This window comes from Thamnophis elegans, chromosome 1 (assembly GCF_009769535.1).
Source record: "Thamnophis elegans isolate rThaEle1 chromosome 1, rThaEle1.pri, whole genome shotgun sequence".
NCBI lineage: Eukaryota > Metazoa > Chordata > Lepidosauria > Squamata > Colubridae > Thamnophis > Thamnophis elegans.
The window spans coordinates 64,911,615-65,199,972 of NC_045541.1; the positions used below are offsets into that span (position 1 = coordinate 64,911,615).

At 42.5% G+C, this 288,358-nt stretch overlaps 3 protein-coding genes across 3 annotated transcripts; all 3 read left to right on the plus strand.

Annotated features, from left to right (window-relative positions):
- Positions 1–1,916: 1,916 nt before the first annotated feature.
- SPEG (striated muscle enriched protein kinase) lies at positions 1,917–134,722 on the plus strand. The gene is made up of 41 exons (XM_032211896.1): positions 1,917–2,355; positions 52,374–52,463; positions 60,619–60,961; positions 65,906–67,272; positions 68,631–68,774; positions 69,906–70,088; positions 74,893–75,101; positions 75,346–75,434; positions 76,339–76,514; positions 80,190–80,450; positions 84,828–84,986; positions 85,789–85,978; positions 90,032–90,261; positions 93,688–93,807; positions 94,176–94,280; positions 95,676–95,882; positions 97,765–97,888; positions 98,769–98,941; positions 99,248–99,360; positions 100,044–100,212; positions 100,568–100,661; positions 101,215–101,415; positions 102,415–102,475; positions 104,327–104,404; positions 106,659–106,831; positions 107,399–107,425; positions 107,721–107,873; positions 108,564–108,606; positions 108,828–108,896; positions 109,893–112,083; positions 113,712–113,867; positions 114,533–114,649; positions 115,543–115,710; positions 115,838–115,963; positions 117,047–117,211; positions 118,280–119,006; positions 125,632–125,871; positions 127,153–127,376; positions 129,312–129,387; positions 129,981–130,130; positions 132,104–134,722. Exons 1-41 carry the CDS (start codon positions 1,917–1,919, stop codon positions 132,306–132,308), a joined length of 10,335 nt encoding a protein of 3,444 aa, XP_032067787.1. The 3' UTR covers positions 132,309–134,722.
- A 5,442-nt stretch (positions 134,723–140,164) lies between these two features.
- SPEGNB (SPEG neighbor) lies at positions 140,165–147,093 on the plus strand. The gene is made up of 4 exons (XM_032210655.1): positions 140,165–140,286; positions 142,771–143,078; positions 146,103–146,244; positions 146,955–147,093. Exons 1-4 carry the CDS (start codon positions 140,165–140,167, stop codon positions 147,091–147,093), a joined length of 711 nt encoding a protein of 236 aa, XP_032066546.1.
- Positions 147,094–151,406: 4,313 nt separating this feature from the next.
- Positions 151,407–167,849, plus strand: GMPPA (GDP-mannose pyrophosphorylase A). Its single transcript, XM_032230200.1, has 12 exons — positions 151,407–151,577; positions 153,119–153,216; positions 153,353–153,456; positions 154,571–154,763; positions 154,951–155,010; positions 155,503–155,633; positions 156,290–156,424; positions 158,611–158,708; positions 160,263–160,309; positions 162,109–162,201; positions 165,837–166,005; positions 166,151–167,849. The coding sequence occupies exons 1-12, from the start codon at positions 151,538–151,540 to the stop codon at positions 166,249–166,251; spliced, it is 1,269 nt and encodes a 422-aa protein (XP_032086091.1). The 5' UTR covers positions 151,407–151,537; the 3' UTR covers positions 166,252–167,849.
- The last annotated feature ends 120,509 nt before the right edge of the window (positions 167,850–288,358 follow it).

Genomic DNA, 288,358 nt, shown 5'->3' on the forward strand with positions numbered 1-288,358 from the left:
TAAGGCCGTGTTGGCGAACCTATGACACGCGGGCCAAAAGTGGCCCGCAGAGCCCTTTCAGTGGGCACGCGAGCCTTTGCCCCTGCTCATCTCTACTGCGCATGCATGCGCGCCTCCCACTGGCCAGCTGGTTTTTGGGTCTCTGCCGTGCATGTGCAGGGGGAGGGGTGCACATGTGGGGTCGCACATATATGGAGGGGGAGTCAAACATGCATGTGTGGGGATGGGGTGGGTGTATGGGGGGGTCACATGTGCATACACGGGGCAGGGCACATGTGGACGGTCATGTGTGCATGTGTGGGGGCGGGGCACGCGGGGGTGTCGCACGCACATTACATTATGGGTGTGTGTGTACTTTCAGCACTCGGTGACGAAAAGATTAGCCATCACTGGGTTAAGGCCTGGGAATAAGGAGACCCAGATTTTACTCTCTCTCTCTCTCTCTCTCTCTCCCCTCCCCCTGCGCACGCACCAGTGGTGGGTTTCAAAAAATTTTAGAACCTCTTCCGTAGGTGTGGTCTGCTTTGTGGGAATGGCTTGCCAGCCATGTGACCGGGCGGGCATGGCCAACTTGTAAAATGTGGTGAAACTCACTTAACAACGCTCTTGCTTAGCAACCAAAATGTTGGCTCAGAAACTCTGGCATTTGAAGCATACAAGTCTGAAAGCTGTCAAGTTACAAGACCCTTGCACCCCTAACCCTTTAGAAAAGAAATCCCAGGGGCGTTCAAACTTGACAGCTTTAAGACTTTAAGGTTTAGATAGGACTCTTAGATGCGGGCGGGGCAATTGGTGAGCCAGCCAATCAGTGAGCGGTGGGAGGGGCAAGCATGGTGCGGACGGGTGGGGGGAGGGAGCTGGAACTGGTTCTAAACAGCACTGTAGATTTGTGGAACCTCTTCTATAGGTTAGAACTGGCAGGAACCCACCCCTGACACACACACACACACACACACACACACACACACACAATCTGTATCTCTTCAACCCGCAGGGGAAAAATAGGAGCGAGCGCTATGCACACTGCCTGCAACTCCTCTTACAAAATGTGGGATAGTTTTTTTTTTTTTAAAAGTGATATAGAGGGGAAAATGGGCTTTGTTTAGAATTTGGGAAAGGATCATTTCTTCAGATATTCCCACTGGGGTCATAGAAGGGAGCACTTTTATCTCCATCCTCCATTTGAAGTGTGCCCAGCGTGAATTGTCTAGAAATGAGGAAAGGGAGGGCTGGCCCAAAGAGGCCCCCTTTGTCCCAATTTGGCAAACTGTATCCACCCACTTTTATCTTTGCTAAAGAAGCTGAGCCACCCCACTCATATACTCGGCTCTTCTCAGCTTCGGTCAAGGAATGTGACATGTCAGAAAACAGCTGCTGCTTGGGAGGAAGAGAGGGAGGGAGGAACTAAATGGGGGCTGGAGGATTTTTCCTTGTGGATTTCCCTTCCTCTAAAAGGGAGGGGGTGTAATTCAGTGGAATGAAAAGCAGTGGGACCGTAAAAAGACAGTAAAGATGTTAGGAGTTCCAGAATGAGAGCAGGAGTGTTGTGTGAATGGGGAGGATTGTGCCCTCTGCAAAGAGTCTAGCTCCCTCAGTGTATTGAGATGGGCTGGCTGCAACCTGAGACCATCCTAAAAATAACCCCCTGCCTGGCAGCAAAGGAACCTTCTGGGACTTGTCCGGCTGGGTGGGCAGGCACCTGGAGCAGCGTCAGTGCCCCTTGGCAGATGCCCAGCAATTGGGGGGTCTCACACAGAGAGGGTGAACATCAAGGAAGGGAAACAGCTGCCGGGGGGCTGCGCAGGGCCCTATCTGGCTGAGAGATTGCAGAGTCCTAGGTTGGGGGTGGGTGGGGGTGTCTTATGCAACATCCCTTGCAACCGAAGACCGTGTAAAAGTCAGTGAGGCCCTAAACCATGCAGAAAGCTCAGGAACAGAATATTTTCATCCATGGGACAGAAGAAGTTGAGCAGACAGGGCGGGTGCCCGGCAGAGCTCCTCCAAGCCCTGCCATCCCTCCTAAGAGAGCCAAAGTCACGGCGGAGCAAGGGGGCCCTGCGGCTCCGATTTTTCTGCAGGAGCTGAAAGACACAGCTGTTAGCATCGGCCAGGACTTCCTGCTGAAGGTAGTCGTGACCGGCAACCCCTGGCCGCGCCTGATCTGGTACAAGGAGAAGGTACCTCTTGCTTCCATCAAGAAGAAGGTCAAAGGGGAAGAAGAAGAAGAGGAAGACTATGGCAGCCTCCAAATCCTCAACAGCAAGGTGGCTGACGCTGGAGTCTACAGCTGTGTGGCCAAGAACAAGCATGGTGAAGCCGTCAGCACAGCCACCGTGACAGTCACCGATATGGAAGGTATGGATAAAGTGGGAGGGGGGTGTTTTCTTGTGGGACTGCATGCCTGAGCCCTACCTGGGCGGAACAGTTGCTGCATTAACAATGGCCACTAAGCTTCCCAAGGGGGAACAATCAGCCCTGCTTTTCCAAGAGACCCAATTCTTCAGCCCTAGCACATCAGAGTCATATTTAGCAGCGCTGCAAAAGGTCAGGGTTTGTAACCCAGTGCCAGGCTAGGAAGATGATAACTGGGTGCCTCTGATTGTGTATCACATTCATAACCCTTATTGATAAGTAAATATGGCTTCTCCCAATGAATCAGGTTTCCTGTTGCAGGGCGTTTGGTCCTTAGAATTAGCTCCTGTATTTCTTTCTTTTAGAAATCAATCCCTGGCATAAACTAAACAGCCCTCTGGGTCACAGTGTAGGACAGGAATGGGGAACTTCTGTAGACGCTGAACACCTGCCATTAACTAAGCCTGGTCCTTCCCAGTCATTGGATCTTGTGGCATGAACAGAACTGGGAGGAAAACGGAAACCTGAATGAATGCCTTTCCTGGGCTTAATTCAGAGGAAGACTTATCATTCTGAGAATCTGTACCCTTAATCTCACCCCTTGTCTTTTATTAGAGAATAAGAATTAAACGTTAACAAGTAAGAGGGGAATAACACCCCCATCTACAGAACCACAGTTGCCAAGGTGGCGCAGTGGTTAAATGCAGCACTGCAGGCTACGCTAGATCAGCAGGTCAGCGGTTCAAATCTCACCGGCTCAGGGTTGACTCAGCCTTCCATCCTTCCGAGGTGGGTAAAATGAGGACCCAGATTGTTGGGGGCAATATGCTGACTCTCTGTAAACCGCTTAGAGAGGCCTGAAAGGCCTATGAAGCGGTATATAAGTCTACTGCTATTGCTTATTAGCATTAGGGTAAAACCCCTTGAAAGCTAAACTGGACCAGGGAGTCCTCTCCATTCTGAAGTTAGGGAAGGCTTGGTGAGGCTTTTGGAGCCCTTAGAAACAGGATGGGAATTATACAATAGTACGGAGCACTTAGACTTACTGTATATACCGGTACCACTTCAGTGCTTTACAGCCCTCTCTAGGCAGTTTACAGTTTGCAGCATATTGCCCCCAACTATCTTGGTCCTCATTTTATTGACTTTGAAAGGATGGAAGGCTGAGTCAACCTTGAGCCAATCAGAATCGAACTCCTGGCAGTGGGCAGATTAGCCTGCAATATTGCATTCTAACCTCTGCGCCTCTATGGCTCTTTGTAGGGGATAGTAAAGCACCTCTTTTTGTGGCCCAGCAAATGGGCAACTCTGTGGGGCAGTGGGCCAGTCCCATTCTTCCCTCCTTCCCAAGTTAGGGCAACCATTAACATTTGCAACCTGATCCCTTTCAGGAAATTAAACCGCCTCCTGTCCGGCCAGCACACTGCCAGAAAGGCTGCTTCTCACTTTGTCAACGTTGTCTTCCCACATAGCTTTTGTATGATCTGGTTCTTCTCGGTGCTGAGGGCGTGATAGAAACTGCTACCAGCTCACCAAACGCCTTAGTCCTACCTACAGTACTTTAAGTGTGTTTGTCATTGTGCACAATATGGTGGAGGCTTCTGTTCAAAGGGACAAATTGTAAAGTGGAAGTCACTCTTAAATCAGCATGGCCCAATGAGCTGCAGCAGAGAGGCTCTAGTATCCTGCATTACAGCTTTGACAGTCGCCTGCCAAACTAATGCTAGATTATGAGACTGACAGCCAGAGGGAGTTCCTGTTTCTTGAATCATTAACTAAATAGAAGCAAACCTATTTCCACACATAAAACAAGAGAAGACATTTAGGCTGAAATGTCTCCCAAGACAGAGGAACTCTTTTAAATTAAATCAGTCTAGTGTTGACCTGTTTGGTGAAGCTGCTCCAAGTTGGCCACCTTAGTGTGTACTCCATTCCTTTCCAGAGATAAATCTACAATATGTGTGGTAATGCATTTGGATTTAGCACCCACTCAAGATTGTATTTCTCTGAGCATGGTCCAATGAACCAGAGAATCACATGGCAACATTTTTCCAAAATGGAACTGACAGTCATTTAGTCAAGCAGGTGAAGGTCATATCATATATGTGTTCAAAAAAGGTTAGAATTTGAAAACGCTGCCGATTCCAAGGGCCATATTTGCACGATGTGCTGAACCACAGCTAGACTTAATGTATTAGCAAGGCATTTTATGTTGTGTGAACACAGCCAATAGGTTTCAGAAGGCTGTTTCTGACAAGGATATTGTGAGGTTATCTAGATGAGGGTCTTACAAATCTACTCTATGTTTAATATTTGCGAAGGTAAATACTGTAAGATCTGTACATTCTCAGGTTGTCTCAGAACTTTAAAATAAGTAAAGTTCAAATCATCATTGCTGTATGTTTGTGGGAAGTTTAATATTGCAGGTGACGTCTCAAACCCAACTTTTATTTGCACATATGTCCAAAACCTGGAGGAGAGAACAATCATACACAGATGGTCATCTAATCAGAGTCTGAAAGTTCTCATTCTATGAACATCTATTCTAAACACCACCACATGTATCTAATATAATGGCCGTAATCTACAGAAAGCCCAGTGTACTCAATTGTTTCTACTAAAAAGAGAAAGATTGTTCACATTATAGGACTACCAGATCCAGGCTGCAGAAATTCAGATGGTCAGCAGATGGCAGCAAAGAGATAGGAAATTCTTCTCTATCTTATGGCCCTCCAGATTCTGCAGCCCAGCCTAATGGAAGTCCTGTTAGAAAAGAAAGAGCCCTATAACTCTTCAGCTGTGCCTTGCATCTTCCATGAATTTAATATATGATCCTGTCTCATGAATGTATGGTGTAGTAGCCAATCACAGTAGCTATACTTTCTTTGTTGTTTGGTAGGAAGTGTGTATTCCATCCCTGCGCCCCAGATTTCTTGACAGAGATACCTGTGGGGTCAAGGGGCCAAGGGATCAATGATGAAAACAAGGTTGTGCCCCATTTGTATACAGTTAGGCCTTGTCTAGCAACTGCCTCATTCAACAATCGTTCTCAATTATGGCAATGATGAACATGTTTTATGACAGGTCTTTTACCTTTATGACGTTTGCAAGTCTGTAAAGCAAAGTGAAGTTGAAGTAAGACGTTATTTCACTTAGCAATTCCTTTGGTTTACGACTAAGTTGCTGGTCCCAACTGTGGTTGCTATCACATGCACACAAGAAAGGAATGGGGCATGTGTTGCAACAGTCCAACACTACTTCAATCATTTGGACAAAAGGCTCCAATCCTGCAGATTCCCAAATCTGTGTTGCTGAAATAACTGCACCATTGTTTGTGCCGAAAGACAGAGCATCAGTGAAGCAGGATAAATGCCTAATGAAAAATCATGATTGTAAAGCAGATCTTTTTGGATTGTTTTAAGAGTGAGACTTGAGAAAAAATTGGAAGTGGAAGAAAAAGAAAGAAATGAAAGAAATTGTGGTGAAAATAGAACAATCACAGGAAGAAAAAAATGAGTCCTGTATTTTAAAAAATTAGTAAAAGATTGATCGTGCTCTCAAAGGAATGAATGCAGAATGGAAGTAAGAAAGGTGATATGGATACTGCTTGGAACAGAGTGAAAGAATCACGTTATGAAGCGTATGGAGTTACAGTACACCAATAGAAAATATGAACCAAGATGCGAACCCTGTCCTTTTCATGTTGGTAGAAGAAGCATGAGACCATTTCATTAACACTTGTGGATTTGGGACAAGAGTGCAGAGTTGCTGCACTCTTGGTTCATAAAAAAGTTCTCAGTATGACTAAAACCTGTAAAAATCTGGCATCAGATTAGATTAGATGGCATCAAAGTTATATACTTTCATTGTTGCCATCTAGTCTTTTTCTGTATTTTTGCAGTTCAGATGTGGTAGCTCTAGTGTTTAGGATGATTCAAATGCTCCAACTGGTGAAATAATGTAAGAAGCCATTGCCCTTAAGACAGAGTAGCCCTCTGGCAACCTGACAGAAAGTAAGTCAAGAACATGGAATTAACATACTGAGTACATTAGAAAGCAAGTAATATCTCTCACGGTTTTTAAAAAAAACCTTCTGTAATGAATCTTAAAATGTGACATGTGGCATGCATGATACAAATATCATGCATGTATGCGTACTTATATGATAATAAATGTTTATTTCTTTGACGTTTATTCTGCTACCCATGGAGACAGAAGTTTCTGGATTTTGTACTTTTTACTTTCTAGTGTGAAAATTGCTCTTGGATTAATTTTGTAAGTGTGATTTTTTTTTTGCCAGTGACTAATCTGCAAATGGAGAGGCACAAGTTAAGGTGATAGCACTGCTCTCTGTATGCTTTGGTTCTGGTAAACAAAAGGCTACAGTGGCTTCCAGATAGAAATGAAGAGTCAACAAGGGATTGTGTTGATTTTTCTCCCCATCCCTGTATGATGTTGTAATTAATAGAAGAGAATATTTGTAGCTCAGGGTTGAACTGTGGGATCCTCGTGGGGTCCTTGGTGCTCTCTGAGCTTAGTCGTTTGCTTGTGCAGTCAAACACAGAGTGTGCCAAGGACACCACAGATATAATAATGGAAAGGATGACATTTTGATCTTGCTCTATACTGTCTGGAGTTTCCTTCTCCTGAACTTGAGGGGATAGAAGAGAGTCCTAGACATTCTCTGCCTACCATGTGCTTGCGTTGGCTAATCTGGCAATAGCAGTATTTCTCAACCTTAGCAACTTTAAGATGGGTGGACTTCAACTCTCAGAATTCTCCAGCCAGCATGCTGGCTGGGGAATTCTGCGAGTTGACATCCAACCATCTTATAGTTGCCAAAGTTGAGAAACACTAGGATAAAGGAACCAAACATGAGGTAATCCTGGCATGCCAGTATCTGCAGTCTTAAGAAGATTGGAAGCAGGCAACGGTATGAATGACATACATTTATTTTCTTTGATTTGTCAAATGAGAGGAAAAGGATAACCCCAGGGAACAGAACAATGCAATCAATTTGGCAGGGCAAGGAGTGATTGAGTGGCACTCCTTTGTCCTTAGCTACTACAGGGGGAAAACCCTTTAGGACTGATTGGCTGCTGGTTCTCTGCATGCAAATTTGTCCCACTGTAGCCTTGTAGCCTTCCAATTGCCAAAACAGTCTCAAAACAGTTGAGTGGGGTACTGAATGGAATTGGAAGGGCTTCGAGGCAACAAGGTTGATGGACAGGGCAGTTGTAACCTTAGGAGCAGCAAGTTCACATCAAAGTTCATTGAAAACAAAATCAACTGGCCTTTATGGTGTAATGCTTACCTGTTGGGCTTTGGCTATTATTATTATTATTATTATTATTATTATTATTATTATTATTATTATTATTATGAGAGGCTGTGCAATCCGTCTTGCTACTTATTCATGCACAATGCTCATTAAGGCCTCCAGAGAAACAGTGAGAGGATCAGCGCACATAGAATATCTGGATCAGTATTTACAGCAGACCTTAAGAACAGGGAATCTTCAAAGTCAGCTACACAGAAAAGGGAAGAATATAAGGGGCAAAAGTAAACATACTGCTTTCAGGTTTATCCTCTATCCACCTTGCACCCTATTCCCTCCTATACTCCTCCTCCCGCCTGTTGCCAGTACGGACCCCTAAAGATTACCTAGACAAGTCCTACGATTTTCTTGGCAAGGTAGTTTGGAAGCGGTTTGCATTGCCTTTTTCCTAGGGGCGGGAGAGAGTCAGAAGTGGGTTCCTACCGGTTCGGACCGGTTCAGCCGAGTAGGTAGTAACTCGGCCTGCCACGTCCCTGAACCGGTTCTCTCTGCGGTGCCATAGACGCCACCATCTTGAGTTTTTTTTAGCACTGCACATGTGCATGTAGTGCCCATCAAGCAACAGCCAGAACCCACCCCTGGAGAGAGTGACTAGCCCAAGATGACCCTGTTAGGTCCATGCCTAAGATAGGACTAGAATTCATGGTCTCCCAGTTTCCAGCCTTATCACTACACTAAACTGGCCCTCTTTGGCTCACATAGTAGCCTTTTTATTTCAGAGGGAAAGCTACTTCAGATCAGTGGACAGTTCAGATAAACTAATGCTCAGATAAGAACTTGAGAACTCACTGGAGAGAGAGATGAAAGATAAAATTCAGTGATATTAATCTGCCCTCTATGCTTTACTCTATTATCCTCATTAGAACTATAATTACCTTGTGGAGCTGTAATGCTAATGATGTATCTACCCCCACCTAGCCCACAGAATCCTACATTCCTAGGTAAGGTAGTGAAGGCTGCAGATTATTAGGTGACATTTGCGGAATGAGGAGTGGAGGAGGTGAGGCTGCTCAGCAAATTGTGTTCCTGCTTGGCCAGGTAGAAGTGAATAAACTAACAGATTCACTTTCTGCTTTTGGGTTGCGAAGGCTAGTGGTGAGAGCCATGGTGGTGCAGTGGTTAGAATTCAGTACTGCGGGCTACTTCTGCTGATTGCTGGCTGCCGGCAGTTTGGCAGTTTGATTCTGACTGGGTCAGGATTTACTCAGCCTCCCATCCTTCCAAGGCTGGGTAAAACGAAGACCCAGATTGTTGGGGCAATAGGCTGACTCTGTAAACTGCTTAGAGAGGGCTATGAAGCACTGTGAAGCAGTATGTAAGTCTAAGTGCTATTGCTAGTGCTTCTTCCCAGTCTTATTGCTATCTCTCCATGGTTTCTTGGCTGACATTTCTTTTATGCTGATCCCAGCATCTTCATTAAACACCCCAAAGCCATTAAGACAGATTATAGAAGGCCACTGGAACTCCCAATTTGGTTTTGTGTATTTTCTATTTAATACAGTACCCTAACTAATAGCTACCGCTTCACACACGGCTTGCTTTATTTAGGAGATTGCATCTGTGAAGGAAATTGCTTCTCTATAACACCACACATGGAAACAAAGGCTCAGCTTTCTGTTTTGCAAAGTGCGTAGGCAATAGCCCCAAACCCCATGGCCACTGCAACATAGATTATTCTGAAAAACACATTCACATATGGCAATGCCTACACAGCTTCTTGCCATGTGCAATGCTAGCTATGTAGGAAATTAATTCATGTAGAAAGAGCCAAGTGCCTTTTCAGGGGAATTCATAATTTCTCCTTCTCCTTGATCTATACCAGGGATGTCAAACTGAAGACCTGGGGGCTGGATGCGGCCCGTAGGGTGCTTAGATCTGGCCCACGGAGCCACCTGGAAATAGCGGATCAGCCCGCAATGCCTCTGCCAGCAAAAATGGAGCTCAGGAGGGCTGGCCTGAGCCCTCCCGAGCTCCGTTTTTTATGGCAGAGGGTTGCAGGAGGCCATTGCAGCTTAAAACGGAGCTTGGGAGCCCTTTTTGGCTGGAAGAGCTCTCAGGCAACCACAACAGAGGTGGATTGCTTCCAGTTTGACCTGGATTGGTCGAACTGGTAGTAGCAGTGGCAGGAGACTCTGCCCATCCTCCTGGATGCTTTTATGCATGTGCAGAAGTGTTGTGCATGCGAGCACGCGTGGGAGCATGCCTGAACTGGTAGTAAAAAAATTGGCAACCCACCACTGCACCACAGGGACCCCCAATATGAATGATGTTGAGCTGGCCATGCTTACCCTGGCCACGCCAACCCTGGCCCCCTGAGGTCAAACACAACCCTGATGCACCCCTCAATGAAATTGAATTTGACACCTCAATGTGTACAGAAGAGAACATAACTCCATAGGTTCAAATCATCAAGTCATGCTTAATAGTCTGGGCTTCCTTGAGCATTAGCAGAGGACTACACTAGCTGTTTTTACTACCAGATAACCTCCCCAACCATGTAATGGTTGCTAGTGGTCTTTTGCATTTTTGTAGCTCAAATGTCATGGTTTGAATCCATTTGTAAGGATCATGGAGATGATGAAGTGCCCTCCCAGCACTCCTTCCGTCATTCAAGAGGTTCCTGTCATCTTCCTATTTGGTCTTCCCAAACTCTATTAAACATCTGTCAGTCAGGGAAATACGTAGATCACCAGCCCCCAGCACTGATTCTGTGGAGAATCACTGTTCTGAAAGAGCTGAATAAGTGCTCCATGAAGAAGTTAATTGATTCCTCGGTCGCCTGGCAACTGATAATTTTGGGTGGGTGCCTGAATATAAAAGTCATTCTCTGTACTAACATACCTACTCCAACAATCTATATTCAAAGCTCCAGAATACTCAGTGGCCAGATGAATTTCGAAAACACTTCTTGATATGGCTTACACATTTTCTCATAACTTCATATGTAAATGACATTTCTTAAGACCCTTCAACTCCGGGGGAGTGTGAAATGAGAAGGCCTTGTTTTAACTAGTGTGGTGGTGTGTTTTACCTTTAAAAAAATCGTGGGGTTGGAATAATTTTCCTTCTCATGCCAGCCTACTTTATTTAGAAAAACTATTCAGTGCAAAAGTAATGTTATTCTTCCGACTACAGGCAGAAACCTGGCTTATACTGATAACGCAGAGGTGATCCTGAAGGTTCATTGATTGCGCAGAAGCACATCATTTATCCAAGTGTAACAATTACTTTCTAAATCAGGAACATTTAGTCTGGCACGGCAAATTCATTTTCAGCCTAGGATCCTCTGATGCCCCTTCAACAGAGACAAAATAAGTAGCTGCTATTGCACACTATTCCTCACAACCCAGAGGAAACCTAATCTGTGAAAAATACAACCTTCAGCTATTATCTCATTAATAGTAATGGCTATTAATAAACTATTAATTCCTAGCTATTAATATTTATTTACCTATTTTTATTAATTTTTTATGTCACCCATCTTCCCTACAAGGTGACTCTGGGTGGCTTACAAGATAAAGCAAGTAAAAAATTAATGAAAAGATGAAAACTATACAGAATAAAATATTATTAAAACTGTGCTAAGACTGCAACTAAGTGAGATAATAGACAGACAGGACAGGAATGAGGGCTTCTTATTCCCATCAGCCACCTCCAGCAGTGAGCGCCCCTCTCAGGGCCTCAGGCCAACTGGCAAAGCTAGGTTTTCATACCCTTCCAGAAGGCCAAAATGGAGGCAGGGCGGGGGGAGGCGTTCTCTTCTCTGGAAGTAGAATGCTCCAGAGCAATGGGGCCACAGTGGAGAAGGCCTTGACCCTGCCTGCTTTAATTTTTTAGCAGACGGGATCCATAGCAGGCCTCTTCTGCTGGCGCAAGTTGGACAGGCTTGTCCCATTGGGAAAAGAGATAATATTTCTTTGGTAACCCAAGGAAGAGCGAAAGCCGTAATACTTTGTGTTAGAATTTACCAATCTGTTCACTATTATTAGCAATAAACTCTATTTTCTCAAATAAAAGGCCACTATCTTCCACATTCATAAGAAACAAAGGACAGATTTTTAAAAAATAAGAAAAAGAAACCCTTCTAACTTTGCATTTTAAAAAATCACTGTATATATATATATATATATATATATATATATATATATATATATATATATATATATATATATATATATATATATATATATATATATTGATAAGGAGGAGAACCTTGTGGCTTAGTGGTTAACACATCTGCCTAAGATGTAATACAGCAGAGGTTCGAATCCCAGCAAGGGTATGGCTAGCTGATGAGAGCTAAATAGCTTGAAATAGATCTATACTAGTCTCCCTTTATTTATTTATCAGCACAAACACAACACACACACACACACACACACACACACACACACTAGATTTTCATAGGTATAGGTATGCTGGTCTTATTGTATTCGCATCTTTTCCCGTGTAAGATTGAGATTGTCTTGGCTACGTTTTGGCGCGAGGTCTCACTTGCCATCTTCAGGCTGGTGTTTTCGCCTTAAAGCGTGGTCGGAGCTGCTGTCTTCCTATAAAACCTGGGGGGCGGGGTATGTGTGGAGTGCTGGCTTTGTTTCAGTAAGTGGATTGATTGGCTGTGTGGTTGTATCATGATTGGTAGATTGGTGCTGATTGATGCTGGCTATGTGTCCATTGTTGTTTTGTGTTGTAACGGCCTGGGAGGTGGGTGGGGCTTGTTTGTTGACTAGGACTGGTTTCCAGATGTCTGGTAGGCAGGAGGTATCGTCACGTTTATTCATGTTGTGGGGGTGTTTCTCTATTTTGACAGTTTCCATAATTATTTTCTTGTTGAAGTGTTCAGCTTTGGAGATTAATTTGGTTCCTTCAAAATTAATTTCATGTCTTGTATCTTTAAAGTGCTGGAGGAAGTTTTTTCTTTTTTTTCTTACTGTGTTCTTGTGTTCTGCAATGCGTGCATTTATTCTCCTGTTCGTTTGGACTTACACAAATAACACGGTGCTAAGGACACTGGCATGCCAGGCACCATTTATTTATTTAGTAAATTTATAGGCCGCCCAATCCCGAAGGGGTGGCCTTGGTATCCATGGGTCCCATGACAGAAATTCTTGTGCAATCTTTCGTTTTCAGCAATTTATTTTATGGGAAAAGATTCAGCATAATTTTTACAATATGTAGTGTTATAAATATCATCCCAAAATTCATAATTATATATACATAATCCAGATTATGTGTTCACTGGAAATGAAGGTTAAATAAGCTCCAGATGAGTTTTTTAGAATGTAATAGACCTGGAAGGGACCTGGGAGGTCTTCTAGTCCAGCCCTCTGCTCAAGCAGGAGAACCTATATCATCTCAGATAAATGACTGCTCTAGACTCTTCTTAAAAACCTGCAGTTATGGAGCACCCATGATTTCTGAAGGCAAGGTGTTTTTTACTTTTTAATTGTCCTCACTGTTACGAAGTTTCTCCTTAATTCCAGGTTGCTTCTCTCTTTGAATATTTCCAACCATTATTTCTTGTCCTGCCCTCTGGTGCTTTGGAGAATAATTTTACCCCTTCTTCTTTGTGGCAGCCTCTCAAATACTGAAATATTGCTGTCAGTATTATAGTTGTATAATATATACATATACATATGCATATGCATATGCATATACATATACATATGCATATGCATATACATATACATATGCATATGCATATGCATATACATATATACATACATACATACATACATACATACATACATACATACATACATACATATATATATATATATATATTAGTTATATAGCACAAAGAAGGCAACAAGATGTGAACAAATTAGGGCCAAGAGTAGGAAGAACTGTGGCCTTGTGAAGGGGAAAAGGCCATTTCCATATGGAATCTTTATACTACTCCAGAACTATCTCTGAACTTGAATTGGAAAGAGTGACCCTCAAACTCTCAGGCTTTATAGTTTTTCTGATCTTCATAGGCTAGTCTTACAAGCATCATTTAAGATCTGCCAAGTTGGCCCTAATACATCCTCTTCTGTTTCAGCCGCCAAACTCATTTATTTCTGGCTTAGCTGTGATGTCTCTGTAATTGCACTAAAGAAAATCTGTTTGAAATACTGACACTCTTCTGAGGTGATGGTGGACCTTTTTCCTCTTTGGCAAGGACTTTTGCCTTGCCTTGGGCTGAATCTAATCTTGCCCACACCTCTTTCATAGTCATTGCTGTTACATCTTTGGAGAGTAATGGAAAAATTAGACAAACACATACCATGTACACTTTAAAAAAAGTACAGATAGAAAGGGGGCACTAACTAAAGATGTGTTTTGCACTTTCTTATTGGTCGCCTTCAAAAAGCTTTAGTAGGATTGTAAAGAAACTAGGGCAGTCTGGAAGTGCCCTGTGACTTTAGTCAACTCAGTATCTGCTTTATGAGGACCCTGACCTCATTCACACAATAATGAATAAGGGCAGAATATTTACAGAGGCCATGTATTTAATATTTATTTTTTTCTAACATTTTACAGTAACTAAACCATTTCAGTTACTCATCAGTTCTTATAAATAGCTTATTACATGTTGGAGAGGCAGTAGTTTAGTGATTATAGAAAGATGCCTTATAGACAACCATGAGTATGTGCAAAAATTATGTTGTGGGATTGGAATGTTCTGGAGGACTTGGGACATTCTCTTCCTCCTGCAGACCTTGCCAATTCAGCTGTCCTGAGGTAGTCCAGCAGTTTTTCAGAAATTAATCCATTGAATTAGAACTTATTTCACCTGGAATACTTTGGATTAAGAGAATTAAGTTATTCAGATGAAGAAATCAACCCAGAACAGCTGGATTGGATGATCTGGAGGAGGAATGGAATATTCCAGAATTCCTGGAACATTAAATTTTGCATATATTTAAATGAACAGGCTCATTGTCAGGCCAACCCATTATGATTTTCTCTGATTGACAGTGAGTCTCCAGATAAGGAGCAAAGCCTTTCTCATCACAGATTTTTTTTTAAATCTTGTGATAACATCAGATTGAAAATGGGACTTCCCACATGCTATTCAGCTGCATTATCGCAGCAAAACAAATGTGACTTACCTGCATGGTTAGTAACCATATTGCAGTTTATTAAATATAACAGTAGGAGAAAGAGGAGATTTTCATTATTCAAATTTAATTCTTTTTCATTTAGATGAAAATCTCTTCTCTGCAAACTATTCAAGATAATAGTCTGCACAAAATAGACAGAAGGTTCACAATGTAGGTTACATATTGGCTCATTTAGCCCATAACTACAATTTATTTCTATAATTTTGTAATCTAAGGAGGTTAACAGAATTAACAGAATATCACAGTTGGAACACACCTTGGAGGTCTTCTAGTCCAATTACCTGTTCAAACAGGAGACCCTATACCATTTCAGGCAAATGGCTGTCCAATCCCTTAAAAACCTCTAGTGATGAAGCACCACACAACTTCTACAGGCAAATTTATCCACTGATAAATTGTTCTGTCAGGAAAATTCTCCTTAGTTTTAGATTGGTTCACTCCTTAATTAATTTCCATTCATTGTTTCTTGTCCTGCCTTCAGTGCTTTGGAGAATAGCTTGACTCCCTCTTCTTTGTGGCAACCCCTGAGATATTGAAACACTGCTATCATGTCATCCCCAGCCCTTCTTTTCATTAAACTAGACATACCCAATTCCCGCAATCCTTCTTCATAGGTTTTAGCCTCCAATTTCCTAATTATCTTGCTTGGGGTGAAAAGTAAATTGTGGGAGGCCTTTCATGGTATTATAGTGCTCCACACCTATTCATCTTAATGGAGTTGTGAGCGGGATTCTTTTGTTATATCAATATTTTAAAGCTCTTTCTATCTTTTGTATATGTGTACTGAATCTTTCACTGATCTATTTCTACTTGCTGAGTTTCTATGGCTATACCAGCAATCACTAATGTCCTCATTTTGCCTCTCTGCTTTTTTTTTTAAGGACTCACCTGACTTTTATTTTTGCCCTCCAACTTGGTACCTAGCCATTGGATCTATTCATTGAAGTACCATCCCAATAGAAAACACCGCAGAAACACCTAGTTCCGGACTGAGTCCTCTCAACCTTCACTCTTCACTGGCTTAGTTGAAGAAGAGTGGCAGGAAGGAGTTTCCATGTATGTTTCCTTAATTCTGCACTCAGGACTACAGTCCTTTCCAATATACCTGTCCATGGAAAAATAGATGGTTTTGTTATCCTATAAGGAAGAATGGTCATATTTCTGGGCAGGATGCAGAGTTTCCATACCACATATCAGTTGCTCTCCTTATATTCTTGCCATTGTTCTATAATCTCTCTCTCAATCTGTCTCTCAATCTCTCTCTCTCTCTCTCTCTCTCTCTCTCTCTCTCTCTCTCTCTCTCTCTCTCTCTCTCTCGTTTGTGTTTGTGTGTCTGTGGGTGGGTGTCTGTGCATATGAAGTGGGGAGAATCACTTTCTCCATCTGGATTTTTCAGGTTCAGCAATGAAGGAAAGGGAGAGAGAATTTTTAGAGCACAACTCTGGAGTTCAGCAATTTGCCTGCCTCCAGTAGCTCCAAAATCATAAATGAAGAATATATAATTGGACAGTTGCCACATTGTGGACAGCTGCCAACATAATAAATCCTGCAGATTTTTACTTGCTGTAAGCAAGGGATAAAACAAACACATAGACATTCACTATGTATGTATGTATGTATGTATGTATGTATGTATATGTATATGTATGTATACACATATATACATACATATATATACATATACATACATATACATACATACATACATACATGCATGCATGCATGCATACACAATTGCATATGCAAGGTTTTATTCACATCAGAGTTAAGTGATTTAAAGATGGGATCTAAAGGAACATCTGTCAGTCTGTCTTTCGCTGCTCTGATAAAAAATAACCCCCTCCATTACAGCTCTAAAACACATAATTGTAAAATGTGAGATCCTACTTTAAGCATCACAAACCATGGACACATCCAAACAACCAGTCTTTCTGTCATCCAGTCTTTTTGAATTCTGCTTGGAATGTGCTGATGATGGATCTGGAGTCTGGACTGTTGTAATGACATTCAGATCTATTTAGATGTCAGGATTGAATAGCAGGTCCATAGAACTTTAGAGAATGCCAACAAATAAATGCTTGCACTTTGTAGCTCAGAGTTCAGTGTAGGGAATGGTTGGCCCGTCAGACCTTGCTTGTGGGCCAGTAACTGACTGCCTCATCCTTGTTTTTCAGGTTTGTGGGCCTACTCATAAATACCTTTTCCCTCTTCATCCAAATAATAGAAGATAAAATATTTAACAATTCAAAATATAATTTAATATTGTCTCTTGCTTCTGAGCTTGCCTTGGCTGCAAACCTCTGCTGCCTTCCAGATGTCTAATGCTCACATGCTGGTAAACTCTCTTATCAGCACAGATGGAGCCCCAGGAACAGTGAGGTGAGGTGAGCCAAGAATACATCCTGTGAGAGAAGCAATACTCCCCTTTAAGCCCAAGGCAGTACTGTACCATTTCTGAAGCAGCAATGGCAATCTTGAAATGGAGGCTGCATTTCTGGCCCATGGACAAATCAAAATTATTTGCAGTTGTAACATACACAGTTCTATATCATGCAACACTACCACGGTCCCTCAAAAATAATTCGAAGCCGCTTCTCTGAACATCTGGTCTTTGCTGAGAACAAGCACAGGACACCATAGGCCCTGAGGCATTCCCTCAAGCTGACAGGAAAATACAAAAAGTGACAACCAATCACTATTTCCAACTGCTGCAGTTCCTACAACATTAGTAACAAAAGTCTTCTCACGCCCATACAGCACAAAAGGGGGGCTGCCATACCCCTCCTTGTTTTTAGTACATGTTAAAAGTCCATTTGCAAAACTTCTGAGTGGTTACTATGAGGGGAACCTACCCAGCTGCATGTTTGTGTGTGTGTGTGTGTGTGTGTGTGTGTGTATGTGTGTGTGTGTGTGTGTGTGTGTATATGTGTGTGTGTGTATGTGCACGCGCACGCACACACACATGTGTTTTGCATTTGTGCTGATAAATAAATAAAGGGAGACTAGTATAGATCTATTTCAAGCTATTTAGCTCTCTCTATATATATATAGTTTAAAAGGAGAACAAACACCAAAAAGAAGGAGAACATGTCGTCATTTTTTCAGCCAGGTGATGTTCACAATACTCCTAAATGCAGATGTTTGTTGCTGCAGCAGCAGAAGTGGGGAAATGTTGCCAGAATTGATCCAGGCCTTCTGACACTTTGCAGAGCCTTGCAATTTTTCTCTTCTGCAGCAGGGAACCAGCCAACTTGATGCTCTTAAAATTGTTGTTGAAAGACTGCCAGAAATGCATTACAAAACAAACCTCTATTGGAGACTGTGGGTAACAGAACAGACTAATGGTTACACTGATTTCAGGTCTAGGTGATGGAGTGAGGCAAAGTTTTTTGCCTCTTTCTTTTTCTAGACTCTTTTCAGTCTGGTTTCAGGCCTGGTTACAGCACGGAAACTGCTTTGGTCGCGCTGATCGATGATCTCTGGCGGGCCAGGGATAGGGGTCACCCCTCTATCCTTGTGCTTCTTGACCTCTCAGTGGCCTTCGATACCATTGACCATGGTATCCTTCTGCGACGGTTGCGAGAGGTGGGGGTGGGAGGCACCGTTTTGCGGTGGTTCTCCTCCTACCTCTCGGACAGGTCGCAGTCGGTGTTGGTCGGAGGGCAGAGATCGACCCCAAGGCCCCTCAAGTATAGGGTGCCCCAGGGTTCGGTCCTGTCCCCCCTCCTATTTAACATCTACATGAAGCCGCTGGGTGAGATCATACGCCGGCACGGGATTAAGTATCACCAATATGCAGACGATACGCAGCTGTATCTGTCTGCCCTGTGCCAACTCAGTGAAGCAGTAGAAATGATGTTCCAGTGCCTGGAGGCTGTTAGAGTCTGGATGGGAGCAAACAAGTCAGCACTCAATCCAGACAAGACCGAGTGGCTTCTGATGTTCCCTCCCAAAGATTGTCTAACTGTTCCATCTCTCAGGCTGTGGGGCGAAATTATACGCCCCTCAGAGAGGGTTCGCAATTTGGGAGTCCTCCTGGACCCACAGCTGACTGGTTTTGTTTTTAATATGTTGTCTTTGTCTCGTTCCCCCCTTTCCCTTGTCTTTTGTAAGCCGCCCGGAGTCCTCCGGGAGTGGGCAGCATACAAGACAAATAAATAAATAAAATAAAATAAAATAAATAAATAGTGGGGAAACAAGACTGCCCTACTTCATGTTTAAAAAAAATAGTGAAAGAAATACCACCATAAACACGAATAAGGCACATAGTTTAGGAGATACATTAAGACAAAAATCCTACCATACTATAGTTGTGGAGCCTTGACATTCTCTGAACATGTTTGCTCATCGTTACCTAACTATGTAACATCATCAGTGTTAGCAAATGTAAGATTTCTTCTTGTTTATATACAGTAGTTTACCAGTGCTGATGGGAGTGTAGATTTTTCCTTGGTAGTTCCTTGATTAGGGTATTATTTTCTGTTTGTTTGGTATTACTTATCTGTTGGTTCTGTGAGAATGTGTTCTAGTCTTTTTGTTCCCTTTTTATTTTTTATGTCTCTTTTGAAAGGTCTATAAAAGTGATTTATTTCTATGTGTTTATTGATGACTGACTTGTCTGAATGCCAACCTTCCAGGAATTGCCTAGTGTTTTTGGATTTAAATTGGTCTAGGGACGATATATTATGGTTTAATGGAATGTAGTATTCAGGCCAAAAATCCAGTAAAGTTGCTTGACCAAAAGATAGTATATTTTCACAAAAAATACACTAAGACCTCAGATTTCACTATTAAGCTGTTCAGCTATGCTCTTGATCTGAGATTTTAACAGGTTTTAACTTATCACTTACTCTGTGCCCTACTGGGTAGACTCAGTGTTTCTCAATCTTGGCAACTTTAAGATGTGCGAACTTCAATTCCCAGAATTCCCCAGCCAGCGTGATAGGGGATTTTGGCAATTGAAGTTCATAGATCTTAAAGTTGCCAGGGTTGAAAAACACTGGCCAGTATGATGCTTATCAGAATATTGGGAAGACATCAGGAAGTATCTTGGGACTTTGGAAGGGTTGATGTATTCTAATTCAAAATACCTATTGACAGAGCATCTTTATTCTCTTTCTGGAAATAGGTTACTAGAAACCGGCATGGTATATTTAATGCTACAAAATAATAAACCAATCTGTTGATTCCAAATTACTCAAATCTATCTCAGGAATTCCCTTTAAACCAATTGGATTTATAGTATTCACGCAGTTTAACCAGTTTATTAATTTAACCCTTGTTTGTGTTCATACAATATGTTGAGCAATGAAATAACCAAATAGCTTGAATTTTAAGACATTAACCAAAGTTCAAATATTGTGCAAATACAGTCACTAATTTGTAATGGAATAAGCAAAATCCCTTGATTTCAAATGCATGATATTATATGTGAAAAATATGCTCCCTAAATAGATTAAATATATTTATCACAATCAGTTTATCAAACAGGTTGTTAGATTCCATCATTACAATTAGTTATGGGATCAATAGATTTATCTAGATTTTAATTATGAAATCTCTTCAAATGCTCTTGGGAAGTGAATTACAACCTCACCAATCAGTTGATAATGTTTCTGGGGATTATCCATGAAATCTTGCCATGCTTGCTAAACTTCTATTTAACTAGTTTGGAGGTTTTTCTTAATTCAACAAAGACAAGAGTTCGGATTTCCAAAAATATTAAACAAAGTTTGTAATCTTAAACACTACTCATCTGTTTATCTATAGAAGAAGAATAGGAAACGGGGCATTTCTGTACTTATAATACATGCCAGAAGATAACTGTGGGCACCTGATCACTCACCTGTCAGTGACATTGTGCTAGCTCCTGACCTTTCCTTGGTATGTGGGCAAAGATTTATATCAGTGACTCTCAGATGGAAGCTAGTACCTAACATGAGAAATCTGTAGATGAAGATAGCTGTAGTTGTCACACTGCACAAATCTGAAACCATGTCCAAACAAATAATCCTTAATGTACAACCATTGATTTAGTGACATTCAAAGCTGCAATGGCACTGAGAAAAATGAGCGTTTTCTACACTTACAACTGTTGCAGCATTCCCATGGCCACATGATCAAAATTCAGAAATTCGGCAACTGGCATGTATTTATAATGGTTACAGTGCCCCAGGATCATGTGATCACCTTTTGTTACCTTCTGACAAGCAAATTCAATGGGGAAGCCAGATTCACTTAACAACTATGTCACTAGCAACTGCAATTTACTTAACAACTGTAGCAAGAAAAGTGGTAAAATGGGGCAAAACTCATTTAACAACTGTCTTGATTAGCAATGAAAAATTTTGGCCTCTACTGTGGTTATAAGGCAAAGACCTATAATGCTCTCTGCTTCCTCTGCTTCCCTTATAGATAGGCAAGGATGTACGTATAACTAGCAATTAAGAATTTGGCTTCGGGCTCTGCAAGGGCTAACAGCTGCCTTAGCCGAACTAAAGAATACCTTCCAAATTATAAGCAAATCATTAAGACCAGAAAGGCATATTGAAATGTTGACTTGACTCCCATCAAAAAGCCTCATGTAACAAAACTGTGGGTTTCGATAAATGTGTATGTCATGTGTGAGTAATATATGTCTATGCGTGGGCGTGCTGGCATATGTGCTCAGCATTCTTGTACAAGAATGTGAGGAAGTTTTATATGCATTTGTTTGAAAAAAATGGAAAAATAGGTATAATTAGGAAGAAAGGAAAGTGTTGATGCAGATGCTCTTAGCCATTTTGTGTGTGTGGGGGTCAAATTGTTTATAGATAATACCCTTTGCCCAGTAAATTCTATCATCTACAGCAATCCTAGAAATATGTGGTTTTATTATGATTGTTATGTAATAAGAGAATGTTTGTATGGTGAAATATGTGTTCTTTATTATTTCTTATAATATTACAGGCTAGGATTCAGGGCTGATCAAATAATATTTTAATTCTTATGGAACTGCTTAACAGACAATAGATTAAGATTAGGTTTTCTTTTATCTCTTTGTCTCTTTGACCTAGAAACTAAATATTTCACCATGGAGACTGTTTTCCAACTCTTAGATTCTCATTCTTATCTTTTTACCTATCATATCATTTTTCATTGTTTAATATGGTGCATTTTGTGTGACTAATATCTCTGCTATAAACTCACATCGGTATACGTGATCTCAGAAATCAACATTAGCAAATTTATGAAGGCCGAGTATCTGCAATAATTCAAACTCCATCTGTGGATATTTCTGCTAATAACTTACTTGAAAGAAAAATAATCATTTAGTTTTTAAAATGAGAAGATCATTTTAGGATTGTGAGAATGCCATACTGGAGGCAGATAATTTCTTCCTGACTAATCTTCCATTTGAAGAAGGTTCATTTTAAATTCATGGTTGTCTTCCTTATGGATAAACACACAATGTCATCCGTATCTATAATTTTTTTAATTAAAAATGTACTGTAGTTGGGGGGGATCTTGGAGTCCATCCAATCCCTGTTCAAGGCAGAATCAGCACTGCAGGATGGAACCATAACATCCCTGATAACTGACTGTCAATTTTCCACTTAAATATTTCTGAGTCCCACGTAGGAGCATCTGACCCTTCTATTCACAGTGCCATCCTCCAGGTTCTCCATGTGCTCCTATACTGTGCCTTTTCTGTGGGCTTTAGAAACTGAACCATGTTTTGATTCAATAATATTCCAGAGGAAATGTTGCAACATTTCCTGCAGAGTGAAAGACAGGTGTTTACATTGGCAGGGCACCAACATTGTCACCTTCCCAACAGGAATTTTCTTCCCTCCTGGTGTGTGATAAAGCACCATTTCATCTTGCCAACCTTTCCCCCGCATCAACCAGAGTGTTTTCAAGAAGTAGCTAGTCGGGGATATATATTCTCTGTGATTCTCTACACTCTCCTCGTGGGCATCTGCCAACTTAAGGAGAAAGAGCACAGGCTGACTCAAGCAAAGAAAAGTGAGGTACCACACAGAGATGCAAAAAAAGATGCTGACGATTGGTGTGGGAGAGAACCTGGTGGCTAATGTGAAGGTACCTCCAGATTTCCCTCAAAACTCTGGTGAACAATTCAGCCAAGACCCTTGACATGGCTTGGAATGAGCATATGGCAGAAGCTTTGGATCCATCTTATCCATGATGGCTTTCTATGGCTATAGATCTCATAGAGTACTATTGTGTACTGAGGAGCTCCAAGAGATAAAGCAACCACTTGGGAGACCGTTAGGAAGACTATCCAGAATGCATGTGTTTGTACATGCAGTGTTCGGCACCCCCTGGCTTTGTGTGAGCTGCACTGGCTCCCAGCTTCCTTCTGGGTGAAATTCAAAGTGTTGGCTATCATCTTTAAAGTCCAGCATGGTCTGGGGTGAAGTTATGTGCAGGACTGCCTCCTCCTGAGGGGTATCTGCCAGCCCCACCAGATTGGATAGAATGGGCAGAGTCTTCCCTTACTAGTCACGATCTAGTGATTACACCCAAGAAGCATGGCTTTCCTGTAGCAGCCCCTGTCTTGTGCAACACTCAGAACAATAAAATAACAGAGTTAGAAGGGACCTTGGAGATCTTCTAATCCAATCCTCTACTCAGGCAGGGAACCCTATACCATTTCAAACAAATGTTTGTCCAATCTCTTCTTAAAAATTGCCAGTGTTGAAGCATTCACAACCTCTGGAGATAAGTCATTCCACTGATCAATTGTTCTAACTGTCAGGAAATTTCTCCTTAGTTTTAGGTTTGTTCACTGCTCGATTAATTTCCATCATTTCTTCTTCTCCTACCTTCAGGTGCTTTGGAGAATATGTTCCCTCCTCCTTCCCTTTTCTTTGTGGCAACCTCTTAGATATTGGAACATTGCTATCATGTCACCCCTAGTTCTTCTCTTCATTAAACTAAACATACCCAATTTCATCTACAATTTTTAATATGTTTTAGCCTCTCTGTACTCTTTCTCTGTCAACATCTTTTGAGATTAGAAAGTCTAATCAACTCTTCTCCCTGGGATCCAGCAAGAGATTCTCTAATCTTTCAGCCTTCAAGTGGAGTTGGGTCTTCCCCCAAAGTTCTGGGATAGCTAGGAGTATATGGATTGTTCTGTAGGATGCACCCATGGAGGATGTATGAGGCTCTGTTTTTGGTTTTATTATTTTAATTTGGGGGGGGGGTAGTGTTGTGAAACTCTCAGAATTGTGTTCTCAAGATGGACAGCCATATACATATTTTAACTAAATAAAATCTGCAAATGTAGCTTGTTCCATTATCAAACAACATGTAGAAAGTTATGTGCAATGTTCAATGCTTTTCCCTGTTAACATGCCCTCCTGTTCTGACTTTCTGAGCAAAAAAGTACATTAGTTTTTAGACATGATTTGCAGTATGCTATACAACAGCTCTACAAATATTCAAAAATAGCTAATGTGTCTCATTTTAATTTTATCTAGGCTAAACCCATGTAACATTTCATCTTTTCTTTCAAAGAAATTGGGTTACAGATTGATCTAGTTGCCCATCTCTGAAAATTTAATTTGTAAATGCAGTGGTAGAGAAATAATGAAAAGAGTGTCATTATAATACTGCCTTACAGTAATATTTCAAAGCTGTACCAGAATGAACTTTCTCGGTCTATCTGCCTCATAGGTTTGATATGAAGATAAAATGGGAGAATCCCATGTTTGTGATAAACCTTTTATACTACAGTGCAAAAATGAGTTACATTACAGCTTAATAATATATATATATATTTAAAATAAAACAAATCAATAAGTCAAAATGAGGTTATGCAATTAACAAATTAAATTATTATTCAAAGTGTCAAAATGGTTTTGGTTTAATTTTTTTGTTTAATTTTGGTCTAATTCTTTTGTTCAGTCTGTTTGGTGGGTATTAAAACTAATCTGAAAGGGCAGGACAGGGAGACCGATATGTAGCATCACACTCAAAACTAAGCCAAACAAGAAAAGAAGGGATGCTCAGAAATACCCCAGGAAATGCAGTAGGCAAACTTGGAAAACCATGCTGAAGGGCAATGATGCTTATACACTAATGTCCAAAGCATGGGGGGCTAACAGTAAAAACTTCAAATCCTAAGGGGGAAATATGACATTGTTGGTCAAAGCGTGTAGGATGGAACTCAAGACTGGAATATAGTATCAGAACAATATAATCTACTTAAAAGGGGGAAAAATCAGAAAAAGAGAAAGTGTGTGTCTGTGCACCATTTTATATATGGACATTCACGATGTCATCAGCTGGAAATCAAGCTGTGTAGCAAGAATGAGGACTAACAGGTTCTTGACATGCCTTGCAGAGAACTTTATCATTCAAAAGATGGAGGAGGAATTAAGAGATCAGCTATACTGGGCTTAATCCTTACTAACAGATTGAGGACATGGGATTTGCAGAGACCTTGAGGAACATTGGCCATACTAGCTGGAAACCACCATATTATAGGCATATAATATATATGAAGGAACTCAGAATATATAACTGAAGGAACTCAGAATAGACTCCTAGAGTTCAAGACAACTGACTTCAGTAAGCCAAGGGAAAATATAGATTTTATGAAGGAAAAACAAAGTTTACAAGGATTGGGTAATTCTGAAAAAATGTGTTAATTAAGACACATTGTATTAAAGAGAAAGAAAAATGGGAGCCCACAAATTAAACCAGTACTGTTGCACGAAGAACTCTCTGACGAGCTGAGAAACAAAAAGGACATGTTTTTAAAAAGGAAGGAGGAGCATATGAGAAAAGCAGAATATCCAAGAATAGCTGAATCTATCACATCAGGAAAGTTAAAGCTCAGAATGAGTTGAAGTTTGCAATGAACACCATAAATAACAACAGTAACAAAAGCCTTCTTAGCATTAGTGTAGAACAGGGATGTTAAACTTGATTTACCAGGTTTGTATTTGACCTCAGGGGACCAGAGTGGGCGGAGCCAGCTTGACATCAGGTTTGTATTTGACCTCAGGGGACCAGAGTGGGCGGAGCCAGCTTGACATCACTCCTATCGGGGGCACCTGTGGTAGCCCGAGCGCTCTGCCAGCGAGAATGGGCTCCTGAACTCTGTTTTCGGCTGCATTGGCCTCCTGCCACCTTCTGTTTTCACTGGCAGAGGGTTGCAGGAGCCGTGGCAGCTAAATATGGAGCTTGGGAGCCTGTTTTCACTGGCAGAGTGCTCAGTCCGGTTCTTCACTGTTTCGAGGGCGGCCCCGCAGGCCAGCTCTAACTATCCCGCGGGGCACATCTGGTCCCCGGGCCTTGAGTTTGACACTCCTAGTGTAGAACAAGTGGAAAATCAAGGGACCAGTTAATTGGAAAAGATGGTGAGATGGTGCTGAGCAACACAGAAAAGTCTGAATTGCTTTTCCTATTTTGTATATCTATTTGTATCAGGAAAGAGTGATCCAACCTGGGGCCACACTGTGAGGGATAGACGAGAATGCAGATAAAGAAATGAGAAGGGAACACCTAGCTGTTTTGAATAAATTTGAATATCTAGCAACATATGAATTATGTCCCATGTTCTAAAGGAAAGGAGAGTGTGATCTTACAATCATTGACTGCAACTTTTAAAGAACATAGGAAGTGCCAGAAGACTGGCGAAGACCTAATGTTGCAATCTTTGAAAAAATGGTTTAAAAAAACTAGAGATCTGCCAGTTTATCACCAGTACTTGGAAAAATATTGGGAAAGAAAATCAAATAGTGGATTTAAAAATACTTACAAAGGAACAAAGTGACCGCTAGACTACAGCGTAGGCTTATTAAAAACTCGTTATGCCAAACAAATCTTAGTGCATTTTTTAAAACAGGGTAGCTAAGTTTATAACCAAAGGAATGCTATGGATGTGCTGTGTTTAGATTTCAGTAAGGTTGCCCATAGTCCCTTTCTTAATAAAATGGAACAATGTGGGATGGATAACCCCAAAAGTAGATGGATTTGCAGCTGGTTGAGTATACCCAACATGAGGTCCTCAATGATTCTTTGTCGGCATGGAAGGAGGAATCTAATGGAACTGTCCTGGGCTAGTAAGTATAGTGTTGGGATCATTATATTTTCATTAAACACTAGGATTGTGGTCACAGGAATTGATAGTTCCATTCAGATTACATCTGGAACTCTATGTCTACTTCTGGTTGCCACAAGGATGCTGAAGAACAGGAAAAAGTGAAGAGAAGAGTTAAAAAGATAGTGAAGGACTTGAAAGGTAGATCCTATGAAGAATTAATGATTAAAGGAACTGGGTATGTTTAGCCTAAAATAGAAAAAGCTAAGGGGAGACGTTCAATTTTGAAGGACTATCACAAGGAAGCAAGTATGAGTTTGTTTTCCAGAACTCCGAAGGGGAGGACAAGAACATCAATGCATGGTAGGTTTACAGAGGTTTGATTAAAGATTTTCTATAATAGTCCTGGGACATAAGGGACAAAATGGAGACCTTTTGGAGGTGTCCCTGAGGAGACTCCTCTGGCGTGGCCAACCATAGGCAGAAAAGGTGAAGAGTTGCCCTCTGGATGAGGTGGTAGGAGATGCCAAAGGCCCTGTGGGTCACAATTTCCCTCTGAGGATTCTGCCGGGTACAGCTGTCCAGTCAGTCAGCCTCTCACTTGGATTTGGGTGGTTATTTTTGCCATGGAATGTGCCAGTCTCTTAGATTCTAGCTGGGCCATCAGGTCTTGTGTTACACATCAGGCGGAGAGCAGGTATCAAGTCCACAAGGAGAATAAATATAGAGCTTACATTGCAACATTGTAGTGGGTCTTCAGGCATCTTGGCTTTTCTCTAAGCGCCCTGTCTGAGAAAATGTCTGGCTGCCCTCTCCACTACCCTCCTTGCCCTTGACTGTGTTCTTCCTTGGCTCTTGCCACCATTTCAATACTTCCAGTTGTAGGAGAAGAAATGTCTCTCCATCCGTCTACATCTGGAAGAACCTGGCAGGTAGCAACAGTAAGAAAAGTATCCTAATCAGAAGTGAGTTGCTACCAATTCGCAACAGTTTGGGGCGAACTGGTAGTGGAAATTGGGACTGGATCACCGAACCAATAGGAATGGCAGGCTGGCCATGCCCCCGAACCGGTTCCCTGGTCGCTGTTGCCGTTGCTAGCTTCTTTTTTAGTCATTTTTTCATGTTCTGTGTATGCACAGAACAATTCATAGTCAACTGCACACAGACACATGCGAAGAGAACCAGCAGCAACACCAGCAGCAACCCACCCACGATCCTAATCTCCTCTATCAAGAGAGGAAATGACAGAAAATAGAAATAACCCAAATTTGTATTATTGACACATGAAAAGAGGTCTTTGCTAGATCCAGAGGATGGGGGTTTGCCCTGGAAGCATTGGGGCTGGAGGGGGTCCCACATTCAGTGTTTTTTCGACAAATCAGATTGCACTCAATCTTGCAACACAGAAGAAGCCACTGAAAGCTATAGCATTTGCACTGCACTTTGCAAGAGCTACTCAGCAATTATGGGGAAAACGCCTATCCCCTCAAATACTTAAATACAGGTGGTTTTCAACTTAAGACTACAAATGAGCCCAACGTTTCTGTTGGTAAGCGAAACAGTTGCTAGGTGAATTTTGGCAGGAGGCCATGGCAGCCCGGGAGCCCATTTTTGCTGGCACTACGGGCCAGTCCTTCGCTGTTTCCAAGGTGACTCCGTAGCCCGCAGGCTGGATCCAGCCCCCAGGCCTTGAATTTGACACCCCTGATCTAGCCTATCAACAAATAATGAAGCTGAACATAGAATTCTCTGCTGTCTTTTTTTTTTAAATCCTAAATCATCAATTCTTATAGTTCAATATTTGTACAGTTCTGAGAACAACTCCAGTGAAATCTAGGAAACTCGGAAGGGATTGCTGTGGGTTCGTCATTTGGCTTTGTTAGACCAAGTGACATCTTCCTTCTCCATCCTGGTGATTGTGAAGACCATCAGCAGAAGCAAAGGCTGGAAAGAAGTGTGTGTGTGTGTGTGTGTGTGTGTGTGTGTGTGTGTGTGTGTAACCTACATTAAGTGAAAAACTAGAATGCTGAGGCAAAGTTAGGTAACCTTTTGAGTCACGACACTTATTTGGAATGTTAAAGATGTGTCATGGCTACTTTCACAAATGGCTCCCATGGTGGGGAATAGAAAACCTACCTGTTTAAAAAATGGCTGCTATGGAGAATGCGGCCCGACACAAAGCAGCAGAACAGAACAGTATTCCAAGTCTGATCTTACCAAGGCATTATAAAGTGGTACTAACACTTTACGGGATCTTGATTCTGTCCCTCTGTTAATGCAGTCTAGGACTGCATTGGCTTTTTGGGCAGCTGCAGCACAAATCATATTTAAGTGATTGTCCACTAGGACTCCAAAATCTCTCTCACAGTTACTATTATTGAACCAGGTACCACCTATCCTATACCTGTGCATTTGGGTTTTCTTGTGTAAATGTAGAACCTTGTTTTTTTCACCATTGAATTTATTTTATTAGATAGCGCCCAATGTTCAAGTCTATCAAGATCCTTCTGTATCTTGAGCTTCTCTTCTGGAGTATTGACTATTCCTGTCAGGTTGGCGTCATCTGCAGATTTGATGAGTTCTCCATCTATCCCCTCATCCAAATCATTGATGAAGATATTGATGGTCCTAAGACACAGCCTTGGGTTACTCCACTGCATACTAGTTGCATTGAGGACTACACATTGAGTGTGGTTGGTCCACCATTTAGCATTAGGCAAATCTGTGAGATTGTTCTTCCTCCACTCTCACTTCTTTAAGATTTGGTGCTCTGTACACCACACTTTCTCCTTAGACATGGAAGGAGATTCCTACACAAAGCACTGAAGTGCAACTTCCCATATCTTTATAAGGATGTGCACAGTATGTGCATGTCCATAGTATCTTCTCTGAATTAAGGAGGATACCATTTTCCTTTGCAGCATGTGAGTTTCCTGTTTTGCTGGTGGTGGGGATATTTTATTTAAAAGAACATAGTTTAAAAAAAATCACAAATTCAGAGACATCAGGGGCCAAGAAGGTTCCACAGCACAGATGCTTCTTCCTGGCTGAAAGGAACGACCAGAAAAACATTAGAGATTTTTTTAAAAACATGATCAACAACTAGGAGAGAATAGGAAGCACTATTTGGAATGTTCATCAAATGGAGGATCCTTGTACGCAGTTAGTATTTTATTTTGTTTTCATGTACTAATTGCTTCATACTAAAAAGAATAACAAAAGTAGCAAATCTTGTTTTCCAGATGGTACAAATATAGATGTGTATGTATATATTTAAATGTTCTTTCCAAGGGTCAGGGGAACTACTACACACCAAAAAAGCAAAAGTGTGAGAATGCTAAATCAAAACTTTCCCTTTGAATGTTATGAGTATGCAGACTGAGAATATTTTAGTTGGAAGAATATTCAAAAGTGCGAATTCACCACCTCCAGCTACTCCTTCCACAAAATAGCCCTTTCTCATTTGATTATGCTAAATATGCAAATTGGCCATATTATGAGCCTTTGGCAACTGTTTGGGACAGAAGCTATGAGAGCATCTCTCTTCTTTGCAACTAACCCAGATTTGCCTTAGCAACATGGTGGCACAGTGGTTAGAATGGAGTATTGCACGCTAATTTTGCCAACTACCAGCAGTTTGATCTTGACAGGCTCAAGGTTGACTCAGCCTTCCATCCTTCCAAAGTCAGTAAAATGAGGACCCAGTTGGGAGCAATATGCTGACTCTATAAACCACTTAGAGTGGGCTATGTAAAGCACTATGAAGCAGTATATAAGCAGTTTATAAATGCTATTGCTATTTTTTTTCTGCTTTCATCTCACTCCCTAGGTCCAGAGTGAGACAACCTTAAGGGTTATTAGCTGTACTAATATTCAAATACTTTTGTCCTGCTTAAGCTGACAAATCCAACAGCTGCTGAGAGGTGTGTAAAATCTGCTGGGTCTTGCCACTTGTTAGACAGTAGACAAAGTTGCGCGCCAGGAGTAGGTGGGATCAGAGCAGGTCAGGTTGATATCTCTATCTTCACTTTTCTTGCTTGGTCAACCTCATAGGGTCTCCTTCTGCTGTTGTCGCCCCAAAGGGCTGTGCTGTGCTGATGGTCTATCAGAATTGCATAACGGCACTAGATTGCTCAGCTGATAGTACGTTATTTGTTATATGTGATTGTTATCAATTTTTCATGAGGTTGAAATAGCCAAACAATAGAATGATGTGACCAATCAATCTCACTGTTGCTACTCAAAGAGGGGAATATAGAATTTGGTTACTTGTAAATAAAAGAAAGAGGAAAGAAATCCAAACTAAAAGTGCTATGTTGTGACTCGGCTCCCCTTGTGACTCTGAATATGTATGTACATATGAATGTTTGCATGTATCTCAACATATGACAAAATGAGTCATAGAATAAGGGAATAAGAGGGCTCTTTCTCACATCTCTCTAACTATGGCATAAAGATGCACTAAAATTTTTTCTCTAAGGGCCTCCTGTCCTGATACCTCATTTCATCCCCCAGCCAACCATAGAGGCCGCATATATTAGTCTTCTCAGCTTTTTAAACTTAAAAGCAGTGTTTCCTCCTTCTCCTGACACAAATCTTTCCATGGACACAATCTAAACATTTCAATGGTTATGGTGGTGATGATCGTTTCATGGATTAGAATCTGTCTCACTTTTATTGGCTATTTTAGGCTGATTTGGGCACCGTCTTTCCTAGCTGCTCATTTAGAACTGCCCAAAATGAACATTTCAGCTTAGAGGAAGAAACCAAATATTTGGTTTCTCTGGAAACATCTGCAAGTCTAATGATTGAACATTGTAATGTGTTATTTGGGATTCTTATACAGGTAGTCCTCACTTAGTGATTTCCTTGGACAGCAACCATTTGCAGTTATGGGTTGATGAAAAAGTACCTTTACAACCGATGCCCATATTTATGACTTTTGCCGCCTCTCTCTCTCAGCCATGTATTCGCCATTATCACCAATTTGTATGTGTTGTCCTATGTAAAATTGTAAGAACCATTGTAATCATGTGATTTTCCATTTAGTGACTGTAGTGGCTTGTCCCAACAATGGTCGCTCAAGAAGGATGACATATAAACCCATGTTTGCCACCTTTTTGAAAAACAAAAAATAGCTTTTCTTTTGCAAACCAGGAGTAACAATCTCTTGGAAATCTCTTTGCAAAATCCTGTTCTGCAAAGAAACATATATTTTTATATGTTTTTTACATATTATATTTTTTGTTTTTCAAAAAAGTGGCAAAATGGGTTTATATGTCATCTTTCTTTAGCGACCATCATTGGGGCAAGCCACTGTAGTCACTAAGTGGAAAATCACGTGATTACAATGGTTCTTACAATTGTAAGTGCTTGTGTGTTAACCAAGCAGAGAAATTAACCAGAGAAAAAGTTCTCCCCCTCCCCAAAGTTGAAATCCATTCTGAATTATTTCCATGCCAACACCAAAGGGGAAGGGAACAGAGCATGCATATCCCCATCATCGGATTTCTCATTATTATACTCTTTCATTCCTGTCTTTTATCACTTTTTTAAAAGCAGCCTGAATTTTTTGACCACTGAAATATACTAAGCAGCGCTTCACCCACCCCACTGAATGATCCTTCACATTTCAACTTGCAACTGTCACTCATGCCAACCAGTTTTTCAGTAACTTTCAAACCCAGATTTAGCACTGTTCTAGAATAGCTCTACACAGCCAGTTTGGTGTAGTGGTTAAAGGCATCATGGAGAAGTAGATCTCCTAGCTCAGGGGTTTCAAACTCGATTTCATTCCGGGTTGTGTTTAACCTCAGGGGGCTGGGGTTGGGTGTGGCCAGCTTGACATCACTCATGTGATGACAGCAAAAATGGGCTCTCGAGCTCTGTTTTCGTCTGCAATAGCTTCCTGCAACCCTCTGCCAGCAAAAACGAAGCTCCTTTTATCTGGCAGAGGCACCGTGGGCCAATCCTTTGCTGTTTTCAGAGTGGCCCCATAGGCCAGATCTAAGCACCCCATGGGCCTGACCCAGCCCATGAGCCTTCAGTTTGATGCCCCTGTCTTAGTGTATGAAGCCAGCGGGGTGACCTTGAGCCAGTCATTCTCGCTCATCCCTAAGAGGGAGGCAATGGTAAATCATTTCTGAAAAACCTTGCTGAAAATCTTACAGAGACTCGTCCAGGCATTCTCTTGGAATTGGACATGACTGAATGGAAGGTGGGGGGGCTACATTCTGGAACTGTGCTGCATCCATATCCGTCAAAACAAGGTGATTAAATCTACTGGTCTGGCCACGTATCAAAATGTGTCTGTTCCTCAGCCTCTCTGATTCCCAAATTAAGAAAAGCGATTGGTGAATGCTTTTCTTGCTGGCTAGTGACATTTGACAAGTCAGCATAATCCATCAATTGCTTTTCCAAACTTGGGCAAAATAAAACGGTAAGGATGTCACCACTCTTTGGTGGTAGAGATCTCCAAGATGGGCAATGCAAATTATGCTAACATCATTTTTTGTGACCTCAAGGACTGGAAGAAAGAATTTTGATGCACCTGTAGTAGTGAAACTCTACCCATTATTTCTGCAGTGCTCTGATTGTCAGATTTTCCCTCCTACTTGGTGAAGTGCAGAAGCTGAGGACAGCCAAGTCAGACAAGTCAACAAATTGCTCTGGTTGTCATAAATTGCAAGTGCAAAATCAGAACAGCATCTTTTGGCAATGATTCAGAAAAGACACAGTAACTGCAGGGTAGAGACTGACACTAGGAGAAGCAAATTTCATGCTAGCAAGGCTTTCTGCCAACCCAGGTATGGGTAGTTAGCATTTTAACTCAGCAGTGAGTAACAGTCTTTAAAGCAGTTAGACTTGAATTAGTACTCCCACTGGCATAATGTAATACAGGCAGAGTACTTAATTGCACACTTAAAATTAATAACATTGTTTGAAATATGAAAAGAAAATCAGAATGACGTGGGCATGATTGAAAGTGGTAGGGAGAAGGACATGCCTTTGATCACTTGTGGTGCTTTGTGAAGTGGTTTGAATTACCTCTGATGGTATTGGAGCTGCTACTGCTTATAACAGTTTAAACCATGTTTCTCAAATTTGGCAACTTCAACTCCAGCTGGAGCTGGGGAATTCTGGGAGATGAAGTCCACACACCTTCAAGTGCCCAAGGCTGAGAAACACTGTCTTAAGTTCTCTGAAAGGATAAGTATGGATATTGCATTACACCATGCTCCCATGTATAGGATTTTACTTGACTTCCACACACTCCCTGTTGGAAGGAGTGGAATTGCTCTATTTTTTATATCTTGGATGGCATTGTCAGCTACCCTGGCCACCAGGAGGCACTGTGCAACCAGGTTCCCAGAGCTCCCAAATTCATTCCCTGGCCATAAAAGTGAGGCATGGAAAAACATGCCTCAAAACCAAGGGGATGCCTGCAGAACGAGTGACCATCTTGATATTGGTGAAGTCTAATTCCTTTCAGTCCTAGATGGCTTAACTAATAATGAAACAGGAAGAGGGTTGGCAGCTCTGAAGCAAAGAAGGCAAAAAAGGTGTGCGGGCGCATGTGGGGGAAGACTGAGAATTTTTTAAAAAAAGACAATGGAAAGGATGCATTTGGGTACGTGAAAGAAAAGGGAAGAAGCAGACAGAGGGTGGATTTTATTCTAAGCACTATTGCCATGGGGACTAGGGAATTGAGTTGGTCTCTGGGAATAAAATGATTTTCCACCCTGTCATAGAACCTAAGATTGCCTTTTTGCGTGTGCAGTGCCTCTGAAAGTCATTGCTAAGGGAGCTACATTGGAGTTAGGATTGTTCAGTTTTGTTTCAGGCTCCCTTTTGGCCCAACAATCAATGCTTTTGATTCTTGCATGGCAGTCAAGAAATAGAGCAGCAGGCAGGGGATAGAGATCGAGTGCTCGGGAGAAATCCTGTCTTAGATGCAGCTATTTCAGGAGCTTCTGCCAGAAGTAAATGTAAACGACTTCAGCTGGCACACTTATGTCTTCGTTCATGTAAAATCAGCAGGACAACAAGCTGTTTCTAGCTTCATCTGTTGACAAATACTGATGCATTGTGGGGGTTTTCTTCATTACTTTCACTGAGATGAAGAAACACACCTATTCTTTAGTTTATCTTCATATAATTATGCTTGTAGTGTACTGTAAAATGGTTCACCTGTAGCCTAGCATTAGTAACACAAACAAGAGAATAGTATTTTTATGTGCGACAACGTTCTGCGCATGTTTCTTTTGATGAAGGAATATGGCAGGTTTAAGTGGTATGGTGTTATAGGCACCAATTATGGACAATCACAGTGAGGGGGCAAAGGACAACGTATGCGTAATGACATTTACAAATGCCATGACTTAGATATCTGAGTCACAATGTAACTGCAACATTTGCATAATGATGTCATTGTCTGGTTTATTACTTTGGCATCATCATGGATTGTGTTACTGCTGGCACCAGCCTGTCTGCAAAGAATGTGGCATCCACAAAGCTCTTTGCCCACTTGACTAATAGTTTAAACATTATGATAATTTTAAATAAATTAAGTGAGCAGCCAACATCCCGATAACGCAGTGCCAGCCCCCAAAGTCAATTTTGCTCTGGGTCTCCCCATATCCATGATGAAACATGAACTGTAGCATCTTTACAAATCAGCAGAAGAAAACAAGGAATTTCAAAATATGAACAGAATTAAATTTATACTGTAACTACCTGAAGAAATTTGTGCTGGTAAGCTCCTGCTCCATAATAGAACCATTATCCCAGTTTGTGGCTTCTCTCTTATTGTTCCCCCAAGGTTTGTATCATAGACATTCCTAAAAAATAAGCATGGTGGGTAAATTGCTGGTCAGTGCACTGTCTCAAAATATATTTCTGTCTCCATGGAAAAAGGGGCAAAAGTTAGCTGAGGTACAGATCATCCCGCAGAAGGCTAAAGATGGCAAACAGCAATCTTACCAATACTCTTCTGCATTAGCAGAGCTTGCCACTGTAATCTGTTTTTGAAAGACAGTTTGATGTTCTCACCCCAAAACTTGACAATGAGATAAGAATGAATCTCAAATGTTTCATGAAATTTGGAATGAGAACCCGAAACCTTTCATGTTTGGTCAATCCTCTCTGGGCTTTAAATATATGTAAAGCCAAGGGAGAATTGATAGAAACCTGAAAGATATCATGATGGGAAATGCCATTACCTGAAGTCAGTTTGGTACATTTAGAGAGATAGGTTTAAAGTACCAAATTCTGGCTCACATATAATTGATATTATATACCAGAGGTCTTCAAAATTGGCCCCTTTAAGACTTGTGGACTTCAACTCCCAGAATTATCCAGCCAGCTTGGATAAGTGCAGTCAGGGGAGACAGGGCCTCACCACTGTCATCATGAAAAGAAAAAAAAATGTAAAAGGAAAAAGGCTGAGGTAGTTGCTGCCAGAGTCACAGAGAACCACGTGCCTCATTTAGTCTATTTTTATGATCACTCGAGCAGAGTTAAGCAAGGGTTAAAAGGCAAAAAATTTCTTATGTAGATGAGGCACGTGGTTCTCTCGCCTCCTCCTGTAGAGGGCACTTTTTTTAGAGGCTTTTTTTAAACAGTTAAGCAGAGTCATCCATTAGGGACTCTGGCAGCAGCTAACCCAGCCTGACCTTAGCAGCTCTTACCTTTTTCCTTTTACATTTTTACATATTCATCATGGCAGACAAGAGCAGAGTTGAAATCCTCTGTGAAAGAGCTGGAAAAGGTATGTGGGTCGGAGGGAGTGTGAGGAATTCAAAATTAATGTAATTTGCAAGTAATTGTATTATTGTAAGTAATTTGTGTGTGTGTGTGTGTGTGTGTGTTTTACCCGCCAATGTTGGCGTGTGGGCTGGCACTTTTTTTTAATGTTTTGCCAACCCAAAACTGTTAAAGCAAGGAGGCTGACCATTCAGCAGGCATGTTTATAATCATTTTCCCGTTTCCTGTCTAAGGGGAACCACTTTAAGTGTGGGATGTCTTCATTAATATAATCTGCCCCTTTCTCCTTCTGATGCTGTTTGGTAGGAGAGGGGAGAAAGATGGGCTCTCCCTTGGTGTGGTAGAGCCCTTCCGAAAGCCCCAGTGCTATGTGTGCCATTAGAGGCATCCTGCGGGACGCCTCTATGTTGGACATAGTGGCGGGGATTTGGCGGGGCTTTTGGAAAGCAGCGCTGGGGCTTTGGCGGGGCAGACACAGTGCCGGGGCGTCCGAACACCCTGCCACTGTGTCCGACATAGGGCAGCTTTTGCCTGCTTGCCTCACCAGTCATAAAACTCACTGCATGTCACTGTTATATACCTATAAAAAAGCAGGTAGAAAATATGTAGAGGCCATCTCCTCCAATCCCACACGATTAATGTAGCTCCCCTATTATATTATGGTGTTGGGTTTTTTTTTCGATGGTGAAAATTTTACCCCTTTCTGTGATGGGCCACAAAAGGTCATGAAATCCTAATAAGGTTGCACTATAGGGAAGCCCATCTTGAATAAGTCTTGTAATTAGGCTAATGAACAGGAAGCCAGAGAGCCAAAGAGAATTATCGAATTTCAATTGATGGTGGTTTGCTTCTACAACTGGTGGTTTCTTAGGGCTTCATAATCGCTGACTGACAAATCTTTCTCACAAGAGCCAAGTAGGAAAAATAGGCCCCAGGTAAGCCGAGCCTTTTCCCAATAACATATAATAAGGAAATCAGCCTCACGCTGGCTCTACAATAAGTTGAAACAGCAGCCCCAAGGATCTTGAGAGCATCATTATTGCGAAGGCTCATATTTGAACATACTAGAGGTTCATTCTATTTGAAGTCCCTTAAAATTGCTATCAATTTAGGAAAAAATGAGCTAATTTCTCTGAATACAAGAAAATCATATTCCTTGAATCCTTAACTCCTGTTTTCGCCCCAATAAATAATGGTCCCTATTTGGGGGGGGGGAAGGATACTGCAAAATCCCCCTCCACTCCCCACTCCTGGGAGAAGGATATTGCAAAATCCCCATTCCCACCCCACTCTGGGGCCAGCCAGAGGTGGTATTTGCCAGTTCTTCGAACTATTCAACATGTCTGCTACCGGTTCTCCAAAACCTGTCAGAATTTGCTGAATTTCACCCCTAGCTAGACTTCAACATAAGTTTCCCTGGTACTAATGAAACTGCAACCTCTGCCCCTCACCGGTTTTTAGTACCTAAAGACTAAACATGCTTTTAAAATACCGTCAGCATTCGTGGATCAGCACCTGATCCCTGAAGTATGAAGGGTTATTCCCAGCTGGGTATGAACAGAGAATATAGGGAGAAACTATGAACAGGGGACTGGTGGCATGGAATGAAAAGGGCTACTTATCTGAAACTCTCTCCGAAGCTTAAGATAAACGATCCTTCACAGGAACAGTTCTTGATTATTACCATCATCCTAGATGTGTTACTTTAATTAATATGCCTTCTAGGACAAGAAACTTTGTGAGGTGATCCTGTGGGAATTTCAGCCTTTCCTCAGATAGGTACATTTTGTCTCTAGATTGCACATATGCAAATGCAAGTGCGAACCCAGGGGACATAAATTACATAAATAATTATCGACTACATCCAATGCCAGTTCCCATCTTTCCTTCGTCTTCTCAGCATTGCCTCTCTTGCACACCCCAAAACCTTCTCCAGAGGAGAAAAGACGGCTTTGCTGCTTCACTGGAGGAAAAGCTAAGTTTTATCAAGTCGTAGCACAAACACGGTGTACATATGCTGCCCTATGGCATAGTCAATGTTTTGGAATAGGCTCTCCACAGGGATCAGGTTAGAGCAATCTCTAGTGGTGTCAGCTCATTGAGGTGGTCCAGGCAGAAAAGCAAAACCCAAGGTTATTCTCACAGCCCATTACAAGTGGCCATCCTGGAAACATTAAAAATAGGGTTATTTTGGAGGGCATTCCCATAAGCTGAGTACTGCACCACGTTTTACTTCTTATATGGTTTACTTGTTATTTATTTGTGGTTTCTATTGGTGGAGGGAGTTGATGTTAATGCTGTTTTTAAGTGTACTGTGAATAATGATATTGTATAATTATATCATATTCTGTAATCGAGAAACATTTGATTGCCCCAGGGCATGAGATAAATACAGGTAATCCTTGTTTAGAAACCACAATTGGGTCTGGCAACCGAGTTGTTAAATGAAGTGGTTGCTACTGCAACTGTGCTTATGATCTTAGTTCAGCTTTCCTTTGCTCTACAGATTTGTGAAGGTTGTAAATGCAAGGATTGGTTACTTTTTCATCATAGTCATAATTGCAAATTGCATAAACAAAGCAGCCACTAAACAAGACCAACTATGGATGTAAAATCCATGGGAATTCACTTATCCAAGATTAAGCTGGTGAGTGAATTCTCATGGAAGTCTGACACCAAAAAGCAGTTTCCTCTACAACTACCAAAGTAAAGTTTGTAAAATGTATGGCTGTTCTTTTATTTACCAAACCATTAGAACATCCCAGCATCATGGGCTAGATGGGGACGAAGTACATTGATCTGTAGAAGAAACAAGGAAACCCATATTGTAGTCAAGAAAACAACATGTCTCTGTAGGCACTTGGAAATGAACTTGACCGCACGGGGAGAAAAACAAATGCCCAATGAGAATATTCCTCTTTTCCTTCATGAATGCTGAATAATATAAGAAAGAGGTGATGTTGCTTGACTCTGACGCATTGCTTGAATGAACACGGAGTATTATGAGGAGAAACGATTAGGACTAGATAAATATTGATTGCCATTATCCTCTTAATACAGGCTGGAGAAGTGCTGTTTTCAACCAGCTGAGCACTTGGCTGATGGCTGTTTTGTCTAACCCACATTTCTCTGGGGGGGCCGTATAAAAAAATGTCTTATGGGAGTGCCTCTGAAAGCTTTTCAGCCTGCATGGATACATTTTTCTTATCAAGTCAATTTGTTACGCTGTTACAAAAAGTGATGGACTGTGAAATGATTGACTTTGAGAAGTTTTCTATAAACAAGACCACAGACCGCTTACGTGCCTGATTCTGTTTCTCCCATTTAAAATACTTCTCACAACAGAGCAGTGGCCAGTCTTACAATCAGCCCTGTATGGGGCTATCAGGACACCATCCTGAAATAAAACAGAAATAAAGTTGAGCTCTTCGGAGGGTGGGGGAACTTCTCTCAAATCCAATTTATGTAATCTGCACAATCTGACACTTCCTGATTTTTCCTTTAGAGATGACTCCCATATAAGGTAGGTTTCTATATATTTAATCATATAGATATGGATATCTATAATGTGTATGTACCTCTGTGTGGGTGAGCATATATTCCCTTTGTTGCAACCTTATTGTGAAATCTGTGATTGGACACAGATGCTAAGGTGCTAAGCTATGGTTTGTTGGATAAGGTGCATCTGACTAGGTTCACACATTAAATTAATAAATGAATAATTTACAGACTAAAATGGCTGCTTTCATGTGTCACTTTAACTTAAAAATAAGCCATGCTATGATTGTCTTAATGTCCGAATCCATCTTGTATGAAGTAGCGGACTCCAAATAAAATTAATGACTGATGGACACCATCAAGGCTCCTCAGAATGAAAAACTCACTACATTTGCTGTTATCTCTGTCATCTCAGAAAAAAATTCAATTAATACAGAGAGGTAACAGTGATGATGTTATCAGCACTGAGTAGATGTAGTAACTTTTGGAAGGTTTGGGGTTTCACTGCATTCATGACCAAAATAATAAAACTTCCCTTTAAACTGAAGCCTCTTTTGATTCTGTGTAAAACCCATTTCAACATATCTTTCTAAGAAGAAACACTGGCATCTAGAGGCCTCTTCAGTTTGTCACCTGTTTGGACCTCTGAATGAATTATCTATGGAGATTCTCAAACATCCCGGTCATGGTTATCCCAAAGCTGCTTTTTCTAAAAGGCAACTAGACTTTCTTTGTTTGTGTTTTTCTTTGAAAACGCTTCACTTCTCATCCAAGAAGTTTCTTCTGTTGAATTGAAGAAGCTTCTTGGATGGGAAGTGAAACATTTTCAAAGAAAAACACACACACACACACACACACAAAGTCTAGTTGCCTTTTGGAAAAAGCAACATTGGGACATCTGAATAAATTACTTTAAATGCCCCATCTGCTGGCATCATTTACTATATGCATGATCTTTATCTTTGCCTATCTGGTTTAAATGATAATCAGCAAGTATTATGTCCAGTAAGCTGATTGGGAAATACTGTATGGTAGTTAAGACTTCATTATTTCAGGAGGACTCCAATATGCCTAATTTGGTTTGGTGTCTATGTTCCTTCGTAAAAATATTACAGAGGAAAAGTTGCTGATCATTTAGCCTCAATAACATTCCATGTAAGTAATTCTGTGGCTCTTAGTGTGCCTTAAGATGGCAATCTTATGAAAACCAACCCATAATATTTTGCAAGGCAGAGCAGCAAATAGCGTCATGCGCTCCCTTTACTGAAGGCCAACTGCATTATTTTGGCACCTAAGACAGAAATCCCAAATCATTGGCTCTTTCTGTCATGATTATAAAAACATAATCATGTTAAATAATGAGCCACTGGCAGATTTTTCTCTTGCTAATTGTAGGAACCTAAATCATTGATATACTTAATTAGGAATGAAGCCCATTTAAATCCAGGGGGCTTACTGTAATTTTTACGTGAATATGCATGAGGGTGGCTGTGAGAATAGTTACTTATGTAACAAAAAGAGTCAAGATTTATAATAGTACAATGTACAAGAAATACCTGTGATAGAACAGAAAGAAAGCAATAAAACAAATATTTAGAATTGTATAACTTTAACTGATTGTAAAGTTATCATCTTTAACCTTAGATGGTAACTTGGATGATAGTTCACATTATATCTGACTTAAGGCAAATGGCCAGATCCTGGATTGATTTTATTATAAGAACACTTTATGTACTTTGTAAAATAATAAATTCCTTTTACCCTCTGGGAGGCTGGTATGAGTGCATCAGAGACTGCTATCCAAACAAATATATTTATGTCCTCTACAAATTTGTACGAGTTAAGTCTCAGTTTCTCTCTTCCACAAAGATAGATTCTTTTTCTGTATTTACATAACATTCCTGACTCACGTATTCTTTGCTGGATCTGTTTTATATTAGTCTTTCCCCTCAATTATTTGTCATCAGCATCTCATTTATACTATATTTGGTTATGATAATGCTGTTTTAATCTGAAGGCAGGAATCATGATGTATAACTTTTTGAGTGTGTTTTCATATGTGAGCAATTGACTTAGCTTGTTACTTTCTAGTTAAAAGTTACTTTGGGGTTAAAAGTTATTTTGGGGATGTTCATGCTAGCCAAGATACCTTACAAGAGTGTGCAGTGCAAACTAAGTTTCTTATACAAAAAGAAATTCCCATAACTGTTTTCTTCTTCTCATGGAAGAGAAGGCTGATCACCCCAAAGTCTTCTTCACCTTTTGCTAGGATGACTTGATCCCAATGCTCTGGTCATGTCTACACTATCAACTTATGTCGTGGCTTTCTGTAATGAAAACACTTTTTATTGTGATCAGATAAAATAACAGAACTTTGAAAATCTGCCCAGGTTTGTTTTTCCCCTTTCCCCCCCTTTTTTTCTTTTCGCCTGCTACTATCAATAAAATCTCAGCCCAAAAAGTTTTCCCCAATTGCAGATAAATTTGCAGGTTCTACAAACTAGCATTACTCAAAAACTCAATTAAATGAATATAGGACAGCTGTATTATGTAGAATGTCTTCAAGGTTGTTTGCAGATAGACAAGGTTGTTTTTGGTGAGCAGGAAAGGAGCAAGAGATTCTGTCCAAAACCTGTCCCATTTCTCCTACTACTGAGTCTCTTTCTCATCCTTTTTATTTTCTCAAGACTGAACCACAACTTCCCCTCTCCTTTCCCTTTCCCAAGGCCCGAGTTGAGTTCCACCCCAGATCCTTTCAGGGAACCAGTTTCCTAACTGGTTAAAGCCTCTGTGAGATGCTCCTAAACAGTTTTCCTTTCCCCCTTTCGTCCAAAGTATCCAGGGAAAGGCTATATGTTGCCTCCAGATCTGGAGATGCCTTTATTATGGTTCTGGTAGTCCAGCTTCCTCAGGTGAGCTTTGGAAGAGGCAGGCGCACGACAAGGTCAGTTCGGTGCTGTTGCCCGCTGGATCCCTTGCGCAGGTATCACGGGACCACTTCCCTCCCACTCTCGCCTTCCAAGAAGGAGAGAAGACCGCGGATGGCTCCGAAGGGGTACCTTGCCGGGGAGGGGAGAGGCAACCACCACCCCTTCTAACCTCTCCACCCCGGCTCCTCCTTCCAAGCCTTCCCTTCGGCCCCTCCTTCTTCTCGGCACCCCACCTCTTCGCCTGCGCTGTCATTGTCTCGGCGGGCGAGGCTCCGGGCTGGCTGGTCCTTCAGCGAGCGGGTCGGCGGGTCGGCAAAGGACCGAGCCCGGGTCCGCCGATCGTGCGAAGGATGCGCCTTCTTGCCCAGCCGCACGCTTGCTCCGGGCCCGCTAGCCGCGTGGTGGCCGCATCGCGCTGATCTTGGGGCGGGGCGGGGACGGAGACGCCCAGGGCGCGCGAGTTGGGGGAGATGAAGAAGATCTGGGTGAAGAAACGTCTCCAGGTAACGAATCTCACCCAGGGGAGAGGGAGGGGCCGGTCCCTGAGGAGTCGCCCAAGGGTCCCCGGGGCTTTTAGGCAGAGGTCATAGGAGGTGCCCGTCCCGGGGAGAAAGCTCCGGAGCCCCAGGCAGGCAGGCAGGCATCGAAAGTGGAGCCACCCCGGCCGGTTCCCGAGGTGCGATGCTCGCCGCTTCCCCTGCTGGTTTTGCCTCTCCGCTGTCGCTCTGACGGGTGGGATTCGCCACAACATGGTGCGTGCCGCGTGTATGTGTGTGTTTGTGCCAGGGAATGGGCTGTAGCGCTCTGCCCATCCGCCAGAAGCGCCACTGCTAGGCAGGCGGGGTGGGGTTGGGTGGCAACGGGTTGGTGGCAATCTGGGTCTGGAAAGCGTGGAAACAAGCCGGAATCTTGGCGAGGGGACCCGGCTCTTCCACCTCAGGTGCCCAAAGCGGAGGAGGCAGGGCAGGCCGTCCCGCTCCAGCCCAAAGCCCGGGGGTTACGGAGGCTGAGCACCTGCGTCATCAGGTCCCGTGCGTCAGTACCTGGCTGGAGCGCGGCTTCTCGTGGCGTGGACGTCACTCGGGGCCTCCAAGCCGGGCGGAGGGGTCTCTCCCTGTTGCTCCTGAGACGGGGATCGAACAGGCAAACAGGCACCGTCGGGAGTTGACCGCCCGCCCCCACTTTGCCTTCATATGATTGTTAGCCTTCCCTTTCTGAGCTCCTTGGCTGCCCTACCATCTTAGGTGCCTCTTCTCTTCAGAGGAGCGCTGGGGAAGCAAGGGCCCCGGGAGTGACCGTTTGCCTTGGTCTTAAGAGCTTCCCCCAAAGCGCCTGTTTGGCCGTTAGACGTCCTGTGATGGGCAGATCTTTTTATCTGGAGTTTTGGGAGGGGGATCCGGGAACAGAAGCAGTCTATAGCCAGACAAGGCTGGGGTGCTGTTGATCTCAAGAAATGCTGAGAAGGATGGCATCCCCAAACCATCATGAAGAAAAGGGATTAACACATACTGCTAGGCAAAAATGAAATGATATTACTTGAGTTCATTGTCGCTTTCCAAAGAGATATGTGGTCGCTGCTAGTAGATATGTCCAGGCTTCACAATCCTGGGAAGATTCTCGCCAATTCTGCATTTGCTTTAAGGTAACCTCAAGCACTTCTGTCTTTGGTGAGGATGACACCATTGTTGTTGCCCCATCAAGCCAATTTCCCCCTGCTTTATTTCATTTTACTATTGCCTTAGTTGAGCAGGCTCTCTGGGATATGATAAACAGCCTTTATTTTGGGGCAACTGTTTACCATGTAATGGATTTAATTTTATTATCCAGATGATGCCTCATTTTCTAATGTTCCAGTATTTGAATTGCAAGCAGTATTGTTTGTAATCTCGAAGCCAGACTCTGCCTCCTGCCATGTGTCTGACTTATGGGGATGCTAGCCAGATACCTGTTAATGACTGTTGATTGCATTTTCATTTCCTGATGGAGGAATTATCCATCAGCACCAGAGCTTGTCTGTTCATATATCTTCCTGGCGAGGCACATGGGCTGCCAGCCAGCACCAGTCACAGTGGGGGCAAACTGGCTTGACCAGAATACAAATCCAAGTGGAGCTGATCAGACATTGCATCTGCGTCCTGGGAGCAGTTCGTTCTTAGGGTTGGAGTTTCAAGAATTAGAGATTTTCTCTAATCCAATAAATCAGGAGCTTGTCTCCACTTTCTTTGTGAGGTTATTAATAAAATATGTTAGTTGGACAACTACTGAGCTCCTGATTTTTTTTTTGTCACCATAGACTAACATAGCTCTCCTCCTATAATTTCAAATCCAATGGACTCCAATGCAAAAGAGAGAAAATTAGCCACTGTAATGGGTGCAAGTTGTCTGTGTGGATGTTCCTTTCTCTGTGACATCAGTATCCTATTTCTCACGTCTCACTGACTGATGTTGTCACTTCTATTTTATTCACCATTGCCCAGAGTATTTCACCTCAGCATTAGTATCATGGGAAAATCAAGTTAGTGAGCAGATTTGCTGGAAGATGGAACAGCAGGAAAGCTGGGGAGTGGGTGGCTTTGAGCCTGAACTGCTCCACGTGTGTGCATATGAATATGTGTTTACAAGCACATGCGTGCTGTTCCATCACTATTCCTGAATTACAAAATCTTCCCTTTTTCCTAATGGAAAGCACCCATGGTTTATCCTTTGAGCAGTCCTGTGGCGTTGCTAGTCAGGGCTGAAATTCTTTTCCACGGGAAGCCTGGCATTCTGGCTTCCTGCATGGAGATCTCTTGGAGAACTTCCTGGCAATTGGAGAGAGAGAGTGGTTTTTACCAGGAGAAGCCTGATGTTGCGTGTGCAGAGTGCCTGTTATGGTGCCTGGAAAGATAAAAGGATAGAGAGGATAAGGACCTGGGTAGAAATTCACGCTTCCTGAATTTGGGATGACTCGGCTGAGTGGACTGGAATGATGAGGATGAGGGAATTCCAACAATGGAGGCCAGGTCTCAGCTGCACAAGGCTGGTGCATGAAGATGGTAACAAAAAGAGGCCTAAGACGGCTTCACCCAGGGCCTAGAGAGTGACTCCACTTGTTATGTGGAAAGGACCCTGCTGGGAAGTGATATACGTTAGAAACAGAACTATCTGACTCTGGTTGATCTTTTCCTGAAGTTGCCCTCATACTTGAATTTGGCTGTCATTGGGAATGGGCTATTTTTTGTGTGAGCCTTTCTGCGTCACTTTACTTCCAGTGTGTCTCTACAGCTTGTTCTGCCCATCCTGAGGTAATTCCACCTGTTTCTTCTTTTTCCTTTGCAGAAAAGCGGTCACTCACGGCGTTTTGGACGCTTCACGCATGGTGCGTTGTATTATTTCTGCCCTTCGGTCCCTTTTGGGGTGGATGAGGAAAACAGAAGGGTGGCCAGGGGCCAGATGCAAAAGAAGGTGCAGTTTTGCACCTTTACATGACTGTGTGGACACAATGCATCATGTCACTTGTAGTTACCACATCACCATTATAAGTACAGGGCCTCTCTTCTTCTTAACACCTGTCTTTCTTAATGGAAGAGATTGACTAGGAAGACTCTAGATGGGCTTGAAGGCTGTGAAATGTCTCCCCTTAGCAATCTTCATTGGTTGTGTTTGCAAAAAGAAGGCAAACCGCATTTTCACCTCAGTCCAAACAATCTATGGGTAATCACTTTATAGTTTAGGATGTGTGTATAAATCCATTGGTTAATCCATGGGTTAATTAATTAATTAATTAATTGAATTAAACTATGTGTTAATTTGCGGCATGATATAGTGATGCTTCAGGAAGCAAATGTATCTGGGACAAATAGGAGCATCTGTTCAGCTTTAGTAGGATCCAAGAGTTTCACGGATCACAATTAGGAAAACACTGGTCTAATAGGACCATTCCAAATGTAATACAATAGTGACCGACCCTTTGAGCTCTCCAGAATCTGAGTCTTAATAAAGATATTTCCATACTATAGAAATTGGACTGTGTGTGTGTTGTGTCCCCTTATGAGCAAAATGATTGCTTTTTATTTCTAAGCAGAATGACATTAGCTTCCATATTCAACTTTTAGAGAAAATTGGGCATGTGGAATCCTGTAGGTACATCACTGTTCCCTAAAACTTGCCTGGAGAGCCAAAGATTTCCACTTCTAGGTAAAGACAGTTTCAAAGAGGGAGAGATCTGGTTATTAGCTATAATGACTAAAAATTAAACCCACGTCATCAGAATCAGTACAATTTACATTATCAGTGTTAGGGATCACATACAGAGGTTGCTTCTCACCTTCGTGCTCTCTCTATGAATTTCATCATAGCGTATGCTTGGCCAGTTTTGAAAATGAAATACTACAGGAGAAATCTGACTTGACCTAATAAGTTTATTAGGCTGTGGTCCTATCCCCATTCGCAAAGAGTCTCACTGAATCAGTGAAACTTATTTCTGAGTCGGCACATAAAATATTCCATTAGTCAAGTAATGTGAAGGCCAGCACCTCTTCAAGAGTGCTATTTACTTTATCTGCATGCCACCTTCTTGAGAAGGGAAGGTGTAGCCTGTGGGAGAGGTGGAAATGGTGTGAAGGAGGCAATAATATGCAATTTGTATAGGTACATTTGAATAGGCACTCTAAAACACTCAATTCAATTCTTAGGGACATGTCTTTCAAACTTCCCCTTCTTTCAGTCTATGCTTTTTGGATGGTCAGATTCTTTGTTTTCCTTTCTCTGAAATTAGCATAGCTGTTAAATTCTATTTTTCAGACATGTTCTCTTATATAAATACATGTCTGGGGGTTTGCACATTGCATCCGAGCTTTCTCTTGTTATATTTATATGCATTGCTGGTCTAATAATGTTCCCTGCATATCGCATTAGAGATTTCTTTGAGGTTTATACAACATATATGTTGCATTCCGTAATATTTGGGATATTCAAAGCCAGGGCTGGTTTGGCGATCACACTTCATTGACGTGTGTCTCTCTTTCTTGCTGCCCCTATGGAAGCGAAGTTTTCCGCTCCTGCAGAAAGCAAAGTTACGGTAGGAACCACGCTGTTTTCCTAATTTGCCATTTTATAGTATTTTATTATGTTTTGAATGCATTCTTTGGCGTGTGGAGAGGAAGATTCTTATGCTGAAGAATCTACAATAATATACTGTATATGTAAATATGGAGCCAACCCTTTCGGCATCAATTCCTCATTAAAAATTTTCATCATTTAAGGTTGATGATTCTGATGAATGAATGCTATGCTTGCACGATACTCTTAATCGCAAATTATACAACTACATTTTTACTTAGTGTATTATGAAGATCCAGCTCATACAGGTAGCTTATGGTTCCAAGTGAATCCTTGGTTGTATAAACCATGGGTAAAGCAGCTTGTGCAATTGCAGCCAGTGAGGCCAAAGCATGTGGCATCCTTTTTAACCTTCTTTTATCAACGAAAATCAGGTTTTGAGAGGAAATGGTTGAAGGAACAACTTGACACATATTTTTCTTCCAATACTTTGTTTTATGTATCATAATTGCTCAGTTCTTGATCTGACTACTATTTACTCCTATGGCTTCTGTGGCTGATGAGCAATCAGCTGCCACCTTGCCTATCAGTTATCATTTAAACTTTCCCATTGTGACTTCTCATTGCTCTTTAAAGACACAGAGGAAATCTGCAATTTCCAGAAAAATGTATTTTTATACAATACAAAAGTATTGTGTAAAAAAGGAATACCAGGACACTGCTGTTTACTCAGCTGCGTATGTTTTTCAACTTTGGGGTCCAACATTTTAATAATTCTTCTGGCTCTTCTCTGGAAACCTGCAGTGGTGTTTTCCTTCCCAACTTGAATTAGGAAAGGAAATGCCTTTAAAGAATGCACTGAATCTCCCTAATAACCTTCTAGATTTTTTGACATGGAGAGGAGGGTGAAATCAACAAGAATGGCATTATTTAATAGATATGTAGTTAGACTTTGACAAAGTCCCTCATAAAGGCTTCTGAACAAATTCAGTATAGGGGGACAGTGGTTTTTATGTACTGGTTACTGACTAGAGAACTGAAAGCACTGAGTAGCATTAAGTAGATAATTTTCAAGGTGGAAAATGTGGAATTAATCTGGAATTAGAGTTGGGATCCTTACTTTTTTAGTTTGTGTAGAAACAAATTAGGAATCAAGAGTAAGCTGCAAAGAGGCCAGATTTGCTCTTCATATAAAACAGTTCAGGGTGATAAAATCAAAGGGGGATTCTGAGACTCCAAAAATATCTCTCTATCTGGGTTAGTAGTTATCAAAGCAGCAAATACAGTTTAGTCCAAGCAAGTACAAAGAAAAGTGTGTTACCCCACCTCCCAAATTATTTTCCACATTCACATATATTAATACAACCGACATGCAATGATCAAGGAAGGGATCCCAGAATCAGATCAGTGAAAATGTGGCACATTACCTCTGGGGAAAAAAAATGCAAATTCCATGTCTGAAAAACAACAAATAAACTCTTTCACCTTGCTAATCGTGTCATAGCACAAAGAACAGTGGAGGACAGCTGCTTCCTTCCTGTGCTTCTTTATGAGCTTCCCGTGTTCATCTGGTGGACTGCAGCACGTGACACAGCATGCTGGGCTGGGCTGATTGTTGCCCAGACCCACCAGGGTTTTTTATGGTCTTATATTTTCTGAAATTTCTGCTTGTCTAAAGAGCAAGCTATATATGTTCCGAGTCATTTTCCTCTGGCCATTTTATGCAATTTAAAAAAATATTGCAAAAGATCCAATGAATTGGAGGAAAATTGGTTGGAGAGAACTTCATCCAGTTCCTACTCCTTATTTTTCTATCCCCGAAACAAAACAAACCCAAAAATCATTGTATGGAAAATGTGTATGGCCCTTATTTTTCTCCATCCTCTGATATGGAGGTAAGAACTTTGGTGTGGACCTGAACTGAAAAATAGCAGGGAAAACTGCCTTTTAAATCATCTGCTGGTCCTCTGATTCAGTTTATTCCAGAAGTGAAATGTTACGTAATATCTAATCTGGACCACAGTAGCGTTCTGACCTTGTGGAAAACCTTGAAAAGGTAATGATTTGGATCTGAACAGAGGCAGGAAGAAAGGAAATGACTAAGCCTTCTCTTGCAAGAGATTTTCTTCGAAAAACTTCCTTCCTGCTGCTTTTACTTGTTTTGGAGTTTTGAATTTTGTTTAGTGTGTATACACTATGGAGTTCTTTTGGAGTTCTGTAGGAGATGCTCATTGCACACTATCTTCTGAGGATATTTGCCAAGGAGACAGGTCTCCTACACACTTTGTAGTTTAATTTTCTAGTTTCACTCTCTAGTCAAGTGATGCCGAATCTTTTCGGCACTGAGTGCCGAAAAGGGAGCACACACATGCATGCATGCTTGTCTGGGACACGACCTGGAAGAGGAGCTGCCCAGTGGTCATGCACGCACCAGAAAATGAAGTTCCAGTTTCCGGCATACATATGCACACCAGCCAGTTAGTCTTTCAGTTAATGGCGTGCATGATCACCTGGCCAGTGCACATGCTCATGCCAGAAAACGGAAGACCAGCTCTTCCAGTTTCTGACACTGCTACATGAATGAAGGTCAGCTGATCAGTGTGCATGCATGTGTGCCAGAAACCAGGAAAAGGAACGGGTGATGCCACGTATGCCAAGCAATATGGCTGCATGTGCCACTTCGGGCACGCATGCGATAGGTTTGCCATCACAGCCCTAGTCAATCTGAGATACAAAGACCCTAATAGAGGGGCAAGTTGTTGAGAGTTGGAGCATGAACTGTAAGTCCACCATTCATGTTCTAAACCCATTTCCCTGTTTATGTGTAATAATTCAAAAAGGGCAAATTTAAAATAAAAATGGAAATGCCACAGTGAAAATAACTGAGGTCAATTCCTGGTAGGGTGCATTGAGATGACAAGCACCTGCCACTACCATTCCAAAAGTGTTGCACCTATCCTGTCTTTCCCTCATTAAGATAAATCATTTGATGACGAAGCAGACACGGAACATTTACAAGTGGAAAATGATGCCATTTTCTCCTTTCTAAAAAAACAAAAACAAAACCCCAAACCTTTCTGGAGGCAGTTTTGAACTTTCCAAATCAGATTCTGAGTGCTGAGCTACCTGGTACTATTTTATGTAGGGTTTGTTTCCCAGAATGACTTTCCTTTCTGATGGTACTCAATACTTCATTAAAACTCTTGGAGAAAGTAGAAAAGACAATCGAAATAAATAATATGAAAGTTCATTTATAATAATGAAAAATGGTTATGTATAATTGGCCTTGAAAATGTGTCTTCCCTACATAAAATCAATAAAGGGGACAATTTAATTCAATTAATGTGGACTGTTAATTCTTAATTGAACATACTCCATATACATTTTGACATTTCTGTCAGCTTCCCAATATTTAGCTAGACATTCTTTAATAAAGGCAGACATTTTTTGCTGCCAACATTTCAGCTGTGACCACTAGATTCCAAAATAGTTTTAGTTGAGCTTGTTGGATTGATATCAGAACTTTTGAGGAGAATTAAGATGAGAAATTATGGGATAATTTAACATTAACAGTCCTATAACAACTAAGAAGGAAGCTTGCTACCAAAATACCCTTTATCATCCGCAGTGCACTGTAAATAAAAAAAAATCACTTTGCAATGATCTCCATCTATCCATTTCTGTATATCTGTCTATCTTCAGGTATTCCTGCTGGCTTGTTTAATACAGACTTTTACACATCTTAAATACCATATGCTTTTTGAAAATGATATATTTGGTACTGTTTTCCCATCTAAATAAGAAAGAGTTTTTGTCTTTTATTCCATGCTTGTTTAGACATATACTGTATGTCTGTGTGGGGGTATTATGTCTATATGAATATATCTATCTATCTAATTTACATTAAATGTTTTGTATGCCTAATCAAAGGCAGGATACCTAAGAACTATTACTTTTCAAATCCTAAATCAATTATTTAAGAGAAGCAAAAAAAAGTGTTATGAAATCTAAGAATTATGATTTGCCAGGAGATGCTTGGATCTTTCAAATTAATGTTTGTCATATATATTATATGCAGAGTTAGAAATTTGTCTTTTCCTCTCATTTTTCAAAGTGCTAAAAGCTGGACTTTCAAAATCTTATCAAGGACATCTGAGTCCCATGGACTTTCTTCATAGCTGTTTTGTCTAGTTCTGATAAATCTGATTAAGTACCCAGGATAAAGATATGCAAGAACTTCTCCAGCAAGGTCTTCTGTTCACCTTGTACTTTCTCTTGCTTAGACTCGGAGCCGGGAGAAGATGATGCCAGCAGTACACAGGTGACCCAACGCAGCCATCTCCAGGATGAGACAACCTACAGCTCCCCTACAGGTGAGCAGAAGCCAGGCAGGGAGTTGCAAAATATTATGAGCAAAAGTATATCTGAACCCCCTGAAGAAAATTGTGCTGATGTCCCAAGCTGCCTGCCACACAATGCCACAGTAATTCCAGCCCGCAACTTTCCTGTATTGTTCCCTTATGATTTGTATCACAGTGTTGATGTGATTCCCACTTCAAAATGAAGTGAGACATTGACACCTAATTTCATCAGCTACGATCACACACAAAAATGGAGGTTACAGTTCCGTATGCAGCTCTGGGAATCTCTGGTCTCCATCCAAATTACCATTTCTTGTCTAGAATCTTTTTCTTGAACTCCAGGGAGATGGAACCTTAAACATAAATTACAGGCTGCACAGTGTCTCCACAGAGAAACCATACTTATTTGACTTGTCCACAACAGGCAAAAAGGATATGAAAACATTTTATTCCTGCCTACCTGTCTGTAGTATCTGAGTTTCTTTGACCATAGGTCTCTGTTCAGCCTCTGATGGTCACTAATGAGAGTTACTGCTTCCTGAGACCATTGGCTTGGCAGCATCTTCCCTAAGAGCCAAGGCATAGTAAGAAATACAGAACTTTAATTTAATAAATAAAGTGATTTTATAACAGCATTTATGGATTTTCTTCAGAAATCAAAGGGGAAGATCACAGTCAGGGGTGGGTTCTTGCCAGTTCTAACCTCTTCTATAGAAGAGGTTATTTGTCATTTTTTGTCATTTTATTGACATTTATAGGCCGCCCTTTTCCCTAAGGGGACTCAGGGCGGCTTACATTTCAAAGGAGGGGGTGTGTGAGACAGGACACAAAAAGGAAAAAAAATGTGAGTAAAAAAAATAACCAATAAAACACAACATTCATTCGACATTCGGGCAGGGCAAAATTAGGGACTTATCCCCAGGCCTGACGGGATAGCCAGATCTTGAGGGCTGTGCGGAAGGTCTGGACGGTGGTGAGGGTGCGAATCTCCACGGGAAGATCGTTCCAAAGCGTCGGAGCTGCAACCGAGAAGGCTCTCCTCCGCGTAGTCGCCAGTCGGCACTGACTGGCGGATGGAATTCGGAGGAGGCCCACTCTATGCGATCTGATGGGACGAAGGGAGGTAATTGGCAGAAGGCGGTCTCTCAAATAGTCAGATCCACTACCATGAAGGGCTTTATGAATGGTGAGTAGCACCTTGAAGCGCACCCGGAGATCAACAGGTAGCCAGCGCAGCTCACGGAGGATAGGTGTTATGTGGGCGAACCGCGGTGCGCCCACAATCACTCGCGCGGCTGCGTTCTGGACTAGCTGAAGTCGCCGGATGCTCTTCAAGGGAAGCCCCATGTAGAGCACATTGCAGTATTCCAGCCTAGAGATCACAAGGGCTCGAGTGACTGTTGTGAGAGCCTCCCGGTTCAGGTAGGGCCGCAACTGGCGTACCAGGCGAACCTGGGCAAATGCCCCCCTGGTCACAGCTGACAAATGATGGTCAAAAGTCAGCTGTGGGTCCAGGAGGACTCCCAAGTTGCGGACCCTGTCTGAGGGGTATAAATTTTGACCCCCCAGCCTGATTGATGGAATGTTGGCCAAATTGTTGGGAGGGAAACACAACAGCCACTCGGTCTTGTCTGGGTTGAGTACCAGTTTGTTAGCTCTCATCCAGTCCTTAACGGCCTCAAGACCCCGGTTCATCACGTCTACCGCTTCATTGAGTTGGCACGGGGCGGACAGATACAGCTGTGTATCGTCCGCGTATTGATGGTATTTTATCCCGTGCCTCCGAATGATCTCGCCCAGCGGTTTCATGTATATGTTGAATAGCAGGGGGGATAAGACCGAACCCTGCGGCACCCCATAAGTTAGGGGCCTCGGGGACGATCTCTGCCCCCCCACCACCAACTGCGACCTGTCCGAGAGGTAGGAGGAGAACCACCGCAGAACAGTGCCTCCCACTCCCACCTCCCGCAGTCGTCGCAGAAGGATACCAGGTCAATGGTATCGAAAGCCGCTGAGAGGTCGAGGAGAACCAGGATGGACGCATGGCCTCCATCTCTGGCTCTCCAGAGATCATCGGTCAATGCGACCAAAGCGGTTTCTGTGCTGTAACCGGGCCTGAAGCCGGACTGGAAGGGGTCAAGATAGCTAGCTTCCTCCAAGGTACGCTGAAGCTGGAAGGCCACCACCTTCTCAACAACCTTCCCAACAAAGGGAAGGTTGGAGACTGGACGATAGTTATTAAGAACGGCTGGATCCAAGGATGGTTTCTTCAGGAGGGGTCTCACCACCGCCGCTTTAAGTGCGGCGGGGAAGTGCCCCTCCCGAAGGGAAGCGGTAACAACCGCGTGGATCCAGCCTCGTGTCACCTCACTGCTGTTGGCAACCAGCCAGGAGGGACACGGGTCCAGTATACAGGTGGAGGCGCTCACAGCTCGCATAGCCTTGTCCACATCCCCGGAGGCAACATCCTGAAACTCAACCCAGAGATGGTCTGCCAAGCTATTCCCCTGTGTCTCGGCTGGATCTGCGGGAGTGGAGTCCAGGTCCGACCGAAACCGAGCAACTTTGTCCGCCAAGAACTGGACATACTCCTCAGCCTTACCCTGTAAGGGGTCCCCCGCCTCCCTCCTATTTAGGAGGGAGCGGGTTATCCTAAACAGGGCGGCTGGGCGGGACTCGGCGGACGCAACCAAGGTGGCAATGTGTGTTTTTTTTGTTGTCCTTAATGCCCTGATGTATTCCTTGGTGCATGCTGTCAGAAGTGCTCGGTTCGATTCGGACCTATCGGACCTCCACAAGTGCTCTAGGCGTCTCCTCCGGCGCTTCATCTCCCGGAGCTCCTCGGTAAACCAAGGGGGTCTCCGGGATCCGCCGACCCGGAGGGGCCGTAGTGGCGCAATTCGGTCAAGAGACTCTGATGCTGCCAAGTGCCAGGCAGCAACAAGGGTCTCCGCCGAACTGTGGGCGAGAGTATCAGGAATGAACCCAAGCTCCGTCTGGAACCTTACAGGGTCCATAAGTCGCCTGGTCCATAAGTCGCCTAGGTTCCACTAATCTACAGTGCCGTTTAGAACCGGTTCCAGCTCCCTCCCCCCGCCCATCCGCACATCATCAAGATGAAAAGTGAGAGGAGGAATTCTGGGAATTGAAGTCCACAAGTCTTAAAGCTGTCAAGTTTGAACATCCCTGGTTTTTTTCCCTAAAGGGTTAGGGATGCAAGGGTCTTGTAAATTGACAGCTTTAAGACTTGTGTGCTTCAAATGCCAGAGTTTCTGAGCCAACATTTTGGTTGCTAAGCAAGAGCATTGTTAAATGAGTTTCACCACATTTTACAAGTTGGCCACTCCTACCCAGGCACATGACTGCCAAGCCACTCCCAGCCAGTCACATGGCTGGCAAGCCACTCCCACAAAGCAGGCCATACCTACAGAAGAGGTTCTAAAATTTTTTGAAACCCACCACTGATCACAGTATAGCTTCTTTTCATTCCCTGCAGAATGCCCTTATTTCATATGCCTCTGAAACATCCTCTCCAGAATAACAAGGAGAAAGAGTATTAGAAAGATCATTACACATCCCAGAGAGGAATTTGTTTTTAACCAGACTTCGAGTTTGAATTAAGCCAATTGTCAAACCCCACAGAATTAAGCCAACTGTCAAACCCGTTGATCTGGGCAAGATCAAGGCAACAGGAACAACATCAATGTCAGAAAAATATATTTAATGCTAATCTGGCATAAATAGAGAATGTTGAAAACTATAAGATAAATTTCCCGCTCCCCTTTTTAGTGAATTAATTAAGGCAGTCTCTTTGATTTGTTTGAAAGGTGAGGAACTTTTTGAAATGTGAAAAAAAAATGAGAATTTTTTTCTCATTTTTATAATATAGGGAAACCCAGAATCATCCAATCGAGATTTCAGGATTGATAGAAGGAAGAAATGTTAATATAGGGAGTTTTTAATTATGAAAAAAGGAATTATATAAGTTCATGAGAAATAAAATGATTACAATCTGCTTGTGGGTTTTTGAGAGTTTGGATTGTCATCTATTGGAAAATATTATCTTTAGAACATACACATTTCTAACCTGCTCCAGCATGCCATTTTAAGGGACAAGGTTACATAGATAGAATCTGGTTTATTATCAAGGATTGAGACCATCAAAGTCAGGTATTAAACTTAGCTGCTAATTCAGTCTTCTCTTACATACTGTATATCTATACAATTGAGTGAATGAGCTCATTCATTATTTTAAGGAAAGTAACAGTACTGTTGTCCCTGCAGACTTTGTGGTTTTCTAAAACTGGAAAATCAAGCATCAGGCATCAAACTGTTCTGGATAAAGAGAGGTGATATAAAACGTATAAGTAAACAATGCAACTGAGCAACTGTTGTGACTTTGATCAACAAGAAGGACCACAGCCAGTAACTGAATGTGTCATTGCATGGAGAAGATTCCCCTTTTGCTTCCTAACATTTTTATTCAAAAGGATTAAATACCAAAGAATGGAAGAGAATTTCTACCCGAGTTTCTGGAAAGCAGTTCCCAATGGAGGAGAAACCATGGTTTAGGTGAACAAATATTATATTGTAGAAATAGTCCCCTTTACCATTATCTATGTTCTTATCTACATTCAGAAATTCAAAATCGCACATCCCCAATACATCTTCAGGGGATCTTTCTGCTGTTATTATTTTGCTGAGCTAATTAATCAATTATTTTTCTATTGTTGACAATCTCAACACAGGGACTCTGGGTGGCGAACAATTTTTTAAAAATGAAAAAACTTAAAAACAATAGAAAAAGAAATATATACAGCAGTTGAACAAATTGTCATAATAAACCAGTACAGCCAAGAAATGGGGAGAGACAGGCGGGGAGAGGGGAGGGAGAGGGAGAGGGTGAGAGAGAGAGAGGGAGCGGGAGAGGGAGAGAGCTCCCTTACTGATAGCATTAACAAATAAAATTGCACAAGGGCTTTGCTCTGAGATTTGGAAACCAGAGCACGTATTTCTATAGAGTGTCATCCTAAGCAAGGGCTAATCAACCAGAAATGACTTGTTAAGGATATCTTTTGGCAAGCACATTTCCTGCTGCTTTTTAACGCAGCATGATAGATTCATTTCTTTAAAGTCTTAAATGCCTTTGGTTATGCATTCAAAGATCAAAATAACACAAATGTTCTCCGTAGCAACTCCATGAAAATGGAATTTTTCTAAATGAATTAATGGGCAAGTCCATCTTTCCCTCTTTTTGGATCAGTCCCCCTGAAATATTTTGAAGATGGCATTTTCTGTGTTCTCAATAATCTGTTTTCTGAGGCGTAATCAGTTATAAGAGAGGTCTGCCGTTCTTTTCACCATCCCTGTGCCATTTAAAAACCTGGATACTGAGCAAAATAATAATCAGGGCCTAGTAGTGTGTTATTTATATGAGGACTAAACATTATTCCCTGATGAATTCAACTCTGTACTTATCCAAAATAGATAGTGTTGGTAAGGTACTCTCAGTAAGGAAACTAGTAGTGGGTTCGCAACACAAGCATGCCCTCCAGTGATGGTTTTCTCTTACCTTCGCTACTGGTTTGGAACTGGGAGCATGTCCGTGCATACACTTGCTTCGCTTGCATATGCGTGGGTTTGTTTCACTTGCATGTGTGAGCGCTTCCTTCACTTGCACGTGGTGCTTCTGTGCTTGCACAGAGCATCCATGATGATGTCTGAGCAGGTGGGCAGAGCCTCCCGCTGCCGCTACCGGTTCACCCAAAGCGGGGCGAATTGGCAGAATGCCACCTCTGGTGCCCTCCCAATACCACGTCTTCCCTTTGGTCCTGCAACATTGTCCTTATTTCACCCCCAATCCATGAAGGAGCAGCTTAAGTCATAATTATCTGCACTGATAAAAAAATAATATTTTGACATCCAACAAAATATACTGTATATAAGGCATAAATATAAATATATGCATTACATCAGGGGTCACCAGCCCTGGGGTGGCAGCCTACGACTGGGCCTTGAGCCATTCGGAAGTGGGCTGCAGAAGTGCCGAGCGAGCATGTGTTGCATGCATCCCAGTGGTGGATTTCAAAAATTTTTAGAATCTCTTCTGTAGGTGTGGTGTGCTTTGTGGGAGTGGCTTGTCAGCCATGTGACCGAGTCGGAGTGGCTTGGCAGTCATGTAACTGTGTGGGAGTGGACAACTTGTAAAATGTGGTGAAATTCACTTAACAATGCTCTTGCTTAGCAACCAAAATGTTGGCTCAGAAACTCTTGGCATTTGAAGCACGCAAGTCTTAAACCCTTGCACCCTTAACCCTTTAGAAAAAAACCCCAGGGGTGTTCAAACTTGACAGCTTTAAGACTTGTGGACTTCAACTCCCAGAATTCCTCCTCCAGTCATGTTGGCTCAGGAACTCTGACATTGAAGTGCAAGTCTTAAAGCTGTCAAGTTACAAGAGCCTTGCACCCCTAACCCTTTAGAAAAAAAAGCCCCAGGGATGTTCAAACTTGACAGATTTAAGACTTTAGATAGGACTCTTAGAGGCGGGCAGGGCGATTGGTGAGCCAGCCAATCAGTGAGCAGTAGGTGGGGCAAGCGTGGTGTGTGGGGGAGGGGAAAGGAAGCTGGAACCGGTTTTAAACAGCACTGTAGATTTATGGAACCTCTTCTATAGAAGAGGTTAGAACTGGCAGGAACCCACCCCTGATGCATCCCCATTTGCTTGAGCAGCCAACAAGCACATGCACACATGCTCTGTTTACCTGAGCGGCAGGCTTGTATGTGTAAAAAGATAGCACCCACCCCCTCCTAGAAGAATGAAATTATTTTAGGAAATATTAAAAAGGCAGAATATTATGTTTTCCCTAAAAGAGAAATAGAAATCTTAAGGAAGGCAGAAACTCAGAGCCACAGTTTCCTGCCCCCAAGCAGATCCTAAGCCAAGGCCAGCTTTTAGAAATGCAGATTTGGTAAGCCATTCAAGACAGGGTATTTTGAACAAAGGCAGACTTAGGTAGAATGGTAGGATCAGCCCTCACTCAAGATCCAAACCTGGAAAGACATTAAAATACAATAGGAATGGCCCAACACCCTTTCAGAACACAAGCCTCTTCATCACCCAGCAGGCTTCAAACTTGATTCAGACAAACTGACCCCACATGGGCACATGGGAGTCTGACTACAGCAACCAATAGAATACATGCTCTTGCATGTGGCATGTAGAGGGGTATGTAAGAAGGAAGAATGAAAGTTGGAGGGGGTTGAAAGAGGGTGTATGGTGGGCCAAGGAGGTATATTGGGCTTGTATTGTAGAGGGCATTTTCTATATAAGTGAGGGCTGTGTTTATTATTCAATGTTATATGCCCCGGTTATGCACAGTAAACACGTGATTGTATAGAATGGAATGGAAATAAAAAAAAAATTTTTAAAAAGAAAAAAGAATACATGCTCTTGCCACAGGAACAGGAAGCTCAAGGGCAAGGCCCAAGAGAGGCTATAAATAACTCTCATTCTCCGCTCCATGTGCCCCAGCTACACCAGGACCTCAAACCCCTGTGGTCCTGTTCATCAATAAACTATCTTTCCAATCAGCCTCCATGTTTCCAGTGTTTTTCTCCCCAGTTGGAGCTGAACCATATGCCAGTCGGCAAAGCTGGAAAGGTTGGGGAACTTTGCTTTACACCCATTAATGTGGGGGTGAAATGCAGAGGTGTTTGGAATGTCTTTGGCATGAGCTTCCTCCCTTCTGATCTCTAGCCAACCTTCAGTGCAATTATTACTCTGTTGTTCTCAGCACTTTGTTTCCTGAGATACTTTCATGCTCTTCTCACCTGTTTTGTGATCAGTGTTTCTCAATCATTAAAATAATACTTATTTTAATGCCAGGGGCTTAGCTTCGCACCAGTGCTGCTTTCCGCTGGATAATAATATGTATTCTGAACAAAGCAACAAATGTGAAATCATGAAACATTACAGGTTCTTCTGGGGAAAACAAGCACTCATTTCCTAATTCTTGCAGTCCTATCAATCAGTGCAAGGCAGTCCCAGTTCCAGCCCTCCATCCATGACTCTCTAGGCTTCCCAATTCTAACCCAAAGCTGCATTGTTCCTCAGAGGAAAGGCAGTTCGCAGCCCCTTTGATCAGGTCTTGATTGTCTTTCCGGCAGGGGAGTCGGACACTCTGGTGGATGCCTCCATGAAGACAACGCCGACCTCGGCACCAGGTCTGTACCATCCAGATGAGCAGGCCAGCTGGTCAGAAAGCCAGACCACGGTACTGGAAAAGGATCCAGCGGCTGGGCCCCCAGAGAGAGGACCTTACCTTCACCCCAGCATTCCAAGGCAAGCACCTGCCGAGGCCCGGCACCTGGGGGTGGAGCCGCTGGTACGGGCATCACGGGCGGAGCTGATTGGTGTGGCCCCGGGGACCGAGGACAGCCTGTCTCTGGGGAGCGACCCCTACGGCAGTGCCTTCAGCCTGTACCGGGGCCGTGCCCTCTCCCTGCACGTGTAAGTAGCCACGGGGCCATGGAGTGGGGTGCAGGGGCCATTGTGCTGGGACCATCATTTTCCCTAATCCCCAGTCATAATCCCCAATTATGCACCACTAAATCCTTCCTGAGCCCCTTCATCCTAACCCCAATCCCACCCGCCCCACTTCATAGCACCTTCCTTTCAGAGCCCTGACTGCACTCTCAACCCATTGAGGCCTCCTATACTCTGATATCATTTATTCCGCTACTGCCTCCTTTGTTGCAGTCTCTTTCTTTACCCCTACAATCCTACTATCACTCTTAAAGATTGTAGCTGTGAGACCAAAATATAAAATTACGCAGGTAGGTATTACCATTCCTACCCACCCACCCACGCCTGTCATCTCCCCTAGCAGTCCCACCCTGGCTCTCTTCCTTTGCTTTTGTAGTTTAGTCCCTGCATTATTATCATATTATTATTATCATCAAACTTCCAGTCTAAAAAGAAAAAAAAACATCCAAAGACTATATTTATTAGACATATCTATAAAACTGTGGTGCTATATTCTGGTTTGAATCCAAGCGTGGTAAACTGCTTTAATCTTGAAATGCCTGATAATAGGCACAAATTTTTATCTTAGCCCATATTAAGGGCACATATGTTACTTGTATGTCATATGAAAATTAAGTTTAAATATCCCACATTTCAGTGGAATTTATGTCTAAATTGGGTTGATCATAAGTTAATTTAGATATGATAATGCAAGAAAAAGAAATACGTAAATTCTCTCTCAAGGGGTGTTTAGCTACAGATCTGCTACCACTAGGCACTTATTATTTTCAGGTGTTCAACTTGGCAATATCTTTAGAAAATGGATATCAGATCAGAGAAAACTACACATTTCATCAGGATCAAAGCTTCATTTTGTGTTTTCCTCTGCTTTCCCTAAAATCTCTGGATTAAGGATAGCAGATTGGGACCCAGCAGGTATTTTGAATTGCAAATATTATGATTTGAGATCATGGGACATATTGGCTGAGGTCTATGGAAGTCCAAAACTTCAGAAGTCACCAAATTACTTTACCAGCATTTTCCTTATATAATATTAAAATGTTTGAAATATAGTAGTCACGATTCTGGAATTGCATAGCATTAGCACTGACCCTTTGGATAACATCTTTCACTGATCTTTCCCAGTTCTTGGTCATTCAGACTCAGATTTTATTTATTCATTAGAACATTTTTATATGGCTGCCTGTATTATCTAACATAATCCTTTGTGGCCATCCTGAAATATACAATACAGATATACAATTATTAAAAAACATGAAATAAAGAAAATGGGCTCCAGCACAAGTCTGAAAATTTGGAGGATTAAACCTCTCGTCCCAGTGAATCAGGGGTGGGTTCCTACTGGCATTGGTACTGGTTTGCTTCATTTCATGCGTGTGCGCAGTTCATTGTCAATTGTTGACAATTGTTGTGAAGACCATGAAAAACTAATAAAAAACATGCCGCCAATGGTAGCGGAGACTGGGGAACCAGTTTGAGGGCGTGGCCAGCCTGAATCGCTGCTGGTTCTGTGACCCAGGCCAAATTACCACTACCGGTTCACCTGAACTGGTGCGAACCGGTAGAAACCCACCCCTGCAGTGAATGACCCAGATTGGATCCTGCATGAAAATAAAAAACAGCTTCTCAATAAACTTAAAAAGAGACAATGAGAGACCGAATAAAGGTTATCCAATGCAATTGGGTTCAAAGCTGACCTCTCGAGGAGGAGAATCACCATATTTTTCAAGTAGGCAGAATACACACACCCCTCCCCCCTCTTACCCACAGTGACATTAAACACCACTTGGACCCAGCCTCATGTTGTCTTCCAGGAGGCCTTGATCAACCTGGAGGGTCATTGGTTCAGGACACAGGGGGCAGAGGTCAGAATTACAAGGATCCTATCTACTTCCTCAGGACCAACTGGCTGATATTCTGCCCAGATAACTAAGCAAAGACGAGCCTAAGTCATTCCAATAGAATCCCCCAGCTTGAGTCCAACTCAAAGCAAAAGCCAAGTGACTTTATCCAACAGCTGCTTAGAATAATTCTCACCCCAGTCCCAGAGAGGTTCTCCTGGCCCCTTTTTACAAAGGACCTGATCACTTGAAACAGGGCCCTTAGATGGCTATCGGTGGATGCAATAAGGGAAGTAAGGCTTCTGTTGCTCTTATTGCCACAAAATAATTCCTAATAAACACTCTCTCCTATATTGGAGTGCATTCGCTCTTTGTTTCCCACCAGTAATGTTCACATATCTCTTGTAATATTTCATCTCCTAGAGATACTTTTAAACCAGGGTACTCCACAGGAGACATGAATACAGTCTTGCAAGCATCCCCGCATCCACCCCATATGCTTAACCAGGTTTTAGTAATAGGGTTAGCCCTCTCATCCATGATCAAATCATTTTATAGAATTCATCAGCCTTACACTCCCACAATCCATCTGATTTTGAGCATATATCCAAGACACTGCAAATAAACGGAATTATAAATCTATGTTTATAGATTTTATAGTTTATATCTGGCAAAATCACACTTCAATAGAGATGACGCTTTTGAGGTTTAAGATGGGAAAGGAAGGGCAGAGAACTTTGTAAGAAAACACACACACACACTTTTCTCATTGCATTGTGAAGAGATATGAACTTTTTGGGGCTTTCAGCATGCAGCTACTCTGCCCGACAAATACAGGAATGGACAAACAAATATTACTGAAGTACCAGGAGAAGGCTAATCCTGTTTTTCTAAGGGTGACCATCCGCTTGGGTTCTTGATAGCTTGCAGCAAATTGCCTGTGCTTTGCAGCTGGCATCAACTGAGCCATATAATGTCTCCCACAACTCACATGGATTCTTCTCCCTGTGTGGTAGGATGGAATATTCAAATCAAGCATAAAGAAACATTTCCTTGAAAGACGTAAACTGGAATGTTACACAACTAGGAGGAGAGATGGCATTCGCTACCCAAGGAATTCCTATTTAGGAAGACTTTTGTTCCCCAAATTATGACTATCATGGCAGGCCAGCCTCCTATGTATATTGCACCAAAAGTACTTTTTCAAAAGGCAACTGGACTTTCTTGGTTTTACCCTCAAGACATTTCACTTCTCACCCAAGAAGCTTCTTCCGTTCTGGCTTAATGGAGGTGAATTGAAGAAGTTATATGGGTAGCCCTCGGTTTACAACAGTTTGTTTAGTGACCATTCAAACTCCCACCTTATCCATGAAAGCCAGCTGGGTGATTTTGGACCAGTCACTCTCTCAACCCAACCCACCTCACAGGGTCATTGTTTTGGGGGGGAATAGAAGGACGAAGGTGTATTGGATGTGTCTACCATCCTGAGTTACTTGTAAAAATAATAAAGGCAAGGTACAAATACATAAAATAGTAAAACCCTTTCTATATAACGTCAGAAAAGTAGCAAGGTAAGGAAGGAAAATCACGGGTTTGGGCTATGAAGGCCAAATTTCTTCCTCTCAAGATTCCTTCTAACTTCTGAGCTATTAGCATGCGCAGCCCACAGATTTTATTCTTCATTGCTCTGTTATAATTTTTTAAAAAGCTAAGCAGCCAGCTATTTGCCTTAAAAATGAAAAACGAGATTTGGTGGGTTCTGAAAATGACAGTAAAGCTGATGAATTGAAAAGCAGTGAAAACATAGAGTATAATTGTGAGTAGAACTAAGAACTATGTTATGTATCTAGAAGAACAAATGTTGCTTAAAGATTCCTTTATTTGCCACTTCTTCCTTCTTAAGGTTGCTTTTCCCACCTTTTCCTCATGCTTATCATCAACAGTGCCTGCCTGCTGTAAGAAAGTGAAATAAAGCCTGTAATATCATATACACACAAACCATTGTCCTTGTTTGTGTGTCTCTTGTGTGCATATCTGAATGTAGCCACATTTCTTGGTACAGCTTAAAATAATATTGGAATGTCTTTTTGTACGTACCATTGAATTAACTGCGTGTGTAGGAAAAACCATGTTTGAAAAGGATGCAGCTATGTATTCTCCTCCCTTCGGTTTATTTTCTGGCCATGCAAGGGATTTCCCCTCTTTCCAAGAAACTCGACTCAGCCTTACCCTCAATAATTTGATATATCACCACTGAACTGATTTACAGATATATATTTTTCAAACATGGGTACTAACTGGATGCATTGCATTTAGCAAATAAGATTGACAGATGGATTCTCCCTGGATTAATCATAGAATTATATTGCTCAAAGGGAAACAAAGACTTGGTTAGGAAACATAACCTATCAACATTTCATACAAATTAAAGAATGTTAAATGTGGAAGGAATAGACCTTGGAGACTCACATAGCTGGCTAAACTACCTGATATAGAAGAAATCAGCTACGTGTGCCCCTTTTTATACATACTTATTAGGCCTGTGCAGTGCTAGTTAGTCATTTCCAAAAAGATGTGGGTATGGGTACAGGCATAACATCTGCCTGCAATTTGTTAAATTGATTGCATCCTTTTCTGGAATCACAAAAGTCAGGAAGAGTGTTCTTTTAAAGAGTTGCAGACAGGTGCTGAATTCACTTCTTCCTGTGCACCAAATCAGTTTTACAGAATTGAATCGGAAGCACTGCAAAAATTTAATATTTAAATTATTCCAAAGCCACATTAATGCTGAAAAAAAAAACTCTCAAAGAACTAAGATTTCAGTTCAGGCTAATGTATTCAGGTAAGATACAGTCACAGCTGTTTTTCTTCTTAACGAAATGACAATTTCCTTGCCCTTTTTCTCTTTCATCTAGGTAATTTGAACTCAGATGTCATTGCAAAGCCTGATCCTCATGATCAGTTCATTGTTCCTATAAGTTATCTGATCCTTTTTGCTCACTTCCCTTGATTTCTGCAGGATCTCCTCCCTTAGCAAACTTTACCTTATCTTATTTTCCAACCGCAGCAACCTCCCCCATGGTGGATATCGAAGGGATGATGCCAACAGCAGCAGCAAAACCAACACAGATATTCCCCAACGCCCAGTAACCCCCCGAGCAGGGCAATGCCCAGTCCAGCCACCTGGAACCAGCCATGGTACCATACCACCTGTGGTTCCTCGCAGAAAACTCTTGATGCCCAATGAATTCCAAGACACGGTATCAGAGGAACTTGATGAGAAGTTGAAGCACCCTAAATCATCTGGCTACTCTCAGGTTGGCACAGGAGAGTCGCGGCCCCAGACACCACTGAGCGAGGCTTCCAGCCGTGTGTCCATCCTTCGCCCATCCCCCAAACTGCCAAGGTCAGGCTCCAAAATTGTTGACAAGCTCAAATTTTTTGAAGAGCGGAGGAAAAGTCTGGAGCAGAATGATAATCCTTTTGTAGGCCACACATGGCAACCCTTACGCAAGTCACGTTCTTTTGACCAGGCTGGTTTTGATGATGCCAGTCCCTTCCTCTCAGCTGGCTCTCATGAAGACCTTCAAGACGATACTCGTTCAGAACTCGGAGACATATTTTCTCGGCGTCGTATCTTCCATCAGAAAGCAGCCTCTTTGGATGAGCGTGGCCGCTTCTCCAGTCATGTGCATGACTTGGAACAAAAGTTCACTGCAGAATTGGGGCGCATCAAACGCACCGTGTCTCAACAGCAGCTGCGGCGATCCCAAGAATTGTTCAAGTCACCCACTGCAATTACCACCATTGACTCATCTGTCCCCAAGGTTCCACCACCACGGAAACGTAAACCAATGAAAGTTTTCCCAGCTACAGAAAATGCACATGGTGTACAGCAACTGGTTCTGTCCAGTATGGGATTAGTGGGACCTAGGGATGAGCCCAAAAAATCCCAAAAATTTTTGTCAAGGAATGCAGCCATGACTGAGGAGATGGGAGAACAGAACAGAGGTCAAAAGGAACCGGAACTGAATGGCCAAGATCTCCAGCACAAGGTGGAGCAGTGTCCACTCTCCCGTGCTGCTCCAGGGGGACAGAAAAACTTGCTGCAAGTTTCAGCTTTAAATAGCCAGGATATCATGGATAAAGGCCCTCTGAATGCAGCAAAAGTCAGCTATGAATCGAAGGGTCTAAACGAAGCCTCACATGGCCGGAAACGGGAATCAGGACAGGATGGACATTCTCTACCCTGGATCAAGACAGAAACTGGCCCAGACAGAAGCAGGGCAGGGATCCATGGTACAAGTAGAGAATTCGACAGAAAGATTGGGAAAGTGGTAGAAAAAAAGGACAATACATTGCAACCTCAAGAAGGGAAGAGTGCGCGGAGCAGAGGCAAAGGCCGACGGTCCCGACAAATATCACCAGAACCAGGTAGGGAATAAGAGTACGTTTTGTGGGTCTATTGGGAAACAACCTGACAAAGTCATGCAGAAATATTTTTCCTATGGTTCATCTTTCCATACAACATAAAGAGGCCCTGAGTTTATCGCATCCTAAGCTCCACGGATGCACTTGCGAAAAGAATTAGTAAATGCTGAGGACACACTTGCTCTCATCTCTTCTCTTCCTCATTTTTTCATTTTCCCATTTGTCCACCTCTTTGAGTTCTTTATATAGATTTGCATTCTTAAACAATATTCCCTTGTTTTTAGCTCTCTATGTTAAGCTTGAGTCCAACTGCACTTCAACTGTTTGTTTTAAAAAAGAGAGTTTTGCTGCCAAGGCTCTTGATTATCTTGTGTGAGTGAAGGTGAGAAAGTTTGCATCATGCTACATTCTTTTAGTTATTCACTGTTATTGCTAATTATAATTCAGATTTAGGAAAACAGTAGAAATTGTTGAACACTGCTCCAAATTGTAAGAGGACTAAAGAGCTCTGAATCAGAACACAATTGTGTGGAAGACTGGAAGCAAAAGCAGGGTGGGGGGGAAAGAATTGTATAACAGGGGTACCCAATCCCTGGGCTGTGGCCCACTACTGGGTCATAGTCTACTCGAAATTGGGCCACGGGAATGGCTGAGCAGCTCAACTTGCTTGAGTGCCGGGCTGGAAGGCACACATGCACATGTGCACAGGCCTACCACTTGCACAAGGACTGCATGCAGGTGCGTGCCAGACCGCCGCTCTGGTAGCCCAGTTCTCTCTCCCCCCCAGCCAGGCCACCAAGACGCAAAGGTTGGGGACTGCTGCTGTACAGTATAGAAGTGGTTGCCACTGTTAAGCAATATCCAAGCATATGGTCCAAATCAGGTGAATTGGCTTCAAGAAATACAGTAACAAAGTTATAGATCAGTAATTTTATATTTCTAGACTGAATCATTTTCTTTGCCTTCCACTCTATTTTATACACTAATCTATATCACTGAAAATGATTTGTATGCCCTTCCGCCTAATTAAAAAGTGATATGTAACTTAGAATGTGATAAGCCAACTTTATTGCTTTTGGGGACATAGTGGTTACAGCAGGGTAGCATCCTATCAAGAATTATGATTCAGAAACTGCAGACATACTGAAAAAGATTAAGGGCTTTGAGCATCTATGCCAGCCAAAGTAAGGATTCCCTCAGGATATGATTTTGGAAGCAGTCCCTTATCTTCCTTATTGTGAAAAGATGCTATAGTTTCACACATTCCTCATGCAAGGAGAATGCAAAATCTGTCTTCAGACTCCTAGCCCTCCTCCTTGCAGATCTTCTAGTAACCACTGTTTCTCCATCATCTTGTACAGAATCTTCTGATGATTCCTACATCTCAGCGGGTGAAGATCCCCTGGAGGCTCCGGTCTTTGAAATCCCAATCCATGATGCAGTTGTCATAGCAGGGACTGAGGTGCTGTTCAAATGCATCGTCACGGGCAACCCTTCTCCACAAGGTAAATGCATAGGGTACCACACGCAAGAGCAAATTATGAATCTGTGGAGCCTGGAGGAGTATCTGTTCCTAGCTCTCTGATTGTCTCGTGCCAAGTTGTCTGTTTCCACAGGTATAAATAATACTCTATTAATTCAATTGTGATTTTTATATACATAATATTGTCCCATTTGCATTGATAAATATCCTGCTCAAGAACACGGCTCAAGGTGATCTGAGCAAGTTCTTCGTTTTTTTTATTTTATTTTACCTATATTTCTGAGCTATTTCCAAGGTATATCCCATACTGCTTCACTTTACATATGGAAAATACTAGACTTTGTCTGTTGGGCTTCACTTCTGGAATGCTCTTAGTTTTTCCTCAAAATGAAAATACTTTCCTTATAAAAAGTAATTTGCTGAGAGAAGTGTATACCCAAAAGTGTGGCAAGGGTTACTTATCAGGCAGCAATAAGCCGCAGTTGATAGCTATTAAAATTAAATTCAGCAGTGAATTGCAGATGTTGGGTTGAGGAACAAAATCAACTTATGAAAAATGGATTAAAAACATGTTTTATATTCCATGACCCCATTTTATGTTTTGATCATTTCTACTTTTCCACTTGCCTCAATCAAGTTCAGCTTTCCACAGTCCTCCACTAAATCTACATGTGGCCCTCAACAAAAATTATACTGTATGTTCTGTTGACACCACCTTCACAAAGACACGGGAATGTTCTAGGGCAGGGCTCAGCAACCTTAAACACTCAAAGAGCCATTTGGATCCGTTTCCTACATAAAAAAAAACACAGGGAGACACAAAATCTACCAGGGGTCGAAAAGCTTAATAAATTGCGTGTCAGCAGGTGTCACACGTTGGCAGTTGTGACACATATTTTGAGCGACGGAGCTGCAGCAGAGGGATGAAAGAGCCACATGCAGCTCCAGAGCTGCTGGTTGCTGACCCCTGTTCTAGGAAAAAGACAGAAGATAAACATATAGGCTGTCTCTTAATGAAATACAGAGAAGGCAGAACGATGTGCGATTTCATAACCTACAATTCCTTAGGCAATTAATACTGTTTGACAAATGCAGAATAATCCTTAGATTTCACTTATATCACATCTCTGCCCACTCTGGGTCTTTTCTGCAGTGTCTTGGCGAAAAGATGGCATCCCCTTTCGGAGCAGCACCACTCGTCCCATCAAAGCAGAGGGCGAACGCCACACTCTGCTGGTTAGGAGTGCCCGCATGACTGATGCCGGCCTCTATACCGTCTGTGCAACCAACGAGGTGGCTGAGACCTGCTGCAGCGCCATCTTAACCGTGCGGCCAGGTAAGGGCAAAGAGGGGGGAAGGTGCCAGAGCAGCCAGACTGTCTTAATAGGTGCCTTAAGGCCAGAGGAGTTAAGAGGTTCATATTCCCACAGCATGTGAGAAGCAGCGTCAGGCTTGTTTTCTCAGTGGGGGATGGGGGCGCTTAGGCCAGCATTTCTGCTCCTGCTGAATAACGAAGCATGAGGCTGCCTTTACCCTACAAGGCTCGGTTTAGGCCAGCCTGTCTGACGAACAGCCAGCAGGCTCGGAAGAGGGAAGGAAGGGACGACCGGCTCCAACGGAGCAGAGGTGGCGGGATCGGGAGGGGCGGGGGAATCGCTGCCTCTTTGGCCTTCACGTCTTTATCGCTCCTGGCCCGCCACTTCTACACTCGGGGGCGGAGAGTTGCGGTTTGTGGGCACGTGCGAGTAAACTTTGTGAAAGGATGCAACTCAGCCCCTCAATGGATTGGTCTGAAATGTGAGAGAGGGGACCGGCGGGGCTGGGCTGGTTGCCTGAAGATCGGACGCCGCCCTCGGGTGAAGAGCGAAGGGAAGGGGTTGCGCGCTGGCTGCTGGGCCGGCTCTGGCGTCTCTCCTCCACCCTGTTAGCCGGATCCGTTTCTCCCCTCGTGGAGGAGATCGCCTATAAAGAGAGCCGGGGCTTCAGCTCGCAGCGGGGATTCAGTTCAAAGCGAGCGCACAGCCGGCGATGTCTGCGAGAGTCCGCTTGCTGCGGGCAGGGCAGGCGCAGGAGGGACGCGCCGTCTCTTTCCGATGCTCTTGCCGCAGAGCAATCCTGTGCTCTTTTGCGCAAAAGCAAGGCCCGCTGGGTTAAATGGCGTTTAACTTCAGGTATGTTTGCACAGCTTAAATTGGAGTTGGAACTTATTCACCGAAAGTGGATTTAGGAAATCGCGGGAAGGACCGAAGGAAAGTCTGTTTGTTTTCAGTACATCTTTGTGTTCATCTGGATGAGGGGGAAAATGAGGATTGTGTGATAGCGAAACGCATCTCCCATAAGCAAAAAACAACCGTAGTGGATTACTAAAGCCTTCAATAATACGGCAGTATATTCTATCCAGAATACAACATAGTTACAGTAGGCTAATAGGGTTTTGATGCATAATCTGTTACCTTAGTATATTGCTGTTTAAACATGGCTGTCATGTTAAGCCAAAATATCCTTTTTGTGAGCAAGGCATATTAGTTGCATCGTGGTTTCTTCTTTATCTGAAGTTTAGGGTTTAGTATGCTTTGTTTAGATGCTTTATCTTCACCTGCTGCTGGGGTACATCAAATTGTGAGAGATTTGCAGCCTAATATTTTTACCTTGTGGTAATGAGTCGGAGAGGGAAGAAATAAACAGCACAGCTTCTCCAAGTTGCAAGGGGGTAATCCTTCTCTGAGGAAAATACTCTGATTTCTAGTCAGTTTTAATAAAAGAGTTGAGAAGAAATCATATAGTTTTGGATCTTAGGTAGAATCAGTACATTGCTCCTTGTTCCTCTGTCACTATAAATAATATTTTGTTTTAAATAATTCCCTACTGTCTTTATAGGGCAGCATTGGATAGTATTGCCACGGTATCACGATACTCTGCTTTCTCCTGATCTGATGCCCCCAACTGTATCCATTACATTGAATTCTCCCATCAAGTTCTGGATCAGAACTATCCCCTTCTGTCCTACCAGTGCAGTACAAGCTTTCATTGTCCATACTATTAATGTCACCTTGGCCCTTTTCAGGGACAACACACCAAAAATACTGGTGCCAGCATGAACAGATAATGTTAGTATCCAAGATTGGAGTGCTCTATTCTTGGCTGATATCTTTTTCTTTGCTGATACGGTTTGGCTATAATTCCTTCCACCACCCAGCCATGAATAATGAGAGCCTCTGAACGCGTTGGCTGTAGTATCTTTCAAAATATTTTACCAGAAGATGTTGTTGACAGTGCTTATGTTGCTTCTTGCAGAGTGAAGGTTCTATAATTCAGAGAATTACATATTTTATGCATTTGTTCTAAATGTCTGCTGCTTCATGCCAAATTGTAATTTTATCGCATTAGATTTTGTTGATTAACTCATACAGGTAGCTCTTGAAAGGATGATGTTTTCACACGATGTTTTAGCCATATCAGATTTACAGTAGAAGTTGTTTCTCATTTTATACCCATGCATAAGGACTGACACCAACAAGGCTTGAACTATGGCTAGATAAGACACTGTTGTGGATGTTGGCTGCCTGGGTTGAGAAAAGAACAGCTAAAATACAATAAAAAAAGGCAGGGAAAAAGGCAGGATTTATGCTTTAAATTGTAAACCCGGTCTTTCACACCTCTCACTCTCTCCAGACATATACACATATTTGATTCCTATACTTTACATAAGCTGATATCTGATTTATTTTGTATACATTGAAAAATAAAATCAGTTCGGTGTAATGATTAAGGTGCTGGCCTAGAAACCAGGAGACAGTGAGTTCTGGTGCTGCCTTAGCCTGAAAGCCAGCTGGATGACCTTGGGCCAGTTACTGTCTTTCAACCCAACATTTTATGATGCTGTTGTGGGAAAAACAGGAGGATAAAGAAGCACTAGGTATGTTTGCCACGATGAGTTATTCATAAAAAATAATAAAGGTGCAATAAAAAGATCTTTTAAAAAACTACTTATTGCCATGTCCTTGAAGTTGACTGCAGTTGGCTACTGAGAGTGAGTCAACTGCTGGTGTGAAATCTGAAGTGATGTGTAAAAATGGACAACAGTATTGTGCACTTCCCTGAATGTATTGCTTGGGGGAATTTAGGACACTGGTCTTTCTGCCAATACTTGGTAGTCCTCACAGCTGCTGATTAAATTAAGTCTGACTGAGGATGCTTGACCTGTTGAGGAGACTGCCTGATTGTTAACTAGCACTCTGACCTGTCAGTAATTGGATGAGAGTCTGAATTTTTTTTTAAAAAAAAATGATAAATTTGAAGTGATGTGGATGAAATCCGTATAAGGTCTTTATCGCTTCAGACAAAGGTATTACTAGGAAATGTTAGAATAATCACTTGAGGATCAACATGGAGGAAATGACATGTTTAAATGTACTGCCATATTCTAGCAAAAAAAAAAAAAAACACCTACCAGTTTGTGAAATGCTGGTATGTTTAAGAGATGATGTTTAGCATTAGCTTTTCCTCTGAAGTACAATTTTTGTACATATGTGGGTTGGATTATTTTTCCAGTTGGGGTAGCATTTCAACATGTGAGTATCTCAACTATGAAATATCCAGGCCTTGGGAGGATTGCATATCGTATAACGTTTCTGATTTTGTTGTTCTGCTTCATGTCAACCACTATATTTCTTTTAGTAGAAATGAAAGTAGTCTTGTTGAGGTAATGTTTCTTGTGGTAGTACAATGGCCTGTGGGGATGCTTGAAGGTGGGCACTTTTCTTACAGCATACCTAACTGCATCCTAAAACCCAGTGGAATAGTACAGAACAAAGAAAAGGAAATATTGCTATTGGGCTTGAATAGAGGCAAAAAACCTGGCGTCTAATATCTTAGAAAAGGGACAAAGTAAAAGCAACAAAGCCAATCTAGCTTGGGCTCTTCAGGCCAATGTTTGTTTGTTCCCACAAAACAAGAGGGATTGTTATATTATACTGTGGCTGCCTTCCTGACTTTCTCTCCTTTATCATTCCCTGGTAATAGTCAAGTAGGAAAATTAACAAGGGAAGAGTTGACAATATAGTTGTATCTCATATAGTAAAATAGGGAATTATGGAGGCATATAATTTTATTTTTTATATAATAAGAAAATGTGTGGAACCTGAGTAGATTATTCCTTAATTTTCTTACGTTCGAAAAAATATACATTTTTGAGAACCTGATCCTATGTGTGACTATGGGCTTTGCTCACTTGCACTGAATACAGGCATAAATATTTCCTTCAACATATTTTTTTCTTGCCATGCCTCCTTCATACGCTCTTGAAATCCAGAGTTCATGAATGAGACAAGCTTAGGTTGCCTTAGCTGTATTGAAGCTCAATAGCATTTCCCTCCTTATTCCAGCACTGCCTTAAAATAGGCACAAAGTATGCAAAATCCTTTATTCATGGAAGGAAGTCAGGTGATTACAGTGCCCTGAGACAGAAGTAGTAGTGGCAAGATACAGATTAACAAAAGGTGCAGCAAATTTCATCCTGGTATAATTTTCTGCCAAAGTGGGGAGCATTAACTCAGGAAAGGTTTTGTTATCATTGTGTTATCATTAAGAAAGAGGAAGAAGTTTTCCCTTTCTGATTTATCATAAAAGATGTTATAAGCAAGTAATCATCCTTGATATGCTGAATTCCTGTTGCGATATGGGAACTTTATTACTCTAGTTACTTCAAAAAGAGTCCCGGCAGATGAATAGTCCCTCGTTTGCTTTATCCATGTTTCCACGTTTTAGTAATATAATTCTTTCAAATATAATTTTTTATTGGCCAAGTGTGATTGGACACACAAGTAATTTGCCTCTGGGTACATACAAGCAACAATTGATATGTCGTGGTCATAATCATAAAATACAATCATCATAAATCCTAACATACAGTTAAATTAAATCATAAGATAAAATAAGGCAGACAGATACCGTAATTCTCAGAACTGTGAGATGGTGGGGGTTGGGGGAAAATACTTTGGGATGTCATTTAAGAAATTAGATTTTGCTTGTTATATGTGGCTGACTCAGTTGCCTTCTGTTAGCTTGGCTATGTTTTCTTCTGTCTCCCACTTTGCTGGGCTCTGCCCAATCTGTACTGTTACGTTCTTCTGATTGTCCAGGTCCCGCAGAGATCCACAGCCGATTGATGCCCCGCCGTGAAGTCAGCAGCCCTGTCACCTCAGATGAAGAGTACCTGAGCCCTTTGGAAGAGTTCCCTGAGTCGGTCACCCCTCAACACCATCCTGTTATGAGAGTACAACCCTGCTCTGAGATTGGCCCAACTGCAGCACATGCAGACATTAACTTCAAGGCTGCACCATGTTTTGAGGTGAGGTGAGAGAATGACATGAGAATAAAGAAAAGAAGCTGGCAGCTTTGACCTACCTGGATAGGTAGGTCCAAGGGTGTAAGCAATACACCTCTGGATTGTGAGTGGAATAGAATCTGGGTCTTTTTGCTGCATGTGACAAGAAACAAGCGATGTCTCTTATATTCCAGCAGAAAGAAGGAAGGGAGTAAGTCTTTGAACTCCCCTTGCCAATTGTCATGATCCTGGCTGCTCTTTTTTGTAGATAGTACTAAATGACCAGACGGTACTGGAAGGACAAGATGTGGTCCTGCGCATTCAAGTGCAAGGAGAGCCCAAACCCATTGTCCACTGGTAAGTGGGTCATACGTTTCAGTATGGTTTTAAAAGTATTCCTGTCCTGTGTTCCAGACACTATTCTTAATGGGTAAGATGGCAGCGATGGGAGTTGCTCCAGTCTTGCAAAATAACAGCTGCCTTCAGGCATTTAGCCAAGCAAGCCTTTATACTTTTTTCCCTCTCCCATCCTATCCATCAGTGTTCCACAACTAATTGACCGTTATATAATGTGTCAGTTGACATGATATTTTAAAAGGTTTGTTTGCATTATTGGGTTTTCATTTTCAGAAGGCACTAAATCAAAACGGGAAAGGTTAATTTATATCTGCATGGTGGAAATGTCTGAGAAAGTGCGATCGCGGATCCCTATTGCTAGTAAAATTCAGCAATGGTGCTAAAATGCCACAAAAAAGACATTTTAGCATTCAAATTTGTTGCATTTCCACTGCGAGCAACAGTGAAATGCAGGTATCTGATCTGTTTTCTTCCCACGTCAAAGAAGCCACAAATTTTCCACTGTTGCTTATAATGGAAGCATAATGAAGTCCTTCTCTTTTGCTCTGTTTTTTTGTCAGATGCAGTAGGTGGATGGAAAGGGTGTGAATGCTTTGTGCTCCTAGAAATATGTGAAATTGGACTGCTACCAGATGGGGCACAAATGGTACCCTATCCCTGTTTTTTAAAATATTGGTCTCAGATCTGAGATATATTAAGTTGTCTAGAAGAAATAAAAAGAAATGGATATCTAATCTCCTAGCTTGGACTGCCCTGTAACAAACCAGGGGTAATGGCAGAACCAGCATATGCAGTATTTTTCTGGGGGATGCAGAAGTGGAGAAACAAGTGGGCGAATTATCTCTTGAAGATGGGTGAAATGTTAAGCGCTGCAAACTTTCAGGCTTTCTGTTCTGAACTGTAGGTTGAAGAACAGGCATCCCGTAAAATATGGACGGCGCATTTCTGCTGTGGAAGAAGAGGATGGATCATTCTGCCTCCATATCCGCATGGTGGAATGCACAGATGCTGGCTATTATGCCTGCAAGGCCATAAATGAATATGGCACCAGACAGTGCGAAGCCAAGCTTGATATACAAGGTATCTTTGGGCATGAGAATTACAGTAATGCTTTGCCAGTCATGTGATGATCAAAGAGATCCCACCTGCATGTCTGCTTCTTTCTTCCACTCATCAACCATCCTGCTCCCCTGATGTAAACATGCTTGCAGTTTGCTCATAATCTTGGTATTATCTCTCTAGCCATGAGTAGCTGCTTCATGGCCATTGGCTAAAGCCATCTTGAGGAGCAACGATGGGGAACATGTGAAAAAAAGAAAACACTCAGGAGTACAAAATTAATTGCATTTATAAAACAGTTTTGAATATTCAGGGTCTTTGATAGAATAGCTTTTGGTAATCTTCACAACAGCCTTGCAGATTGGTCAGGGTCATCCTCATATTGAACTTGGAAGTCCAAGAGGTGCTAGCTGCTGCTTCTTTTTTTTCATAAGAGTTTGTGCTTGCCACCGAAAGGAAAATTTGAAGCAAGAATTATTCATAGGTCAATTTTTATGTAAGTTGCACATAAAGTAACATTTGGGTATGTGCCTTTGAGTCAGTTTTTGATTTCTGGCAACTGCCTGGATAATTCCTGCAGTTTTATTGGCAAGATTTCAGGAGTGGTTTGCCGTTGCTTGACTAGAACTCATAGTCCCCCAGTTTTAGTCTGGTGCCTTAACTTCTACACCAAACTGGCTTTCTATAATGTACCGTAACTACATTGCTATAATTGCCAGTTTTGGTAATACCTTCTATATCAGCCACTAGCGAGTTCCACTTGCAACAAGAAGTGGGGTACATAATAATCTGCCTGACTTCATATCCCCACCATATTTTCCCACAACGTAGCAGGGATTTTTTCCCTGTTCAGCTTACTTATTGTTATTTAAAACATGGGTGTTGGGTTTGTTTCTTTCCTCCCACTCATCAGGAATTAGGTGCTGCAGTATGTTTCCATCCTTCTCATAAAGCATCATCATCATCAGGCAAGGGAGCTGGGAGCCCCAAATTGGATGTAATGGGTGATGCATAGGAACCATAAGTCTGTCTCTTCATGTAGCTTGTAGTAAAAAAAAAGGTTGGTTTCAGTTGCTCGATCCTATATTTTGTTTAGGAAGTAGCTGGATCTACATTCTTCTAGCAATTAAGAAAATTTGGTGTTTGCACTATCTCCATTTTGGAGCCATTAACCATATTAAAAATGTTGGGTAGAAATATAACTAAATAATCATTGCTTCTGCCTTAAAGTAGCTGCTGCCCTTTGAGGATGTCCTGGTGTATTTTAATCTGTTTTCTTGCTGTCTCTTTTTCCTAAGTAACAGTTAGCTCTTTGCTTTGATTCATTGCATCACTCTTGAGAAAATAGAAGCAGGCTTCCTTACAAGTGTGCTTACTGGACCCACTATTTGGATCTACAAAAAATTTCTAATGACATGTTTTCCAGGCTAGTAAAAGGGGAATTGGGTGTTCTGCCCAGCTTCAGTTTGGGGTTGATTTTTATGGACGATACTGTGAGATAGGTGTGAGAGTTTATGTGTGCAATTGCTTTGTGTTGACTCATTTGCTTTTGTCAGCCATCTACAAATGTATTTGTGCTGTGGTGAACATCTTTTGCTTAGGCTGAGCATGTATGAATTTGTCTGTGCTTTGCTTTTATGTCCATCATGCTACACTAATCCTTCGCTTGCTGACTGTGTTTTTGTCTGTACAGGGAGAGTGAGCTAAGGTACTCCTGGCCCCTGGGCCACTCTAGCCAGACAACCTGGGCAGTTGCCTCTACTCCCGGCACGACTGAACAAACCAGGCTGGCAAGGCTTGGCTTCTGGATGGCCAGCGCTGAGACTCACCTTGGACGCAGAGCCTGGTTGCCGCTAGGGGAATGGGACACAGCGGGTGGGAAAGTAGTTGGGGACTTCCTTTAGCTGTTTGAGCAGTTCTGAGCTCCCTATAGCTACATGAGTGGAATTAATCTGTGGCACCTCCTTAGTGTTTGGGCAGGAAGCTTTCATCCAGATGGATCTCCATATGTTCTGTGCTAGGCACAGAATCTCAAAAGTGGACAGCATGCCTGCTTACCAGGCATTCCCCATCCAGGTGCTGATGGTGAGCAGTGCCCATTCTGGCCTTCACTGCTGTCTGGCCTACACTGTGGCCAGTGTGTGGTGCTGTTTCCTTCATATGTCCATGTCTGCTTGACTCCTCTGCCTTTGCCCACTCCTCCTCCTGGGGGCTTAGAGCAGAATGCTAGCTTGTCCTCTCTCTTGCTGGTCTCTCATGAGGCTTCTGCTCATCCATGATTCCAACACATTAAAATGGGGTAGCTTTGAAATGAACAGGCCACATCTGGACATTGTTATGCCTCAATTCCAAGACCTCTCAGTTAGAAGGCCACTTTATCCAACCATGACCTCTGGGAAACATAAAGTGAACAGGAAAGACACCCCCTCCCCCCTTGGCCAGAACTGTGTAGAATGAAGAGGGGTTTTGGAAACAATGGGAGGCCACTAGACATTGGTCTCAGGCATCTTCAGTGGAAGCCAAGGATGCTGACTCTTACCATCATTCTGCTCCCATTCTGAGAGTATCTCACAGAAGCTGGGCTATAGAGAATCCTCTTTTTGTAGATGAAATAAAGTCTGTTTGTTTGGTAAAAGTACTGTGTGGTTTGTTCTTAGCACAGATCCTTGTTTCCCTCTCCCCATGTCCCCTTCTTAATCCATATCATGCTTTTGTGTTCTCCATACCCCATCATGGTTTCCCATTCAGATCGAGTTTGCTTTGGATTATGACTGCTTTGTCTCCATTCATGTTCTATTGCAGTGGTTAATGAGATGCCAGTTATACTAGGAGAAAGCCACTCTGTTTGCATCTGAAGGGTAGGATAGAAATATTGATCTAAATAAATAACTCTACTGCTTTTCCACAGCTGTACAATCTGTTCATTTGTAGAAAGGAAAAACGAGCCTGGTTTACAGTGTTTAACTGAGATATTGGAAACAGAGTAAATACATAAATAAAATGTTGCTCTGTTTTGCTCTAAAATTTCCAGTTTTGAAATGGGCAAGTTAGCTATTTCTTCTTGGCTCAGGAAGGGCTTCACTGGAAAACTTGATAACATTTTCCTTTTATGAGGTAGATTGAGCTATTGGACCAGGTTGCAGGAATCGTATATGATAGTTGGGTTTTTCTGTTCAACCACTGAATGGAATGGTAGCTTTGATATTTAAGATATAGAAAGAAAAAGGTCTGTGGGTTACACATGCTTTCTGTTCCTTTGAATTTTGAACATCTAAGGTCATTCTGCAAAGGGATGACAGTTGTTTTCCTTACCTTGGGAGAATGCAGGGTCATAGATTTCTGTCTCCTTTATGATTTTGAAGGACAGACATTCAGAATTTCTGGAAATGGGGAAAGTGCAGATGAGGAAAACTGCAGATGAGGCCAGAGAATAATTCTGAAATTGATGTTTGCGTTTAACTTCTTTATAGAACAGTGTGTAACAGTTGCCAGCTAGAGTAGGATAATCCAAGCCTTAACTTCACAAATCAAACAGGTTGTAGCAACATGACAATTTAGTTTAACCATAAAAATATCCATTGCATGCTTTCCACACTTTATTCTTTGCATCCTGTCCCGTTTTTTTTTCCATTGCTCAGAGACATGTCTCTTTCTCTCTTTTTCCATTTCCTCTTCCTGTTCCCTCCTCCTTCCCAGTGCACCCTGAGACACACTCCCTGGCAGTGCTGACCCCACTGCAGGACGTGGTGGTGGGGGCTGGGGATGCAGCGATCTTCGAATGCCTGGTTGCTGGCCCATCGGATGTGGATGTGGACTGGCTGTGGCGGGGGCGCCTTCTGCAGCCTGCCCTGCTCCAGTGCAAGATGCATTTTGATGGGCGCAAGTGCAAGCTGCTGCTTACCTCTGTGCATGAAGATGATAGTGGTATCTACACATGCAAGTTAAGCACAGCTAAAGGTAAGGATGGTAGAAATGCTGTACAAGCAGAGGTGAAGAAGACATAGGTGAAAGGATCTGGGTTCACGCACTGATTTAATCTTGATTTGTTAAGCCATTATTGACTGGGTTCACACGATAAATAACTGAGGTTATGCCTCTTCGATGCATAATTATTGTAAGTCATAAATCATAGTTTACAAATCAGTGGTTGTATCCACATAACATATTAAGCAAAGGCCCAAGAACCCTGTAACCTTGAGATATTAATCCTATCCCTAAAATAAGCCATAGATAGAACACTTGGGTGGTTGAGGTGCTAACTTCTCATCAAGTCACTAAACCTCTTTTTTCCATCTGTCTGATAGTTTATTTTATTTTTAAAAGTATGAATGCTGATTTTCCCACTTCAAATCCCCATTAAAAGCATAAGAACAAGCCGGGCTGGTTTGTTTATCTCCCCTTTCTGTCATGCTTCCTCCTGGGTGGCAACAGTGATGGTTTCAAACACCCACCCACAGATACTACCCATCACCTTTGGAATGCCAATAAGTAGCCTGTCTCTTTGCCAGAAGCTGGAGAAAAGCATCAGCTTGTCAGAGTGAGCAAAGAGAGAAGCTCAGTCAGCAGATTTAGGAAAGATGCAGAGCAGTTTGGTAAAAAAAAGCCATACCCCCTCCGGTCATGCTGGACTATAATTCCATCTTTCTAACAATGTTTGAGCTGTATTTTGATGGACGTAGACAGGGTACATTGTGAAAGGTTGTACTGCAAAGGTGAGGAATTGGAGCTGGGAAGAGCTTAGCAACAGCTTGAAAGCCCTACATTCTCCATCTTTGCAATACAGAGAACATTGTCATTTAACATTTGTTTACAAAATGAAAAATGGGTTAAATTGAGAAAAGAGAAAAGTAAAATGATACCCACAGCCAGAACTAAATTTTCAATTGATGTTTAGATTATTATTTTTGAAGCTAAATTCCTGAGCACATGTTTGCAGAAGAAATCATTTGGTTTTTGCAGTCCACTGGCTTACACTGAAGGTAAAGCAGTATCCCCTTTGAGTTGTGCTTAAGTCCTAGTGATTCTACGTGCATGTCAATAGTTTTCTTAGTGTGGAAGTAGCTTGCTGTCTCCTTCCAGGATGTTTCATCAACTTCCCATTCTAGTTCACAGCCCTGGGATTTTGTAGTGGTCTGCTATCCAGGTATAATATTGCCTGTTTTTTTTTAAATAACCAAAACCAATCAGGTACTGCGATTTTCAGAATTTAGAGACTGTAGCAGAGGTGGGTTGCTGCCGGTTCAGCTCGGATCAGTCCAGTAGTAGTGGCGGTGGGAGGTTCTGCCTAGACACTTCTGCGCATGCGCAGAAGTGTCGCTTGCTTGCTCGCTAACACACACACACACACACACACGGGAGCACACCTGAACCGGTAGTAAAAAAATTAGCAACCCACGTCTGGACTGTAGATTCTGTACTGACTGTATTTTCATCTTCTGAGACACCCATGTCCAAATCTAGCTAAAAATCAACACATCTACATATGCAAGATGCCAATGTCCTTCCCTCTAGTTAGGTATCTCTCCTTCCTGGCAGTCAATCGGTTGGGAAGCAAAAAGTAGGCAGAACATCATGATTAGAAGCTCTATGTAATAGAGCTCAAAGTATATTTCTGGCAACTATTTCCAAAAATTGGAAAATGTTGGAGTGAAAGAACATTTGGAAACAGTTTTACACTCTTGCTTATTTCTGTTTTTTAAAAATTATTATTCTGCTTTTTAGAAGCTGAAATCATCATCAGACAACTTATAATCAAGTATGCACAGATAAATTGTTGAACTAAAGCAACAGTATAAAACATGTAACTTAGCTAAACAGCCCAAATAAAATGCACCAAACAATTAAACAGATTGAAAACAAGACTGGAATCAGCTGTATATTCCTTTGGGAAGGAGAGGTAAACATGGAGGTCACCACTGAAAAGCTCATCTACACATGTTTTCTAGTCTAACACCTCGCACAAACACACACATTCAGATCAATAATAAAACAAAATACCAAATAAATAGGAAGCTGCTTAATGTATTGCAGAAATGTGATTGCAGAGCTTTTCAAACTGAAGGGAGTCTAGATTTTAAAGGAAGTTCAAAATGGTTTGAAAAAGATACTATATTCCATGCTTTTGACCTGAGTTTGTCTCTGGTCAAATATGTTTCCCAGGTTATTGGAGCAATACAGCATGAGAAAAAGGGCAAATACTAAAAACCCTTTTCAAAATTCCTGCACCTTTGTGACAAGCTGTGGCAGCTTTATAGTAGATTGATTTTTATTGTAACATTCTTTTACGCAGACCACCGTAGGTATACATAAATTGAGTTAGGGATTCCTTGTTGAAGTAATATGAAATTATTTAAATAAACCAGCTTGCTTTGGTAGTGGTAGCTGTAACATTCTTACAGGGAGAAAATTTACACTTTATTTACATTTGACTCCCAGACAGAGAGGAATATTGTAAAGCAGAAAGCTAGAAGGGATCTGGAAAACTTTATGCCTGTCTAATACGATCAAGATGAATGGATTCTGTTTCTGCAGGAATGTAAGCACAGTTGCTCTGAATTGGGAGAAAGGTTCCAAGCAGGTTTGCCATGAAATTAGTTCTAATCTGGCCTCACCAACAATCTGCCCAGTGGTGGGTTTCAAATCCTGTTGCAATTGGTACGATTGGAATGGGGCCGGTGGCGTCCTCATGGACGCGTGCAGCACGCGCATGCATCTTAGCATCTCCATGATGCTCCGCGACACTCCAGCTGCTCTGCGGAGCAGTGCAGGCGCTGTATGCACCATGCACGTGCGCAGCAGCGCAGAAGCTTTAAAACACAGGTAAGGAGCCCAGGCGGGCAGGTGGGCCCTCTGGAGCACCGTACTGGAATGGTATCCAGTGCTCAGGGCTGGCTCCGGTATGCCTGTACCAGGGCGTACCGCCTGTAACCCACCACTGAATCTGCCATGCCAACATTTATCAGACATTTCATTTCATGTGTCAGCAAAATAGTAACTTAAAGTACAAGAGTGGATCCATAGCCAAATGTCAATCTTTAGAATTCCATTTCCAAGAAGAATTTGGGATTCAGAGGCAGGAACAACATTTAAGAAGGGTACAAAAAAAGTAAAAGCAGTTTAATTTCATTTTCTGGTTATTCTTGCTTTTTGGATATATATATATTTTAAAAAAAACCTTGCTTTTCATATTTTTTTACGGATAGCTCAAGACGATGAACATACTAGTGGTGAGTTCCTATCGGTTCGGCCCGGTTTGGCTGAACTGGTAGTGATTTGGCGGTCTGGGTCGCTGGAATCGGCAATGACCCAGGTCTGCCATGCCCCCGAACTGGTTCCCCGGGTGGTGCCATAGGGGACACCATATTCTTTTTCAGTTCTGCGCATACGCAGAACAATTTTAATTGTACTGAGCATGCGTGCGCACAAGCAAACTGGCAGTAGTGCCTGCCAGAACCCACCCCTGGAACATACATAATACTCGTTCCTCTTCCTCTTTTTCTCCACAACAAAATCCTGTGAGGTGAGTTGCATTAAGAGAGACAGTCTGGTCCAAAATTACCCAGCTGGATTATAGCTGGATGCTATAATTAAAAAGATCTATGAATGTGCAGAAATGGACAGAATGACGGGTTGGCTGAGGGACAAAGGAGAAACGGAACATTATCTTAGCTGGAACCTATGGTATATGTGGGCGACAAGGAGAACAGCAGGGACTTAAAATGGGGAAAGTTAACATGGGTACTGTAATAGATCCCTGAACTTTGCAATGAGAAGATGTGGCTTAGAGACTTAACAATGAGGAAGGAAAGAAAAAGTTGGGCTGTGAATGACTGTCACCGCGGGGGAGGGGGAGGGGAGGGGTGGTTGTATGTTTAAAATGGTATTTGTATCTGTATGTTTTACGCTTAAAAAAAATGTATAACTAATGAATGCCGATACAAAAGGCTGTATATTTACTTTATATTGTTATGTATGATTTGTCTTTCTTATGTTGTTGTATTTTTCTTTCTGTTTTTTAAAGGTAATAATGTTTAATAAAAATTATATTTAAAAAAAAAAAGAGAGAGAGAGAGAGAGAGTCTGGCCCAAAATTACCCAGCTGGATTTCATGCCTAATATGGGACTAAAACTCATTGGGTTCAACACCTTCACCACTCCACCAAACTGGCTCTCCCCCCGCCCCTAATATCTTTCCATACTTACTCATATATCTATGAGACTATAGGGCAAGCTGCTTTCCTTGCCCTATAGTCTTGCTAGGTTCCAAAGCTTTTAAAGGCAAGGAAAAGATAAATTCCTGTGGATACTTTGCTGACTGTCCACTGTGCTTTGCAGATGAGCTGACCTGCAGTGCCAAACTAACAGTGTGGCCTTCACGCCATCCCCTTTTCACCCGCAAACTGGAAACTGTGGCTGTGGTGGAAGGACGAACAGCACGGCTTGACTGCAAGATCAGTGGGGAGCCCCCACCAACCATCGTTTGGACCCACTTTGGTAATTCTCTCCCCCATCTCTTCAGTTCAGAGACCCCAGCTTACAAGATGTTCTAAGATCAGGAACATGGCTATGGAGGGGGGGTGTCAATATACATGGATGGTTATCCACTTACTTGGGCCAGGCTTGGTGGTAAAGAGGCAGAAGGTCACAGGTTCTAAATCTTATTCTCTTTCAAAAAAGTTGTGGGAACATCTATAGCCAGACTTGCAATCAATTGCCACATCAGAAATCAGTATTTGGTCTCCTAGTTATGTATATGTTAACAACCAATGGGGAAAACATTGCCCTGGCTTCAGACCTCATTGAGCCCGAATCCCACCAAAATCTACTGAGGTGAAAAGTATCCACACTACCCATATCCACATCTTGCAGCCTTCCCTTCACTGTTAACATGTTTCTTTGCAGTGGCCTTTCGGCATAGCCATTTCTCAACAGAGCTTGGCTTCTATTCTGGGGTGGTAAGTGACCTGTTAATCTACCAGTTGGTAATGAGAACATGTTCAGTCGCTGACGATGACAGTAGTTGCAGGAAAAATATGGTTGCTGCCATACCAAAACGTTTTAATATCTCTCTCTATCCCTCAAGATCATGGAAAGGGAACAAGAAGATTCTTTTTATTGTATTCTGCCAGTGATCTTAATTATGGTCTAAGTCCTAGAGACTTACGGTATATGTTATTATTGCCTCTCCCCCATGGGCCCTGAATGCTAGGTTGTTTAATTTTCATATAAATTGCTACCCATTTGTGTCTTTTACTCCTTTCTGGATCAGACTCTGACTGTCATGTGTCTGATGTAGGCCAGCCTGTACAAGAGGGGGAAACCATGCGTATACAGCAAGACGGGGGTCTGCACTCTCTGGTCATCCTGCATGTGAGCTCCGAGGATGAGGGTCAGTACGGGGTGAGTGCCAGCAACAAGCACGGCCGAGCTGAGTGCACCGCAGAGCTGTATGTGGAGGAGCCGCGGCCAGCAGCTAGCTCCCAGATGTGAGTGGGAGGAGGAGGAGGAGGAGGAGGAGGAGGAGGAGGAGGAGGAGGAGGAGGAGGAGGAGGAGGAAAAAGGGCTGAGGGGGGATTGGTTATGGAAACATCCAATGAAGATCCTAGAGACTTTTGTACAATTGAATATGCCATATAGCTGTAACAATGCAAGAAAGTCAGCTAAGCATCCTTAGTTATGGCAATGCATTTATGACCTGATCCCCAGTCATGGGGCTCTAACTCTCTTTGGTTATTTTAAATCCTCTTAGGTAAAAGATGGGTGTACTTTGTTTTACTGGTTTTTCGATTTTGACCCAGTGATATTTTTGCTCCATCTCTGCCTTTCCATTAGCCAATGAACCCAAAGGAAAGCTCATGCATTAAAATAGGCTGCTGTCTTGACAGGTATCAAACCAATGATGGACTTTTTCTTTCTCTTCATGCCCATGAAAGAATTAATAGCAACTCTTGAAAATAGAGTTTAAAATCTGGGAATCACTCTGTACTCAAATCTGGGAACCAGATTTGGCTACTGTTCTGATTAACACAGTCTCATGTGCAATTCTGGGAGATGGACTTCAACATGGTCTAGCTGCTTGCCTTAAAATACTGTGTGTCGTTTTAAATTCACACATAAACCCTAAGACAGACGGACAGAAGTTGTGGGAACCAACCAGCTTTGCTTGTGGGTTTTACAAGCTTTCTCTGAGGACTCCCTTCCTGTTTTCCAGTTCCAGATTTTATAGATGTTTCAGAGCACAGAACTTCTGATGCATCAGCAAACTATAATTAGCTTGTTTGAGGCCAGGGACATTATCAAGACAAAATAGAGACATTTTCTATTAAGGCCAATTGAACCAATTACGTGTAATATAAAAAGAGCCCTGAAGAGTGACTCCGTTGTCTCCAAGAATGTCCTTGCCACTGCTTAAAAACAAAGGTTTTAAAGGTATCCTGGATAATGGAAAGTATTAGTCAGACAATAAAAAAAAATCTAGCTGGGCAATCCCCCTTATCTTGTATTAAAAATGAATGCTTTTCATTGACAAAGGTTCAACGGTTCCCCTTTCCAATGTGGACCACAGTCTGAAATCATTTTGGTATCATAGGATCCCTGTAATCAGTGACGTGCAGTGAGGTTTATGGCTGGTGAGGCAAAAAGAAAGACATAGCACGCTCCCAGGCGCTTGAAAGCGGGCAAAGGATGCCCTGCCACTATGTCCGACATAGAGGCGTCCTGCCTCTATGTCGTACATAGTGGCAGGACATCTTTTGCCCGCTTTCAAGAAAGCTTTCTTGAAAGCGGCTTTTGCCTGCTTTCTTGAAAGCGGGCAAAAGACGCCCTGCCGCTATGTCCGACATAGCAGCATCGCGCCTCTATGTCGGACACAGCGGCAGGGCGTCTTTTGCCCGCTTTCAAGCACCGGGGAGCGCACTATGTCTTTCTTTTTGCTTCACCAGCCATAAACCTCACTGCACGTCACTGATCACAGGGCGTCCAAAAGCCCTGCCGCTGTGTCCGACATAGAGGCGTCCCTCTATGGTGGACATAGTGCTGGGGCGGCCAAAAGCCCTGCCGCTATGTCCCAAAGCCCTGCCACTATGCCCAAAAGCCCTGCCGCTATGTCTGACATTAAAAAAAAGTGCCAGCCCACGCGCCAGCAGAGTCGGGTAAAACACACACACACACACACAGACACACACAAATTACAATAATACAATTACTTATGAATTACATTAATTTTGAATTCCTCCCTCTCCCTCCGACCCACATACCTTTTCCAGCTGTTTCACAGAGGATTTCAACTCTGCTCTTGTCTGCCATGATGAAAATGTAAAAATGTAAAAGGAAAAAGGCAAGAGTTGCTGAGGTCAGGCTGGGTTAGGTGCTGGCAGAGTCCCCAATGGATGACTCTGCTTAACTGTTTAAAAAAAGTCTCTAAAAAAACGCCCTCTACAGGAGGAGGCAAGAGAACCAAGTGCCTCATCTACATAAGAAATTTTTCGGCTTTTAACCCTTGCTTAACTCTGCTCAAGTGATCATAAAGATAGACTAAATGAGGCACGTGGTTCTCTCGCCTCCTCCTGTAGAGGGCACTTTTTAAAAGGCTTTTTTAAATAGTTAAGCACTAAGCAGAGTCATCCACTGTGACTCTGGCAGCAACTACCTCAGCCTTTTTCCTTTTACATTTTTTTTTCTTTTGATGATGACAGTGGTGAGGCCCTGCCTCCCCTGACTGCACCTCACTGCCTGTAATATATTACTGAATGCAATTGAAAACTCTCCTATGGCCATTGAAAACTTCACTAGCTACAGTATAGGTTATATGTTGCTCAAGGAAAATATGGAGATGTTGACTAATTTTTCCTATTTGAAAATACTATAATTTCCTTTTTTTTAAAGAGTTGCTTGAGAGGAACATCAACACTGATTTTACCAGTTTGGTTTTTCTTGGTTTTTTGTAACAATAAAAAACTTTAAAAACTTTTAAAAAATTAAAGATACAAACTGGGAAAAAGGTCTATTTTATAATTTATATTTATCAATAATCATTGATTAACCAATGAATTTACTAATAATATAGCTAATACAAGATGCTATTGTAAGATATGACAAAATTTCTACCATAATATCACATATTGCTGCATCCTTTGGTAGAAAATGTTGCCGTTTCCAAAACAGATAGATGACACAGTTCCTACAACCATTCCTTGACATCTTGAATTTCCAATTTCTTAATATACAGTTATTTTTGCTATCATCCCCCTTCCATGCTCAATATAACCACGATTTTTGATAAACAATCAAATTCTACAGCTATGCTACAGAATTCAAGGTTACATTAACAACTTTTAACACTTAAAGATTTTCCTATTAATCTCCTAATATACATTAATACATAATCCCAAACCTGGTTGATTTTTCTTGTAATTTTGTCTATCTTTATGCATACATTGCCAAACAAATCAGTTGTGGATTCATGCTCTCCATTCCATCCCCACATAGTCAAACAGGATAAAATGCATTTGTTTATAAATCATATTTATAGAGCTACCCAATCCACAGTAATTCTGGACAGCATACAAGATTAAAAACTTACAATATAACAAAACAAATAAAAAGGTGATACCAGAGAATCAACATATCCCACAGAACACACACCCTGCATCTAACACAGAGGTTGGGAGAAAAGCCAGGCCTTTATACTCCATTTAAAAGACAGGATTGATCCAGCATATTTTCCATGCAATAATATCATAACCCACATTTACTTGCCTTGAACTCAGTCCCTTTGGGATTGCTTGAGTTTCCATTAACCATGAAAAGTCTTTCAATTTCTTTTCATACTTTTTCTCCCTGGGGAATATTTGCAACAGATTTCCCTTTTTCTTCTTTTTTATGTGATCTATTTTAGAAATAGATATTTGCCTTTCCCATGTTTGTTTCTCTGAGACATAGTTGTGGCTTGTCCACAGGAGGTAGTTTGCTCTTTGCTCAAAAGGGAAAAAGAAACACTACACCTGTATGCAAAGCCACAGAATTGGAAATCTGTGGCATGACCCCTTTTGTCCAAAAAGGTGAATCAAAAGGGAAAGTAGGCCTCAGAGTAAAAAGCTTACGCATTGTCGGCCTGTACTCTTAAATGAAATGTCAAATTCATTTCACAAAAAGGATTTTTCCTCTTTCAGCAACAGACTCTTTCACTAGACAAGGATCACCTTATCTAACCCTCCATAGCAGGGGTGTCAAACTCGCGGCGTCACGGCAGCATCACGTGATGTATTGGGACTTTCCCCCCTTTGCTAAACCAGGTGTGGGCGTGGCCAGCACGTGACGCATCGGCCTGCGGGCTGTGAGTTTGATAGCCCTGGTCTATAGTGGAACTATTAAAAACAGCCATAAGAGGTGGCTACCCAGCCTCTTCTTAAATGCCTCCCAGAATGGAGAACCATTGAAAGTTTTTATTTATATGTAAGCATCAGAAAAATATGCCAGAACCCCAGTAGCTGGATTGGTTGATACATTTGAGGGATTTCTCTTCTTCCTTTCTCTTGCAGTTCCAAGCTAGAAAAGATGCCATCTATCCCTGAAGAACCAGAACAAGGGGAGGGTGAAGTTGAACGCTTCACCATGCCGGACTTCTTGCGACCGCTGCATGATCTGGATATGGTGGAATCCAAAGAAGCTGTGCTAGAGTGTCAAGTGGCTGGTCTTCCTTATCCAACCATTACCTGGTTCCACAATGGGCGGCGCATCGAGAGCTCTGAGGACCGCCGAATGACACAGTGTATGTTCCACCCTGCAGGTTTTCTTGCACACATGGGAATTTCTATACAAAATAGGGTCAGCTCCAAGTTTTGGAGAGGTTCTTGGGCAAGTAACCTTCCAAGAGCCCTGCCATCTTTTTCAGCAATAGCCATCAGACTTTCTGTCTATTATTAGCCCTGAGCTCTACTGCCTGCTTGCTTCCTTGCCAGCTGGTTGGGTGTGAATGAACAAGCAGTAGCAATAGCAATTAGGTTTATAAAGCAGTTGCTTCTTTCTTCATACCGCCACTTTTTTCCTGTGTACTCTGGACTGAGTGAACAGATATATCCATTTGCAAGTTCATATGGTGATTTTTTTTACTTTAAATTTCTAACCTCTCCCTTTTATAGGATCTCATCAGCTTTATCCAATTATAACTTTCTCAGCCTTCTTCCTCTTGACCCATTCACCCATCATTCATAAATACATCTGCTCTTCATTCATGCTGTCTGTCACACCAAGTATAGTCATTCAACTGTATTCCGTACTCACTGGAATTCTTGACTCTATCCCCTTCTTTTTTTATACATACACTGTCTTCAGTACTCATCCCCCCTGCATTCAATTTACATTTATGTTTCATAGCCATTTTTTGCTTCTTTCAACATAATGCAACCTTGGGGTTGGTTAGCATCTTGAATGCTCTTCCCCTACCTTTTTAATTTTAATTACGTATACTATTCTTGTTTTAACCTCTTCCTATTGAAATATAATATTTTACATGGTTTTTATGATTTTAATTATACATTGTACTGAGTCGGTGAGATGGGTGGTAGTCTATATTTGATGTAAGTTTAAATAAATTCATTTTTGCAACAAACTCCATTCTACTACATTTTAATTAGCATTTGCAAGTCATAAAATCCCTCCTTTAATAAATATTCTATCTTGTTATGCAAAGTCATCTACTTACTTAATATATTGCCATTTAGCTGTAATTTGCAAATTATGTATTTCACTTTCCTGCCAACATAGTTTCCTTGTTATTTGATAAATTAATTTTCAAATCCATATTATTTGCTGTATCATACAATCTACTTACCATTCACTGCAAATCACTTGAGTTATCAGTCAACTGCACGGTATCATCTGCATCCAAAAATACATAGCTTCACATCCCAAGCCAAGGCATCTCTAATGACATCCTAAGCATTTCTTAAACAATCATCCATAAACCCATTAGTCAAAGGGTGACAAACAGCCAAGTTTTACTTCCTGCTCAGTATTGAACTATTCACTAAATATTCCATTTATATACTATGTTTCCACTTTCCACAGATAGCACCCCATCATCAATTCCATATTTGTATAGGCCATATTTATGTCTATATTTATGTTATCATAGTTTTTCTCCAAATTGACAAATGTAGAATAAACTTTCTTCCACACATTCCTCTATTTATCTATGATTTGCTGAACAACAAAAATAGAGTCTACACATTTGTTGCCTGGCATAAAGCCTCACTCCACTTCCCAGATTTGCAGATTGTCACCTCTTATATACCTTTTCAAACAAACATTTTCCTAAGCATACTTCATAAACTAATATGCCTGTAATTTTTGTGTACATTCCTGCTTCTTGTCCTCAAACTGTGAGTTGTATCCCTTTGAGGGATTGCAGGCAAATTTGAGGAGGATGACACTTGATCCAATTCTGCATGGACATGGGTGGCCTTTGACAAAATGCTGGCGCTGGACCAGATTGTATGCAGCATTCGGGAGCTGGGGTTCTCCCTCAGTGACTTTTGCAATTGGCTTCTGTGATAGTCTCAACACATCTCTTGAGTACTTGCCAAGGTTACCTTCTGAGTTAGAAGGCAGTAAAGAGGTGGTGACAGTCACCATCTTGTCACCAGTTCCTTAATTCAAATATATGTTCCTGGTCCCATGTGGTTCCTTTGTAAACCTAGTGAAAGAATTGACTCCTTTAGAGCATTTAGAGCGGTTAGGATGTCCATGCTAGATTCAAATCAACTTGATCTACTTGGATTTAAATATTGCACACCTTTAATTATCACTGTTCACTAGAGTTTAACAAACAATTATCCCTAACCTATGAATCCCTATTTTTCTATGCATCTCCTCAACATTGGGTGATATCAGTTCATGTCACCTGATATAATTTAGCTCCTTCGTTCATAATCTATGCCTTAACTTTCCTCCATATATATCCGTCAGTTCCATTGAACAAGATTCATATCGATTCATTTATATCTATTACATCCTTCTTATTTCTCTTACTTCACAGATATAGCAAATATCTATGTTTCTTCCTTCTAGTTCATCAATTAATTGAGTAATTAATTCTTTAACATTTAGTCTTCTAGCTTTCTAAGTTGGTCACACTCTTGCATATGCTATGCTTTTTCTCCTAATAGAAATTTACTATGTTACCAGAATGCCACTCATCATCTAAACATTGTACTGGGGAATTCTGGGAGTTGAAGTCCATGCATCTTCAAGTTGCCAAGGTTGAAAAACACTGGTCTAGATTGTCAAATTTAGTTGCACCTCAGTCATGTGCAGCAATAGGAAGGAAAGTTCTAGTCAGCTTTATACACCTTGGCTGGGGACTGCAAAACTCAAGCCAAACTGTATACAACAGAAAATAAAAACAGATGGGAGGGGGTTGAAAAACTGATGGATGCTATCTCTGATTGGTCAGTTGGTGGGAATATTGCCCAGGTAATGGTGTTTTGAAAATATTAAGAACTGCCAAACCAATGAAAATGACCACAGGTGAGATTCAAGCTACTTTTGAGGGATGAAGAATTGAAATCCTGATGAATATGGAAGGGTCCTTTGGTTTTTGGTTAACCAATAAACCAATAAAGTGTCCTAATATATATATATATATAAACCAATATATAAACCAATATATATATTAGGACACTTTATTGGTTTATTGGTTAACCAAAAACAAAATCTTATATATATATATATATATATATATATATATATATATATATATATATATATATATATATATATATATATATATATATATATATATATATATATATATATATATACTCCTATTCATGGCATTCAAAATTCATTATCTGGGTTTGTTACTGCTACAACTTGCTTCAGGATTGGATATGGGCTAGTTGGCAGAGTAACGTAACTCGCAGCTCTGTTATCACCTGACTCTGTGGTTCACCTTCCAAATTTGTAAGGAAGAATGATCTTAAAATAGCCTGGAAATACTCATTTCTTGCCAGCTTGTCCGTTATATTCTCCATACTATTTCCTCAGCAGTATTTTCCTACAGTCTCTCTGTAGCTATTTTGTTGGCTGCCTGCTCCTAAAAATATTGGTGCCCAACTCCGACAAATACTATTTCATCTTGTGACCTTGCCCTTTTCCCACCCTTCACCTCTTCATCTGTCTTTCCTCTTTGCAGATAAGGATGTACACCGTTTGGTCTTCAACTCTGTCAATCATGCCCATGCTGGAGTGTATAAAAGTGTTATTGCCAACAAAGTGGGCAAAGCCACCTGCTATGCTCACCTCTATGTCACGGGTAAGGAAAGAGTCTGGGGTATGGGAAGAGGTTCCTATTCATTTTTGACAAACTTCTGCTTAAGCATCTGTTTGGTTTTAAGACTATGCCTGCTGAGTGGACATGAGGATAAAAAGGACATGTCCTCCTTCTGGTCTGTAACCCTCGCAGAGATTATTTTCCTATAGCACATGACATTCTGCCCAGTCCTCTATTTCTTGATTGGTATGTGTAGAAAATCACCTAATATACAGTACTTGGACCCAATAAAGTGACTTAACAATAAAACAACAGAATTCTTGATATAGCTGATGAAAGGAAGACCAGAGGTAACTCTGATTATAAAGTAAAGCACTATTTTCCCCTTTCCCTATGTTTGTCTTTTACAGATGTGGTACCCACACCTCCTGATGGTCCACCAACTATAGCAGCTGTTACTGGCAGAGGTGTCACACTGAACTGGAATGCGCCAAAGTGGCTGGATTCAGCTATTGGTAGGCAAGGACAGGAAGGCAACAGGGATGTAAAGAAAAATTTTTACTCCCAGATTCTACTGTTCTAGAGTCTAATGGGTTTTCAAAGGCAGGCCATAACACGTGTCACGGAAACCGGGTTGTTCTTGGGCACTTGTGTGCACAATATGTCTTTGTGACAAAGTCCCCTCTAATTGATAGCTGCCATTTAAATTTCTATTGCATCCCACTCAACCTGGATCCTGCTGATAGGGAAAAGGCATCATTCAGCAGCATAAAATTGGCAATTATGTCCATATCAGCAATGAGTGGTTTTTGCTTTCCAAAAGCATGCTTTCTGCAAGGTAAAATCTTGTTAATTAGACTATTAACAAGATTTTACCTTGCAGAAGGCATGATTTTGGAGAGCAAATATCACCCAGTGACTTTGCCAAACATGAACCTTTCAAGAAATTTATGGACAAGGGTGATACAGCAGATCCTGTGAATTTGGACTTACAAAAAGCATTTGATAACAATCATCACCAAGGGCTCCTTATCAGATTCAGCAGCAGTCATGGCATATAAGGAGTGGTGGATTCCTCCCAGGGTATATGTTGCTAGTTATATAATTTGGTTAGAAATGATCTGAAATTAGAAGTGAGTAGCATAGCAGTCAGGTTTGCTAATGAAACAAAACCATTCAGCATAATAAAATCAAAGCAGGATTATAAACAATGTCTGAAGGATTTTTCTACACTTGAGAAATTCCCACCAAAATAACAAAAACAGTTCAATGTAAAGAAATGTCAAGGAATAGATACTGATGGGAAGAAAAATAAATAAATCAAGCTCCCTGGATATATTAATCGTATGTGAACGGTCTCTGGTTGACCAGGAAAAGGATTCTGGGAATCCGAGTAGAAAATGTCTGCCTTGTGTAAGAATGCTTTAAGAAAAGAACAAACTCCCTGCTTAGAATGATTAAGAGGAATGCATGTAAGGCAGCCAAGAAAGTATTGCTCTTCTTTTATGTATAGCAGCACTGCACTAGATGAAGTTCCTGTCACCTTGCTTAACTGGAAAAGTACGAAAAGAAACAACACACAGAATGATTAATGGCTAGAACCCACACTTAGCTATTTCCACACCACCATCACCACCAACTGGGCATACCATTAATATATCCAGGAAATGTTGGATTTCAGCTGGGGTTCATAATCATCTAAAAGTGCTCATTAGGGGAAGGGAAACGTATGCATATTCTTTATACAGAATATGCATTGTATAGTTTCTCTCATGGACTGCCATATTGCAGACTGAGGCAGGTTCCTACTCACAAAATGTTAATCTCTCTTGCGTGTTCCTGTGATCTAGTCCAGAATGCTCTCACTTATGAGTCACAGTTTATTGGCATTTTCCTTCCTCTATTCTTAGACCCTGCCTCTGTCACCTATATTCTCCAGCAGCAGATCCTGGGGTCCAGCCACTGGACTGTCGTTACTACAGGCTTGCATCAAACCAGCCATACCATTCTGGCTCTAAAGAAAAACATTTACTATATGTTCCGTGTACTCACAGCAACGGCTAAGGCTAACAGCAAGCCTTCTCCACCCACAGAACCAGTGCAGCTCCTAGATCATGGTAAGGCACCCAAAGAATAAAAGGCAAGGAAATGGCTATTTTTCATGAGAGAGTAAAATCCTACTAAAAGTACTCTCGTAGAAGCAAAGACAGCTTAGCTAACAAAATGCAACGAACAAAAACCAAGTACCCCCAATCACCTCTTCTCCTACCCCTACTCCTTTTCTCAGAAGTGCAGCCTTTAAAAATTCCACACACAGGCAGGAATCAGCCCAAATTCAAAAAGGAAACCAAAGAAAACATTCCAATGATACATGGTCCATGCTGAAATAACAGGGGAGCTCAAGATTTTTTTAAAAAAAATGGAACTGCTTGGCAAAAGGAAATTGTTCTTTTTCTGCCACACAGTGAATCTGTGGTAAGAGAGCCAAAATGGTGGGGAGACGAAGGAGAAGGGGAAGTCATAGTCAAGAATGGAATTGGGAGGATGGAGAGGTGTCATCTCATCTGTTGGCACAATTAAAGCTAAGGGTAAATTATGTATTGATGGCTAGGAGGGAAATTTGAACTCGGGAATCAACTCCTTGTCTGACACTCTAATGATTACCCAAAAATGTTTCTTTAGATTCAGGAGGATCAAAGGCATTTATAACAATGGAAGAAAAATGTATGTTCCTACTTCTTCATTTTTTCTTAGACCATGGTTGTTCCAGTTCAAAAGAATTCAGTTACCTCAGGATTTCATACAAAAGGCTGTGAACGCCTTCTGCAGAGAAATTTGCTCGCTGTTCTTTTGTTGAAATATAAAGTTGATGACAGCCCTCAGATTTTTTGAGAACACTTGACGCTCCAAAAGCCTTGGTTTTATAGGAAAAATTATTAGTCACTGGAGGCTCTAAATCTGTAACCACAATTATCAATAAAATAATTTACATCTGGCTTGCTTTGGGGTTGATCCAACTGTCTGTTTCAAGATAGAAAGTTTTCTTTCCTACTGGGGAAGATGGTTGTTAATTATTTCTATTTGTGAAATTTATTCCTATTGGTAGTTGAATATTAAATTATCAAGAGGAGTGGTCAGCATTACAAGCAGGACCTTTTTAGTAGTAAACCATTGTTTCTAAAATCCTGTCCCAATAATATTGCTTTTCAAATGGATCTTTTAAAAACATTTTCCTAAAACCAGTGATGTCAAGTGGTACCCTTCAAATGTGTCAGACTACACTTCCCAGAATTCCTAGCCAGTATCCCCAGCACATCTGGAATGTGTCCTATTGAGAAAAGTTGTGAAGAACATTCTTCATACAATGCAAGTTTGATATAAGAATTGAAAGAAGTCTCCCCATTGCAGCAATTGGCTGAGATGCTATTTAAGAATACTTTTGGTACAATCTGATCTAAGAAAGGTGATTCAGGCCCAGTGGCTAAGAAAAAGGAAATGCAGGTAGTCCTTGACTTATAATAATTCATTTAGTGACTGTTCAAAGTTACAACAGCACTGAAAAAAGTGACTATTGACCACTGTAGCATACCCATGGTCACATGTTCAAAATTCGGATGCTTGGCGTTCCTCGGTCATGTGATCAGATTTTGTAACTTTCTGACAAGCAAAATCAATGGGAAAGGCAGGTTCATTTAACAACCAGGTTGATTGTAACTGCAGTGATTCACTTAATAACTGAGGCAAGAAAGGTCATAAAATGAGTCAAAACTCACGTAACAAATGTCTCACTTTGTAACAGTATTTTCAGCTCAATTGTGGTCGCAAGTCAAGGACTATCTGTATATGGAAGTGGTATCATGGATGAACTTCATTTAATATACAGTTCAAGGAAATTCACCTCAGCAAATTGAGAAGCATGAAATCTCTCCCTGCAGTGATTGTGTAGAATTTCTTGGATCTGTGCTGGGGGCTCTAATGTGATGGGTTGTGTGTTCTCAGGTCCGTATATGGCAGAGGCCCCTATAATCTTGGACAAGCCAGATGTGGTATATGCAGTAGAGGCACAGTCGGCTTCCATCACTATAACTCTCAACCATGTTGAGGCTGTTGTCACCTGGAGGAGGTAGGTCAACCACCCAATGTATTTTAAATCTACTTCACACTTGCCCAGGTGAGGTTTGCAGGAGGCTCAGAAGCTGCTAGAGATGACAGAACAACTGTTAAGCATCTTTGCAGAAGGGAGGCAAAGATCCAAGGAAAGATATTTTTTAGGTTCTTAAAATATAGAAGAATCGTGAATTGTGTTCTTACTGCTGAGCTTCCATACATACAAAGCTTCAAGCCTCTTCCATGTTGATGTTTGCCTCCTTGCTGTAGTTATCAACTTGAGGTTGCTGTAAAATGCTTAGCAATTGTCCCCCCACCTTCTCCTTCCCCTTCATGTAGCAGCCAGCACTTTATTTAGCCAAAGGTAGAGTGCCAAAAAAGTGGAGCTAATCTGTTTTTACATTTTTTGTTAGCTTTTTATGGGAAGGAGGCGGGAAAAGCCCACCACTATCACTACTCTGTTTGGCACAGAAGTAGGGGTCCACATTCCCCCAGTCAAGGTACTGTGGCCCCCTTGGCTTCTGGACAAAGAGTATAAACTGAAGGAGAGGAGACAGCATAAGGCAAGACTTTCTGCCATTTGGAAGTAACACCATCCTACAGCTCCAGAGAAATGCTGTGAAGCTATTGTGCAGTGTTTCTCCCGGAGCATGGACCATGTTAGTTGTGGAATTAATTAGATGGGCTTTCCAGGATGATTGGAAACCCTGTGTATTTTGGGACATGTGTAAGGAGAAGTTACAATTAGGTTCCAGAGCCTAAAGTCAAGTGATGATATTTGTTGACAAGGGACATTGGTGGAAGCCTGCTGCTTATGGAAGAGGCTGAAAAACAGGATGCATGTTGAACACAGTTGCTTTCTATCAAAAACGCTTCTTCTTCCTTCTTCCTCCCAGGGCTGGCATGGTGCTCAAGGATGGTGATCCCAACTGTGAGATGAGCATGCCTGATGATGATCAGCACACCTTGCGATTCCTCCGGGTGGGAAGGGGGGAAGTGGGGGAAATAACCTGCGAGGTGAGCAACCAGCATGGATATGATCATGGCTTCATCAGGATGGAGCTGGCAGGTATGGGAGATCATCCCACTTCACTCCATCTGAAGACTGTCCCATGACCTTTTTTAATCAAGTTATTAGGAGAGGGCTGCTTTTCAAACTATTGTTTGTGCATAAGTAGGGTTACGGCATGCACACCCTACAAACTCATGTCGCAAGTACGGAGTCACCAACTATGAGAGATTCCTGGTCCTATTGGTTAGTAAGCCCTGAACTTTCACACATTGCAGGACAATACTCCCCATGGAAAGGAGTGAGAACCTTTCTGGCAAACTTCTTCCTGGTTCAGCTGAGTATGTTTTTTTTTTCTGTTTCCAGAGGCACCACGTTTTGAATCAATCATGGAAGATATCGAAGTTGGAATAGGTGAAACACCACAGTTCGCAGTGGTAGTAGAAGGCAAACCACTTCCAGATATTATGTGGTACAAGGTGAATATGTATCCAATTTTGAGAAGATTTTTGGGTTAATACCTGCAGAATGTTTTCAGATTTTAAGAAGTTATTGATGATGCCTCTCAATGTTAACAGGCAGGGCCTGTTTCCTTCCCAGATGATCTTATATGCATTCATCTTAGTTCATTCCACATTTTTTTTTGGATTGGCATAGTTTTTTTGTTAACAGCCAGGCTGAGCTATTTCATCACCTGCCCCGTCAAAATACCAATACAGAGAAAGTGTTATTTGGTTGGCTTCTAATGCCTTTCTCCTCTGAAATAATGAAACATTAACCAAACAATCCTGGCTTATAGAGGAAGAAATAATGAGTAAAAGATGAGAAAACCTTTAGACTGTGGGATTCAAGGAACCCATTTCCTGTATCTCCATAAAGAACAGCAGATGTGTGAGAGCAAAGCAAAACAATATAAGCGTTTGGATTTCCAGACCAGGAATCCCCAACCTTGGCAACTTTAAGCCTGGGGGATTTCAATTCCCAGAATTCCCCAGCCAGCTGTCTGGGGGACTTCAATTCCCAGAATTCCTGGGGAACTTCAATTCCCAGAATTCCCCAGCCAGCTTTGAAGTCCCTCAGGCTTAAGGTTGCCAAGGTTGGAGATCTCTGTTCCAGACTGTTTTTTTACAAGTCCTTTGTCTCCCAAATCTATCTCCATTAGAATCAGGTGCTCCTGGCTGAAAGTAACCACCTGAGCTTCGTATATGAGGAAAGTGAATGCTCTTTAGTTGTGCTGAACACAACAGAGCAGGACAGTGGAGTCTACACATGTACTGCACGCAACCTGGCTGGAGAAGTGTCTTGCAAGGCTGAACTTGTGGTTCATGCAGGTATGTGATACTAGTAGGGATGAGCATCCAGATGTTAGCTCGTTGGAAGCCCCAGACACCAAGAATAGGCAAACAGCTTTGTTTCCCAGTTGCTCCTGGACCATAGTAGATATCAGGAAAGTCTACACTTTTTGCTGCTTTAATCAGACCCATTGTTTTTGAGGTCAGTTATTGAAATTAGATGCTCAAGAGTGGAATTTGGAAGGCAAAAGTTCCAATTCTTTTTATTAAGGGCGAACAATTAGGTTTATGTGGAAACACCTAGATATCTTAGTTTTACCTGCAGTGTGACTGATGACAGCTCTCTTGCATACGTACCTCTCCTTTACCACTTCGATGTCTTATTGATTTTTAGCCATACCAGATTCGGATGCTGCACAAGCAGAAGAAGAGTCACACATAGCCCGCCGTCTTGCTGACTATTATGATGCCCATGAGGAGATCTGCAGGTGAGAGAAAGAGGGAATGAAAATGAGGAAGATAAGACAGGCAGCAACTGTGACTAGTTGGGTTGGCACTTTTTTTAATAGGGATGGAGATGGAGACAGGTTTAGGCTAAGGCCAATTAGGCACTGGCCTAGGGCTCCAAAGCTTAGGGGGTGCCAACAACCCCCCTCCTTCCAAATCATTCTAAAGACATAAAACAATGGATGGCAGAGCTATCAATCAATATGACATATTAATGAATGTGACACATTGGAGAGAAAAATATTTACGTGAAATCCTTCAGAAGTGTCTTAGTAAGGGCTGGATAACCTGGATTTTGTTCTCTTCTAAGCAATGTTCCTCATTTCTGTACCGTTGTCTTTCTTTTTTCCGTTTGTAACACACACACACACACACACACACACACACCCCGATTTGGTTGTGAGCCGCCCTGAGTCCCTCTGGGGAAAGGGTGGCATAGAAATACAATAAAATCGAAAATCGAAAATCGAATCAAATCACCATCTAAATTGAACAATAAAGTTGCCTGATGTTTCACAATATTCTGTTTTCTAGGGGAGCCTTCTCATACGTTCGGCGAGTGACCCAGAAAAGCACCGGCTTGGCTTTTGCTGCAAAGTTCATCCCATGCCGGGCCAAAGCCAAAAAATCAGCCCGTCGTGAGCTGGGCATTTTAGCTCAGTTGGACCATGAACGTATTGTGTACTTCCATGATGCCTTTGAGAAGAGGAATGCCCTCATCATCATTACTGAGCTGTATCCTCTTTCATTTGTAAGGCTGAGTAGGCAGTGCAATGATCCAGGCAATAGCCTGTTTTGAGGCCACAATGAGCAAGATTGGGGTTTTCTTGTTAATCTGATTATAGTCTGGCCTGGCATTCATTTCTCTTAGGAATGTTCTCATGCTGCCGATTATGTATTAGGGAAACCTACACCTAGAATACTGCATCCAATTTTAGTCACAACACTATAAAAGAGATGTCGAGACTCTAGAAAAAGTGCAGAGAAGAGCAACAAGGATGATGATGGGGCTGGGGGCTAAAACATATGAAGAACGGTTGCAAAAACTGGGCATGGCATGTCTAGTGAAGAGAAGGACCAGGGGTGACATGATAGCAGTTTTCCAATATTTGAGGGGCTGCCACAGAGAGGAAGTGGTCAAGCTATTTTCCGAAGCACCTGAAGGCCAGACGAGGAATAATGAATGAAAGCTGATCAAGGCAAGATTCAACCTAGAAATAAGGAGAAATCTTCTGACAGTGAGAACAATCAACCAATGGAACAGCTTGCCTTCAGAAGTTGTGGGAGCTTCATCACTTGAGGCTTTCAAGAAGAGACTGGACAGCCATTTGTCAAGAATTGATATAAGGTCTCCTGCTTGAGCAGGGGGTTGAACTAGATGACCTACAAGATCCCTTCCCACTCTGTTATTCTGTTCTAAGAAACCTTGAAAAGCTACTCCAATTCATTGGCCCCACTCTAGAATTGTTTCCTGTATACATTGAGCAGATAAGGAAGCCCCAGACTTCATCCCACAAATGATGTTTGAGTGCCTGCTGAGGATTTCAAGGTTGAAATTCAAGATTGACTTGGTGTCATTTAGATAAGAGTATATGGAGAACTCCTGAATAGGCTTTCACTGGTCCTGACATTTCTAAGCATCTATAATTTAGGATACTGCCGAGGGAAACGAGTCTCGTCTGTAGGAAGTCACTGACTTAAAAAACCTACTGTTTTCTTTAATGGACGCTTTAGCTGCACTGGAGACGAACTGCTTGAGCGCATTGCGAGGAAGTCCTCTGTGAGTGAATCTGAAGTAAGTGCCAGCTCAAATAATCAATATAGATTCTCTGAAGCTTTTCTACCTGTTCACTGTCATTGGATTTATTAATTTAAAAAAAATCATCACAGTCTTTGCCAATAAAGCATCCCAGGTAGTTTGCAGTAAATTGAAAATGCAAAAGAGCCTTTGTGCCAAATCACAACACAAATCATGCAGATAATCTTCCTGTGTTAGAATATATTCAGGATTAATAGATCTATAGTAATCATCCGTTAGTACATTTAAAAGATGTTTTATCTTGTGCAAAAAAGAGAGAACAAAGAAAATACTAGATATATCACTATAAGGCATGTAGTTTAGAGAAGATCCAATTTCTGAACACCACCTGCTCTACTTTCAATGCCAGAAAGATCTGGTCAAGAGCCCAAGAGGGATCTTAATTTTGATGTGGCTTTTAAGTATCCAGAGTCACTTAGCTCTTATGGTTTGGGAATAGATCAAAAACCCTTGGGATTTTTGTTCCCTCCCTCCCTCAATTTAGTCTTGACTTCTAGTGACTGTCTGGACATGTCTATGCAATTTGCAGCAATATTTTTCAAAGTGATTTGCCATTCCCCCTTCCCTGGACTGAGAAAGTAGTGGCTGGCCTAAAGTCAGGCAGTCCCCTGCTTTCTAATCCACTTCCTTTAAACACTATACCAAACTGTCTCTTAAAACTGATAGTATATATTGCAAAAGACCAAAAGAAGTGTGACTAGAACTTAAGCATTAAGCATTTGGACTATCTCGGCACAGCTGAGCCCCACATTCTCAGTCAAAATTATGAATGTGATGAGAGGGATTGTGGTACCATCTCTCATGCCGGATGATGCTCCCGCCACCATAACCTCTGCCTTGTCATGATTGAGGATTGTTATTGCAGTTTGCTTGTTATTTGCCTCTGACTAATCCCCAACAATAGTTTAACTTTTGGTGACTTCATATGAATTACATCCTATGAATGGAAATTTAGAGATGGAGATGTTTAGTATTACTGAGGACACCTCATTTTGAATTTTGGGCAGAGGAGCACTCCAGTGGCATTGGATTTTGGAACGGTCTCTCCAGATAAACCAAAATTAGAACAGTGTTCATGCTCCAATTGCAGGCAGGTTATCCAAAAGGGCACGGTGTCAAACTCACAGCGTCATGTTGCCAGGGGTGAAATCTAGCAGGTTCTGACAAGTTCTGGAGAACCTGTAGCAGAAATTTTGAATAGTTTGGAGAACCGGCAAATGCCACCTTTGGCTGGCCCCAGAGTGGGGTGGGAATGGAGATTTTGCAGTATCCTTCCCCTGGAGTGGGAAAGGAATGGAGATTTTCTAATAACCTTCCCCTGGAGTGGGATGGGAATGAAGATTTTGCAGTATCCTTCTCCTGCCATGCCCACCAAGCCCCTCTCACAGAACCGTAGTTAAAAAAATGAATTTCACCACTGCATCACGTGATGTATCATGACGGTTTCCCCTTTGCTGGGGTAGGGGTGGCCTGCGTATGATGCATCTGGCCACCAGTTTGACATCCCTGCAAAAGGGTAATAATGCAGAAAGCTGGGGAAAAGCAACACCTCATTTCTCTCCTCCTCCTCCTCCTCCTCCTCCTCCTCCTCCTCCTCCTCCTCCTCCTCCTCCTCCTCCTCCTCCTCCTCCTCCTCCTCCTCCAGGAAAGGGTTTCAGCTAGGCAACCAAAGTAAACTCAGCACCAGTCTCTGCACAAAGTATTGGATGGATGAGGGATAGGAAGGGAAAGCACCGGCTTGCTTGATAATGAACATGGAGTTACACTTGATTGCATGGACACTTCTAATACCATTGGTTTTTTCTGTCTTTTCAATTCTCCCTCCAGATTCGCTGCTACATGAGGCAGATCCTGGAGGGAATTTGTTATCTCCACCGCAATGGCATCTTACATCTTGACATTAAGGTGAGTCTGTTCCAGCATGCTTGAAGCCTTACTTGGTTTTCTGAACGTTTAGCCTATTTTGGCATGAAAGTATAATTCTCTGGCCGGGTAAACATTCACTGAAGGTTACATAAGAATTCAGTGAATGCAATTCTCCTCTCTGCAGAGGCAGTGGAAATTGCCAGCTAAATCTTATTTTAGCTAGCATCTTTGACTACACACAGAGAAACCGTATGCCAAAAGGGACATGCCCTAGGGTGCCATGATGCTAGCTACAATCTAGTAGCCATGCATGGCATGGCAAGTCCGTAAATAATTCAGTTGCACAGAAGTATCTGGAAAAGCTTATAGCATCCCTAAGCTTTTGATTTGGGTGGCTTTTCTTACTCTTTATTGTTCAGTGAAAGGAAGAAGTAGGCTGGATTTACTTTTAGCCAGGGACATGCCACTTTTCCGACAGTGTTTCTTAACCTCAGAACTGTGGCTGGGGAATTCTGGGAGTTGAAGTCCACATATCTTAAAGTTGAGGAATACTAGGCTAATGAATGATCTGTAAAAAAGTTGTGATCAGCATAGGAAATAAAAGCCAATAGAAGTTAATGTTAACTTGTTTTCTGAGAACAAAGGTTTCAAAGCGAATGATGAGATTTTGCCTTTGAAAAAAATAATTGTGCGTAAATCAAAATGATGGTTTTTTGCTTTTTTTCTCTCTCCTTATTTCTAGGGCTATATTGCCTTAGATGGGAGGATCTGAGAGGGCACAAACAAAACTCAAACTAGGTGGTTTAATTCATTTTGTTCATTTTATGATATGCTTTTCCTTTGGAGCTTTTTCATCTCCTTATGGGTTAGCAGGGAAGCAACAGATTACTCCTACTACTAGATGTATGAGCTGATTCCTAGCAGAGGCGTCTTAAATTAAGCAGAGAGGACTACAAATTCCATACCCCTGGCCTATCCTTTTAATGACTGAACACAGTGCTTGGTAGGAATTGTAATTTGAATAGAAGCAAAAAGGAGCAGGTCTTGAATGGCTGGAAAAATTTGAAGACGAAATCAAATTAGCTGCTGTTGTGCAAGCTTTTGCTTTTAAAATAAACCTCATTAAAGTTTTACCTCATGACTATCAAACAGAAGAAAGTGGGCCTTCGGGAACAGGGGCATTGCGGTACTCCTATCATTTCAAGATGGGAACCACTTTTATGAATGATTGCCTCAAATTACATTGCTAAAGTTTGCAGATAAAAGCTAAATGCATATGTAGAAAGAATTGAAGTATGTGTTTTCCTTTGCCAGTTTGGCTGCTTTCTGATGAATGATAGCACTGAAATGGAATCCCCATGTTATTCACCCATGCCCCATTTTTTTCTTCCTATAAATGTTTCTAAGAGGATAGGATAACACAGAAATAGTATTTCAGTTGTCATAGGAATTATACCTCCTGTGGCAAGTTGGCATTAATTTGTATTTACTAGCAAAATTTCAGGGCATTCTGTGGGAAAAAAACAGAATTCATGAAGGTTGAATACAACTGGTAGAGAAAGACGCACACCAACATTTTGGGCTAATGTTACACATTTGGAATTTCAGGAACAGATTTTAGAATTAGTCACACAAATGGTTGACATATAAACATGGCCAATCATAAATAGTTTTCTTTTAGGAAAGAAACTAAAACTTTTTCTCCTGTTTTTTTTTTTTTCAGGTTTTCTTGCCTATGGCACAATTCATAGTTTTGGGCTTTTTCTTTCACATTATCAGATTTTTGTGATACCAGAAATGGAAATGGTAGTGTAGATTTGGAACTGTTAATTGGCCCTGAAGCATGGAAAACGAATAGTTCAAAAGCATTTTTGTCAGATTGCAGGAGCTCAGATTGTTCAACATACTGAGGAAAAATGAAAAGTTGCTTAATAAGGGAGTTTCTGAGATTTTCTAGTAAAAGAATGTTTGGCATTTAAACTTCCTATAAGGAAGATATGGGAGAAACAAAATCAGTGATAATTTCTACCACTTTCTCCAATTTTGATCAGAAATAGAGATTAATCAGGTAGTGAGGATAAAAACAAAATAGTTTTCCTTTTTCTAGTAAATACTACAGTAACATTGGCTATAGGTCTAAGAAATGCACTTTTATCAGTGACCATGGGATAAATAATGCACAGAAGGAAAGCTGTAGATAATCCTGGTCAGCTAACAGAAATCCAAGGTCTGGTTTTGACTGGAATGTTATTTTAAAATTGTAAACTATTTCCATTTTGTTTTTCCTCCATAGCCTGAAAACCTACTGCTGGCTGAACCTGGCAGTGATCAGGTGAGAATCTGTGACTTTGGCAATGCCCAGGAACTGACTCCAGATGAACCGCAGTATTGCAAATATGGCACCCCTGAATTTGTTGGTCCCGAGATTGTCAGCCAGAGTCCTGTGTCCGTGGTCACCGATGTCTGGTAAATTGGGGCAACTACACACTGATGCTTATTTTTGTGGGCATCCCTGAATATAGATAGGGAGAAGGGACTTAAAGAGCATCATCTAGAGGCTTTAAGATATTGGAAAACAACTACAGCTCAGAAATGGTTCTAGGGCAATTACTGCTTAGGGCAATGTTTTTGTATTTCTGCCTAAGATTGCTAGCTTCATAAAGAAGAGCCAGCTGGGAGAAAATGCGAAGCTGGCTCAGTTCCACAGATTATACAGCATTCATAACTTCGCCTTCGGGGTGACATAAATCAAGTTTTTATGTCAGAACTAAAACTGCCTTGGGGAATGTGAGACTAGATTGTGGAATTAGATCATGCTACACAGCATTCTTCACCATGCTAGAGTGTGCTTGTTTGAATTAAGAGTTGGGGGGGGGGGTTTCCATCAAACCCTTTTTTTTAAAAAAACAGGGACTCAAATGCGAGGGCTTCTGAGTTTATATTGATCAGCTTTTTTAGATTTTCCAGGTATAGATGCCATTACTATATGGTCCATCAAAGCAGTAAAATTTTCTCTGTCATCTCTCTTTACAGGCCTGTGGGAGTCATGACCTATTTATGGTAAGTTTGGGGAGTTAATCCAGGACTCAGAATGTTTCCACCTCCCATACAATAGTGAATAAGTGGCACAATGAGCAAGATTGGGGTTTTGCTTGTTAATCTAATTATAATAATCTGGCCTGGCATTCATTTCTCTTTAGAGTGTTTTCATGCTTGGGGAAACCTTGAAAAGCTACTCCAATTCATTGGCCCCACTGTTTCCTGTATACATTGAACAGATAAAGAAGCCCCAGACTTTATCCCACAAATGACGTTTGAATGTCTGCTGAAGTTTGCTGACTGTTCCCTCTCCTAGTCTCACAGGGATCTCCCCATTTGTGGGTGAAAATGACAAGACCACACTCATGAACATCCGCAACTACAACGTAGCCTTTGAGGAGAGCATGTTCACAGGACTGACCAGGGAGGCCAAAGGCTTTGTTATCAAAGTGCTGGTTAATGATCGCCTGTAAGTAACAGTTGCTCCAGGGGACATGGTGGTGGTGGTGGTGGTGGTGGTGGTGGTGGTGGTGATGGTGGTGGTGGTGGTGTGTGTGTGTGTGTGTGTGTGTGTGTGTGTGTGTGTAGGTTGAATCACTTCCCCATACTAGACGGATAGAAAGCAAACTTCTCCCAAAGCTACAAAAAAGCTCTGAATAGGGGGAAAACAAAATCTGGACATACATTACAAACAATTGAGAGTTAAGATCTTGAAGAAAGCAGATTTATTGACAACTGATAATTTTTACTACAATTTGCTTGGTCACCCATAACAAATTTTATACAAACACAAACAGAGAGAGAGCCATAACTCGGTTTTTTTAGTGCTGTTGTAACATTTTACAGAGTTTTCCTTATTATTTTAGCAAACAATGTCACAACATTTAGAATAATGCATTAACCGGGGTTATACCATATGCAATTAAATAAAGTCACATTTCTGTGAGAATGAAAGCCATTTCTTTCCCACACTGAAAAGTTGTACAAGAAGACATTATCCTTTTGATAAAACAAAAAAAGATATTTAGCTGGGGGTGATCAAATTGGGAAGAAAATAATCTTATTGGCCGGAATGGATCTAGCTCCAATGATGTCATTCCCCTGTACTGATGAATAACACTTAATCTGCACATTAATTCTTCTTCCCTTTTCCAAATAGGAGGCCTAATGCAGAGCAGACCCTGGAGCATCCCTGGTTCAAGGTAAGTCCTACTACAATAATCTGCCTCTTAGGACAGAGCTGGGAGCCCATTTATGGTTTTGAGGGGTCCCTCTCTCTGTCTCTCTCTGTCTCTGTCTCTGTCTCTGTCTCTGTCTCTGTCTCTCTCAGAAGCCTAGCAGGCTTGGCTTCTCCCATAAATACTGAGAACAAAACTCACTATGTCCATTTGCTTCACTCTGTACTACCCATTTTCTCTTCCAGACACTGGCCAAGGGCAAGAGTATCAGCACAGATCATCTCAAACTGTTCATATCTCGCAGGAAGTGGCAGGTAAATACCTCCTAGCAATGTGGTGGCAGTTCTTTGGTTGTTTAACAGGAGTCTGCCATTTTTCTCAACCAATAAAAACGGCGAGGAATGAATAAGAAGAGAAGTTCTATCAGGCATAATCCCAACAGCTCACAGCTGCTCCTCAAGAAAAAGATGAATTCCATTTCTAAACTCCATGCTGTACTTTGGAAAACTTTGTACAGAGAAATGGGAAAACTGAGAAATCCCAGTAAATTGCAATGCGTGGTAATATTTGTGCTAATTTACGAATTTATTAATAATGCCTGGCATTGCAGAGGCAAAAAGCCACTTTTCTTCTTGCCGAACACTCAAACACAACTGATATTGTAGGAATAAACAAAACAAAACAGTATTCTTAATTATATGTACCTATATAACAAAACAAAATTCTGAATTATATTTTATTTAATTTTAAAATACTTAGTGACAGCATTCAGAGTGATATATACAAAAAGTAGCTAAATTTGATATAAAAGACTATAAAACAATAAATTAGAAAAGTCAGTGGATAGCTAACTAGCAAAGATCAAAATACAGAACTGCACTATTAGCTGGTCAATGATCTTTAGCTGCAAATCTAACTTCTGGTGACAAGGAATGCTGGTAAATCATGTACTTTTTACTGTCTATTTTGTGTTAACACTTATCATTTGTTTTTCATGGACATATTTAGAAACGATTAATGCACAAAAAGTACAAACATGGTTTTACATGTTTGTAAAAGACATGTTTACTTTTTCCAAGGCTGACCAAAATTGTGTTGTTTTAAGAATGGGCAGCTTATTCTAGTTAAATGGGTCTTGATTAAATATTTTAGCCTAGCAAATATTTTGCCTGCTTAGTCTGTACGAAACAGGATGGGGGATATTATTACTGGATAGGCACAGCAACCAAAGAGGTGGAAGATTTATATATTTTTTCCTGAGTTCCAGCTCATTCAATCTTTTTGTTCTTCCTATACTTTTTTCTACACAGCGCTCCCAAATTAGCTACAAGTGTAACATGGTGCCACGACCTATCCCTGAGCTTCTAGAGGACACATCCACACACTTATCTATTGCTGTGCCACGTCTCCTAAAGGAAACATCAGTCCTATCCTCTTCTTCAGATTCTGATGATCCTGAAGAGCTGCCCTATATTCCTATGCCCCATCAGCCTGAATTTTCTGGTTCCCGGATGTCCCTGACTGAGATTCCCACAGAGGAGGAGTCTGTGGGTCCAGATGGGGCTGTGACGGAGGAGGATACATCCATGGATTGGCAGGATGTAGAGCAGAGAGGAACTAAGAGAAAGGAAGATGTAGAGTCATCCGTGAGGAAGCATAAGAGTAAGGTGCCCCAAAAACGTTCCACAGAGGCTGAAGCACTGGGCTCTTTTGAAGAGGAGACTAGTGATGCCCAGAAAAGGCCAGAGAAAAGGAGGGCACTGAAGAAAGGCTCCAGCCTGGAGTCTCCAGATGCTTCTGACAAAGCCTCACAGAAGGCGGGATTGCGCCGCGGCAGTTCTGCAGATAGTGCCCTTTTGCTCAACCTTCCCTCAGATGAAGCTGAGTCCCTCTCGCGTCCAATCTTGACCAAAGCTTCCTCCATGGAGTTGCCCCGTCGCAGCCCCAGCCCTGGCACATTGTATCATAGGAAAGGTGGCCTCCCTGAGGAAGAATATGCTCAGCGCCTGGAGCTCATGCGCCAGCGCTTACTGCGAGGCAGTCCTGTGGACGGCAAACTGAGTGGCTTGCGGGGGCCCCTGTTGGAGACCCTTGGCCTTGAGAAGAAGGTCCCGAGGCCTCCCCGGTTAGAAAAACAGCTGTCCCCAGGGCATAAGATGGTGCGTGCAGCCTCTAGTGAGACAGCCCCACAGCATTTGCCCCCAGAGGGGCGTCTTCTCCAGAAGAGTAGCTCCTTCAGCCATGGTGATGGGGAGCCTGTCATCCTGCACCGGCGTTCTGGGGCACCATTGGAAATCCCCTTGGTCCAGGCAGAGACTCAGAAATTAAAAGAGACCCCATCCCTCTCAGCACTGAATGAGTCCCGGCCACACACACCACATGAAGCTGTCTCCAAAGTATCCAGCCTCGAGATGGAGGTAGGAACTAAGTCCCTCACTAGGTCTAGCCTGAGAAGACCTATCCCCAGACAATCTGAGGAGAAGCCATCAGCCAGATTTGCCAAACCTGATGCTCCAGTGGCTGGGAAAGCCATGAGCTCCAAACTGGAATCAATACCATCCAGGCAAATCTCACCCATCCCCGGCAGCTCTGCTCCAAAACGTTCTGCTTATGCTGATGTCATGAAGTCTTTGACTGGTGAATCTTCCCAAAGCCCTCAGAAAGAGACTGCTGAACCTTCCATTGCTGCTCCTGAAGGCGTGCCTCAGCAATCCCCCACAGAAATGCCACCCTCTGCTGTGGTCCCCAGCAAAGAGAAAGAGCTTCCCTCCTCCTCATCCCAGCATATTGCGGACATTGACTCTGAAGAAGTCTTTGAAGCCAAATTCAAGAGAGGCAGGGAAGGCTCCTTCAACAGAGGCTACAAGCTAATCTCCAGATCTGAGGAGCGGCACCTGGCCAAGCCCCTGGTGCATGAAGAAGGCATTTATCGGCCAGGACCAGTGGGGGCTCCGCTAGAATTTTCCAAGTCTCCGGCCCCCAAGCAGCTAGGCGCACGCTCTCGTTCAGTACAGGACCTGCATGAAGTGGAGAAGGAAGGAGGCTTCATCCGCAGAATGTCGATGCGCCTGCGCCGCACTCCCCCTGCTGAGAGAAAGAAGGTCAAGGAGGAGGACACAGGGGGTATGAGCCAGGGGCGCAGATCTTCATGGGGCTTGACTTCCAAGGACAAAAAGGACACAGAGGGCCAGCAATCCAAGCCTGGCTCCAGTGAATCCCCTGTCATGGCCGTACGCCGCAAGATTGGAAGTAAAGTAGGCCGCCTCTCCACACATCTACGTAGCCACTCACAGCAACAGGCTGATGACGACCAGCCGATTGCTACTGGCGACTGTGTCCAGCAGCTTGAGAAGAGAGCTCCCTTTCTCTCTCAGATACGCCGTGCAACCTCTGAGGGTGAAAACTTGCGTCAGGTGGGCATCCCACAGAACCAGTTGGCAGCCCAGTCTGCTAAGGTCCCCTCCACAGAATCGTTCCAGTATGAGTCGTCTACAGGCAATGGTGAGCTACAAGTCATTACCTGGGATGGGAAGGGAAAGATTGTGTCAGAGTTTGTTGCAGAAATCAAATCCAGAAAGCATACACAGGTACCTGATGCAGCAGGATTCATTAACTTCTCTTTTTATACTTAATAACACATAAGTCCTATACAATACAGTGGTGGGATACGGGCGGTACGGCCCGGTACAGGTGTACTGGTGGCAGCTGGCAGCAGCAGCCACCATACAAGAATGGTGTTTCGGTGGGCCCACCCGCTCACGTTCCTTACCTCTTTTTTGAGGGAAATGGGACAATTGCGCATGCCCGCACAGCGTACAGCGCCTGCATGACCTCGCTGAGCAGCTGCGGCATCGTAGGGCGGTGGTGTGCCTGAGGTGGACGTCTGACCTGGTCACAGAGTACCGGTTGCGACGGGATCCGGAACCCTCCACTGATACAATACCAATGGCTGGTTCTTCCAACATGTTAGAGTACAAGCAAACACAGGCAGAGGAGAGGACAGTTTTCAAGTTTCAGTTCAGAGCTCAGACTAGTTTGGGCTTTTGCACAGGTTCAGAGCTGCATAGCACTAAGCCATGTCCAGATTCCTAACTGTCTCCAGCAAATACTGTTTCAGTTTCCAAACAGTCCCCATTGGCTGACCCAGTTGCCCTGTCTATTCATTGGCTGACCTTGTTACCATGTCTTATTCCAGTTCATGAATATACATTGACAGATTTCAAATTGAAGTTATGGGCAGGCAGGTCTATATCTAAGGGCTCTTGCTGCTGCATTCTACATTTTGTAAGATGCGTTTGATAAGATTCACATCCTTCACCATATTTATTCCTGAAGATCTAGTAGGGAAACAACATAAGCAACATGTTAACTTTGCAAGTTTAGGCATTTTTTGTGACCACATTGAAATATTCCCTGGCCATATATAACCTTGCACACTGAAATGAGGTAGTCTAGCAGCCAACATTATAGCTTAGTGCACAATACCCTAAGCATGATTGCTGAAATAACTATTTTGGGCATAATACACTAAAACATAAATTCTCATGGTTGTTGTTGGTCTACAAAAAAAACTAGCCATGGTTAACCCTGACACATTCAGCATACTATGCAAACGCCGAGTAATAAGCCTTCATCTGACTTGCATAGATGTTTTGTTTTATTTTGTTTTGCCATTTGGAGTTTGATAGACCATCATGAGTCCTACCCCAAAAGTTCCAACCAGCTCAAAATATAATCAAGGATTATACAGTCCCCAAAAGATTTGGGAGGGCACAATTCACAATAAGAAAAATACGAGAAAGTACCGGCATTTCCCAGGCTTTCTGTTCTTTGGGACTGATGGACACAACATGCAATTAAGTAAAAGCCCAGGAGAGAGAATGACATCCCAAGGAGAATTATAAGTAGCATCTCCTGTGTTATGAATTTAGGGAAGGCAGATGTCTCTGAGCTGAAGGGTAAGAGTGAAGAGTTGGATATACAAAAGAATAAAGCATGGCTATTGGGAAGTAGAGCATGTGTAGCACGTGTGAGTAAGCCATGGTTTTGCAGATTCATCAGAAGGGAATCCAGGTTAATTCTGTTGTTCTGATCAAGGAAGAGCCAGCTCATGTTTGTTGCCCCTACAGTTTCCAGTGATGGCCAACGCCGCAGCTCTCGTTGGGAACGCTGGAGTTTATCCCGTACCAAGAAGGACAAGGTGGCCTCTCAGCCCAACCTCCTTGCCAGCCTGAGAGGGGAAGGTGTTGTTATTGTCAGTCAACCTTACATGCTCAGTGAATCGGGTATGTTTGCGTCCTTTTGGTGTCAGGGAAGAGAGCGCTCCTGATCAGCTCACTCCTATTTTGCTATGTTAGGAAGTTTTTACAGTTGCAGGAAGCCCCGCAATATTGAAGGAATTTTTCCCCCATATCTTTCATCATCTGAAGTTGTATAGCAGGGGTGGTCTTTTTCTTTGTTTCCTTGCAACCGGGACCTGCACTTTAATAAAACATTATAATTATTATAACATTATTTTCACCAGAGGAGAGACCGGGTAAGGACATTTCAAATGTCACATAAGGGGATGGAGCCATTTTTGTTCTTCTTTTCTTCCTCCCAACTTTAAGGCTATTTTTGTTATTGTTTCTGTTCTGTTTTGTCTTTTTTTTAGCTACTTTAGGTGCACTAAGTTATCCCCAACAGAGTTGGCCACTTCAGTTTTTCCCATCAGACATTGGCAGAAAGCTGCATTGCAATTTTGTATGATTTGCCACTTAGGTTTTATGGCTGCAGTTCAGGAAGGGGGTCAAGAAAGAGGTTGAGGATTGTAAAATGACCTGCCTTCATTAGAGGGAATTATTCCTATCCCAGTAATAAGAATTAGTTTCCTGCCAAGTCCTTTAGTACCAACCAGGTGGTATTTCACAGCCTGTTTTCAATGAATACCTTTTATCTGTTTTCCTACCAGACTTCCCTCCTGTCTTCCACATAAAATTAAAGGACCAGATATTGTTGGAGGGAGAGGCAGTGCAACTTTGCTGCCTTCCTGCCGCCAGCCCTGCCCCTTGCATTCTGTGGATGAAAGGTAAGTTCTGCACCACAAGGAGAGGCACATATTGTCCACTCTGAAGTTGGCCTGACTGAGGCCATCTTGGAGGCTTCAATGGTGCTGATAGGGAGAGTGGGAGGGGAGTAGAGATAGCTGGAGTTTGTAGCCAAAACAAAATAGTTTCCCCTGGGAACCAAGGACATTGCCAGAGGAGGCTGAAGAGAGGATGAGTGAAGTTTCCAAGCAACTGGACAGCACCTTGATTGGACTATGTGACTGATGGTTTGGGAAAGGGAGGAAACTTTTAATTAGGTGAAACCAGGGAAACCTTTAGAGTCGGTTTTCACTAGTCTGTGCCAATATGATATGTCCCATAAACCTGTTCTTTGAGGAACCTGCTTGTCTCAGAGTTCTGTTTACTATGGGTATATTACTTGTAACCCTGACTGGTATCCTGCACATATCTGGTAAGTTTGTATCAAACTTACCATATTTTTCAGAGTATAAGACGCACCTTTTTTCCTCAAAAACAGGCTTAAAATCTGCGTGCGTCTTATACACTGAATACAGCATTTTTTGCCTCCCGAAACCCTGCCCCCTTCACCAAAATGGCCGTGCATAGCTTGTAGGAGGCTTTCAGAGAGCTCCTGGGGGCTGGGGAGGGCAGAAATGAGCAAAAAACACGCCGTTTTTGGGGAGGTTTGCAGAGTGCAAAAACTTTTTTTTTTAATTTGCTTCCTAAAAACTTTGGTGCGTCTTATACTCCGGTACATCTTATATTCCGAAAAATACGGTATATGGTTGGATGCTTTGTTATCGGATGTGGGAAGAAATAGCAATGGAGCATAAATTTGAAAATCTGATGAAGAGCAGACTGAATCCTCAAAGTCCCTAGTTTGGTTGAATTGACTATTTTCGGTCTCCCACAGATAAACGTGCCTTGGTTTCAGAGGGAGTTCTTAATATTGTGGCATGTAAAGATGGCCGTCAACTGCTTACCATTTCCAAAGTCTCCAAGAAGGACGCAGGCTTGTATGAATGTAATGCTACAAATGCCTTGGGCACTGCAACTAGTTCCTGCACCATTGCTGTGGCACGTAAGAATAAACAAAGATTTTCCACAACTCCCCCCTCCCCGAATCAATATTGATATCTCTGCCATATATACAGTTGTTGTTTCATGTCACTCAGTCCATTCTCCTTTTTAAAATCCATTTGGAACAGGTCTTCCTGGGAGACCAGGCACTCCAGAAATTCCTCAAAAGTACAGGAACACAGTCCTGGTGCTGTGGAGGCCAGCAGACACTCAGGCGCCCGGCTGCTCATACACACTGGAATGCAAGATAGATGGTACGCACCTATTGGATATGGCAGAATGTACCCACTGCAGACATTCTCAAGAGCAGCTGTTCTCTACCTGGGAGCATTCTTGCATTTTTATTTAAATAATTCTGTCTCTTTCTAATGACTCTGTTACTTAATTGCTTGCCCCCTCCTGTCTACTCTGATTTTTCTCTTCTTTACTGGTAATACAACACAAAGAAGAGAGGATGAGTTTCCTGGTCTCCTTTCTCTAGCTTTTTGCGTTCAGTAAAACTCATCTGTTGTGCAACTCTTTCGTGGCTGATATTCGCACCATTTTGGGGAAGGGGCGTGGGAAGCCACATTGAAAAGAGCAGTGATACAAAATGGTCATATATTGGAAGGGGTGGATTTTCTGCATTTGGGGGATGTGGTTCCTTGCAGTTTAAATCAAAGTATTAGTTAACTGCCTGTTACATCGCAGCTTAGGTGTTTCCTGCTTTGGACTGGGAGAAAACCAAGCTGTCCATTTTTAGCAACCATGCTTCTGACATTTGGTGACAGAAAGAACTCTGGGGTTGTGAGTTATGAACTGCAGTAGCATAGTGGTTAGAGTGCAGTATTGCAGGCTACTTCTGCTGACTGCCGGCTGCCTACAATTTGGCAGTTCACACCTTACCAGGCTCAAGGTTGACTCAGCCTTTCATCCTTCGGAGGTGGATAAAATGAGGACCCAGATTGTTGGTAGCAATATGCTGACTCTGTAAACCGCTTAGAGAGGGCTGTAAAGCACTGTGAAGCGGTATATAAGTGCTACTGCCATTGCTATCTCTGATTCCATGGACTAAGTCCAAGTATGAAGACCAGATTTTGACCAGTGGCCAAATGGAATGTGGAAGTTTCTGAGACTGAAAAAAATTCTTGTTTAGCATAGCGTTTTCACTTTCATTTGACCACCGATATATGTACCCGGCTATTTGCATTAAATTTGCAAAGGAAATTATATGAGATTGAAAATAATTGAGATCCTTAAGGTGGCATGAAACGTGACAGTCAAGACCATTCACGGGATCTGATATATGTATGTATGTATGTATGTGTGTATATATATCCCTTTTCTCTCTCCCTCAGGAGAACATGATTGGAAAACAATTAACTCAGGCATTGCTGACTGCTACTTCAATGCAACAGATCTTCCTGTTGGAAACACCGTCAAGTTTCGTGTTGCCTGTGCCAACAAGGCTGGACAAGGCCCATACAGCAACCCTTCGGGGAAAGTATTCATTGAGGGTGCAGGTGAGAAGGAGGAAAGGCTCATATTAAATCATGTTAGGTTACATTATTTTTTTGGTGAAATAAAATACCCAGAACCATTTAAAAGTATACATAATAAAACAGTCCTTATCCTCCAATTTACAGCCAAAATGCTAACATTTAACGAAAAGAACTGGGTGGAGGGACGAGACATGATGAATCAATTATCTGGATGGATGGGAATTTTCTTGTTCTGTATTTGATGGTACTCATATTAAAAATAAGATTTTCACTGCTTCTATCTTTCTGAAGTGGCAATTTCTCTTCTGTTGTTAACATACCTTTTTATTTATTTTACTTACGTATTAAATTTGCTTGCTGCCTATCACGTTACAGGGTGGCAATACCTTTGCTTTCTATTCATGTCTTTAAGCTTAATCCCCTCCCCCACCTAATGCCCCTTCATGGTGATACAGTTCTTGAGACGTCCTTCTGTGGGTAATTCAGAAAGCAGGAGGCAAAAGAGATACCGGTAGAGGTTGTTTGGTGGTATCTCATCAAGCTTGTTTCTTATAACAGCCAACCCCCTGTTCTATTTTGTATGGTTAGTACTTGTCATATAGTTCCACATTCTGGATTATGCCTTCAACTGACCATAAGTCCATCTCATGGTAGCAAAATGCATGTTATCTGTCTTTAATACAGAGAACGTTCCAGAGGTGGTATTCAGCAGGTTCTGACCAGTTCTGAAGAACCAGTAGCGGAAATTTTGAGAGATAGTTCAGAGAAGCGGTAAATACCACCTCTGACTGGTCCCGCCCCCATCTACTCTCTGCCTCCGAAGTCCCAACTGATTGGGAGGAAATGGGGATTTTATAGTATCCTTCCCCTGCCACGCCCACCAAGCAAAGCCACCCCCACCAAGCCACCCCCACAGAACCAGTAGTAAATATTTTTGAATCCCACCACTGCAGCATTCCTTCCTTCACCTCATTCTATCGCTGTTGGCATTCCTATTTTGGAGAGGAACTCTGCATTCTCACTGACCTTTGGATAGAAAGTGAGCCTAGAATCTTTCACCTTTGTTTTTTTTTCTTTCCTCCCATTCAGAACCCACAGCTTCCCATTCAGGTCTTCCTGCCAAGAGGAATAGAACAGCTTCTACCAGGTCTACTCAGACACTTCCTGATCAGACGCCCCAGCCAATGATGAAAAGCACAGGTCCTCTGCTGACCTCCGAGCCAGTTTTAGGAGAGGTTCCTCCTGGGCCACAAGAGATTCAAGCCAGTGAGGAGGCATCTATGGCTTCAGAGAAAGAAAAACTCCCAATTACAGCCCTCCTTCCATCTTCCCAGGATTCCTCCTCTTTGGAAGATCCATCCATAACAAAGGTCCCTTTCCCAGAATCAACATTAAAGCCTTCCAGGACAGCATCTTCCCTCACCACCCAAAACGTCTCAACTACCACCAAGGGTTTGCTTGCCCCAACATCATCCCCTGATTCTTCTCTCTCCATGTTCTCCCCAGTCCAGCCTGCACTTCCAACGTCCACAGTGGACTCGCCAGGGACCATCACTCCTAAAACCGTGCCATATGTTGCCACCTCTTTTGTTTCCATCCCATCAACACCACCTGTCCCAACAGATGATGCTCCCAGCCCCTCAGTCACCCCTACCACAGAGGAAATGCCTTCACACACACGTTTTCTAAGGCGGAACCTTTCCTCCAGTAAGGATACTAGTAGTGGAGCCCGGGGTAGTCTTACTTCAAAAGATGAATCCGCATTGCGCCAAGGAGTTCCTCAAAAACCTTACACCTTCTTGGATGAGAAAGCGAGGTAAGCTATTCATATCAATAACAAAACTGCCATGTACTGAATCATACCTTGGGCCATTTAGCCCAGTATTCCATGTGAATGTGAGTTGTCCAATAGGCTCATAAGATGACATTTTTCCTTTCCCCTGGAGCTTTTTGGCCAGAGATCCCAGAGGTTGAGACTGAAACCTTTCATGGAGTTATTTTTGCAATATGATGTTTTAGATAAATTAAAACAGAGGGTTTTGTACCATGGCAAAGCGGGGCCAATTGAGTTGAATAGATCATGTAGCTCCCAAATCATTGCAATACAATGAACTGAACTCTATTGTTTGTCTCATGGATTAGTCCAGGGATAATTTGGTTCATCATGTCCCTTAGTAAATGCAGGAATCCAGATTAAAGTATCTGACATGTGTTATTCAGCTTCTTCTGGAACAAATCTAGCAAAGGGAAACTCAACCCCTCAATGGGTAATTGGGTTCACTGATGAATTGTTTTACCCATTTTTCTTAACAGCCAGTGGGAATTTGCTATTTCATAGGTAAAGGTAAGGGTTCCCTGGCACATATGTGGTAGTCGTTCCTGACTCTAGGGGGCAGTGCTCATATCAGTTTCAAAGCCGAAGAGCCAGCGCTGTCCGAAGACATCTCCGTGGTCATATGGCTGGCATGACTAAACACCGAAGGTGCACAGAACACTGTTACCTTCCCATCAGAGGTGGTCCCTATTTTTCTATTTGCATTTTTACATGCTTTCGAACTACTAGGTTGGCAGAAGCTGGGACAGGTAATGGGAGCTCACTCCATTATGCGGCGCTAGGGATTCGAACAGCTTGAATTGCTGACCTTTCTGATTGACAAGCTCAGAGTCCTAGCCATTGAGCCACCGTGACGCCTGCTATTGCATAATTTACCATAATTTCATACCCTACATTTTAGGAAGGAAGAACATATTTTTGACATCCTTTCAGGTACTTGAAGAGATTCTCACACTTTTTAAGGACAAATATACCTAGTTTCCTCATTAGGAATATCTATAAGACTACAACTCCCAAGCTGTCAGGGAGCTTGTGAGGAACCATGAGAAATCTGTTGCTAATCTCTCAAGATCTGTAGAGATTATTGATTTATAGTTCTGAATTACAAATATCAGGTTGCAAGGAGTTCACATGATAGGCTGCACATTGCACACCCTTTTCTTTAACTAAGCATTTTCAACATTGGTCTTGAGCAGTAAACCTCAAAACAACCTCATGGTTTTTGTAGGAGTGAGAAAAAAGATTTGCATTTCCTGTTCCCTGTTTTGTATTATCCTTTATAATGTCTAGAATATTTACCTCCACCACTTTAATGGATTATGTGATATTACACACATTAGGACATCAAAAAGAAGTGTGAGGAACAGGATACATAATTTATCCTTCTTGTTTCTCTAGCAAGTTGTAATGCCAATTGTAAGTAAAACTAGTCAATACCAATTCACCAAGTTTTTTACAAGGAATGGCTCTGGACTTCCGACTGATGTATTTTGAAATACATTTTTATTATTTTTACATTTAAAACAATGTAGTACTGCAGAGCCAAAGTGACCATACTTTCACATTATACACAGTTAGTCTCAACCATTAACTATTAGCCTACCAGTGATGTGCAGTGACTAGAGGCAGGGGAGGCGGGGCCTCACCAGTCTCCTGAGGAAAATGAAACAATTTTTAAAATAATTAAAAAGGCCAAGGTAGTTGCTCCCAGAGTCACAGTGACTCTGAGTCTGTTTAGTGCAGTTAGTAGAAGGAGGCTAGAGAACTATGGGCCTCCTTTGCATAAGGAATTTTTAGCCTTTTAAGAGTTAATCAAGGGTTAAAAAGCAAAAAATTCCGTATGCAAATGAGGCACGTGATTCTCCCACCTCCTCCTGCAGAGGGCACTTTGTTTAGAGCCTATTTTAAAATGTATAAGCAGAGTCATCCACGTGGTGACTCTAGCAGCAACTAGCCTAGCCTGCCTGGCCCTGGCTAGACCAAATCTAGCATTTTTGACGCAGCTGGAAGGTATGTGGGTCAGAGGGAGGGGGCAGGGGGGAGGAATTCAATTTATTTGTAATGTAAGTAATTGTAATTTGTTTTTATTATGTGTATGTGCGTGTGTGTGTGTGTGTGTGTGTGGTTTTTTTTTTACCCACCTCTGCTGGTGTGCGGGCTGGCATATCTATTTTTATTTTTCATTTTTTTTTTTTAAAGCCATGCTGCCTCAGCGCGCCATAGAGCGAAACATGTCCTGGTTTGTGGCCGGGCGGCATGCACTTTAAAGTGCAAGCATGCCGCCTGGCCACAAACCAGGACATGTTTTGCTGAATGGCGTTCGAACCCTGCCGGCACTCTAAAGTGCCGGCATGCCTTCCGGGCCGGCTGGCCATTCAGCGCTCGCACCCAGCACTTGCACGCCCACCGGATGGCACCGGGGAGGAGAGGAACTGTGCGGGTCCCGCCGCTGATGATACGGGTGAGGGTTGGCCGGCTGGGGGTGGGTGTGGCTGCTGACGAGGCCTCCAGCCTTGCAATCCTGGGCGGGGAAGGCGAAGGTTCGCTCTGGAGCTGTGGAAGACCGTTGCACTGGGAGGCCTCCGCCCCAGGGATCCCCCGCACCCCCTATTCGGATTACCCCCGAACCCAAAGGAGCCTGGGCGGGTTGCATTGCATTGCATTGCATCGCTTGCATTGCACGGCATAGCATCAAGTTGCGCGTTTTGCTCGCCTTTCCAGTGCAGGGGTGCAGGCCAGGGAAGACGGTGTTTGGGGGCGCGGAGGAGGAAGGGGCGATCTCCCCCTCCGTTCGTCTGTCCCGCTGCAGAGCTCCTCCCGGGGGAGGGGGAGCCGGCGAGTGCGCTGATCCCCATTTGCAAGACCAGCCCTCCGCCTCCCGTTGGGAAGGGGGGGGAGACAAGAAGGGGGCAGGCTGGCCTTGCTGCTGCCTTTCCCCTATTCCCCCCCTCCCAATATAGGTGCAGAGAAAGAGCCAGGCTTCAGAAAGGAAAGGATATTTTTAATAATTTTCTTTGTCTGAATATGATTTCCCATTGAGGAAAAGAGGAGTTTTAATTCCCCACCAGTAAAAAAAAATGTTTAGTCTTTGAAGGGCCCTTGTGTGACAGCTGCCTGTGTGTGTGTGTGTGTGTGTGTGTGTGTGTGGTGTGTGTGTGACATCAGTGCCTCACCAGCCATAAACCTCACCGCACGTCACTGTAGCCTACTTAGTGCATTATCTATCCTTCTGTCCAATCACAATATATACACTTTGTTCCACGTCTTATACCAGTCATAAAATCTGTTCCAGACTTCAAAATATTCTGCTTCCCCTCTATTTTTAAGTTCACGAGTGAGCCTATCTGCTTCCGCACAGGCCACCACTTTTCTGATTATATCTAGCTCTGATGGTGTATTTTCTTTTCTCCTATGCGCTGCTTGGGGAATCCAAGCATGGGTTAACTTTGTCCATTAGCCTTGAGAGTGAGTTATGCAAATTGCTGGCCACGCCTCCTCTGACTGAACTGGTTCAGTTTTTTAACTCTAAAGAGACGCAAAATTATTCTCTCTGGGTTACTAGACAAATTCATCATTATCATTATTCAGCTTGGATTCCCTTCACCAGCTTGAGCTCCTCTCGTTTTCTCTTCGTTTGAAGTGGCAATTGGATTTTAGTGTTCCCGGAGCCTTCAGAGCCAGGGAACCTCTTAATTGGAGGCGAGAGCATGCCGTTGTTTGTTGTGGGAAGGTTGGTTCGCCCCCTTTGTTTTGTCTTGCCGAGGGAGGCTGGGGATCGGTTCGCCGCCCCGCCCCGCTCACTCTAGCCGTTATCCGTCGCCCCCTCTCCTTCCCCCCAAGGTTGCCTGGCAATGCCATATGGCTGGTCTCTCTCTGTATTACCTCGACCTCGAGAGCTTCTGGAAGCTGCAGCTGCGGTCGCTGGCAAGATATAAGGCAGGCTTTCTCCATTCTGGCGGCAGCCTTTGTACCTTGCTGATTTGAATCTCCCGCCCGTGCTGTTAGTTGCGGGGGCCATTTTGGAGCCCTTTTCGCGCCTACAAACAGTCTGGCTGGGCATGGCTTCATTTTCCCACCTGCAGGGATGTAAAATCACCAGATTCATTGCTCCATGGAGGTCGGTTCACCACCATTCTACTGGAGCACAAGTTTGATCTCTCACGGTCTCCTGCTTCGATTGCGATCAGCATTTGGTATTTCAGTGAACATGAGCTTGAGCCCTTTCAACCTAGCTTACATGGCGGATCGTTCTATTACCGGGGACAGTGCTGGGCTTCCACCTCTCCTCAGTTGTCCTCCGATGCCACTGGGGCCTGTTCTAGAGTGGGTAGGACCACCACCAGGGCCGCCAGCCACAGATCCCGCCCTACCTCAGTGGCTCCTGCCAGGGCCGCTAAGCGCACCAGTAAGACCAAGAACGGGTCTAGGGATCCTCAGCCCCCAGGCCACCTCCCATGCTGCCTGAAGGGCCTTCTACCTCCGGCCTAACTGGAATTCAAGGTTGGTCCCCAGACCTCCCTCTCCCTCAGGATCTCACAACTGCAAGACCTGACTCAGGCCTTCAGGGCTCGTCTGATCCTTCTGAGCCCAGCCCAGGCCTGGCCCCCTCCTGTTCAGGGGCCTCAGCCACCTTTACTCCCACGGCTGCTGTTCCGTGAACTGTCCCATCGCTTTGGTCACCCTGTTCGCTCAACCCAACAACACATACCTGCTGTGATTTTACACCAGGTTCCAGGTACCAGGGGTGGTAGGCACCGACGCCCTCTGCAGCCCTTGGCCGGAGGGTCTCCTTTATGCCTTTCCACCTCTGCCAATTGTACCACTGGTCATCCAGAAGATTTTGGTGGAATGGACGGAGGTGCTGCTGGTTGCACCGATGTGGCCACGGGGCCCCTGGTATGTGGACCTCATCCATCTGTCCATCTCATGTCCATGGAGAATTCCAGACGACCGGATATCCCTCTCACAAGGAGCCCTCGTCCACCCGAATCCACAGCTGTTACAGTTAGCTGTGTGGCATGTGAGCTGGCGATCCTGAGTCACCAGCATTTCTCTGATAAGGTCATCTCCACCATCCAGGTGGCTCACCACCCATCAACAACCTGCATCTACGAGGCTATCTGGTGCGCCTTCTGCAGATGGTGTTGAGCAACAGATGCGGACCCAACTGGGGTAACCATACCGCAGGTATTGGACCTACAGATGGGCATGGACAAACACCTAACACCCTCCGCCGTCAAATTGTGGTTCTGTCTACCGTGATTGATGGTGGGCAGGGCCACCCCCTATCTCAACCCCCGGGGGTGCAGGCCTTCCTGAAGGGAGCGGCGAACCTTAGTCCGCCTATTGTTCATCGCTACCCCACCCGGGACCTCTCCCTAGTACTCAATGCTCTTACGGCGGCTCCATTCGAGCCTATTCGGACCATCTCCCTCAGGTTACTGACTCTTAAGACTATCTTTTTAGTAGCCGTCACATCGGCCAGGTGCTTTCCGTCCGGGATGACCTCTGCATTTTCCATCCGAGTAGGGTCGTACTACGTTTGGACCCAACCTTTCTTCCAAAAGTCAACTCGTGGTTCCACAGGTCACAAGAGGTCACTCTCCCGGATTTCTGTCATGGCCATCTCACCCTGAGAATGGCATTGGCATCATCTCGACATTCGTCGTTCACTTTGCCGCTATGTGCGCCTCGGTGGAGGACATCTGCAGGGCAGCGACCTAGTCATCGCCGTCACCCTTTATCCGTCACTACAAGGTGGACATTTATGCCAGGCATCCTTTGGATGGCGCGTGCTGCAAAGGGTAGCTTCTTTGGTTACAGCACCAGACCAGCCTCGCTCCTGCCCCTGAAGTCTATTGCTTTGGTATATCCTATGCTTGGATTCCCCAAGCAACGCACAGGAAAACGACCGTGGACTTACCTGAACGGTCCTTCTATGTGCGCTGTGAGGGGAATCCAAACCCGCCCTCGGCTTCGGCTTTTCTGGGCCTGAACTTCTGTTTTTTCTATGACATTCTGACTTACCTTGACTTCTAGACTTATTTTGCTTGTCTCAAGCCAGCTGATCGTTTGTGCAAAACTGAACCAGTCCAGTCAGAGGAGGCGTGGCCAGCAATTTGCATAACTCAGTCTCTAGGTTAATGGACAAAGTTAACCCATGCTTGGATTCCCCTCGCAGCGCACATAGAAGGACCGTTCGGGTAAGTCAATGGTCGTTTTCCAATAGTGCGCAAAAGTTATGCGCGCCACAGTTAGTACATGTATAATTAGATAGAGTACATTTTTCTTAAACCCCTCCGGTATTATGCCTAGGAGAAAAAATTCTGGTTTAAACAAAATTTGGTCTCCCACCATTTGTTCCAACCATTATTGAATCATTTTCCAATATCTTTTGGCCTCATTGCATGTCCACCAAATATGATAAAAAGTGCCTGGTGTTTTTTTACACTTTCACCAATTTGGGGCCAGATTTTTAAACATTTTGGAGAGCAGTGCTGGGGGGGGGGGGGGGGGGACTGATGTATTTTGCATGTGAAGGTAGACCTAGCTTGCACTAAACAGCATCCAGCCATGCACTAAATGTATATTATATGTTTCTGTGCAGAGGCCGTTTTGGAGTGATCCGGGAGTGTAAGGAGAATGCCACAGGCAAGCGTTTTATGGCCAAAATTGTACCCTATGAGGCAGAAAGCAAGCAAAATGTCCTGCAGGAGTATGAGATCCTTAAGGGCCTTCACCATGAACGCATCATGACCCTCCATGAAGCCTATATTACTCCTCGCTACCTGGTGCTGATAGCAGAATATTGCACTGGGAAAGAGATCCTCTTCCACCTTGTTGACAGGTTTGTTGGGAGTGGCAAATACTGAGAACAAGACTTTGGATTGTTAGAAAAGCTTTGTGTCCAAAACAAGCAAACAGGAACCTGTAGGATTTGGACAGCAAGTAGAGAATTCCATAAGGAAATATTACCAGGCCAAGGTTAAAGAGCTTCAAAACAATATGGTCATAACATGTTAATTGTTCGCAATGAATCCTTTGTAGCCTGAACTGGATTTAATAAGCAGAGAAATTGATAATGGAGATTATCATTTATTCAAGGCAGGCAATTAAATAAGATGCTTATTATCTCAGCCGCTGAATTGCAAGAACAAAAAGGGAACATTTCTGCTTGATCTAAACATGTAACCATAAATTGGTTAAACTGATGTTCAAGCAGAATACTTTGTTGTTGTTGTTATTTGCAAAGTCGTGTCCGACTCATCACAACCCCGTGGACAACATTCCTCCAGGCCTTCTTGTCCTCGACCATCCTCTGGAGTCCATTTAAGATCACTGCTTCGGTGACTCCATCCAGCCACCTCATTCTCTGTCGTCCCTTCTTCTTTTGCCCTCAATCTTTCCTAGCATCAGGCTCTCCTCCAGTGAGTTCTTCCTTCTCATTTGGTGGCCAACGTATTTGAGTTTCATCTTCAGGATATGGCCTTCTAAAGAGCAACCCTAAAAAGGATTGATCTCCTCTAGGACTGACCGGTTTGATCACCTTGCTGTCCAAGGGACTCACAGGAGTCTTTTCCAGCACCATAGTTCAAAGGTCTCAATTCTTTGGCACTCAGCATTCCTTGTGGTCCAACTTTCACAGCCATACATTGCACTAATAAAACTATAGCTGTGACTATACACACTTTTGTTGGCAGGGTGATGTTTCTGCTTTTTGGTATGCTGCTAGATTTGTCATAGCTTTCCAGAATACTAGCATGATCATAATTTGAAAAATGGAAATCTCACTTCAGCAAGGCAGGAAGAAGCATTACATTTATTTTAAAATAGTTATATAATATGATGATGACCAATTATACTGTAATACGATGACCGTGATTGAACAACATTATGGCAATTGGCAAACAACATTATTGCCATAATGTTGCCATAGATTGGGAATTCTAGGAGCTGTACTCTCAATGTACTTGAAGGGTGAATGAAAGCTGACAAAAAAATTCTCCCATGTGCTTATGTAAGGGCTAATTGTTTTCAAATCAGAAGTATGTTATTATATTAGGACATACATCTGGAATTGAGTTTCGAATTCCCAATCATCCCTTTAATTTCATTTCTATGCCTGCAGGTTCCGATACTCAGAGGATGATGTGGTGGGGTATATAATGCAGATCCTTCAAGGTCTAGAATATCTTCATGGACGACATATCATTCACCTTGACCTGAAGCCTGAGAACATCCTTGTTTCCACCACAAACTCAATAAAAATTATTGACTTTGGTAGTGCCCAGACGTACAATCCAATGGTTTTGCGACAGCTAGGGCGCCGTGTTGGCACTTTAGAATACATGGGTGAGTCTGTATTATTTTTATATTTATTTCTATTATATATGCAAGGGGATAAGGGAAACAAATTGCTTGCGGAAGAGGCATGATGTGAGATAAACCTTTGAGGTGCCTAGATTGATCTAGAAATGTAGGTAATTGAATGGAGTTGCAGACAATCAGATTGCTAAGGACACTGAAAGCAGAGCAGGAAGGAAAGAACTACAAAAGTTAGCTACTAGGCCTTTGTTGAGACCCTAACTCTAAGTTGGCCCCATCTTCTGCATAGTTGACTTTGGGAGGTGGAGGAAGGACTTTCCTTGTGCTGCCAAGCAAATAGCCTCCTGCTAAGGTTTTAGATATCTTCCAATAACTAAAGATCTCAAGACATGCAAAAATCCCACAATTTATTAATACAACTTACATTTCTTTTTGAATTATTTATTTATTTATTTAATGTATATGCTTCTCATCTCACTGTCATGCAACTCTTGGGCGGCTTGCAACATATGGCAACAAATAACCAAAAGCTAGTATGGTGTAATGTGCTGGACTAGGATTAGGGAGATCCAGGTTCAAGTCCACTTTCAGTTATATCGGCTCGCTGGATGACTTTGGGCAGTTGCTCCCACTCTCTCTCTCACTCCAACTATTACACAGGTTTACTCCTTGTGAAGAAAATCGGGAGGAGCGAACAATGTTGAATGTTGAATGTTGATTTTATTTATATGCCGCCCTTTTCCCCCGAAGGGGACTCAGGGCAGCTCACAACTCAACCAGGGAAGGGGGATACAAACAGAAAATTAAAACGACACAAAAACAATACATAATTTAAAATACACAACAGTCATACCAATTTGAGACGGGGACAATAGTTCTTTAGCCCCAGGCCTGTCTGAACAATTGTTGCCTCACCAGCCATAAACCTCACGGCACGTCACTGCAAATAAGCAATCAAGAAACAATCAATATCAATATAAATTGTAAGCATACAAGCAACATGCTCTGTAAAGCCAGGTTTTAAGGGCTTTGCGGAAGGCCTGGAGGGTGGTGAAGGTTCGAATCTCCACGGGGAGTTCGTTCCAGAGGGTCGGAGCAGCCACAGAGAAGGCTCTCCTCCGGGTAGTCGCCAGTCGACACTGGCCGGCGGATGGAATTCGGAGGAGGCCTAATCTGTGGGATCTAATCGGTCTAGTGGAGGTAATTGGCAGCAGGCGGTCTCTCAAGTACCCAGGTCCAATACCATGAAGGGCTTTATAAGTGACGACTAGCGCCTTGAAGCGTATCCGGAGACCAATAGGCAGCCAGTGCAGTTCGCGGAGGATAGGTGTTACGTGGGTGAACCGAGGTGCACCCACGATCGCTCGTGCGGCTGCATTCTGGACAAGCTGAAGTTGCCGAATGCTCTTCAAGGGCTGCCCCATGTAGAGCACGTTGCAGTAGTCCAGTCTAGAACACTACACACACCAGCTGGAGCTCCTGTACAAAAGGCAATATATAAATAAAAAATAAATGAATGAATAGTCAGTGAATATCAGCCTTTTTGTGATCATATTTTACTAGGTTATAGTCCATATTCCTTTTTATTCTGTCTCTCATGGGTTGGACCAAATATGTTTGCTCTGAACTCTCTTCCTCTCCTTCACTCCATAATCATGGATTGGCTTTAAGATTTCTTATCCAAGAGACTCATATCTTCCCTCTTGTTGCACTAAGGCAACATGGCAATAGTAAGCTTGCAGATCTAACTCTTTGTATTCTCAGCTCCAGCTGTAAAGCTATTTATTACACCCAGCTTTGTTTGCCACTTGAGGTGTACTAGGGAAGCACTGAGATGTGACCCAAGTAAGCTGACGGGTTTATTCGGTATGTTAAGTGAAAGCCCTTCTGGGCACAGTATGGAATTTGGCACTGCGTGTCATCTTCAAAGAAGAAAGAAGTGGTTCTTTCTTTTCTATGCAGCTCCAGAAATGGTGAAGGGGGATCCTACTGGCTCAGCAGCTGACATCTGGGGCATAGGAGTCCTCACATATATTATGTAAGTATAGATGAAATGAGTGGCGGCAGGGTATTGAGTGTGTCAAGTAGAATTAAAGATCTTCCTCTGATTAATTCCATGCAAATATATATATTTATACATATACATATACATATACATATACATATACATATACATATACATATACATACATACATACATACATACATACATACATACATACATACATACATATACCGGTATATGGAAGGGGGGGGAGGGAGAAGAAAAAGAATGAAGGAAACTTATTTAGCAAAGGAGAAAAACAAATGTCGCTTTAAATCAGAACTGAGCATGCCTGGCTGTGGAATTCTGGGAGTTGAAGTCCACAAGTCTAAAAAAATTGTTGCCTCACCAGCCATAAACCTCACGGCACGTCACTGCAAATAAGCAATCAAGAAACAATCAATATCAATATAAATTGTAAGCATACAAGCAACATGCTCTGTAAAGTTTTAAAGACACATTCTTCTTATGAAGAAACCTGTAATAACTATGCTCACAAAGTGGTACCTCACTGGGGAATGTTAGTTCCATAGACAAATGGGTCATTTATGTTGTCCATTCCTTCTATTCTCAATTGTTCCCATCAGGCTCAGTGGTCGCTCACCATTCTTTGAAGCAGATACTTTGGAGACAGAAAGCAGGATCCTCGCAGGGCGTTATGATGCCTTCAAGCTCTACCCTAATGTCTCTCAGAGTGCTGCACTTTTCATCCGCAAGGTCCTCTCTGCTCATCCCTGGTGAGTGAAAGGTGGGGAAAGAAAATGACAGAAACCGAGAGCAGCATAGATTTTATCACCATAGTTGAGCAGCATCTGAAGCGTATCTTGATTGCAAACTCCTCATAGCATCATCATAGTGTTATAGTGTGAAGATTATAAATGCACCAGAAGCTTTAAGATATTTACAGGGCTTTGCTTTAGGAAGCAAGAGGATTGCAAGAGGAAGCAAATGTTTATTTGTTTGTTTGCTTGCATATCTAAACCGGGTGTCAGGGTATGTGTGTGTGTGTGTGTATGTATGTATGTATGTATGTATGTATGTATGTGTGTGTATATATATATATATATATATATATGTATGTATGTATGTATGTATGTATGTATGTATGTATATATATATGTGTATATATATATGTGTGTGTGTGTGTGTGTGTATGTGTGTGTATATATATATCTGTTTCCCATAGAAAAGAAAACACCTGGAGCCACAAAACCTGGGCAGGCATGGCTGGCGGGGGGTGTCATGTGACTGGGAGGGAGTTAGTGATGTCGAGTTGCCCATGCCAACTCAGATTTTGTGGCTCCCAGAGCCGAGGTGGCGCAGTGGGTAGAGTGCAGTACTGCAGGCCACTTCAGCTGACTGCTAGTTCAGCAGTTCAGCGGTTCAAATCTCACCGGCTCAGGGTTGACTCAGCCTTCCATCCTTCCGAGGTGGGTAAAATGAGGACCCAGATTGTTGTTGGGGGCAATATGCTGACTCTGTAAACCGCTTAGAGAGGGCTGAAAGCCCTATGAAGCGGTATATAAGTCTAACTGCTATTTGTTTTCTGTGGGAAACAGATCCAAATGGCTCTTTGAGTGTTTAAGGTTGCAGATCCCTGACCTATGGCTGCCCATCTTGCTACTGGGCCTTAGGCAGCTAACGATAAATCGATCACAAAACCAATGAAGAATTCAATGCATTTTTTTAAAAAAAGAAAGAAACTATAGCAACAACTAATCTATCAGGTCTCAGAGGTCCAGCTAAATCTGTCCATCTTACAAATCAATAGCAAAGAGACAAGCAGCAGGCAATCAACAGTGTCCCCAGTCCAAATGCTTAAGAGGAGACCTGATCTTTAGCACTTTACAGAAAACCACTAGGGTCAGGGTCATCCATGGTAAATATTGGAACGGTCATCCGATGTGATCAATAGCATCATTCTAAACATCCTTTCCTAAAAATAAAATCTATCATGTGTATGTTTCACCAGTACTTTTGTGGAAAGGGGGCAATATGGTTTTTAGAGGAGCAAGATGTTGAAATTGCATTAGTCATGCCTTATTTCTGTTGCAAATTCTGGCTGTTTCCTGTTTGGGTTCAATATCAGAGCGCACAATTTATACAAATCAGGTGTCAAGTGCAGGCTGAGATTATCTCCAGGTAAGGCTGAGAAAAGTTCTGGTTTAAAACTCTGGAGAGCTGCAACAACAAACACAGGTAGTCCTCAACTTGCTACTGTAACTGAGCCCAACATTTCTGTTGCTAAACAAAACATGTGTTAAGTGAATTTGCCTCATTTTACAACCTTTCTTGCCACAGTTGTTAAGTGAAACCACAAAAGAGGTTAAGTTAATCTTAACAGTTGTTTAGTGAATCTGGTTTCCCCATTGACTTTACATGTGAGAAGGTCACATGTAAATTTTGAATCAGTTGCCAAGTATCTGAATTTTGATCACATGGCCATGGGGATGCTGTAACCATCGTAAGTGTGAAAAACTGTCATAAGTCAGTTTTTTTCAGTGCCATTGTAACTTTGAACAGTCGCTAAATGAACTGTTGTAAGTCGAGGGCCACCTGTAATGCAGAACTAGACGAAGAACCAGGAGTCTCCATTGGTGGCATCCTGTGCATTTTACATTCCGCCTGACTTCCAGTCTGGGGTTTTACTTCCACGTTGACTATAACAAGGGCTCCGGAAAGCTCCTTCTAATCGTCTTATCTCTTGCAGGAGCCGTCCGACTCTCAAGGATTGCTTTGCCAATCCGTGGCTCCAGGATGCCTATCTCATGAAGTTACGGCGTCAAACCCTCACTTTCACCACAAGTCGCCTGAAAGAGTTCTTGGTGGAGCACCAGCGTCGGCGCAATGAAGTGGCTACCAAGCACAAGGTCTTATTGCGCTCCTACCATGGCGCTAGCAGCCACATGCCCTAGCCACCTGCCCTGCCGGAGGAGCCACAAAACATTCCAGCAGGGGGCGTAATGGGCCAAGTACCTGTCCTCCCAGCCAGGGTGGGACTGGTTGATATACCTCATGGATGAAAAAGAGTCATCGGCGCTGGCTGCTGATCTTCCCCTTCTCCCACAATCCTCACAGCGGGGCAAGCCGGTTTAGAGGGAATGAAACAGGGCGTGGTGACAAGACTTGCGACTGTGGGGTTGGGTTCACAAAGAGGTGATGTGCTCTGGGAAATCTGAGAGGGGCTTTGAAGACACAAAAGCTGGGGACCTCTCCTTGTCAGAAGAAAGTTCCCTGGAAGATTCAGATGGCTTCTTCTGCATTGTGCCCAATGGATGGCTTCAGTTGCCTGGCACATAGCCCTGTGGAGTGGCCCATTGTTTTGTTTTACAGAGTAACCTGAACTGAGAAAAAGATGGGTCAGCCCTGCTAGAGTTAGGTTTGTGCGAAGGCACAACAAGAACGGGAAACTGTGCCCGCCGCCTGTGTAACCGATGCACAGTGCAATTGTGGAATAGTTTGTGGTCATCGTGATGGTTGTTTGGGTTTCCCAAGGCAGGAAATGGGGAAGGAGAGGCATGTATTAAGTCCACATCTGTTAGATAGGGAAACTTTAATTTGTGTTTCTCCACACATCAGGGTTGAATTCAAGGGCTTCGTTGGCCTCTTCCAACTTTATGGTCTTAGGATTTTACAACAACCCAATGAAAGCTGGCTGGGGAATTCTGGGAGTTGAAATCCACACATCTTAAAGTTGCCAAAGTTGGGAAACGCTGGTTTTAAGACGCCCATTAGAAGATCTTTCCTCTTCAAACGTTCACAATTTCGCCATAATCTCTCCTTGCATTTTGCACATGCTTTTCTGAAAAGTATAATCCTTCCCCACCCACCCCTTTCAGAACTTGTGCAGGAGACACTTTGTCTTCCTGCCCACTTTCATGAATCAAGTATACACTTTCTACACAACATCCACCTCCTCAAATTATTTACATTTACACAAGACTCTTTCCTTTATGCTCTTTTGCCAAAGTGCATCTTCTTGGGCCCTGTAGAACACCTAGCCAAACAGGTGGAGAGCTTCCACTTTTATGCAGCTTTTTTTCTTTCTTTTGCAGTCGGCTTTCTCAGGATGTACAAAATGGTGTGTCAGTTTTATTGCCGAGGAAGGAAACGGAATGGCCCCTGTGCTCTTCCCAGCCCTTTCCTTGTTAGCCTTGCTGTGGTGAGGGTGGCTGACTATCTCTGCGGTGGTAGAAACTCAATAATGAAGCCACTCACACAGTCAGGAGAATATTTCTACCTGTCTCCCTTTCCAAGAGGGAATGAAGATGCAGGCTGTTCCTTTTCTACCCTGCCTGGCCTGTACAGTATCCATAGCAATCAACCTTTCAGGTCCTGCTGAAAAGGATGGAAGCCATTCTGAACACTAGAATCTACAGGTTCTACCATCTCTGGTGTATTGGGGTAGAGAGGAGTTAACAAACCTAAATTTGGTAGGATAGTGGAAATCAGATGTTGACAGTTGAGTAGAAGAGAAAACTGAACCCAAGCATCATACTGCATAAATCCAACTATCCTGTCCTGCCTTTGGTATGTAAATTCATGCCTCTGATTTCCCCCCAAGTTCATTTCTCACCCTGTCCAATGTATTTTAAATGCGGAGACGATACACATTTTCCCTCTTGCACAGGAAAAGCAAAAACAGCAAGCCTCTTCCAGATGGATGATTTATCACAAATCAATCAGTTCTTCTGCTGCAACTATAAATGGAACCACACATGACTTTCCATGATATTATGGATATTGCAGTCTTCCTGTAAACTCATCTCACTATTTTTTATTTCGATCCAAAGCTACGCCATAAATGTCATAGATGGAAAGGGGGGGGAAGTATATTCACCCAAGCAATCGTGGGGATGGGGGTATCCTAGTAACCTTTTTTTTAATTCAAAGAAATTGTTTATTAGTGCTAAGTGCTTCTTACATGTCAAAAAAAGTTTGGAAAGGTTTTTCTTTTTAAAATTAGTATTGTAGTGATATTTTAACATTTTTAAAATATATAATTGGAAAAGCATTTTGGCACTAATTTTAAAATATTAAGGTTTACAAATGGATGTGTACCACACAATTTTTATTAACAGTACGCTGAAATGTAAAGGGTACAGTTTTTCCAACACCCTATTACACAAACTGGAACTAGGCCTCTAAAAACAAAAGACACATATACATTTTGAGATTATGCTAGTCCTATTCTTGAAAGAAAAGTGGAAACAATAGTGGGAAAACATGAAAAAGTTACAAATGTTTGAATTCCTTCCCGAAGGGTGAGTGAACAAGAGGAAATCTGCAATAAATGCCTTGTGTGGAAGCAGTTCACCAGTAAAAATAAAGGCGGAGAATAATTTCAATGGCTTGATGTGATTCATGGGACTTACAAAAGAGAGGTATATCGTTTGAATTTTAGTAAAAAGATTGAGCTGGTTAATTTAGGTGTTCTATTAAAGACAAGGATGAATGTCAATGGAGATCCCTTGGGATGTGTTTGAATTTATCTAAAGATATGAGAGGAGTTGCTGAGTGGAGCAGTAGCTTAGAGGTGAAGATGCTCATCTCCCACCTGGAAGGTCGAGAGTTCAATCCTAGACAGTGCAGATGTTTCTTTCCTAGGGCACCAAGAAAAAATATCTGCTGTGAACGTGAACCCCATCTTAGGCATCAGGAAGGGCATCCAACCAGTAAATACTCTGTGCCATTCAGTTGCCCTCACTCCACCTAGAATAAAGGCATTAAAGGCTCATTAAGAAAAAGTGGAGTTGCCTTGGAACTATTTTTGGTCTGATATGCATTATTTCCCTTTTAGATAGAAATTAAGAAAAATAATGCAATCATCACATTTTCTCAGAATGCATCATCAAAGAATTGACCAAAAGGCTATATAGTATTAAATTAACTTTAAATTCATAAATACAAATGGTACTTTAAGTACATAAAAATGCACACACAAATTCACGCTGGGTCTTATGGGGAGCGAGGAAGCAAAACAAGTTTTCATGTCTGCAGTGTGGAAGTGAGGAGGCACCTTCCAAAAAGATGGTCCATAAGTAATGCTGGACTTACAAAAAGAACCAAAATTGTCTTTTACCTGTTATGAAAAACTTCAGCTGATCCTTGAAAATCTTGTTCGCCACCATAAGTAGAAGGTGCTGGCGATGGTGGTACATGGGTGTGGGTGTGGATGAGGAGTGGGTGGCAGTGGTACTGGTATGTGTTCAGGGGATGAAGGCAGCCTATAATTCCTCATTTGTTCTTAACCACTTATTAGATTTAGATTAATTTACTACTACTAAACATGGTTTTACACATGTTTTTCTAATGGTCCCCTGGTTTTTAAATTCTCTATTGACAGTGTGAAAGTACCAATAATCCCCATGTCATAGCCTGTTGAACATACTCGTTCCCCACTACAGTGCTTTAATCCTTACCCTTCTCCTTCCCCTGAACTTGCCGAACCTCACCCACATGCAAAAGGATCTCACTCTAGAATGATGTAGTTATACAATTGCAAGGTTTGGCTCAGTCCTCGTGGTCTCCTCCTTCCATGATTCCGAGTAGGCAAATTTCTTCAGGCTTCCTAGGGATCAGGGGTGAAATACAGTAGTTTCTGAAAGGTTCTGGAGAACCGTAGGGGAAATTTTGAGTAGTTTGGAGAACCGGCAAATGCCACCTCTGGCTGGCCTCAGAGTGGGGAGGGAATGGAGATTTTGTGTATCCTTCCCCTGCCATGGCCACCAAGCCACGCCCACAGAACTGGTAGTAAAAATTTTGAATTTCACCACTGTTAGGGATACACATTTATCCACAAATCTGAAGTTTTCAGTTCTGGTTTAAATTAAATTCGGTTGAAGGAACACAATGATCCTTGCCTTTGAGCTCAGGAATAAATAAGGGGTTCTTTAGGCCCACCTTTGCAGAATAGGTGGAAACAACACAGCTGGCAATTCATTTGTTACACATTTCAACAATTAACCATTTTTGTATGAGGTTCTTCTTATGGGAGGAATCATGGTGACCTTATCCTGGTTGGCTCATATGGAAGAAGGGCTTTTGAAATTATGGTAGGTTCTGTGCTGAGACCAAACAGACAAATAAGGAATAGAATTGGACCACATACTCACTACTTTGTGTAACTTGGCCTGAATAACAGCATTGCCTATAAGAATCCTTCATTTGTCAGATCAGCACAAAACTGGTTAAAAAATCAGTTATTAGCTATAATATAAGTCAGATTTAGAGTAATTCAAGAACTGATTTTAAAAGGTACTATATTGAAACAAATAGTCTGCATTTTTAATTTATAGACTCTGGATGAATAAGTAAGAAAATACACTGTTCTGCTGGTACAGAGTCCTGAATCATCTTCCTAGTACATACTTTATAACCTTCATCTGGCAAGAATTCCTACTTTTCCTCAAGATGCCACTAGAAATCCAGGGGAAACCTGTGGAGACTGAAAATACAGGGCTAATTAATTTGAGTATTGTTGTAATGTAGGAACAGCCTGGACCACACAATAATGTTTTGCTCTGGGATTAGTTTCTGAGTAGACCCCCCAAACATTCCACCTACTATGGGTTCTTCTTCACAATATTCATGCTGGTCCCTTGTTTCAGATATGCAAGTAGGAAGAGAAAAAGTATTTCATGGGCTAGCATTCACATAGTCTTTTCTTCCATGGGTAAATCCCATAAAGTCTAAGAAACATCAGTATCTGTCAGGCCCCAAGCCCACAGACAACACAGCAATATAATTTATTATATGAATAAAGTTAGATAAATAAGTATAGTTTCATAATTTACTTATCTTTCAAAAGGCACCTTTGGTGTCTGTTTTTCGATACTTCACTTGATTGCAAAATAGATGTTAGTTTTTAAACATGTTTTCTGCATGTCACACAACAAAATTAACCAACCTGTGTTTTTTTTTAAACAATAGTGGAAGCATTTGCATAGAAGGCTGAGCTTGCTTAGTTTTACTTTTGGCTAAATTTTTTTAATCTGATGTGCAGACTCAGCCCTTTTGATTTTTTTTTTAATGTGAATGTCACACAGCTTTATATCTTTAGTCCAGGTCCCTTGAGCAATGTTGTGGATATCGTATCCCAGTGTCTGGTGGTTGTTCAGGTCTAAATGGGGCAAAACAGGCTCCAACTCAACCCTAGCAAGACTGAGTAGCTGTGGGTATTTTGACCTTTGAAGACAAGGTATTTCTGTCTCTGTCTGGATGGGGTAGCACAACTTGTGTATACAGCTCTAGTATATAATCTGGGGGTCCTCCTAGTCTCATAGTTCCTACTCAAAGCATAGGTGGTAACTGTAGCTAGGAGAGCCTTTGCAAAGCTTCAGATGGTACAGAGGTTGCACCCATTCCTGGACCAGGAAGTCATCTTCATTGTCATCCAGGCTCTTGTAACTTCCTGTTTATATTACTGCAACATGCTTTACCTGGAGCCACCCTCAAAGAGTGTTTGAAAACTCGGTGTTCACCTGGTACAGAATGTGACTTCAAATGAAGTAAATGGTGCCAAATACACAGCACATGTACAATACCACAACTAAGAGAATAATAGAGATTTGGAAGGGACCTTGGAGATCTTCTAGTCCAACCTTCCGTTCAAGCACGAAATCCTATAACATTTCAGACTAATGATTGTCCAATCTCTTCATAAAAACTTCCAGTGTTGGAGAAGCATTCCCAACTTCTGGAGGCAAGTTGTTCCACTGATTAATTGTTCTATCGGGAATTTTTTTCTCAGTTGTAGGTTGGTTCTCTCCTTGATTAGTTTCCATCCATTGCTTCTTGTCCTTCCCTCAAGTGCTTCGGAGAATAGTTTTACTCCCTCTTCATTGTGGCAACCCCATAGATATTGGAACATTGCTATCATGTCATCCCCAGCCCTTCTTTTCATTAAACTAGACATACCCAATTCCTGCAACTGTTCTTCATATGTTTTAGCCTCCATCCGCCTAATCATGTTGCTCTTCTCTGCACACTTTCCAGAGTCTCAACATCTTTTTATATTGTAGCAACCCAAACTGGATGCAATCAGTGATGAAATTCAAAAGTTTTCCCTACCGGTTCTGTGGGTGTGGCATGGAGAGCATGGCTTGGCGGGGGAATCATGTGACTGGGTGGCCGTGGCCATTTTTTTTTTTTTACTTTTTAAGCATTTTTTAATTACTTTTTTGGGAGAAAGCATTAAAAATGCTTTAAATGGTTTTTAAAAGGTCCAACAATTGTGCAGCACCACTGATTGTCACACAGCTGATCCTTGGGACTTTTTTAAACGAAATTTTTAACTACCAGTTTGGGAGTGCTCACATTTGCGAACCGATAGCAAAGGTAAGTGAATCCCAATACTGGTTGCAATAACGCAGTTACTACCACTCGCTGCAGCCAACTTGCCACGGGACAACTCACCGGGGGGCAAGAATTACACTAATATAGAATAAACAGTAGAATAGAATCATTAAAGAAAGAATGCCAAAGAAGGGACAAAATAAAATGTGAATGACAAAATTTATTTTTTAACTATTTTAAATAATTATATTGAATTGTTTAATTGTTCTGTAGTGAATTGTCCTGTGGCAAGTTGGCCATGGAAAGTTTGCTGTGGTGAGTTGTCCATTCCATAGTTCAGTGTGATGAATGGAGGTTTGCATCCATTTTATCTGTGAAAGGCACATGTCAATCACTTTTCCTGACCAAATATGTGCATTGGAGTAGACCTCTTGATTCTTACAAGCTGTTTGACTAGCCCTTGATCCTAGTACCTGGTGCTCTCTCCTGTCCAGTGTTTTTGGTCCTCCAAACAGCAGCGCATATTGGTAGCAACCCGGAGAGGGTGTGTATGTGTCAGTCTGCCACTCCCCTTCTCTGTCTCTCAGCAAAAGGCAGGAATGGTTCAGCTGCTCCAGTCTCTCTGGGCTGGTCAATCTGATTACACAGCACTGGGTTGCAATCAGCGCGGCCCCAATTCTCACAGGTAGCTGGCAGCAGACTATATAAGGGAGTGCCAAGATTCCCCTCTGAGCAGGGGGCACACTTGCCACCCCCCACCCCAGCCAAAGAAGGAGATGCCTGGGTAGGAATGTAGTTGGGGGCATGAACAGACTTGAGATCTCCCCTCCGGAGATATAAATTTGAGTGGGATGAGAGGCTTGTGGCCTTTTCCATCCCAGCAGAGCTCCAGTGGTAGAATTGACGGTAAGAGATTCCAACCTTTTTTTGTGGAAAAAGAATAGGATATTAGGACTTCTGCCCCAACTTAATGACTCTCCCCCAAACATTACCCTACTTGAGAACCTTCCTCTGAAATCGGGGGGCCGGGGTGGAGCTCTGCCTTATCCATCTGCCTGGAAGTGTTTTCTTCCTTGCTTCAAAGGGAAACTTTTCCCTTGTGAGGGCCAGGAGATGAATGGGACCTTCAGCAGCCTTGCCTCACGCAAACCTATGCTGAATGTGTAGTATGAATGTCAAAAGGAACCTCTCTAACCTGGAAGGTCACTTCAGTTTGGCCAGAATATTTTGAAGATTCTGGATGTGGGAGGGGAGCACCCATTGAAATTTCTTGGCAGTCCATGGGGGTGGGGGTGGGAGATACATACTTGGAAATGTAATGTCTTCCCCTGACAGTCAGAAGGAGTCTGTGCTTCCATCACCAGTCAGTGGTGATGGAAGCAAAGAGAGGGCTGGAGTTTGTACCATTTGGCAATGGGGATTTTCTCTCCCATGTTAACCTGTCATTCCTCCTCCTCTTCCCTTTGCACTACAGATGTCAAAAGCTGCACCCAAGAAAGCAGCAGCCCATCCCCCACCAGGGTGCTCCCTGGACATTAATGATCCTCAGGTGCAGAATGCTGCTATTCGCATCCAGGCCTCTTATCGTGGGCACAGGTGAGGAGGGCAGCCAGTGGAAAGATGACAATTTCACTGGTAGTGAGGAAAGGGTTTTTTGAAAGACTGTCTGGGAGGACTTCGAGATCTCTCTCTCTCTCTCTCTCTCTCTCTCTCTCTCTCTCTCTCCCTCCCCCCTCCCTCCCCCTCCCTCCCTCCCCCCTCCCTCTCTCTCCCTCTCTCTCTCTCTCTCTCTCTCTCTCTCACACACACACACACACACACAAATTACAGCAACCTTTCTGGGCTAGTGTGGGCTACATACGTAGTTTAGAAATAGATTAGAATTCCAAGGCAGGATTGGTGCTCCTTCTTAATGTCATCATTCTCCAAAGTTTGGGACTCTTTGCCTTTACCTTAGCCTGCCTCTATGTTAACTTGTAATTTGGTGTTCCTCCTTTAGCATTTTATAACCAAAAGGGGAATCTTCTCCGATGAGGCATTCCAGATGAGAAACATTCCAGCCTATTGCTTACACCATTGCTTATTTTGTAGTCTTTCAGACACTGGAGAAAGATGTTTAGATCCGTGAGCTCTTTGTGAGGAAACTGGGTTCATCTTGCTTTTATATGCTATTATTAAGGGTTTTCTAAAATATATAATTTACTACTTTGTACGGATTATACTTTTGGTCTCAAATAGGCATTTGGAAAAGAAGATCAGCAAATACAAGACACATGAAAGGGAAATTTAGATTGATATAATGGTATAACTCTTGATGTTTTGGGAAAGTATCTTTGGTATATATGCAGTATGGGAAGCTGAGTATATTATCCTCAATGGCTCAGCTAGGAAAAAGAGAGTATGTGACAAAGAAAGCTGAGAAGTAATTGGGAAAATTACAGTAAGAGGTGACTTGATGTTGAAGTAGTATAAAGAAATGGTGGTGATGAAATGGATGGGGAAGGGTTGCTAGAGAAGTAGTAAAAAAGAAGACTTTTAAGAGAACAAGAGTCATCACAACAAATATCCTCAATTCCTGCCATGAGCAAAGGGTTAAAGCGGATTATTTCCAAGACCCTTTGCAACTCTTCCATTCTATGATGTTATGACTGGTGTTAGAGATATGACATGAAAGACATACTCTGATGGGAATCCAATTCAGTGTATTTTCCAAAATCCAGGACTTAAGAAACATAAAGATCCCAAATTTTTCAGGTTACACTGAGAGAAGATTACACAGACTTTGTTTTCTCGAAGAGTTTTTCTTGTGCTTCAGCATTTAGACTGAATACTTTATTTATAATACAGCACCTTGATGGAGCCTTAGGATTAGTTCTTATCATCACACACACAAACCCTTTGCACAATCCAGTATTTTAGTTGTTTACAATTAAGCCCCCAACATAACTGTTGAATTCTCTTATAGGCTTAGAATTGTTTATAGAAAATAAACAAAGTGGGCTATTTCATTTCAAGAGTAAGCTCGAGCTCCAGCATAATTTAAACTAATCTTCATTAATAATATTTGCACCCATAATTTTATTAGAGTTAATTCTCTGGAACAGAGAAGAACGGGTATCTAACAAGAGGAATTATAATTAGACAGATTTTGACCTTTTATACCTAAAGCATTCACTGCCAAAATAATGTTGCTCAATTAACTGCAGCTTAATAATGCTAATTTTTAAGTGCAGAAACAAATTGAAGTTTAAGTGTTCAATTCACTTAAATTTTTTAAATATCCCGATATTTCAAAAAAATGTCCACATAATTTGTTTTGCCCAGGAAATGTTTTTTTTCCCCTAATTGAAAGTTATAAAAAAAGGCAAGATTTACAAAATACAAGATACAAAAAGAGATAAAGCTCTTTACATATTTACAGCACAGACGGCGCTGTCAATTTCCCATAGTTCATCTCACCTTACCTAGTATAAGAGTAGGTTACTCATTCCATGCAGGTAGTTATAACAGATTTCCTATCAGATTTTCAAGTTTTTCCAACATTGTGGTCTAATGGTATTACTCGTCGGTGAATTCTCACCTCTAATACATTTCTACTCTCGTTTGTCACTCAGTCTTTGTGTATTGTATATTTAAGTTGTTGCTTAGATCATTTTAAGTTAGTCAACTATCTCCTTTTATATCTTAATCCTCACTGTCTTGTCAAGCCATTTGTATAATTTCTCCCAGACTTTGTAGAAGTCTGAGTCTTTTTGAACAGATTGACAATGCGGATTAACGGGAAAAAAATGCCCAGAAAATGTTACCATTCGCCTCTTTTGCAGATCTCGCTTCATGTCAGTTTGCTATTGCACAATTCATGATAACGAATTCTCGTTGTCATGGTTACTCATTAGATCTGTTGAGACTACAACTCCCAGAATTCCCAGGGCAACACAGCAGATGCTCATGCTACATGGGAATTCTGAGAGATGCAATCTTAACTCTTTCCGAGACCACTGGACTGGGGGAAATGGAGCTATAAGATTGGGAGCAAAGTTCTGCATGCCTGCTGTTCCAGTTCCTCTTTTCCACTCTCAGGTCTCGCAAGGACTTGAAAGACAAAGGCCCTCCACGGGTACTACAGAATCTCAAAGATGTGATGCTGATAGAAGGCAGTGCAGCCAAGTTAGAATGTCGCATCAGTGCCTTCCCTGACCCCTTTATCCGCTGGTCCAAAGATGGTGTGGAACTCAAGGACGGGCCCAAGTACCGCTATGTCTTTGAGGATCCTGACATTGTGGCACTGGTGGTGCGTGATGCAGCCCTTCCTGACCTGGGCAAGTACACAATCGCTGTGAAGAATCCCTTTGGAGAGTGCTTTGACTCAGCTCGGCTCCTCATAGAAGGTAATGCGACCCTCTTCCCACATTCCCTGCTAAACATAGAGCTATGCATCCCCTGGGCAATGAAGACATTCTAGTGAGTTTCTTCTCTAAGAGAGTGTTCTCACTTTGGCACCCTTCACTGGGAAAGGTTGCTCTGTCTGCTCCACTGCTTCAAGTTGTAGCCCTGCCCAATTTCTATTCATAGGCCCGGTCTGTCTAATGCAAAAAGCCAACTGCTTCTAACTCTAGCCCTGCCTCTGCCAAGGCAGAGCCTGTCTGCTTTCCTTCTTCCCTCCCTTTCTTCCCTCTAATAAAGTGGTGCTCTTTGTCTAGCTATTTGTGGTCCTGTGGAGATGCAGGTCAAGCAGTGGGAGATTTTGGTGTTGAATTCTCAGAATAGTTCAGTCATCAAGGGAGGAGGCTGATTTTTGAGACTGATATCCCAGTCAGGTCTAGATTTACATGACTTATCATTCTTGAGTCAGAAGGGAACATTACCAACAAAATAGCACATCCATCACAGTTATGTGTGGATTTATTTACACAAGCTGATACTTACAAAGCATGTAGATACTGCAATATTCTACTTCTCCAACTCTGCATTAAATGAAGAAACTGCTGAGTGGTCATACCTGTATTTTTCGGAGTATAAGATGCACCTCCCCCCCCCAAAAAAGAGGGTGAAAATCTGGATGCGTCTTACACACTGAATACAGCATTTTTGGCCTCCCGAAACCTTCACAAAAATAGAAGTGTATAGCCTTTAGGAGGCTTGTAGAGTGCTCCTGGGGGCTGGGGAGGGCAAAAATGAGTGAAAAATGGGATGTTTTTTGCTCCCCTCACCCGTTCACAGGAATACTCTACAAGCCTCCTAAAGGCTATGCATGCCCTTTCTTGAAAAACGGGCCATTTTTTGCTCTCTCCCCCAGTACCCAGAAGCACTTTGTAGGCCTCTCAAACTCTCTGCATGCCCCGTTTTTCACAAAAATGCGGTGTGCAGAGGGTTTGGAAGATCTGCAGAGTGCAAAAAAAAATTTTTTTTTAAATTTACCTCTTCAAAATCTTAGTGCGTCTTATACTCCGAAAAATATGGTACTTTGAGCACTACATGGCTAAAAGTTGCCAAGATGCTACATAAGAAGAGAAGGCAACTAACCCCAGTGTTTCTTCCTCTATTGCATTGAGAAACTTCAAAAGCTCCTTGATGGATACCTCAACCATTCAATGGGAATTTTTTATTACTTAGGAAAAGAATATGAGCAAACAAAATGGAGTAATCATCTCAAGAAGGTATCCTAAATTCTAGATACTAGAGTTTCTAACTACATATATGCCCGAAGAATAGTTTTTCCATAATCATGCATCTGTCTGTTGCAATGACTGGAAGAACAGATAGAGCAATAGAGAGAAGAAATAGAACTAGGCAAAAAGACTGCACCATCCATCTTTATAAGCAGCCAAACACCTTAGAATAGCTGCAGACTAATTCAAGTCTGCAGAGTGCCCTGAGATAATTTAGGTCTGCCCTAAAATATTCTAGAAAAAAATGGAAATAGGATTTACTACTGTAATTTACTTGGCCTCCGTTGTGTCAGAACAACAGAATAACAAGGTTGGAAGGGACTCTGAAAGTCTTCTAATCCAACCCCGCTACTCAAGCAGGAGACCTTACACCACTCCATACAAGTGGTTTGTCTAATCTCTTCTTTAAAACCTCCAGTGATGGAGCACCTACAACTTTTGGAGCCAAGTCATTCCACTGATCAATTGTTCTCACGGTTAGGAAGTGTCTTGAAAATCATTTAGAGCAGCAATCCACAGAGCAGGACTCCTTTTTTTTTTAATAATAAGTTTTTTATTTTATTTTATAGCATACAAAAATTCCAATTTCCATTGAACAGTGTGTTTGTTGTCTGGGTACAAATCATTTTAGGCAATAATCAAAGTGTTTACAACAATATTCATTGCATTAATATCATTTATATTAATATTGATAACAATAATAATCATACTTTGTTTAACCAAGTTAACATATCTTCCTTACATCACTGATCCTTCACTGATCCAGAGCAGGATTCCTGTCCTGCCTTATCTTTAGAAAAGGTTAAAGTAAAGATAAAAGTTCCACTCCCACATATGTGCTAGTCATTCCCAACTCTAGGGGGCAGTGTTCATCTCCGTTTCAAAGCGCTGTCTAAAGATATCTCTGTGGTCATGTGGCCGGCATGACAAAACATCAAAGGCTCATGGAACGCTATTACCTTCCCACCAAAGGTGGTTCCTATTTTTCTACTTGCATTTTTACATAGAAAAGGTTAGCCATGCTCTAAAGTGGGACTCTCTTGCTCCAGGACAAATTTAGCAGAGTCACTTTTCACAATCCCAATAATCTCAGATTTCCTTTCAGATGGGTCTTAATGCAAATTAACAATAGCTTATTTCAGTAATGTCACAGAGACATTTAAAAAATATTGCATTATGTTAATTATCGGCTAACATCTCTTTTCTTCCTTTTCTCCTTTTAACAATTTATCAGAAAAGACTAGAAATAGAAGCAGCATTCAACAATTTTTGTATTTTACAGCAGTTCCACTTTCTTAGATTTTAGATAGAATGAATTCATAGAGGGGTTTTTTATTGAATACTTGGATTATTTTACACTTTTAGAATGCAAGTTAAATTGTTTTTAAAGGAAGACTACACAGGCAGCAAATGAATAATCACCCTTTCTGTGCCTACAGCCTGTGTTCGGAAGAGACAGAAGAGATACTTAAATTAGCTGGAAGTATGCAGAAATCTTTTCTGATGCACTGAGAAGTGGCTATGGCAGCTCTTTTTGCAATATATAATCCCTAAAAACACCTGCAGATTCTAAGTTGGGTTTACTCAGCAGTAACAACCATTACAGGAAAAGCAATGCCAACAAGTGGAAGAAGACTCACGTCACATTAGGGTGCTTTGTCCCAGAATAGGTTTTCCCCAGGCAGAAGATGCCTGGTGGAAGGGCCCAGCTCTGATCCTACCTGTTTTTTTTTCCTCTTGCAGTACCTGCCAAGATAGAGAAAGGCCCAGACAATTTAAAAGCCAAGAAAGGCAGCACAGTCAATTTGACAGCTCACATCATTGGGGAGCCAGCCCCTGATGTCGGCTGGGCCAAGGATGGAGAGGATATTGAAGAAGATGATCGGTGAGTGAAGCTCAGCCCTGGCATTGGATGGGTAGCCTCAGATCGGAGGTAACTGAGTTAGAACAAAGATATAATAAGAATTTCTGATCTTCCTTCCTTGATCATACAAGCAAACCCTTGCTGGTAACTTTTAGGCCCAGAGAAAAAAGCATAGATGATGCTTAAATGCTTACGGTACAGTGTATAGTGTGTAATTTCCAACAGTACAATTATTATTCCTCCTCTTTCTCCAGTTCTTTCTCTAGTGATTGCCAGGTTAACAAAAGCCTGTTACCCTTTGATTAGGATCCTTTGCATTGACAGGGCATGAAGGAGGAGGCAACCTAGTCCAGATAATTGCTGATTCCCTAATACTGTGATGGCGAAGCAATGGCACGTGCGCCACAGGTGGCACCCAGAGCCCTCTTTGCAGGCACACGAGCCATTGCCCAGCTCAGCTCCACTGTGCATGCACGTGCTCCTCCCACCAGCCGGAGCTGGTTTTGGGGTCTCTGCCGCGCATGTACGGGTTGTGCATGCATGCACTGGGGTGGGGCTCATAGGCAGATCACGCAGGCATTACATGGGTGCATGCGTGCTTTCGACACTCGATGACAAAAAGATTAGCCATCACTACCCTAGTAGAAAGCTGATAGTCAGGAAGAAACTTCTTTATATTATAGTCCTTAAAATGGGTTCCTGGGTTCTGATTCCCTTTCCTTCCTCTGCAGAGTATACTATAACATTGGCAGTGACTCAACAACTCTCACTATCAAGAAAGTGACGCCTGCTGATGCTGGGAAGTATGAGATCTTTGTGGAAAACTGCCTGGGCATGGATCAGTCCTTTGCACGCCTTGATGTGAATTGAGCTCCCGTCTCCCCATGGTCTGACCCACCCCAAAAGAAACTCTCCTGCACCCAGCTTTCACAGCTGGGGAATGCAATTAAAAACAAACAAACTGGAGCAATAGGGATATTCTGTTCCCCTGCAATACCCCAGGGCCCAGCTACTTCTCTCACTGCTGCTTTGGGTCTCTCACTCACACAGGACAGCTTCCATGAGGGTACAACTTTTCCCCGACTTGCTGGCAAGAATAACTCCTCCACTGCTCTGCTCCAGGGCTCCATCCATTTCTTGGGCAGGCAGGACTATCAGCTTATCAATAGCTTTGCCATCAATATGACATAAGCAATGTTCACTGAAAAGCCATCTAGGTGGGGGCATAAAAGGGCTGGGGCAGAGACTACACACTAGGGGTCTTTCCCCAGTGCTGTCAAGGCAGTCAGCCATCCCAGAAGCCTCCAGATTCTTCCGGGCCCATTTTCTTGCTTGACAAACTAAATAAAACCAAATGACTCTATACTGTTTTGTGAGTTTTTATGATGATTTATCGCAAAGTCAGCCAGGTATTACTGAATTTGGCATTTTTGGCCGCCTAGCGAGTCATTATTATTATTATCATCGTTAAATGTTTCCTCAAAACTTCTGCCTCAGCCCCAGTCTACACAGCATGCAACTTAAAGTCATCATTAGCTGTTCCAGTGTTGATGCAGTGTTTTAGCAACAGCAATAGCACTTAGGCTTATATACCGCTTCATAGTGCTTTTACAGCCCTCTCCAAGCGGTTTACAGAGTCAGCATATTGCCCCCAAACAATCTGGGTCCTCATTTTACCCACCTCGGATGGATGGAAGGCTGAGTCAACCTAACTTTTCCCTCTTTTTCTGACATAACTTTTGCCATGGAAAAGAACTGGTATGCTTCCTCGGCCTTGTGGTTGGATCCGTTCTGCTGCTAATAGCTGGGGTTGGTATTCCATGCTGCACTGAGCTATGAAATGGTTTGACTTGGCTTTATGTAATGTCTCAACCCACTGTGGTTTGAAAACCAGGGTTTTGCAACTTACTGTATTGTACCAAGACAATTAGGATTAATACACTTTGCATAAAGGCACCATGATTGCCCATGGTTACTAGCTGAGATTTCAACTTGCATTGTGGAGAAGCAACCTAAGCACATTCATCAGAACGTTTTGCAGTTCTTCCGAGTCCATATTCTGTGACTTTCCCAACCTGTGCACTTTGTATATAGTGTATTTGCTGAGGATAGTGAGTTGCAGCCCTAGCATATCTAAGGCACAGACTGTGGATTACAACAGGTTCCTGAAGACCAAGTGCATTTGGGACTTCTCAATGAAGAAGGCAACCTTCTGGATGCCAAGTGTCTACCCACCTCCTTTTTCTTGGCAATGTTGCCTCCTGCTGGTTGTCAGAAACATTGCAGGATCCCTTTTCAGTCCGCTGTTCTGGAGATATAAATAACTCTTCCTGACCATATTGGGAATTGTTTCAGTCTCCAAATTTTCCTCGTCACCTTGTCCACATGATAGGACCCAAATGAGGGGAAGCGGAGCAGATGATCTCTATTCCTTCCAAATCATGTTATGTGTGCTCTTTGACAAAGCTTGTTTTCGAACAGTTCATTTATTTATTAATTAAACACATTGATATAAAAATGTATACAATATAAACTCATTAAAAATAACCCACCCACCCATCCCCATCGCAGCAACAATATAATCAAACCAGCTATTTGATCATCTCTAGCAGTGGTTTCCAGGCCTGCTAACAAAATCATGTTTTTAGGGCTTTTTAAGAAAAGCAGGAGGGTAGGGGCCAACCATATCTTGGTGGGGGGGGAATGATGTTCCATAATGAAGAGTTCACCACCAAGAAGGCTCTTTTTTATGGTCCCATCAAATGACGATCCCTATTCTATGGGATCCATGATATGCCCTGCCTTCATAGATGCAATAGGGAAGAGGCAATCGGTCCTTCAAATAACTTGGCCCCAAGCCATGTAGAGTTTTAAAGGTGATAAACAAGATCTTGAATTGCATCCGGAAGCAGATTTCCTGACAGATAGTTTCTTAATGTTGTTAATTCAAAGACACAGCAAAGCTACTCCTGCTTTCCCTACTTAAAAAGTTTCCTGTGGAGGAGCACAGAACCAAGAAGAACATACAGTTAACAGTTGAGAACCCTCCTCCACCCACCTCAAAAAATTCTGATTTTGCAGAATGATAATTGCATAATAAAACTTCTCATCTGAAAACACTTAGCAACTCTCTCACATTCCTAAAGCTTTATAGGACTCTTAGCAGAATGGGATTTAATGTTCATGACCCACTTCAGGTTGTGTTACCATCCAATGGACAGGTAAGCCCTGCCAAGTCTTGAAGAGAAATTGGGGAAAAGGCTAAAGGTGGGTTTTAAAGATGGCTCTAGCCTCAGAACCTTGAATTTATTTCTGACATTTCCGGTTAGGCAAAATAGCACATTTGTTCCTTGTCCTCTTGCAAGTTCTTTCTTCATGATTCTTGACATCACATGATCTGTCTGGCAGGATACTGCAGATACCTTACAATATCCATTAAATACTATTTTTCTGGATGTGAAATCTTACAAACAGTTCATGAAATACTGTAAGCCCACTGAAACTGGAATATTTCACCACCATCCCAAGCCGTAAAAGACTGGGAAAAATTAGGGATGAAGTGAGGTAGCCCAAGAATAATAGACAACTGAAAATGTCCTTCGGATGCTGATGGAGAGATTATGGGCGTGTGTGTGTGTGTATGTGTGTATGTATGTATGTGTGTGTGAAAGAGTTTGGCAACAAACACCCTAGAAAAAGGACACAGCAGACTCTGGAACTGCTGCAAGCCTTCTTTTCCCCAATCTCACAAATGGCAATCAGCTCTCTACAGTACTAAGCATGGGAAGGAAACACCCTTTTCACATGCTTGGAAACTGTTCTGTCTTTCTAATGACTTTGGAAAGCTGAAAAATCAATCCAGGGAAAGTAATTCTTTATTGTGCTCCCCAGTTCAGCAATAGAAATCAGCATCATTAGGAAACTAGCTTGGGCCGTCATTCTCTTTCAGCCCAACTCACCTCATAGGGTTGTTATTGTGGGGAAAATAGGAGGAGGAAGGAGCATTAGATAACTTCGTGGCTTTTAGTTACTTATAGAAATAATAAAGGCATGATATAAAGGAAATATAAGCAGCTGCCCAAAAAGCCAACACAGTTCTAGGCTGCATCAACAGAGGGATAGGATCAAGATCATGTGAAGTGCTAATACCACTTGGTAAGGCCACACTTGGAATATTGCATTCAGTTGTGATCAATGATATAAAAAGGATGTGGAGACTCTAGAAAGAGTGCAGAGAAGAGCAACAAAATTGAATTGGAGGCTAAAAGATAAAACATTGGGTATGTCTAGTTCAACGAAAAGGAGGAGTAGAGGTGACATGATAGCAGTGTTCCAATATCTCAGGGGTTGCCACAAAGAAGAGCGAGTCAAACTATTATCCAAAGCACCTGAGGGTAGAACAAGAAGCAATGGGTGGAAACTAATCAAGGAGAGAACCTAGAACTGAGGAGAAATTTCCTGGCGGAATAATTAATCAACAGAACAATTTGCCTCTGGAAGTTGTGAATGCTCCAACACTGGAAGTTTTTAAAATGTTGGATAACCATTTGTCTGAAGTAGTGTAGGGTTTCCTGCCTAAGCAGGGGGTTGGACTAGAAGACCTTCAAGGTCCTTTTCCAACTTTTATTATATATTATAAATAAATAAATCTGCCCGAAATCGACATTGTCATCTTTGATCCATGTCAACCGATAAGTCCTCTTGAACGGGAATCTACCCTATCTTGGCTGAGCCCAAAACATTTTAAGTAGGGTCATTCCTGATGCATGTTTGGGATGGGGGAATCACCGACAAGCCCCAAATCTACAGGCTAGATTAGAAGTCAGAAACAGGCAAAACCTAATTAGCCCCGTGTTATTGTTTCTTGAGTCTCCAGGAGTCGAAGCCAAAGGAAATTAAACCCGAAAACGGCTAGTAGTGGAAACGAAGCCGGTGCCCGCAACTGCACTTTGGGCCATCTGGAGTCGTGGCAGGAGTTTCGGGCCTCGGAACTTCGCGGGGACATGAATGCAAAGGCGGGATGCGGCAACGAGCGGGAAAAGATGCGGGTGTTTTGAGTTTTCTGGGCATTTCTGCGGGAGAATACCGATTCTCCCTCCCCGCAGCTCTTCTCCTGCGGCTTTAAGGCTGCAAATCCTCTTAGATCCACGAAGAGGTGGAACCGCTGACGTGGCGTTCTCACGTGCTCGGAAGCAGAAGGCCGTGTTCCAACGGAGAGGAGATCTCGCCTCGGGGGATCTTTCGTGCCCTAAGGAGAGTGCCGAGGAGCCCAGCTGATATCGTCTTCCCCACCCTCCAGACTCCTAAGTGGACCATGCTGAAAGCCGTGATCCTAATCGGGGGTCCCCAGAAAGGTGAGCTGACACCCCTCGCCTTCTCCCGGAAGCTGATGCCCATTCGAACTGGAGGCGGCAGGGCAGCCCCTTTGCCGAAAGAAAAGCCAGTCCACGATTTATTTACTTATTTATTTTTATGTATTTGTCAAACATGTACAAGGTAGCGGGTATTAGTATAGACATGGGCATCATCGCATGAGATTGGGACAAATAGATGGATATAAATAAGCATAACATGGCCATGAACACATAAAATGAGTACATATCAATGGGGACAGTAGGACAGGGTCGGTAGGCGCGCGCTGGAGCGCTTATGCAACACCCCCCCCCTCCTTTTATGGACCTCTTAAGAAACGTGTGAGGTCCACGACAGTTTAAGGTTAAAGATATGGTGGTTTGAGGAAGTAACGGAATCAGGTAGTGCATTCAAGGCATCGACCACTCTATTGCTGAAGTTGTATTTTCTGCAATCGAGTTTGGAGCGGTTTACTTTGAGTTTGTATCTATTGTTTGCCCGTGTATTTATTGCAGTGGTTGAAGCTGAAGTAGTCGTTGACAGGTAGGACGTTGTAGCTGACAAGTTTGTGTACTATGCTTAGGTTGGAAGGTAGGCAGCGTAGTTTGAAGTTGTCCAGGCCTAAAACATCAAGCTTGGTAAGGTATTTTATTGCGAACCAATGAGTTAAGTACTCTTCTTGTGAAATACCTCTGGACTCTCTCTATTGTATTAATCGATATAGAGTGTGGATTACAGACAGGTGAGCAGTATTCAAGGATTGGTCTAGCAAAGGTTTTGTATGCCCTAGTTAGCAGTATAGTGTTACCAATGAACCCCCCCCCCCAAAAAAAAAGTGAGCCTACAAAGTGTGGGTTTGATGTGTTCCTTTAGCCAACAGATTTTACATGTAAGAGTATCTCCCCCCCCCACTAACCCCTGTTTTTCCTCCTGTCCAGAGCAGCTGGGTCTCTTCTTCGCAAGGACCCTCCCTTCAGATGGCTGTAATGTCTCTCCCAAACCTTCTCTGTGTCAGGCAGTGGTGGATTAAGGCTCACTGGTGCCCTAAGCACTGGCAAATCTTGGTGCCCCCCCCCCTCTTTTGTACATACTGTACAAATCTTCATTGGTGTTTTTCTTTCTTTCTCAACTTTGTGGTGCCCCCTTTGGGCTTGGTGCCCTAAGCACGTGCTTAGTCTTCTTAATGGTTAATATACCACTGGTGCCAGGCTAAACGTCCCCATCTTCTTCAACCCTTCTTCACAGTTGTGGCTGGATTGGCTCCCCTTGGTTAATGGGCTACCTAAAAGGCTGTATGGTTTGTGGAGTGCAGAACTGATTCCCACAACCCTGTCCATGCTTCTTTCAGGGCTGCCTAAAAGATGCATATTGAGGGTTTTTTGTTTTTTGTTTTTTTAGCAATGACACCTTATAACACTATGTAATCCACTTTGTGCTTTACTGTCTGTTCCTGGCTTCTGGCAGAAGATTGCCAGACCAAAAGAAGGGGCAAATTCTGCAGGTGGTTGGCTCCTGATTTTGGAATTGTCTTTGCTTTTTTCAGGGACCCGATTCCGGCCCTTGTCCTTTGAAGTGCCCAAACCCTTATTCCCAGTGGCGGGTGTACCCATGATACAGCATCACATCGAGGCATGCACTAAGGTAAGGAGGTTATTCAGATTAAATTTTGGAAGGGCAGGGCGGCACCTGTTGACTTACCTTAATCATAGTTAGGTAATGAAGCAAGCAAGAAAATGAAGTCAGCTATGCCTAATGCTTTTCCTCGCATTTCTAACAGGTGCCTAACATGAAGGAGATTCTTCTGATTGGCTTCTATCAACCCAATGAGGCACTCAACCACTTCCTGGTGTCTGCCCAACAAGAGTTCAAAATCGCTATCAGGTGGGTGGCCAGTGGTTATTGTAAGAAAAATTGTGAAAGCAGCCCCAATGCTATCTGTCCCTCAGGCACTGGTACTGCATAGTCTGACCTTTCCCCCCCCAAAAAAGCCCTTAATAGTAAGTGTTAATCTGTCCATTTCTGTGCATTCTAATATTTTTTGATATGGGATGCATTTTATCAATGGCTAGACAACAGAAACAGAAGTCAGAAAAAAGGAGACATAAAAAGAGGAAATATTAATGCAGAGAGTTGTTAAGTATTATTGTTATTATATTATTATATTATCAATATTATTGTGATGAATGGTACAACAAATATGTGGATTATGATTAAGAATAACTGCACTTAGATCACACACTGTTTGATGGAAATTGAATGTTATATAAATAAAATAAAACATGGGGGGAGGAGGGAAGCCCAATACATTGGGACATTGCTATCACCTTTGCAAACATCTGGGCTGTAATTCAATCTTTCTTCTCTTAGGGCCTCCCAACCCTTATGCTAGGCCAGACGTCCTGTCACTCCCAGGAATTCTGAATTCTGTTTTATCTGTTGATTTCAAGTTTTCCATTTCCTTGGCTGTATCCATGTGTAGTTTTCCCCTAAGGACTGAGGACTGTGCCTCATGTTGGATGAAGTAGATGTAGTTCTTGAAAGGTTACCTGAAATAAAAAAGTAGAGAGTCTATCAGCTTCCATTATTAGACAGTCTATAACCGCGATGGTGAACCTATGGCATGCGTGCCTGAAGTGGCATGCAGAGCCATCTCTCCGGGCACGCCAGCTGTTGCCCGTTGCTCTTCTAGACTGCAGTGTTCTGGCCAGTTGTTCTTCGCGCACGCGGGAGCGCTGGAAAATAAAAAAGCAGCTCCCTGGTGTGCATGCGTGTGCTGGAAACTTAGTTTCTGGTTTCTCTTCCGGTTCATGGCGCTCCTGTGCATGCGCACCAGGGAGCTGCTCTTCCGGTTTTCACCACACACACACACACACACGCTCCTGTTTCGTCACTCGGTGCCGAAAAGGTTAGCCAACACTGGTCTATAAGCTGCCACTATTTGGAAGTCAGAGGCTGCAAAAGGCCATCTAATAAGGCGAATTTCTAATTTCTGTAGGTATCTCCAGGAATATGCAGCACTTGGCACAGGTGGGGGTATCTACCACTTCCGTGACCAAATCCTTTCAGGTAATCCTGCAGCCTTCTTTGTGCTCAATGCTGATGTCTGCTCTGAATTCCCTCTCGAAGAGATGCTTGCCTTCCATCGTCAGCGTGGCAGTCCCGACAGCTTCCTCATGCTGGGCACCACGGTAGGAGACAGTCCTGCCTTCCCAAACTGAGTCAGTCATGAGGGAGTGGTTGGGAAACAGAGGGTCAGTTAGCTGGGTAATCCTGGGGCACCAGGCAGGAGAGCCTGGACCCTTATTAAGATCCTCCTTTGAAGCTTCAAGTGTTTCTGTCCCCTCAGTGCATCCATGCCAATCTTGTTTTCTGCAGGCCAATAGGAAGCAGTCGCTGAACTATGGCTGTATTGTGGCAAATGCTGACACACACGAGGTATGAAGGTATGAAGCAAGGCGGGATGGGTAAGGGGCGGTCTGGGAAGGAGGCAGGACCCACTAGTGAGCCGAAAAGTGATTCCTGCCCTTCTGCCTGCTAGATTCCAGGTTTCCCCTCAGGAATCTCTTTTTCAGCACTGTAGAACATTGGCAAGGCTCTTGTCCAGGGGTCAGCAACCTGCGGCTCTTGAGCCGCATGTGGCTCTTTCATCCCTCTGCTGCAGCTCCCTCTGCTGCAGCTCCCTGTCGCCGGTCATAATTGATAGGCTTTCAGTTAGGACACCAGTCACAATTGATAGGGCTTTCGGTTAGGACAGGTAGAGGAAAAAGGATGCTGCCCTAAAAGGAGACTCTATGGGGAACCGAACTTCTGGTCAGCTCTAGAATTGAACGGGGGCTTCTGGTTAGGACGTTTGTAGCTCTTAGATTGTTTAAGGTTGCCGACCCCTGCTCTTGTCACTTCCACTTACGTCCCCCTTTTTTTTTCCAGGTCTTGCACTATGTGGAGAAGCCCAGCACTTTTGTGAGCGAGCTCATCAACTGTGGCATCTACCTATTTACCCCAGCCATCTTCCATCACATTGGGGAAGTCTTCCAACGTAACCAGCAGGAGTTGCTCTTGTGAGTGTCTTTCCCAACATTGTTTTTGGGTCCTTCCTGCTCTGGATAGTGGCAGGTCACTCATCTACCATCTCTCTTTTTCTTTCTGTTCATCTCCTCCTCCTGCCAACCTTTGCCCTCATGCAGGTATTCGTACCTTGGGTAAGTCTCCATCTCTCCCTTTCATCCTGCTGCATGTGCCTTTTTCAAGAGCCATTGATGTTCCTTTTATTTCCTCTATAGAATTTAGACATTAGATAGAGATCTAGTTTTTTTCAGTTTCCCAATTGCTGGAGGAAGTTGTGCTGCTCCCATATTCATTCTTCCTACGGCTTGAGAGCTTCATTTCCTAGTTGGATATAGCAATAGCACTTAGACTTATATGCTGCTTCACAGTGCTTTTACAGCCCTCTCTAAGCAGTTTGCAGAGTCAGCATATTGCCTCCCAAACAATCTGGGTCCTCATTTTACCAATTTTGGAAGGATAGAAGGCTGACCCTGGTGAGATTCAATCTGCCAAACTGCTGGCAGCCGGTGAGCAGCAGAAGTAGTACTGCACTCTAACCACTGTGCCACCCCAGCTCTTGATATGTTCTCTCTGTCTCTGTCTCTATCTCTCTCTGTCTCTTGGAAGCAAATACGCTGCCCCTCAGTTTGTCTTTGTTTCATTCCCACAGAGAGGAGAGCACAAATGGTTGGCAGCGGGCTGAGGCCATCCGACTGGAGCAAGACATCTTTACAGCCCTTGCTGGGCAGGGACGCCTTTTTGTCTACAAAACGGAAGGGTTCTGGAGCCAGATCAAATCTGCTGGGTAAGGAAGAGGAAGAGGCTTTATTTGATACCCAAATAGGTTGCAGATTCATACAGGTCATTCTCAACATAACCATTCATTTAGCAACCATTTGAAGTTACCATGGTCCTGAAAAAAGTGATGTAACCCAGTCACTGCATTTATATCCATCGCAGTATCCCTTCGCTTACATTATTGGAATTCAGGCACTTGGCAACGATCATGTATTTATCATGGTTGCCATGTTCTGGGCTCACGTGTTTGCCACGTATGACCTTCCCAATGGCTTCCAACAAGCAAAGCCAATGAGGGAAGCTGGATTTGCCTAACAACCGCATGATTCAATTAACATTTGCAGTGAGTAATTTGCTTAACAACTATGACCCCCCCAAAAAAACTTGTAAAATTGGGTGAGACTTACCTAATGACCGCCTTGCCCAGCAACAGAAATTCTAGCCCCAGTTGTAGTTGTCAATCTAGGATTCCCTCTGCTCAGTGGCACATGAGGTGGACAGGCAGTGGTTGCAAATTGGAGTTGAGTGTATCTGTGAGCATCTCAAGCGTTAACTCCGCTGTCTTTTTACAACTTTGTGTTTTATAAAACTTGGCTGTTTCTTCCTTGAGCAATTATGCAGATAATGCAAATGGGGGAGAGACTTCCGAAGGTGCCATGAAAAATATGGGTTGCCATGGTAAGAGAAACGGTCCCCCTTCTCTTGAAGTAGCCAAGTCAGAGCAGATGAGAGACCGTGGGCCTGGCTGCTCATTTCCTCTCCTTCCCTTTTGTTTCATCGGCTGTAGAGCCCTTGTAAATCTCTGCCCTGCTGCTTCTTTCTCTAAGTCTACTCTAGAAAAAGAAGCGCATCCAAATGAATTGAGGTGTGTGCATCACTTTAACAAGCCTTGATTTCGTAGGTTAGGATCCATCAGGTTTAGACCTGTGGCTTGTCAGATAGATGGCAGGACCACGGCAAAAAAGAAAGTAAGTCTGAATTTTTTGGTGTAAATATGGATACTGTGCAGGGGTAGGTTCCTCCAGTTCTAACCTCTTCTATAGAAGAGGTTCTACTAATCTACAGTGCCGTTTAGAACCGGTTCCAGTTCCCTCCCCCAGCCCGTCCGCACATCATCAAGATGAAGAGCGAGGGGAGGAATTCTGGGAGTTGAAGTCCACAAGTCTTAAAGCTATCAAGTTTGAACACCCCTGGGTTTTTTTTTCTAAAGGGTTAGGGGTGCAAGGGTCTTGTAACTTGACAGCTTTAAGACTTGCGTGCTTCAAATGCCAGAGTTCCCAAGCCCACATTTTGGTTGCTAAGCAAGAGTGTTGTTAAGTGAGCTTCACCACATTTTACAAGTTGGCCATGCCCATCCAGTCACATGACTGCCAAGCCACTCCCACCCAGTCACATGGCCGGCAAGCCATTTCTACAAAGCAGGCCACACCTACAGAAGAGGTTCTAAAAAATTTTGAAACCCACTACTGATACTGTGCCTGATAGAAGCTCATCTACTAAGTAAGTGTGTGTGTGTGTATTTTCATGTTCCTGTTGAGAACCATTTTTTTTAAAAAAAGGTTTTTATTGAACACAAATTAAAATATTGGCACAGTGTAACCATCCTGGTGAAGTCTTTGCCATACATTATATTATAAAGTATGTATATTATAAAGTTATACATTATAACCACCATGCTTATTTATATTTGGTCTATTCAGTATTTACAAATATAAAAATATCATATTTCCAACCATGTTGCTTTGTTTTTACTTTACACATTTTCACTATTATAGTTTCATACATAATTCTAATCTCCATTCTATAAATCTTAGTCATTGCTTATTTTGGGTCTTTCCTTTTTTGTTCCAACCATTGATAAAAATTTGTCCCAGATCTTATAATATTCTGATTCATCTTTATTCTTCAATTCCCATGTCAATTTATCCATTTCAGCACAAGTCAGAATTTTCCTAATTACTTCCTCTTCTTGTGGAATTTCCCTGTTTTTCCAGTTTTGGGCAAAGACCATTCTTGCTGCCGTAATAATATGTATTGTTAAGTAAATTACCCCCTTGTTATATTTATTGTTTATGAATCCCAAAAGAAACTGTTGAGAGCCGTTTGACTTCATGTTTTGTGAGGCAGGTGATAAGAGGTTAAGTGTGGTGCTTGAGGAGCCAAACCTAATAACTCCCACATTCTCTTTGCCAGCTCTGCCATCTATGCCAATCGTCTCTATCTGAGCTGCTACAGCCAGTGCCATCCGGAGAGACTTGCCCAGAACCAACCCGGTGGCCCCAGCATCCGAGGTATCTCCTCCTTCCATGTTACATTTTAAGGCAGTACATTTTATGCGCAGGAATAAGGCACATTCTTTGTGTTGTCATGGGGGAAATGCTGTCATCACGTCCAGCTCCATCAGTCCTGTAGATTAGTGGCCCCAGCCACTAGTGGAGAAAGGTTTTTCCGGGGACTGGAGGGGTGTGTGATTTTGTGTGCTGCTTACATCCTGTAGATGGGCCTTCGCTTGTTTGTGTGGACCAATTGCTGGCATGCTATGCTCCAGTGCCAGTCCACAGACCAGGGATTGGGGGGCCCTGGTGTAGATGTCTTGCTGGACAAACCATAATAGTAGGTCAGTTTCTTAGGCTCTCACATCTGTCTCGGGACTCCAAAATGTCTGGCATATTTTCTTTGGCTCCTGGGGATCAGACAGGGTTTCATTAATACGGCATTGTTGTTGTCTGGATTATTTGGATGAACTGTTTTTTTTCCCTATTAACATTTTTATTGAGTTATGGTAAAATGCAAAATGCAAGGTAAATAGGAAAGTAATGAGGAGGGGAAGAAGAAGTGAGGAAAGGTAAGAAGAAAAAGAAAAAAGACTTTCAACTCTCTGTTACAGTAAAATAAGGCATTAACATCAAATCACTGCATTTTGCTTTTTCATAATAATATGAACAAGCCATTTCTATAAAGATCTATCAGGTTAATTGGTAAAACCTGAAGTCAGAGTTTCATTCTTTTCTAGATCAAGCACAAAGTTCAGAAGCAGTCTTCATGTGGAAACTAAAGTACTTACCGTATTTTTCGGAGTATCAGACGCAACTTTTTCTCCCAAAAAAGAGGCTGAAAATCTGGGTGCATCTTATACACTGAAAGCAGCATTTTTGGCTTCCTGAAATCCTGCCCATTTTTCACAAAAAGGATGCCCATGTGGTTTGAGAGGCCTGCAAAGTGCTCCTGGGAGTTGCGGAGGGCAAAAACGAGCAAAAAACTGGCTGTTTTTTTGCTCATTTTTGCCCTCCCCAGCACCTAGGAGCACTATGTTTTTCACAAAAAATGGGGAGTGCAGAGGGTTTGGGAGGCCCGCAGAATGCAAAAACCTTTTTAAAAATTTACCTCTTCAAAATCTTGATTATATACTCCGTTGCGTCTTATAGTCCGAAAAATACGGTATGTTCTTGTCTTTAATCAAAGTAGTCAATTTTGCCATTTCAGCCATCAACTGCTGCAATGTTGAAATGTTTTTGAAGGTGTTTTTCCCTAAGTTGGGGGATTGTCTTGCTTTCCCCGCATATTTGGTTCCATAATCTCCCACATTCTGGCAAGAACCTTCCTTGCTTTGCCACAAATTTGGCCAGTTTGAAGTAGTGATTTTTAGCAGCTGAGCTCTGCGTGGGGAAAGGCATTCAGTGTGAGGTGGCGGAGGGTGATCAGGGATCACAAAGTAACTCAGTGCTAGAGCTGGAAGCCCATATTGTAAAGCAAGTGGCCTCCTCTAGCAAACCCTTCAGAGGAGTGGAAATGACTCCTAGAGGAGAAAGGAGAACGAAAGTAATTGCTGCTTCTTTTCCATGCAGGGAATGTCTATATTCATCCAATGGCCTCAGTGGATGCCAGTGCTGTGGTAAGTCTGTGGGCTGGGTGATGCCTGCTGCTTCCCACAAAAGAATGAGGACCCAGTGCCACGGTGTCTTGGTGGGAATGAGGGCCAGAGCCAGGGCTATAGGGTCCCATGTGCACAAATAGGTTATTTACACCTGTGTATACCTGCATCTGTATAAACAAACTACCATATTTTTCAGAGTATAAAATGCACCAGAGTATAAGACACAGCAAGGTTTTGAAGAGGAAAAATAAAAAAAAAATGTTTTTGCACTTTACAAACCTCCCAGAAATGGCCCGTTTTGTGTCAAAAAAAGGGCATGGATAGCCTTTAAGAAGCTTATAGAGTGCTGCTGGGGGCTATGGGGGACCAAAAATTGACTGTTTTTTGCTCATTTCTGCCCTCCCCAGCCCCCAGGAGCTTTCTGAAAGCCTTCTACAGGCTCTGCATGGCCATTTTGGTGAAGAGGGGGGGCTTCGCGAGGCAAAAAAAATGCTGTATTCAGTGTATAAGATGCACCCAGATTTTCAGCCTCTTTTTTGAGGAAAAAGGTGCTTCTTATACTCCGAAAAATACAGTAGTTTTTTTTCTCCTTGAACTTAATTGCAGTATGACGGGAAGGATGCTGTGAGGGGATTTTGATGGTATTGCGATAATAACCCTGGCAGATAGGAGGAAGAGGAGCGTAGACAAAATCAGACCAAAGCTACCTCATCTCACAGAAGGGGGCAGAGAAAGCGCCTCAGAATGGACCTTTCCTAGTTCTCTGGAAAGTAAAGGGAGGGGAGGGTGTAAAGTGCTTTCAGACTGGCAAGATCCATGATAACAATACTATTAGTATTCATGGTTTAGGTTTCTTGTCTGGATTACCTCAAAAGACTGACAGGGAGTATAATGGCTGGTCTTTCCTTGACCCACCCTTTCTCCTTCCCGATAATAATATGTAGGGTTTTAAAAATAGCAGTAGTGGTAGCATTTATACTTACTGTGTACACCTGAAGTGTCAAATTCTATTTCATTGAGGGCTGCATCAGGGTTATTTTTGACCACAGGGGAAGGGGGGGCGTGGTTAGGGGGTGCATGGTCAACTTGACATCATTTGGGTCGGGGGTGCCTGTGATGGACCGAGTGCTCTGCCACAAAAAGTGGGCTCCCGAGCTCTGTTTTCAGCTGCAACAATCTCCTGCAATCCTCTGCCAATGAAAATGGAGCTCGGGAGGGCCATGCGTGGCCTTCCCGAGCTCCTTTAACATTGGCAGAGGCACTGCGGGCCGTTCCTTTGCTGTTTCCAGGGCAGCCCCACGGGCCAGATCTAAGCACCCCCACAGGCCACATATGGCCCACGAGCCTTGAGTTTGATACCCCTGATGTAAACCATCTCATAGCACTTTACCGCCCTCTCTGGGTGGTTTACAATTCAAGCATTATTTGCATATTACCCCCAACAATCTGGGTCCTCATTCTGCCAACCTCGATCAACCTTCAGCTAGTCAGAATTGAACTTCAGGCTCTGGGCAGAGTTTGCCCACAATACTGCATTTTAACTACTGCATCATCAGGACTCCTCCTACCCAAGCACTGGTAGAAATCACTGGTTTAAAAGGGTGGGAGGGAGAGCTTATAGAGATATCTTAAAAAGAGTCCCCCTCACCACCCTCGCTTTAGCATGTGTGCGGTAGGGCCAGGTTTTAGAGCCTGTTCCATCCCCCCCCTCCCCCCGGTCTTTGCCCCTGAAGACAAAAGAAAGCTGTGGGTTAAGGAAGCACTCTCGCCTGCCGGGTTAGTGACATGGGTGTCTCTCCCTTGGCTTTCCCCTGTAGCTGGGTCCCAATGTCTCCATCGGGAAAGGAGTGACCATCGGTGCTGGAGTCCGAGTGCGTGAATCCATCATTCTGCATGGGGCCTCTCTCCAGGTAAGGTGTTTTCTGAAAATCCTGTAGGCTATAACCTAGTACCTGCACGACTTGCATTTTTTAGGAGTATAATACAATACAATACAATAGCAGAGTTGGAAGGGACCTTGGAGGTCTTCCAGTCCAACCCCCTGCCTAGGCAGGAAACCCTATACCATTTCAGACAGATGGCTATCCAACATCTTCTTAAAGACTTCCAGTGTTGGGGCATTCACAACTTTTGGAAGCAAGCTGTTCCACTGATTGTTCTAACTGTCAGGAAATTTCTCCTCAGTTTTAAGTTGCTTCTCTCCTTGATTAGTTTCCACCCATTGCTTCTTGTCCTACCCTCAGGTGCCTTGGAGAATAGTTTGACTCCTTCTTCTTTGTGGCAACCCCTGAGATATTGGAACACTGCTATCATGTCTCCCCTAGTCCTTCTTTTCATTAAAGTAGGCATATCCAGTTCCTGCAGTCGTTTTATATCTTTGTGGCTGGGCATCCCATAAACTTCCTGCAATTTAAATAATGGCATTTCATCCATGGAAAATTAAATCCTTATCCCTCATTTATTTAGCGTATGGCAACCCCTCAGTCAGAGGACACTGTGGCTCAGTGGCTAAGACGATCAGAATGGTCGGCAGTTCAGTGGTTCAAATCAATAGCGCTCCCCAGTGAGCTCCCATTATTTGTTCCAGCTTTTGCCAGCCTAGCAGTTTGAAAGCATGTAAAAATACAAGTAGAAAAAGAGGAACCACCTTTGGTGGGAAGGTAACAGTGTTCTATGTGCCTTTGGCATTTAGTCATCTGGCCACGTGACCACAGAGATGTCTTTGGACAGCGCTGGCTCTTTGGCTTTGAGATGGAGATGAGCACTGCCCCCTAGAGTCAGGAATGACTAGCACATATGTGCGAGGAGAACCTTTACCTTTAACTCCTCAGTCTACTTCTTATTTTATTTATAGGCACATCTTCACTAATTATAGAAGGGTTGTCCCAATGATACTTTAAAAAAAATATTAGTGAGCGTTCTTCTGTGGTTCTCTAGATATTGGGTCACATGAAACACAATAAAATAGAAAGGCATATCTATTATTAAGCCAAGCCCCTGTCTTCTCTGAAACGATGCAATTTCATTTCCCCTCTTTCATTTCCTCTCCAGGCCTCCTGTTTAAGAAATGGGGGAAAGATAATCCATCATCTCCCACTTAGATTTTATTAGAGGTTTGAGTGAAATGGTGCTCCAAGCGCTGGAGCATTCTGCTTTGAGGTGCTGCCTAGATGCTCCCATCTGGAGGCATGGAGGGTGGCTTAACAAAAAAGCCTCCTGAGCATTTTTCTCCTCTCCGTCTCTCAGTTCTGGTTTTAGTGTAGTTTTTGTAATCTTCATCTATGTGGTTTTAATGTTTTCATTATTTCTCTTCTGGTCAGTTACTTAAAAGCTGCCCAGAGACACCTTATAGGGGAGGTGGGAGGCATAAAAAATTAATAAATAAATAAGAGGCATAGCACCAGACTCTTGGTCACAGGTTTGCTCAGACTACTACATGCCTGATACTGTTCCTTTAACATTCACTTGTTCAGCAACCAATGGCATTAGGTAAGGGGTACTTACTTCATAATTGCTATTATCACAGCATTCCCACAGTTAAACATGATTGCAATCCAGGTACTGTTAACTGGCTCGCAGCTACAGTGTCACATCACCCCACAGTCATTTTTTGCCCTTTGGATCCTTCACTGCTGGTGTCTGACAAACAAAGCCAATGGGGGAGCTGGTGGGAAGTCGCAAATGATGATCACATGACCTTGGGATGTTGCAACTGCACAGGATTTGCCTAATACTGGCTTTTGGGACTGCCACAACTGCTTTCATAGGCTGGCATGGTCATATGACACTGCATCTCATGACTACCTCACTTAGTAATGCAATTCCTGGTCCTAATTAATGTCACTAAGCAAGGACTATTTGTATCGGATGCACCCATCGCCATTCCTAACCATAAGCAATGTTGCCTGGGGTTGGTGGAATCCATCATAATTGGGCAGGTCTCATAGAACCAATATAATACAGCATTGAAAATATGGCCTGGAATCATGGAGACCATAGTTTGAATCTCAATCAGCCATAAAACCTGCTGGATTACTTTTGGTTGGTTCCTATTTCTTGGTCCAACCTACAAGTTGTTCTAGATAAGAACAACACATAATAATGAAGAGAGAAATCTTACTCTACGAACAAATGAAGAATGAGTCACAACCTACACAGCCCCTGGGACATTAATGCAGTCACACAGTGATAGTCTTGCCTTGTATCACATGGGAATGTTACATTGGGATTTAGTGTTATCTCTAACAGGTTTCCCTAACAAGTCATCTAGAGGGGTCTATGACAATTTGCCGCAGCCGACTCGCCACAGCCGGGACAACTCACTGCAGGACAAGAGATACACTAATATAAATTGTCCTGTGGCGAATTGTCCCACGGCAAGATGGCCATGGTGAGATGGCCACAGTGAGTTGGCTGTGGCAAGTTGTCCCTTTCTGCATGGAGAGCTGTGATGGCTAACCTTTTTGTTGTCGCGTGCCATAATGCAATGCATGCGTGACCCACCCCGCCCCACCTTGTGATCCCCCACGCATGCGTCCTGCTCCCCTGCCCATTTTTGGCTTCCAGGTTGGTGCAAGGAGGCCTTCCAGGCCCAAAACGGGGACTGGTGGCACTGGACAAGGCTCCAGAATGCAATGCAAGCACACACCCCCCATGCATGCGCCCTGCCTCCCCCACATGCACCTCCCCACACGCATGCGTGGAAGAGACCTAAAGACCAGCATGCCACCTGTGGCATACGTGCCATAGGTTCGCCATCACAAATCTGGAGTATTTGCTTTTCATATTTTTCTAGTGCCCAGCAGGTGGTGGTGCTGCGTTGTAAATGTTTATAAGGTACTATACTGAATGAACAAAGCCGCTAACTCAAAGCTAACAGATTATTAAATCTCCTGCGGGGCTGTGTACTTGTGGCCCAGGTTCTGTGGGCTGCAATTCTCCGGATCAGATGTAGAGCCTTAGGAAATGAACTGAACTTAAAATGTCTGCTACCCCACTTTCTAGGCAACAATCTCTTGCACAGGTGGTGGTGGTGGTGTAGTGTTCATAAAGATTGAATTGCTTCCCAGCTGCCTGATGACTGCAGATGTATCAATGAACTAAGTCTTTCCTCCTTTTCCTTCCCCTGTGGCTTCTATCCTTTTTGCCCGTTTCCCTTTAAATGCATGGACTCTGAATTGTTGGAGCATTGTTTCCCTGCACTGCTTTTTTCAGCATCCAAGGATAATCTGTATTGGACCTAGCCAAAAGTCTGTGGTTCAGTAACATAAGGCAATGATTTTAAATTAAAATTCATTTAATTTTTAAAATGTCCCAAATGTTGGGAAGGTGCCAATTTTTAATGCTCTTTCTTCTACAAGTTCACTGAAATTTTGTGCAGTGTAGCCTTTTCCGGGAAGCTTCAGCTATTTACAGTTCTTTCAAAAAGGAAATAAATGGCAGGCAGGGGCTTTGGTGCTCCTGATTTGTGGGAGACCTGAATTTTGGCAGCTCCAGGAAACGTGTGGCTGACTCCCCATAGAATGCCCGACTCTCTTTCCCACAGGACCATACCTGTGTGCTGAACAGCATTGTCGGCTGGGACAGCACGATTGGACGCTGGGCTCGTGTGGAGGGCACCCCCAGTGACCCCAATCCAAATGATCCCTATGCAAAGATCGACAGCGAGACCCTCTTTCGAGATGGCCGCCTGACTCCATCCATTACTATTCTGGGTAAGTTGTGTATCCTGTTGCTCCCTTCCCCAAGAAACAGTTGGGACCTTCCTGCCTTTTTAAGCAGGAATCTCCTGTGGGATTGCAACTCCTCCCCAGCCTCCTTCCTGAGCTGATCCTTTTTGACACCCCCCCCCCCCAACAGGGTGCAATGTGACCATTCCTGCCGAAGTGGTCATCCTGAACTCCATCGTGCTTCCTCACAAGGAACTCAGCCGCAGCTTCAAGAATCAGATCATTCTTTAATAAGCCATGAATTCACCTCTGGTGACTTCCGGACAGAAAGTTCAAGAAAGTCATAATAATGTAATTTGTGACCATCGGACATCCTTTCAAGCCTCATCCAATCTGGGTAGTCCAAGATCTATGGTCTTGGTACCGTCTGCCATGTCCTTCTGGGCTTTTTTTAGGGAATGGGAATATGAGCCTCTTTCTAGGGCTGGAAGAAGTTGAGTTGCCCCCTCTTCCCTGGCTTGACTGCCAGTAAACCTCTCCAGGGAAGAGGCCTGCCTGAACTTTACCTCACTAAAGGCTGTTGACAGAGAAAGACCTGTAGCTGAGAGGACACTTCTCTGCAGGCTTCTGTGGCCCCCAGATGCCTTTGTTCATCCTCCAGTTAAATCCCATCAGTCCAAAGAGCTCCTTTCCTGCAGCTCACATGGCAAAAAGGCCTGTAATTCTCCCTTCCCTTCCATGTAGTGTCGCCTTTCTCCTCTGGCACTGCCATGTGTACTTGCTCACTAAGGAAATTGCCAGATGCTGGTTGTTTGTGAGGCAGAGGAAGTGATTTGTTTCCATAATTCTATCTAGTACAACACGCGGCAAATTGAAACCTTGAAACGAATGAGAAAGTGTTGGTAAGAAATCACCAATAATAAAACATACATTGTGGAAAGGTTTGGGTATATTGCCTCATCCCAGTGAATGGAATGGCTTCCCATAAGGCCTGGAGCAAAAGCTGCTTGTCAGAGGTCCAAATAATACATCCATAGCAACCCTGAAGCTGACCTGGCCATTTTGAGGCTTCAGTGTTGCCTCTGCTACTATTCAGAGGCTTTTGGGAAAGGGAGCCGATGGGGACTCCCAACACAGGAAGTTTCTACATTGCAGATAGATTCATTTGGTGTCCAACTTCTCTTTCGTTTCTCTGGAGAAAGAAGACCTTATCCATCAGTTTTACCTTTCCATAAAAGAACCGAGTTTGCAAAAACAATGCTTCTTTATTATTATTTGGAGGAAAAATATCCTTTGAAAAACATAGCAGGTTGGGAGAAATTTATCTCTCTTTCCTCTCCACCCTTTGTTATCCATGTGGTAAGCAGGAAAGTTGAAAGAAACATGCCTAGAAAAACCCTGTTTTTGCAAGGATTCTCTGTGTTATCATCTCTGTGCTAGCAATGAGAATATGAATGAATGGTCACCCTGGTTTAACTCTCATCATGTTCAGTGGTGAAACGGGGGAGGTTAGTTTAACCCTGTACCCTCCAGGGCTTTCTGGGTTAAATCTAATCAAACATGGATTGGCTTTTTTGAGTCCCTGTAATAAGCTAATCGAACCCCACTAACCTCTCAAATGCTTCAAAGTGATGTTTCCCAGCAAACTCCTTTCCCTGCAGAATCCTGTGTCCCAAACAGCTGAAATCAATATCTGTCCCTTGAACTGGTTTGTGCTGATCCATCTCTGCTGGTTTTTCTGTGAGTCCCACCAGGGAGCCCCCTGGCGTGTTCATTGGATACCCATTTATCAAGAGAGGATTTATCTTTCTCCTGCTACTGGAAGCATGATTTTCTTTGTAGTTGGTTAATGGCAAAGGGAACCCGATAATGGTAAATTGGCAACTTTAGCTAATTGCTTCCTGTAATCTTTCATTGCTCCCCTCCTCCAGTCTGCAATTTAGAGTTAACTAACTTGGCAGCCAGCAATACCTCTCATTTGGGCTCTGAAACTAAGCAAGTGTTCTGACCTAGACTTCCCAAAAAGCGCGAGGCAGAATCCTGGTCCCGACAAACCCTCTTGTATTAAGCGAATGTGAATTCTTCTCATTCACATTCAGCAAGGCCTGGCAAACAGTCTTTCAAAGGAATATTTATGACTACAGACCTTATCTATCTCAGAAAGCTGCCATGTAAATATTTTCCAAATGAGATGCTGTGCAAGGAAAGACTGGGCACAGAGTCTCTGAGATTCACGGACAGATCTTCACACTCCTGGAATGAATCTAACGACCGAATGAACTGCAAAAGCCCACTCCCCCTTCGCTCCTCTTTTATTTCCTATGGGAGGGGCCAATCACCTTCCACCTGTGGCTTTACTCCCAAGTCTACCCTGATTTCTGAGTTGTTCTTTTCTTCTGGCAGCTCTGTGCATGCACACACTGGGAACAGGCTCCAGCTGTCCCTTTGCTTCACTGCTGTCTAGTGCCATAGGCACCTGATCACTGTCAGATGGCCTTGGCCTCGTCTCTGCCTCCAACACAGAACCTTTGTCCGAGCCTTCCCCAGCCTCCAGGTCTAGCCCATGCTCCTCCCCAACCTCCTCACTGTCCGACTCTGCTGGCTGCTGGCAGGACACAACAGCAAGGTCTGGTCTGGTTAGTCCTTGGACATGAAGGTGCCTGTGGAGCTTAGATTGGGATGTTAAGGAACATCCCATAAGGAATGCAGTTTCTGCTGTCTGGAGCCCATGATGGAGTCAGGCTGAACTCGAGCGAGGCTGCTGTTTACTTTCTATTTGCCTCAGAGGCCTCAGAGTTTAAGTAATGACTAGAAACGGAATAGGCCGATTGGTAAATGAGCCCAGCAGTCCCGGGGAAGGCTTTGATGCCTGCAGCATTAGTCACACATTATCAATGTGTTATTCCCGATGATGCTTTGTTGTGGAGCCAGTTGTCAAGAAGGAGAGATGGTGGTGAAGGATGCTTTTATTTTTATATTTTCAGGAGCCGCATCAGAGTTGTAAATATAATCAGCGCTGTCTGATTCCGCTCATGTTATTTAATTCTGTTTAAGAAAGCAGAAATCCTTCTACCCTCTTATGTGATTATAATCCAATTTAATTGGATTAACCTCTAAACAGATGATATTGTTTGAACAGCAATATCTTCAAACTTAGCTTCATAGATCAGGGATTCCCATCCCCCGGTCCATGGACTGGTACCGGTCTATGGCATGCCAAAAAACAGTCTGCAGAAACATGCGAAGCCCCATTTGTAGGAAACCATGCTGCCTCTGGTCCACGGAAAAATCTCCATGGAACCGGTTCCCGGTGCCCAAAAGGTTGGAGACCTCTATCATAGATAGCAATAGCACTTAGACTTATATGCTGCTTCATAGTGCTCTACAGCCCTCTCTAAGTGGTTTACAGAGTCAGCATATTGCCCTCAACAATCTGAGTCAAACTTGAGCCTGGTGAGATTCGAACTCCCAAACTACAGGCACCTGGCAGGCAGCAGAAGACGCCTGCAGAGCTGCATTATAACCACTGTGCTAGATGGTTTCGTACTGGATGGAAAAATTGAGGAAGGAATGATGGAGAGACTGGTGGGCTATAATTTATTGAGGTTTTTTGTTTGTTTGTTTACTTTCTATAAAGAGGTTATAACTTGCTTCACCAGAAGTCACAAGGAAACTAGTAAGACTTCTGAATATGTTTGCAGAGATTTTTGGCTGCCCCAGCTTACTTCTAAGTATACATTGCCATGCAGATGCAAATAATGCTGTTGATTATTTCAGGATGCATCTATACACATAACACACCTACATTACTTAGCTACTTTACCTTTGGTCTCATCAAAATGGAATGTGACCCTCAAAACATTTTTTAAATTATTTTATTAAGAGGTTTTTTGAAATAGTAAAAAATGATACAAACTAAAAAGGAAAAGGAAAAAATAGAATAAAAGATGAAAAAATCCCCTTAAAAAGTGATTTCCCACTCATCATGACAAATATCAATAAAATTTCATTACCTCTTCACCTCCTCTTAATTAGCAGATACAAAATGCTTCATTCCATAACTGTAAATTATACATAAATCTAATAAGTAACATCTCCAGTCTGGGTATTAGTAAAAAAAAAACCAAACTGCCCTTAAGTAATAACATTAATTAACAAATATAAATCTCACCATATCTCAAATCTTAACTGTAACCGGATGCACATTTAGAAGGTATAAAGTGGTCTCAGTATCATATTGTGAACAAAAGATTGAACAAGCTCACAAGATCTCTTAAGTAAAAGGACAATTACAAAGCAATTTAAACACTATCAGATTAAATATAATGACTACAGGGAAAAAGGCCTAAGCACCATGTCAATTGTAAACTAATCCAATATACAACATCTTTTCAATCCAAATGTCAAGTTTAAAACAAAACTAACCCCAAATAACATCCCAATTTTAACCCTGATCAAATAAACCAAGTTTCTGTTCCTTCCATTTGCGTAAAATAATCTTACGCTTTAGTCCATTCAGATTATTTATCTTTGTCTCTATTTTTTCCCCAAAATTTTAAAAAGCCACTGTTATAAGTCTAGTAAGAAGATTTTTTTCCAATTGTTCTTTGGGATTGGCATATTTATTTCCTATTAATTTTTAAAGTCACGTCCAATTTTTTTTTGTATGTGTAATGACAAAATCTTGTTCATGTTGCTCTCAGATAAATGTTGCTGTAAGTCTTTTTCTGTAACAGTTTCTTCTGGGAACAAACTGTTCCTAAGAACATACAACATTATTGATTAAAGGTCCTGATGCAATTCCTACAAAATGTCTCCAAACTTTTTACCATGTTATATCTCCAATATCAAAACTCATTTTTCTTTCCCATAAAAAATGCATTTTTTGTTTTAAAAATTAAATTCAAAGTCTTAATATTCAAAATCAAATATTCTAATTTTTTCCACGCCTTTAGTCAGCTTAAAACTTTCTATAGCAAAAATCTTATCTTGATTTTTGTGGTTTATTTTAAAAGTTCTTAAAACTTATGAAGATAGTTTCATTTTCTTATTTTAAGGATTTGATACAAGCCGTGTTTCGGTTTTTCAGCCTTGTGATTTTGAAAGTATCTAACTTATTTAGAGAATCAGTAACCGACTTCTGAAAGTGATTAGCAAAAGAAATGCAAACTTGATGCCCTTTGAAAACCTCTGATTGTGGATGGAGCAAATGTGACAAATTCCCTTGGTTCAATGTCTATGGAGATTCTCAGTCATCCATGGTTGTCTCAAATATGCTTTAAGACTGGACTTTCTGGTTTTTCTCTGAAGACATTTTGCTTCTCATCTAAGAATCTTCTTCTGCTCTTCAATGAGAAGCAAAACATCTTCAAAGAAAAACCAGAAAAACCAGTTGCCTCTTGAAGAAGCACCTTTGAGATTCCTTTGGCTCCTGGTTTTCCCATGCTCCAGAACCCCCCTACCCTCTCCTTAGTGAAGTTCAGCTTGTGAGTTTTTGACCAGAAAAGGTCGAAGGAGATGATTTACCCATCGGCTCCACTTTTCAGCCACAATCATCAGCTCCACTTCCTATGCAGAGCTGCCTTCAGCCAGCCATTATTTCCCCTGAAAACATTGCTCAGAACCCATTTCTAAATGATTCCTGTCAATAATAACCACCATGCACATGATATGCAAACCTACCTTATCCATATTCTGATGAGAATTGTTCAAGGGTCATTCAATATAATAATTGACTATATAAGAAGGAATAAGCCAAATACCTAAACAGAACCAGCAGTGGTGAAATGGGGAAACCCAGTTTCAAGTTGCATAGAAATTACTGGGTGAGTTTGGGTCAGTTGCACCCTTAGGTCCAAGGGTGTAATGCAGGGTAATTGTTATGGAGGGTGGTTGTTGGCAAGTGTAGGAAGGGTGCAATTGATAATATTATGGGTATCTTGCTTGAGGACCTTGAATCTGGAACAAACACCTCTCCATTTATTTCTGATGGAGGCATTTTGACAGAAATGACTAATGCAGCTGTTGACCTACTTGCACCCGTTGCCCAGACACTTGGTTGTGAGTTTGGCTTTGGACCCTCCCCAACCCTTTCCTATCATCTCAGGAGTGCCCACCCCTGTTGCATTCGACAGCTGGCCTGTTTTAATCCTTTGCCACTTCTGCCCTGCTAATGGAATTGTGAATTTTATCTTCCCTAAAACGCAGGCTTCTATAAAATGCTGGACTGCGAAACTGGAGGGGAGGGGGATTATAAAGTACTTAACACACCGCTAAGGCTCAGGGTGGGGAGGAATTAAAGCAATAAAATGCCAGGGATTGAGCTGGGGTAGGCAAGTCTTTCTTTGCTCTGAGCTCTGACCACGTGGCGAATGGCTTGTTGTGCCCACCAGGCTCTCTGGGTCTTCTGATAATCAGGCCAAGCCTTATCTGGGTAGGCCAACGCTGGAGGGAATAGCAATTATTTTTTTTATAAACCGATATAAACCGATTCCAGGTGCAAACTCTAGCAAGTGAGGAAAGTGCAGAGTTGAAATGAGGTGAATGTGGCTCAGAACTTTGCTGAAAGCTTGAGAGAAACATCAGTAAATACCTGGGCAAAGATGTGTATAATTAGACTTTTCATAAATCAGGCTATAAAGTCCACCATCAGAGGCCCCTGCATCAGGTTAAGTCGTTCTGGCATAAGCGGAGACATCCTTTTGTGGATAAGCAAGTGGCTGAATTATAGGAAATAGAAAGCAAGGCATAAATGGTCAATTTGCACAGCAGAGAGAGATAAACCGTGGGGAGCCTCGGAGATCTATAATGGGACCTGCGCTTTTTTAACACATTCATTAATGACTTGGAAAAAGGGATTGAGCAGGGATGTAGCAAAATTTGCAGATGATAAATTATTCAACATAGTTAAATCTAAAGCAGATTGTAAGGAGTTCCATGGGGATCTTATAACAGTGGGAGAGTGCATAATGAAATGCAGAGTTGATAAATTCTGCACTGTGCAATGGGAGCGGGTGGTGGGGAGGAGGGAATAGGTTCAGCTACTGTGTTTAGAATTGGCCATGTCCATTAATAAAGAGAAAAGCTGCACTCTGGTCCCGGGAATATTTACAGAGAGTTAAGTCCATGGCTCATTCCAGAATCCATCAAGATGGGGCAATTTGCCAGCATCCTGAAGAAGAAGAAAAAGAAAAACTAGCATAGGCATTTGCAGAGAAGCTGAGCAAAATAAAATAAACGAATAATAATAGTCTTCCAATAAAACCAACAGCCTCATCTTTGCTTTCTGGGAAAACAAAACCTAGAAAGAGGGTAGAAGAATAAGGGAAGGAAAATTGCCAACAACTGTAGTTTCCTCCACTCACTTCTTTCCACTGTTGGGGGGGGGGGAAGAGGGCAGCTTCTGAAATGGACATGAGTTTTACACAAACACACACAAATACACACCACTGTATGTAAAATTTAGGTACCCCTTATTGATTTGTATATTTCAGTGACTCCCTAAATGAACAGAAACTCACACAACATTTCCACTGTGCATAATTAATTTCAATACTTTTCTGTAAATTTGAAAGCATACTTGATGCTTTTTGTGCATTTAACATAAAATGAATACGGTAGCTACAGAAGTTGCAACACTTCGTCGGTCACCACTTTCCTTTGGCATAAACCACAATTTCCAAACGATTTGTATTTCTAGGCAAGAGTCATTCTAGTCTTGCTTTTGGGTTTTTTCCAACTCTTCCTTGAAGAAATTGCCTAGCTCAGAAATATTCTTAGGTCCTATGAAGATTCTCAGTTATCCTTAGCCAGAACTGAAGAAGCTTCTTGGAAGCGAAATGTCTTCAGGAAAAACAAAGTCCAGCTCCCTTTCATGAAAAGCTCCTTTGGGATTCTTAATTCCCCTTGCATACACTTACCTATCTTTCTTGTACTTCATGGTTGATTTGGAGGTACGGTTAAAATACTTGTTTTGCTAAAACATCCAGCGTCTTTGCAGCTTCAGTTTCTTCACTGACTTTGGGACAATAGATTGAAGACTGAGAAAAACCTCTACCAGAATCGCCCCCAAACTTATTCTATCAGCAAAAATAGAACTCATAAATCACAGGAACAACCTGCTGAAAAGCTAGCACCGGAGTAGTTGCCCACAGGTTATTCGCTTCTACCACAGTGATCTGCGTGGAAAAATTTTCAGAAAAAAACTTTTTCTCCAATCTCGTCCCTAACAGTTCATTGTCTAAAATATACCTTGGTAAGGCTGATACATTTTGAAATAAAAACACTTTAAAATGATGAAACAAAAATGGAAATCTTTGGCCACAACCACACAAAGGTCTGGGCATTTGCCATCTCCTTTCATAATCAACCATTTCAAAATTGTAGGTGGGGGGAATATTGTTGATTTGTGGATGGGGAAGGGAATTGTAGGAATCTACTATGTTTTCCCCAAAATAAGACACGGTTTTATTTTCTTTTGACCCCCAAAATAAGCACTTGTCCTTATTTTTGGATAGGTCTTATTTTTGAGGTGTAGGAGGTGGCGAGGGTGGACACCTCATGGCTATTGCTGTGTGGCAATATTTTCAGGGAGGGCTTTTTTTTCGGGTGAGGGTTTATTTTAGCACATGTGCTCAAAAGCCCAATTGGGCTTATTATCCAGGGAGGTCTTATTTTGGGGAAAACAGTGTGGGATAGGATCAGTGACGTGCGGTGAGGTTTATGGCTGGTGAGGCACTGACAGTGGTGGGTTTCACAGTTCCCCTGCCTCATAGTAGAGGGCGCTTTTTTAGAGGCTTTTTTAAACAGTTAAGCAGAGTCATCCATGGTGAGGCAGCAACTAGCTCAGCCTGACCTCAGCTCTCGCCTTTTTCCTTTTACATTTTTTTTCTTTTCATGATGGGAGTGGTGAGGCTGTGCCTCCCCTGCCTGCACATCACTGGATAGGATCAGTGGCAGCAATGCATGGTTTTGAATAGAGGATTATTCCAAGCAGACAGACAGATTTCTTCTTCCTTTCCTTGGATTCCCCCTTGTGGATACACAGCAGGGATGTGTGTGTGTGTAAATATAGCTCAAGAAAATTACATTTATGTTGCAAGAAACCATCAGTCCAGTTCTGAATCCGTGTCTTGTCTCCTGACATTGTCTCTGTACTGGGAACTGAATGGCATAACATGACATATTGCTACATAATTGAACTGCTTTGCTATGGCCAAGAGCTGTAGGAAAAAGCTAGCAAGGATGGGAAACTTCCAGCACTGTTTATCTGTTATGAAAAACTGCACTCTCGACTTTCAAAATTTCGAGAAGTTGCTAACGGCATCAGAGGTCTAATACATAAGAAGGAGCAAATTTATCTTTCCCAATAAAAACAGTACAGAAGAGAAATGTTTGTCTAAGTTAATCTGTGGGTGAATCAGAGGTGGGTTCCTACGGGTTCAACCCAACCGGTAATGGTTTGTCGGCCTGGGTTGCCGGAACCGGCAGCGACCTAGGCCTGCACTGCCACCAAACTGGTTCCCCAGTCGCTGCAGAATGGTTCCCCCCCATTTTTAAATGTTCTGCATATGTGCAGACCTATTTATGGGCAATTGCGCATGCGCACCAAGCACCGAACCAGCAGTAATGCCATCAGCAACCCACCCCTGGGGTGAATCTTAACTCACTGCCAACAATATGGAAGGCTTAAATTCTGGCCTTATAGCAGGGGTGGGTTTCAAAAATTTTAGCAACGGGTTCTCTGCTCCAGGAGGCTCATTTTTTGCCCTTCGCGAGCTTCTGCATGGTCCCTACACTTACATGACATTCAAAACGGGCCACATGGAGACTCCTGGGAGGAGCAGAGTGGGCGGGGCCAGCCAGGAGTGGGATTTGGGGGTTTGCCGAACCACATGTAATCTTCACTAGAGGATCGGAAGAACCGGGAGCAGCCCACCCCTGCCTTATAGTGCCATCTTCTGGAGTGTGAGGAAGGAAGGAAAGAAGAAAGGAAGATTTCTGACCTTCAACAAAAAAGTATAGTGAAAGAAGAAAATTCATATAACTTTCAGCTACTTTCTAAAGCTGCTTTTTCTTTTATCAGATGATGCTTGTCAAGGAATCCTAAAACTGGAGAGTTGGATATGTTCATGTCAGGTTAACCGACACTTATTGAAAAGCAAATAAAGTATGAAATTTTGAAAAATTAAATACAGGAAGGCACTTGGGAGAGCATTATACCTGAATTGGTAAAAGTGCTTTCCTCTGACAAGGTGGTTGACGTGCCTTTTGGGATTTTGGGGGGCAATTCATTCTTCAGAAGAGGTTTTTTTTAAAAAAAAGTAATATTCCTTTTCAGAAGCAAAGGGATTGCACTGGTTCATAAGTCGCTTCAGGTTGCAGGTCCCTTTAGTTTTATATAGCATTCACATACACACTTATATGATCATAAGGACACATTTTAAAAAATCCTATTACAGTATTTTTTTCTTTTGTATTGTACAGAGGAAGGTAATTCGCTAAGAAAAATATCCTTAATTCAATAAATATGTCCAATTTTAAACATTTATCCTTACATGTAAGATATTTCAAAGCTCTTTCTTGTGATGTCAGTTTTTCAGATGAAGCCATTTTCAACTCTATTAAATAACAATGAAGCAATAAAAGATGAATCTTAAGAGTTTTGTCTTGATGTTTGAATAGTTAAATAAAAAAAATCTAAAGCGATGTTTAAACAATTATTGGTGGTATAATTGGGTCAGCACTCAGCTCTTTCAATTTACCTTTGAGTATTTATCTGGAAGACACCTCCAACAAAGAAAGAGTAGATGGAAAGTTGATCTTTTGATCTATCAAACATTCCTCCCTTGTGAGCAAGGGCCAGCTCCCCCACTTTACCAACTAAAAGTTACCGTCTTTATTGGAATCAGCTATTCTATAGAAAGTATGTATGTATGTATCGGGGGTGAAATCCACTTACCTTTGCTACCGGTTCGGTAGCAATGTGATCATGAGTGCAGATGCGCTGCCTTGGCATATACACAGGACCTTCAGTGCATGCACAGAGTGTCAAAAACAGGCATGATGACGTCCGGGTGGGTGGACGGAGCCTGCTACCGAGCATCTGCAAAGGTAAGCAAACAGCAAGGGGGTGGGGGGAATCTGCTGTGCCATGAGATTTAGATTAGCTAGAAAGCAGGAAATCCTTATATTCTATGTATGTATTCTTGCCTGACTATACTGTAAAAAGGGGAGAAAAGAATGAACGAATTAAAACCAATTCCCTACAAAGCAAAACATCCAATTTTCATAATGAACTGATTCCCATCTCCATATGCCAACCAAACACTCTGGCTTACACACCACTCGAAGGAGGAGGAGGGGGGGGGGACTCATCCAGGAGGAGATGCAGGGAGAAAAATGAAAGCTGCACTGTAAAGTGATGGAAAGAGAAAGGTGAAAACAAGACTGGGTGGCGAATGGAATTGGTAAATGGAAAGGGAAGAAAACGGGAGGGGAAAGATCTGTTTAAGAGATACAAAAAGGAATTAATTCATCTGAGAAGCAGCTCCCATCTCCACCCCCATGTCTAATTTTCGGGCTAATCTATGCTTTTCAGCAGCGACTTAACAATACCTGCCCATTCCTTTGTTTTCAGCAATTTCTTTTGTGCTTATCAGAAGAATTTTATTCCATTCTATTAAATTCACCTCGATTCACAGGCAAATGCTTTCCCATCTAACTCATTTTGCTTCTTTTCTATCTTTGCTTTTATGTACCAGATGAGTTTCTAAACTGGGTTTGAACTGGCAGTGTTACAATTTGCCAGCAGAGGGCACTGTCACCATACTGAGATTTTTATTAGCCAATTCGCTAAACATTTGATTTTCTATTGAGTATTGAATTTTACTTACACAATGGCACAACACAACCAACCTGCTTCTCTTGTGTGCATTGTCTCTCCCTCTCTCTACCCCTTCCCCCAGATACCCCACATGCTATTTTGTTTCTCCTTGGTCCCTGATTTATATGACAATGTAACATTCTTAGGACATATTATTTGAGAGTGAACTATAGAAGCAGAATCTTCCACAGGCACACCCTCAAATTCCCAGTACAGATTAGTTATTCCTTAACGCACTTTAACCAGCCTTGTTGTACAATCAAGATGATTAAGAAGACCTAAACGGCTGTATTTCTCCAATTGGACTCTCTGCTAGCGATTGTGAGCTCAAAACCACACAATCATGGTAGTCGCCTGGTATTAATTGCCATGGAGGAAAACAGAATGATCTTATGTACCTTGATGCCTCAACACTTTTGATGGAGCAATCTGAGGTGGGGAGAAGGAATAGGTACTCCAGGGTGACAGTGGGAATGGTTTGCGCCAATCCCACTTTTAACTGCACCCACACACAAAATGGGTCCAAACAATTAATTGATTCCCATCTAGCCATGGGGCTGTTACAAGCTTTCATTACACGCTTCCTGCAGTCTTCCAGCTGTTGAGGACAGTGAACAGTCACCCTCGACCAGCCTCAAAATTCCCATTTTTCTGTGAGCCCCCTGTCTCTCCCTCTCCCACTGTCTTTCTCTTCCTCCCTCCATATCTTCCTCCCTCCCTCCCCCTCTGCTCCTCTTTTTCTCCTTCCCTCCCTCCAGAGTTTGGGTGTTCCTGGTTTGGCCAAGTTCAGCCGAACCGGTAGTGGAATTCAGGCCTGTAGACAGAACTGGCAGTGACCCAGGCCTGCCATGCCTCCGAATCAGTTCCCTCTCTGCCTCTGGGCCGCCGCCATTTTGTTTTTTAGTGACTGCACGTGCGCAGTTCACTGTAAATTGTTCTGTGCATGCGTGAAGAACAATGTACATTGAACAAAGCATGCACACATTGCGCGCAGGTTGCAAACTGATAGTAAAACCAGCAGCAACCCAGCCCTGGCTCCCTCCCTTTCTGTCTCCCTCTTCCCCCACCCTCCCTCTCTCCCTCTCTCAGTATCTCTCAACCTTAGCAACTTGAAGTTGTATGTATGTACTTCAACTCCCAAAATTCCCCAGCCAGCATGAATTCTGGGAGTTAAAGTCTTCACATCTTAAAAGTTGCCAAGGTTGAGAAACATTGCTCTGACCAACGGAAGGGAAAGTCCTCAAGCTCCTGCTTGGCCTGGAAAAGCAGCATATGGCACAAAGGACACTTTGCTGAATTAGAGGGGAGGAAATCTAGGCAAACCCCAGGATCTCCTAGCAGAGGGCTGGTCTGTGGAAGGAGGTTCCACCATGGAAGGCAATGAGACAAACGCCCTTGCTTTGTGTCTGGAGGAGATGTTGCCCTTGGAGCTGAGTGATGTCTTGGCTGCCACACAGAAACAGTGCGTGCTGCCCCCAGTGAGGCTGGCATCTCTGGGACAGGCATCCCTCTGCATGACAAGTGGTTGTGGGAAGGGACAGTAGAACAGGATGGGTATATATTGGTGATGGTGAGGTATGACCCTTCCGAGTTTCATTCACATTCCTCAGATTCCCCTTGCTCTACTCTGTCAGAACGCTTCTTGTTTCAATCCCCCTTACTCTAAAAGAAGAGTAACTATCCAAAAAAAAAAAAGGGGGGGGGGTAGAAACATCATCTGTTTTGACCACAATAGAAAGGAATACAAAGTGGGTTCTGTGCAACTTAGAGAGAACTAATCTCATCACTTGCTCTAAAGGGGGGAATCTCTCCCAATGCAAAACAGGTAATAACTCATGGTGGCTCCTTTCCTCTTTCAATGAAGAGCAATTCCATACTGCCCACCTAAGACAGGCCCAATGCCCCTTTGAGACCCACATCTGATCCCTCAGGTGTGGATCCCTTGCATGCTCTTGGTTTGTATCCCTCTCTATTGGCCTTAATTCTTCTGTTTGGGAAAACACTTTGCCTCGCAAGCCTTAAAGATGCAGTGACTCACTCCAAATCAAGATGTTAGCCGACGGCTCTTGGGAGAATTTTGGATGAGGTTCTCCTCAAACTGTTCCCCATCCATGACACTTCCTTGTCAGCTTGTTTTTGTTCCAGGAGAACTCTTACTCTTCTTAACGCTTATTAGAATGGAATTCATGACATCTTTGTTCCTTTTGTCAAAAGTCACCTCTTTTTTTAGCTGCTGCTCCGTGTTGCTATCTTTTATAGCTGCTCTATGTGGGGCAGGTTTCCCTATGGGAGCATTCATATGAAACAGCAGAAGCAATGGCCGCATCAGAGAGCAGGGTTTTCCTGAAATAGGTGGCTTTTTTCATGGCTGTGCAGTTGGCAACAGCTCTCAGATGGGAAGCCAGCTTGCCCCAGGCACAGCAAATCAGTCCTTTTCAAACCGACCTCACAGGGTTATTGTGAAGGTAAACATTTACAGCCATAAGCTGCTCGGGGAAGGGAGGGAGGTTGCGGTTGTAATAATCACAAAACACTTTGCAGGCTGGTAAATCTATGTAAGGATCCAGAAGTGCTTTTAATTCTACTTCCAGCGTGTTTGTGACTATATAGCAGGGATGGCAAACCTTTTTGGCACTGAGTGCCAAAAAGGGAGCACTTCCCCCGTGTCCACATGCTTTGCATACATGCTTCTCGTGCACGCACATGCTCATCTGGGCAGAAACCAGGAAGAGGAGCTGTTCAAGGGGCATGTGCTGGCGGGAAAATAAACGTCCGGTTTCTGGCGTGCAATGAATGCCGACCAGAAAGTCTTGCAGTTACTGCTGTGCATGCACATGTGCTGATCAGCTGCCCGGCGCTCATACTCAAACCGGAAAACGGAAGACCAGCCCTTCTGGTTTCCAGCACTGCCGCATGCATGCCAGCTGAACATCGTGTGCATATGCATGCCAGAAACCCGGAAGAGGAACGGGCGACACTGCGTGTGCCAGGTGACATGGCTTCACATGCCACTTCAGGCACATATGCCATAGGCTCACCATCAAGGCTATATAACATGTGGATCCGACTCGGGTGCAGGGCAGAGGGATCTATCCCAGTTCCTGGGGTTTCAAGGAACATAAGCAACCATGCTGACCTCTTCCAAATAGGGAGGAGGTTCCCAAAGCCTTCCCTCTGGAATCAAATCCACAGATGTAAAGGCAGCCTTCTGGAAATTATGATCCAAGAACTGTGGAAGGGTTGCAGAAACAAAGTCATGCTTCCTGCAGATCCAAGGAAACTCGGGATCAGCTTTCTCCCTCCTCTCCTCCCCCATAGGTGCACCCACCCCAACAACTGCAGAAAGTTGAATGTGAGTAGGAGTTTGGAGCAACTTTAATTGCTACTGGATCAAAGGGCTGTACTCAGCAAAGCAGAACAGAATCCAATAGCTGGCCCCTGGAGGCTGCCTGGGCCACCACTAACTGGGACAGAAGGTGTGGAGAAGCAGTGGGGCCCCTGTTTCCCATAGTCCAGGCTGAGTACCTTGTCTGAGGACTGCATCTTTCAGGAAGGGAAAGTTAGTTTCCTTAGTCCTTTAGTTCAACTGTTCCTCCTTGCTTGCTGTACTAATGAATAGAAGTGGGTATCTGGAAGGCAGAATAGCGCAGTCCATTGATTGTGGACTTCATCTTTTTCTCCTTGCAAGAAGCAGCCCCTTGAAAAGTCACTCCTACCTCTGCGTAATCCTGGGCCTTGGCCTCCCACCCGACCAGTGTGGGCTGACTTTACCCAGATTGATGGTGGGACCAAGATATAACTGTAAGGAGGAGGTGCCAGGGGCTCACAGGTCCCTACTGGGAAAGTTATTTGGTGCTTTGCTTTCCAATCACAGCAAATCAAACCAGCCTCTTGGCTCTTTCTGTGACAGGAGGGTGGAATGGAGGCATTGATGGCTGTGGCAAGAAGAGGGTTGGAGGAGGGAATCAAGCAGGTTCTGACCAGTTCTGGAGAACTGGTAGCAGAAATTTTGAATAGTTTGGAGAACCGGTAAATACCACCTCTGACTGGTCCCACCCCCATCTATTCTCTGCCTCCGAGTCCCAACTGATCAAGAAGGAATGGGGATTTTACAGTATCCTTCCTCTGCCATGCCCACCAAGCCACGCCCACCAAGCCATGCCATGCCCATCAAGCCACGCCCACAGAACTGGTAGTAAAAAAAATTAAATCCCACCACTGCAATTTACCATTTGCACAAGTGAGTCATGCCTGCCATTTCACAGATTGGAAGAAGTCACCCTTTTGTGTTTATACCACATCTCCTACCATGCACCATGCTCTTGAGAAGAAGTTTGATCGTATCACTTTTGAAAATTGGGGATTTTAAATTTCTGCCCCGAGCACCTACACTTATAATATTACTGATTTGGTAAGATTTCACACATGCACACAGTATCTGTGAAGTGTTGGGCTTCACTGTCTGGGATAGACTGTTTGCACTACATCTCCAGTGACATTCACAGCTAAGCATAATAACCCCTATATGGAATGTCATCATGCAAGCCCCACTCTCAGGTGTTCGCAGATGACATTTGCATCATAAATGTTTTGCCATTTGCCCACCACACGGATACATATACTCTGCTCCTCGTGATTCAGCTAAACGTATGCAAAAGAAAAAAAAGGCTGATGTGCAAGTCCATTTGCACTAAGCAATAGACATGGATATATGTGCATGACTTAATTCATGTGGCTGCGTTGTATATGTGCATGTGTTTACATAGCTTGGAGTGTAGTGGCTGCTGTGTCTCCCAGCTGCTTTCTTTTATCAATATACTGTACATTGCACCAGCAAACTCCAATCTAAAACTGCCTAGGCTGGGGAATGTCAATGAGGCACTAGCCACTGCGTTTATCTCCCCAGGAATAATTGGGGCACTCACGGCTGCTCACAAATAGAGTTCCCAAGCCCAATTCAGCCTATAAAAGTGGAATTCCTGGTTGGCGCTTGGCACAGAGTGCAGATGAGTTAACCCTTTGGGAACCTGGTCATGAGGGGCTGGGAATCCCTTCCCAGAACAGCTCAGCCAAATGTGGAGGTCTCACAAGGGAGTGGTATGTCCCAGCTTTTCTAGCCTCTGCAGAACACCTTCCCTGGAGAAAAGAGGGGGGGGTGGCAGCTCTTTGATTTGGCTACCCAAAAGACTGGTATAACGCTCCTGATGCAGATGGAGTGCTTGCGGGCGGATCTTCTGCCGGCAATAGATTACCAGAGATGATCACCAGGACAATGGGCCTGCAAATGACCCCGATACTGACAGAGGCTGGTTGCCATGACAGCAGGCAGGGGGCATCAGCCTCTGCCTGCTGGACAAGCTATGCTCCCTGGGAGATTTTGTGCATTGCAAGTGCTAGTTGGGACCCAAGTCGAGGATTATTGCAATGTGTCATATTATGGGAAGGGGGAACTGGAAAGGGTGCACTGCAGAAGTTTTGACTAGGTCACCAGAAGTGGCAGACATGTCTGCCCAGATCTAGGAATAAGAGGTGGGCGACTGAGTCAGCCTTTCCAGTTGGGCAGAGGTCGAGACCTTACAGAGACCACAAAGCAGGATTGCCAGGCAGTGGAGGTGCGGTGTGTGTGTGTGTGTGTGTGGTTTGCATCTCAAGAAAAAGGTGGGGACAGAGAAAAAAGGGAAAGGCTGACTCGCATATAAAAGCTAACACAAAATTGCCCGGATGTTACTTCTCCGACGGCTTCCCCAGCAGAGTAGCGCGTCCTTCGGGGGAATCGCTTGAAACGGAGGAAGGCTCTCCAACGTTAAAAGCGCCCAAGTGCGCGCTTTGCTCACGGCGTCCCTTCCGCCGGGCTCCGATCTACGCAGGACTCCTGAATCCGGCAAGTTCTCCTTCCAGGCGCTGCTGTCTGAGCCGCCTGGTTTCCTGGTTGTTGAGAGGAGGCCGCCCGGCAGGGCTGGCCAAACAACTGGGAGGGAAAAGGGGAGAGTTGAGAAAAGGGCTTAGAAGAAATGGAAGCCCGCTGAAAACAAAGAAGCCCGCTGAAGCGGCGGCGGCGGCGGCGGCGGCGCCTCTTGTGCGATGGAGACACAACGCCGCGAGGCTGAGCGCAGGCGACGGGGAAAGGAGGCAAGAAAAGGGCCCCCAAGGACCTTCCCCTCCCACGTCCTTCCGCCAAGAGCCAGCATTATGTTTTTGTCGCCAGGTATTGCAGTGTTGATACTTGAAGCTGCTCAGTTCATACCGGTTGAAAGGCAGAGAAGGAAAGAGATACTGAGGAGAAGCCATCCTTGTCTATAGTGTCTCCCCCGCCCCCCCCCCCGCAAAACCATTCCAGAGGGAATGCTTGTGATAGGTGAATTATTTTAAAAACAAACCCGGGGTCCTCTTTTCCCCCACCCTCTTGCTTTGCATAGAAAATAGAAATATGGTATATAGAATTCCATAAACGTTTAAACCAATAGCGAATAAATCTCTGCTAACCAGGGCATACAAAACTTTTGTCAGACCAATTCTCCAATACAGCTCATCTGCCTGGAATAACGGACATTAATACAATGGAGCAGGTCCAGAGGTATTTCACGAGAAGAGTCCTCCACTCCTCTGCTCGCAACTTATGCCACCAGGCTTCAGCAACAGTGGTCAACACCTGGAATGCACTACCCGAATCTGTTGCTACATCCTCACTCCCCCCCCAAACTTTAACCTTAAACTGTCTATCGTGGACCTCACTCTATTCTTAAGAGATCTGTAAGGGGGCGTGTATAAGCGCACCAGCGTGCCTACCGTCCCTGTCCTTCTGTCATAAGAAATTTGTATTCATTTCTTATGTTTATACGTATACCTGCTTATAGTTATATGTTCATATGTTATATTCATGCTTTATAAACAAAAATAAATACATGAAATAATAGAGACATCCATACAGATTTCAAATAACATCAAATTAAACCCCATCCTCCCCGCCCCCTGCAACATAAATGCACAAACTTGTAATTTTTTTAAACCCGTGTTGGACACAAGAAGCTTCTGGTGGGGGGGGGGGGTTAAGAAGCTACATTACCTTACATTATAAAGTGACTGAGGTGATTTTGGAAAGATAAAACTGAGGCCAACCCTAGAATGGGAGACCATTAGGAAATCTGAAGACTAGTCTAGATAGAAACTGGAAAATAATTTTCCTAGAAGACATGGCAAGCCATTTTACATCTTGTGGCCAAGACCTTGACTTGGATATCTTATAAAATCCCCACTAGTGATGTTCAGCTCAAAAGAAGCTTTAGAATACAGAGCTATGCCTTTCTGCTCAATTCAGTGGAATAAATTAGGCAGGGAGCCAGCACTCTCTTTACATAACCTTGTAAGTGCCATGACTGAGAATTTGATTCCAGGCCTGTTAGGCTCCTCATCTGTGTTTTCATCAAAATTCTTTATGGCTGAAGGTTCTTCATAAGGAAGGCACTTTTCAAAGATATTGTATATTGTGCATGAAGCATATTATAGCTATATATGATCTTGCTGCTCTTGAAATTAAGAGAGAACAGGCCACCATGTGTGTGTGTGTGTGTGTGTGTATGCTATAGTAGTTTCTAAAGCAGTTAAACTATGGGGTTTGTGAGGTCACAATGTCATAAAACTGGCATTTTCAAGTGATTGAGAATGTGTGTGTGTGGGGGGGGTGTCTTTGTTTTTTATATTTACCCTTCCACCCCCAAAGAGTAGGACATTTCACTTCAATTCATTGAGGACAGAGAATATGTCAGGGGGCTTTGGATCTCACATCAATAGCCCACAGCCTCTTGATTGCACATTCCTGAGCTAGATGAATGCAGAGTCATTACAAAGGAGGAACTGAAATGGACATTGATTAAATCAAGGGAAGAATGGATAAAACGCCTTTCAAATTTTGATATATTGTATTATTTATTTTTTGTGTATAGCAAGCTATACAGGAGCAGAGAACACCGCTAAATTCTGCACTACTCACTTTCCTTCTCACCCCTGAACAAGCAGCGTTATTGATTCTCATCATCCCTCGTATAATCATGAAATATAAGGGAACAGCCAGATGGCTGAGTTAGAGTGCAATCCACCAGTCCTGGAGCTACATAAATTTGCTGCCCCAATTGAAAGTCCTATATTGACTCAGGAATAAGGGCTGCAACCGATGCTATCCTTACTGCTTAAATGTGGAATGAATTAAAGGAAGTGATCGGTGCATTGCATGGCTTCACTTTTTCTCACACCAAGTGTTTCTGCCAACGTGGAGCAGGTTAAGGCTGGCAAGGGAACTTGGAATGGCCTGTTTGGATATCTGTCAAATTGCTGAACTAACTGCTGGCCATGCACAGGACCTGCCAGTCAAGCTATTTTTGATCATAGGTTTAGCACTCTTTTGAAAGGCCATTAGATTACTGAATTCAGACATAGCCTATTCCACAAGTTACAAGTTAGGGTTAGGGTTAGGGTTAGAGGAAGGCTCGGCTAAAGTGGGAGGGATTAATCAAAGCCAAGCAATACTTGCATCAGGCTTAGAAGCCATTGGGGGAATAGGGCCTCAAGCCTGCCACATATCAAACAAGGTTACTATGGGAAACTAGGAGGGGGGATGGTATGGAGCTTGGGAGATGTGTATCCATAATAACATTCCTTCTCAGAAACTCAAGGTCATCTTATCCCTGCACCTGGTCAGATGTGGATGGGAGGAATCTTCCACGGCAATAACTGATTGGACCATTTGATGGACTTGTGGGTGTTGGGGCAGGGTCATGAACTTTCAACAGGGTGTGGAAAATCTGGAAGCTTTCAGATTTGGGTTTTTCCAGATGTGCCAACATGGGTCTTCTAATGCATTGGTGTTTTGAGGAACTTCTTGCCTCAAGCTATTATTTCATAGAGGATGCTATTTGGAACCCTGACAACTTGTCCTCAACTGCATGGGAATGGCAGGAAGCCCAGTTTGGCCCTCATAGCCAGCAGCCACCAGAAACAACCTATGGACCGAATGGGACAATTTGCCACGGCCAATTCGCCACATTCATGGCCAACTTGCCATGGCCAACTTGCTGGTGGACAATTCACTGTGGGACAATTTAACAATTCTATTTAATTATTTAAAATAAATTTAAAATTATTTTAATTTTTGCCATTCGCATTTCATTCTGGCACTCTCCTTTTGCATCCTTTCTTTAGCGATTCTATTCCACCATTTCTTTGATGTTAGTGTATCTCTTTGTCTCACAGTGAGTTGTTCTGTGGCAAGTTGGTCATGGTGAGTTGGCCATGGCGAGTTGTCTCTGATGAATTGTCATAGACCGACTATGGAAGGCCATGAAACCAGGATAGAGTAGGCAAAAAGATGTTCCCATCAAAATAATAAAAAACAAGTTTAGAAATATGCAAAAAGCACTCAAACTTGCATGTACAAAGAAAACATTGTGCTTTTTCAAAAGATGGGCTGACAGTTCCATTTTTCAGAGTCCCCCGCTCCTGGCCAAGTGACCCAGAGCAGAGCTGCTATGAAGGGGATGTGCAAAAGTCACTCTGCAGGATTCCACTTTCTTGTTGAATTAAGAGCAAAAAGGTCTCAGTAGAAGCTGAGATGAGCCAGACGTAGGGTGGATGAAGAAAAAAGTAGCTATCTTCATCTCTTGACACACAGAGAGACATTTTCCGTGCAATTCCATAGATGCTTACCCATACGTAAGCCATCTACCCATGTAATATCAAATAGGTCAAGACTGGGTACATGATTGTAATCCCTCTAATTTTTCTGATGATACTTCTCTGAAGTGACACCTGTGGTTCACCTGAGATAATGATAAATTTTTGATGGATATCGATAGAGCTCTGGTGTGGATGTGGTTTGTTTGATGAACTAATAATGTGGTTTTTAGGGGCCTCAGTCAAGTTGCTTTTTAATGGTTCCTAGAAATGGTTCTGAGTTCGGACCACCCCTTGGAGTTCCTTGGGTAGATCAATCTCTTAAATTATCAAACAAATAAATGTACCAAAGTTATGTATAAAGCAGCATTTCAGTGGCACCGATGGAACTGCTGATCTTGCAATTATTTATAGGAAGGTATTTTGTGCCCTTGAAATCAAAATCCATAGCATTTATAGGTGTGGCTGATCATTTATTTGTCCGGCTTTATAGTAAAATGTGATGGAGTCATATGCAATGTTCCTTCAATATGTTTAGAAGGAACATTGGATAAATAAAATATTCCTAAGACAAAGTAGACATCTGAGCAGATCTTAGAGTGGACACCCAGACTCATCATCTTTGATGAAGCCTCATCATCTTTGACTACTCATCATCATCATCATCATCATCATCATCATCATCATCATCATCATCATTTCTTTAGTAATCCAAATTGCCAAATACCAAGCATAGTTCAATTTTCCTAGAGCAATGTTTCGCTACCTTGGCAACTTTGTGCTGTATGAACTTCAACTCCCAGAATTCCCCAGCCAGCATTCTGAACTTCATCCAGAACTTCACGCAGTCATTGCTGGCTGGGGGATTCTGGGAGTTGAAGTCCATGCAGCTCAAAGTTGCCAAGATTGAGAAAAACTTTCCTGGAGCAAAGACAACTTTTGTCAGAGCCTGCGAGAAGCAGGCTGTTTCTCCCAGAACTGCGGAGTGAAAAATATTCCCTGCATGCTTATGACACCCATCTGTGGAGCTGATTCCTTTGGGGCTCCCTCCCCCCCCCACTCCAGTGGCTCTGTCTCTGCATTAGGAACCGCACTGGGAAATGTCAGCACTTGACCTTTGCAGCTTCTGGATTAGCCTTTCTAAACAGCGGGAATGCATTTTAGCAGGGAACAATTACGCTGCTATTGACTGATCCCAGCGGAGTTAATGGAGTGGCAGCCAGAGGCGGAGGGAGGGGCGAGGAGAGAATGAGAAGAGGGAGCTCCCTGTTTCTTGCAACACCGCATGCCCCCCCCCCCCCCCCAAGACTAAGGCCCTTTTCACAGGCATCAGCCTCGGTGTGTGGAGATTGCTTTCCCATGATGAATAACCAGAAATGTTAAGGGAAAAGTACTCATGTATGACACAGCTTCCAAAATGGAACCTTGCCCTGCATCATCTCTCTCGAGGTCAACAGTTTGGCCTTCCCCTGGTTTGCTACTTATGGTATGTCAAGAAGGCGACAAATAAGATATATGAACATAGAAAGTACAGTATATCGGGTCAGTATGGATGGTTCCACTGGACCTGTATATCAAGAGGAGGGAGGAATATGAGAGCAATTCCAATCCCCTGGGTCTTCCAAGACTTACCATCTGAAATACAGCTGTCACTAAAAATGAAGGAATGGAAAAGCCCACGGTAATGCCTGAAACAAACATGAAAAGGAGACTTGAAAATTGACCATACTATTGACGTTACTCTCTCTATTTTTTACCTCTTTCATTATTTATCCAGTTATTGAATACTTAAGAAGGAGAGGGTGGGGAGATCCATGTCTGATTTGTTATATGTGGTTAGATACACTTTTTGGCGTTATAGGAAAAAAAGGTGTATCCAAATTTGTGAGTGCAGGCAGATATATGAAGAAACAGAAGTGACTATTATAAACTTCGTTTACCTTGTCTAATGTGGCCCGTAGAAATGAAGCAACAGGGTGGATCCATTTTATTTTATTGCTATCCAGGAAACAGGTTGTCTCAATTTCGCAGGAGCCTGCAAATGGCCAGAGAAAGCAATCCTTTATCATGTTAGAGAAAAAGAGGTTTGTCCAATATGTTCACTATTGGCAGTAGTGCTGTGGAACCTTAGCCAATTGTTTGCTGAGGAAAGTACTAAATAACAAGATAGTGTTGGAAGAAATGCCCTTCTGTGTTCAGTTCCAAATGGGGAAAAAGACACTGGAAACATGGAGGCTGCTTGGAAAGATGTTTTAATGGTGGACATGATCACATGGCTTGAACTCCTGAACAGAAAAGGGGAATTATCATATGCTTCAAGATGTTGGTTGAAGAAGAAAAGGGGGGAAAAAGGGGGTTGCTGAGAGTTCCTGGGTTTTTTATACTCTCTGTTTGGCCTCACCTCTTTGTTTCTTGTTCCTGTGTAAGAAATGTATTCTGATTGGTTTTCAGACTCTCAGGGGCAGGGGTCTTAGCTAAATTCTGTGTGTCTTTTGAGTCCCAAGCTTGACTGAGTTCCCAGATGCCCTGTAGTGAGATGGGTAAAGGGCTAATACTATCATGCCTTAATCCCATCACCATGGAGCTGAACGGGGGAGATCTTTGTTACATAGAATAGACTGGCTCATTTAACGGCCTATTGACAAAGGTGAGGGGAGCTATTAAGAGTGAGTCTGTTTTCTGCCTAAAAACATGTTTTTCTGACTCCTCATTGACAAAGGTGGGGGGAATGAGTTTCTGCCTCCCTTTTAGGGGGAAATATTCTGCCCTTTTAATATTTCCTAAAATATTTTATTTTCTAGGAGAGGTGGGTGCTAACTTCCTACAATAGCTCAAATGCCCTCTGTATAAAATGGTGTAAAAAAGTGGGAAGATAGAGATAGACAAATTGGTACTCCCCCCCCCCCCTACAGCAGTGATAGGCAAATTGGTACGCACAAGGTGTATTGTGCAATTGTTGCAACATAAAGCCACTGATGATGCTAATTAGAGATGATTGAAATCTAAGTCAGTCAGTGATGGTGAACCTTTTGAGATTGGCATGTCAAAAATGCCCAAAATGGCTAACTTGTGTTTGTTGGTATGTCACGCAAAACATGATGCTGTGCCATCTCTGAACACATGTGTCATAGATTCATCATCATTGGTCTGTCTCCCCCATTCTAAAGGATTGCATTTTGATTTGGGGTTGTTCTCAAAGATGAGATGGAAAGAAAAAGTGATCCAGATTTATGTGGCCACAGATCAGAAAGAGCGTTATAACCAGTGGTGGGATTCAAATAATTTAACAACCGGTTCTCTGCCCTAATGACCAGCTGGGTAGGTGGGGCTCAGTGGTCATGTGACCAGGTGGGCGTGGCTAACTCAACATCACTCACGTCGATGGGCGCTTTGCCTTAGCTGTTACAATGTAATAAGGGTTAACCAAAGAGGCAGTTTCTCTAAGCAGGTCAATAAAGATTAGGCTAGAAACAACACCAGAATGTTTCCTTCCTGCCTTCCTTACAGGATTAGCCCTGTAAAATGGAAAGAACCAAAAGGAGATTTCTTCCAACAACCGGTTCTCCTGATTGTTTGGAAAGTTTGCTCTCCTGACCACATCCAGACTTGGTGCTATAAAGAACCTTCTCTTTGACTTTGAGCAGCCTTGGGAAATTAATAATTTTCCTGCCCAAAATAGCGCTACCGCCTGAAACTGAACAGGCACTATTAAGAAAAGGGCCACTTCCATTGTAACCAAATATTAGTCACTTTAATAAGACTATACATTGTGTATTGTTCTCTTTTAACTGTATTTTAGCCAGACATCTCTATAGTGCTTTTTTGTGTGTTATGTACTGTATGTACAGGTAATCCTTGACTTACAACAGTTCCTTTAGTGACCGTTCAAAGTTACAGGGGGAACTGAAAAACAGTTTATTATTAGCATTTTTCAAAGTTATTGCCTTTGAGGCACCCCCCCCCAATTGGTCACATGACCAAAATTCAGATGCTTACTAACTGTTCATACTTATGACCATTGCTGTGTGTCAAGGTCATGTGATCACATTTTGCAACCTTCTGACAAGCAAAAGTCAACAGGGAAGCCAAATTCACTGAAGAACTCTGTTACTAACGTAACAGCTTCAATGATTCCCTTAACAATTGTGGCAAGGAAGGTCGTAACGTGGAGCAACACTCATTTAACAAACATGACTCACTTAGCCACAGAAATGTTGGGCTCAATTGAAGGTGTAAGTCGAGGACTACCTATATATGTCCCTTCGAATCATTATTGTCTCCAGGCGATGGGCTGCAGTTTAACTCTTGGTTTCCCTGTTTGTAGCCTGTTGTCAGGCTTGTCCCAACTTAGACATTTAGGGAAGAAAGACCCTCGACTCCATTCTTTGAAATGAAAGGGTCTTTTACTAAAGTCAAGCAGTTACATCAAAAGCAAAGCTGGATCTGAGTATTCCCGCACAGAGTTGCAATTTTCCCCTTCCTCTGACCAGTCCATCAGTATCCAACACCATTTATTTTGGATGTTTTGGAAACATGTTTTGAAGGTTGGTGCCTCTCTGGTGTATAGTTTTGCATTCCATTCTCAGGCGTCATTTGATCGGCCAGTTTAGCCCAGATTGACACCTCTGGTTACTGTCACTTTGTCATCCCCCTCCCCTTTTTCTGCTCATTGCCATGCTCATTTCTTACTTCCTCAATTCCCTCACCCTCCCTTTCATTTTATGGCAGGATGCCAGTGAAGCGAAGTATGCTGAAGATGGCAGGCCTGACACTACACCTAACTAACTGATCTCTCTCTCTCTCCCTCCCCCACTCCAGGGAAGGGATTCAGCTTGTTCGTATTGGTTCAGGCGAACTGGTATCTCCAACGATCAGCTGGAGAGGGAACCAGTTTGACGATCAGGTTGGCCCACCCACTCGCCCCTGCACTTTACTTAACTATATCCTCTCAGCTGATTCACGTAGCAGAGCACGCCCTCAGCTGGGTTACTCCCCAGAAGTAACATGGAAGGTAAGTTTTGTTAAAACTGGTGACGCGCATGGAGTACATGATCACCGAACCGGTTGTTAAACCAGGAGGATTCCACCACTGCCCCCCTCCCTCCCCCTCCCTCTCACTCTCTCACACTCTCCCTGCGCAATATACCACTTAGATTACCATATCTATGTTGCCTTAGCTCAGGCATCAGTCTCAGGCTGGACAAGCACAGAAAAGCTCCCTCCTTTTTCATTTCTTCTCCAAGCTCTTGCTTTCAAGGCTGAAATCCCTTGTTCCTCTTGAAAAGGGGAGTAGGAAAGTTGGTGAGCAGAACAAACGCACACTTTATGATTTGGAGGGGGGGAGGCATTTGGGGGAAGGCTTTATGGAAGCCTTGTGCCTGCTAGCAGCATGCCAGAGTCCCCAGAATGAATTTTTTTTTCTGTAAAAGATTTGTGGCAAAATAAAGCACGCCATACCAATTCTTAGCAGCTGTCCTTGGCACAGCTTTTCTTCCGTGCTGTTGAGATATGGTGTCATGTATTTGGAACATCTCTATAAAAGATTCCTTTAATCTGATATTTGCTTTGCGATGTGTACACATGTGAACGCGTTTGCATTTATGAATAAACAACACTACCAGCTTCCTGCCTTTATCCATACAGTAGATAAGCTGAGAAAGAGAAACTGGTGCAGAGTCACTGCCTGAGATTTATGCCTCAGAGAATAATCAACTCTGGCTTTTTCCAATTATTTATTCTAATGGTCCTAATATCCATAGTGCACTTACACCTGCAAGTTTATTCTGTTCCTTTGTCAGCTCTTTTGCAAAACTCCACTTAACTATCCTTCCAACTGCTGGAGCAATGAAGGGCAGTTCTTTATTCCAATGGCGTGGTGTTGTGGCCCGCCAGCAGCCAGTGGAGCTGGCAGCAGAGTCGGACAGTGAGGAGGTTGGTGAGGAACATGGGCCAGTCCTGGAGGCTGGGGAAGGCTCAGACGAGCGCTCTTCGTTGGAGGCAGAGATGGGACCAAGGCCATCTGACAGTTCTCAGCTACCTTCGGGGCTAGACAGCAGTGAGGCAGAGAAACAGCTGGAACTGCAAGAAGAAAAGAACAGCTAGGAAATCAGGGTCAACTTGGGAGTAAAGCCACAGGTGGATGATGAATGGCCCCTCCCATAGGAATTAAAAGAGGAACAAAAGGGGAGTGAGCTTTTGTAGGAAACAAAAGTTTATTCGTTTGTTTGTTTGTTTCAGGCGTATGAAGATCTGTCCGTGAATCTCTGAGACTCTGTGCCAAGTCTTTCCTTGCACAGCATTGCGTTTGGAAAATATTTATGTGGCAGCTTTCCAAGCTAGATAAGATCTGTGGTCATAAATTCATCTTTGAAAAACTGTTTACCAGACCTTTGCTAAATGTGAATGAGAGGAATTCACATTCATTTAATAAAAGGGGTTTTGTTGGGACCAGGAATCTGCTTCGTGCTTTTTGGGGAAGCCTTGGTCAGAACACATGAGCAGTAGGGATCAACTTATAAAAAGAATTTGCCCAGTACAAAAATGGCTGACTTCTTCCTTCTGAAGGATTGTCAGGCCCTTAGGTGACAGAAGAACTATTTAACTTAGGGCTGTCATTGACTGATATGAAAACATGAGGATTTAAAAAAAAAAAAAGATGGCTTTCCTCTTATCCAGCATTTTAGAAGAGTGCTCTTTGCAACATTGCTGACCCAGTGACGAATGATTTGGAAGAGAACTTCGGGACAGAGACCCATGGTTTCACTCAGCACAATGAGCAGCGGGGATCCAAAATGTAACAGGTCTGGCTGACTGCACTGGAAATTTGGTAGTGCAGTAACATTTGTAAAAATAATACAAATGATCATCTCAAGAGGGGGAACCTGCATAAGTTCATGAAGTCTAAAATATCCTAACTGCACCACTAAAATCAGGCCAAGATTTGGAGGGTGCTTGTAGCTGTAAGAGCCCAAGATGAGAGTGGCAAGGAAGCTTTAGGCCCGTGATGGCAAACCTATGGCACGCGTGCCCGAAGTGGCTCATGGAGCCATGTCGGCTGGCACATGCGGTGCTGGTGGTTCCTCTTCCAGGTTTCTGGCACATATGCACATGTGACGATCAGCTGGCTTTGTGCGTGCAACAGTACTGGAAACTGGAAGAGCTGGTCTTCCATTTTCCAGTGTGAGCATGTGTGCGCCGACCAGCTAATTGGTGTGTGAGCATGCATGGCAGTAACTGGAAGACTTGCTGGCTAGTGCACATGCTAGTGCACGCCAGAAACCAGAAGTACATTTTCTGGCAGACGCATGCCCTCTGAGCAGCTCCTCTTCCTGGTTGTGTCCCGGAGATGCACAAAGTGCTCCCTTTTTGGCACTCAGTGCCGAAAAGGTTCACCCCCACTGCTTTACGCAGTAGCAAAAGCCGATCCTCATTCTCACCCCACCCCCAGTAGCACTACTGTGATAGGATGAAGGGTGGATGCTTGTACCAAGAAAGTAGAAGAGATTTGCACCTTGATTGTAGAATTGTAAACACTGGGGCGATCTTAAAATGAACCACTGTTATTTTCTTAGATTTATATTTCCATATAAAACTCTAATGGTGGAAGAAAAGGAAGAAAAAGAGAAGACAAGGATGACTGACAGCAAGGTGGATGGTCTGAATAAGGACAACAGTATGATGGAATTAGTGCAGAGGTGATTTCCCAGGGGACAAGGGATGCAATCCAGAGGAGTGAGAGGCAACTCAGTCCAGATGTTACATGTGAGAGAAGGAGGTGAAGAAAGCCCTTCCCTAATGGTTCACAGAGAATATTGTAGATACAGATAGTAGAATCCTCAGTCTGGAAAGATTTTGTCTACAAATATGGAACAATGAAGAACTCAGCTTGGAAGAATCACCTTGTGTTTTTCTTGGCTTTGGATTTGATCAGCAGTGAGTGTCCCATTGAGAGACATAAAAGGTGAGATTGAGCATAGATCATCTTGGACGAAATCTATACAGTGACTAAGAATTGACATTGACTATGGGGAGTAAATGGCAGACTAAAACAGCTTTGCTTTGCTTTTAGTAGAACCAACAATCAAGGGGGAAGTGGTGAAAAGAACTGACTCCCTGAATTCCTTTCCAGAGAAGGAGAGTACTTGGGATCACCCAGAGGATTCCTTACATGTATTCCCTCTGATGGGACCATAAAGTAGCAGTCCCCAGTGGGTTTTAGAGCTCTGGGAGTTGGGAGAAATAGCTTTCACCAAGCTGCAGTTGGAGCCTTTCATAAGGAGACTGAGTTCGCCCACTTCCCTTCTTAATCACTTTTATTGGAAATAGCTTATAAATTGCTTTTTGGACATTAAGAACCTCCAGAAAGACAAGTTTTATTACACAAGGTGATTTCCCTCCAACCCGCAGTGAAAGATTTATGTAAGTTTAAAAACTGATGGTGCTAAAGAAAACCTTTTTTAAAAATTTGGAAATAAACAGCGGAAAGTGTGATTGGAATTTTGATTTTGCAAAGTTTTTAAATAGACTAAGGGGCCAGATTGATTGGAAACAAATCTTTTTTAAAAAAGTTATAAGAACATTTCTTGTTGTTTGTTTAAAATACTATTTAAATATGTATAAGTTCTGAGTTTTAAGTGTATAAAAATCTCTTCCTGGGAAACGTTCTGGATGAGAGAAAAATGTAATCAGAAGAGACCATGAAAGCTGCTTGAGACGACCAGAATTAAAGATTATAATTATAGGAGAACTCTCACTAATACAGAATGGAGAAAAATATTTTAACTCTGGAAGAATGTAAGGATATTTGGCAGCAATGCACCCAGGACTATTTAGACTGTTGGATGCAATAAAAAATTGGCTTAAAAGAAGAGATTTCTTAGCTGAAAATTAGACTATATGGATATGGATTTAAAATTGACAGGATATAAGAATGATATTAACAAATATGTTGCATAAGATCAACAATTGAAGCTGGATGATTTTCAGTAGTTTAAAAGGACATAAAAATAATAAACCAGAAGAATGACTTGGACACATAGATAAAGTGACCAGATTTTAAAATTGGTAAAGCGGGACACCATTGGTGGGCGGGCGGGGCGGGGCAGGTGTGTGTGTTCTTGATTAAAATTTTTGCCGCCTGGCGCTGAGGTGAAGCCGCCAAAGCTCCCGCCCATGTCAGCAGCAGTGCTTCCTCCCCCTCTGCTTGGAGCACCTGAGCTGGGCACCGCGTTACCCCTGCCCTGCCCCCTCCTCCTCCGCCATGCTTTTGAGGAGCCATCGGGCCTTTTTTCCTGCTCCTACCCCTCCGTCGCCTTCCTACTGGCTCCCGTGGTCTCAAGGCTCCTCAAAAGCACGGCGGGAGCTTTGGCGGCTTCACCTCAGCCGCAGCGCCGGGCAGCAAATCCGGCGGTGCTGTTAGAGGAGGAGGAGGCAGCAGCAGTTAGTCCGGTGGTGGCGGGGGCTTACCGTCAGTCCAGTCGCCCCGTGCTCATCACAACAAATCACTGCGGCTGCGCGGGAGTTGAAAAGTGCTGCGCGGTGTTTTCTTGCCTTGGGAACAGTGGTCCCGCAGGGGAGTCTCCGGCTGCTGCACTCACCTCGCCCGCCAGCCCCCGAAGTACGTGAGGGATGCTTTGGGGAAAGGCTCCGCTTCCAGACCCCGCCGAGGGCCACACACACAGGTGGCTGTTTTCAGAGAGGCGGAGGCTTTCCCATGGCTTGTCCGAGTGGAAGTGGGGCTGGAAAGGTGAGCCGCTCCCCCTCCCATCCGCCTGCTCACTCGCTACACCCCGCCCATGCGAGTGGCAGCGGATGGGCGAGGGAACGAATGAGCGGCTCACTCGATCCCCGCCCATCCGCTCACTCACTCGCTACACCCAGCCCATGCGAGCGGCAGCGGATGGGTGGGGGAACGAATGAGCGGCTCACTCGCTCCCCGCCCATCCGCTCACTCACTCGCTACACCCAGCCCATGCAAGTGGCAGCGGAACGAATGAGTGGCTCACTCGCTCCCCGCCCATCCGCTCGCTCACTCGCTACACTACCCCGCCCATCCGAGCGGCAGCGGAGAACGCCCGGGGACGCGGGAAAAATTATGAAAAGGCGTGGCTGTCCCGCCAAATGCGGGACGTCTGGTCACCCTACACATAGATCTTAATTCAGGAAAGTAATTTGGACAATTTTCTTCCTTTGGATTTACACAAGCTGTGTGATGTACCTTTGAAAGAATCCACGAGAAAAGCAAAAGAGAGAAGAAATCAGCTTTGGAGACATTACCTAAAAAGGAATAATCAAGTCCCTTAAAACTAAAACTAAGGTTTTCAAAAAGGGCCTTTCTGTTCATGGTTGAACTGTATATGATCCTTGTTTTTCTATGGGTTTTTCTCTGGTAGGACTGAATAAAAAAGCTTTTAAAAATATTTATAGATAAGATATGGGAAGAAAAGAATGTTGTATTTTTTTTTAGAAAAAGTGAAATAATTGAGAGGAGAGCAAGAGAAGATGATAAATTAATTTGTGGCTTGTAGTTTGAAAGGATTAAGGATTAATATTTTCAATTTAGTGATTCTAGTGCCTCTTAATGGAATTATTCTTGATTAAGTTTAAATGAGGAGGTTTTAAAGATTTGTTTACAGATATGAGAATAAGACATGGGAAGATGAGCTTTAGAGAAAGTGATAAGATATTGTGTAAATTACAAGAAAGAATTATGAAATTAATTTACTTGTTTCACACACACACACACACACACACACACACACACACACACACACACTTTTGCTGATTAAGATTGCAATATGAAGTTTGAATATTTGCCAATAGATAAAATATGAGATATGGTTGAAGTGAAGTTGGTTTAAATATTAGAGGACATGTTAAGCTAATGAAAATGTATGTGCTTGTCTTGATGAAAAAGAACGTTATTTCTTTCTAAACCTTTTTATTTTATTTTTACATATTTTCCCCTTTTCCCCCTCCCCCTTTCTCCCCTCTTCTTGCACTTTTGATTTTTTCTTGTTTATATTTTCCCTAGTTTGTATTAGTTTTTTTTGTTGCAATTTTAAATTGCAATAAAAATTATTGATTCCTAATGACTGTTGGAAGTTTATAAAATATTTTTTAAAAAGCATTTAAAACAAAACTAAACAAAAACAGAAAACTAAAAAACATAGCAGGTTCTTATTCGAAGAAGTTTACAACAACAACATCAACAACAACAACAACAACAACAACAATAATAAAGTTAGCTTTTGGTCAGCTTTTTCTTCAATACTTTTCAAGTATTGGCTATACATAGCTTTGTTTTTCCAATTTCCAGCTTGCTTCTCAATTACTTCTTTCTTATATTCAGACAACTAAGTCAAAAGCTGAATATAAGAAAGAAGTAATTGAGAAGCGAGCTGAAAATTGGAAAAACAAAGCTATGCATAGCCAATACTTGAAAAGTATTGAAGGCAAAGCTGACCAAAAGCTAACTTGGAACTGGTTAAGATCAGGAGCACTGAAAAAAGAAACCAAAGGCTTTATTTTGTTTGGCACCTCAAGAACAAGCCTTAGCCACAAACTGCATGAAGGCAAAAATTCAACATGTTACCATCAACAGCAAATTCTTCTTCTTCTTATTATTATTATTTTATTATTATTTATTAGTTTTGTATGCCACCCACTCTCGGAAGACTCGGGGTGGCTTACAATAAAAAGGGAAGGGGGATATAAAAATAAAAACAACAGTTTAAAATTGCAACAACATTCATAACTTAGAATGGGGCTGGATAATTCAACAGCCCCAGGCCTGCTGGAACAGCCAGGTCTTAATCGCTTTGCAGAAGGCCGGAAGGGTAGTAAGGGTCCGGATCTCAACAGGGAGATCATTCCTGAGGGCTAGAGCAGCTACAGAGAAGGCCCTCCCCTGGGGGGGTTGCCAGCCGACATTGACCGGCCGATGGAATCCGGAGGAGGCCTAACCTGTGCGATCTAATAGGTCTGTGGGAGGTAATTGGCAGGAGGCGGTCTCTCAGGTAGCCAGGTCCGATGCCATGTAGGGCTTTAAAAGTAACAACTAGCACTTTGAAGCGTGTTCGGAGACCAATGGGAAGCCAGTGCAGCTCGCGGAGGATAGGTGTAACGTGGATGTACCTAGGTGCACCCACAATCGCTCGCGCGGCTGCATTCTGGACTAACTGAAGTCTTCGAACACTCTTCAAGGGTAGCCCCATGTAGAGCGCGTTACAGTAATCCAGTCTTGAGGTGATGAGGGCATGAATGACCATCCGAAGGGCCTCCTGGTCCAGATAGGGTCGCAATTGGTGCACCAGGTGAACCTGGGCAAAGGCCCCTCTGGTCACAGCCGACAAGTGATGTTCTAAAGTCAGATGTGGATCCAGGAGGACTCCCAAATTGCGAGCCCTCTCTGAGGGGCGTATAATTTCACCCCCCCAGGCTAAGAGATGGAATAGCTGGACCATCCTTGGGAGGGAGCATCAATAGCCACTCAGTCTTGTCGGGATTGAGTGCAAGCTTGTTCGTTCCCATCCAGACCCTGACAGCCTCCAGGCACTGGCACATCACTTCTATCGCTTCACTGAGTTGGCACGGGGCGGACAGATACAATTGTGTATCGTCCGCATATTGATGGTATTTAATCCCATGCCGGCGTATGATCTCACCCAGCGGCTTCATGTAGATGTTAAATAGGAGGGGGGACAGGACCGAACCCTGCGGCACCCCATAATTGAGGGGCCTAGGGGTCGACCTCTGCCCTCCGACCAACACCGACTGTGACCTGTCCGAGAGATAGGAGGAGAACCACCGCAGAACGGTGCCTCCCAGTCCCACCTCCCGCAACCGTCGCAGAAGGATACCATGATCGATGGTATCGAAGGCCGCTGAGAGGTCAAGGAGCACTAGGATAGAGGAGTGACCCCTATCCCTGGCTCGCCAGAGATCATCGATCACGCGACCAAAGCAGTTTCCGTGCTGTATGTCACCTCTGTAATGAGAAAGATGTGACAGTCAACCACTTGATCACTGGGTGCAGCAAAATTTCACAAACTGACTACCTACAATGCCATGACCGCGTTGCTAAGATCATTCACTGGAAATTGTGCCAAAAGTTTGGATTTGAGTACAGCAAAGCCACTGGGAACATCAGGTTCAGAAGGTTTTAGAAAATGAGAAAGTAAAGATCTTGTGGGACTTCAGAATTCAGACTGACAGGCACTTGGCCCACAACACACCTGATATAACAATAGTTGAAAAGAAAAAAGTATGGTTCATTGACCTTGCAATACCTGGAGATGCACAAATTGAAGATAAACAGCAAGAAAAAAATCACAAAATACTGGGACTTGCAAATTGAAGTTGAGCGGCTGTGGAAATAGAAATCGTGTGTTGCCCCAATTGTAATTGGAGCCCTTGGAGCAATATCTAAAGGGCTACCTCGCTATTTGGAAATTTTAAATTTAACAGACTTGAACATTCTGATTCTACAAAAAACCACCCTACTTGGAACAGCTTATATCCTCCGATGTTACCTTAACAGTTCCTAGGTCCTTGGTTAGGACTCGAGCTGTTGAGCTACCAACCAGCCCCAAAGGCTGTGAATCTCACCAAAGCGTAACCACATAACAACAACAACAACAACAACAATAATAATAAGACAATTGGAGGAAGGGAAAGGGAAAGTGTGGATGGAGGTAATATGTACAAACAGAATAATGTCATCAAGCATAGAAAACTTGAGTGAAGTTTGAAAGAAGAATTAAAAGGATACGGTCAACAACTTGGACAAAGAAGAGGAGGAAAACATTGAATTTAGAACAACAGAACTATGAGGGATGAGGATGAGAGAAAGAAGGAAAAAATGATTTGACATTTGTTCATTTTGTATATTTATTGTCTGCTTCAGATTGAAAAATGCATGTGGTATTCTACTTTAGAGTTAAGCAAAAAAGATGTATGCATGATGCTAACGGCCAGCGTAGGTCATTCAGATGTTGTTGAACATCAGCTCCCCAATTAGCATGGTCATCTGAAGGCATCAATATCATTTAGAGTTTTTAATGTCTCCCCACTTCGAGACATTCCCAATGTAAGTGTAGTGGAGATGCTCTTGCTATCACCTGGGGTCTTAAGTCTATAGCCAGTTTAGTTTCACTGTAAATCCTCTTGCTGAAGAGGGGGTAATAACTCCACTTCTTTCCAGGAAACTAGGTGCCAGATGAGCCCAAGAAGTGTTGTAATAAGGAGAATGCTCAATAAAACCAGGCCAAGTGAACTCACATAGGTAACAGATGGACTAATTAGAGAAGAGTCCTTTGTAGTTTAAGCAACCAGCCAGCTGAAATAAAGGTAAAATGAAAGCCAACTGTGTTTTCCAAAAACCAGCCAATGCATGCTGCCCAGGAGCCTATGTACTTCTTGAGCAATGTACAGCCAGCCATAAACACAAGAGAACAGGACGATCGCAGTGAAGGTGGAGGGGGGGGGAATGTATCTACAATAAACAGATTTGCATGAAAAGTTTCCCTCCCGGTTACAAGAGGAAAAACTTTTCTGTGCTCACAGGGTTAGAGAATTTCTGAATTTGAATATCAAGCCATTTGCAATAAAGCCATATATATATCAAGCTGCAGAGATGAAAAGGAAAGATATGGGTGAGTTTCCAAGAAAAGCAATAAAATGTTTTCTAGCTAATCCCAGTACTGTGTGATCATGTCAGCATAGTGTCTCCAGATATCAGAAACTAGGAGATCAGGGGGATGCGCCAAAGTCGCGATGACACAACGTGCGATCTCAATGCTCTGAGATTGCAGTCAATTCCTTTGTCTCTGGGTGGTCCAAACGGACCTAAACCGTCCCACAGAGACTGTGAACAGAAAGAATACATCTTGCTGATCACAGGGACATCGCAAAGTCTCTGATTGATCCAAGAGAAGCTCTTCAAGCCAGTGACAAAAAATCCAGCCAAATGGCTGATGAAGTCGGGGCGGCTTCAAAATGGAAGGATATGGAAAGAGAAAGTGTTTTCAGCTGTTTTTTTTTTTACTGTTTTAAAAGTGACTGCCTATAAAAAACTTAAAATTAATTTAAATTGGAGAACAGAAGAAATAAGCGGCGGAGTTAAATTTGGACTGGTTTTGAACAGTGAGTTATCTTACTTTTTAAATGCTATTTTTACGGATGGAATTTATGCAAGCCTTTTAAAACAAATGGATTAAGTTTCCTTCTTCTATTTTTTTTCTTTGACTATTCTCTTTAATCTATGGACTAAAAGTCTCCTCTTTCATTACTGTGGGTGTTTTTCTAACTCATTTAAGAATCAGACCTTTTTTCAAAACTTGAAATACAAAAAGATACAAAAAGAAACAAAGAAATGGTAATATTGTAATATTGTAACACTGCTACTCGGAGGCTAGAGGTTTGTGTATTGGAAACGAAATACTTTTTTCACTGATTATTCTGCCTTGGCACTTCAAGGACTCACAGCTTGTTTATAGAGAGTGATAAAAAATAGATTTTTAACCAGAGAAAGGTGAAATGTTATTGTGATGCTTAATTTTGTTAAAACCTTTTAAGCTAGAGCAGAAGTGTTTGTCAGTTGGAAATCATGGGGCAATTTCAACATCAGAAAGAAGTTTTAAATCTGCAAAAGATACTCTCAGAAATACAGAAATTATCAAATACAAGTGAGAGGATAGAGAAGAAGTTTTAACAGTAAAATATGACGGAGATGTTGAAGATGTTCATCAAATGGAAAAAGTGGTGGTTAAAATCCAAAAAATCGAAGAGGAAAATGGATATAAAGAAATTAAAATTGCTGATATTTATGGTGATTGGTTTGTTTCTGAAAACGGAAAGAGTGGAATACTGAAAGAGGAATTGTGGAGGGGAAACCTACCCCAGATGGGAAGACACAGAAGAGGAAAAAATAAAAGAATTTATGGATTTAAAGAGAGAAATCTTATTAGCAATAGTTTTGATAACACCACCGATAATCAAAGATAAGCTGATTAAGGAAACAGAAGAAGGGCATCGAAATTACATGAGAGATTTTATAAGCAAAGAGTTGCTAAGAGGAGTCCATACAAAGTTGATTAAGGAGATGATTAGAGGACTGATGCCACAAATGGCAGAAGATATGACACTGTTTTATTACTGGAAAGATACAGGTTGATAGATGGAAGAGTATAATTTAAAACTAGCTAAACAGTGAAATTTAGTGATAATAGATATAGTTAAATAAATAATTGATAATGATAATAATGTATACAATATGTAGTGTTATTATAAGTAATAACTGGATATGAATATTGAATGGTACCCATGAAAGAAAGGTTAGAAACCCTTTTGGATTATATATAAAGGTTAATAATAATTAAAAAACAGAATTAAGTTAGATTCAGTTAAATCTTGATTACTAGGGGGGAATGATATGATGCAGGATATAGTTAAATAAAGGTGGGATAATGATAATATATATGTGTGTGTGTGTGTGTGTGTTGTATTTTTGCTGATAAATAAATAAAGCAAAAATACAACACAAATGTACAAAAAGGCAACAGTAAAAATATTGGGTTTCTGTCATGATGGACTCTTGTGACGAGCCGATTGACAGATGATGGAAGCAGTTAGCTTCCTCCCATAATTGGGGCTTACCAGGGGTTGTGACTCTAAATATATATATACACACACACACACACACACACACACAAACACACACACAGAACATAAGGAAATGAGATGTAAATTTGGAAAGAAGGATAGAAAACTTTGTTGTTAAATATTATGATTGTTTAGCTAGAATAGGACATAAGGATTTAGTGTCATTGGAGGATTTTAGAAATAGTAAATGAAATGCCAGTATGTGGTTATGTATTAAATCTTGGTATATTTTATGATGGATGTTTAAACAACTATAGTCAAATGAAAATGGAGGTATGATGACGGTAACATGTATAAATTTTTGAGTTAAAATGAATTAATATGAATTATGCTTGATGATTATGGAAGAGATGCACTAAAGTCTTTTGTAACCAACTGGTGCACTTTCTACAGTATGTAAAAAAGGAAAATTTTATGTGTTGTGTTTGTTTTGAAAATAAAAAAACTTAAAAAAAAGAAACTAGGAGATCACGGCAGAAACAAAAGCCCTAGGGCAGGACTGTCAAACTCCCAAGTTTCAGGCTGGATGCTGAACACCCAGGGCCGGTTTAGCGAAAGAGGGAAAAGTCCCGATATGTCAAGTCATACCACCGTGATGACATGAGTGTGACACCCCTGTCCTAGTGGCATCTAGATTGAACTGCAAAAATCATAAGAATCACTAGATGTCAGAAATCTCTGATTCTTCTGTAGGTTTTTGACTTTGCTGCCATCTAATGGTCACCTTGAATTTTGCCATCCGTTTCTGGTACCCCTAAATAGATTATTTTATAAGAAGTTTAACAGGATAAACAGGAAAACTAAGCAAAAGAAGGCCAGCCACTTAAAAGATGACGTGGATATAAACTATTTTGGTTTTACATATTTGTGTTGGCCATTGTAGGCCTATTGTAGATCAAGGTCCGGTCAACCTCTTGACAAGTTAATTTCACAAGTTATGCAGACTCAATCAGAAGTTCATGTTTTAAAAATTAGGAGGCTAAAAACTTAGAATTCATCCAAAATCCCCAGAAGAAGGTGGATTTTGAATAGAACTATTTATTGGTTGAAAAAAAGAGCTCATTTATTTATTGTCACATCAGAAGTGCTGTCGGCTGGCATTCTAAGATTGAAGTTTCTTTACCTTCTTTTCCTAAATTGAATGACAACTATTACAGCCTCATGATGCCTCTGTAGAGAGCCTAAGAAACAATGTTTTGAATTTTAGCCAACCAATCCTCACGTCTTAATACTTAATTAATGGCCCACTGGAGGGGAGATGCATTAATTTTAGCAAATGGAAGGAAACTGGAATTATGGGTTAGGTGTTCGGGCAATGAGTATCGGTCTTGGGAATTATTTTCATTAACATGACAGAGAAGCGCACATGGAGGTCAAAGACATAATCATAAACATTTATTTAAGTGTTGGGGGCACTGTAAAATCTTTTAGATATATGTACACCAACTTGGGAACTATATAGAGATTCATTCATGACTCATTTGTCACTGATTCTCTCCTTTGGCCAATTTTTCCATGCAAATTCTATCTCCTGTGCTCGTTTCATCCATAAATCTGCTCTGACCTTTTTTCAATTCAGGGTGGTTGTGATCTGTGGTTGGGGAAACCCAAACACTGCTTATTTCATTGCCAATAAGAACTTTCCTCCAGTTGTGTACCAGCTTCATCTCATAGTTCCGTGATAGCAACCTATGGCACACGTGCCCAAATTGGCACGTAAAACCATGTCGCCTGGCACACACGGCCTTGTATGTTTGTCTTCTGGGTTTCTGGCATCAGTGTTGGGTTGCAGGCGGTACGCCCCGGTACGGGTATACTGGAGCCTGCCTGGAGCACTGGTTACTGTTCCGATACAGTGCCCCAGAGGGCCCACCCGAGCTCCTTACCTGTCCTTTAAGCCTTTGGCACTTCCATGCACGTGCATGGTGCATATAGCACCTGTGCGATGCTCCGCCGATCAGCTGGAGTGTCGTGGAGGCTTGCGGAAGGGTCACAGGCAAGTATGATGCATGCACGTGCTGCGTGCATCCATGTGGGTGATGCCGAGGCCATTCCAACCGTACCAGTTGGAATGGAATCTGGAACCCACCACTGTCTGGCGTCCATGCACACATGATGATCAGCTATCCTTTGCGTGCATGGCAGTGCCGAAAACCAGTATGCGCATGCGTGCCGGCCAGCTGATTGTTGGGTGCTCATGCGTGCCAGAACCCAGAACTTCGGCTTCTCCGGAGCTCGCCCCCAAAAGAGTGCGTGCATGAGTGCGACATTTCCACACAACTTTTTTGGCACTTGGTGCCGAAAAGGTTCGTCATCACTGTCAAAGACAGTTGACTTATTTTATTTCTGGGTAATTAACTTAAAACTGAGGTAAAAATGGTTCTCCTTTTGGATTTCTGTGAGTCTTCAGGGATTTCAGGCCTATTAGTGGGAATTCTTGCCTCATCCCTCTTCTTGCTTCCTGATAAGGAAGGCTGCATTTACCTTCTATCCTCTTGGATTTAAACTTGGCTTTTATTTCTTGGCTTATCAGACACTCCACTTTCTGATTCTCATGCTCTCTGCTAGCTGGCAGGTGATTATTGACATTTTGCTCATTCCTGACCTGGAAAATCGTAAGTCCCAACTCATGCTTCATTAAAATAGACGGTGGTTCTTTTTTGTTGTTTTTTTCTCCTGGGCTTCAGCAAGGTGCTGTGCTCACCCCTCAGGGAGCCAGGAGCCAAAATACTGATTTTGCTGTTTTTTGTAATTTGTATAGTCTTACCACCTTAATGTCCAACCTTGGATAGCTAGATGCTCCCGGTGTGGGGGGGGGGGGCGTCGCAAGAGAGACAGCCCTTTCTCTAGCTCTATCCAAACAGAAGTATACTTAAGAAGCATATTGCCTCTGCCCTTGGAGGTACAATTTAGCCATAAAAACTAGCTGCCATGGCTCGTTCGATACAATTGTTAAGCCATGAAATGCTACAAATCTTTTTATTCAATCTGAAGATAATTAAAAATATGAATGGCATCCATTCGAGGAGGGAGTAATAATGATTGAGATCCTAAGAGAATTCCTCTTCTAAAACTAGCATTTGAACTGGAAGAAGAGTCTTCCTTTCACAGCCAAGTTTCAGTGCCAATACATAATTTCTCCCAGTTTGAAAACAAATAAGTTTCAGAAGATAAATCTTCCCAAGGCCATGTAAGATGCTGAAGAGATTAATTTTCTTCTCTACACTGGCTGGTCCAGAGTCTGATTGGCCTATGAAATGTACAAGTTACAAACCAGTTTAAAACACCGGAGACTGCAAACAAGTAAAGTATGTTATGGTTTAGTTCAATATATGAATCCTAAGACTATTTAGTTAAAGATGTTGACTTGAGAGAGCTGGGTCTGGCAATATCAGAAACGGTAGCTTGAAATCAGACAAGTGTATTCCAATAACAAGAGGGTGATAACCAAGCTATTCTTCTGTCCAAAAAAATGGGGCTCCCAGAGCCCATTACACTGAGAAAAGAACTAAATCATGAATTCACTATAAATAAGTCTTGTATGTTGTGCCTAGCAGCCACTGGTCTCCTTCCTTAATGGCTTTTCTTGCCTTGCAATGAACTGACCTGTTAGAAATTGGTATCCTGTTCATCTTCAAGTTCTAGCATCAACTAAGAGAAGCCTGACATTTCACAGAGTCTGCAAAAGAAGTCTCTACATGTGCAAAACCCAGACATTTTGGGTTTTAACAATCTATGTTAAATCCATGGACATTAGGAAATGTAGCCAGTTGACACAATTCTCCTCCATTTATATACTGACCATATAACTAGTCCTCACTTGGAGACCTGCCTCGCACAGCAACTCCTCACAGTTATGAATGTGGTGAAAAACTAATTTTGTGACCAAGCCTTTGCAGGTCTGTAAAGCAAAGCAAACTGGTGTAAGTTCATTAGCACAGTTGGGGGTTCACTTAGTGGTTGCTCTACGTAATGACCATTGCCAGTCCCAATTGTGATCGCTAAGGCAGGACTATCTGTACTGAAAGGAATATAGAAACAGGACAATACAATACTGTTAATTTGCAGTCAATAGCAGAATGAGTAACAGAATTGACAGTGTTCTTTTAGACTTCCAAGGAGATATTCTTTGATGTTTCCCTATCAAACAACTAGGACAATGGCAAAACACTCCCCGTAGATAGAAAATATGCATCCTGGAGTGAAAGGTTCCACCTCCTTGTTCTATCTTTCTATTTGACAGGAGATCTTAGTATCTGGGAGCATTCGGTAACTTGGTTCTCCCACTCTCATCTCTGCATCTGAAGATAATGTAGGCCATTCGGTGTTCTATCATCTTGCACTCTATCCAAGTCTTCTCAACTTGCTGCCCTCCAGGTATGCTGGCATTTCATCTCTCTCATTTTTCCAGGCCAGATGGTTGTATCTGTTGAGCAATATTAGATGAGAAAGGGGAAGAAAATTGCTAGTGAAATCCTGGCAACAGCCAACTAGTGATCTCAGTTGTCTCCTGCCCCGCTTGGTTACCCAGTGCAAATCCTAGCTCTTTCTTTATTGTTCATTACTACTCAGATCTTGCTAGCAGGGTCTTTAGAGCAATTGCAGACTTGATTGTAACATAAATTCAGAACAAAAACAAATGTGTCTAGGGTTTTTGTGTGTGTCTGTAATTTGAACTGAAATGGGCTTTTCTTTGGATACTGAATTTCATAGCTTCAGGGTGGCTCCAGTTTTTACGAGGTTTTTGCAGAGAATTCTTACTTTAGACAGAACTTCTTCACAGCTAGTATACCCAATCCTTAGAGACCTTGTTCTTCTGGCAAGGAAATTCTGGGAGTTGAAGTCCACACATGTTAAAGGTTGAGAAATATTGTCTTTTATAGAATGAATACAGCACATACACAAGATACGCTTCTCCATGGAAAAATAACCAGATGGAGAAGCTCTAGTCCAGAGTTGGGATCAAAGAAATTAATTAAAGCAGGACATGGAAAAACAGTTTGCAGATGACATTTCGCATAGAGGGAACTGAAAGCATGGGATCTGAAGGGATAAAACCAAAGCAGAGTAAGCAATATCTTCATCTTAGTGGGCCCATGGGACTGGCTTTATGCATGTGTGACAGTCTCTTTCTGTAGCAAATACAAGCTCAGCCTTGATAAAGTAATTCTGCCAGGATTTGGCAGCTCCAGAACAGGCAGGCTCACAGGGGAAAGAGTCCTCCTGTTTGCATCTGGCTGAAATGTCTCTGTGAACAGCACTTGGCCCTGATTTCAAAGTCTCTAGAATCAAAGCAAATCATCTGTTCCTAAAACAATCTGTCTAGGTGGCACAATGAGCAAGGTGGGGGGAGATAGATGTGTGTGCGTTGTTTGGGGGGAAAGAGAAAGAATGGAAGAAAAAAGCAGGACTAAATTCATCTTTTGGTCTCCTCTCTACTGCTATGTCCCTCCCCCCACTCCTCCATCCCTAAAGCTAACAAGGATGAATGGCTGTACATGTTGGTTAATCTGAGACTCTTAATGGAGACATCAAAGCAGGATCAGTGTTCCGCTTTAGCTTTTAACTGTTTAGATTGGAATAATCAATTAAAGCCTCCTTCAAAGCCTGCCTTGATTGGCAAGAGCAGCTTTGGCCAGCTATGAGGTAGGTAGGCAGCTTGGATAAACCTCTCAGTCCAGCATCATCCAGACAGTCTTCAAGGCTCTGCATTTTTGCAGTTAGAAGAGACCCTCCTCTTCATTGTTCTCTAAAATAGTATCTACTGAAGTTAAAGTATTCCTTTTAATTTATGCATTTATATTGCTTTGCTTAAAACAAAAACTTGTTAGCCACCTGGACTACCCACTGGAGTGGAAAGATGAAGCGTACATTAATCAAATGGTATGCATTATATATAATTGGACTTCTGCCTGTATTAAAAGGAAGGTCCCACAAATACTTGAAAGAGTGTTTGCATTTGTTACTGGTATTCTCATAATCATTATAGTTTTTCAGATTTGTCTATTATATTTGTTACATTTCATTGAGCAAATGTCTAGAACCATCTTACTCAGCAAAACAAGCTCTTGTAAGGCAGTCGGACTGACTTAACCCATGATATCTAAAGATGGGAGAGTGCAGAAAGCACAATACCATAAAATCAAGGTGAGAATTAATTCAGGGCAATAGAAGTGATCTGAGTTCTATAGAACTGATACTTTAGGCCCTTAATATGACATACTTGCAATTGTGCACTCTTCCCTGGGTCTCCGATCCAACTCAATTACAGGAAAAAGTAAATAAATGCTACCTCTCTGACAAACTTTCCAACTTCATCATGACTGAGTGATTTAGGCTGTTATCTTAAACATACTTACATCGGAGTGATTCTCACTAAATTTATAGATTATATTTTGAGAAGATACATATACATAACACTGTAAAGATATGCGGGTGAAGGGATGATATGCACTATTGACTTCAGGGGTATAAAGACCACTTTGGATGAAAACCAATTAACTATATTTTTATTTATTTATTTTATTTGCTAATCAAATAGAATAGAATAACAGAGTTGGAAGGGACCCTGGAGGTCTTCTAGTCCAATCCTCTGTTTAGGCAGGATACCCTACACCACTTCAGATAAATGGTTATCCAACATCTTCTTAAATATATATACTTAAATGTATATATTGCAGCTGCCCCTTTCACCCAAGGTGACTCTAGGTAGCACATAATAGAAGAATAGTTTTGATTAGTCTTTTATGGATGAAGTTTAGGAAAAGTAAATTCTGTATGTTCATGGTAAAAGATGTCAAACCCTGGCATACACTTGGGAAGATATTTCTTGCTGATAGGATATTGTATGTCTATTAAAAAGCAACACACAGCTCATCCCTAATATAAGTAAAGTACATGTGTTTTGGGTCTCGTTCTCACATTCCCCCTTTGCTGGATTGTATTGTCTTTGAAGTGGTCCTTCCTTTCCCAAAGTCTCTTAGACATTCAATCTTGCTCAGCTTCACTAACCCTTCATCCTGTTTCTCCTCGAAGCACACTTAGCATTGAAAAGAGGGCTAACAGCACTTTTGACTTTACTTTGGATATGAATAAACAGAATTGTGGTGGTGATAAGAGCCATGGTGGCACAGTGGTTAGAATACAGTATTGCAGGCTAACTCTACTCACTGCCAGGAGTTTGATTCTGACTGGCTCAAGATTGGCTCAGCCTTCCATCTTTCTGAGGTCAGTAAAGTGAAGACCCAGATTGTTGGGGGCAACATGCTGGCTCTGTAGACCTCTTAGAGAGGGCTCTAAAAGCACTACGAAGTGATAGATAAGTCTAAGTGCTATTGCTACTGCTGTCAGCACATATCGTTTTCAGGTTCGCGCCAAGATATTTTGCTGCTCAAGTCAAACATCAATACGATGCCTCATCCTCATCTAGGGCAGCCATTGGCACATCTGTATGGACTGGAACCTGTCCTCTGCCTACAGGGAAATGTTGATTGGAGGTGGGCATGTTTGGAGGGCTTTAGTTGAGGGAAGGAAGCTTTGACCTTTTCTAACAACAGTGAAGCCACTGTACCAGCTTCATCAGTTTTTGAACCAAAGTGTTCTGACCTAGGCTTCCCAAGAGCATGAAGCAAACTCCTGGCCCTGACAAAAACCCCTTTTATTAATCTACTGTGAATTCTGCTCATTCATATCCAGCAAAGTCTTTCAAGGGAGGATTTACAGTCACAGACCTTATGTGGCATAGAAAGCAGCCAGGCCGATATCTGAAAAATTTGGCAAGGAGTCTCAGAGAGTCATGAACCAATTAAGCAAACTAATTGTCTCCTGCAAACTCCACTCGCCTTTCACTCCTCTTTTATTTCCTCTGGGAGGGGCCATTCATTGTCCACCTGTGGCTTTACTGCCAGGTTAACCCCTGTTCTTTAGCTGTTCCCTTCGTCTGGCAACTGTGCATGCACACACTGGGAACAGGCTCCAGCTGTTCATCTGCCTCACTGATGTCTGACTCTGAAGGCACCTGATAACTGGCATATGGCTCTGACCCCCTCTCTGCCTCTGACACAGAGCCCTCATGAGACCCTTCCCCAAACTCCAGGACTGGCCTATGTTCCTCCCCAACCTCCTTACTGTCCGAATCTACTGCCAGTTCCTCTGGCTGCTTGCGGGCCACAACATGCTTGCCCAATTTCTATCATATTCTACAGCACCTAAGGGGCTTGGATGGCACACATTGCCCCTCCTACTTAGCCACCCAACACATACACTTTAAGAAAATTAAAATACACTGAGATTTGTCTAGCAAGTCCTATTATTTAGATAAGCTAATGCAGTCTTTGATCCTATGAGAATATGATTAATTTCCATATGTTGCCAAGAGTTTAGGGAGGGGGGAGAAGAAGTACAAAGCTAGCTTTGATACTTTGGAACAAATCATTTTTTTGCAGTCTTGTTTTGCTAAAGCATAAGCTAGGACAACACTTTTTTCTTTCCGCAACTTTTGTTCTCGCTCTAATTACAAACAATGCACTTAAATGTGGCTGTTCTCATTTCAAATGCTGCCAGTCTGGCTTTTCTGATTTTGGAGAAAGCTTTCTATTTCTAGTTTTACACTTCATAAAAGAAAGGCTTGTTAGCTCTGAACTAAGAGCATATATGCCTTTTCTTGCAAATTAATTCCATGAAAAATTGAAGCAACAGAGATAAATCTTTTGAAAACTTTACATCAGTGGTCCACATGAAACACCAAAGAAGACAACAATCTTAGCAGAAGTGGTTGGGTAGGAAATTGCAATAGAACTCAGTGGGACTTTTGTATAAACAAGTTTAAAGTGTGACTATAAATGCTACTCACACCAGTTCATCACACGCCTATTTCTTCCGATAAGCACTCAAAAGAGATGTGTTCAGGTATCTCCTGACCATCCCTTGCATTCAGTAACTTTTCAGCTGCCCATTTGCTTCGCTATCTTCACTTTACCATTTGCTCCTTATTTCAAGAAATAAGGAAAAGAAAGCTACGCTTAATCAGGTCCAGAGGCAATCCACTTGCAGCCAGAATGCTAAAAAATATTGTGGCACCTTAAAGGCTAACAAAATAATTATTGCTAGAGCTTTCCGCAGCTAAAATCCACTTCATTAAACGCAGGAAATGCTTTCCCAAGCTGCCTGTAATTCAGCATAGAGAAGATAGATAAATGTGGATAAAGATATGTTTTCTCCCATCTGCACAATGCTAGCACTCTATTAGAACTAAATGCACAGGACTGATAAAAGGAATTATTTCTTTACACAATGCATTTTTAAAAGGTGGAATTTGCTACCATCAAATGCAGTGATGGCCTTTAATTTAGACTCTTTTAAAAGAGAGCAAGAACAAATTAATGAAGAGGACTGTCAAAATTCTGAATCATAGAAAAGGCAGAACTACTCAGCTCCTATTTTGATTCTGTATTCTCCCATCAGGATGTATTTGTTCCACCAGGCAATTGTGAGAGCAGAATCAAAGAATGGGGCTAAAGCTTAAGACTGATAGAAACATGTTAATGGAATACCTATTTATTTTGAATGAGTTTTAGTCTCCAGGGCCAGATGAATTGCATCCTAAGACACTAAAGAAACTTGTTGATGTGCTGTCCAAATGTCTGTCCATTATCTTTAACAACTCCCAGAGAATGCCAAATGACTAGAAGATGGCAAAATTTTGAAAAGGAGGAAAGGAGGGTTAAAGTGCCTATAAATCAAGCTGATAGCAACGCCTGGAAAGATGTTAGAACAGATTTTTAAAAACAATATAAAATAATTGCCAGAAGCTAACATGGGTTTGTCAAATACAAAACCTGTAGGACTAATCTTATCCTGTTTTTAAAGTAACTTCCTTAGTAGAGTGTGGATATACGTAGACATAATATTTCTTGATTTTCAGCAAAACATTTCATAAAGTATCCTTGATACTGATTATTGTATTAGTTATGTAGACTGAGTAGGAAGACAATTAAATGGATACCTAGATGGCTTGAAAACTATACTTAGAATGTTCATAAGTGGCCCTTCCTAAGCTGAAAGAAAGTGTTAAGGACCTGGGTGAAGTAGTGGAGGGAATGATACCAGACCACTTGATATCTGATATTTAATTCTTAACATTGTTTAAAAATATCAAAATACTATTGATAGGTTAGAGAAATGAGCTAAAAATACATAATAGAATGAATTTTAATAAAAAAACGTGCAAACTCTTTAACTTAAGAGAACAAAAATCAAATGTACAGTTATAGTGATGATGTGACATTTACAAAGAAGATTTTGAAGCAGTAGTTACTCCTAATTAAGTATCAGTTAGTATAGTGCTATAGTTGCAAAACAATTCAATGCAATTTTAGATTGCATCATATTAGTTTTCCAGAACTTGGAAAGCTATGGTTTCATAAATTCTGGGTTGATCAGATCTAAACTATCTCCAATTTTGTATGTACATTTTAAGAAGGATTCAGAGAAATTGAAACTTCTTAGAAGGGCAACAAGGATAATCAGGGAACCAGAAACTATTTCCTATGAATTGAGATGGAAGGTAATGGGATTTGTTTAAAGTTGTATAGTGTGGAGATATGACAGTATATTTCAGACTCCTGAAAGGCTGCCATGGAGAATAACACCAATTCCTGTACTTTGGCTGTTCCATATTTGTTGTTATTGTGTTTTATTTTATAATATTCAGATTCCATTTGAATATTATAAAATAAAAGTTCCTACTTGTAGGAGCAGTTCCACATTGTAATGAATTGCAAAGAGAGGTGTGAGCTTCCCTTGAAGGACGTGTTGTCAATCAATTAATTTAGGTTCCTGCTCTAAGCAAAAGTTTTGATTTGATGGCTTAATTGCCAGTTTCAGTACTATGATTCTCTCAAATGCCATCTACAAGGTGAAAGAGGATTGTCATTCTTCAGGTTAGGAATCTGACTTCCATGTATACAATAGGTTGTCCATAGAACACTAGAGGAGATGGACTTGTGGATGAGCTATTCTTACGGTAGGATATCCTTAGGCTCACCTGAGGGGTTAGATTGGTTCCTTCCCACAACTGCTTAAAACAGGGCTGTCAAACTTGCGGCCTGTGACTCAGATGCATCACATGCTGTTCACACCCACTACCATTTTAAAAAAGGGCTAAAAAGTTGCAATACCGTATTTTTCAGAGTATAAGACACACCAGAGTATAAGACGCATTAAGATTTTGAAGAGGCAATTTTTTTAAAAAAAGATTTTGCATTCTGCAGACCGTGTGGACTTCAGCTCCCAGAATTCCTGAGCTAGCATGGTTGTAAAGGAGCCATAGTTGAAATCCCTGCAAACTCCTGCTTTAGACCAACCAGGAAATGCCAGAAATGTCTTTCAACTACGGGGCAATGAATGTACAAAAATAATTTGTGCTTGTTTTCCATTTTTCCTGAGGACGAGATATTGCTGGTAATGCAGTTGCCTCAGTCATCCAATGGCAGGCCCAGTCCTGTTCTGCCCTAGGTCAAATCTTAGGTCATATACTTCCTTAACCTTCATGTCAGGCAATCTCTGAGGCAAAGGAAAGGGGAATTCTGAAAATAAAAACAGGATTCTTTGCCTCTGCCAGCACAAAGTTTGAGGAAAGAGTGAATAGCACAACCTGTCAACAGAAAATCTCAGCCTTTTGAAAGAAAAAAGGGATAAAAATCACATTGCTGGGAACTTGTATAGATTAAGGCTGTTTTCTGAAGCTCCAGAGTATCTCACCCAATAGTTGCTGAAACTCTTATCACACCAAGACATGAAAAATGCTTTTGGTTGCTGTGCCGCATACTAAAATGCCATTGGCTTCAATGAGATTTTAGTGGAATTGGAAATTGGAAATTGGAAAAGTTTATTTATAGGCCGCCCTTTTCCCTGGGGGGACCCAGGGCGGCTTACAACTCATAGGGAAAGGGGATACAAACAATGTCACATAGGCACAATACATAATTAAAAAGAACACAACATTCATACCATTCGGGTGGGGATGGATTACAATCTTTAGCCCCAGGCCTGACGGGATAGCCAGATTTTAAGGGCTGCGCGGAAGGTCTGGAGGGTGGTGAGGGTACGAATCTCCACGGGGAGATCGTTCCAAAGGGTCGGAGCTACTACCGAGAAGGCTCTCCTCCACGTGGTTGCCAGTCGACACTGACTGGCAGATGGAATCCGGAGGAGGCCTAATCTATGTGATCTAATTGGTCGCGAGGAGGTAATTGGCAGGAGGCGGTCTCTCAAGTATCCAGATCCACTACCATGAAGGGCTTTATGGGTGGCAAGTAGCACCTTGAAGCGCACCCGGAGATTGACAGGTAGCCAGCGCAGCTCGCGTAGGATAGTTGTTATGTGGGTGAACCGAGGTGCACCCACAATCGCTCGCGCGGCCGCATTCTGGACTAGCTGAAGTCGCCGGATGCTCTTCAAGGGCAGCCCCATGTAGAGCACATTGCAGTATTCCAGCCTAGAGGTCACAAGGGCACGAGTGACTGTTGTGAGGGCCTCCCGGTTCAGGTAGGGTCGCAACTGGCGCACCAGGTGAACCTGGGCAAATGCCCCCCTGGTCACAGCTGACAAATGGTGGTCAAAAGTCAGCTGTGGGTCCAGGAGGACTCCCAAGTTGCGAACCCTGTCTGAGGGGTGTAGTATTTGACCCCCCAGCCTGAGAGATGGAACACTTGCCAGATTAGTGGGAGGGAAACACAACAGCCACTCGGTCTTATCCGGGTTGAGCACAAGCTTGTTAGCCCTCATCCAGTCCCTAACAGCTTCAAGGCCCCGGTTCATCACGTCCACCGCTTCATTGAGTTGGCACGGGGCGGACAGATACAACTGGGTATCGTCCGCATATTGATGATATCTTATCCCGTGCCGCCGAATGATCTCGCCCAGCGGTTTCATGTAGATGTTAAATAGTAGGGGGGATAAGACCGAACCCTGCGGCACCCCATATGTTAGGGGCCTAGGGGTCGATCTCTGCCCTCCAACTAACACCGACTGTGACCTGTCCGAGAGGTAAGAGGAGAACCACTGCAAAACAGTGCCTCCCACCCCCACCTCCCGCAGTCGTCGCAGAAGGATACCATGGTCGATGGTATCGAAAGCCACTGAGAGGTCAAGGAGAACCAGGATGGAGGTGTGGCCTCCATCCCTGGCTCTCCAGAGGTCATCGGTCAATGCGACCAAAGCGGTTTCAGTGCTGTAACCAGGCCTAAAGCTGGACTGGAATGGATCGAGATAACTAGCTTCCTCCAAGGACCGCTGGAGCTGGAAGGCCACCACCTTCTCAACAACCTTCCCCACAAAGGGGAGGTTGGAGACTGGACGATAATTATTAAGAACAGCTGGATCCAAGGATAGTTTCTTCAGGAGGGGTCTCACCACCGCTGCTTTAAGTGCGGAGGGAAAGACCCCCTCCCGAAGGGAGGCGGTAACAACCGCCTGGATCCAGCCCCGTGTCACCTCACTGCTGTTAGCAACCAGCCAGGAGGGACACGGGTCCAGTACGCAAGTGGAGGCACTCACAGCTCTCATGGCCTTGTCCACATCGTCCGGGGCAACATCCTGAAACTCAACCCAGCGATGGTCTATCAGATTATTCCCCTGTGCCTCGGCTGGATCTGCAGAATCGGAGTCCAAGTCCGACCGAAACCGAGCAACTTTGTCCGCCAAGAACTGGACGTAATCCTCAGCCCTACCCTGCAGGGGGTCCCCCTTATCCCTCCTATTTAGTGTTCTTATCCTATGCTGAGCTACAGCCTTTATTATTCGGGCTTTTCCCCTTCATGTATTTCATGACATTTCCAGGCTATCAGTTTTTAGCATGTGAATATATTGGACATTTATTCAAGTCTTGCCCAGAGGCCAGGCACCTTTCAGGGCTCCACTTCTGTTGCAGAGCAACTGCATTTTCTAAACACTAAAACTGACCTTGGTTAGCATGGTTATTCAGCAGGGCTGAGTAATAAAACCACCCAATCAACCAGCTTTTGGCCTTTGCAACATCCTGTGGCGGTGAGTCCCATTAATGAATGGTGCATTGTATGAAGATGCCATTTTTCTCCCAGGTTCTTCTGAACACATTGCCAATCAATTCTGCAGGATAGACTTGGATTTGTACTATTATAGGAGAGGAAAATAACACCTGTCTGTATTGATTTTCTCCTTTCCATTTGGGTACTTTTAAAAAGGAAACTTGGTATAATCCCCTCTTTATTTGATTTGTTTCAAAATTAAAACACCATAATGTGACAAAACCACTCACATGATTCAAAGAACCTTGCCTCTTTGTGAAGAGTCTGGGATACTGGACAAGATATGGCCATGTAAGCTTGGATTTGTTCTGTGTTTTGAGGTGGTTGGGTTTCTCTCTTGTTTCACTTTTACCACATGGAATTTGGTTCTGCCCCCACAACTTCTTCAAAGATCAGGTGGGAACCTGGGAACATAAACTGGCTGCATCCAGGAGACTTAAGAGTTTTCGTGCAGGAGAGCGATGTTTTCAGCTTTAATTTAAGAAGCATGGCCGTATTTGACAACCATCATCCAAATCCCAAATTTCTCTTCTGTTGGTAGGAATGTAGCAGGGGTGAAATCCAGCAGGTTCTGACAGGTTCTGGAGAACCGGTAGCGGAAATTTTGAGTAATTCAGAGAACCGGCAAATACCATCTCTGGCTGGCCTCAGAGTGGGGAGAGAATGGGGATTTTGCAGTATCCTTCTCCTGGCATCCCCCCTAAGTCCCGCCCACAGAACCAGTAGTAAAAAATATTTGAATTTCTCTATTGGAATGTAGTTATAGAGTAAATTGGAAAAAGTGGCTTATCAGTTAGAGCTCAGGCCTGCTCTCTAGAATAGAATAGAAACAGCATTGGCTATAGCAGTCAAAATCTTGTTGGGGCCAGAGCACACCCACCCACTCATCAATTAACTGCTCCATGAAGCCACAAGGAGAGGTCATCTATCAGACTGTAGTGTGACATTATCAGTACCTGTCAGGTACTGGATAAACTAAACAAGAAACACAAGTAGATAATCTAATTCTACTATATTGACCTTAATAGAACCGTGCAAATCTGAAAGTACCTCTTTAATTGCTTGGTCCATTGGAGTGGGCCCTTCCTAGGTTTCTTTCTCTGATTATTAGGCCTTTGGGAGCTCCATCCTGCCCAATGGTGGGATTCAAATAATTTAACAACTGGTTCTCTGCCCTAATGACCAGCTGGGTAGGTGTGGCTCAGTGGTCATGTGACTGGGTGGGCATGGCCAACTCAACATCACTCACATCGGTGGGCGCTTCACCTTAGCTGTTACAATGTACTAAGGGTTAACCGGAGAGGCAGTTTCTGTAAGCAGGGCAATAAAGATTAGGCTAGAAGCAACACCAGAATGTTTCCTTCCTGCCGCCCTTACAGGATTAGCCCTGTAAAGTGGAAAAAAACAAAATGAGATTTCTTCCAACAACCTGTTCTCCAAACTGCTTAGAAAGTTAACAACCGGTTCTCCCGAAAAAAGGGGGAACTGGCTGAATCCCACCACTGATCCTGTCTCATCTGATTGTTTCCCAGGCAGCATCTCTTCCCCCCCATTCCCCAGAATGTTTCCCACATTCCATTACAGTACTGGGACCATGCTGGTGATGTCATGGAAGGCTTCTTGATGTCTGGAGGCTGTATGGAATCTGGAAACCATCCGAGACTGAACTTAAGCAACAGAAAGTACAGGTAGTCCTGGACTTACATCTGCAATTGAGCCAAACATTTATGTTGCTAAGCGGGACAGTTGTTAAGTGACTTTTGCCCCATTTTACAACTTTTCTTGGCACTGTTGTTAAGTGAATCACTGCAGTTGTTAAGTTAGTAACATAGTTAAGTCAATCTGGCTTCCCATTGACGTTGCTGGTCAGAAGTTCGCAAAAGGTGACCACATGACCTGGGACACCGCAACCGACATGATTACATGTCAGTTGCCAAGCACCCAAATTTTTATCATGTGACCACGAGGATGCTGCAATGGATGTCAGTGTGAAAAACAGTAACTAAATCACTTTTCCAATGCCCTTGTAACGTCAGTCAGTAAATGAATGGTTGTAAGTTGAGTTATACCTGTATGAAAGGTTGTAAGTCAAGGTCCATTTATATTATTGGTTTTCCGGATTCACAATAAGTCCCAGTGTTATTTCTCAGTCAGGTGATAGTACTCCTGTTGGAGAATATGTGTGACCTCAAGGTCCTCCTGGACTCATGGTTACTGTTTGGCAAATAGGTGGAAGCCATGGTACATCAGTTACCACCCTACCTGGAGCAGGAGGATTTCATAGAAATGAATTACACCAGCATTATTATTATTCAACTAGACTATTCTTCTATATGGGATTATTGCCTTTGAAGATGTCTCTAAATTTCAATTGGTATAAAATTGTAACGATCCAATTACTATGTTACCCATCAAGAGCACTTTGCACTTGTGCCATGAGCTGCAATGTTTGTCAATAAGTTTCTGGGTACAATAAAATATTCTTTTCATCTATGAAGCCCTCTTCTGATTTACATATTGATACCTGCATGTCCAAAAGGAATGGGTTATCCAATATGTTCATCTTGTTGGAACCCACTTTTGTAAAACCAGAAATATGCCTTTCTGTCATATTCCTGCCTTTATAGAACAATCTTACTGTAGAATTTATTTATTATTTGTAAATCATATTTATATGGCTGAAAATTTCACAGAATCTGCCTCTGGGCAGTGTATAATAAAACCATAAACAATATTGAAAATAGTCATTTAAAACATTGATAGTATTATTAAAAGGATAAGTGATGTTGATTTTCATTATTATTTATCTACTGGTATATCCTGCCTTTATTATTTTTACAAATAATTCAAGGCAGTGAACATATCCAATATACCTTCTTCCTCCTATTTTGCTCATAACAACAACCCTGTGAGGAAGATTGAGCTGGGAGAGAGTGACTGGCCTAAAATCACCTAGCTAGCTTTCATAGCTTAAGCGGGACGAGAACTCATGGTCTCCTGCTTCCTAACCTGGTACCTTAACCTCAGGCGATTACTGTTCCCTTGAGACCTGCAAGCCTGTTGACACAACCAGGTTTTGAGGGATTTCTGGGAAGATGGGAAGGAAGGAGCCAATCTTACCTCATGAGGGCAGAGGATGTTCCATAGAGAAAGTGCCATGACTTATTCTGTATATTGTTATCTTTTATTTTGGCCAATAATTGCTCCATCAATATGCCTGTATTATTATATTAAAATTATATTAATTTTATATTGGTTTAATTATTACTCCATGGACTTTTAATCTATGCTGCTATTCATATTATGAATGCTTTAGCTCTGATTATGTCTGTAAATTTCTGGGAGTCTACGGTAGTTTTTGTAATATGTAAATAGAATAAACAAATATAATTATTTAACATTTTTTCACAGGAAATATAGTCTAACTATCTGGCCACTTTGGTTGCCTTTCTCTGCATATTTTCTCTCAGTCTAGTTCTGTAACATTTCCTTTTGAGAAGACAACTAGAAACGCCATAATATTCCTAACATGGCCACATTATTAATTTCTATAAAGGCATTAAGGCGCCAGTGGTCTCGTCTTCAACCTTTTCCCAAATAATTCTTAATGTCAAGTTTGCTTCCGAACCATCCACTTTAATGCAACTAAAATCACAAGGAGATACACAATACAAGATAAATCCTGCCCAGAGGCTTAAAACCTAATTTGAGGTTGGACACATTAGACGAGAAAGGGAAAGAAGACAAAAAGAGGTAAAGAACGGTCAGTGAGGGTAAAGAGATTTCTCGTAAAGTAGTGACTGGATGTGAAATTAAACAAAGAGAGAAAAATCTTAGATGGAAGTGCTTTTTAATGGTAGGAAGCTGCAAGAGAAAGTTGCAGAAAAACAATAATTAGGCTTAAGTGAGGACCGGTGTCTGCCAAGAGCAAAGGGCCTCTGCATGAGGACATAGCAGTGCTCGTATTACAGAGTAGAAGGAAGGAAGAGCTTTGTGGAATGAAGGAAGACTTTTGTAGATCTTTTGTTAGAAAACCTGCATTGGGTCAGACCAAAGGCCAACTTAACCCAGGCAAATCTGTCCATCCTCGTGGTTGATCAGATGTCTTGGGAAGTCCCTAAGGCAGAAGATGGAGTATAATAGCACATTTCTGTTTCAGCAACTGGTATTCAGAACCTACAACTTCTTAGACTGGAGGTGATATATAGCCACAATGATTAGTGGCCACTGGTAACCTTATTTTCCATGAATTGGTTTCACAACCCCTTTCAGGTTTTCTTCCTTAGAGACATCACTGCTTATTAGAACAGCAAATTCAAAGCTCAATTAAGCAATATGTCAAGTAATACTTCCATTTAACTGTTCTGAATTTCCTTTATGGAATACCCCAAACTTTAGCATTATAAGGAAAGAAGATTAGCTGCATCTCTTTTTCCCCACAGCATACATTCACTTCTCTCATATTCTCCCATACTCTCCCATGTTTCTAAGCTTTAAAAAGTGTCACAGATCATATACTGTATGTTGCTCTTATTTGCACTTTTTTAAATACTACAGTATTTATGGATGTAATGCTGTATGGAAAGAGAGAGAGAGAGGAGAGAGAGAGAAAGGGAGAGGGAGGGGGGAACTCTACTGGATCTCTTTCAAACTTTAGCCCTATCATGGAGGGCACTCAAGAGGGTGACAAAAGGAAATAAGTCTTCCGCTCTCTGAGGGATGGGCAACCAGTGGCACAGACCCCACATATGATTCTCAAGGCTACGTGCCTTCTCTGGCACAGGGATTGCTGAAAATGGATGCAATAATTTCCTGCATTCTGAAATGGAAAGCAGAAAAATCAACGCCGTATGCTCTAAAATGGGTACATTGATGGAAAAAAAGTTACATCCCTTTCATTTCCCTAAATAAGCACTGCTTATATAGTATATGTCATATGGTAGTATCCACACTGGCCACAAAAATGCCCCCTACCCCAAAATTTTACTGTAGTCTAGGATACAAGAGGAGGAGGAGAAGGAATAAATCTGTTACTATCTGGGTAAGTGTTTAAAGAGAAAATTTGACAAATAAAATATAGAAACATTTTCAATATAAAAATGTTTTCTTTTACTTCTTTCAGACTATGCCTACTAATTCCATCAGGTACCCTCCTGTGCCTGAATTAAGTGAAAGGGTGAGCAACTATTCTCTGTTCAGCATATAATTATGCATTCTTCAATCATAGTCCTTCTTTTCAGCCTATTTTCTAAGTTGCCATGTTAACATTTTACCTTTGTCTTCTATGGAGAGCAAATCATTTCATTGTCCATGTTTTCTCCCACAGATTTTATAAACAGGATGACCCAAGTTGACAACTTATTGAGTATGCATGTCCATTTATTTCTATAAAGTTATTCCTATTTGAAAGTAGTTTTGTTTCCTTCCTAATAATTTACAATGCACATTTTGTGCCTATTTTCAATGGCTGAGGTAATTTGTGCTGATATTTCCAGGACATATCCACAGTAATAAGGCTCTATGCTCCTTGGGCACTAAAAAATTATACATCCTGTGCCATTCAATTATGTGCCTTTTTTTTTTCAGAATACCTGTGTTGAGGGAGAGGATGTATTCTAAGAGCATTACATAATAGTGGATGAACGAAGGGAATTCACTATAAACATTAAACCGCTTTAGCAGAATGGTAACTATTTGTTCAGTCCATTTTTTTAAACATCCCACAAGATATTGTTATCAAAGCATTCCAGAGGACCTGACCTGGGGCGCTCACATTGCAGCACTGGTCAAAAAGGCCCAGCAGAGAATATACTACCTGAGACTTCTCAGGAAACAACAACAATTGAATGAAAAACTGCTGGTGACCTTCTACCGCTGCACCATAGAGAGTATTTTTACTGCACCTAAGTATGGTTTTCCAATTGCACAGTGGCAGGTAGGACAGCGCTCCAGGAGGTTAACATCGTTGCCCAGTGGATCATTGGTTACCCTCTCCCCTCTTTGGAAGAGCTTTATACCTCCCGCTGCCTTAAGAAAGTTCAAAACGTTCTTAAAGATCCATCTCATCCTGAGCACCCTTTTTTTTAAACAATTACCATCTGGCAGATGGTACAGGATAATAAAAACAAGGACAAAAAAAGCTGAAAAACAGTTTTTATCCCAGGGCAGTAACCATATTGAATTATATAGCAATATCGGATTTTCAATTTCAATTATATAGAAAGTAAAGGATGTATGTTTGTGTTTTTATTTTTATAGTTACAATGTACATACACTAAAGACGGCATTTAATTTCGCTGTACCATGTGCAATGACAATAAAGTAAACTAAACATTTCATTGTTTTCTGTGTGGTCTTTTATTCTATTTTTTTTCTGAACTGATTTTTTAAAGCTTAAAATGCAATGGATGTATCAGTGTGTCAAATTGGGATTTGCTAAGTACTAGTGAGACATGTCTCTACTCCTGGCCCTTTAATTAGTCAATCCCTGGTTATCTCCAAGCCAGTAAAAGGCTTTTTCTATTTGTAGTCTTAGCTTGCTCTTTAAAATGAAATTAACTATTTTCTGTTGGCTATATAAGACAGCTAAAGAAAGCTTGTTTCCCCTCCCCCTACAACAAATTTGGGACCAACAAACAGTTGCAAAAGATTAAAGTGGGAAATCAGATTCTGAGTCCCAAGAATTCTAGTACTATTTTCCAAGCAAGATCATCAGCAAAAGATAGCCAGTCCAACCCCCAACTGGGCATAAATATTTGTTTAAATCCAACATTTCCTTCTGGCGCTGTCAAACTGATCTCCCTCCTCCATCATTCCTTTCCTCCTGTCTCTTCTGTGACTTGCCTCTTTAGTTCGAAAGCTTTGCCAGCAGAAACAGGAAAAGGGCATTATTTTGGGAAGAAAGAACTTCTAATGGGGGGGGACTGTCAGAAATATCTTAAGGAAGGTCTGACTATTCAGTGGCCATAAAAAGGAGACTGATTATTGGGGAGAACAGTAATCTGGGAATTGGAAGAAGTGGCTGGAATCCTGAGTGGTGACGCAGCATTTCACACTGTGATATTTTGCTGCAGCTTCCAGTTTTGAATTATGTAATTCCGAAGCCAGCCTGCTGTCCTTGGGTCATTTTGGACCCGGGTCATTCCGTTCTTTTATTTGAGAGGTATTGAATTTAAATGACACTGTGAAATTCTTTTCTAAAGCTATATTAAGGTTGTGGTTATAATTAGACTTTTTTTAAAAAAAATCAACCATGAATCAGCTGAATCAGTCAGCTTCAGGGGATGACCACACATTTTAGGATTATGACAGAAGGAGAAAAAAAAAATCCTGAAAACCAGGGAATTGGAAAAGGGGAGTTGGGGCATCCAGTTTGTCTCTTGCTTAGTGCAAAATCCAAACTGAAATACTTATGATCAATATCTACCTAGATTCTGCTTGGAGACATCTAATGAGGGGGAATCTGTCACCTGACTTTACATCATAAAGTCTGCCCACCTCTCTCTTCCCTATCCCCATCCCCATCCTCCTTTTCTCTCACTTTTTGGACAATCATGATCTGAATGATTGAGAATCTCCATAGACATAGATTCCTGCGGTTTCCTTGGCATGATTTTTGCCAATGGTATGCTCTTGCCTCCTTCCTAGGACTGAGAGAGAATGATTGATCCAAGGTCACCCAACTAGCTTCATGCCTAAGGGAGTACTAGATCTTATGGTCTCCTGCTTTCTAGCCCCATACATTTAACTACTGTTCTGACTGGCTCTCTTATATTCCCCTTATAAAGTTGCAAGTTCAACCGCCCTAATCAGGGACCAAGACTGACTGACTACTTCTGGGTAAGTAGCTTTCCTTGCATATCTGAAAACTTCTATATTGTACATGTTCCTTCCCGCATCATTGGAAAATGGTACACAATGAACTTAATTATTCCTTATTGACTGCACTTTAAGCAAAAGGCTCATATCACATTCAGCTAATTTAACAAGGACATGTAATGTTGAATTCTAGAATTTGTTTTTTTAATAGTTAGATGAGAACCACATATCAATTCTCCTACCTATTCCTTTTCTGCTGCTTTTGTAACCCTTCTCTCCAGCTAGCCCTGAGAAATCATATCCACAAAGTTTCTGTGAAGGTATTTAACCAGGGGTGAAATTCAGCAGGTTTTGACAGGTTCTGGAGAACCGGTAGCGGAAATTTCGAATAGTTTGGAGAACCGGCAAATACCCCCTCTGGCTGGTTCCAGAGTGGGGTGGGAATGGGGATTTTTCAGTATCCTTCCCCTGCCATGCCCACCAAGCCACGCCCTCAGAATCGGTAGTAAAAAAAATGAATTTCACCACTGCATTTAACCATTATGTTCTAGATCAGTGTTTCACAACCTTGGCAATTTTAAAATGGGTGGACTTCAATCCCCAGAATTCAAGCAATTCTGCTGGCTGGGGGGAATTCTGGGAGTTCAATCCATACATTTTAAAATCGCTAAGGTTGAGAAGCACATTCTAGGTGCATGTGAATGCCAGCACACGCTTTCTAGAAGCAATTGCTTGCCAATTTACTCTGCCCGAAAAGCAGAGTATTTCTCATAATTATGGGAGAAGTAAATAAAACCCTTAAATGTGAGCTCAGCTCCAGGTGATTTCATAGATAAATTCATGTGGCTTAAAAATGGTAATAATATCACATAAAGTAGCATTAATCAGCATCTACTTTGTCATTCTAAATGGCTTGGTACTGTGATAGATTCCGTCTGTCATGTTGTACCTTTATGTTTCCGTACACCCATCAAATGCTCCTATCTTGTCTTTTAGATTCCTTTTAGAGTTTTGTTTTTATATATGCTTCTCTTTTAAAGTTCTCCATTTTTTATCATTATTATTTTTTAGGCTCCGATATATTTTATGCTTTTTTATTGACTTACCCAACCCTTCACAAGCTGGTCTTTGACCTTAATGAAGATTTTATCTGATGTTGATAACGTGGATGCAGCTTCTTATCATTTTTCTCCAGAATGCTTCCCACCCCCCACCCCATTTCTCAGTCTCCTCCTACAGTACTATTTTCGGATACCTTAGTCTTCCATCCAAGTGGATATGATCCAGCTACTTTTTATTTGTTTATCTGTTTGTTTAAGAACAGCCAAGGTTGGCTAAGTGCTGTTAGTTATCTGGGGCTGCAAGACAGCAATAGCTGCTAGAAGAGGCTATATTTATTTGGTAATTAATCATCCTGCAGTGGCAATCCCAAATTGCTGCAGTGGCATAGGGAGATTTTTTCTGGTCCAACATTACGTCTGCAATATGAATGGATTCAAAGAAATCAGGCATTTTTATGACTATTGTTGTTGTTGTTGTTGTCATCATTATCATCATCCCAGCTTTTTTATATATAACTCAAAGCAGCAAAAATATCTGAAGTTCCTGCCTCCTATTTCCCCCACAACCTCAGACCTGTGTGGTGCGTTAAGCTGAGAGAGAATGACTGTTCCCAAATCACTTAGCCAGTTTTTATGCCTAAGGAACAATTGTGGGTTCCTATCAGTTCGGACCGATTCCACTGAACCAGTAATGGTTTGGTGGCCTGGGTCGCTGGAACTGGCAGTGACCCAAGCCTGCCATGCCCCTGAACTGGTTCTCATACAGCAGTGCCATTTTTGGGGGGGGAGGGGGGTTCTGCGTATGCACAGAATAATTTTCATTGCACAAATTTCATTTTTTAATGTTTTGTGCATGTGCAGACCTATTTATGGGCAAATGCACATGTGCGCAGAGCACACATATCATGTTTGTTCAAGTGAACTGAGCATACACACGCAAAATGTTTGCGTGCACCGAACCGGCAGTAATGCCAGCAGCAACCCACTCCTGCTAAGGGAGGGCTAGAATTCACCATCTCCTGGTTTCCAAGCCAGCATCTTTACCCTATACCAAAGTGACTCTCATTTCTCTTTCATTCCATGTTTCTTGATGTGTTGCCCATTCTCAAGTCAAGTCCACAAACCAATTTTATTTAAAGAACCCAGTCAAATCAATTTCATAATCCCTTAGTCAGTTTCACAATGCTAACCATCCACTCCTCACATGACTGTCCCTGCTTATATTGTCTATGATGCATGTAAAACTAATATTGCCACAAATTGTTTTACATTGTATTCAGCAGTGCGTGGAGGGTCCTATTCACTGAACACATTTTTTAAAAAATTTGAAATGTAAATCCTTTATTTACTGATACTTTATTCTTCATCGACAACGACTTTTCATTTTCTGTTTTTCCTTATATGTTATTTATTTATTCTGTTCTTTATATTTTTTGAATAAATTATTAATTTTAACGAAAGGAGAAAAAGAAGAAGCAGTAACAACAAAGTATTGTGGCCATGAGTTTGAGACCACAGCCCTTTTTTTGTGCATTCTGAACACTAAGCATGCAAATAAGAAGTGTGGCTTTGTTTACATGTTTATACAGTAGCTGCCACTTGATTATTTTGGGTGCTAATATTATCCTCACCCTGGCATTCTAATGATCCTTTTCATCTTTAGACGCCTCTACACAAGCACACCTAGCAGAGATAAAATCATTCTGAGAAAAAAATAGCATAAGGAAATTGATTTGGACCATTCATCATGCATTCCATGTTTTAGGCAGGTGCCACATTGATAGAATATAACACCATAGGTGACTTGACTTCACTTTTAGGCACATGAGTTTTAAAGCAAAGTAACTGCAACAGATAATGGTAGGACACTTATCTCTGCTTATTAGAACTGGCCTACTGCAAATCAATAGCGACTTGCCTTCACTCCTTATTCTTGGATCCAGCCCAAGCCCAACAATATACATTTTGTCTCATTTTCCCAGTCGCATGCATTCCAATCAACACATTAAATAAAAGGCCACACTAAATTTGGGCATAGCATCTATTTACAGGTTGTAAGTGGAGGAGACCTTCCAAAAGGTTCTTGTCATTGCAGAGCAGTTCTCCACTAATTATCCGTTGATTAAAAGAGGAGAACACTGCAGCAATGAGCGGATTGTCCTTGAGTCTGCAGATAAAGTTATGAAGGACACCTACATGGTCATATTAAGAGAGTAGGGAGGGTTCCAAAGAATTGCTACTGTTGAAGCTACTGCCATGGTGTTTCAGCTGTCTGAAAGACTGTGTTGTATTTATCTGGGGGATCAGGAGGGCTTTGCTATGTAACTATCAAAGCAAAGTGCCAGATCTGATAGTGCAAGAACTTCTGGTGGAGCTCAGCAGTTCATCTTCCAACACTGGCATGCTAGCCATTGTAGTGACATGGCACTTGGCTGTCCTCCAAGTGTAGTGATACTGGATTATGTGCTAGCTGTTTCAAATGAGCTAGTAATTATCATAATCTGGTAATTGAGAAAAATCTAATTATGCAAAGCTAATGGATTTAAAACCTTGCTGAAGGGGTGGGGGATGATGAGGGAGGTTGATCTTGTTGAAATGGAGTATTGCTATCTAGAGCCTATGTCTGATGGGTCAAGCCCATTCCTCTTCATGTGGCTTGACATTAACTCAAGGGAGGAAGGATCTTCTTTATCAGGGAATCAAAGGATGGACGCAAGGCTATGGCACTGTTCTTCGGCAGCGTGAAACGTCTACTTAATATCAAATGCCCAGGATGGGAAGTGGCCACAAGAATAGTGTGTGCCACAAGACCCACCTTGCACTCTATAAGCTATGGTTTGACTAGAAAGTGCAACAGGAGCTGTCAGTTTGGCCAACTGGCACACATTAGTTAGATACTGCTAACTTGGAAATAAGTAGGGAATGCTCATATATATTCAGTGAATAATGAATGAATGAATGAATGAGCAAGCATCTGTTACCGTGTACCTATCTAGCAGACAAATACTTTGCTATCAGATGGCTTTTTTAAAGTAGAAGATAAACAAATGCAGAAGGAGCCATCAGGATTGCTCTTACTCCATCATCTATTGCTTTCTAGTCATTTGGTGCTATTACATCGGGAAGTACTGATTTCAGCTCTGAATTCCAGAGTACATTGCATCATTGCTGTAGGAGATAAGAGTCACAGCTGCACACACTGAAGCTGCAATATAAGCATAGGCAGGTGAAACTTGGGTGATTGTTGCTGTGGCCCCCAGAAGGTTCCATGAAGGCAGTAGCAGAGGTGGGTTTCTACCGGTTCACACCGGTTCAGGTGAACCGGTAGTGGTAATTTGGCCAGGGTCGCAGAACCGGCAGTGACCCAGGCTGGCCATGCCCCCAAACCGGTTCCCTGGTCTCCACTGCATTGTTGGCATGTTTTTTATTCATTTTTCCTGGTCTTCGCACATGTGCAGAACAATTTACAGTGAACTGCACATGCAGAAGCGAACCAGTACCAATGGCAGTAGAAACCCACCCCTGGGTAGTAGGTATTCATGAATGAGGGCAAATTAGATATTAAAGGTAAAGGTTCCCCTTGCACGTATGTGCTAGTCGTTCCTGACTCTAGGGGTGGCAATGCTCACCTCCATTTCAAAGCCGAAGAGACAGCACTGTCCGAAGATGTCTCTGGTCATGTGGCCAGCATGACTAAATGCCAAAGATGCACAGAATGCTATTACCTTCCCACCAAAGGTGGTCCCTATTTTTCTACTTGCATTTTTACATGCTTTCAAACTGCTAGGTTGGCAGAAGCTGGAACAAGTAATGGGAGCTCACTCCGTTATGCGGCGTTAGGGATTTGAACCCCCGAACTACCGACCTTTCTGATCAAGAAGCTCAGCATCTTAGCGACTGAGCCACCGTGTCCCTTTTCAAATTAGATATTAGGATATTAGAAATTAGGATTACATATTAGTTGCCCGAGAACCCGATTGAGACAGGTCGTGCTCTTGTCTTGCTCAAGAGTTTCCCACATGAACTTGTTTTACTTTCATATTTTGTCTCTGAATGTTTCTGTCTAAATCTGACAGAGTAAGTCATTCTCTGGATCTTACTGTAGAGCAAGGCCAGCTAAGGATGCCCAGGAGAAATTCTTCCTTTGTTAATAGAAAACATCCCACCAAGATCCAGATGACCTCTACCTATTGGCCTTCAATTAAAGCTTTAACAACATGGCTACTCCCCAGATTTGGGGCCAGGAAGTTTGGTAAGGTTGATATAGATGATGGTCCATAGACTTGAGGGGTCCAAGTCAGATTTTAGCAGCATGTAATTGCATTAGCTGTTATATTTTATATTGCATTGCTTGTGGTTTTAATTGCTGTTAGCCATTCAGATTCACGCATTGAGGTGAGTGACCATTTAAGACTTACAAATAAAACAATAAACCAGCAAGCCTTTGGCCTGGTCCAACAAATTCTTTCTGATGTTCCCCAGTGATGGGTTAAAGAGGACATTCTTAGCAACTGTCAAAGTGCCAAGAAAGCAGAGCTAAAGGTCCACTGTGGGGACAGTAACAGAAAACTTTGCTCAGTTGCATCTCTCTTCCATGGAGCTGCATTTAGACAAACTGACCTTCCCCCTCATTTGCAAGCTCTGTATATTACTGGCTCTGTATAATAGCTTTCCCTCAAAAGCTTTCAGCTTTTCCTTTTCCTCTTTCAGAGAGACATTGCTTTACCCCCTGCTAGCTCCTAGTTCAAATCAATTACCTTTCACCCGTCAAATGAAAGTGTGTTTGCTCATTCAATTATGGCATATGCCTGGTCCACTGTGAACTAAATCAAACATTCATTAATTCTACTTTTCTTTATAACCTTTACATTCTGAATATGATTCCATTTGGGCCATGTTTTGGGGACCCATTAATCTTTTTTTTTGTATACCATTTTCATTAAAACTTTAATATGAAGATAAAAACAAATATAAAGCAAGGAATAAAAAATAAAAACACACAAAGTAAAAAATGCAAGAAAAGAAAAACACTGAAGAAAAATAGAAAAGCAAGAAAAAAAGATATGAAGAAGTGGCTACCTATATTCTTCAGCTATACATGCAATTATACTTTAATCTCTCTCTCCAAAGTTACATCATAATAGTCTTCTTTCTATAATCTATTCTGTGCAATCTTCAAAACCATAAATTGCTAGTTCATTTTTCTTTCATTTTTACCCCAAGTCCGTAAGAGGTTTCTTGACATCAATAAATGTAGATAATAACTTTTTCTAATCAAATAAGTCAATTTATCCATTTTCGCAAAATCTGTCAACTTCCCCAATCATCCCTCTATAGTGGACAGTGTCAAATATTTCCATCACTGTGCATATAATAATCTTACTGCAATAATCATACCTTGAAATAATCTTCCCTGGCTTTTTAAAAACTATTAATTCTAACAGGAAATGTTCCAGCTTCAATTGAATATTGATCTTCAAAACCCTCTGTATCAAAACGTATGTTTGAATCCAAATTTGTTTATGTCCACCAAGTATAATAATATGTGCATACACTTGAACTGCCTTTATATATTCTAGATAATGTCTTTGGTATTATATATCAACAATACATCATTTAATAAAATTTTCTTCGAGATTGTTCAAAGAAAATTCTGATCTGGTTTCAAGCCAGGAGAAAGACGCTGGAAATAAAATGTAGGCAGGCTGCAGGAAAGGATGTCTCTGTTTATTTTGTAGCCAGAAACTAGTGACAGCAGCATGTTTCTGGGGTGGCTGACAAAATAGGATTGAAAGTAGGTGGGGTTTTTATACATTCTTTGGGACTTGGTGAGTGAGATGCCTGTTCCTGTGTAAGACTATGTCCTTTAATATTTTAATGGCTGTTGCCAGATTCCTATGGGATCACGTAGGGGTCATGGCTGGTTCTATAGGCAAAAGGGGAAATGCAAATCCTAGGTCTGAGCTTGTCAATTTTGGCTTTTTGCCTATTGTGTTGCTTGTTTGGAATCTCTTTGCTTATGAATAGGTTGGCCCAGCCTTTCTGAATGGATACAAAATCTCCATTCCTGAAGACCAGCCTCTTCAAGCTTCTGCTTGAGGCAGTTTTCCTGTGGTGGGAAAACTGGGGCTGCTTTCTGCCTTTGTTAAGATTTTTCTCCATTTCTCCTTTAGGGGATCTATTCTATCCTGCCTCTTTTTAATATTAAGAATAAAAAATGTAATCCAGGTAGGGGGCTACAATTCAGCCCTTTTGGGATACACACACAAACAGACACACACAGACTACAATAGCAGAGTTGGAAGGGACCTTGGAGGTCTTCTAGTCCAACCCTCTGCCTAGGCAGGAAACCCTGTACCATTTTAGACAGATGGCTATCCAACATCTTCTTAAAGACTTGCAGTGTTGGGGCATTCACAACTTCTGGAGGCAAGCTGTTCCACTGATTAATTGTTCTAACTGTCAGGAAATTTCTCCTCAGTTCTAAGTTGCTTCTCTCCTTGATTAGTTTCCACCCATTGCTTCTTGTTCTACACTCAGGTGCCTTGGAGAATAGTTTGACTCCCTCTTCTTTGTGTGTGTGTGTGTGTGTATGTGTGTGTGTGTGTGTGTTTGTGTGTGTGTGTGTGTGTGTATTCCCATGATTGTTATGGCAGTGTGAGTGTTCAGTCAGGTTGAAGCAAGCACATCAGTGGTGGGATCCAGAAGTCCCTTTTTCTCTGCAACTTTTACAGGCGTCTGGGTGATCTGTTCCACTCTGGTTGCAGTGGTGACTTTCTAGTATAGTCTCCAAGCTTTTGGACTCATGCTCGAGCTGATCCTCCAGGAACTTCTTTCTAGCAAAGTGTGGCAGCTTTTTAGTTTTCAGACAGCAGGCTTCTAAGCTAGGGACAGATCCTGGATTGATCTAGGTATGGATGTACTTAAATGGGACTCACTGCCCAAACTGTGGAGCTGTAGCTTGCACAATACTATGCTGTTTCCTTGGATCATGGTCTATATGTCAAAATAATCCGGGCTAAATTTATAATCCAAAAAAAAAAAAAAAGAATCTATCCTTAAAAAGTAGGATAAAAATATCTCTTGGCTAAGAGCCTATTTGGAATTTGGAAAGCATGTATAGTGTGGACTCAAAAAATGTGGGCATGCCAAATTTGTACATAAACTGGCTGCCATGATGGGCATAGTTAGAAATGAAGCATCTCTATACTCCCAGGATGCTGTTGATGATTCCTAAAATCATTTCTGCAAACAATTAGGATGCTATAGTCCAGCGCTTTCCTTCCTGGCATGCAGCTTCCTACTAAATGCTTTTAGAATAATCTTTTACTCCTTCTTTATTTACATCAGGTGCTACAGAGAGAGCTTAGGGGACACCAGGGGCTCCTATTGCTTATATATACCATATTGCGGGGTTGAAGTTTCCACTTTGAAGTCAGGAGGGGAAAATTCCCCCTTCATGAAGACTTGAACAAGACCATGTTTCTTCCTTTCCCAGTTCAGATGTTTATTGAACCTTCTTGCATTGAAAGAGTCAGGCAAAGCAAGTCCTGCTCCTCTGGACAATTCCTCAGATCTGGATATGTTTGCTTTTATTTACTGGCGGGAATTGATATATCTCGCTAATCAGCAGCCCAAGCTCTGTGGACTGAGATGGACTTAGCCTGTGGTTTTTAAGGAGAGCATTTGCTCCCCTTCTTGGCAGCAGCTCTTCCGGGATCTGGCGGTGCTAATTGCCCAGGATGAGCATGTTTTACCGGTTTCAGATTCCCAGGAGGAGCCACAGCAAGGCATGGGGCCAGGCCACTCCCCACCCCTGCGGCTGTTAGCATCCTACTGTGAGTCAGCTCCATGGCTTGAGAGAGATAAAGGCCCTCTGCAAAGTTCAGCATCCCATGCAGGAGTCTAACAACAACAAACTGTGAACCTTAGCAGAGGGTTGTTGTTGTTTTTTTGTTTTTTGTTTTTGTATCTATTCCTGTTCTTAAGAAGGCATCAAATTATGCCTGGGCCTGGATCGCCAGAAGAGATGCCCGAGGAAGATCGACACATTAAAGATGATGCTCAAGTGGTGCAGCCACTTTCTATTATGCCATCCGCCCACAACCTGGAAGAGTTTGCTAGTAGCTCAACACTGCATGGCATCAGTCATGTTTTCCACCATGGTCACTATACAGCCCGCAGATTTCTGTGGGCAATGGCCTTCCTGGCTGCGCTCGGCTTTCTCTTCTACGTCTACACTGATCGAGTGGAATTCTACTTCCAGTATCCGCATGCCACCAAATTGGAAGAAGAGGCGGTCCATAGCATTATTTTCCCAGCAGTAACTATCTGCAATGTCAACATCCTGCGCTTCTCGGAAATCTCTGGCCAAGACCTCTATTGGGCTGGAGAGTTCCTGGGTTTCTTGAACAGTTCTGACAAGATTGTCGCACCTGAAAAAGCAGATGCAGAAGTTGTGAAGGTCCTGAGCCAGAAGCTACAGCAAAGCAACGGGGAAAGAAACTTGCCCTTTGACTTCAGGGAATTCCACGATCGCGCTGGACACCAGATGGACCAAATGCTGATTAAATGCAGATTTGGCACTGAATCGTGCAATGCCAATGACTTCAAAACAGTGAGTCGGTGTCTGCTTAATGGGATTTTGAACCTTGGGTTTGTGGGAGGGGTGGTATGTTTTTTCCCCTCTCTGGGCAATAGTGAGAATGTGAAGCAAATGTGTGAACTTCTATACCTTCTGCCAAAAAGAGATGCCACTCAGAAGAAGAACCATTTAAAAATGCCTTAAATGTCCTACTCAAACTCAGTAGGGGTTGAGTAGATGCTCAAATGTAGGGAGCATTAATTTCATGGCTTGGGGAATATTTTTCAGGTGTTAAGGTGAGTGAAGGGCTCTTGTACCTATCTTGAATACCTCAGAGCATCAGAAAGAATGTGTCATTTTCACAACTAAGCTCTTGTGAAAGAATCACCCACTGTGGACTTTCCCGGAAAAAGCAATATTTCTTGTCTATCATTCTAATTCTTCTGTCTGTCACGAGACGTTCTTGCTTGTTTCAAGTGCCGGATCACCTTTTGGGCTCAACCATAATTGCTGGGTAATTATGACTCTTTAAGAAAATGCAAGTGCTTTGGCATCCCTCTAATTATGGTGCTAATCACAGAGAATATATCATTCCATCCGTCTCGCTCCCCAATATGATATGGGAATTAATGCTTAGGTTCTCAGACTGGAGGTTCATGGCTTCTGCTTCTTACATTTTGTGTTGCTGATCTGCTTACACTCATAAAGAACTTGTGTTAGTTTCAGTCATTTCTCCATGCAACAATATTGGGTGATACATTTCTTTTCTGGATAGCAACACGGTTGGGGAAACAACCCAGCTTGGGTTTCTAGTTTTGATTTGTTTTCAACAATGATGACATATTGCATTCTGATTGGATAGTTGGGATATACTTGGAACTGAGGTCTGCTGCTTACAATGCTGGCAGAGTCCCAGATGCAGGTGCAGAACAATTTAGTTTAAATCATCATCATCATCATCATCATCTGGACTGGTTATTTTCTGCATACAAAGTGAAGCCAGTTCTTCTGCCTGAGGAAATAAATATGTGATGGCCTCCTTCTCTTGCCCACTTTCCTGCCAAAGTGCACTTTCCCTTACTGTAGATCAGAGGTGTCAAACTCAAGGCCCGGGGACTGGATCTGGCCTGTGTGGTGCTTAGATCTGGCCCGCAGGGTTGCCCTGGAAACAGCAAAGAACTGGCCTGCAGTGTCTCTGCAAGTGAAAATGGAGCTTGGGAGGTGTCAGCCTCTGCTTTGCTGTTGCTTCGGCTGCCATGAAACGGGGAGGGAGGGCATGGTATTTGGGAGGGGTTACTCATTGTGCTGGAGGAAGGTTCTGGAGTTCACCGGTTGATCGGACTACGCATGTGTGGGAGTTTCCCGCCAGGACTAACGGCACCGACATTCCATCTTCGTGATGCCTTTTGAAGTTATCTCGCACCTGACACTTGGGAGAATTATGATTGGACTGTAACTGTGATGCCAAGGGGTGGGGAATGGGCTATTCTATATATCAATTGCTTTCGCGCCTAAATATTCAGATTTCGCTTCGCTATGCCTTTAATCATTTTTAATTAGTAAAAGTACACTTGATTTCCACACATGGAGTCTCGTGGTCTTTCTTTCCTAATTATTTAATGGAGAGGTGCTGACAGGAGGCCTGTTTTCGCTTAAAGAGCGCTCGGGCCACCCGGCATGAGTGATGTCAAGCTAGCCACAGCCCCCCAGCCACAACCCCCCCAGTCCCCCAAGGTCAAACACTACCTTGATGTGGCCCTCAATGAAATCGAGTTTGACACTCCTGCTGTAGATTCTAGATACAGAAAGACTACTGCTGTTTCTTGGAGCAAATGCCAGATGTTGCCTCTTCTTGCTATTCAACTTGTCCCTTCCTACCTGGATGAGATGCCTGTCCTACAAATGAAGGAGAATTAAATGCCTAAAGAAGGGAGGGGAGAAAAATTTGACCTATCCCAGCATGATGCTGTATGTGCTGCAGATCAGCCATTCTATTATCTCTGCTTGCAAAGCTTCAGATACAATTAATACTGTTAAGCTTTACTAGATTCCTGCTGATCAGTACGCCAGGTCAGATATGGATTGTGATGTGTCTACCTCAATAATTTCTTCATGTGGCCCTTCATTTTGGTACAATGTATTTGCAAATATTTGTTTTATTGTTGTAAAAAGGAACGCCCTTTTAAAAGAAGTAATCCGACCGTTTCAGCTATGATAGAAGAAGGTTTTTTATTTTTTAATATTATTTTTATAATCATTTTTATTTAAAAATACAGCAATAAAAATAATATTCGCAAAGAAAAATGTAAAAATTAAAAGAAGAAAAAAGGGGGAAAGAAATAAAAAATATAAGAAAAGAGATATATAAAAAAGAAAGAAGTACCAGCAATTTCAATAACTTAATTCCTTCTCCAACTCTTCAACCAAAGACATCTTCTTCCCACATCTCATCTCTTACCTATAAACAAATTACAAAGCCTCACAATTTAATCTTAATCAGTGAAAATCCATTAAGAATTACCAAACATAACAGCAAATGCAGTATATTTTAATCTTAAACAAATACACCAGCTTTATAATCCTTTCCTTTCCTTTTAACACAATAACATAACATTTTCTATAAAACCACAGCAAAAAAGTGTCTTCTTCCCATATCTTCACTCTTATCTATAAACAAATCTTTAAAGCTTTATCATTTGAACTTAGTAAAAAAAAATCCACTAAAAGCCACCAGAAACAGGAACATATTAAAAATCTTAATCTTTAATCCTTTCAAATAGTGTCCAGCAAAGTTAATTTCTTATCATTTTTTTCCCTTCATCTTTCAGAAATTGCTTTGTGAGTTTAACAGATATCAGAAATGACAACATTTATATTTTAAGAAAAAAAATCTCTTCTTCCTATATCTTACCATAATCAAGTAATTAAAACAACATCATTCAGTCCTGGTCAGGAAAAACACATTTACAAGCCACTAGAAATGACACCATATATTTTTTAAACCTTGATTGAATGAGCCAACTTTATATTTCTTCTTTTTGACTTTTAAAATTTTGATCTTTATTCCTTTTAAATAAAGTCACAAAAGCAGATTTCTGTTCATTTTCTCTTTGTCTTTTTTTCAGGAACTTTCATGAGTATGACATATCACTTTTGTAAGCCCAAGATAAGAAAGTTTGTCACTTATGATGGACCTATCCAATTCCAATGGTTATTTCTCCCACCCCCACTACCCCCGAGCAGATACATGGTCATACTTAGGCTCTCAGCAATCAGGTTGTTTTGATGGTTGTTTGCAGTATCCCACAGCCACATGACGTTTTAGGATAGTTTTGCTAAAAATTGACATTTATTTCCCATTTTCTACAGTACAAAAACAGTTTCTAGCGAACCATGGATTCTGTTCATAGAGATTACTTCAAAAAAAAGCGGTGGTGAAATAGTGGTGAAATTCAATTTGTTTTACTACTGGTTCGGTAGGCGTGGCTTGGTGGGCGTGGCAAGGGAAGGATACTGCAAATCTCCATTCCCACCCTACTCTGGGGCCAGCCAGAGGTGGTATTTGCTGGTTCTCCGAACTACTCAAAATTTCCGCTACCAGTTCTCCAGAACCTGTCAGAATCTGCTGAATTTCAGCCGTGAAAAAAGATAATAAAATCAGTTTGGTCCATTTGCTGTTTATTTCAGAATAAAAAAATTAAAGTTATTAAATGTCTTAAATTTAAACTTCTCTCACTAAAGATTGAAGGAGGGTTAACTGGTGTGATGAATCTTGTTCTGAAAGTTATCAATGCCTAAAAAGCAGCTAGCAAGCCATTTCCGGAAATGATTTTAAGAATGGAAGTGTGCAAATCCAGTGCCTGTTTGATGCTCCAAACTGCAACGGGATCAAAATTGACTTTTCCTCAAACCCACCAGAGACTGCTGTTTTGAGGGTGGGGAACATCTGTATGGAGCAATTATGGGTTATTCCATTTCCTCCCCTTTACAGAAGAAAGGTTTGTTATTCTGGATGCTGACCAATTGCATGCACTACCATTTTCTGCTATGCTACTTACTGAAATAAGAACCTTATTTCAGTTACACTCAACTTTTCTGTTTTTCCTGATACATATATCTATTTCTAATTCCCATATAACAAAGTGGGCAGAATAATAATCTTCTATGGAGTCATTTTCATTTCTCTTGACAAGCATTCATTCTTTGCAATAGATCACATACTGGCCATTGCCTTTCTACAGCATTTGTATACCATTTCTATATCCATTTTCCTTTCTTTAGTAAACATTCTATCAAAACACACAAATCCAAAAACCTGTTATAAGTTTTTGACATTTATATATAACCGGCAATTGTTCAACCCAATTTTCTCTGTCAAATGCAGCTCCTTGATCTTTGATACATTAATTTTCAGATATACAATTCTGAAAATTAGACAATATATGTAACATGTCGAGCAAATCATTTGGGTTCTCAACAAACTATGGTGTTGCCAGCATACAAAAGTATTTTAGCATTCCATATACTTTCATCCATAAATGTCACCGAATTACAAAAAAAAGATGTTGAAATTTTGGGGAAAATGCAAAGAAAAGCAACTAAGATGATTAAAGGCGTAGAAGAGGTTGGGAGCCAATCTTCTAATATATCAGTATCTATGCACAATATTCCATTTGTGGAAAAAGAAGGAAGAGCTAGAAAAATCCTGTGTTTCTATCAACTTTGTATATTTTATGAATACATGCTTACAAGTCAATTATAACACTGAAAGTGGAAGAGAAATAGAAAGTCAGTGTTACACTTTTAGGTAGACTTTAATAATTAAAAGAAAAGAGTTTGCTGATGGCATATGGAACTCAGTAGTTCCACATCTGTGCAAGAACACAAGTTGCTTTTGAGCAAGCAATTTAACTTCCATTAGATTCTAATGAGTTTAGTTTCCCCCTTTTACCAGAACCAGTGACATTGTTTTAGTTTTAATTTTTTAATCTGTCTTAAGTTGCCATTGTAGGCTTAAAATAGAATATTGCATAATTTTTCATAGTCCTACTTTGTCAGGGGAAAAAAAGCAATCCAGGTTTTTGGGGCTCAGGGAGAGGGAGACTTAGAAATTCCTTTATTTCTATCTGTGTTTAAAAGAGAAAGTAGGGAAAATATTGCACAGCAATATTCTACAGCTTTTAAAACATTTGTTTTTTGTTTTAAAGAGGTGAGAGTTATAGTGTCCCTGAGTAGAGCATAAACAAGCTTGTAGCTAGGACTAATGTACATTTCATACAATTTCTGAAAATATCATAAAAATATTGGGTGTGGAAGAGAGAACGTAATATAAAGCTAAAAAGGTTTGGGAACAGATATTTTGTACTGTGTGAGAAATCCAAATATTGCTTATATACATATCCATCACCAATACTTTATCAGAGTAAGCAATGTTATGTAAAGTACAGAAAAACAGTAAAAAGTAGTAAGCAAATACATTGAAGATAAGAGAAAAAGCAAGGAAATATTACTAAATTAATACACAGCAAGTCCATCAATCATATTTCTCCATACCTTTCTACCCATGCAAACTCTTCTTTCAAGTTCATTTATACACAGCTTTTCATTCATTAAAGTTTTCATCTCTTTGTTTTTGAAGTTCTCCTCTAACTGTGCTTTTTCCTGCCTTACCTTGTCTTTCATTCCCTTTACCATATACTCATCTTACTGTTCAAGTCACAGTTTTCTATAAGTCATGGTTGTCACCAGAGGAGCTCAGAAGTATGACTTGCACTGTTTATCATGACTTTGGTCAATCATAGCTTTCCAAATAATGCTTTTGGTAATAAACAGAAGGGATAGTTGAGGTTACCAACATTAGCTATAAATATGCTACTTGCAGCAACCCCTGCCGGGTCTATGACAACTCACCATAATCAACTCATTGCAGCCAACTTGCCATGATCAACTCATCATGTACAATTTACCACGGCCAACTCACCATGGCCAGCTCGCTGTGGAACAACTTGCCAGGGGACAAAAGTTACACTAATATCAAAGAAATAGTTGAGTAGAATCATTAAAGAAAGGATGTCAAAGGAGGGAAAAATAAAATGTGAATGACAAGAATTAAAATATTTTTAATTATTTGAAATAAATTGAATTGTTGAATTGTCCTGCAATGAATAAGTCACGTGACAAGTTGACTATAGTGAGTTGTCCTGCGGTGAGTTGGCCATGTCAAATTGGCCATGGCAAGTAAACCATGGCGAGTTGGCCATGGCAAGTTGGCTGCAGTGAATTGTCCCATTCCATCCCCTACAAGTGGTAAGAAGGAGTTTTAGTTCTCCAGGATGCCACAAATGCCACCAAAGCTCAATTTTACCCCAAACATGTTCATACCATTCTATGCAAGCAAAGATCTTGTTTAAAGGCTTGTCTTGCAAGTCAGTATATCATGATCCACATCCTATCAATTCAGAAGTGTAGGCAGTGGTTTCACACATATCCACAATACCACAGTAGCAAGATAAAATGCTAAGATAGATAATGCCCTTCAACAGCTATCACACTTAGCAATAGCAATAGCAGTAGACTTATATACCGCTTCATAGGCCTTTCAGGTCTCTCTAAGCGGTTTACAGAGAGTCAGCATATTGCCCCCAACAATCTGGGTCCTCATTTTACCCACCTCGGAAGGATGGAAGGCTGAGTCAACCCTGAGCTGGTGAGATTTGAACCGCTGACCTGCTGATCTAGCAGTAGCCTGCAGTGCTGCATTTAACCACTGCGCCACCTTGGCTCTTAACCACTACACTTCCCTGAGGACAACAGCTAGTAGTAAAAGACAATCTAATATTGGGGGATGGGTGCGAATGGTTGAAGTCCTTCAGATTATTTATAAACATTTATAAAGCAAAAAGAAAATAATTCTCCTGGAAAAATTCTAAAAGGGAGTAGGATTCATAAATGCATAGATGAAAAGAGATGTGAAGAATAACCTTATCTGGGGCCTTGTGCTAAGGCAAGTCACTCTGTATTTAAAACGAGAAGTGTTTGTCCTTTTAACTCAGGAACAACAAATCAATATACAACAGCAAAATTCAATGAATATGATAAATTCTCCTTTGGCACTTTCCCCCCAGCACCTTGAGATTTCTCTTGAGTTCATCTTAAGGTCAAGATATCATGGTAGCAACATAATAATATTACAAATCAGTGAAAATCCTTTTCTCCTTGGCTCTTGATATCAATGCTGGTTGAAGTGACCTAGGATGGGTGATCACTTTTTGTGTTCATCCATCTCAACTTTTAAGCCCTACGTCCCAGTTCTCTTTTTTTTAGTGAACAACAGAATTAAGCCATGGTGACTGCAGAGGTTAGAGTGCAGTACTGCAGGCTACTTCTGCTGACTGCCAGCTGATTGCAATTTGGCAGTTTGAATCCCCCCAGGCTCAAGGTTGACTCAGCCTTCCATCTTTCCGAGTTGAGTAAAACGAGGACCCAGATTATTGGGGGCAAAATGCTGACTCCCTAAAAGCACTTAGAGAAGGTTGTATATAAGTCTAAGTGCTATTACTATTAAGTAGTTTAGTTTGCACAAGATGCCAACAGGGTTATTAGGGACACTTCCATATACAGACTTTCCATTCCACTATTCCTCTCTAACTAGCTTAAAATTGACCCATGATTGTCTTTACCAATCTTTAAAAGGCAGAGGACAAGTAGGAAAAACCACAAGCCAATCAGTATTCAGATAATCAATAGGGCAAAAAAAAGATCATTGGATTAGTGCCCCTTCCATATGGAAACTTCTGCAGATTCTGGCACACAAAATCTACTCACCATCCATACCACACAAATAAAATAAATGGCTGAAATGCATTCTAGCTTGTTCCTCTCCATGTTTCGATAACATATTGCACACATTAGTCTGATCTTTTGCAAAAACATTTGAATACTTGCTGTAGGCTGCTAAGCCGTTAGTTTACTAATGCATTTGAACATCTCTTACAGGTAGTTGTCGACTTACAACTGTACTTGAACCTGCAATTTCAGTTGTAAGTAACGATGGTTGAAAAGCAGGTCATCATTTGTCCATGCCCAAATTTTCAGCCTTTTTTTGTGCTGATTTTTAAGCAAATGTGGCCATCATAAAGTGTACACGCCAGTCATTTAAAAACACCTTTGTTTGCTGAGGAATCCAGAAGATTCCAGAAAAAATATGTCACAAATTGTGGTCACATGACTACAGGACACTGCAAATGGCCATGAATGTGGGACAGTTGCCAGTGCCCCAAATGGGTCACAGGCCTGGGGTGTGTGTGTGGATGTCAGAACTTCAAATCTAGGTCATGGGTTATTGAGGGTTTTTTGTCACTTTCCATAGTTGTAACTCAAGAATCACGGCCAGCTGCACAACCAGTGAGTTTTCCCAATAGCTCTAATCACCATTTCAATGTGGCTGCAGAAATGTCTGAATTGAGGAGAGAATGACATATGTTCAAAACAAATGCCCAGAATTAAGTACCAGGAATAGGATACTGAAAGTTGGGAGGGAGGAAATCTGGAGTAAAAGAAATATCATCATTGTTTCATTCCACACAAAAGGGAAACCAAAGAAAATATTATCTTCCATTATCCATAAAGTTGTTGCTTGTGTACTCCCAGCCCCCTAGAGCTTTGCATCCTGGCCTCTTCCTTGCAGAAAACAAGGTAGAATCAGAGACCCTTTCCTTCTTTCATTCTAATCATGACTGAAGCATACCCTTGCCACACCCATTTTTCTCTTTTATCCCATGATGTTATCTCCACCTTGTCCCTAACCCATGGTGCGAAACTGCCTTAAATCATCAAATTATATTCATACAGGTAGTTTTCAACTTACGACCACAATTGAGCTGGAAATTTATATTGCTGAGTGAGAAATCTGTTAAGCGGGTTTTGCCCCATTTTATGACTTTTCTCATCATGTTTGTTAAGTGAATCGCTGCAATTCTTAAATTAGGAACATGGTTGTTAAGTGAATCTGGTTCCTCCATTGACTTTCCTTGTCAGAAGGTTGCAAAAGTGGATCACCTGACTCTGGGACACTGCAACCGTCGTAAATGTGAGTTAGTTGTCAAGCATCCAAATGTAAATCATGTGACCTTGGGGATGCTGTAATGGTCATAAGTGTGAAAAATGGTCATCAGTCACTTTTTTCAGTGCTGTTGTAACTTTGAATGGTCACTAAATGAACTACTGTAAGTCGAGGACTACCTGTATTAAATTTAGTATTACACCCACCACCACCACCATCTTGTTCTGATGTAGTCTAAGGCAGTGGTATTCACCTTTGGCCAATTTAAGTCTTGTGGACTTCAAGTCCCAGAATTCCTCAGCCTGAGGAATTCTGGGAGTTGAAGTCCACAAGTCTTAAAGTGGCCAAGGTTGGAGACCCCTAGTCTAAGGACAGTCTCAAGGTACATAAACATCTGTTATGCTTTGTTCTCCATCACTACTCCAGGAAACCAATTGTGGATTTTCAAACCAATGGGGGCATTCATGTTAAAGACCAGGGAAATCAGGAAATTCAGGCAGTTCAAATGAGTATAAAGATTTATTGTGGGATGCAGGGACTCACGACCTATGACATATTTGACCCTTCCCTCGGGCTCAGCCTGGTCATCCACAATGCATTCCCCTTCCTCTCCAATCCCTGATCATTTTCCTCTGTTACCCTCCTGCTCCTCTCTCCCCAAACAAGCTCTGGACAGAGCTTGGAATATGAAATGTCAAGAAAATGGCAAAGTAATCTTATGGAAAATTAATGATGCTCTGTTTGACTCTGACGGAGTCTTTACATTACTATTTAAATGTAAACAACAAGCTGAAGTACAGGCCATCACCATGTCAACAGTCAACTAGATTAACACAACAATGCTAGGCAGCTTCAGCCAGCTGTAATTCTAGCAATTTGTACAAGGCTGAAATAACAGTGAAATGACTAGGATAAATTCTGAATAAAATGGCTTTCACTCCCTTATGGTTGCTGGTGATTCAGGTTCCTTTAAGATTTCTTTGTGCTTGTTTCCCTGCTCCCTCCCCCCCCAAAAAAAAACTTTACTTGTTTTAAAATAGACCCCATCCCATTCCTGTTATAGAATTCTGATGGTGACATGCTGGATTTCCCTTCCTTGATTTGGGATTTCCTAATACGAAAGATAAAGTTCAGCTTACAGGGAGCTGATTTTGGAGCAGTGTAAAGACCCAATGAGGAAATGTCCTAGGTTGGTCCATTTATTATTTTCTCTAAATAGTTTGGGCTATCACTAACCCAATGAGTGCATACACAATATAACATGATTTGTGAGTCTAGCCATTGAGTTTATAAAGTTCTTGTTTGTCAGAGACCACAGATGTAATTTTCTCTCTGTTCTTTTAGTAGTTTGGGGCCAAACATGTTTAAAGGGAATTATCCTTTGATGTCCCTTCACAAATGCCACGCACAAATGTCTGAAACCAACACCTGGCTTTAGGTGAGTCGTGTGTGTGTGTGTGTGCGTGTGTGTGTGTGTGTGCGCGTGCGCGTGCGCACGTGCGTGCCAGAGGTGGGTTCCTACCAGTTCGCACCTATTCGGTAGAACCGGTTCGTCAAATCTACCGAACCAGTTAGAAGAGGTTCCACCAGTGCCCGGAAAGCAGGCCACACCTACAAAAGAGGTTCCAAAATTTTTTGAAACCCACCACTGGTGCGTGCATGCGCGCGCACACGCGCGCATGCTTATGTGCACCTTTACTTATGAATGGGATCAACCAAGCAAAAAAGGGCTGAAATCTCTACTATGAATACCCTGCAGGGAAGAAAGCTTGTTCAAAAATGGAGGGAAACACATATTTAATTCAACTGTATAGGTTTCTTTAACTGCACCAATTCATCATTCCTCATTCAGCTGCGTTGCCATCCATTGCCGAGGTGGCGCAGTGGTTAAATGCAGCACTGCAGGCTACTTCAGCTAATTGCAGTTCTGCAGTTTGGCTGTTCAAATCTCACTGGCTCAAGGTTGACTCAGCCTTCCATCCTTCCGAGGTGGGTAAAATGAGGACCCGGATTGTTGTTGGGGGCAATATGCTGACTCTGTAAACCGCTTAGAGAGGGCTGAAAGCCCTATGAAGCGGTATATAAGTCTAACTGCTATTGCTATTGCTATTGCCCAAATTGGCACCATACATTGTTGCTAGAATTATGGCTTTCAAAGCTGGGCTTGAAGATTTACTGGAAGTGATGTTTTGAGTGCCTTCCCCCATGATCCTCTGGGGTGAGGATGCTTGTAGTAATCCTTATTTGCTTGTTTGGCAAATTCATATAGGTGCCCATTTCACAACCAATGACTCTAGGCAGTGTACAACAAACCTAAAAAGAAAGAGTTAATGAATACATAAACAATTATTATCATATGTAATTTAAAACATTAAAATATTAAAATAAGAGGAATTTTAAAATGAATGTCTCTTTCAGCAAAGAGCAGCAACAGAACTGAATTACTTTTATTCTGTTCTTAGTTGAAGGCAAATTAGCAAGAATTGGGAGAATAAACTTAGCATCTGGCTAGTCCAAAATTTTAGACCCTGCCTTTTTAAGAACAGACAGCTGGTTCTTTTTTCTATCACACCATAGAGAGACAGGAAAAAATTGCCTCTGCTGGAGCATTCCATTCTGGACCAGTTATAGACGGAGAAACTTACAGTATGTGTATGTGAGTGTATGTATGTAATGTGTGTGTGTGTGTGTGTGTGTGTGTGTATGTATATGTATATGTATATGTATATGTATATGTATATGTATATGTATATGTATATGTATATGTATATGTATATGTATATGTATATGTATATATGCTGATCTTGTTGTATTCGGGTCTTTTCCCATGTAAGATTGAGATTGTCTTGGAAACGTTTTGGTGAAGTCCCACTCGCCATGTGCAGGCTGTGTTTTCGGCTTTGTGCTTGTGCAAGTAAGGTGTGGTTGGAGCTGTCATCTTTCTATAAGTCGTGGTGGAGTGCTGGCTTTGTTGCTGTAAGTGGGTTGATTGGCTGTGTGGTTCCTGATTGGTAGATGGAGTTGATATTTGTAGATTGGTCGGCTGTTTTGTATCATCCTGTGTGGCTGAGGTGCTGGATATGTGTGTGTGTGTGTATACACTGGAGGTAACTCCTGTACATATATGGACTAGCTGTCCCTCTCAGTGTTAAAGGATCAAAGCTGACTTCATTTAGAGCAGCAATGCTCTAAGAGACCGCCTCCTGCCAATTACCTCCCATAGACCGATCAGATTGCACAGACTAGGCCTTCTCTGGCTCCCATCTGCCAGCCAATGTCGGCTGGTGACTTCCCGGGGGAGAGCCTTCTCTGTTGCAGCTCCAGCCCTCTGGAACAAGCTCCCCATGGAGATCCGGACCCTTACTACTCTCCCGGCCTTCCGCAAAGCCACTAAGTCCTGGCTGCTCCGGCAGGCCGGGGGGCTGTTGAAATAGCCAGGCCCACGGTAACTATGAATGTTGTGTATTTTAAATTGTTGTTTTGTCTATTGTCTATTTATCCCCTTCCCCTGTTTATTGTAAGCCGCCCGGAGTCCATCAGGAGTGTGCGGCATACAAGACCAATAAAATAGAAATAGAAATAAACAATGGCCTACCTATGACATGTGTCAAATGTAAGGTGACCAGACGTCCCGCTTTTGGCGGGACACCCCCGCTTTTTGATGCATTTTCCCGCGTCCCGCCCGCTTTTTAAAAAGGCACGCTTTTTTTGGCGCTTGCAGCTCCCGCCCATCAGCTGCTGGGCTGGCTCATCGTTCTGTTCTATGCTACCACCTACAAATTTAAGCCAGCCCAGCCTGCCGCTCACTGATTTGATTGGCTGGACTCCTTAGCTGAGGACGCATGCGCGAGTCTCCATTTTATTTCGTCTTTGTTTTGGGCAGCTGCGCTTACTCACTGGTGGTGAGTAAATCATGTTTTGTATTAAATTTGGTACCGTGGGAATCGGGAGGCGCTGGGCTGGGGGAAGGAGACAGCCCCCTTGCGGAGTTCGCAGCCAGCCCCTGTGCTGCGCTGGAACGGGCGGCAAAACCTCTGGAACCATGTGGAAGTTCTCGGGCGGCTGCTCCCAGCTCTCCTGCCCCGGAAGGAGCAGCCGGCGGCGGCGGCGGAGGAGGAAGCAGCCCGGCGTCTCTGCTCGCCGCGCGCTCCCTCGCTCGCGGCCAGGCTTTGGTGCTGCCTTTCCCGCTCTGTGCGTGCTGCCCAGACCAGACCTCTCTTCCTTCCGTGGAGTCCGTTCGTGAATCAATGGGATTCGCCGCGGAAGGAAGAGAGGTCGTGGCAGCGGCAGACGCCAGCAGAGAACGTCCCCTCGCTTCTGGGCCTCCCCGCTGCTGTCCCGACCTCTCTTCCTTCCGTGGAGTCCGTTCGTGAATCCATGGGATTCGCCGCGGAAGGAAGAGATATCGGGGGAGCGGCGGACGCCAGCAGAGAACGTCCTCTGGCTTCTGGGCCTCCCCGCTGCTGTCCCGATCTCTCTTCCTTCCGTGGAGTCCATTCGTGAATCCATGGGATTCGCCGTGGAAGGAAGAGATGTCGGGGGAGCGGCGCCGCCAGCAGAGAACGTCCCCTCGCTTCTGGGCCTCCCCGCTGCTGTCCCGATCTCTCTTCCTTCCGTGGAGTCCGTTCGTGAATCCATGGGATTTGCCGCGGAAGGAAGAGATATCGGGGGAGCGGCGCCACCAGCAGAGAACGTCCCCTCGCTTCTGGGCCTCCCCGCTGCTGTCCCGATCTCTCTTCCTTCCGTGGAGTCCGTTCGTGAATCCATGGGATTCGCCGCGGAAGGAAGAGATATCGGGGGAGCGGCTCCGCCAGCAGAGAACGTCCCCTCGCTTCTGGGGCTCCCCGCTGCTGTCCTGATCTCTCTTCCTTCCGTGGAGTCCGTTCATGAATCCATGGGATTCGCCGCGGAAGGAAGAGATATCGGGGGAGCGGCGCCGCCAGCAGAGAACGTCCCCTCGCTTCTGGGGCTCCCCGCTGCTGTCCCGATCTCTCTTCCTTCCGTGGAGTCCGTTCGTGAATCCATGGGATTCGCCGCGGAAGGAAGAGATATCGGGGGAGCGGCGCCGCCAGCAGAGAACGTCCCCTCGCTTCTGGGCCTCCCCGCTGCTGTCCCGATCTCTCTTCCTTCCGTGGAGTCCGTTCGTGAATCCATGGGATTCGCCGCGGAAGGAAGAGAGGTCGTGGCAGCGGCGGACGCCAGCAGAGAACGTCCCCTCGCTTCTGGGGCTCCCCGCTGCTGTCCCGATCTCTCTTCCTTCCGTGGAGTCCGTTCGTGAATCCATGGGATTCGCCGCGGAAGGAAGAGATATCGGGGGAGCGGCGCCGCCAGCAGAGAACGTCCCCTCACTTCTGGGGCTCCCCGCTGCTGTCCCGATCTCTCTTCCTTCCGTGGAGTCCGTTCGTGAATCCATGGGATTCGCCGCGGAAGGAAGAGATATCGGGGGAGCAGCGCCGCCAGCAGAGAACGTCCTCTGGCTTCTGGGGCTCCCCGCTGCTGTCTGTGGATCAATGGGATTCTGTTAAGGTTACAATTGGATGTGTTGGACGAATCTTAAAGGATGAAACTTTTATTAAAACGTTTGACTTAACTAATAAACAAACTAATCCAACCTAAATGTAGAGGAGGAGAAGAAGGGGGGGGATTTAAAAAGAGCAGAGGAAAAAGAAAAGAAAGCATGAAGAAAACATAAAGAAAGGGATGGGAGGGAGGGAAGGAAGGAAGGCAGTTTATGTTGAAACAGAAAATATTATATAAGGAAGAAAATGGAAATAACTTAGGAAGGAAGGAAGGAATTGCACTTAATATTGAAGGAAAAGAGAATGAAGGAAAAAGTATTGGAAGGATTGAAAGAAGGAAGGAGGAACAAAGAATTACACTTAATATTGAAATGGAAAAGAAAATATAATGAATGAAAGAAGAAGTATAGGAAGGAAGGAAGGAAGGAAGAAACAAAGACTGTTGAAACAGAAAAGATAATATAAGGAAGAAAATGGAAAGACGTATAGGAAGGAAGGAAGGAAAAAAGGAAGACAATGTTGAAATGGAAAAGAATATAAGGAAGAAAATGGAAAAAATTATAGGAAGAAAGGAAGAAATGTACTTAATATTGAAACAGACAAGGGAATGAAGGAAAAAAATATTGGAAGGATTGAAAGAACAAGGTTTTCCTTGTATGGGATTGATAGTGTCATTCTTAAATTTATTCCCCAAAATTTTTCCCATTTGTCTAGTTCAATGTTATAGCCAAAGTTCTGTGCCCATTTTATCATTGGTTCTTTTACAGTTTCCAATTTCCTCTTCCATTTGATACTTCAAGAGGAATTTGTATATTTTCCCTATCATCTTTCTGTCCAGACTTTGAATAATTTTATTCAATTTGTGTGGTTCTGTTTCAATACCATATATTTTAGTGTCTTTATTGTATTTAGTTTTAATTTGGAGGTAGGTTAGCCAGTCACCTTTCATATTCTGATCTGCCAATTCTTCAATTGTTTTTAAATTTCCCTGTCTGTCAATTAGATCTCTGTATCTTAGAATTTTGTTCCAATCTGTAAAATTTGGGTGTGTCGTTCTTTCTGTTGGTGATAGCCAATTTGGGGTTTTCACATAGTGGATTTTTTTTATTTTGAGCCATTGTTGCAGTAAAGTTCTAATTAAATGATTTTGAAAGTATTTGTGCGTTTTATGTTTGTCATTCATTCCATAAGAAATTATGCCAGCCTGCCTGCAGGTCATGGCCTTCTAAGATCAGAATTCTTTTATTCTTTAACTCAATCCAATCCTTCATCATTGCCATTGTTACTGCAGTTGCGTATATATAGGCTCCCTGTGTGCTTCCATCCATCCCTACGAAGATCTGCTGACTCTGCCTGCCTGCTGGTAAGTGAGCTGGGTTTTTTCTTTTATTTTTTTAATGTATTTTAAAATAATATTTTATTTATTGTGCATATGATTTTTAAAAATAGTGTTATTCTGTGTTGATTCTTTTTTTAAATTGTCTTAAACTATTTAAAAAAAGATTCTATCCAAAATAAATTGAAACAAGCCATTTTTAAAATTTCTATGCACAATACTTTGAAATGGACTCAGGAGTCATGATTGACACTGAGTGAATTTGCACTTTTAATAATCAGGAAGATACAATGGCATTGAAAAAAGTGACTGATGACCATTTTTCACACTTAGCGACCGTTGCAGCATCCTCATGGTCACGTGATCAAAATTTTGTTTGGCAACAGATTCGTATTTATGCTGGTTTCAGTGTCCTGGGGTGACCTTTTGACAAAAATTTTTTTTTTTAATCAAGGCTTTTTCCCCCATGTCCTGTGACTCCTTGCTGGGAGTGGAGACAACCGCCGTACAAGCTGAAGCTGGAAGCCCTTATGGCTGGAGGTTGCAGCATGCTCAGTGGCTTGGAGCTCTGTACAGGAAGGGCCTTAATTCAGTGTGACAGCTCCACTCATTGCAATAATGAGAACAAAGTGTGGCTGCTGAGCGGCACCGCACGCAGGTGCCAGCCGACCAGCGTTCATCACTTCTGGGGATTACAGTGACAAGCAAAGCCCGGTGTGAGGCGTGTATGTGTAGGAAAGAGAGGTTACCAGCAGGGAGAGGTTTCTGGCAAGCGGAGCCAAAGGCAGCAGCAGTCATTCTCTAAATACCGTGGTTCTTGAACCAGAATGCTCGGGGTAGCACCAGCTGCCAAAATACAGCTACAGGGATTCTGGTAAATTTACCTCCTGGATCTGCTTCCACTGGCACCATGGAAAGAGGAAACGTGCCATCTGACCCAACACATGGCTTACTTGAGGCAGCCACTTTAGCCTTGACCCAGACTCACTTGAGCATGTCCCAAACCTGTCGATGCCCCAGCCAAAGCTAGCCATGCATGTGAGCACCACCTGCTTCACAGTATTCATTTAGGCATGTTTTCTGGACAGAGGTGCAAGCATGTTTGCCAGCACAGTGAAGTAACTGCCAAATCTGAAAGAAAAGGGCACAGCTAGCCTTATACTGCCAAGTCTACCCTATGGGGGTACATTGTAGCAGGAAGAAGCACGAACGCATGTTTCTGAATTTCCCGGGCTTGAAGTAATATACAGCTGTAGTTTCTGCCGCCAAGAGAGAAGTTAGCCACCAGAGGTATTTAAAGTCATTTTTCTTCTCTGACACTTCTCTGCAACCCTCTTCCACACTGACTTCTAAGAGCTTCTGAGAGCAGAGGCCAGAATGGGTTGAAGGATTCCAAGTTTGCAGTATGTCATCATTGAGAAGAAGGAATTCCCCCTGCCTCTCCATCTTCCGAATGCCCCGAGTCAATGAGGCGAGGATTATGAGCCATAAAGCTAGTGATCAATGGATGCTGGTGGGAATTTTTCCAGTGAATAAAGCTGGTAAATGGGAGGAGAAAAAGGACTGAGGAAGGGGGAAAGGAAGCCACAAGACATATGATACAGGAATGGGTTGAAGAAAATGGAACCTGGAAAGATCTTTCAGCCTGAGTCCCGGTTCAGTGCCTGTATCTGGGCGCAAAATCAGAATGCTTTCCCTTTTTGGGATGGTCTGGTATTTCAAATGGAGGACAGGTACCTTGGCCTACTAAAAATCTGGTGCATACAATACAGATCTCTTTGAAACCATTTTTTGCAATGGAAGATGGTTTTATGTTTTCTGTTTCGTTTGTTTGTGTTTGTCTTAAAATAATTTTTTTTAAAAAAAGAAACATTTTTGAAGGCTATGAGGACCACTTACATTTGGAAGTCACAAATACTCTCACAAAATGGCCGTCATGGTGTTGCAGAAAATGACAGGCTTGAGACTTCTCAGGATACAGGAAAAGTTTATTTGGCAGCCAAGTTCAGAAAGCTAGCCCATGGCTTAGCATTGCAAGTTCTGAACAACCTTCATTATCGAAGCACGCGTTCTTATACATTCTCAAAAGCATTGCAACACGGAAATACTTAACACATTTCTTAGTGGTTACCTTGAGGAGAAAGCCTTATAAGGAGATGAGATCTTACTTCTCCTTTTGTTTATGGAGTACGTGTCATTAACGAACTTTAATTGAACCTTGGACTTTTGACATAGGTTTTTGACATAGGCTTTTGACATAGGGACATCTTGTGGCAAGGCACTTGCTTTCTGTTCTTTTACAAGCTGCAAGCTGCAAACTCTGCCTATGTGGCTTTAATATAGAAGTAAAGGGGCTCTAAGAGGCTGTCCAGCCTGACCCAGCAGGTTTCATACTTAATGTCCAAATCTCACTTTACGTCCTGCTTTAATGGAGGCTGCCATATTCACAAAATGGTTATTAGAGTGATAGGTGTAGCCTGACATAAGATACTCTCTCCACCAGACCATTTTGATTATATGCCCTCAAATTGGTGTCAACTCTTAGTGGCCACATACTGTGAATAAGTTTTCTCTATGATGATCTGTTCTAAACTTGGCTTTCCAACAATGTAGCCATCACCATTGTAACTGAATCCATCCACCTTGCTGCTGGTCTTCCTCTTCTTTTTCAATATTTGATCTTCTCCAGAGAGGTAGACCTTTGCATAAGGGGTCTAAAATATGATAATTTGAGCCTGACTATTTGCACCTTGGGTAAGAATTCTGGGTTGATTTGTTTAGTGATCCATTTGTTTATTTTCTTGGCTGTGAATGCTATTCTCAGATGTCATCTCCAATACCAAAGTTCAAAAATATTAATGCTTTTCCAATCCTGTTACCTCAAAGGTTGGAGAAATGTTTCTTCTTTCACTCCCACAGAGTATCAGAGGGAGTGCCATTGCTTACGGTGTTCTAATCTATGTAGGTATCAACACATCATGGCATCTGAGTATCTTTTCCAAGGCCTTCAATGGCTGCTGTGGCAGATTTCTTGACTGCTTGTTTCTTTGTTGGTGGTGGCTTGTTCTAAAAGGCAGAAAGATCTCCCACTTTGATTTCTTCAGTGTTAGTTCTAAGGTTGGTTGTTGTACCTGTTACAATTAGTTCGGTCTTAATATTTAATTGTGGTTGCATTTTTTTCATTGTGCTTCTTGACTTTTACTACTAGAACTTGCAAATCTTTTGCATTTTCAGCTATCTGAATAACATCATCAGTATAACATGTTATTAATATGTCTTCCTCCAAATTTGAACCCATTCCAGCTTCCCCAGATATACATTTGGCATTTGGGTGTGGGTGTGTGGGTGTCAATTCAAATCAGTTTTTTTGACTCCTGGTGACTGCCTGGACTAGTTGTCTGCAGTTTTCTAAGCAAGATTTGTCACAAGTTGCTTGCTATTGTTGAATACTGGAATAAGCTGCAAGCGGAGCTTCATATAATCCCCGACCTCCGGTCCTTCTGACCCTCCCTAAAAAGTTGGCTTTTCCAGCAAGCCAGCCTGGCCTGAACAAAACAAAATAAATTATTGATTATTGTTAATTTTAATCAATATTTTAAAAAATGTTATAGTTAATGTTAATTGGGTTTTTTTTTTTTGTATTCTATCTAACTTTTTAAATTTTTTTGTAATATGTGGTTTTTTTAATGTTGTACACCGCTCTGAGTCCTTGGGAGAAGGGCGGCATATAAATCTAATAAATCAAACCAAACCAAATTTCCTAGAACTGGTTCCTCCTGCTTCATTTATTTTATTTTTTTTATTCATTATTTTTACAAATAACTCAGGACAGCGAACTTATCTAACGCATGCTCCTGTTTTTCCCACAACAACAACTCTGTGAGGTGAGTTGGGCTAAGAGTGAGTGCATGACTGGCCCAAGGTCACCCAACTGGTTTTCGTGGCTAAGGTAGAACTAGAACTCACAGTCTCTTGCTTTGTAGGTTGGTGCCTTGACCACAAGACCAAACTGGCTCTACATTCAACATATATGAATAAGTAAGGGGAGAGTATACAGCCTTAAGCCATTCCTTTGATAATCTGGAACTTGTCTTTATTGTCATGTTCTGACTGAGTTGTGGCTTCCAGAGATATTTATAGGTTTCTTATGAGGACAATGAGTTATTCTGGGGTTCTTATTTTTCTAACACATTCCATGGCTCGATATGATTGACAAAGTTTAAGGCCTTTCTATAATCAATGAAGAACATGCTTCTTTTGGGTATCTTTTTGGTTTTCTCAATTATCCATCTTGCATGGGCAATAATATTTCACATTCCTCAGGCTTTTCTAAAGCCAGCTTGAACATCTGGCATGTCTTTTTCCACCTAGACCTCTAATCTTTGTTGGGAGATCCTAAACTGAGCATTGTCATGTTGATATTTTTCCTAACAAAGGACAGGTCTGAAAGTACCATCCATTTTCTAAGAATTCTTATGGGTCGAAAGGCATTATTCAAAAATAAAGATTCTAAAAACCAGCACTTTGCATATTTCCTTTTTAAAAACAAATATTATTTATAATTGGAAAAGGACAGGGAACCTAGCAGATACCAATACCCATGAGCACATTAATATCCACCAAACAGCATGTGGCCTTTCCCAGCTTTGGAACATATCCCCGAGATCTCTTTGGAGTAGCTTCCTACAGAATGTCATTGTGCTTGGTTTCTGTGACTAGTAGATAAGCAGACATCTCGGGAGAAAGAAATTTCAGTGAGGCAGAGAGATTCTCAGCACCTGCCAAGAGGTTAATGCAAAAGAACTTAGTAAAACTTCATGGCTCATTGCTTTGTAGAAACACAGGGTTCGTAATGGAGTAGATATATATGTTGGCCTACACAGAACTAATTGTTCATCAACCATTATTCAACCCCACATTTGCTAGCTTGAGTCTGTTTTCACTTTCCCTTCTAGTGAGACAACTCCCTTTCATTTACACAGATCTAGGTTGGCTTTCTTACTTCAGAAAGTATTCAGAAATATTCATATTTTCCCTCCCTTGGAAGTTAAGGCAAGATGCTTGAATCACAGGGAAGTTATTTTAAGGTGTTCACTAGGCCTACATTTCTTCTCTAGAAAAGACAGTAGTAAATTTGTGCATACTTTAAGGTACTCGGGAGAAAAATAAAAACATTAGAAACAGAATCCCCTAAAGTTGACAACTTTATCAGTTTATCTCAGTCTCCCACTGTTATACTAGACAAAATGATACTCCAGGCTTAATTAGAGCCAACAAAAATAAACTATAAATTTATAAGGATAATGAAAACAGTTAGATGAGGGGGGGTGGAATAGTTAGTGTATCAAAATGAAATTTAAATACATTATTTGTCTATTCTCAGTGCATACAATGCAAATAACACCAGTAAATAGTTTCTGGTGTTCCAGACAGTGGTAAAGGTTCACATCCCCCCCACTTTGGCTTCCAAATATCTTGTGATTTATACAAGCTGTAAAAAGAAAATACGATAAACTATTCTGAAAACTGCATGCATTGTTCAGTTTCCTTGCCCCTTCCTTCTGGGTTTGGCAAATTGATTCTACAGTTTTCTCTGGGCAAATTCCCCAGTCAGACCCACCATCACATTTCTTATCTAAGCTTTACAAAATTCCAGCTTGTAGATGGGCGCATGGTAAATGTATTGATCATCACCTTCACATTTTTGACATGTTGAGCATTGTGTTAGATAGAAGAACTCTTGTTTTAGTCAATCATAACAGTTCCGGCAGGGGGGGTGAGGGAGCCACTTTTGTCAGCTGAAGCAGGAATGCAATAAACAAACAAACAAACAAAAAGACTTAAAGGCTAAGAGATTTATTGTCATGAGTCAACTTCATGTTTAAAGCTAAAGATTAGAAGACAATGACTAGAATTAAAATGTTTGACACTCCCTTGCATTTTTGTCTTATATGCCACCCCAATCAACACTTATGTACCTTATTTTCATAAGTTAGGTTTAAAAGGTAAAATGTCGGAAAATATACAAATCAGGCACAATACAACACAGGACTAGAAATCAAACTTTAATGCCGGAGTTTCTTAATATAACTTAGTTTCATCCACCTCCCAGTTTATGAGGTAGGATCGACCAGTCTTTTCTGCCTTGAACAGGGCTTTTTGTTCTCTCTCTAAAACCAAACCTAGGAAAGGACAGTCACACCTCAGGGGGATTGCTGGTTTGAAGAAAGGGGTGGGCAATTGAAAAGGTCTGTCTCTGCAGCCCTTGCACTCACCATTCCCTGAGTAAAGGAGGCATGAAGAGACCTACTTCTGTCTGGTCATATCAGACCGGCAGAAATAATTGGGAGGCAATGATCCCAAAGATATCAAGTTCCTGAATCATCAAGGTTTAAAAGTGACAAGTAGCACCTTGAATTGTACCTGGAACAGTGACGTGCGGTGAGGTTTATGGCTGGTGAGGCAGTCTTTTCCCCCGACATCCCACTGTCTAAAGCACTTTCTTTCTTTTGCCCACCTGAGTTCTGACAGGCGGGCGAAAGAAAGTGCCAGCCCGCCGCTGGCTTTCTTTTGCACGCCTCTATGTCGGACATCGCGCTTTCTTTCTTTTGCCAAGAAGCGGGCAGCGCAGGTGGGCTGCTGCCTCTGGGCAACAGAAAGAAAGCGGCAGCCCGCCAGCTCGCCTGAACTGCCCGCTTCTGGGCAAAAGAAAGTAGTAGCCCTCCAGCAGAGGTGGGCAAAAGACCTGCTTCTGCTGATGGGCTGCCATGGACACAGAGAAAGAAAGCTGGCGGGCTGCCCTCCATGCCTCTCCCCCCTTCCCTCTCTTCACTCTCAAACAAACACTCTCTCAAATTGAGAGAGAGTTTGTTTGAGTGATGAAACAAACACACGGACACACAGACACACAAATTACATTAATTTTGAATTCCTCCCCCTCCCTCTGACCCACATACCTTTTCCAGCTGTTTCGCAGAGGATTTCAACTCTGCTCTTGCCTGCCATCATGAAAATGTAAAATGTAAAAGGAAAAAGGCAAGAGCTGCTGAAGTAAGGCTGGACTAGCTGCTGCCAGAATCCCCAATGGATGACTCTGCTTAACTGTTTAAAAAAGCCTCTAAAAAAACGCCCTCTACAGGAGGAGGCGAGAGAACCAAGTGCCTCATCTACATAAGGAATTTTCCAGCTTTTAACCCTTGCTTAACTCTGCTTGAGTGATCATAAAGTCAGACTAAATGAGGCACGTAGTTCTCCCACCTCCTCCTGTAGAGGGCACTTTTTAGAGGCTTTTTTAAACAGTTAAGCACTAAGCAGAGTCATCCACTGTGACTCTGGCAGCAACTACCTCAGCCTTTTTCCTTTTACATTTTCTTTTCTTTTCATGATGACAGTTGTGAGGCTCTGCCTCCCCTGCCTCCCCTGACTGCACTTCACTGACCTGGAAGCAAACTGGGAGCCAGTATTTAAATAATGGTGTTACAGGTTACAGGTGCAGAGTGTGATCATTTCTGGAGTAGTTGCATTTTGGAGATTTGCAACAGTTACATCTGAGTGTCTTCAAGGACAGCCCCATGTAGAATGTTTTCCAGTAGTCCAAATAAAAGGTGACTAGAGCAGAATTCCCCAATCTTTCCCGGTTGGTGGCCCAGAGCGGGGGCGAAGGGGGGACAGAGGGGGGAAAGAGGGGATGGTTCGATGGGAGGAACAGATGCATACATGCGAGGACCTATTGCTTGTGCAAGTGGGGCCTGAGAGCTCCCACGAGGCCCAAGTGAGTGAGAGTGAGAGGGCCTGTGACATTTGCATGAGTGGGGCCCCAAACACCCATGACGCTTGTGCGAGTGAGGCCTCAAGTGCTTGCGATGCTCATGCCAGTGAGTCCTCGAGTGCTAGAACGCTTGTGCCAGAGGGGCTGTTCGTGGGCATGTACGTGCACACCAGCCGGCCACGTATACGTAAGGTGACCAGATTTTAACATTAGTAAAGAGGGACACCATTGATGGGAGGGGGGGGGGGCGTTCTTGATTAAAAAATTTTAAAAAATCAGGACGGACAAATTGTTCACATGTGCATGCTCACATTTGTGAACCTGTAAAATTCACCACTGGTCCTAAGTCACTTTTTTTTAGTGCTATTGTAAATTGATTAGTCATTAAATGAACTGTTGTAAGTCAAGGACTACCTGTACTGTTCTAAACAAAAAACCTGTAACCATATATCCCCATAACCATTAGTCTGATCAGCCCTTGTAACATATATCACAGTCTTCAAGATGGGGACATCTGCAATAGGAGATCAAAAAAGTTGGTTTTAAATTATAGGCTGGAACCAGCATCTTGACTAATCTGATTCCCCACAACCCTACTTCATGTTAATATAAAGAAATTAGGTGGATACAATTCCATATTGAATTCAAATTGACTTACAATCGTGTGTGTGTGTGTGTGTGTGTGTGTATGTACACAGTATATCATATACATATAGCATTGTAAAAGTGAAATTTCCACCTATTGTCACTCATATACTGGGTTCCTAATTTTATCTAAGTTCCTGTTAATTTTAATGGTTTTATATTGCTGTTTTATTGTATTGTAAGCTTCTCAGTATCACTTTGGATAGTAAGATGAGTGGCATATAAATTTAATAAATAAATAAATAATACTCATTAACTTATCATACCTATGTATAGATAAGCGCAAAAAGCAATTAAACAAGCATTTTCAAGAGGAGAAAAGTACCTTGAGTCTAAAAGATAACCTCTTGGGATTAGGGGCATGATTTTGTTCCTTGATTTGGCAGATATACCATCTTAGCAAAACGTTTCAGAATCCAATCCTTAAACCTAAATCATAGTTTGCCGGTTGCCTGAAGAAATATCATCTGTTACTGAGATGGATTAGAACTAGTTAAACACCAAGCCTTCCTTGAAAGATAGGGAAACCAAGTTTCTTAAGCATTTTGAAGCAAATATCATTTAAAGGTCTTACTTAACTCCAAGTGATCTTTTGCATATTGGGGAGGTAAGTAGGCTAAAAACAATTCAGCCTTTTATTTCCTATCAATTCTGGCGCAAGGTGATGGTTTAACCCCCCCCCCCACACACACACACACAAACCAATAGCGCGGAGGCTGAGGAAAATGAGAGGGGAGAATCGAGCTGCTCATTTTTCTGCAACCTGGCAGGGCAGAGGAAACGAGGTGAGGTGGCCTCAGGTGATAGCCCTTTGGAGGCGTCGCTTCTCGGGCCGAGCCCAGGTGCATCTGTAATAAAGCCCATGGTAAAGTGGTTGCCACCGCAGCGCCGGCTGCCTGGTAACCGGGTCCTGCCCCATTAAGCCACCGGAGGGTGGGACGGAGGTGAAGAAATCCTTTCCATCCCAACCTCTGGCTGGTTCCTCCGGCGCTCCCGCGGGTCGCTGGGTCCTGGAGCCATCGCCCTTTCCTTTTCCTCATTTCGCGTGCTCACTCCCCACCCCATGCGGGCGGTGGAGGGAAAAGAGTCTCTGGTGGCTGCAGCAGCAGCAGAAGCGGTGGCGGCGGCTGGAGCGCAAATCCGGGCAGGTGGCTCTGGCTCTCCCTTCCCCAAGCATGTCCCATTGCTGCTGGCGCCACGGCGGGAGGAGCGAGCAAGCCACTGACCGACCTCACGTGTCCCATTGCCGACTCCAGCTCGGCGGGCGAAGGGGCGAACTCTGGTTGAATGTTACATTGGAAGATTGATGGGGTATTTTAGAATGCAATCAGAGCAGTAACAACTAAACAGGCAGGCATGCCAAGTGGCACAGGACAGGCAAGAATTTACCAGGGGCTTTTTAATTAGGGGTGGAGGGAGATGGACCTCAATTGAGGACCGCACGAGGGAGTCCTGTTTTTTCAACCAAGAATTCTCAAAGAGCAGTTGCTGCCGCGAACGAAAAGAAGCTTTTAACCCCAAGTGCGATGCCACAAATGTCACTATTTCCATCTGAGCCGCCACCGCAATCCTTGCACGCCGGCGAGAAAGAGGAAGTGGGAAGAAAATAAATAAATAAATAACCACCCTCCCAAGCAGCCGGAGCTTGCAAAGGGTGACGTTGCAATGAGGGTCATACTCCTGACCCTCTAAAACTCTCGGGAAACTCCTTCGCAGCCACGGGGGGGGGGGGCGTAACAGGAGAAGCCCCACTGGTGGGAGAACGATGGGACGCTGCAAAAAGGCACAAGGGGTGGGATTGACAGCAAGGGTCCGTCCCGCTGCTCGCCTTAAAACTCTCGCCTAGCCGAGCTCTGGGGTTGCAGCCGCTGCTCGCCATTCCCTCAACTCAGAGTATGGACCGCGCGCAAAACCCTGCCATGCGGGATTCCCCGCAAACCTCTCGCATATTCCCCCCACCCCTCCCCCCGGCTTGCTCCATCTTACCAGATTTCGGGGGGGTATCTGTAGAGGGAATTGGACGGGACATCCACCTCTTCCACTCTGGCGTTCTGCCGGCTGGTGAGCGCTCCCATGTTTCAGGTGCGGTGGCAGAGGGTATCCGGGGTTGTGGAGGGGGGGCAGAGAGGAGGGGGGTGCGTCAGCTTCCCAGTTCATGGTAGACCTTTTCTAGCCGGCGCAAAGGACTTCCCCGGACTTGTTTTGCTGAGCGGGGGCTTTAGTAGAAAGGAAAGCAACTTCAGAGCTGGCGTCAGGCTGGCAAAGGCTTCCCACTGATTGCTACGCTTTGGAAACGCAGATCTCCAATGCCAGGTCCACACCAGGAGGTTCGGGGCTTCCCTCCAGGCCACCTGCACAGCCAGCAGCCAAAATGTTCCATGGGGAAAGACAGGCCATGGGAAAGGGGAGCAAGGGGAGCGAGTGCGCTCCCCGCCTGCCCGCTCCAATCTCGCCCGCCCAGTTCCCAAACCCCCTCTTCGGAAAGAGTTCTCCAGCAACCTCTGGCAAGGTGTCTTCCCCGCCCCACTCGGGCCGAAACCAAATAAAGCAAATAAAATATAAAATGCTGGTTTACCTTTCTCTGCTGCTTCTCTCCCAGGCTGGAGCCAAGAGGAGATCTTTGTCCTAGTCTTCCTGCTGCCCTCGTGGCACGGGGAAAACGGATGGTACTTTGTCCCTTCTGTCTCCCCACTGCTCAGAAAAGCAACTCCGGGAAGGTCCTTTGGTGGCGGCAGGTGTCCTAGAACCTGCCTGCTAGCAAAGGACCTTCCCAGAGTTGCTTTTCTGAGCAACGGGGAGACAGAAGGGACAAAGTACCATCCGGCCAGGATGGGTATACAGGGCTGGGGGCGGGGCAGGCTTACTTCCGGGTCCAGTCACAAAAATCGGGACTTTTTAAGAACGCCCCAGGACGCGGGACAAATTGTGTGAAATCATGACTGTCCCGCGACAATCGGGACGTCTGGTCACCTTACGTATATGGCCCGGTTGCAAATAGACCATGGCCCACAGGTTGGAGACCCCTGGACTAGAGCACAGGTAGCAGAGAGAAGGGGACTTCCTCTTCCATGAAAATAAATGTAGTATCAGATTGAATTGTGCAAAGGCTTTCTTGTTGCCAACCACTTATGGAAAAAGGCTAAAAGCCCAGAACGACCTCTTAAGTTATTAACCACTTTGGCACAGCGAAACACAAATCCGTTCAGAGGAAAAGATAATAATCCAGGAAGCAAAAATCACAAAGATTTCAATAAGGAATTTTAGTTCAGGAATTTGGGGGCAACGTATGGAATCTTGGAAAGTGCAATAGGAACTTCCTGCCCTCTTTAACTTTACTGATGCTGTGGAATCTCTTTGAACATTTTGGATCTTTTCATCCCAGGCTTTTGGTAGCAGAACTAAGCTGCTGTTTGGGAGATAAGCTATTAAGCTCTTCTCCCAACTGTTGGTTCTTTAAACTTTAATGTTTAAAGTTCCTCCTGTTATTTTCTCAGCCTCGTCACAATCTTTTACAGGAGTCAGGTGGTTTCTAATCCCAAAGCCATTTTGCCTTGCTGGGAGTGAACCTAAGATTGTTTTTCCTATCCTGATTGTAAAAGTCTTCATGCACCGAGATAGAACCTTGAGTACATTATCTGTTCAGCCTATGATACAGCAGCACGAAGATGACATCTGGGTCCCTGTTGATGGATTGTCTCCCCCAGCAATTTCATGTAGAAAAGGAGAGGTGAAAGTGCCCAACTCCAGAGGCTTGTCCTCTCCCTCCCCATGACCTACTGAAAGGAGAACAACTGCTCCAAACATCCAACTCTTGGAGGTGGACACCATAGTTGATGGTATCATAAAGCCACTGAGAGATCAGACAATCCAAAAAGGGTCCCTTTCCTCATCCTGGTTCTTGCCAAAGGCAATCCACAGTCACACCCAATACAGGTCTGTACCCAAATCTAATTGACAAAAAAGGAGTCCAGATAATCAGTTTTGCCTAGGATCTGTGCAACTACAGCACAACCTCCTCAATAACTTTTCCCCCTAAGGAGAGGTTATAGATAGATCAATTCGTTTCCAGTATTGTAGGGTCAAGTGATGATTTCTTGAGAAGGGACAAGGGCCCCCTATCTCCTTCAAGGTAGTTCATACCACCCCATCTTCCAAGCATGTACCCCCGCTAGTCAGTTCCAACCTCTTCATGAACCAGGAAGGGAATGGATTTATGCCACACCATCAAAGGTGATATTCAGCCAGTTCTGACTGGTTCTGGCAAACTGGAAGTGGAAATTTTGAGTAGTTCAGAGAACCGGCAAATACCACTCTGGCTGTCTCATCCCCTTTCTTTTTGCTGCCTCCCAAGTCCTAGCTGATCGACTGGGTCTTCTTTGTTGTCCTGCATAGGGAAACGGGGCTGGAAAGCAGGTTAGTGGGGTGGGGAGGGAATAGAGATTTTACAGTATCCTTGTCCTGAAGTGGGGTGGAAATGGGGATTATGCAGTATCCTTCCCCTGCCATACCCACCAAGCCATACCACGCCTACAGAACCGGTAGTCAAAAACTTTTGAATCCCACCACTGCACACCATGTCACACACTAACCTGTCCATTTCCCTGGAAGTAACTATACCAATTTATCTCAAGCAGTATTGCTAGACTGTTGTTAGTCACCACTAGAGAATTTGCCGAAGCAAATATAAGGTTTTTTTTATCCCCCAGTGAAAAATATTCCTCATAATAGCTCTTGAACTGTCCATCCAGCCTGTTCTTTTCAAGTAGGATCCAAATCAGATCAAACACCAGGCAGCAATTCATGGAAATAATAAAATGAAGAAATACTAATGTTTTACCACAACTGTCACTAACTTGTAGGCTTGAATGTGTGCTCTAACATATGTTCAGTCACAATTGTTTTTCTCAACAGTGCTCTAGGCATTTCCTCTGCCACTTCATCTTACAGAGCTTCTCAGTGAACCATGGATCAGTGAACAGGACACTCAGGCACAATACTATCCAAGGTGGTGGCTGTTCCTTCATACTGGAGGCGACTAAAACCTTGGAAGAATTGCCCTCCAGAACCTAGGGAAATTCTCAAGCACTCTCTGGAAACCAGGTGGTTCTGTCAAACATCTGGGGTGGGCCAATTGCACTGATTCCTCCTCCCTGAAGACAATAGTAGCATTGTTCAAACCCATCTGATGAGGGAACAAGATTAATGCCCTCCACAATGCATCTCTCTCTCAAACTAGATCAAGAGTAGGAATTCCCATTTGAGTCTTGCTTTCAGTTATCTGGAATAGATTCATAGTTGTCACGGAGGCCATGTCCTCCTAGCCTACTTCAGACCCTTTCCCCAAGGAAATCAGGCTGAAAACCTCCAATATCTGGGGAGTCGCACCATCATCCCAGTAATGAGTCCCAGCCCATGGGCAGCAGGAAGGATGGTATAGCAACAACAGCCTCAACTTTTCTCTAAAGCCTTACTTCCCAAGAAAGTCCTCACATCTGATTATCTGCGGAATGGTGCCTCAGAATGCAGCCAGAGTTTTCCAGATAACAACCACCACCTTGCCAGTGGTGAAATTCAATTTTTTTACTACCAGTCCTGTAGGCATGGCTTGGTGGGCATGGTGTGGCTTGGTGGGAATGGCTTGGTAGGCATGGCAGGGGAAGGATACTGCAAAATCTCCATTATCACTCCACTAGAGCCAAGGTGGCGCAGTGGTTAAATGCAGCACTGCAGGCTACTGCTAGATCAGCAGTTCAGCGGTTCAAATCTCACCGGCTCAGGGTTGACTCAGCCTTCCATCCTTCCGAGGTGGGTAAAATGAGGACCCAGATTGTTGGGGGCAATATGCTGACTCTCTGTAAACCGCTTAGAGAGGCCTGAAAGGCCTATGAAGCGGTATATAAGTCTACTGCTATTGCTATTGCTATTGCTATGGGGCCAGCCAGAGGTGGCATTTGCCAGTTCTCTGGACTACTCAAATTTTCCGCTATCTGTTCTCCAAACTACTCAATATTTCCATTACCAGTTCTCCAAACTACTCAATATTTCTGCAACCGGTTCTCTGAACTACTCAATATTTCTGCAACCATTTCTCCGAATTGCTCAATATTTCCGGTACCAGTTCTCCGAACTACTCAATATTTCTGCTACTGGTTCTCCGAACTACTCAAAATTTCCGGTACCAGTTCTCCTAACTACTCAATATTTCCACAACCGGTTCTCTGAACTACTCAATATTTCCGCTACCCTTTCTCCAAACTACTCAATATTTCAGCTACCGGTTCTCCGAACTACTCAATATTTCCGCTACCGGTTCTCCAAACTTCTCAATATTTCTGCTACCGGTTCTCCAGAACCTGTCAGAACCTGCTGGATTTCACCCCTGCATCTTGCCCTGAATTTATCTCACTGAACAGCTTTATGTGAACTAATCACTTAGCAGCTACCCTAGCCAATCCATTTCACCAATCAATAATTTCAGTTCTTAATTTCCAGCCTGTGTAACAATTCACCATGGGAGATGAAGTTCAACATTTCTGAGAGTGACCAGAGTGAGGAAGATGCTTTTAGAGGTCACAAGTCGCTTGGAGAGGTAGCTAGAATAGAAGCCTAGCCAAAAAGCTATTTGGGGGAAGCTTGTTGAGAAATTTGTTATCTCAATTAGGCACCTTGGAGAATTCAACAGAATGGTGGTGCCGTTGATGTTCTCCCTAAAAATAAAGCAGACCCTTATATTTGTGTCCAAGACTGAGAAATGTACAACAAAAAAAGCTTTGATGGACCTATAGTGTTGGCACGCAAAATGATGTCTGCAGCTGGCAGATTATGTCTCTCTATACATTCACAGGGAGAGAGATAGGAGCAAGAATGCTGCTACAGATAGAGATATGATCAATCCAAACCAGAAGGGATCGTAGTGATTCTGGTGAAAGATTAAAGATATATTTGGAAGAATCAAAGACCCAGTAAGAGTGTATCAGTAGGATCCACAGCCAAGGGGGAACAGAGATTCAGAGGCCTCTAAAGCACCACACCTAGCAATCTAGTCAATACATTTCTGATGACTGATATAGTCCAGGAATTGTAGCTCAGCCACATCTTGGAGAACCACAGATACCCCAGACATGATAAGACGGGGGTGTCAAACTGGGGGTCCGTGGGCTGGATGCATCATGTGCAGGCCGTGCCCATCCCAGCTCCATGAAGGGTAAAAATGTCACGTGACAGCAACATGATGCCGTGAGTTTGACACCTGTGTGATAAGGCATTGACAAAACAGCCTAGCAAACTTCCAGCTGTGTTGGATTATAACTTCCATCAGCCACTTACCATAAAACCCCAGACAATCACTTCCTGCAGTGTGAGTTACTCCTTGCATGTATTGAGTTCAGGTGTTCAGTTCAGATTCATAAATGAGTTCTAGCAGCCTTCCTTTGCAAACTTTTTGTTGAAATACAACTTCATTGAAGTTCATTGAACTGAACCTTTTGTTCAATTCCCAGTGAGATTTTTTTTAAAAGCACACACATTTCCACTGTGTGTATTCAGACGGAGCTCTGCCTGATGTGTTTAGTGTGTGGTAAAGAACCCCCAAGCTCCTGCCGACCCAGAGATTTCTCTCCTCCTTCTCTCTACTATGCACCCAGTGAGCAGCCCGGTGACCCTCTCAGATCCCTTGAAATCTCATCACAATCAGATTAAGAAAAACAGGTTAAGAGGTGGCTTAGTGAGCTGTGAGTCAGGCAATTTGAAGCTCCTCCCTGGACATGCTCTTGTCATCTACACAGCCCCAATGGTGCCAGGTTGGCCAGGACAGAAACTGTTTCATTTGATTCCCAGGCAGGTCCCATCCTACCCACAATAGGCCTTAATTGTATCTCTAGCCCCATGCAATTGATTGTGATACTGCAGGGTATTAGCTAAGGAGAGAGAGATGCAAGCTTGGCACGTCTCAGGAAATGTCCCTACAAGACAGCTTATTAGAAAGGAACATTTAGAGAAGGGAAGGGGTTGACAGACTCCTCAAGCTTAGGAAAATAATATATACTGTTTAGAATAGTAGCTCTTTATAGAAACTGAGAGTTTATCCAAGGATAGTTGTGAAGTGGATGTGCCTAAGAGTGGATTTAAAAAGTCAAGGTGACTGTGGATAGATAGGGCTGTGTGTGGATTTATCAGGGCCTTAAGCTTGAGGCCCAGTTCAAATCCCTATTGAAACATGCAACGTAGTGGGTGACTTTGGGTAAGTCAACCTACTTACAGGGTTGTTGCCTTGAGAATAAATTATGCCCTCTAAATACAGTTTTGAACTCCCAAAGAAAAGATGAGATATCAGTGCAGAAATCAATGCAATCATTCTCATTTTTATTAGCATTTCAGGCACCTTGCATGCCAAACTGAACTTGAGGAAAGGCCCCATTCTTTTGAAACATGAATTCAGTTGAAATACTGCTGTAGGATCCAAATTTAAGAAGCCCTGCCTGGGTAGCCACCTGGAAATCTTTGTGCAGGACTTGTGTCACAAGGTACACAGCTAGCTCTTTTTCCATACTTAGTCATTGCTTATGGGAATAGCAGCTAGGCTACCATATTTAAGACATTCATTTAATAGGCCAATATCTCAGCTGTATCAGGAGTCTGAACTATGAAGATATGAATAGAAGAAAAGAGAAGAATAGAATAGAAGAAAAGAATAGAATAGAAGAAAAGAATAGAATAGAAGAAAAGAATAGAATAGAATAGAAAAATAGAATAGAATAGAATAGAAGAAAAGAATAGAGTAGAAGAAAAGAATAGAGTAGAAGAAAAGAATAGAGGAAAAGAATAGAAAAGAAAAGAATAGAGTAGAAGAATAGAATAGAATAAGAAAAGAATAGAAGAGAATAGAAGAAAAGAATAGAATAAGAAGAGAAGAGAAGAATAGAATAGAATAGAATAGAACAGAACAAAAGAACAGAACAGAACAGAACAGAACAGAATAGAATAGAATAGAATTCTTTATTGGCCAAGTGTGATTGGACACACAAGGAATTTGTCTTTGGTACATATGCTCTCAGTGTACATAAAAAGACAAGATACATTCGTCAAGAATCATAAGGTACAACACTTAATGATAGTCATAGGGTACAAATAAGCAATCAGGAAACAATATCAATATAAATCATAAGAATACAAGCAATAAAGTTACAGTCCTGCAGTCATAAGTGGGAGGAGATGGGTGATAGGAATGACGAGAAGACTAATAGTAATAGTTTGACAGTGGTGAGGTAATTATTTGTTTAGCAGAGTGATGATGTTCGGGGAAAAAACTGTTCTTGTGTCTAGTTGTCTTGGTGTGCAATGCTCTATAACATCATTTTGAGGGTAGTAGTTGAAACAATTTGTGTCCAGGATGCGAGGAGTCTGTAAATATTTTAATGACCCTTTTTTTGACTCCTGCAGTGCACAGGTCCTCAATGGAAGGCAGGTTGGCAGTAATTAAGGTGTGAGTTGGCTGGGGCTCTTGTGCCTTGACATCTTTTCTATGTTTTGGAGGTCCCAACAAGGTGAGGAAGGAATGATTCCTTGGGAGAAATTCAATGACCAGTCCTAATCTTAGCTATACTTCCAACAAGCAATGATACCTTCTCCAGGTTTTCCACAGGCCCTAACAGGTAAATATCAGGCTATTTTTAGAAGTTCCTTCAGTGTGTACTGCAGCTGTTCCCTTTGTTCAGATGAACAGATCTAACTCAATTTCACATCCCAGTGAGGCCCATGCCTAATCTCCCAGAAATTAACCTTTCCTGCTTCCCAGAATGTCTTTCCCCTGGGCCTGGTTGTTTGAGATCAAGGATTAATCTGCCTGTAATGAGGTGGAACTAGAGGCTGACTCTGGCCATATTTGCTATATGGCATGCCTAGCAGCTTCAAGCCCACCAAGGGACTTACTGCCTTGAGTATCTACTGACCCTTGAGGGGGGGAGTAGCTTTGTCTAAGAGGACACCTGGACTTCCCTAAACTCGAGTGGAGGTGGTACAAGTCTGGAGGCTAAAAAGTTGACTTGTTCTCTTCCTTCTCCTTTCTCCATCCTATAAAACTGAAGCAAAGTGAGTTGAACATTAAAAACAAGATTTCATTGAATCAGGATATATAGTTACTTAATAGATCTTGTCCACCATTGACAATCAAGTGTCATCCTCTGTCGCAGCCCTGACAGGCACACATGCGACACACAAGCCTCCTCCACTGAAAGCTGAGTATACTAAAAATAGCACCTCCAACATATGGCTGTTCCACCTTGCAATTAATTTAGGATGTGGGTGAAAAATGCAGGTAACTGTGTAAGGCATTTTGTTCCAATCTGGCTCTCTATAGATATCCTGGGGTTCTATACCTTCCATAACCTGCAGTCAGCCTGGCCTTTGGCTAACACAACTATGGAGACAGAACAAACCATCTGTTCTACCGGAGCAATACTTGGAAGGGTCATAATGGTTAAATTAGCATTTTGTTATATTTTAATTAGTCCTAATCAAAATATTACCCTATCAAGATTTTTATTTATTTTCCCCAACTAAGAAGTATATTGCGGTGGCAGGCTAACAATCAGAGCCATAGTTTCCTACCATTTTATTTTATCTTTGTTACCATTAGGTTTTCTACTGTATCTCTCTCTCTCTTCCCCCCTCTCTCTCTGTGAAGTTTTACATAACCGTTTTAGTAAAGGATGAGCATATTGCATTATAACCATCCACCCATAAGCTAAATTGGTAAGCAGCTTGTTCATCATTGGCTATCTAATGTCAGGTCTTCAGTCCTCTGAGTAATTGGGGGTCATAATTTTCATGTTGTTTTGCTTTACTCCCTTTTTTCCTCTTGTTCTATTTTTTGTTCTGTTCTCTTAAATCAAGCCAATTTAATTAAATTTGTTTAATTAAGAAAAACATTACTTATAATCTTAAAATATTAAGCTAACTTCCCACCAAGTAAAACCAACAGAACAGTCCTTGAAAATCTTGATCCCACCCAATATAGATTTTCTCAAGGTAATCCCTGATGCAAAAATAGATTTTTTTAAAAGAAGAGATTAGATATAAAGATTTTTCTGAAATGGTATAGTTTCCTGCTTTAGCAGGGGTTGGACTAGAAGACCTCTGAGGTCCCTTCCAATTCTGTTATTCTGTTAAACTGGATGGATGGATGGATGGATGGATGGATGGATGGATGGATGGATGGATGGATGGATGGCACAAAAAATACTGGTCTAGTGTACAATACTCACTCTGGCCTAAGGTATTAAAATGGTTGGATTTACAATTATATCAGGGTCTCCTCCCTCTTTATGTTATTAAATCTTCTATTTGACCAGTTGTAGACATATATGTTTTTAGCCTTTCCAATCTATTCTTCCATTGATGTAATGGGACTACAATCCCGTAACTCTCACGCTGACTGGGAATCCTAGGTGTTTTGGTCCCAACATATCTGTTCCAGGCAAATTGCTGCCACTTCCTTCTTAAAACTGGTGGGCAACCGATCATGGGGTCCTGTAGAAGCACATTCCATATTTACTTTTCTGCCATAGAGTGAAGCCCATTCTTTGGCACATCAACCATAGCACCAGCTTCAGAGGGTCGAAGCAAACCCGTCTCACTAACCAGAACAAGGCTGTGTATGAGGACCTGCAAGAGTTGGAGGACCGAAATCAGCTTCTTGAGTCTTCTTTGGAAACGGTAACTACTGCAACTTCATCAACTCTGACATTTCGTGCTCTCTGTGGTCTACCCCGGCAGCCAGCCAAGCAGCTGGAGCTGGAACCAGCTGCACTTTCAAAATTCTTTTCAGGGATGACTCTGTTATGTAGCAATTGATTGGAGAAATTGCAAACACAGAGAGGATTGTGGCCACGTGCTTGTTCTTGAGGAGGATTGCAGCTGGCATAGCAACCCAGAGTTTGATCCCCATGGTCCTTAGCCCAGAACCTGTTGCTGGAGTGTCTCTTGGCAGTCCCACCTAGTGCTATAGGCTGATTCAAGCCCAGACTGTTATGCTACTCTACCCATTGTGCTAAGAAGTCAGTTCCATTGCAACTTCTAGGAGAAGTTAGGGGAACCCTGCTGGATCAAGCCTTATGCCCATCTAGTCTAACATTCTGTGCTACACAGGGGCCAAGTAGGTCCATCTGAGAAGCTCACAAGTAGGTATTAGAAGGGATAGTCCTCTCCCATGGCTATTCTCAAAGCTGGTATTTAAGGTCCCAAAGGTCCTTTTTGGGGGGACAACGATGACCTGGATGATTTAGAATCTCCATAAAATAAAAGTAAAGGTTTCCCTCCCACATATGTGCTAGTCATTCCCAACTCTAGAGGGTGGTGCTCATCTCCATTTCAAAGCCGAAGAGCCAGTGCTATCCACAGAGCCAACTCCCTGGTCATGTGGCCGGAATGACTAAATGCCAAAGGCTCAGGGAACGCTGTTACCTTCCCACCAAAGGTGGTCCCTATTTTTCTACTTGCATTTTTACATGCTTTTGATCTGCTAGGTTGGCAGAAGCTAGGACAAGTAATGGGAGCTCACTCTGTTATGCGACACTAGGGATTTGAACCGCCAGACTGCCAACCTTTCTGATCGACAAGCTCAGTGTCTTGGCCACCACATCCCTATGAGAATCTCCATAGACATCTGATATTTAAGGCTTACTACCCACAAGGAAAGGAGAATAGTCCTTGAACCCTGATCTCCATAAGTGCGTGCATTTATTTATTTAGAAATTCAGAAAGTACAGACATTTCATAGAAAATTTTGCAGATTAAAGTAATTTTAAAAGGGTACAAACTATTCTAGTGGAAGAAAACTCATTTTTCTATATGTATTTATGTATCTGTAATTTGGGTTAAAACAAATATAATTTCACAGCAGTTAAAGCTTTCAACATATTTATATTTCCTATTATTGAGGTCAAAATTGAGATCACTAGCTAAAATATCTGTATAACAAAACTAGGCCATCCTGCTTTTAAAAAAAAGTTTAGAACCCTTACATTAAGAGACGCCAACCTCAGGGTTGACAGCAAGCCATGTGCAGAATTATACTCCATAAGCAGTTTCCAGGTTAAATGGAAACAAATATCAAACTTGTTTTCAATCCTTTTAAAAAACCGTTTAAATAGATTGCAATTGCCATGCCTGATGGCAACGAATTCCACAGCTTAACTATTACATTTTGTGTGAAAAACTGCTGGTTCCTTAAGCTCCTCACGTTTAACTTTGGTGAATAACTGCAAGTTCTGAGAATAGGAAGAAAACTTCACACTTTCATTTGCCATTGGATGCAGCGTTTTAGATCATTATCTCCTTTGTCCGCCTTTAATTTCCATCTGTAATGTTTGACATTTAGCCCAATCTTGTCAACACAAAAGAAGTATCTTGGGTGTTCAAAGAACAGATGAGAGTTGTGTAGAAAGTTGGCACCCACACCTCTCCTGGAAGAATGAAATATTTTGAGAAATATTAAAAGGAAAAAATATTATATTTCCCTGGATGGGAAATGGAGAAACATGCTCTTGGAAAGCAGCCCCACCTTTCTTAATAGCCCTCACAGATGTCAGCACTTAAGAGATAAAGAGATAGCTAGCTCTATTCATAAGCAAATACCCTCATCCAAGGTATGAACAAAGGTAGGATTAGCCCCAGTGGTGGGTTACGGATGGTACACCCCAGTACGGCCGTACCAGTGCCTGCTGGGAGCACCAGGTACCGTTCTGGTACAGTGCTTTAGAGCAGTGTTTCTCAACCTTGGCAACTTGAAGATGTCTGGACTTCAACTCCCAGAATTCCCCAGCCAGCATTCGCGAATGCTGGCTGGGGAATTCTGGGAGTTGAAGTCCAGACATCTTCAAGTTGCCAAGGTTGAGAAACACTGCTTTAGAGGACCCTCCCACCCGCCTGCGTTCCTTACCTGTATTTGACCCAACCGGGCCATTTGCACATGCACAACAACGTACAGCGCCTGCACGATGCTCCGCTGAGCAGCTGGAGTGTTGCAGGGTAGTGGTGCACATGTGTGTACCGGGTGCGTGCACATGGTGGACGCCTGGCCCTGTCGCAGCATACTGGTTGTGACAGAATCCGAACCCTCCACTGATTAGCCCTCAGCCACAATAGGAATTGCCCAACAAGCCCCTTCATTGCATCAGCCAAACTTCAACCAAGCTTAGCTCAGACAAACTCCTAGGATTTATACATGGCACCATGGGAGTCTGACAACAGCCAATAGAACACATGTTCTTGCACAGGAACAGGAAGATCAAGTTCAAAACCAAGAGAAGGTATAAATCAAAGGTGGGTTCCTACTGGTTCGGCCAAACCTCTAATGGTATGGCGGCCTGGGTCGCTGGAACCAGTAGCAACCCCGGCCTGCCACGCCCCCAAACTGGTTCCCCGGTCATCTTCATCGCCATCTTGCTTTTGAGTTCTGCACATGTGCAGAATAATTTTAATTGAACTGTGCATTCAGAAAAGCCGGCCAGAACCCACTCCTGGTATAAATACCCCACACCCACACTCTAACTCCATGTGTTAAGCTACCCAGAATCATATATGCTTCGTGGCTCTGCTTCATCAAAAATTTGGGACCACTTTCCAATCAGCCTCCAGCCTCCATTTTGTCTCCAGTGCCTTTCTCCCGGCTTGGAACTGAACCAGATGGATATTTCTTCTAATAATTGGGATCAGAAAAGAAGCTAACCTCCCCATTCAAATCTTGCCCGTGTGATCTCATAACAGGCAGAAAATGATTTTCTCAGCATTGCAAGAGGCAGAAATTTCCAACCTGCCTCAGCGCTCTGCTGCAGGATTCATGGGAATGCTGAGGGTGGCCTAGTCAATGCTAAGCCTTGTTCCTTAGTCCTGCTGTACTATTGTTTATCATTACTGTCCTTCAGGATCTAGCTTTCAAGAATAGCACTGCCACGCAGGCAGCTTGGTGCATTCAGAGGAGAAAGCGACTTGAAGCCACCTGAGAGCCACAACTTTGCAATCTGTTCTACTTCTGTGTCCCATTTCTCATGCCCAGGCAGTGCCAACCAACTCCTCAGCAGCTGGCAGCTCTGTAAAATTACCACCATCCTTCATGCTACCCCAAGAATGAATTGCCTGAAGAGCTTTCTCTTCCCCTTTGGCTGCTGAGCCCTTGGTGATTCTCTCTTCCATTCTCTTTCCCCCACACCACCCCGGATAGCAGCAGGTCCTTGGCAAGAAGGGGAGAGAGGACCCAGAGATTTTTCTTCAACATCAGCCTGAGTCCTGACTGAAAGGGAGAAAATGCAGAGGGGCCCATTGGAGGCCCAAATCTCCGTGAGAAGTTTATTTGATAGACAAAGGCTGCTTTTATCCTTGGACACCTGATGAAATTGTGGCATTTGTGCAAAGACCTTCCCACCTCTCACTTTGAGGAGTGGGAGGGGAGAGATGCAGCACATGGACCAGAGTTTCCCTATGTTTGGTAGGGAATAGAAAATGTCTTGTATCCTATAGTATAGTCTTTAGTGTCATTGTACAAAATAAATACAGCGAAATTGGTTTTAGCCTCACTGGTGCAAAATTAAAGCCTGAAATGAAACAAAAAATAAAAATAAAAAAAACTAGTCATACATTTCCGCCTGTGCATGGAGTGATTGTGGTTGTATTTAAAAATCTGACAGCCCAAGGATAGAAACTATCTTTAAACCTGTTTGTTTGGCTGGCTATACTTTGATGTCTTCTGCCTGATGGTAGAAGTGCAAAGAGACACTGACCAGGGTGTGAATCATCTCTGAGTATCTTCCTTACTCTGCTAAAGCAGCGAGATCTGGCAATGTCATCCAGTAGTGCCAGAGGGCAACCAATGGTTTCTTGTGCCAAATTGATCACTCTCTGTAGTGCCTTCCTGTCCGCAGTTGTTAAACCAGCACACCATACTGTAATACAATATGTGAGGACACTTTCTATGGTGGAACGATAGAAAGAGGTCATCAGCCGTTGTTCCACCTGATTTTTTCGCAGGGCTCTAAGGAAATAAAGTCTCTGTTAGGCTTTCCAATCACCAGAGACATGTTGTTTTTCCAGGTGAGATCTTGACTAATAAGCACTCCCAAGAATTTAAAAGAGGAAACCCTCTCCACACAGCCCCCCCCTCGATATATAGTGGGGCAGGCTCCTCTCTGTGCTTCCAGAAATCTAGCACCATCTCCTTTGTCTTATTAGTATTTAGCTGTAAGTTGTTTTTTGAGCATCATCCTGACTGCTAAGCTGAAAAAAGTCAGGGTAGGGAAATGAGGATCCTGTTGAGTTTCCACTAGCAAAAGAAAGAGGTTCAGCACTGAGTGAACCCATGCTTCAAGATACGTAAAACCCAGGGCCTCTGCCAGCCTCAGAGCAATTTTAGACTCAGTGCTGGGAAGTCCCTGGCGAGCCTGAGATAGAGCTAGCACCTGATTCAGACCTGCAAGCCAACCCTACAAGGCTATTGGCCCCTTTTGCTTTATCGGATGCCGGCCAGCAAACAGAGACAATCCCAAAAGTGCAAGGGAGAAGCTGCCTCATATATGTCTGGAAGAATTAAAGGCTGCTCTGGAGGCACACGGGCCTGGCATTCTTCCCTTGTCATATTTATTGGGAATAATCACTATTTCCTGGGGGCTGCAGGAGATGCACTGCAGGAGAGGCCATCACTCATGGCTTGCACATTGACAAGGGGGCTGGCATGGCAAGCAGAGTATGCAACAGCGATCCCATTTATAATTGTGGGGATTGCTCAGGGGGAGTGTGGCCTGTCATTACAGCAGCTTTGCCAGACCATCAATAACCCGCTCCCGGGCTCCCGAGTGCAACAGCCAACTTATTATTTATGCGATTGTATGTTGTGCCAGGCACGGCTTGACTACTAGCGCTGATGCCCAAGAATGGTGCTGCCACAAACAGTTGGCTAGACCTCTCTGGTTGGGGGTCTTATGTGCTTTTTTCCCCCTTTGACTAGACCTCCAAGGTCTTTCCTCTCATTTGACCTAACAGCAGCTCCTACCCAGCTCCAAAGTCTAGCCAACTTTGCTTTCATCTTCTCTCTGTCACTGCTTTCCAATGCGGAAATGAGTTTGCTTGGCTGTTTACAATGCACTTCTTCCATTATACCAGCTTTCCCATCATGGTGCCCTCCTTGTGTGCTGCACTATATACAGTACCATCCCCTCACATTTTGTAAATATTTAAAGATATATTTTCATGTGACAACACTGAAGAAATGACACTTGGCCACAATGTAAAGTAGTGAGTATGCAGCTTGTATAACAGTGTAAATGTGCTGGCCGCTCAAAATAACGCAACCCACAGCCATTAATGTCTAAACTGCTGGCAAGATATACTTAAACATTTACAAAATGTGAGGGGGGTGTACTCACTTCTGTGATATGCTGTAAATTCCAGGCAGCTGTGCAACAGGCACCTGGGCCAGACATCTTGAAGGATGTAGTCCAATGCACCTGGAAGTCACCAGCTGGTGGAAAGGCTGCCTTAGAAGAGCAGGAATGATGGGCCACGTGCTGTATGCCCTTTGAACCCCAGAACCATTGTCCTCTTTTGCCTGTTTTCTAGGACACACTTTCAGATTGGGGTGGAGTAATGAGAAATTAATTAAGCCTGATTAGTCTCTGTGCCCTTTAACAGATGCTTCTGAGTTATGAATAGAAAGCTTGAGAACAGCTGGTTTAACTGAAGATCCTTTGTGCTGCTTTTATAATGGCTGCACGGGCTAAGAGGTATGGAGTTGCATTCAAATGCGAAACGTATCAAATTGGGGAATGTTGTTATTCAGATTAGGAATGCACCTCAGGAGGGCTACTTCTCATACTAGGGGAGGAGAACAGATTCAGGCAATACATGTAGTCCTCGATTTACAACTGGTTGCTTAAAGATTGAAGTTACAACAAACCCTGAAAAGGGGACTTACAACCTGCATTCAAGTTCTGATGGCTGCTTCCCACCCCCACAGTCATGTAGCAGCACTCGGGCACTCAGCAATCTGCCCCACATTTATGGCTATTTGCAGCATCCCACAGTCACACGACTGTGATTTACAACACTGTTTCTAGAAACCAGCATTTGTTTCTGGTTTCGGGGGGGGGGGGGAGGGAGACGATGCTCCATAGTAAACAATGGGTTTGCTTAATGATCACTGCATTCATTTTATGACCGCCACGCCTGCTTAATGACAACTGCAAAAGTGGTATAAAATCAGACGTTGGCACATATTGTGGCCCACGTGATGGCCATCACACAACAGAAATTGCAGGCTCAATTTTAGTGATAAGTCAAGGATTACCTGTATTATATTGAACTTGGTCAGGTCTTTGCTACATTCACCTATGCTAAATTGAGCTAGTTGTTCTTAGGATTGAATGTGTTACGCGAACAATCATCGGTTTGCTTGGTTGATGATCCTTGGAACACGCCAACCTATTGGATTTGCAGCGTGTATGCAATTTGCCTCTGGTCAAGCCCACTTTGTGCTCTGTTTTGGGAAGGAGATGGGGAGGGGGAGAGAGAATATTGAAGCTGGGGGGAGGAGGGAGGGGGAAATATCCTCCTGGTTCTTTCATTGCTCTGTGTAGAGTTTTGTAGTAATTTCAGCATCTGGCTTGCAGCTGCTCTGCTCTCCAAAACAAAATAAATATCTGCATGCCAGTGCCAGGGGTTCCCTGCTCATCACTGGCAGCCAAGTTTGTTTTGTTTTCCCCATTTTACTCTGAGATGGCTCCACTTTGCAGTTGGTGCGCCATAACTGCAATGAGGTTATGGGTGGGGGTGACCTATAGACATTTTTCTTCAATCTTGTGCTTTTGGGATACACAAAGGCTGCATCTCCAAGCTAGAAACTCTGAGAATTACAATATATTCCCAACACATCACTGGTGGGTTGCAGGAGGTACGCCCTGGTATGGATGTACCGGATCCTGCCCGGAGCACCAGGTACCGTTCTGGTACGGTGCTCTGGAGGGCCCGCCCACCCGTCTGAGCTCCATGCCGTGTTTTAAAGCTGTCGGCGCTTCTGCACACGTGCATGGTGCATACAACTCATGTGCTATACTCCGCCAAGCAGCTGGAGCATCACGGAGGCTTGCGGAAGCGTGTTTCCAGCTACAATGCATGCCCGCACTGTGCGCGTGCATGTGGGTGATTCCGGGGCCCTTCCAACCGTAACCAGTTGGAACGGAATCCAGAACCCACCACTGCAACACATCGAAAGGATCACCAGGTAGATTCACTGAAGGCAGAGGTGGTATTCAGGCAGTTATCTGCGGTTCGGGCGAACCAGTAGCGGCGGCTGTGGGAAGCTCCACCCACCCACCCTGACCTAATGCATGACCTTCTGTACAAAAGCAGAAGGCAGTGCACATGCGCAGAAGTTGGCCCGTGCAAGTGAAGCGTGCAGGCTCACATTTGCGATCTGGTAGGGAAGGTAAGTGAATCCCACCCCTGACTGAAGGCCTGCCCATCATCCAATCCCAGAGCATTCTCCCAATATGTACAACTCCCCACCCACCCAGTTCTTCCTGTTATCACATACCACCAATTTCTTCATATTCCAAGACGACCTTGGCTGCTGCGACTTTTCCATTTCTTTGGTGAACATGTCTTTTTTTATTATTCTATTAATAGTTTTTACCCCTTTAAATTATTGATCTGTGTTTACAGCCAGAGCAGGCACCGGGCAAATGGTGCTTTGCCTGAGAATAAATCTAGTCTGACACAGCAAATACTTGGGTTTAAAGTGATAGGAGCTGAGAGTTGGAGCTCAAGAGCAGGAGACCCTGCTCGAGACAGGAGAGGAGGAAAAGACAAGGGTCCAAATGGGCAGGTTGCGTATTAGAAGTCTGCAACCCCCCCCCTTTCAATTTTCTTTTCCTAAAATCCTCTCGTTTTTGTCTCTTCTGAAAGCAATGTGACCTTTTCGTATTGTTTCAGCAAGTGTCGGCTTATATGCATGTCAAGGATATAGCACCATGATCAGTGTTCCCAATTGGTTCGGTTATTTTTAGGTGTTTCTGGGCATCATGTCACATATTCTGTTGCTAATTTCTTAACCAGCTGTTCCAAAGCAGGAATCTACACATGTACCGTAGTCTCTTTCTCCTGTCTGTGCATTTTCCCAGTATGAGTGAGGGTGACTAAGTTTCCCTTTATATTACTACTTTAGAGAAATTCCTTGAGTGTCCAATCACATTAGCCAAAAAAGCTGTTCTATTCTATTCTAGTCTATTCTTTTCTTTTCTTTTCTTTTCTTTTCTTTTCTTTTCTAGTCCAGTCCATCCCATCCCATCCCATCCCATCCCATCCCACTCTATCCTGTTAATCAAGACACAGTAGCACATCTCTAGTACTAAATAACTTTAGTTGGTTGATATGATATCAACTTTAAGACAGGTATTAGAGCCCTGTGGTGCCTTGAATTTTAAAGGAAAAAGCTGCTTTGTGGTGGGCACTCACACAACATGTTTTGGCAACTCCTTAAAGCAGCTGTGTCTTTTCCTGAAATCCCCCAAAGGCTTCTCTGCAGAATTGCAATAAAAGATGGTCTTAGTTTAAATTGGTGACAGGTGCTCCTTATACCTACATTATTCCAAGACACTTTCACCCTTCTGAATTCAAAGTAATGCAGAGCCCTAATGCACACCCACAGTGATTCTGTGCAAGAGTTTGCTTCATTAGAGATTTCGGCTTTATAAAACTTCATGCTCTCTTTGACATACAGCAAATCCACCTCCAATGCACCCTTCATTTTTTCCCTTAGAGCTTATATCCAGAGATAACCATATTCCATTAGTTATTTGCTTTCCTCTGTGCTTTTGTAAGGCTTGCTCATATCTATATTTTCTTCAAGCATTTCAACTGTCTCATTTTGGTTTAGAAGCCTCTAGCATTTGCATATGAGTATATATTCAAAGGTTACTTTAGGATTTTATAGGTGTCTGTCCATACTCTTTTTTTAGATTTAAATCAATGTTTCTCAACCTTGGCGATTTCCAGATTATGGACTTGAATTCCCAGAATCCCCCAGACTATGTAGCAACTGCTATGAATTGTGAGAGCTCTCTCACATATCTCTAAGTGGCCCAGGTTGAGAAACTCTGATCTAGACTAATTACTATTGATTGGTTAGACACATTTTCACTCTCATCCTCTAGGGCAGGGGTGTCAAACTTGGGTCATCATGGTGTCATCCCATGATGTATTGGGACTTTCCCTCCTTCACTAAACTGGGCATGGGCATGGCAAACGCACGATGCATCCGGCCCGTGAGTCACGAGTTTGACAGTCCTGCTCTAGAGGTAATTTTTCCAAACCAGATGTTCCTCGCAACTTGTTGGTTATTCCTCCTGGAATTCACTTGGAAGTTGTTTTACCACTCTATTGCTGCCTGATACCTTCCTGGTTGAAGTACAACCTGTGCTTTTTATGTAGACCTGACTTCTCTCAAAAGATATTCCAATAACTCACAAATCCTTCTCCGAGCACGATATAATGAAATGTCCAATCTTTTCTATTAGCCCTGTATGTGGAACCAGTAATGTTTCCAAAGAAAACAATCTTGAAGATTCTGATTTTCAACAGCCTACACAACAATATTTGATTTCCATCGTTATCCATTTACTTTTCTCCACATCATTGGTAGCAACGTGCCTCATGAGTGCTGGCTTCTCAGCATTACTGACTAGATTTTTTTTAGATGGAACATGATCCTTGAAATCTTCAAACTAGATGGCTGGGGCATTTATCACACTTTATGGCTGCTAGATATCCTGGTTTGAGGAATGCATCTCCTTCCAGCTTCTTGCCACCAATTGCTCGCTTCTTTATACTTGATCATGGAGTGCTATTGCCTTCAACAACCTTCTTTTCCCTTAGTACACTGAGCAAATGACACAAAATGTTAGTGGGTTAGTCATGCCAGCATTCACAGGTGGCAGAGTAGGTTGGGAAATAACCACATTACAGCCCTGAGGAGTTGGTAGAAGACTGTGAACCATCTGTAAATGTGTCTTTGGATACCATGAACTAGGTAGTCGTATTTACAGATCTTTTACATCCCTTCTTTTCCTGAGACAGACATTTTTGTGTGGTTCCCCACCAGAGTTTGCCTCTGTCTCTTCTCCCCTTCATTTTATCTTCTGTCTTCTCTGCATCATCTGGTCTTGATTCCAGGGCAAGCATACCAACCAAATGACAGCTTTGCCTGGATTTACAGCTGGCGACAGGTGTATAAATTTGAGGAGGGGGGGGAGTAGATGTAATTTGGCTGGGGAATTGTGGAATAGGATCAAGGGCCATTGGCAGAGTTAAGGGAGCAGAACTGAAATAATAAGAAAGGGATTTCAGGACTCCAAATATGAAGAGTCATTCCCCCCCTCCCCCCAATCTCCATCCTAAGTAATCACTTGGTAATTAATGATTCTCCACAGTCCTAGACTCTCCACTTTCCATCTCTGCTGGGATCTATCAACTTTTCACCCACCATCCTCCCACCTTCTCCCCTTCCCATCACAACAGTCCCTGTTTCCTCTGCAGGCCCCAGGGAAGCTACTATCTCTGCAGCTCAGGCACTGCTTGGACTCAGCATCCAGCTGCCTCCGGGAACATCTGTGTTAGGTTCACATCGGTAAATTATTTAAAGCTTTCTCTGGTGCAGTGGAAAGATAATAAAGCCGGAAATGAAAGAATCAATAGCAAGAACTGAAATGGGGCTGGGGAAGTCTTCCCTTGTGGGTCCTTGGTGCAGGTGGAGGCAGGTGGCTGCAGAACTGACAGGGTAACTTCTGCCGTTTTTCTTCCTCACGGAGAAAGAAAAAAAATCTAGGAAATTTTTGGTTCAAACAGCCACAAGCACACGATAAATTAGATGTAACATTTTTGGAAGAATAGTAAGAAAGCATCCTCTTTGTGTTGCGTTTTTATACTCCCTGGCCCCCAGAAGCACTCTGCAGGCCAAAAACGGGTGTGTTTTTGGTGAAAACTGGCCTATTTTGGGTGAAAATGGGCCATGCAGAGCACTACAGAGTGCCTCTGGGAGCCTTGGAGGGCAACAATGCAATGCACAGAGGGCTTGGAAGCCCCAAAACAAGCATGGTTTTGGTGAAAACGGGCCCATTTTGGAAAAAACGGGCCATGTGGAGCACTGCAGAGTGCTTCTGGGGGATGAGGAGGGCGAAAATGTGATGCACAGAGGCCAAAAACTAATTTTTTCTTGTTCTCCTTCTGTAAATTTAGATGCATCTTATAGTCCGAATAATACGGTACTTCTTTTCCATATCAGGGGGCAAATTCTGGAAAAGGAAGTTCCTCATGCCTTATGTGTCACATTTTGATGTGGGAATAACTTGTGGAGCAGGGTGTGGTCAAAAAAAGTCAAGATGGTGGCCATGATTGAGGCAATCAAAGTCCTGCTTGTGTTTTAGATGCGGCCGGCATCTTCGCTATAGTTTTTTTTTAACCTCTCATTGATGTTTGCAGAATTTATCTTTCATTCACTGAAGGATAAACTTTCCCCCCTGTAAATGAATATACATATATGCGCTCATCTGATAGGTAGCCAAGCTGAAGGTTCCTTAACTACTGTGAAATTATTATGTTCCTCCTGATTTTGACTTTTCACAGCTAGCATCACTTTATCTTCAGGCTTTCCTACTAAAGAGATTACCCTGTGTATCTATTTCTACCGTGGATCATCTCACAATCTGCATTCGAGGCTTCTTCCACAGCAGCTTTGGTTTTGCTCAGGGGTGTCCACATGGTATGATCAAAAAAGGCACAATGATGATTGGGATACAGATAAATACATAATATGCAGATTCGGGTTTTCATCGTGCTATCATATCCATCACCTTGACCTTTTTTAAAAAATACAATATCCCACAGCATGTTTTGCTACTCTCAGTGCGCCACAGTTGATTGGCAGAAAGTGGAATGTGACTGACAGGGGCATGGCTTGCAGTAGACCCAAGGTATAATCCTTGCGTGAGAGACCTTCGCAACTAGGTCAATGAATAATCCAGGTCATTATTCTGCAAGGTACAACACACCTCAAGACTAGTTGCTAGATTTGGGCTAGCAAATATCTAGAGGTCTGCTCAATGATTGGAAAGAGGTTTTAGAAAGAGGTCCCTTCCAACTCTGTTATTTAGAACAGAATAACAGAGTTGGAAGGGACCTTGGAGGTCTTCTAGTCCAACCCACTGCTTAGGCAGGAAACCCTATAACATTTCAGACAAATGATTGTCCAATCTCTTCTTAAAAGCTTCCAGTGTTGGAGCATCCACAACTTCTGGAGGCAAGTTGTTCCACTGGCTGATTGTTCTAATTGTCAGGAAATTTCTCCTTAGTTCTAGGTTGCTTCTCTCCTTGATTAGTTTCCACCCATTGCTTCTTTTTAATTAAAAGGTTTTTTTAATTTTTAGTTTTTAAAACAGACACAACACAAAAAATCGCCTTTCTTTACATACTGTAGAAAGTGTATCAGTTGGTTACAAAAAGTTTTCGTGCATTTCTTTCACAGTCACCCATGATTCATATTAATTCTAGTATTTTAAATCAAATATATTTGTACATGTTACCATCATCCTACCCCCATTCTCGTTTGACTATAATAGTTTAAACGTCCTTCATCATAAAACATACCAAAACTCCAAGACATAACTACATACTGGCATCTCATTTGCTATTTCTAGTTTCCCGATAACACTATTCTTTATGGCCTATTCTAGCTAAACATCAATAACATTTAGTAACAAAGGTTTCTAATCTTCCTTTCCAAATCACTGTTTACAATTTACATCCAATTTCCCCATGTTGTACCCATACCTATATATACATTGTTATCATTATCTCTCCTTTATTTGACTATATCCATTATCATAATTTAGTTCTTTTTTATTAATCTTTGTATGTAACCAAACCATTTCTCATCTTCCTTTCATAGGTATCATTTAATATTCATATCCAATTACTACTTGTTATACCAATACATATGTATACATTATTATCATTTCAGTTGTTTATTTAACCATATCTATTGTCACTAAATTTCACTAAGTCCAACTAGTTTTAGGTTAAACACTTTCATCTATCAGCCCTCTATCTTTCCAGTAGCGAAACGTCTCATGTCTTCTGCCATTTGTGGCATCAGTCCTCTAATCGTCTCCTTAATCAAGTTTGTATGGACTCTTCTTTGCAACTCCTCGTTTATTGATTTTCTCGTGTAATTTCGATGCCCTTCTTCTTTTTCCTTAATCAGCTTGTCTTTAATTGTCAGTGTTGTTATTGATGGTGTTACTAATGAAATTTCTCCCTTTAAATCCATAAGTTCTTTTATTTTTTCTTCTTCTGTATCTAGCCATCTAGGGTAGGGTTCTCATCCATCTCGTTCCCCTTTCCAAATTCCACTTTTTCCATTTCCAGACAGAAACCATTCACCATAGATGTCAGCAGATTTGATTTCTTTGTAGTCATTTTTCTCTTTACTGCTTGGGACTCTACCCTCTATTTCTCCCATTTGATAAGCATTTCCATCATTTCCATCATATTTTTCTGTTAGGTGCTCTAATTTTTCAAACATTTTCTCAAATGTATTTGATAATTTCTGTATTGCAAATATTATCTCTTGCAAGCTGACAGATTCTCTCTGTTGTTGGAAATAACCCATTGTTTCCAGCTGTAGAAACACTGCTGCTCTGACTTGGAAGATTTTTACAAGGTTATAGCTAGGTTCACCATGAGATCTCTGGTTAAGGATATACTTCAAAGGAACATTTGTATAAACAAATGGTGCTTTTACCTCTTATCACTTTCTATAAACAAACTGTGAGACTTTAAAGTTCCAAGCCAGAATAATCATTAGTGAAAGTAAAAGTATTTTGTTTTCAATACTCAAGTTTCCAGTCTTCGAGTAGCAGTTATCTTTCCCTTTGGTGTTACAATTGTTGCAATTCTCTTTGTTCTTTTTGTATCTTTTAATATTCCAAGTTTTAAAAAAAGTCAAATTCTTACATGAAATAGAGAAGAAAGAGTAAAAGACACATGTAGTGATGAATAAGGAGAAGTTTGGTCCATAGGTTGTGAAAGTAATAGTAAAAATTTTAAAAGAAGAAAACTTGATCCATTCATTTCAAACGGTTTGCATAAATTCAATCCATGAAAATAACGTTTAAAAATTAAAATAACACACTGACCAAAACCATCCAAAGCTTAATTCTGCCACTTATTTCTTTTATTCTTAGATTTAAAATAGCTTTGAGGTTTTTTTATAGGCAAGCTCTTTTAAAATGGGTAAAAATTCCTCACCAGCTGTAAACACTTTCTCTTCCATTTCCTTCCATTTTGGAGCCGTCCCTACTTCATCAGCCTAGGGGCTGAGCTTTTAACGCCAGCTGAGAGACCTTCTCCTGCATCAGTCAGGGACTTTGTGATGTCCCTGTGATCAGCAGAATGTAGTCTTCCTGTTCACCGTCTCTACAGGACGGTTTAGGTCTGATTGGACCACCCAGTGAAAAAAGTATTGGCGGCAATCTCAGAGCATCAAATCGGGCGATCTTTTTGTAGCAACATAGGCTCCTCTTCCCACCCATTGCTTCTTGTCCTGCCCTCAGGTGCTTTGGAGAATAGTTTGACTCCCTCTTCTTTGTGGCAGCTCTTGAGATATTGGAACACTGCTATCATGTCTCCCCTAGTCCTTCTTTTCATCAAACTAGACATACCCAGTTCCAGCAACCATTCTTTATATATTTTATATATTAGTGATGCAGTGAAATCTAATGATATATATAGTATAAACGAAAGTATTATTTACAAAACAACTAAAAGTAGTCCTCTACTTAACAGCCATTTGTTTAGCGACTATTGAAAATAACAATGGCACTGAAAAAAGTGATTTAAACTGGTCCTTGCACTTATAATTGTCACAGCATCCCCACAGTTGTCATATAATCAAAATCTGAGTTCTTGGCAACCAGCATGTATTTACAACCGTTGCTGTACCTGAGGTCTTGTGATTGCCATTTGTGACTTTCCCTGAGAAGGAGAGTCAATGGGGAAAGCCAGATTTCTGCAATGATTATGTGATTCACTTAACAGTTGTGGTTAAAAAAAACCTTTATAAAAGCTGGTGCAACTTACTTAACTGCCTTGCTTAGTAATGGAAATATTGCTCCCTTTTGTGGTCATACATCAAGGGCTACCTGTATGTTTTTCTACAGAATAAGAAATCAAGTCTTAATTTTCCTTCTTTTGATGGCCCTGTTCCTCATTTTCTATTTGTAATTTATAACATTTTCTTCTCCCTCTCCTTATCTCTACTTCACTTGCTGACACCGGACTATCTCAGACTTTTCTCCCAGCTGTCTTGCTGCCAAACAAAGCTTTCACTCCCAAAATTCCACTTTACAGCATCTGAGCTTCCATACACACAGCACGAGTCAGTCCTCCTGGCCCTTCCACGCTCTCCCAAACAGGTCCAGGCTTTCTCTCCCAATCCCAGGGATGAAATCTCCACACTTGGCAACCTGGGTCATTCCTCCAGTCCCCTCATGCATTAATTATTATGTGACATTTTCTCCAACAGCATGTCCCACAGCATCTGAAAAATAAACGTGTTCCTTTTGCTTTTGCTTTCCTTTTATATATTGCATATCTAAGATATGCAAGCTTTACAGCGTTCTAGTGTGTTCTAGTATTTCCCTCTTTTTTTGCTTACATGTTCTTGGTCTGAAGTTTAGTCATCTGCCTTCCCTTTAAAAAAGTCCATGACCCTTGACACAGTCCCAATCATTCCTTTTCAGCTGGCACTTCATCCTGCCACTGGGAACACAGAAGACCCAGGGGCCTATGTACGGATGGCTTCTGTGCCAGAGGTGGGTTTCTGCAGGTTTCTGCCCAATCTGGGGTGAACCAGTAGTGGTGGCAGTGGGAGGCTCCCCCCACCCACCCAGACACTTCTGTACATGTGCAGAAGCATCATAGACACACGCAAGTGAATCAGTAGAAAAATAAATTGAAACCCACCACTGTTCTGTGCTGATCTGATATGAGAACAGAAGACATTTTGCTGCAAGAGGGACTCCTGTAGGTGTTGACTACATTGAAAAACCAAAATGCAATCATCTCTACCTCAGGTCTTTGTATACTTGGAAGGGACTCTGCAAGTCTTCAACTCACCAACTGGGACACAAATCCTCTTAAGCATTCAACCTTTTCTTGAAAACCTCTATGGTGGAGCAGCCACATCTTCAGGAATCAGGCTGTTCCATTGTATAATTGCTCACACTGTGGCGGGA

Excerpts from the sequence above, each read along its gene's own strand:
- SPEG (XM_032211896.1), top strand. The coding sequence starts at position 1,917 with ATGCAGAAAGCTCAGGAACAGAATATTTTCATCCATGGGACAGAAGAA. Across the intron at positions 2,356-52,373 it reads GACAGTCACCGATATGGAAG|ACTCGGAGCCGGGAGAAGAT; the intron begins GTATGGATAAAG and ends TCTCTTGCTTAG. Across the intron at positions 100,213-100,567 it reads TGAACTTGTGGTTCATGCAG|CCATACCAGATTCGGATGCT; the intron begins GTATGTGATACT and ends ATTGATTTTTAG.
- SPEGNB (XM_032210655.1), top strand. The coding sequence starts at position 140,165 with ATGTCAAAAGCTGCACCCAAGAAAGCAGCAGCCCATCCCCCACCAGGG. Across the intron at positions 143,079-146,102 it reads AGCTCGGCTCCTCATAGAAG|TACCTGCCAAGATAGAGAAA; the intron begins GTAATGCGACCC and ends TTCCTCTTGCAG. Across the intron at positions 146,245-146,954 it reads GATATTGAAGAAGATGATCG|AGTATACTATAACATTGGCA; the intron begins GTGAGTGAAGCT and ends CTTCCTCTGCAG.
- GMPPA (XM_032230200.1), top strand. The coding sequence starts at position 151,538 with ATGCTGAAAGCCGTGATCCTAATCGGGGGTCCCCAGAAAG. Across the intron at positions 154,764-154,950 it reads TCCTCATGCTGGGCACCACG|GCCAATAGGAAGCAGTCGCT; the intron begins GTAGGAGACAGT and ends TGTTTTCTGCAG. Across the intron at positions 155,011-155,502 it reads CAAATGCTGACACACACGAG|GTCTTGCACTATGTGGAGAA; the intron begins GTATGAAGGTAT and ends TTTTTTTTCCAG.